A 288,358-nucleotide genomic window follows, 5' to 3' on the forward strand; every position below is an offset into this window, starting at 1 on the left:
CCATGGGAGAGGCATTTTCATTTAACAACATTTTACCATTGATATGTTTTGGTTTTCCAATACCATCCCGGAACCCAGCTGTGGCATCATTCAGTGCCTTTCTTAAGTCACTTTCATTTCACTCTATCGCAGGGGATGTGGCATACAAATGGTGGCTGGATCTGCAATCAGGTTGTGGTTGTCTCAGCCAATCATGTCCCTACAATGCTGGCCCTCCTGCTTTTAATATATATAAGCTCAATGTGGCTTGTTGGTTGTTGTATTTCACTGTTACAGAGGTCATTCCCATAGGAGTTAATTTTTGTCCAGTATAATGTTCTTAGTTCGATATCCGCAGGCTTCAGTTCAGTATCTTTGAAATACCATTTAAACTCATTTTGTGGAATGACTGAAACAGCCAAGCCAGTGTCCAATTCCATTTTAATTAATCTACCGTTTACTTCTGGAATAACCCATATTGCTTGTCTATTGTTAGTTTTCACATTTTAACTCTCAAATCTACTCAGTCTGTGTCACTCTCATCATCATCATCAGATTTTTCATCAACAGCATGCAGATTAGTGTTCTTTTCAAAACTGAAACTTGACTTTTTAGCTTTTTCTCTACTCTATGCAGTCTATTTATTTTTTGTTTTACTGACATGCTTTTTATATGTGTCCTACTTTGTTGCGTTTCCTATAAGTTTCATCTTTAAACCTGCATTAATCTGATGTATGTGAGACCCTGCCACAATAGTAATACAATTTTTTTTAGCCAGGCAGGGTTCTGTTTAAACATTGCAACTCAAGTGTGACTCTGCTTGCTGTTTCCACCGATACAGCGATTTTAACTGCTCTTTTAGATATGAGTTGTGCTTCAGTTAGGGGTCATTTTTAACTGTTTTCTTTTAAGACTCATGGGTTTCAATGATTAAACCCATCATTGAAATGACAATGCTCAGACAATTTCTTCAATTCAACCATGTAAGCTGATACATACTCCCCTTCCTTTTGATTCTGCTTAGGAAACCTAAAACGTTCTGCAATCAACAATGGTTTCAGTTCTAAATGTTCCTGCTATCGCTTTCACAGTATCAGCAAAGCTCACTTTGGCTGGTTAGGTTGGAGAGGTTAAACTTCTAAAACAAACGGTATGCTTTACCCTCTATTGTATTCAGCAACACTAGCATTTGTTTTTCATCAGTTATTTCATTTGCTTCAAAACACTACTCAATTCCTTCAATATACATCATCCAGTTATCTGTTATGCAATTGAACACATCCATCTTTCTGATGTAGGCAGCCATTTCTGCTTTTTTAAAATTTATTATTGTTATCATGCAGTACTCACTTTTTATGAACCTGGGGCCATATTCGTCATTTGTTAACTTCATCCATTTTCTGCCATTTCTTAACTCAAACATCTCTCTTCCCTTCCAAAGAAAAACATGCTGTGTTTTTTAAACTTGAACATTTATCTCTCTCTCCCCATCTGAAGAAGAACATGCTACACCTCAATTTTTCAACTGGTAGGTAGTCATCTCAGGTTCATTTTAAAACTTCCTCATCGCCACTGTGATGTTTTGTATCTCCAGAAACTAATCAAAGAAAAACACAGGAGTCAGGATGAACTTGTCTATTTAGTTTTCCTTTCGGGCCGCGCTCACAAGTGACACAGTAACATAATGACGTATGCCATTCACGTACTTCTTACATATAACCCAAAGTGAATTATGTAAACAAATAAAGGATGCTTAATCAAAGAGAATACTTACAATCTTACTCAAATATTGCTGACATATTAAATACATTATGTAATCATGCTCTTGTTTCTGACAGCATATACCTCCCTCTGCATCAAATCAACTCCATGCATCATATACCACACATGACTGAAATATATCTCATATATCTTCCTGGCCATGTTCCAGCACCCAATGATCCCTGCCATCCCATTTATCTTCCTTATTGCATGCTCTTTCTCCCATCTCTCTTAATTGCACCCTATCTCCTTGTCTATCCCTTATGCTATTGCCTCAGCCACACCCTAGTTCTAACCATATCTCATCTCTATCCCTTATTCCAGTGTTCAAACTGTATCTCCCTCCCATCACTAACCCTACCAAAGGTCACACCTTCCTGGCAAGTGCAGGTCCCCAACCCATATCTTGGGTTGTCTGTCTGGACCATATCTCCACCCACAGTATTGCTCCTCCCCTCAACCAACCATTTACCCAGTGAAAATTACTTCCCCTTTCATACCGCACTGTCCAGTCATAACTCATCTCCCATCCCATATCTCATCTCTGATCTGATCCTGGATGCAAGAGTGAGTGAAGCGCCAAATGCGAACGGACCTCAAAAATTATTTTAAGTTGTTTCTGAGAAGCGTTGATACAGCTGCATGCAGTACACGGTTTATCCCCAATCTGAAGAGTAATAAATACTGTACATATATACTAACTTAGAGCATCTGAGCATATTCTCCAGAGTTTCTCTCTCCTTCCCTCCCCCTCCATGTGTCTCCCTGACATGTGACCTATCACCTGATGAACGATATGACTCAGCCTGCAGCTGCCAGTCCCAAAAATAATGACAAAAACAATTAGCAATCCAAGCAGTAACCTCTTCTTAATTATCTCCTTAGAGTTTAATTAACTAGCTAAATTATCAGCAGTAATGCAGGCATTAATTATGTCAAATTACAGTGTAAAAATCATGAAGTGTGGAAAATGTCAATTCAGCTGTGTTCACCTGCAGCGTGCAGGCGGTGATGTAACAAATAGAAAGGACTGAAACAAAAAGTCCTCCTTCCTCTGTCAGCAAGTAAACAGAATGCGGAGGGGAAAGAAGCAGGCAAGTGAGGAGTGTGGAGAGGAAGGGAAACACTGTCTTACTTCAGCTGCTAAACTGTATTGGGTGAACTTAACAAAGCAAAGAGAAGTTAAAAATAGTGTCACAGCACAAGTCCACCCCAGCCTCTTCTGGGACTGAGGCACAAATGGAAGCTAGTCTGCAATCTGGATCATTGTCTATAAGGAGAGGCGGATTGGGGGTGAGTGGGAGAGAAAGGTAGAACCACTCCCTCAACAGATGGACTCAGATACTGAATTATAAAATTATGAATATTAATACAAATCAGACAACTACGAGGTAATAATTTTGCTGCCCTACAGAAATAATTAGCATAATTTTGATAAATTACATGATGGAGCCTTTCAAAATTGAGGTAGATTTATCTTAATTAATATCTTGGACCTGTTCAAAAGGTAAATTGTTCCACTGGGGCAGACGCTAGCTCTATGTGCTTCTGTTTGAGAACTTCAGACCTTTTTCATGTTTTTGTCAGATAAGAGCACTCTGTGCAAAGAGCAGGAGCTCTCCAGATACACAATTAACTTGCCTGCACACAGGCAACAGCAGCCCACCAGACACTCCTCAACCCCAACAACGGGGGTCCCACCCAGCTTTATGCTAAACCTCTCCAGTCTTACTCAGCCAGCATCCCTCCTTCAAACATCATCTCCTTTCGCAAAATTCATGGGATCCTTCTATGCCTAGATTGAGCCACAACGTGTGTTTAACATTGAGGGCCTGTTGCAAGCGGTGCATGGAACCTGAGGCAGTTGGTGAAGCTGTAGTTTTAACCGGTCTTCTCTCCTCTGACCTGTTCTTAGTGTATGAGCAATGTTTTAACGTCACAATCCATTACAACAGCTAGACACAACAGACTTTGATGTTTCAAAGCACATTTGCTTATTAGTAGGAAAATGAATGCAATGGAAGAAAAAGGACTGCAGTAATTCCGCAGTAAAATTTCCAGCATTTAATCTCGTCCTTCTCTCAATATGACGCTACTTTCAGCACCCTCAGTCAAGCAGTATAGTCCATCGGCCCTAAAGGTGTCATCATCTTCAAAGATTGTGCAGCCTGCAATCATTTCCAAACAAATTTTTAATAAAATTTTGCAGTTTAACATCTACCCAAATCATGTTCATATGCTCCAGTCTTTACTCATTACTGTAAAAAGTTTGAAATGTTAAAAGAATATTGTCAAATGTGCTGCAGATATTCATATTGTAGAGGCAAACAGCACAGATTTAGCCCCTTTGGCTAGCCATGACTATAGCAACCCTCAAGTACCTATACAGACTAAACCCACTCACCAGTACTTGGAAAGTAGCTTACTTTGTTTAGCAGGTCGTGTTTGTTTAGATTGCTGTGAGTCTCCTTCTCCAGCAGTAAGTTCCAGATTCCAACAGCCTCTAAATATTTTAACTGAGGAGAGATGGGATAGGTCGTTCCTTAATATAAAAGCTACTCCATCAGCCTGATGACTTCCACAAAACATTGCTTCCAGGAACCCCCAAGAGTGATAGGAGTTACCACTTTTGAGTTATTTTGAGAGGTGACTGCAGAGATTTGAGCTGTTCTGTTGGCGGCAGGCACAAAACCAGTCTGGCTTATTATGGCTCAGTCAGTCTCTGCTCAAAGTGATGGAAAATGTCGCCAGCGTTGACACTGGTTCAACAACAACTTATGCATCAATGTCCTGCTCACTCGCAGAGCCTTGGTCCAAACATGGGCTGAAGAGAGATGCATTCCAAAGTGAGGTGTGATGACTGGCCTTAACATCGAGGAATCATTTGACCAAATACGGCATCAAGACACCCTGGCAAAACAGAATCTAATCGTCATCAAGGGGAATCCATTCGCTGATTGGAATCCTCCCTCACAAAGAAAGGTGATTATGTTTATTGGAGGTCAACCATAACTGTGCCAGGAGTTTTCTTTTCATTCATTCAATGGATGAGGGCGTTGCAAGCTGAGCCAGCATTTAATTGCCCATTCCTAGTTGCCTCTGAGAAGACAGTGGCGATCTGCCTTTATGGATAGTTGCTGTTCCTGAGATGTGGATATATCTCAAAAAATGCTGTTTTTCAAGTCCAGTGATGGTGAAGGAGCATCGATATATTTCCAAAGCACAAGCACAAGTTCTGCAGATGCTGGGAATCCAGAGCAACATGCACTAAGTGGTGGAGGTCAGGCAGCATCTAAGGAAAGGAATAAACAGTCCACGTTTTGGGCCAAGACCCTTCATCAGGACTGGAAAGATAGGGGGAAGAAGCCAGAATTAGGTGGGGGGAGGGGAAGGAGTACAAGCTGGAAGACGATAGATGAAGCCAGGTGAGTAGGGGGTGGACATTGAGAAGCTGCAAGATGGTAGGTGGGAAAGGTAAAGGGCTAAAGAAGAAGGAATCTTATAGGAGAGGAGAGAGGACCATGGGAGAAAGGGAAGGAGGAGGGTTCCCAGGTGGAGGTAATAGGCAGATGAGAAGAGAAGAGGTAAGAGGGGAGCCAGAGTAAGGAATGGAAGAAGAGGGAAGAGGGAGGGGTAGAAGTTACCAGATGTTCATACCTTCAGGTTAGAGGCTACCTTGATAGATTATGAAGTGTTGTTCTTCCACCCTGAGAATGGAACTTACAGGCAGTGGTGTTCCCCTGATCTTGCTGTCTTTATCCATCTAGCTGGGGGAACTTTAACCATCAAATATTTCCAAATAATTCAGATGATCCCTTATATAAAGTACTTTACAACATGGTTTTATTTAGTTAAGGGCAGCTAAGGGAACAGACTCACTTCACACTGGGAACAGCCAATTGGTCTGATTGAAGCAGGCAGACTTCTTTGTGCTCTGACAAATCAGTGGGTCCCCACTGGCACCCATCCCCATCTATTTCTCCTCCATGACCCTGTCTATCTGAAACCCCCTCCCACTGGCTCTTCTCCTCACCTCCTTCATTTATTCTGTTCTCCACCATTGCTTCCGATCAGTTTCCATCAGCTTTAGTCCTTTGTCACTTCCACCCATCCCTTCCAGCTTCTGGTGTCATTCCTACCATCCCTCAATTATTCTCTTTCCCTTACCTGGATCCATCTATCACACACCAGCCTTGTTCGACTCCTTTTCTCTACATTTTTATACTCACTGTTTCTCTTCATTCTTTCCAGGGTCTTTAGCTGAAACATTGTCCATTTCTCTCCACAGACTCTGTCTTACCCACTGAGTTCCTTCAGAATATTGTGTGGTGCTAGTTATTTCCATTGCTTTCTTTGGTTAATGACAATTGAAGGAAACATTGGAAACAGCCATTTACCATCTACAAAGTTCACAGCAGTCACTCACCAAGTCCACTCTAGTTTCTGAATCCCCAACTTCCCACACCAGGATAACGGCTGGATGAGAACAACCCCTACAGAGTTAGAAATATGAAAATCAAAAAACTGCAGATGTTGGAAATCTGAATTAAAAACAGAAAAGCCTAGGAAATTCTCAGCAGGTCAGGCAGCATCTGTGGGAAGAGGAACACATTTAAAAGGTTTAAGAGTCTTCAACATGAAATGTTATCTTGTTTTCTCCTTCCACAGATCTGGTTGGCATAGTGATCTGGAAAACTATCATTGCTCCTTCAGTATCACTGTCCCTCCTCAGTCTTATCACCATCCTCCCAGACTCAGTTGTGCACTACATTTCCCGAAGATCTGCATTCTGATGTTATTTGTACAGAATAATCCTCATTTTCTCTCCATCTCATCTATCCTCCGTCACCCACCTCTCCCCTCTCTCACCCTTCCTTTCTCTTATCTCCCTTCTCTCTCACTTCTCCAAACTTCTCCCTTCCACTCTTGCCCATCTCTATATCACCCATCCCCTCTATCACTCAAACTTTCTGTCAACCCTCCTCTCTAATTCCTCTTCTCCCATTACTCAACTCACTACCCTACTCTCACCGCTCTCTTCTCTCGTCCTATCTCTCACCTGTACATTCACTACCCTACTGTCACTGCTCTCTTTCCTCACTCTCTCTCACCTCTCCACTCTCACTACCTCTCTCTCACGCTCTCTTCCCTCACTCCCTCTCGCCTCTCCATTTTCACTACCTCACTCTCACTGCTCTCTTCCCTTACGCCCTCGCTCACCTCTCCACTCTCACCCTCCACTTTTACCCCTCCCTGGGCAATCTCCATGTTTCTGTCACACATCTCAGTTGTCTCCTCTCCTCCTTTTACCCCTCTCTGTAAATTCTCTCCTCCCTGGTCTCCTTTCTGTCTCTCCTTCCCTCCCCATTCCCCTCTTCCCACTTTACTCCTCCCCTCTCCACCTCTCCACTCCTCCCTCCACCTTCCCTCCACCTTCCCTCCTCTCTTCTCCTTCCCTTCCCTGATTTAACCCAGCCAAGAGCTGTGCAGCAAAAGGCCATCAGCCCTCGTCCCTCCTCCTCCTCATTCCCCTCCAAGGTGCTTTACTCTCTCATAGAAGTGCCAGATCAAATATTCCTTGCCAATCTCAACCCCCTGCTGCCTGGCCTCTCTCCACAAACTCCCAGAGAGTGCCGACTTTCCAGCCACAAATTCCTTCACACTAACATTCTGGATGAGCTGTGCAAGATCGCTTGGCCAGACCTTTTTAATATGGCTCATCAGAAAAAGATAACCTTCATCTTCTTCCAGCTGATTTTGCTGAAGCCAGCTGCCCGAGCAAGGGGCTGGCTTGGGAAGAGTACAATAGTTTTTTACCTGGTCCAGACCCCTGATCTGTGTTCCTGTCCCTTCCTCATTTGCGCCTATGACAATTTAAGTGTTAATTAAAAATAATTCCTCCCTTATGCAAAGGCAGCAGGACAACAGACAAGTGGGACAATGTTCTAAATTGGTAACATCGATAGAATGTTACAAGTTTCATTGGTACAGCACTCTGGGGAAATATACTTGGCATAGAAGAAAGAAACTGTTCACAGTTCCTTAATACCAGCCATTCAGTCAAGTAGAATTTTTAATAATATTGCAGTTCTGGAGCACCTGGCCCATAAATGACATCTCCCTTTTCAGGCACATGATGATAATGATGGCACAGCTAAGTGGTAAAAATACACTGTTATAATTATTAGCCAATCCCAGGCCAGCTCCCCTCCCCTTCCCGAACCAGCAAGTTGGACTATTACACTGCATTCATCCTTCAAAACTACAGCTGGAACTAAACAAAGGCATAGCAAGTAGATGGAATGCTGAAGCAGGAAAAGGAAACTGCCACATCCGATTCACTGGATTAAAACGTCAAGTCAATTCTTGGCTGTGTGGCGTATGGCCAAGTGGTTAAAGTGTTGGACTAGCGATCTGAAGGTTGTGAGTTCGAGCCCCAGCCGAGACAACGTGTTGTGTCCTCGAGCAAGGCACTTAACCACACATTGCTCCAGTCCACCCAGCTGAAAGTGGGTACCTGCAAATTGCTGGGGTTAACCTCGCGATAGACTGGCGTCCTATCCAGGGGGGGGGAGGGAGTCTCATACTCTCAGTCGCTTCACGCCACGGAAACCGGCATAAGCACTGGCCTGATGAGCCTTTAACTTGGCTATTTATCTGTGCTCAGCCGAATTGATCCTGTTATAGTTACCATTCTGAGCACGCCCGTGAGAAAATGAATCTCTGGGTTGTATATGATGACATATAGGTATTCTGAAAATAGACTTACTTTGAACTTTGAACAGCGGAGGGTGCCAGAGGTGGCGGTGGTGGCAAATGCAACAGAGGCATTTAGAGGCTCTTAAATAGGCACATGAGTGTGCAGAGAATGCAGGAACATGGACATTGTGGAAGCAAGAGGGGAGGGATTAGTTTACTTTGGCATGTAGTTAGTTTGGCACATTTCCGTGTCACGGTGTTCTATGTTCTAGGCTCCCTTCGGCCCATGATGTTTGTACTGGCCGTTACCAATTTAATCTCATCCCATCTGCCTGCACATGGTTTACATCCCTCCATTCCTTGCCTGCCTAAATGCCTCTTAAACAAGGTACAATACGCTTGGTTCAGCTGGTGATCATTTGACACATGCCACTTGCTCATGTGCTGTTGAATTGCCTCTGAAGCATTGTCATCATATCTGATTCTACCTCCTCCCCGGAAGCATGTTCATAACACCTACTACTTTCCTTGTAAAGCTCCTTTAAACTTTCCCCTTTTCACATTAAAGCTATGCCTTTTTCTATTTGACAAACACCTCTCATGGTATTTAAATGGTTATAGTGTAGTCACTACTCCAATAGGAGAAGAGCAGCCAGTTTATAAACACAAGATCTCACAGGTAGCAAACTGATAGTGACCAGATAATCAGATTTCTTAGTTTAAATTTCTGTTGTTGCTGAGCGAGGAAAGTTTTCTGGGACAGAACAGGGAATTCCCTCCTCCTTTGGCAACTCTATTGCTGTTAATTTTATGACTTCTTACAAGAACCTCAGTTTACGGTGTCAACCAATGCTGCATCTCTAACGGTGCAGTGTGCCTTCAGCACTCTTCTCTATATTGCCTTACCTTGCTCCTGGTCCTGATGGTGTCTTCACGTGTTCCACCAAAGCAGTGAAAATGTATTGAGCGTGCTTTCCTCCCTGAAACTAATGTGGACAAATCTACCCCCAACCAGAACATCAACAGTACAAACCAAATCTGTCTTGTTGAGAACGAAGCCTACAGGGGTGTCCAAAAGGACAGCAAAACTATTTGACATATTCTACATGCCTGCTTATTTGGAGATCACTCCTCATCTGGGTCTACCTACCTCATCCTCACCCTTTTGTACTGACTCCCACAATGACCTGTCAGTCCTTGGACACCTCCACTGCCAGCTAAAAGCCAAATGCAACTCTAGGAAAAACTTCATATTCTACCTGGGTAGCATGAACATTGAATTCTCCAGTCTGAGGTAATCTACACCCTCTTTTTCCCTTTCTCTCTCCTCTGATCCACTCAGGTCTTCTCACACTTCCCAATTTATTTCCCCACCACCAACCTCTCACCAGCCCAGATACTTTCTCCTACTCCGCCTGCCTATCACCACACACTCAACTCACTGAGCCCCTTATCTCCTTCCCTCTCCCCATTTCCACCTCATTCTTCCCTTATCCACTTCCTTTCATCACCTGCCTTTCTTATCAAGGGACATAATCTTGCACAAACCATTCGGAGGAACCTCTGGATTTGAAGATCAGCCACCTTTAGTGGCAAAGTATTTAGACAGGAGAGTCATAGATGCTCCTTCGGCCGACGCTATTCCCCTGGAGGTGACTCTGAAACATCACTGCTGTTCATCGAGCATCCCGTTCTTTCTCAGGATTTGATGCTGTGAAGACCCGCCAATTATTGCCCAACTCAAGGCATTATAGAGTAAGCAGTCTGTGTCTTTCCCAGGGTCAAAATGCCTCATTCTAGAGCGCATACATTAAAATGAGAGGGGGAAGGTTTAAAGGAGACTTGCAGGGCATTCTTGTTTTACACAGAATAGTCAGTTCCTGGAATGTGCTGCCAGGAGTGGTAGAGAGAATAGAGGCTGTTCAGAATTGCTACCTGGGGGCATTAATATGCAGGGAATAGATGGACAAGGACCATGTGTGGCCAGGGTCTCTTACTTAGGCACGTGAATGTGCAGAAAATGGACGGATAAGAACCATGTGGGGGTACAGACTCTTAGAAAGACACATGAATTTACAGAGAATGGCCGGATAAGGACCATGTGGGGGTGGAAGGCATTAGATGTCATTAGTTTAATTAGTTTTGCATAGCATTGTGGGCTGAAGGGCCTATTCCTTCTGTACAGGAATAGAAGGTATAACATATTCTATGTTACATATTCTATCCATAATTGTTCTTGACCATGGCTCTTTTGGAGGACAATTGTTTAACCACATTGCTACAGGTTTATGGGCACATGTAGCCACATTAAGGACAGCAGACTTCCCCGCAGGTACTACATGACAACTTATTAGTTTCACAGTCACCATTATCAACTCTAGTTTTGTTCCAAAGTTATCAAATTTAACAAATTTATAAATTCACCAAATTCTGTTGCTGGATTTGAACCAATGCCTCTGGATAACTAACCCAGTAACAACAACCAGTCCCTTAATATCACCAGGCAAAGAATTCAGTCTGTGCTGCAGCTGGGGCTTGATTCCAGGTTATTGTTAAAATCCAGTTGATCAGGGCCTTTTGCAGTCAGAACTTCTGGTGTCGCCCCATTAGACTTCAGTGTCCTGTGGTATTGTGTGGCATCTCTGTTCCATATTTTGTCCCAGTATTAAACACCACACCTAACGTTTGACATACAGGGCCAGAAGCAGCAGGCTGTAGTCCAACATCTCCAATAAAGTTGGACATACCCTTGGAGCCCATATCTGACCATTGCAGTCACATTATCCAATCACTGATCCATCACCTTCCTACAGCCAATGAAAAATAGCACAACCCCTCAATGGATGATTAATTACTGTCATTTAGGCAGCTTATCATGAATAGATTTTATGAGGGAATTAAGAAAGGGATCAAAACATGGAACAAACATCGAACAGCACAGGAACAGGCTCTTTGGCCAACCATGGTGCCAATGTAACTAATCTCATCTGCCTGCACATGGTCTATATTCCTCTATTCCCTGCCTGCTCATATCTCTCTCATACTGACTCTTAAACATAGCCATTATACCAGTTTCTATCACTTCCCTTTATAGCGCATTCCAGTGTCCCAGACACCCAACTCTTGTCACATATATTTTCTTTAAACTTACTCCCTCTCACCTTAAACCAATGGCCTATAGTATTTGATATTTCCACCGTGGGAAGGGACTGACCATTGATGCTACCTAAACCTCCACATGCGAACTAAGTTCGAAGCTCTTCAAGATGTTGCAAGCAATGATGTCTTGGAGATCATTCTGCTATTCGTGAGCAAGAAGCAAGTTAACAGTCCAAAGGGTCTTTCACCTTTCAGTATTGGAGTGCTTGACTATAATTAGAAACCGGATAGACATGGAGCATAGGAGGCTAAGAAGTAACTTCATAAAGGTATCTAAAGCCAAGAGGAGCTTTGAGAAAAGCGGATAATCATGGTCTTTTTCTCAGAGTAGAAGAGTCTAAATCTGGAAGACATAGCTTTAAGGTGAAAGAGCAGCAAGACTTAAAAGATTCCTGATGGAAACCTTTTCACTCACAGGGTGGAGGATATGAGGAAATGGCTCCAAAGGAAGCTGTAGAGGCAGGTACGATTAGGTTTAAAAGATATTTGTACAAGTACATGGATCAAATGTGTTTGGAGTGATATGGGCCACATGCAAGCAAATAGAACGAGCTTGGATAGACATTTTGTTCACCATGGACAAGCTGAGCCAAAGGGCCATACTTTGGGCTCTTACTGTGTAGTCATTCACAAGACTCCTGCTATAATCTTCTTGAGGACACTTTGCTTCCTGCTTCCCCTGAAATGTGACTGTAATGCTTGCCTGGTTTATGCAGTGTGTAAAAGGGATCAACATTATTCCTGTTCTTGGCTCAAGTTTCGCCTGGAACATCTGCTGCCTTTGTTAGTGGTGGCTGAGACAAATTTCAGGCACCCCTGCACTATGCACCACCCTTCATTGTCCTTGCTCTTCTCAGTAGCAAGCCAAGACTCAAAGAACCAATGAATGTGTCTTCTCCCTGATGGTGAAGAGGCCTGAATAGTGAGGACATGGAGAGAATGCTTCCACTCACAGCACAGTCTAGGATCCAAGAGTGCAGTCTCAGAATAAAGCTACGTCCCTTTAGAACTGAGATGATGCATAATTTACTGACTTTGATCTTGCAAAGCAGACATTATTTTCAGTTACAGAATGGAGCATCCATATTTTGGGTGAGGGTGGTACAACATGTGGAGTCATATCTAAATTAGCTAGAGGGTGGTGAATCTGCAGAGATCTTTGTCACAAATAGCTATGGAGGCCAAATTATTGGGTGTACTTAATGCAGAAGTGATGGGTTCTTGATTTCTAAAGGGGTCAAGTGTTATAAACTGTAGGAGAATGGGGTTGAAAAAAAAATCAGCTATGAGCAGACTCAATGGGGTGAATAAGCTAATTCTGCTCCTATATCTTATGATCTTATAATGGTTGAGGATGAAATATTGATCCCCCCCACCTCCACTAACATAAGGTTCACTAGTACTAGCAGAGGTTATCTGGATATGAGAAAAGATAACTCATCAATGTTAACGTAGTAACAAAATGGGAAGTGTCTGTCTGTGCTCACACTACTTGGAAAACCCCTGCCCTGGAATTGGTTTGTGGATTTGAAGCATAAAAGGGAATTTCATCCATTTAATGTCAATCAAAATGAAGCAGGAAGGTCTTTGTGAGACAAAGCATCTTAGTAAATAAGTTTGATCATGTTAACTCTATTACTAATCATTAGAGCATCATCTGCTTCATTTCCCTGAGGTAGTTTATAAAGCTAACAAATTGTTAACGAGATTGACAAATTTTGGCCTAATTACCCGGAACAGTGAAAGCAAACAGACAGATTGAAAACTGTTAAATTATACAGGAGAACATCTCAAAGTTCAGCTCAATAAAGGAACTCAGTCTGCAAAACATCTCCCTCAAAGTGAAATTTAAGCACTAAATAGTCCCATTTTCAAGGAATATAAAGAGCTAATTTCTATAACAATTTACGCACGACTACACACTTTGTACCACCCTCACCCAAAATATTGATGTTCATTCCATAACTGAAAACAAGGTCCGCATTGCAAGATTAAAGTCAGTAAATTATGCCTGAATTATTCATGTGGTGTCTGTCTACATTTAATTGTCTCCATTGACCTCCTTGCAACAATGGGACTGCAGTCCCCAGACTCCCTACGTTCTACATAAATCATCATTCTCCTCATAGTGTGCCAGATCAGGTGGCTTACTGTGACTAAGTAACTCCCACAGGCCTCCTGAGAAGCAGAGGTACCTTATGGTGGAATGAGAAGGGATGGTTGCTCATACAGGCACTATAACCATATCACAGATTCACCGTAATTTACAGCAGGAGAGTGGATCATTCAGCCTATTGCACACACACCAACCTATTGATCCAAATCCCACCAGAGCTCTCAGTCTGTGACCTTCTATCATTTTTTTCATTCATTCATTTAGCCTGGCTCCATTCTGCTGAAACCTCTAGTATCCATAATTCATAAAGGCACACAGATTTGCATCTTTTGAGGACTTGGGTATATTACCCTTGATCCTTTATCCATATCAGCTGGGGCTCCATCACTGCGACATCATACTAGTAACAGCCCACCAACTGTAAAATCTTATGTTTATTCCAACTTTGGTCCAGCAGCATGGAGCCGGTATAATTCTCAATAACACATGCTCAAGTTCTGTTAGATAACTTCTTCCATCTCACATAATCAAGGGCCTCCTGTGCATTCGTGTAGACCGTACATACTGGACAGCCCTTATAAGGAGTCTCTGCACACCTCCAGATTATTTCATCACATTGGGGTGATTTGTTAGCTTGTTATAGATTCAGTCACTGGCTAACCCCTTGAGATGGAGACTGTGAGATCTAGAAAAGGAAGGGGAGAGTCGGAGATGGGGCAGGTGACAGTGAGAGGAGAGTGGTAACTGGCAATGAAATGGAGTTTTTGAGTTCTGAATAAATTCAGGATGTAGCACCATTGAGGAATGAGAAGGTGTAGAGGAAATGGCATTTGAGAAAGGCTAAAATAAAGAATGTCCCACCTGTCCCAGAAACATGTGAGTTCCCACAGCTACACAGCTGATCTGGAGAAAGTGAAAACATTTTGAGGATAGTGAATAGAAGCAGGTGAATGAGCGTGTTGGTGGAATGGAACTGGTTAAGCCTCTGTTCAAGGAAGCAGCAAGGACCCTCAGATCCCCATGGTGCGGGATAGAGGTTTTGAAGATATTATACATCCATGGTAAAAAAAAAGAATTATTTGGGACCAAGAAGTTGTAAACAATCACAGAGGTGAACATAATCAGAAGTATCTATGGGAAGGGACTGAGCCAAGCAAGAAAGAATGGAGTCAGTGTAAAAAGGTCCACAATCAATGGGTCAAGAGAAAGCTGAAACATTTATGGACAGTCCTACATATCGATCTGGGGTAGGAGGTGAAAGTAGAGTGCAGGATGGAGGCTGTGTTGGGAACTCCAATGAAAATAGCTGTTCTGGTGGGGAGGTAGGAGGACCTGTCTGTGAGCTAATGTTCAGCCTCTGTAAGCTTGAGGTCAGTCCACCAAACTAGAACAGCACTACCCAGGTTTCATGATGATGTCAGGATAGGTCCCAAGTGAAGTACAGAAGAGAGTAGCCTAGGGTGAGAAGAGAGAGTGGAAAAATTGAGATGATCAGTGTTGTGTTGGCAGTTTATGATGGATAATGAACACAAGAGACCAGAGGAAGGGTTCCAGGTCATTCCTATTTGAAGACAATGGTAACAATGTGCTCTATCTTCTTCCCATCATTGCTGACTGTGCACTAGAGAGAGGTTGGTCACAAATGAAGCACTGTCCATGTACTCCAAAAGGAACATATTCTTACCTGGAATTAATGTCCAGCTTCACCAAATGGCAGTCAATGTATCTGTCGTATTGTAATTCTCCAGAATGTAAGCACATGAACATGATGTGAACACCATTCACTGCTCTCGAGTTGAGGACAGTGAAGACGTACCCCTGGATTTACCAGAGCTACCAATAAGAGCTAGTGAGCTGGTACCATCATAATCTTCAATCCACAAAGGTTATGTGTGGAGACTCTTTGCTCTGTAGATGACAATTCAAATTTTGTCCAGTTTGGAAATCTTGCTCCAGAAAGACCAGTTGTTTATCCCTATTCTCCCTACAGAGGAATAAAACAACATGATGGCTGGATCATGGTGAACAGTTATTTGAGTTTTCAGGATGAACCATGAAATTTCTTGAAAAAGGACCTAGTGCTTGAGTTTGTCATTGAAACATTGTATAAAGTTGATATTTGTACCCGGCTGGAAGCCCGACATGAGTTTATTTGTCATATACACTAGGAAAGCACTGATCCTTTTTCATGAAATTACTTTTTTTCTGTTCCATTTCCAGGTAAAGAAGTAAATTGCTTTGTCTCATTACAATGATACAGTGAAAATATTTATTTTGTATGCAATCCGTACAGATCATGTCATCTCATCAGTACATCAAGGTAGTAGAAGGAGAAAACAATAACAGAATGCAGAATAAAGTGTGACAGTCACAGGAAAAGTGCAGTGAAGGCAGACAATAAGGTGCAAGGTCATGAGATAGATTGTGAGATCGAGTCCACCTTCATTCAATAGTCTTCTAACGGCAGGATAGAACTGATCTTTGTGCCTGGTAGTATATACTTTCAGGAAATAGGTATCCTCTACCTGATAGCAGAATGGGTAGAGTGTAGAGGAGACAACATAAAGAGTAGGAGGGGTCTTTGATTATGCTGCCTATTTTTTACTGAGGCAATGAGAAGTATAGACAGAGTCCTTGAGGGAAGGCTAGTTTCCATGATATGTTGAGCTGTGCCCACAAATCTGCTGTTCCTTGAAGTTTTTTGCAAACCAGTTGCCATACCAAGCCCAGATGCATCTGGATAGGATGCTTTCTATGAGTGCTTCTATAAAAATCAGTGAGGGTCAACTGGGACATGTTGAACTTCTTTAGCCACCTGAACAGGCACAGGCACTGGTGCACTTTCTTGGTCATGGTATCTGTGTAGTTGGACCAGGACTTGTGATTCAGTGACCATGTAGAGGGTTCTCTAATGCTGATTAAAGATTGCAGAAAAGTTCCATAGTGGACAAAGTGTTCTAAGTTGGCATTTGACATTCTCAAGTTGATCCAATAAGCTACTTCAATTATTCCTTTAACCCTACCCTCAACAGGTGGACATCCTTCAGCTTTTTTTTTGTAATTTATTTTTTATTGAAATTCATCATCAAACAAACATTTCCAAAGGATGTATTTCAGACATTGTACATATATTTCATATAATCATATATGTCACACACCTCCACATAGTATTTATCTGAGGTATACACTTATAGAAAAGAGTGGAAGGAAAAAACAAGCAAAAGGAAAAAACTATGTACAAGTAGGGAGTGATCTTTATTTTACAACACATTCATTGATTAGTGAGAATAAAATCAGGCCTATGAGGCATTATGTAGTTAAACCATTTTTCCCAGTTTGAATCAAATTGTTCTAGCTTATGATTAACAGATGTTGTTATCTTCTCCATTTTGTAAATGTCCATTGTAATTTCCATCCATACATTTAAAGTTGGGCTCTCCTTTGATAACCATTTCCTAGTAAGAGTCTTTTTACCAGCCACCAATAGTATATTCATTAAATGTTTATCTCTTTTCAACCATTATTGAGGTATATATCCAAAATATATGGTCTTACTCTCTAAGGGTATTTCACATTTAAATATGTCTTGTAGGGCACTATGTATCCCCCTCCAATAGTCTTTGATAACAGGGCAGTCCCAAAAAATATGTTAATGATTTGCATTTTGATTTCCACAATTTCACATCCTTCAGCTTCTATGTCATAGCTGACTGATCCTGAGGCAGAAAGGACACCCAACTGTCCCTCAACTTGTTGAATTATATTTTCTGGTCGGCCTCCATTCTCTCAATCAAGTTGGTTCCACCTTCTCCAACAGCACTTACAAACTGTCAGTACAGATATTGGACCCAATGAAGTGCAGCCCTCCTGCCCTGTATTGTTCCTACTTCCTCTAGAACCAGCCCCAGAGACTCAGAAATCTGAATCATTGTCGTGCGGAAGCTGCTGAGAGTTGATGCTATCCCAATGGTTATTTGCTACACTGGAGTGAGTGGCTCTGAATCAGCACTTAGAATCAGAATCAGAATCAAGGCTCTTATCACTGACGTGTGTCATGAAATGTGTTGTTTTGCAGCAGCAGTGCATACTAGATACTACAAGCTGCTGTAGGAATTAATAAAAAATAAACAAATAGGGCAATAAAAAGAGCAAAATAGTAAAGTAGAACATAGAACACAGAAGAATACTGCACAGGAACAGTCCATTCAACTCACAGTGCTGTGCCAAACCAGCTAAAGGGCAATTTAAAAACATCCAGACAGTAATTCCTCCCACCTACACCATGTCCACATCCCTTCATCTTCCTTACATCTATGTGCCTATAAAAACATCTCTTAAAAGCCTCTAATGTACTTACCTCTACCACCATACCAGGCATCCACCACTCTCCACGTAGAAAACTTACTCATTGAACCTACCCCAATCACCTTCAATGCATGCCCTCTGGTATTAGACATTTCAACCCTGGGAAACAGATACTCTATCCATACCTCTCAGGATCTTATAAGCCTTTATCAGATTTCTCCTCAGCTTCCGCCCAAGATTATCCATCCTCTCATGATAGCACCTGCCCACTAACCAGGCAGCATCCTGGTAAACCATTTCTGCACCCTCTCCAAAGCCCCAACATCCTTCCTATAGTGGGCAACCAAAACTGTATGCAATACTCCGGATATGGTCTAACCAGAGTGTTAATAAAATCAAGCATTTCTTAATCCTTCTTAACCACCTTATTGACCGGTGTAGCTGTTTTCAAGAACCTGTGAACTTGGATCATAGACTCATGGGTCATTCAGAAATCTGATGGTGAAGGGGAAGAAAACTGTTCCTAAAATGTTGAGTGTGTGTCTCTGAGCCTCCTCCTTGATGGTAGTAATCAGAAGAGGGCATCTCCTGGAGGGTGTGGTCCTTAATGAAAACGCCCCACCTTTTGAAGATGTCCTCAATAATGGTCCTCGGTGATGGTAATGGCCTATTAGGGTGATGGCCTGTTGCGATGATGTTGTGTCAAACTATTAAAGCTAATGACACCTACAGTATTCCCTTCTGCTGCACATGATTATATCCATTTCCTGCATACCTCTACCATTTCTGCTCCCATCACCACCTCCCTCTCCTCTTCATGTCACTTATTTTATTCATTGAAGGGATGTGAGCTTGAACCATTATTTCATTGCCCATCCCTAGTTGCACTTGAGAAGGTGGTGAGCTGCTTCTTGAACTTCTGCAGTCCCTGAAGCATTGGCGGACTCACAATACAGTTAGTTCAGGAGTTCCAGGATATTGACTCAGCAATGGTAAAGGAATGGCGTTGTACTTCCAAGTCAGGATGATATGTGGCTGCCCTTTTCTTGCAGATACTGTGGAGCTTGTTCCCAACTTGCCACCACTTGGAGCCTTTGCTCATGATGCTGTGCTTGCTTCATCACTGCATCCATTCTTCAGGAAACATTAAATATCTGCTCAAAATTCAATTTTACCTCGTGGTGCAGCCTCCTTTGGGTATGCCCTTTCAAAAACGATGGGAATCTACAATCTCTTCTCCAATCTTGTCCAGCCCCATAGTGTTCAGAAATCCACGTCAAATGCTTGCCATTCCCAAGTCCCCTATCATCAACTTCCTGGGAACACTGATGACCAGAACCTTACCAAGACTAGGCACATAAATACTGTAGCTCTGAGGTCATATCAAAGGATGCTTCTCCTGTAAAAAGTGACTCACCTCCTGACATCCCGAGATCCTTTCTACCATCTATATGTCCATAGCACAATAAGAGTAATCTCTGCTGCTTTTATGAATACACCAACAACAATCCTCAAGAAACTCAAAAGCATCCAGGACAAAGCAGTCTGCTTGATTGACACTCTATCACTGGCACAAAGTAAATGCAGTGTGTACCATCTACATCACTTACTCACCTAGGCTATTCTGAAAGCCCCTCCAAAATCCACAGGCTCTAACACCAAGGGCAAGACAGCTTGGAACTCCCTCTCACTAGATTGGTTCCATTAACCATTCCTGCCATCACATTTTCAATCTCCCCCTCTATCTCACCTGCAAACTTTAGAGAGAAGCTGCCTGTCCTGCCTTTCCTGAATCATCTTGGTAGCTAAAACATCATTTCCTCTCCCTTGTCCACATTCCATGCTGGATTTACACTTGAAACCACAGAAACACTTGTGCTCTCCCTTGACTACTGAATCTCCAACAATAGTTGCTGTCTTTCTCTCATTTCTCCTATACAGCTTAGCTTTGGTCCTGACTTTGTCTTTGACTCATGAGAACACTCCCCAACATCAGTTCAGGACCAATCATTGCAGGGAAACAATGTACCCTCAGGGTTTCCTGAACCACATCCATATTCCTTTCCTCACCTCGAGAAGCCTTCAGTCCCTCCCTGCCTATACTCTCTCTTGCTGTGAAGTGGATGATTATGACATGCACAGTATTCTCAGCTTCACAGATGAACCATAGTGATGTCATCTGCCGATCAAGCTTCAAACTTCCGGTTTCTAGAATGTTTATGAGATTTCAAATAAAGCCCAACTGTAAAAGTGAAGCCGCTAAACTTTCATGTTAAATTCAGTTATTTCAAATAACCAATGTTCCTTGCCTCTGTCGGGAACAGACAACTCTGATGTGAGGTCACCCACATGTAAGGTTAAAACAAATTTTCTCTCTTCACAAGCTCCATCTGGGAAGTCAGAAGAAATCAAAAGTTCTGGAGGCAACTCATGCAAACTCAGATTCAGATCTATTGATCACATGTAGATAGAAAAAAAAATACAGTGAAATGTATCATTTGTGTAAACAACCGTCACACTTAAGGATATGCTGGGGGCAGCCCACAGGTGTCAGACACACATCCCAGCACCAACATCACATTCCCACAATGCTCAGCAGAACAGAGCAAAACAGGACACAACCAGCAAAAGGACAACGACAGCTAAACAAGCCCCTTTCCTCCCAACACTGAACCTATGGACTCCTCTACTCAGGTTCTTGATATTTATTGTTTATTTATTTGTTATGATTTTAATTTTCTTTTTGTATTTGCATAGGTTGCTGTCTTTTGCACATTGGTTACTTTTTCCATCTTTGTTTTGTGTAGTTTTTTATTGATTCTATCGTGTTTTGTTGTAATCAGCGTAAACGCTCACAAGAAAATAAATCTCATTGTACTCCATGGTACCATATATGTACTGTGTAATAAATATAGTTTAAACTTTGAACTTTCAACTTTGAATCTCACCTTATAGCAAACACATTACAACCCAGGCAGCATTCCAGTGAACCTCTGCTGAACCGTCTCATCCATTCTTCCAGAAGCCTCCATTTCCTTGCTATATGGGTGATCAAAACTGCACACTGTACTCCTAGTGCAGCTGAGCCAAAGCTTTATACAACTGTAACACTGCTTCCTCACTCTTAGCATTGAGGCCAAGCATTTCATATGCTTCCTTTACCACCCTACCTACTGAAGGACCATCAATCAGCTCACAGAAGTCTCACTGATACGCAGAGGGTGGAGTATATGGAATGAGATGCCATGAGAAGTGGTTGAGGCAGGCACAATGGTATAACTTAAGAAGCACTTTGATAAGTGCATGGAGAGCAGATACTTAGAGGAGCATGGGCTGAATACAGGGAATTTCAAATGGGTGAGTGGGCACCATAGTCAGTATGGACTTGCTGGGCTGAAGGGCCTGTATCCACACTCTATTGTTCTATAACCATATAACAATCACAGCACGGAAACAGGCCATTCCGGCCCTCCTAGTCCGTGCCGAATAATTCTATGACTCTATCTAGTGCGTCATCAGTCATTTGGATCCATGCATTACCAAAGAAAAGGAAACATTTCAAATTCTAGATAGATATTTTTTTACGGAAGTGGTGATCGATTATTGGGCTCAACTGGCTCCAGCATTAATAGGGTGCTGAGGTTTCAGGAGCCCATTTTGGCGCAAGCACAGTTTAGGCCTGATGTACTCTGGGTTCCTTGGAGCACAGAGAAATTAGTTAGTTGTGCCCTTGTTTTCCCACCTCTAGTAAAAGGAAAAGGAGCAGTTTCCACTTGTTATTAACAGCTAAAGCTAGCAGGTCAGTGTCTCATGCAATCGTTGCTCAACCCTGGCAAGGTTTTGCGTAATTAGTTTTTGGATTAGTTTTGCCTAATCCATAATGAAATATTATTAGCTCAACTCTCATTCAGTGGGAAGAGATCAGCTTCACTCCTCTGATTCCATAAGATTAGCAATGGCTTAGCTGATCAACAGTTACCTTTTACCACATGAGATGCTCACAGCTCAGGAGCCGTGACAGAAGGGGAGCAAGAGCGGGACGGTGGTAAGTAAGAAGGTAGGAGAAAAGGAAGGGAAGGAGAGCAATGAAAGGAAATTGGAAGGAGAGGGCAGAGCAAGAAAAGGAGGAAAGTGAAAGGGGAAGATGAGAGAATCATTGGGTCATAGAGCACTACAGTACAAAAAATAGGCCTTCAGCACATTTAGTCCATGTCAAAGTGTTATTCTCCCTGGACGCTTCAACACACAGACAGACAGACAGACAGACATACTTTATTGATCCCGAGGGAAGTTGGGTTTTGTTACAGTCGCACCAACCAAGAATAGTGTAGAAATATAGCAACATAAAACCATAAATAATTAAATAATAATAAGTAAATTATTCCAAGTGGAAATAAGTCCAGGACCAGCCTATTGGCTCAGGGTGTCTGACACTCCGAGGGAGGAGTTGTAAAGTTTGATGGCCACAGGTAGGAATGACTTCCTATGACACTCAGTGTTGCATCTCGATGGAATGAGTCTCTGGCTGAATGTACTCCTGTGCCTAACCAGTACATTATGGAGTGGATGGGAGACATTGTCCAAGATGGCATGCAACTTGGACAGCATCCTCTTTTCAGACACCACTGTCAGAGAGTCCAGTTCCACCCCCACAACATCACTGGCCTTACGAATGAGTTTGTTGATTCCGTTGGTGTCTGCTACCCTCAGCCTGCTGCCCCAGCACACAACAGCAAACATAATAGCACTGGCCACCACAGACTGGTGGAACATCCTCAACATCGTCCGGCAGATGTTAAAGTACCTCAGTCTCCTCAGGAAGTAGAGACGGCCTGACCCTTCTTGTAGACAGCCTCAGTGTTCTTTGACCAGTTAAGTTTATTGTCAATTCGTATCCCCAGGTATTTGTAATCCTCCACCATGTCTACACTGACCCCTTGGATGGAAACGGGGGTCACCGGTGCCTTAGCCCTCCTCAGGTCCACCACCAGCTCCTTAGTCTTTTTCACATTAAGCTGCAGATGATTCTGCTCACACCATGTGACAAAGTTTCCCACCGTAGCCCTGTACTCTGCCTCATCTCCCTTGCTGATGCATCCAACTATGGCAGAGTCATCAGAAAACTTCTGAAGATGGCAAGACTCTGTGCAGTAGTTGAAGTCCGAGGTGTAGATGGTGAAGAGAAAGGGAGACAGGACAGTCCCCTGTGGAGCCCCAGTGCTGCTGACCACTCTGTCTGACACACAGTGTTGTAAGCACACGTACTGTGGTTTGCCAGTCAGGTAATCAATAATCCATGATACCAGGGAAGAATCCACCTGCATCACTGTCACACCTGGACCATAGCCCTCCATAGCCCTCCCATCCATATACTTATCTAAACTTCTCTTAAATGTTGAAATCAAACCAGGATCCATCACTTCTGGCTCATAACTACACCACCCTCTGAGAGAAGTTCCTCCTCAGGTTCCATTTAAATATTTCACCTTTCACTCTTAACCTATGACCTCTAGCTCTAATCTCACCTCCCTTCAGTGAAAAGAGCCTTCTTACATTTACCCTACCTATACCTCTAATAATTTTGCATACCTCTATCAAATCTACCCTCATTCTCCAGCAAATAAAGACCATAAGACATAGGAGCAGAATTAGGCCATTGATGTCTGCTCTGCCATTTCATCATGGCTGATTTATTATCCCTCTCAACACCATGCTCCTGCCTTCTTCCCATAATCTTTGATGCCCTGACTAACCAAGAACTTACCAACCTCCACTTTAATTTTACCGAAAGATGTGGCCTCCACAGCCCTCTGTGGAAATGAATTCCACAAATTCACCAGCCTCTGGCTAATAAAATTCTTCCTTATCTCTGTTCTAAATGGATGTCCCAATATTCTGAGATGCGCCCTTAGTTCCTAGACTTCCCCACTATAGGAAACAATCTCTTCATATCCACTCTGTTTAGGCCTTTCAATATTCAATAGGCTTCAATGAGACTCCCCCCTTCATTCTTCTAAATTCCACTGGGTACAAGTCAGAGCCATCAAAGTCTCTTCATACATTAACCCTTTAATTCTTATAATCATTCTGGTGAACCTCCTCTGGACTGTCTCTAATGTCAGCACATCTTTTCTTATAAGGAACCCAAAACTACTCACTCCTTGTGTTCTGGCCAATGCCTTATGAAGCCACAATATTACATCCTTTTTTTCATATTCTAGTCCTCTTGAAATGAATGCAAACATTGCATTTGCCTTCCTCACCACTGACTCAACCTGCAATTAAGTTTAAGGGAATCCAGGTCCCATTGCACCTCTGATTTGCAATTTCCCCTATTTAGATAATAGTCTATGCCTTTATTCTGCCACTTCTTTACCTATTGTCCTAATCTGTTTGTCCAAGTCCTTTTGCAGATTCCCTGCTTCCTTAACACTGAATGTCCCTCCTCCTATCTTTGAATCATCTGCAAATTTGGTCACAAAGCCATCAATTCCATCATCCATATCATTGACATATAATGTGAAAAGAATGAGTCCCAACATAGACCTTTGTGGAACACCTCTAGTCACCAGCAGCCAACCAGAAAATGTTCCCTTCATTCCTACTTTTTGCCTTCTGCCAGTCAGGTAATCTGTCCATACCAGTCTCTCCCGTAATACCACAGGTTCCTATCTAGTTAAACAGCGTCATGTGTGATAACTTGTCAAAGGCCTTCTGAAAATCCAAGTAAACAACATCCACTGACTCTCCTTTGTCTATCTTGCCTATTACTTCCTCAAAGAATTCCAACAGCTTTGTCAGGCAAGGTTTTTTCTTAAGGAAACCATGCTGACTTTGGCCTATTTTATCCTGTGCCTCTAAGTACTCCAAAACCTCAACCTTAATAGTGGACTCCAACATCCTCCCAATCACTGAGGTCAGGCTAACTGGCCTATAATTTCCTTTCTTTGCTTCCTCACTTCTTAAAGAGTGGAGTAACATTTGCAATTTTCCAGATCTCTTCAAGTTTTCCCTATAACTCAGGTTCTCAAGTCCCAGCAACATCCTTCTCTGCACTTTTATTGATATCTTTCTTGTAAGTTGGTGCCCAGAACTGTAAACAATACTCCAGATTTGGCCTCAGCCATGTCTTATACAACTCCATCATGACATTCCAACTTCTGTACTGAATGTTCTGATTTATGAAGGCAATGTGCCAAAAGCTCTCTTTACAAATCTTTCTACCTGTGACACAACTTTCAAGAAATTATAGATCTGTATTCACAGTTCCTGTTGAGAAATCTATTAACTTTTAAGCAGCAGTACAACGAAATACATGATAAATAAATGTAGAGAAAAAACTGAATTACAATAAATATATATATATGTCTATTAAATAGTTAAGTTAAAATAAATAGTGCAAATAAAACAGAAATAAAAAATACTAAGGATGTGTTCATGGGTTCAATGTCCATTTAGAAATCAAATGGCAGAGGAGAAGAAGCTGTTCCTGAATCATTGAGTATTGGCCTTCAGGCTTCTGTACCTCCTTTCCAGGAACAGTGTGATGTGGGCTTGTCCTGGGTGGTAGGGTCCTTAATGATGGACACCACCTTCCTAAGACATTGCTCCTTGAAGATGTTCAAATGTTTATAGATCCAAATCTTTTTATATCCTTCCCATGGAATACCTTCCAATAATTTATTCACAACTGACATCAGGCTAACCGGCCTGTAGTTCCTCTGCTTATATTTAGAATTGTTCTTGAATAATGTTCCTCAAGATAGCAAGCACCACTCTTCTGTAATATGATATGGTTCTATAGACTCTGTCTGCCTCCTAAGTAAACACAGATGCAAAGAAAACCATGTAAGATCTCCCACATCTCTTTTGTCCTTTGCTATCCTTTTGCTCTTAATATATCTGTAGAAGCTCTTGTAATTCTCCTGCACCTTGTCTGTTGGAGCAACCTCATGCCTTCTTTTAGCCTTCCTGATTTCCCCCTTAAGTGTTCTCTTCCATTTCTTATGTTCCTCCAGTGTCTCATTTGTTCTTTGCTGTTAACACCTGCCCTACATATTCTTCTTCCTCATCAGGGCCTCAATATTCCCCAAAAACCAAAGTTCCATAAACCTGTTAGTTTTGCCTTTTATTCGAACAGAAACTTACGAACACTTGACTCTCAATATTTTACTTTAGAATGTACCAAGCACACATTTTCCAGGAAACAACCCACCCCAATCCACATGTGACAGATTCTTTCTGATGCCATCAAATGGATTTCTAACTTAGAGCTTCAACCCAGGGCCATTCCTATCCTTCTGCATAATTATCTTGATGGAGTTGTGATCACTAGATGCAAAGTGTTCCTCTACACACTCTTCTATCATCTGTGCTGTCTCATTAAGATCCAGTATCACACACCTTTTCTATTCCTCAGTTCCACCTATACCGTCAGTAGATGAGCCCTCTAATCTGTCCTGTCTGTATACTATCTTGACATTTTCCCTGACAAGCAATGCCATCCCACCCCCTTTAACAATTCCCCTCTGTCCTTCTGTCATGTCTAAGTAATGCCCTGGTTAGGATTTTTACTGCTGTGCTGTAGGTATTTCATTTTAGCAGTTCTGAAAGAGCAGTCTGTTCTGCTTTCAACCTGTTTGGGTTTGAGCTGAGATAAGGGGCTTTATTATTCAGCTTAGGAATGTGGTGTCAGCCAATCATGATGGTGGAATTGGAAGAAGATTCTAGAGAATGCTAGATGGAGAGGTTTTTGGTGACGGACACTAATGTGGGTCGAGGTCTTTTTGGTGGGAGCTGGGAGGGGACAGGAAGGAAGATGGCTGAGGATGGTGTCCCTGTTGCACAAGGTGATGCTTCTTCCTTGAAGCAGATGAACGGCTTCAAGGAGGAAGGACCAGTACTCCCATGGGAGAGCTGGTTGAGATGGATTTTGAGTGATATTTGGAAGGTGGTGTGTGCTTTCACGTAGACCGAGGGTCCAGCATGTGAGTTAAGGACAACTTCAAGGTGAGCTGCAACTTATGTGCAAATTTGACTGTTCACTCATGATTGGCTGTTTAATCATGACAGGAGCTTTTGTTTTTTTTCTTTCTTTAATATCTGTTTGGTTAAGTTAACATTTTTAAATATACTTTCTTCATAATTGAATGTGGTGTTATTTCTTGCTGATGGGCGATTGTATGGAAGCAGTAAGTCACACAGCAGTCACATAAATCGGGTTCGGGTGGGCGAGACATCCCAACCTCACAGGTTTGCAGGACCCAGGTCATATCTACCCTAGACGTATGGAGTCTGAGAATGATGGTTTTTTCACAGCTGAGTCTCGTGGCTGTTAGCAAGGGCCTAGAGAGCCACATCTCTAGAGATGCCCAGTGAAAAGGGGTTTCACCTAAAGCAACAGAACCCCAGAACATGGAAATGCTCGTCCTACCCCGCCTTGCCACCAAGTCTCACTAACGGCTACAATGTTATAATTCCACTTGCTGCTCCATGCTCTAAGCTCATTTACCTTACCTACAAAACTCTTGGCATTGAAGTAGATGCAACTAGACATTAGTCCCACCACACACAACCTTTTGGTTCCTGTCTTTGTATGTAGTTTTAACATTTACTTTCCCCACAACCAGAATACTAGCTGCCCTAGCACTCTTTATTCATTCCCTCGTAACTCAATTTTAAATCACCCAACAAACCTTCTGCAAAGATATTGTTCCCTCTCCAGTTCAGATGTAAACAATCCTATTTCTACAGGCCCAACCTTCCCCGGAAGAGAACCCTGATTCTGGCACCTGGGAGGCAACATACCATCCAGGAAATATGCCCTTGTCCATGGAACCTCCTATCTGATCCCCCAACCAATGAATCCTCCCTCATTACTCTCATTACTGCTCTCCTTTTCTCCCCCATTCCTTTCTGGGTCACAGAACCAGACTCAGCACCAGAGACCTGATCATTGTGGTGTTCTCCAGGTAGATTATTCTCCCAATAGTATCCAAAATGATATACTTATTGAGGGGAACAGTACTATCTGCCTAGGCCCTTTCCCTCTCCTGACATTCCCCAGCTACCTGCCTCCTGCAACTTAGGTGTGATTATCTCCCTGTAGCCCTTATCCATCACCTCCCCTCCTCGTTCTCCCAAATGGGTCTTTCAGTTCCAGCTCCAGGGGCATGAACAGGAGAAAAATGGAGAATATAGGAAACTAAACAGGAAAAGAGGAGGTAGACAGATAAAAGAAAAGTGGAGGTGGAGGAAAAGGGGGAGGTAGGGAAAAGAAGAAGTTGATAAGAAGGGAGAGAGAGGAAAAGGGAGAGGCAATGCCATTGGGTGCAGGAGGTAGAGAAGAGGATAGAAGCAAATGGGAAGGAAAAGGTAAACTGGGAAGGAGAGTGGTTAAAGGAAGGAGAAAGAGGAAGAATGGTGTAGAAAGTAGGGGAAATGGCAAAGGGAGAAGGTAAGGGGTAGAAACAAGGGGAAGACTGAGAGGTGGAGAAAAAGGAAGAGTAAAGGGGAGAAGTAATTAGGAGAAGGAAAGGATTAATGGAAGGAGGATGGGGACTGGGCAAAGTCTGAACAGATGGTCCCACACAGTCACACTGGTGACTGAACTTCACCCTCCACTGGTGAGTTAGAGTGTGCCGTGTATAACACCGCTGGGCAATGAGATCCCCTGCAAAGATTCACAAGGCCATACACTGATCGTGTGCCTGATGAATGCAACACTATAACGAAACCTTGTGTGATTCCCTGCAGGAGGGAGACAAGATGCTCCTAGCCTCCCTGTTCTTAGCCTGGATAAAGGTCGACTGCCAAATCTGCCTCGAACAATGGAGCACAGAGTGAAGACCCACAGCCTGCTTATGACGGCATATTAACTTTAGTTTATTCAGGATTCAGAGGAGGTTAATTATGTCAATATTTATGTGTAAATCAAGATTTTACTGAACTGGAATTAATAGTATAGTTTGGAATAATCAGCACCCTGAGCCATGGGAATAAGGTTAACCCACAAGGATCATTTACAGTTTAGAGTGTTATAGCCCAGAGCGCTGTGTGTTCAATGTGTGTATAATGTGCAGTAGATTAAGTCCTGTGAACTCAGTGCCTGTATACATTGGTATACGTCAAAGACAGGTACCCTGTCTGTATGAATTCATTACTATACTGTAGTTCCAGTGCTGTGTTCTGAACATAGACCATGAGAATTCTAGATTTCAATTTATTTATTTTCAGAGATCTGGCCATTGTTAGCAAGTTCATGATTTATTGCTGATCCCTAACTCCCATTGCGAGGTTTTGGTGAGCTATGTTCTTCAACCATTGCTAAAAGAACTCTCACAGTGCTGTGGGGATGGAGTTCCAGGATTTATTAATGAAGGAGCAGAGATGTATCTCCAAGGCAGGTGGGCGTGCAACTTGTGTGGAAATCTCCAGGTGGTGATCTTCTAATGTACCTTCTTCATTTGTCCTTCTTGGTGATAAATGTTGTGGGTTTGCAAGGTGCTGTCAGAGTAACCTGGGCAAGTAACTGTAGTGTATTGTGTACAGAGATGATACATACTGAAGGTGGTAGTAATGGTGGTGGTGGTTGGCTTCTTTGGAATCAGGTTTCTTAAGAGTTGTTGGCATCCTGGTAAGTGGAGTTTATCTTATTACCTCCTGATATAAAAATCACCACAAGGTTATAAAACCAATAAAAATTTTTGTTGCCTTTGATTTCCAGATAAATTAAAATTATTTCTAAAAAATCAAAATTTACTTCTTGTTCATTTGGAAGGGGATATTTCTGTTACATTGAAGATGACGTGTCGCCCTCTCCCCTCTTGACACACGGACAAATGCAGATGGAAGAACAGGTTTGGGATGTCAGGAGTGAGTCAGTCACCACAGTGCACACAACTTTAGACCTACTACCATCACAGCAGTATCTGTGGGGCTAATGTGGTTGAGTTTCTGGTCAATGATAACTCCCAGAATATTGACAATGGGGGCCTTGATGTTGGTAATGCCACTGAAAGCGATCCTTAAGTGGTTGAGTTCCTCTTCTTATAAAAGATCATTGGTGGGCATTTTTATGTAACAAATAGTTACTTATCACCTATCAGCCCATGTCTAAATGGTCATGACTGGATTCATTTGCCAAGGAGTTGTGAATGGAATTGAATCATCTGTGAACATGCTCACTTCTGAAGTTACAGTCATAGGAAGGGTATTCATGCAGCAGCTGAAGATGTTTATCCCTGAGAAAATCCTGCACTAATGTACAGCAAATGAGATGATTGAGTTCCAACAATGATTACCATTTTCCTTTGTTCAAGCTATGATTCCAACCACTGCGGTGATTTCCCCTTGACGACCGTTAGCTTTAGTTTAACCAGGGCTCTTTGATGCAACACTCATTCAAATGTTGATGTGACATCAAAGATCAGTCACTTTCATTTCACCTCTAAAACTCAGCTCTTTTATTCCAAAATTATACCAAGGCTGTGATGAAGACTAAAGGGATTAGTGATACTGGAGTCCAGAGCAGGCCACAATGTACTAGAGGAGCTTAGCAGGTTAAGCAGCATCTGTGGAGAGAGATGAACCCAAAATATCTACTGTCTATTTCTCTCTGTGGATGCTGCCTGACCTGTTGATTTCCTCCATCATCTTATTCATTGGTGAAGACTGTGATTGAAGGCTTGAGTTCAGAAACGTGAGTGAACTAGGCATCAGCAGGCCCAGTATTGGTAACACTTTCCATTACTCTGCTAATGATTGAGAGCAAATTATTTGATGACAATTGGCCACATTAGATTTGTCTTGCTTTTATTAACAGGACACCCCCAGGCAATTTTTGTCATCATCAGATAGATTCCAGTATGGTAAACGGCTTGGCTAGAATGAATTCTGGAGCACAAGCCCTCAGTACTACATCTAGAATGTTGTCTAGTCTCATAACCTTCACTGTATCCACAGACCTGAGCCACTTACTAATATCACAGAGTGAACGAGATTGGCTGAGACCAAATTCTGTGATGGCGGAGCTCTCGAAGGAGGCCAGAGTTCGCACTTCTGGCTAAACATATAAAAATGTCAGCCGTGTCTTTAACTCTCTCATGCTGTCCAGCACTATCACTGAACAGGGCGTGTTCATGCAGCTTCCCCTCCCCTCAGCTGATGAAACATCCATCAGTAGATGTGGTGGGACTGCAGAGCTTCAGACTGATTTGCTGGTCGTGATTTTGATCAGCTCTGACCACTGTATGCAGTTTTACCTGCTTAGCATGCAGTCAGCATCAGCTTCACTTCAGCTGGCACCTCATCATCTTTAGGTGCACCTGCTACATCTCCAAGAACACCCTCTGGACTAATGACTGAACCAGCGTTGGACCCTTGGTTTGACAATAATAGTTGAGCTGGGGAGTTACAGGTCATGTGGTGGCATATGTGTTCCACAACACCTCATAGATGTCCAGCTTCAACTGCTTGATATGTTCTCAGTCTGGATGGAATTCTTGAATGTGACAAATGCACATCTATACATTTAGAAAGGCAACACTGATGGACTTTTCCAGTGCCCTGTGATGACAGTCGTAAGTCTGTCACAAGCACGCTGGAGTATAGGGATCATGCTACCCTGTAAACGTTCAGATGTGTTCCAGGTGTGTTATCTAGACTATCAAACACCTTTATCCTCGGTCAACCAAAATCCTGCAAATCCACTGTAAGGACAAGCAAGCCAATGTTAGTTTCCTCTTTCGGGCTGATGTCCCCAGCACTGAGGCTGAGGTTACATTTAGCCACACTAGACAGATAGATTACCCATATGCACAATAATTAGCCTCCTGAAACAGGCTGCCTATTTGAAGCTCTGTCCTGGAAAAAGATGACCAGATATATATTGGGATGATATTGAGAACCTTGCCTCCATGAGTTAGGAACAGAGGGGCCTTACATAAGCACCAGAAGGAATAGACCATCTTACAAACTACCCTCCCACCGGCCCCACCTCGGAGTCCAGTGTGGTTTTGTGTTGTTTTATGTAGCATCAGGTCCTGGAGGAACATTGTTTCATTTTTACTGTGTACTGTACCAGCAGTTATGGTTGAAATGACAATAAAAACAACTTGACTTGACTTGTGTGGGACAGTCAGCAACTTCCTTCACTGGCCTCATTAGCCACCCAAGAATCCATAAAATCAGAGCTACCCTTAATCCCAAGGAAGCACCTAGGAATGAAAAAATATGTTCATAATATATAAAACAGTACAACAGAACACAGGAACAAGCTCTTTGGCCAACTATATCTGTGATGAACATGAAGCCAAATTAAATTAATTCCCTTTTGCTTGTACACGATCCATATCTCTCTAGTCCTGCCCATTCATGTGTTTGTCTAACAGCAGCTATTGTATCTGCTTCCTTCATTTCTCTTGGCAGCAAGTTCTGTGAACCTATTACTTTCTGTACAAAAAAATCTAGACCTACACATCTCCTTTAAAATTGCCCCCCTCTCATCTAAATATATACTGCCTACTGCTTGGCATTTTTACCCAGGGAAAAAGATTCTGACTATTTACCGTAACTACGCTTTCATAATTTTATAAACATCCATCACCCTCCAACGCTCCAGAGTTGTCCATCCTCTCCTTACAGCTTACATCCTCGAATGCAGGCAACATCCTGCTAAACCTTTCCAAAGAATCCACTCCCTTGCTCCAATGGGGTTCAAGTATTCAAAGATTCAAAGTACATTTATTATCAAGGTATGTATGTAGTGTAAAACCCTGAGACTCGTCTTCCCCACAGACCGCCACGATACAAAGAAATCCAAGTTCAAAGAAAGACATTAAACCCCACCCCAGGGGCAAAAGATCAAATTGTGTAAACAAGAGAAATGAGTAAAAAATGTGAAATCAAAACCACAAAATAAGAAGAGTCCAGGCATATTCAGTTCAGCTCATTTGCTGTACATTAGTGCAGGATTTTCTTAGCTCAGTGTTCGTTTTCTGCAGCCCGCCCCGATTCAGCATCACCCAAAATAGCAACAAAAAGAGGAGAGATCTGAAGCCAGAAACACATCATAACATTAACTACAGAGTCCAAACCACAAACTTCAGCACCATCCTCCGACAGCATCAAGCCAGCGACAGGCTGGTAAACAGCGCTGAATACCTGCTCACCTTCCACTCACCCCTCGATGATTTCAATCTTCCTCGGCCCTTTGATTGGCGAGATCAACGAGAAATGGAGTCGATCATGAGATCATGTCTCCAGGCTTCCGGGCCTTGAGCCTGCACATTTCGCTCAAAGCCTCATGGAACCATCTTGGAAACAGCAAAGCACCAGATCACTCCATCGGCCCAAGAACACATCACCAAAATGTAGATCACAGGCTCCAACAGTAGCAGAACCACATTTGAAGGAAAAAGAAGACGTAAAAGAAGTAGCTTCATGAACCGCCTGGAGGATGGCGCCCTCGATCAGGTTGTTCACTGGCGCCATCTTCTTAGAGCGACAAAAAGTGCACATAATATGTGTTCAATGTGTGGAGTTAAAGTTCAAAATCATGTATATTTGATGTATGCCATCATTGTTTTAGCTCAATGTCCATATAACCGTGGAATAGTGAATATCTGTGTGTATTTGAGACCCATGCACTGCAAAAGAGCTCAACGCCACATCTGTTCAGTACCTGTCTTCAATGATTTAACTCCAGTTCTTGTTTTACTCTCTGAATACCATGTTACAGCTCACAGCATGGGTGTTTAATGATGTGTGTTCGCAGATGTCGGCATTTAATGGCTGTATATAAAATGCTTTGCCTAGGGCTTTGTATATTCAATGCATCTCACACATTTAAATTCGGATCTACAGTATGTGTGTTTGCTATCTGTATATTGTGTTTTCACATGGCCATGTGTGTAAGGTCTGTGTACATTGTTAGAGAGATGGATATTCAGTTCTTGTGTAAAGAGCAGTAGCCTGGACCTGACGGTGTTCTTTCTCTTGCATGCAACATCACTATTCAGAAACCAATGTTCAGTGCCTATACACAAAGTTATAGGTCAGTGTTGTGTATTTGAGCCTGGAGATAATTATGTTCAATGCCGGGGCAAACTGACATTCCTCATCTATATGACTACTTACAGCACTGAAATTCTGATTCAAGTCCTGTACACTGTACTCAAGCTTTAACACAGAGCCGTAAGTATTCATTCTCTGTCAACAGTGTTATCTCTTAGAAACATGCACATTCGTACAGGGTTGTACATATATACCAACCAGTCTGGATTCAATGCTTAAATTTAATGTACAAAAACGGAACATGCTGGACACAGCTGCTCAGGTAGCCTTTCACAGAGTTGTAGAGAGGTCAGGGTCAGTCTCTGGCATTGTGAGGCAGTTGCTCTGCTAACCACGCCAGTGTACTTCCTCATCTGTGGATGGAGATAAACAGAATTATCTTGTCAAGTCAATGATTTTTCAGAGCAACTGGGAGATCAAAGGTTTGTTTTTATGTATTTTCTCTTGTGCATTCGAGGGTTGATCTTTTGTTTTTATTTTTATTCTTTTTTTCTTTAATTGGGTTCATTTGAGTTTCTTGCTTTGTGGCTACCTGTGAGCACGCAAATCTCAAGGTTGTATAATTTCTATATTCTTTGATAATAAATGAATCTTGAATAAAATCACTTTAAGCTGCAGAGTAAGTGAGAAGCAAAAGGAAGATCTGCGATAGACTGGAGACCAAGAGAGACTACGAAATAACACTAATGTTAGCCATAGGAAGGGAGGGTGAAGCTGTGCTTGGAGGAAGTGCAAACAACAGGATGAGTCACCAAAAGAGGAGACAGAGAGGAAATAGAGGCAGGAAATGTGAGACGTTAGACAGGGGCTATCAGCAATTTGAAGCTGTTGAATTCATTGTTGAGTCTTCAACTTGGCCATTCATAAGATGAAGTGTTGTTCCTCAAATTTATGTTGAAAGCTAAAGGTGGGGATGCTGGACTACACTCAATGTTTGTATAAATATATAATGGAGATGTTTTGCATTCAGTGTCTAAAAGATTTGGTAGTTTCATCTCTGAATTTAGAAAATATTGTTTGAGCTGTGCTTAGCTGCACAGGCTTCAGTGTATACAGATTAGAGCAGTGGGATAAGCAGGGCATTGCAGAGGTGAAGGGTGTTGTTTGTTAGTGAGGAGGAGATGCTATTACTGATCCACACTGACTGTGGTCTCCTGATGAAGAAGTTGAGGATTTAGCTACAGAACGAGGTACAGAAGCCTAGGTTTAAAAGCAGGGTGATTAATACTGAATGGTTTATGGTATTGAATGCTGACCTGTAATCGGTAAACACCAGCCTAACACATGGTTTGCTGTTATCTCCAAAGCAGAGTGGGGAAGCCACTGAGATCATGTACACTATAGACCTGCTGCAGCATTGGCAAATTGTAGTGCATCAGAGGGTGGTAGAATAAGATACAATCACTACTTTTGAGAGGCATCTAGGAAGATACTTAAATAGGCAAAGCATAGGAGTATGTGGACCTAATGTGGGAAAAAGAGATTGATTTAGATGGGTGATGCACCATCGATAACTCTTGGAGATGTGAGGCGAGATATAGGCTTTTATTGGCTGGAAGAAAGAACAAGCAGCAATTGACCACCACACTGCATCCTGGAGACTGAGGCCGGGGCTGTGTCTCCAATCGCCTTTATACCGGGGTCCGTGGGAGGAGCCACAGGAGCAGTCAGCAGGAGGGGCGTGTCCAGACAGGTAAATGTAGTTCACCACATTGGGCAAAAAGATCAGACCATAAGACCATAAGACATAGGAGCAGAATTAGGTCATTCAGCCTATCGCGTCTACTCTGCCATTTCATCATGGTTGATCCCAGATCCCACTCAACCCCACACACCTGCTTTCTCGCCATATCTGTTGATGCCCTGACTGATCAGGAAATGGTCAACTTCCGTCTTAAATAAATGCATGGACTTGGCCTCCACCACAGTCTGTGACAGAGTATTCCACAGTTTAGCTACTCTCTGGCTAAAAAAAATTCCTCCTTACTTCTATTGTAAAAGGTTGCCCTAAGTTTTGAGTCTGTGCCCTCTAGTTCTGGATACCCCCACCATAGGAAACATCCTCTCCATATCCACCCTATCTAGTCCTTTCAACATTCAGTAGGTGTCATAAGTGATGTGAGACTGGACCCAAATGCAGGACACACGCACTGAAGTACTGGGGGCAGGACGGGACAAGCTAAAGGATAGGACAAGGTGTGGAGACCGTGGTGTTCGTGAAGACCGTAGCGTTCGTGGAGACTGTGGCATTCAGAGATGACCTTGGAAACGAGGGGCGGTCGAAGGACCCGGAGTCCAGAGTCTGAGGACCGGATCAAGAACCGGAATGCAGACTTCAGACCCGACCATAACAATAGGTTTTTTTTCAATGAGATCTCACGCATTCTTCTAAATTCCAGTGAGTACAGGCCCAAACCTGCCAAACACTCCTCATAAGTTAACTCCTTCATTCCAGGAATTATCCTCATGACTCTCTCCACTGACAACACATGCTTTCTGAGATATGGGGCCCAAAATTGTTGACAATACTCCAAGTGTGGCCTGGCTAGTGTCTAATAAAGGCTCAGCATTATCTCCTTGCTTTTATATTCTATTCCCCTTGATGTAAGTGCCATATTTGCCTTCTTTATCATAGACTTAACCTGTAAATTAACCTTCTGGGAGTCTTACATGAGGACATGGGCATGTGCATCGAAGGGCAATTTCTGTGTGCATATCTACAACTCTATGTCTCTGTCATTAAATCGCTCATGAAATATTCCCTGTCATAGCTGTACATGTGTATTCAAAGTAAGTTCAGTAGAAACTGCCATAACTCAGATCCATATGCATTCATTACCTTAATGAAACAACACGTCACAGAGCTGAATGTATACAATGCCTATATAAACTGTGTCATAGACTTGTAGATGTTCAATGTCTGTATAAAATCTAACAACTCAAACTCACAGGATGTATGTAACCCTCAGGTTTGGCTGGTGACATTAGTCTGGGGAAGACAGTCTCTGTCTCCGCCAAACGTGTGAAATCTGGGGTGCAAAACCTCTTGTTTGCGTGGATGCTGTGTGACGTGTTACCTTGTACCACAAAATAATAGACAGTACACCATATGCAATTAAACGATTTAGCTTTATAATTCTTAGTTTGACTTGAGGGTTAGTAAAGAAAAACAAATAGGAAAGGACCCATTTAATTGAAATTGAAATTAAAGGACCCATTTTAATGAAACAGTCTAATGCGCATGTTTGAGCTCACAGATTCCCTTCCGGTGGCCCTCCATCGATTGCCCCCGGGTTTCGTCGACTCCCGGCCCCACTCCAAGTCCACTCCTTTTGGGCATCTTCTCTCTTCATCTTCCACCAAACAAAAGCCCTAGAACAACTCGCTCTCAGGCACACAAGAAGAAAAGAATACTCCCTTCATTGGGTGGCACATTCCAAAGCTCCCGTCACCTCTCGTCATAACCCAAGCACTGCCACTACAGAACAAGCATTACACTAGCAGTGAAGCCTTTCCCAGGGTGTCACATGTAGAACAGTGGAACGCAGGAACAGGCCCTTCAGCCTACAATGTTATATTGAACTAATTAAGCTATCTACACCATGTCCATATCCTTTCATTCTCTGTATGTGCATGTGTCTCTTAAGCACCTTTATTTCATCCTCCTCCACTACCTCCTCTGGCAGTGCATTCCTGGCGCTTCCCACTCTCTTTGTGAAAGATAACATCCCCACACATCTCCTTTGTACTTCTCCTCCCTACTGCCCCTCCCCCTCTCAGATTTAATGCATTTTAATCCTGATGAAATATCATGGCTGTCTATCTCTATGCCTCTCATAATTGTCCCCATGCACATTGAATGTCGAAATAAAATGTTATGGCTCAGACCCATGTATTTTCCTTGCAGGTAAAATGTGCCATAACTATATGCAATCAAATCCCATGTAAGATGGTATAACTCACTGCTCTAGGTAATCAATATCAGTATAAAAGAGTGTAACTCAGAACCATGTGCATAAAGTGTTATATACCAGTGACATGCTCAATGCCCACACAGAATGTATTCAATGTTTCTGTACAATTACAGCCAAGGACCATGTGTGCTTTGTGCTTATACACTGTGCTACAGCCCAGATCACTGTGCTTTCAGTCTCTCTGCTAAAACTTCAAGTGTATCAAAGTTCATATACAGTTATAACCCAGAACCTTCTGATTAAATGCCCACATGCCCTTTGTTAGCGCTCAAAGGCAGACATTTGAATGTATAGTATATAGCTACAATGTGTGCTACCGCCAGTTTTATGAATTGAAGAAAAGTTGATGAACAAGACCTCATACCTAGCACAAAACTTCTTGTGGTGCAACAGTGACCCCCTGCTCTCCTGTATGCTTCTGAGACATAGGCTACCTACAACGGCTCCTGAATGACCATGTGAGATACCACCAAAACCTTGCCAACAAAATCCTCCAAATGCACTGAAAGAATAAGAGGACATACATTAGTGTCCTCTCGCAAGCCAATATCTACAGCCTTGAGACTAATCATAATCAGTTCATCCACATACCCAACGTCTGAAGCAAACAGTTCTATTCCAATTCCTGTTAAGGAAGGAGATTACCAGAACTACAGGGAAAACATTCAAAGATGGGCTCAAAAACTTTCTGAAAAGTTACAACATCACCATGAACTCCTTGAAATTCCTGTCCCATGATCAATTAAAGTGGAGAAGACACATTAGGAATGCTATTAGGAATGTCAAGTCCATGGGACAAAAAGTAATAAAAACGATCAAAATAACCCATAAGGCAAAATATAAAAATTGACAATAAGAGCTTTTTAAGTAAATAAAAGAAAGGTCAAAGGTCCTTTAGAGAAAGAGGAAGTAAAAATAGCTGGGGAAAATAAATGGCAGCAGAGATAAATACTTACAGTTTTTACACTAAAATGGTATATTTTACGACACTACAAATATTAGTACCAGAAAATATGGGAAAGGGATTATATATCATCACCATCACTAAAAACATTAACTTGAGGCAAACTAACAGGGCTTAAGATTGATAAGAACACTGCATCTGATGGTTTGCATGCAGAACTCAAAACAAAATGTCTTCAGAGGTGGTGGATGAAGTGGTTGTAATCATCCAAAAATCCATAGATTCTGGATGGAAACCCTTATTAAAAAGCAGCAGAAGTCAACGTCAAACCATTGGCCAGTTAGCCTAATGTCTGTAAAATTTTCTATTGGATAAACAGTTTGGATTAATTATTAAGGAGCTACAGCAGAACATTTGGAAGGTCATAATCTGATTGAGCAGGATTATCACAGCTTTATGAAGGAGAAATTACATTTGTCAAGTTTATTCAAGTTCTTTTAGGAAGTACCAGCAGAGTAGATACTGGGGAACCAGAAGTATAGCATATTTGGGTTTCAAAAGGCATTCATGAAAATTTCAACAGAAGATTACTTTGCAAGAACAGAGTGCATGGTGTTCAGGGTGATATATTGGCATGGATGGGCTAACTACAGGAATCAATCAGAAGGAATAAACAGGAGGCAAATTTAAAAACACAATTCAAGGTGGCAAACTGGTACCAGTGGGGTCCCACAGAAATCAGATGGGCATTTACCGCTGTATACAACATAAATTAATGGTTTAGAGGAAAGAAGAAAATGCACTGAAGCCAGATCTGTGAATGGAAAATGACGTGGTGGCGAGGAAGACCACTCCTCCTTCCAATGACCAGGTGCTATGCCTCACTGTGGCCAATGTGAGGAGAACCCTGTGCAGGGTCAACCCACAGAAGGTTGCTGGACCAGACAATATTCCTGTCAGAGTGCTCAGAGGATGTGCAGACCAGCTAGCAGATGTTCTCACTGACATCTTCAACATCTCCCTGAGCAGTGCCGTTGTTCCAACGTGCTTCAAGGCCGCCACCATCGTCCCCGTGCCGAAGAAGTCTTCAGTGCCCTGCCTCAATGACTACTGACCCATTGCTCTCACATCCATCATCATGAAGTGTTTCGAGAGGCTCGTCATGAGGCACATCAAGACCCTGCTGCCCCCCTCACTGGACCCCCTGCAGTTCACACTTTGTCCCAACCACTCAACAGACGATGCCATCGCCACCACCCTTCACTTGGCCCTCACCCACCTGGACAAAAAAGACACATACGTTTGAATGCTGTTCATAGACTTCAGGTCAGCATTCAACACAATCATCCCTCAGCACCTGATTGGAAAGCTGAAACTGCCGGGCCTGAACACCTCCCTCTGCAACTGGATCCTACACTTCCTGACTGGGAGACCTCAGTCACTTCAGATCGGGAGCAGCATCTCCAACACCATCACACTGAGCATTATTCCCCCCCAGGGCTGTGTGCTCAGTCCACTGCTGTTCACTCTGCTGACCCATGACTGTGCAGCAACGCACAGCTCGAACCACATCATCAAGTTCATAAAGTGCAGCGGCTAACGGACTGGTACAGAGCCAACAACCTGTCTCTGAATGTGAACAAAACCAAAGAGATGGTTGTTGACTTCAGGAAGGCACAGAGCAACCGCTCTCCGCTGAACATTGACGGCTCCTCGGTAGAGATCGTTAAGAGCACCAAATTTCTTGGTGTTCACCTGGCAGAGAATCTCACCTGATCCCTCAACACCAGATCCACAGCCAAGAAAGCCCAGCAGCGTCTTTACTTTCTGCGAAGGCTGAGGGAAGTCCATCTCCCACTCTCCATCCTGACCACATTCTACAGAGGATGTATCGAGAGCATCCTGAGCAATGGATAGTGAGGTCAGCTGAGAAGATCATCGGGGTCTCTCTTCCCGTTATTACAGACATTTACACCACACGCTGCACCCGCAAAGCTAACAGCATTGTGAAGGACCCCACGCACCCCTCACATAAACTCTTCTCCCTCCTGCCATCTGGCAAAAGGTACCGAAGCATTCGGGCTCTCACGACCAGACTGTGCAACAGTTTCATCCTCCAAGCCATCAGACTCCTCAATACCCAGAGTCTAGACTGACATCTACATCATTTATTATTATATTGAAATATGTCCTCTGCTGTGCCTATTGTCTTGTTTATTAATTATTATACTGCCCTGCACTGTTTTGTGCACTTTATGTAGCCCTGTGCAGGTCTGTAGTCTAGTGCGGTTTTTATATTGTTTTACATATTCTAGTGTAGTCTTGTGCTGTCTCACATAGTCTAGTGTAGTTTTGTGTTGTTTCATGTAGCACCAGGGTCCTGGAGAATGTTGTTTCGTTTTTACTGTGTACTGTACCAGCAGTTTATGGTCAAAATATCAATTAGCTTGACTTGACTTGACTTGGTTCAAAAGTGGGTGGGGTAAGCAATCTGCGAAGAGGGTAAACCATTTATAGAGAGATATTGATGGATTGTGTGAGTGGCCAAAAGAGGTGAATGAAACATAATGTGGTGAAGTGGGAACTGTTCTCTTTGGAAGGATGATTTGAATAGAGAAATACATCATTATGTTTGCTGATGACATTACAATGGTTGGCCTCAGCAACACAATGATAAAGCAGCATTCGGATGTCGAGAGTTTGTGAATCAGTGTAATCTCAACAACCTGAGTCTCAAGGTGGAAAAGACTGAAGAGATGATGGTGCAGACTGACCACTCCCTAATGCATATCAACAGCCTGTCCCATGGACAGAGTCAACAGCATCAAGTTTCTTAATGTGCACATTACTGAGAACCTTACCTGGTCCCTCAGCATCACCTCTTACACAAAGTTTTTCAAAAGTGTTACTTCCTCAGAAACTTCATCTGGTTACGATGGACCATTTGAAGCTGAACAAAATATGATTTCAGACTACTTGTATCACGTAGAAATTTGGAGAAACAAGAAATTTTATTGAATATAATGCATTTAATTGCATAACGGTGCTGACACTTCATAATCATTAAACTGAGCTAAAAATTATTTGTTGATAACTTTCATTTGTACTCAGTGTCTGAGGCTTCTCACTTGAGTGTCCAATAATAATCAGCCAGCATTGCTGGATTCCAGTTGCCCTGATACTATTTCTCCATGACCAAGAAGTCCTGGTGAAACCTTTCACCATGCTCGTCACTGAAGGAGCCAAGGTTTGCAGGGAAGAAGTCTAAATGGGAATGCAGAAAATGAATCTTTAGTGACATGTTGCACTTCATGGTTTTGTATGCTTGAAGCAAATTGTCAACCACCTGCATGTAGTTTGGTGCTCTGTAATTGATAAGAAAATTTTCAGCAACATCCTTGTATGCCTTCCACGCAATTTTCTCTGGTCCCACTAGAGGTTCTTCATATTGCCCGTTATTGATGATCTGTTTGATTTGTGGACCAACAATAATGCCTTCCATAATCTTGGCATCAGTTATTCTGACTTAAGTTATGAATTGAAATAACAAATATAGGTTTTTTTTTAATGATAGGGAAATTTCATGGTGATTTTCATGATCAGCAGTGCAAAATCCATAAGATACACACAGAAGTATTCAGGAAGCAAAATCTGTGTGGTCCAGCATTAACCTTCAATTTATCCTACTTTCTACAGATTAAAGGTGTCGTCATGCAAACTCACACAGACCCCCTCTACGCCTGTCTCTTCGCTACTCAGAATAGTCCTTGTTTCAAAATTACTCTGGCACTCCTTCACGAATAGTGAAACAATGTACGTGCATGTCCTGTTGACCATCACCTACCCCACCCATGGAAATATCTGGGTTCCTATGTTGTCCTCATCAGCTACATCCAGATCAGTATGGAATCTCCAATAACGGCACTGGTGCTGCATTTGGTGCTCATCATCATCACAGCTTCCACCCCTCCCTCAAATTCACCTGGACTATTGGCACTTCTCTGTCATATCTGGGTTTCCCCATCTCAGGAGCTAAGTAATCCACCTATATCTAACATAAACCTGCAGACCCCGGAGCTACCTTGACAACACCTTCTCCCACTCAGTCTTCCGTAAGGACGCTGTCCCCCTCTCTCACTTTCTCCATCTCCGCCACATACATTCTCATGCTTGAGCTTTCTAACCAAGGATTTCTGAAATGTACTCGTTCTTCAGGACACAAGACTTTGTTTGTGATGGAGCCCTCACGTGCATTTCCTCCATATTCCACACATCTACTCCTACGCCCCACCCTCCACTTCCCCAGAGAGCAGAAATAGAATTCCTTGGGTCCTCACCTTTCACCCTGCTAACTTCCGTATCCAGTATAGTGTCCTTTGCTACTTCCACCAACTCTAACAGAATCACAGCACTAGTCACGTCTTCCCATCTTATCCCCCTTTCTGCTTTCCACAGGGACCACTCGTTCTACGAATACGTGGTCCGCCCATCCCCATTCTCTGCCACTGTCCATAGGAGGTGTAACGCCTATGACTACATCTCCTCCCTGCCATCATCTAGGAACATAAACAATCCTTCCTGATGAGGCAGAGATTCAAGTACACCTCCTCCAACCTTGCCTGACATATTTAGTGCTAGCAATGTGGCCTTCATTATTAGCGAGGCCAGGTATAAACTGGGTGACCATTTTACAGAGTACACGTGTTCTGTTCAAAGGGGCCATCTTGACCTCCTGGTTACATACCACTTCAGAATCACATTCAGATTTAATATTACTGGCATATGTCATAAAATGTGCTGTTTTATGGCAGCTGTACAGTGCTTAGTAACGAAAAACTGTAAATTACAATAAGAGGTATAATGTATATAAAAATAATTAAATAAGTATTGAAAAAGGAGGAGGAGGAATAGTGAGGGAGTGTTCATTGTCCGTTCAGAAATCTGATGGTGGAGGGGAAGACAATGTTCCTAAACAGCTGAGTGTGTGACTTCATGCTCCAGTACCTTCTCCTTGATGGTAGCCATGAGGAGATGCATGTCCTGGGTGATGGGGGTCCTAACTGATGGATGTCACCTTTTTAAGGCATTGTCTTTTGAAGGCACACTGGATGCTGGGGAGGCTAGTGCCCATGGTGAAGGTGGCCAAGTCTACAACTTTCTGCAGCTTTTTCTGATCCTGGGCAGTGGCCCCTCCATAGCAAACAGTGATGTAATCAGTTAGTACTGCTCTCTATGGTACATCTGTAGAAACTTAAGATTTTCTTTGGTGGCATACCAATTCTCCACAAACTCCTAATGGAATATAGCCATTGTTGTGCATTCTTTGTAACTGCATTGATATGTTGGGCCCAGGATAAACCTTCAGAGATGTTGACACTAAGGAGCTTGAAACCGCTCACTCTTTCCTCTCCTGATCCATTGATGAGGACTGGAGTGTGTTCCCTTGACTTACCCTTTCTGAAGTCCACAATCAATTCCTTGGTCTTACTGACATTGAGGGTTGTTGCTACGACACCCACTGATCCACCTCACTCTTATACACCTCCCCATCACCATCTGAAATTCTACCAATAATGGTCGTGTGATTAGCAAATTTACAGAGGTGTTTGAAGTATGCCTAGCCACACAGTCGTGGGTTTAGAAAGAGTAGAGTAAAATACCTGGGCTTAGCATGCATCCCTAAGGAGCACCAGGAGCAAGGGGAGGAGCATAGGAGTGAGAATGAACTGTTATTCCTGATCCATGCAGACTGTGGCCTCCTAGTGAGGGAGTTAGGAATCCAGTTGCAGAGGGTGGTACAGAGGCCCAGGTATTAGAGCCTTTTGATTAGAACTGAGGATATGATTGTGTTGAATGTAGAAGTATAATCAATAAACAGCAGTATCATTTATCATTAGTATCATTTAGATGATTCAAGGTCAAGTGGAGAGCCAGTGAGATTGCATCCGTTGTAGACTTGCTGTGGTGATAAGTAAATTGCAGTGGGTCCAAGTCCTTGCTTAACCAGGAGCTGATTCTGACCATGACCAACCTCTCAAAGTACTTCATCACAATAGATGTGAGAGCCACTGGGTGACAGTCATTGAGGCAGCTCACCCTGTTCGTCTTGGGCACTGGTATGATTGTTTCCCTTCTGAAGCCGATGGGAACTCTAGCTACAGCAGTGAAGGGTTGAAGATGTTCTTGGAACACTCTCACTAGTTGGTTGGCACAGGTTTTCAAAGACCTACCAGGTACACCATCAGGGCCTGACTCCTTGCAATGGTTCACCCTCTTGAAAGATGTTCTGATGCCAGCTTCCGAGACAGCGATCACAGGGTCACCGGATGCTGCAGGGATTGGCATAGATGCAGTTTAATTCTCCTTTTAAAGCGTAAATAAAAGGTGTTGAACTCTCTTGGGAGTGAAGCATCACAGTCATCCGTGATGTTAGGTTTCACATTTGAACTTCACTCTCTGTTCCCACACCGACCAGTCTGCCTTTGAACTTCTCCACTGCCACACAGAGGTCAAATGCAAACCCGATGAACAACACCTCACATTCTGACCTGGGAAACTTACAACCTGAAGGTGTGAACATTGAATTTTCCCATTTCAAGTAACCACAACTTGTCACCTACCAGCCTCTGTCTCACTCCTTTCTCTCACTTGTAGAAACTGGCTCTCTCATTCCCCTACACCCTCAGTCCTGATGAAGGATTTCGACCTGAAACGTCAATATCCTTTGCATCCACAGATGCTGTTTGACTCACTGAATTGTTCCAGCAGTTTATATTTTGCTACAATGTTGGTCTTCTTGTCTCAGCAAAGATATAATATTGCTGGAGGCTGTTTGGAAAACAAAATCAGTGGGATGATGCTAAATATGGGGAGATTGTCTTATGAAAAGAGGTTGAACAGATTGGTGTATTCATTAAAGTTTAAAACCATGACAGAGAATCTTATAGAAACACAACATTATGGAGTCTAGGTTAGATAAAAGTTGGAGTGTTATGTCTCCTCAAAGGAGAGCCTAAAACCAGAAGGCATTGTCTCAGAATAGGGGGTGTCCATTTTTCACTGTGATCAGAAAGAAGTTCTTCTCTCAAATGGTGTGAGCCTTTAGCATTCCTTACACCAGAAAGCTTTGGAGGACAGATCCCTGAACAGACTCAAATCTGAGATCCATGATTTTTTAATCTGGAAAGGGGCAGGAGAGCAGACAATGAGAGAGAGATCAGCCTTGATTTTAATGACTGGCAAGAGCAGAATCAAAAGGCCAAATGACCTACTCTGGCCCCGATTTCTTCTGATCTTATAAAGCATATAGAACCCAGTGTAGATGGAAGAACCTTGTTAAAGATTAGCATAATTTGACTCCTGTACATCGAAACATTGCAGCGTACAGTGAAATCATTGTTTGCATCATCGACCATCACAGTCCGAGATGTGCTGGGGGCAGCCAGCAAGTCTCGTCCGACTTCCATGCTAACACTCCCTACCCACAGCTTAGTAACCTTAACTCGTACATCTTCGGAGCACCCCGAGGATATCCACGTGGTCACATGGAAAACGTACAAACTCCTTACAGACAGCAGCAGGAATTGAACTCTGGTCTTACAGCTGGCACTGTAAATTGTTATGCCAATGCCTACATTACCATGCCACTCCTCACAAGCAACACATTAGTCTTTTCTGTTGACCACCATCTGCCCCACCTCTGGAAGAGACTAATCCTTATCGTACACCAGTGGAGACAGGTCTCTGTTGTGAAAAACAACCATCCTAACACCAAACGAATTTTGTATCCAATTGATTGGCTCATGTTGGATCCCATATGGTTCATGTGGTCCAAATGTCTTTATCATACAGAACATGCAAAATCCATAAAGGCAAAAAGTACCTCATCAAGCTCCACAAAAAAACTTCATGACTCTTACAGTTATTTTCTCAAAACTTTGGATTTGATCAGAAAGTTCCTCTTTTTTCTTGCTTTTACTCTCAGTATGGGCTGCCCAGTCCCTTTTTTTTTCTCTTTTTTTGTTTAGTGAGTTTTTTTATGTATATAAAAATTATAAGCTTATTCATCTTATTTCTTCTTTTCATGGAATGATAAGAGGAGAATTGATTATCTTATTTTTATTATATACTATTAGATTAATGCTATGCATGATTTTGATCATGTTTATTTTACCTTTTATATGAATTGTTATCGATATAGATATTTGAGATAATTTTCCTCTGTTTATATATAGGTACTTTTTTTAATTAATAAAAAGAGTAATAAAGAAAGAAGAAGAAATTCATGAAACATGGTCTCCCATCAACAAAGTCTATACAAATATACAAAATTATGAGGCGTATAGATCGGGTAAATGCAAGCAGGCTCTTTCCAGTGAGGTTGGGTGTGACTACAACCAGAGGTTATGGGTTAAGGGTGAACGGTCAAAAATTTAAGGGAAACATGAGGGGAAGCTTCTTCACTCAGAGAATTGTGGGGGTATGGAATGAGCTACCAGCACAAGTTGTGCATGTAAGCTCGATTACAATATTCAAGAGAAGTTTGGATAGGTACATGGATGGTAGGGGTGTGGAGGGCTATGGTCCCAGTGCAAGTCAATGGAAGTAGGCAGTTTAAATGGCTTTGGCATGGACTAGATGGGCTGAATGGCCTATGTTTGAGCTGTACTTCTCTATGACTTTATGACTTTAAAGTCATGCTAACTAATTAGTCCTTGCCTTTCTAAATGCAAAGATTCTGCTTTTTAGAATTCCTTCCAGACATTTTCCCACCACTGATGTTAGTCTCCCTGGCATTCCATGGGTTGTCCTTGCTGCTCATCTTTAATAAATGCACGTCTGCCACCTTCCAGTCTTCAGATAGCTCACCTGTGGAAAGCAAAGACACAACAATCTCTTCCAAGGCCTAGGCAATTTCTTTCCTTGCTTCCCACAATATCCTAGCGTATTCCTGGTCAGGCCCTGGAGATGTGGTCAGCTTTCTGACTTTCAATATTGTTAACACTTCTTCCCCACTTATGCAAATCTTACATCAGTCTCAATTTTATTCTCCTGTAGTCCTATCAATTCCGAGCGACAAAGGATAAACTGGTGTTTAGCTCATTCTACCTTGAATTTTACTGGCCTCGGTGCTGAACTGGCTCCATGGCTGTGGCCTGTAGCCATCGGGCTCCTGAACCGGCTGCAGTGCTGAACTGGCTCCTGGACCAGCTTCCATGCTGAACTGGCTCCTGAACCGGCTGTGGCCTGTAGCCATCGGGCTCCTGGACCAGCTTCCATGCTGAACTGGCTCCACGGCTGTGGCCTGTAGCCATCGGGCTCCTGAACCAGCTGCGGTGCTGAACTGGCTCCACGGCTGTGGCCTGTAGCCATCGGGCTCCTGAACCAGCTTCCGTGCTGAACTGGCTCCATGGCTGTGGCCTGTAGCCATCGGGCTCCTGAACCAGCTGCGGTGCTGAACTGGCTCCTGAACCGGCTGCGGTGCTGAACTGGCTCCACGGCTGTGGCCTGTAGCCATCGGGCTCCTGAACCAGCTTCCGTGCTGAACTGGCTCCTGGACCAGCTTCCGTGCTGAACTGGTTCTGTGCTTGTGGACTCACTTTCGGGGACTCTGCAGTTCATGCTCTGTATACTATTTGTTTACCGTTTGTACAATTTGTCCTTTTCGTTTGCACGTTGGATGTTTTGATACCTTTGTGGTGTGGGGTTTATCGTGGATTTTATTGAGTTTCTTTCTTTGTTTTGTGGCTGTCTGCAAGAAGATAAATCTTAAGGTTCTATATGGTATCCACTGATAATGAATGTACTTTGAACTCAGAGATTCTGCCGCTCAACCACGTGCAAAGTGCAATTTGTGGTGGTTAATTGACTTATCAACCTGCACAGTTTCGTGATGTGGGGGAAAACCGAAGCATCGTGGCAGAAATTTTAGATATGTAGCTATGCCTCAATGTGCCAGTGCTTTTAGCTCAGAGACGTACACACAGTGTTTTAATTCAAAGATGCATGTCTATGTTTCATTGTACATATATGTAGTACTATAGCTGGGAGACGCACGGTTAGTGCACATATATATTGTTGTAACTGGGAGATGTGTACTTTGAAGATACAGTGTTAGAGTTGGGAGGTGTGTGTTCAGTATTCTCTGGGTCTCTTCATTCTGCACTTACCCTCAGCAGTATATAACAGATTGCTCAGTGGTGTGTACACCCTAGTGCACCGCATTAAATCCTTAAAGCTCACATCTATTCACTGGAGCTCCAGACTCCCATTTACTGGTCCTTTAATCGGGCATTTGAAAATTGATATATTTAATTTTTGTTATTTATTTTTTTGCCCTTTATTGTTTGCTTTCACTGGCAGACTCCTGTTGACACCAATTTCATTACCGTTCCTGCCACCCCCACCCCCGCTCCCCACTAACCCCTCTTGAACACCAGGAAGCTGTGGATTTGTTTGAGGACTGTCTTATGCCTGGCTAGTCAATAATTAAAAACAGGCAGCTTGTTTACCAGACAGGTGTTAATGAGCATACAGAATTTCTACTGGGATCATAATTACAGTAAGTGACTGTCACAGTTGTTCCACATTCTGACTGCAAACTGAGGTCACTCCTGCTTATTTTAACTCCTCATTTAAATAAAAATAACCATTATGAAAAGCAAAATCAAAAACAGATTTAAAAAAGGCCAGTTATCTTATAGACTTTGTTCCAGCTTTTAATAGCCCTTCATCCTTCTGAAAGAAATACTACCTTGTTATCCTCTGCTCTCAAGTTCTGGATGGGGAACTCCACAGCCCCACTCTCTGCACACTGCCTTTCCTTCAACTTTGATTTAGTGCCTTTCCTTTCAAAAGAGATCATCTATCAGACCATTTTCATCAATCTGCTCAGATTAAAATAAACTCTTGCCAAATTTCTCTCAACTCCTGAACACAGCACTGAAGAGCCCATTTCTCTTGGACCTAATCTACCCTGGAGTTTAAAGACATGGGCTCCCTCTAGTGCCAGTCAATTAATCGTTCAGCTTGAAGGAATTATTCATGCAGAGCCAAGTCTGGGCTGAGTGTCAGAAGCTTTGGAAAACAGAAAGTGCCCGGTAATAAGTAGTTGTAACAGTGATCAGCCCATGCATAGGCTTTGTGTAGAGGAAATTATATAGCGACCGGACCTCGGGCAGCACAGCGGCGAGGGTTTTTCCAGGTGCTTCAGTTTCCTCCCACATTCCACGAGTTAGAGTTAGCAAATTGTGGGAATGCTACATCAGTGCTGGAAGAATGGTAACACCTGCAGGATGCTCCCAACACATCCTCAAACTGCCTCCAGCGTTGACACAAACAACACATTTCACTGTATGATTTGATGTTCTGATGTACTTGTGACAAGCTGATCTTAAAAATAACCTTATTTTACAGCTCTCTGAGATCACTTTGTTCCTCAAGTTCTGGCCTTGTTTCAGCTAACAGTATCAAGAACTCCCCCCTTGAATCTCGTTGCCCCACTCTCCCTTTTTATGCTCCTTGAGCATAAGCTGTAGCATCTGAGTGACTTGGAGTTTATTCTGTGCCCCTGTGAACCTGTTTGAGAATGTTTTGCTGCATTAAGAGCTTTGTATATCCTAGAATGTTTTCTTTCCACTGGCTCCAGGGTTGTCAACTGAAGGACACAGTTTTAAAATAGTGAAATCATCAATAGTGCAAGAACTTATAGAGTGAAAGAGTTATAAAGCATGAAGCAGGTCCTTTGGTCGAATTCATCCATGCTCAGCAAGGTGTCTGTCTAAGCTACCTTTGTCCCAGGTCCTTCTTAAACTCTCCTATCTATGAACTTATCCAAATGTCTTTTAAACATTGTTATTGTATCTGGCTCAACCATTACCTCTGGCAGCTTGATCACATATGCACATCATCCTTTCCGTGAAGGAATTGCCCCTTTCAGATCCTTCCCTTCTCACTTTAAACCTATGCCATCTAGCTTTTGATTTCATACATATCTACAGTATATGCTCGTCCTCCAGTCTCCTATTATCCAAGGAATAAGTTCCTAGCCCGTCTAGTTCCTTCCTGTAACTCGGGTCCTTGAGTCCTGACAGCATTCTCGCAAATCTTCCTGTGCTCTGTTACACACTTCAGAAGGGCAGATTAATGTTTGACACCATACAAAGATGCGGGGCCATAAATGCTGACTGGAAGCAGTGTCTTGGGGGAGATGGGAAAGGGGGTGAACCAAATTTGAGGACTCTTTCAATGAGCTGAATGCTTTTTCTCTCCCTGCCCTGAATCCATCTACATGAAATTTGGCTAGAGCAAAGGAAGTTCATCTCCCTTTGACTGAGCAGGTGAACAGATGTGGCTTTTGAGGTACATTTGATCTTTCCTTAATATCTGAAGACAAATCAAAGCATGATGTTAATCTGTGCCCACAGTTCGCATATCGCTGCATTGTCTCTTTGTTATTAATTTGCACAGAGAGAGACAGGGCTGGGTAATGCTGGCCGGCAGATGGGGGAGGGCAATTAGTGACCACGGGAGGGTTAATGTTGCAAATTTAATTTCAGTGTTAATTAGCTGCCGCAGATAGTTAGCTTAAAGGGACAGGGGGAGTCTGCCTTTGCTGCCTTGGGCTGGATTGGTGCATTCATTCCCATGAGCAGCGCACCACCCCTTTAACTGGATGATTACCTGCCAGAGTTAACCAGTTTGGAGCTCCATCACGAAGGGTAAATGAGAAAGGCAAGGAGGAGAAATAAAGTGAAAGGTAGAAGGGTTTCACACTGATATTCAGTTCGGTTATCTCCTAATGTTTAACAGGAACAATAATGAAAGGTTCCTTCAATGGACTGTGTGTTGTCAGCCCGGATAGATAAGGTGAAAGAAAAGGTTTGTACTGTATTCCTCTAGGTCTTCTTGCTTTCAGGTTGGTCTATGCAGTTTTGTCATGGCTGTAACTCAGGCAGTGCTGCAGCCAGCCACATTTTTATTCAATAATTGAAATAAAAACTAGAGGTGCTTGAAATCTGATGGTGGGTCTTCAACCTAAACCATTAACTGTACCTCATTCCAAAGATGCAGCCTGGCTTGCTGACGGTTTCCATTGTTTTCTGCCTTTTTAAAAAAAAATGCATTCAGTTTTCCGGATCTGACAATAGCAGCATTTCTTGCCCATCACGAACTGTCCTTGAGAAGTGAGCTGTCATTTGAATGACAGTGAAGGTATTCTGCATTGTGAGAGGGTTTAGGCCCAGCAACAATGAAGTATTGGCAATGTGTAGCTCAGCTATTCATTTCCCTCCATAGAGGCTGCCTGATCAGCTGAGTTCCTCCAGCATTTTGTTTGTGCTCCATACTCACAGCATCTGCAGTCCTTCTTGTACTGCAATATATTTCCAAGTCAGTGTAGTGCACAACGCAGATGGCGGAGTTCCAATGCACCCCTGCCTTATCAGACTTGGTGGCAGGTTTCGAAGGTGCTCTGACAGTAACCTGGGCAAGTAACTGGAACAGAGCACTGAGTTTGCACACAAAGGCCAGCAAACATCAATGTCATAACAATCAGATAACTATTTAAATGATATTTTTGTGGGGATATACAGTGAGAGTTCCATGCTTCTAGGGAAAGGAACACGAGATGTCGTTTTACATCAATAACTGAAGTCTTGTCTGGACATTTCATTTCTCTGAAATAATAAACTTAGTCTCACAAAACTTTGGTTCTACACTGTACTTCTTCTTCTCAGCAAAACTGTTCTTTGGGTCTCAGTGCTGGACCTTGCTCTCAATACCCAGACTTTGGCCACTTAGGCCAGATCCTTGTCCTCAGTGACCAGTTCTTAACTCCAGTGATTGGTTCTTACCCCCCCAGTGATTGTTCCTTTCCCTCAGTGATTGGTTCTTAATCCCCAGTGATTGTCCCTTTCTCTCAGTGATTGGTTCGCTCCCACCATGTGACTCCAAGTACTCCAAAACCACATCCTTAACAATCGACTCCAACATCTTCCCAACCCTAACCCGAACCCTGGCCTATAATTTCCTTTCTTCTGCCTCTCTCCCTTCCTGAATAGTGGAGTGACATTTGCAATTTTCCTTTCCTCCAGAACTATGTCAGAATCAAATGACTCTTGAAAGATCATTACTAATGCCTCCACAATCTCTTCAGCCACCTCTTTCAGAACCCTGGGGTGTAGACCATCACGTCCAGGTGACTTACCTTCCTTCAGACCTTTCAGTTTCCCCAAGAGATATCTCCCTAGTAATGGGAACTTCACACGCTTCTGCCACCCAACACACTTGAACTTCCACCATACTTCTAGTGTCTTCCACAGTGAAGACTGATGCAAAATACTTATTCAGTTTGTCTGCCATTTCTCCATTACTACCTCTCCAGCATCATTTTCTAGCAGTCCAATATCCATTCTAGCCCCTCTTTTATGTATCTGAAGAAATTTTTGGTTTCTTCTTTAATAGGCTGGCCTACCTAAATATTCCATCTTTTCCTTCTTTATGTTGTTTTTTTAATTGCCTGCTGTTAGGTTTTAAAAGCTTCCCAATCCTCTAACTTCCCACTAATCTTTGTTCTATTATGTGCCTTCTCATTGTTTTTTCTTCTGGCTTCTCTGCACGGCCCTCAGTATCAGATCACTGGCCAAATGGTCAGGTATTATTCTCACTACCTGTCCTTGGACTGTGGCTAGAGTTGGCTTCAACTCCATGGCATTGGCCTCTAAACCTCGCTATAGGCCTTGGGATGGTGACAGGTTTTAGCCCTCAGTGCTTGTCCTTGGTGGTGCCTAGTTATAGGTCTCAGTGGCTAATCTTTGTCCTCAGTGCCTGATCTTTGATCTCAGTGTCAGTTTTTGACCTCAATGCCTAGTGTTTGTCACAGTGTCAATCTTTGCCCTCTAGGTCTAGTCCCTGGGCTTAGCACTCAGTTATTAGCACCAGATGGGGGTTTTGACATCATTCGTGTCACTGACATAACTTGTGCCTCAATGTCTAACATCTGGGTTTCATGCCTGAACTTTTGCCCAAATGCTGACCTTTAACATCAGTCCCTGAACAACGGCTTTGTGATGAGCCACTGGCTTTAGTGCCAGACCACGGCTCATTGTCATATTATTGGCATCAGGACTGGGACTCTGTGTAAAGACCAGTACATTGAAGTCAGTGTCTATAATTGGTGTCAGTGCTGGTCACTGGCCTCAGCATCTGGGCACTTGTTGAACCTTTACATTTTTCTCAGTGATCATTAGATTCAATATCAAGTCTATTAGCCTCAGTCAACTCTCCTCCGGGCCCTGCTTTTGGCTTCCCCGCCTGGACTCAGTGCCAAATCATTACTCATTGGGTCAGATAGTTACTCTAAGTGCTTGACCTTTGGCATCAGTGCCGGGTTTTTGGTCTTAGTGTCTGATTTTAGTCTCAGCACCAGTTCATTGGCTTCAGTATTTTGCGATCAGCCTCAGTTGTAGGTCTTTAGATTAAGTGCCTGACATTGCCCCACGTGTCTGCCATTTGGCAACGGTCAAGTCCTCAGCATCAGTGTACTGCATGCATGCCTCCGAGTCAGAAGCTTCTGGGGCATATCTTGCTCCCGAAACCTGAGCATCAAAATGTAGGCTGCCTCACTGGGGCAGTGCTGATAGGATACTGAAATTGGACAGGTGAAGGTTCTTGGCCCGGAATATTGACTGCTTATTCCTCTCCATAGATGCTGCCTGACCTGCTGAGTCCCACTAGCAGTTTTTGTGTGTTACTTTGGATTTCCAACCTGCAAAATCTCACGGTTATCAGATTTTCATTGTATCTCAGTACATGTAACAATAATAAACCCATTACCAAACCCTGCATCAGGACTAATAGAAGGTTTCAGTCTGAAATGTCAACAGTTCCTTTCCTTCCATACACACGACTCGATCCACCAAGTTCCTCCACCACGATCCACCTCGTTCAATGCTCCAGATTCCAGCCTGCCATATCTGGTTTCTCCATCACTGAAAACTGATCGCTATCCTGTTGTGACAATGGGAGTTTCCTATGCATTGACTGCAGTGTTACATCATTGTAGCAGTGTCCATCCTCCAGAAATACTTTGTTAGCTTGGAGACCTAAAAGACACCATACGAAGGTACCCTTCTTACTAAACTAGGAGCGGCTTGAAGGTAGGTAGGAACCCACCAAGTTCTTCTGCTTCTTGTGTCCGAAGAGACAGGAGCAGGATTAGCTTGCCAAACCCGCAAGCCTGTTCCACCAATCAGATCACAGCTCAGTCTCTGCCTTGACCTCATCCCTATATTTCTTGGGTATTCAAAGATTCATTGACCTCAATCTTGAATATGCTCAACCATAAGTATCAACAGCCCTTGGAGAAAGCAATTCCAAAGACTCACATCCCCCAGTAACAAGAATTCTCCTCATCCCATCCTAAATGACAGCTCTCTAGTTGAGGTCACCTGATCAAAGAACACAGCCTTCCAGCACCTATCCTGCCACAGAACATAGAGCACAGCACTGTCTCAGGCCCTTCGGCCCGCAATGCTGTGCTGAACTAACTAAACGTAATTAAATACCCAACTAAACTAAAGCCATCTGGCTCCACAGAGTCCACATCCAGAGGAGTGGCTATGAGTTTGCTTCAAGCCAGTCGACTGGACCGCGTTCAAGGACTCATCAAAGGATCTCAATGAAGACACCACAGTTGTCATGGACTTCATAAAAGCAATCATAGACGAGTGTGTCCCCACAAAACCATTCCGAGTCTTCCCCAGCCAGAAACCCTGGATGAACCATGAGATCCACAATCAGCTGAGGGCCAGGTCAGTGGCGTTCAGGTCTGGCGACCAAGTAAGGTAGAAGAGGTCCAGGTATGATCTCCAGAAAGCCATCTCACGTGTGAAGTGGGAATTCTGGACCAAACTTGAATCACTGGAGGATGCTCGAAAGCTTGGCAGGGCTTGAATGCTGTTACCTCTTACAAAATGAAACTAAGTGACATAGTTGGCAACAAGGCTTCGTTTCCAGATAAGCTCAGTGCCTTTTATGCTCACCTTGACCATCAAAAATTAGAGGCATCTTCATGAACTGCCAATGACCTTGTAATGTCAGTCTCTGAGGCCAATGTGAAAGCCTCCTTTAAGGGGATGCACCCACAGAGAGCACCTGGTCCAGATGGGTTACCTGGCTGAGTACTAAAGACCTGGGCTGATCAACCAGCTAGTGTTCACAGATATCTTTGCCCTCTTGCTCAGCAGTCAGAAATTCCCACCTGTTTCAAGCAGGCTTCATTATACTGGTGCCAAAGAAAAACATGGTAACATGCCTCAATGACTATCATCCAGTAGCACTTACATTCATAGTGATGAAGTGTTTTGTGAGATTGGTGATGAAACACATCAACTCTGCTTGAGAAGCAATTTCGATCTGCTCCAAAGTACCCACCATCACAACAGCTCCACAGCAGATGTCATTTCATTAGCTCTTCACTCAACCCTGGAACATCTGGACAGCAAAGATGCATACATCAGGAAGCTCTTTATCAACTACAGCTTGAGGTTCAATGCAATCATCCCCTCAAAACTAATCAATAAACTTCAAGACCTTGGCCTTAATACCTGCTGGTGTAATTGGATCCATGATTTCCTCACCTGCAGACCCCAATCAGTTTGGATTGGCAAAAACATCTCTTCTACAATCACCAGCAGCACAGGAGCACCACAAGGCTGTGTACTTAGCCCTGTGAATTCGCTTTATTTTTATGGCAGTAAGGCTAAGCACAGCTCCAATGCCATATTTAAGTTTGTCGACAACACCACTGCTGTTGGCCGAGTCAAAGGTGATGACAAATCAGACTGAAAATCTGGCCGAGTGGTGACTCTTTCACTCAATCTCACCAAGACCAAGGAGCTGACCAAGTTGACTTCAGGAGGAGGAAATCAGACGTCCATGAGTCAGTCCACATCGGGGGATCAAAGGTGAAGAGGATCATCAATTTTAACTTCCTCAATGTTATAATTTCAGAGGATCTGTCCTGGCCCAGAACATAAGTGCAATTATGAAGAAAGCACAGCACCACCTCTACTTCCTTAGAAGATTGTGAAGATTCAGTATGATATCTAACACTTCGACAAACTTTATAGATATGTGGTGGAGAGTTTACTGACTGGTTGCATCACCTTCTGGTATGGAAACACCAATGGAAATTCCTACAAAACGTAATGGTTATGGTCCAGTGCATCACAGGTAAAATCCTCCCCTCTACTGAGCACATCGACACAGAGCTCTGACACAGGAAAGCAGCATCCATCATCAAAGACTTCCATCACCAAGGCCATTTTCTCTTCTCACTGCTGCCCTCTACAGGAGCTCAGGACCCACACTGCCAGGTTCAGGAACAGTTATTACCCCTCAACTATCAGGCTCTTGAATGAGGGGGGTTAACTTCACTCAATTTCACTTACTCCATCATTGAACTGTTCCGACAACCTATAGGACTCTTCATCTCATGTTATTAATACTTATTATTTATTGTTTTTCTCTTTTGTATTTGCACAGTTTGGTGTCCTTTGCACACTGGTTGTTTGTCCATCCTGTTGGCTGTGGCCTCTCTTTGATTTTATTATGTTTCTTGGATTTACTGTGTATGCCTGCAAGAAAGTGACTCTCAGGGTTGTATATGTACTTTGGTAATAAATCCACTTTGGACTTTGAAATTACACTCATGTGCCTATCTAAGAGTGGCTTGAATGCCTCTGTCCCACTTGTCTTCACCACCCCAGGCAGCGCATTCCAATCACCCACCACTCGCAGATTCAAAATCTTGCCCAATGCACTTAACCCCTCTCACGTTAAACACATGCCCTCTGGTATTGGACATTTCTATCCTGGGAAAAGGATACTCCCGGTCTACTCTATCCATGCCTCTCATAGTCTTACAAACCCCTCAGCCTCCAGACTGCTTTAGGGAAAGCAACTCAGGTTGTCCAAACTTTCCTTTTAACGCATGCCCTCTAATCAAGGCAGCATCCTGGTAAACCTCTTCTGCAAATTCCATGCATCTTAATCTTCTGTATGAGCTTCCTATGAGAGACCTTGTTAAACGCCTTACTAAAATTCATGGAAACAACATCCACAGCTGTCTTCATCAATCACCTCCATCACCTCCTCAACAAATTTAATCAAGTTATTAAGACACGATGTGCCACTCACAAAGCCATGCTGACTGTCATTAATTAGGCAATGCTCATTAATCCCATCCCTAAGAATCCTCTCCAGTAACTTCTGCATGACTGACGTGAGACTTACTGGTCTATAGTTTCCAGGATTACCCTTATTTCCCTTCTTGACTAATGGAATAGCATTAGCACTCACTAGTCCTCCTGAGCCTGTGGCTAGAGAGGACAAGAAGATATTGGTCAAGGCCCCAGCAATCACATTGCTTGCTTCCCTTAATAACCTGGAGTATATTTCATCAAGGCCTGGGAACTTATTCACCTTAATGTCCTTTTAGAGACACACTGCTACCCCCTTCTTTAAACTGAAATGCCCCAGCATATTAGCACACTCCACACTGATCGCCCTATTCCCCACATCCTTCTCCTTGGCAAATATTGATGCAAAGTTCTCATTTAGGACTTCAACCACATCCTCTGCATCCAAGCACACGTTCCCTCATTTATCTTTGAGTGATCCCACCCTTTCCCTCGTTATCCTTTGCTTTTGATGTATATATGGAACTCCTTGGGATTCTCTTCAATCCTACTTGCCAAGGCCTTTTCATGGCCCCTCCTGGCTCTTCCATTTCCTTTCTTCAATTCTTTTCTGGCTTTCCTAAAATACTCACGGGCTCTGACTGATTTTAGCTTCATAAAGACCATAAGGTATAGGAGCAGAATTAGGCCATTTGGCCCATTGAGTCTGTTCTGTACCTTACATACATTTCCTTTTTTTCTTCAGTAAATGGACCACATCTTTTCCCAGGTTCTACTACTACTTTACCATCCATGTCCTTCCTTCTGACTGGAACATTCCTGTCCTGTACTCTGTGCAGTTAATCTTTAAACACCCTCCACAAGTCAGAGGTGGACTTGTTCAAAATCAACTGCTCCCAATTAACTCTCCCTCATTCCTGCCCAATACTCATGTAATTTGCCTTGCTCCAATTTAGTACTCCCCTGAAAGATCTGTATTTGTCCTTATCACAGCTATCTTAAGGAGTTGTCTTCACTGCTCCCTGACTTTTCTCCCACTGACAGACCAGCCATCTATCCAGGTCAACTAGGGCCCCTCTTCTTGCTGAACTATCCACATATTGGTTTAAGAAACCCTCCTGGATGCAGCTAGCAAATTCTTGCACTTACGAAGATCCCAGTCTATATAAGAAACTTGAGTCACCCACAACAACCCTATTGTTTGTACAACTCTCCCCAATCTGCCTGTGTATCTGTTCCTCAATGTGTTAATAACTCCTGGGGAGGGGATGGAGTTGGATTATAGTATAATCAATCAGAGTCATTATACCTTCCTTATATCTGAGTTCTACCCCTATAGACTGTGGATGAGCTGAGCCATCCCCTTTGAGTGCAGCTGTGATATTGTCCACGGTTCTTCCACTCTGCTCACCCTGGTTGGATCATTGCTGTGACTATGCAACCAGCAAGTGATGCGCCCCTCTCCCCTGCTACAATGTCTCAAAGGGTTTCAGCAGCTCTGTCTGGATGCTTTGAGTTTGGCAGACATAGGTCACTGTCTCCATCTGGTGGTGAAACTTGGATTCAGCAGAGTCCAAAACTAGCCAGAAATTGAATCAAATATTATGCCCCCTGGAAGTGTTGTTTTAATTTCCTTCACCACCCCCCCCCCCATTGATCTTCATTGACATCAGTCACTCCCAGCAGCCACGTCCTCTCATTGATAAAGGAACAATTCAGCCCATCGGCCCTCTCATCCCCTTTCAAATTGTACATCCAGCTGTTACTAATATAACAAATTGTTTATGTTAGTTTTCCCCAAAGCAGCACCCTCCTACCTCACACCATTACCAAAATATTCATGTCACATCAACTATCAATGTCATAATCACGTTAAGAGAAAAGTGTACTGTTTTCACCAAAAATATAAGTTCTTTTAGCTTAAAGAGTTCAAGAAGGGAATTCATTGAGTCCTTTGTGTTAAAATCCTGTAGCTGGAAAATCTTTGACCACAACTTGGGTTTACATCACCACAGGAAAGAGACAGAGCAGTGGAAACATCTGCAGGCAAGTAGGACCAATCTATAACCATCAATAAATTCATCATTGATCCAGGAGTCTCCAGGAATTAGGATTAATCCCCTGGAGAATTAAAATAAGTGTGTTTGTCAGTTTCTTTGAACACCTTAATTTATCACTCATAGTGAAAATTGGAATCGTGAGAGGGCATTGAATTAAAACCAGCAGGAATATATCTGAACCAAGCTAGTAACACCAAGCGTCCACTCCCAGACCATGTAGCTACAAGCATTACATAGTGTGGATATTCTCCCTCTATTTCCTAGGCAATAATTTTTTTGCTTACTTCAGGACTTCATTCGGTGGACTCTCCAAATTAAAAACACTCCATTTTGTTTCTTACAAATCTGGTTTAGTTTCCTCCAAGGTAATTCTACATAAGTTTTAACAGTATTTCGCCAATCATACACGACTTTCATGCAAGGGGGTCCTCCGAATTTTGTTTCAATGTAGTAAGACAGAAGACTGATTCATGAAATTCCCATCGTGTTCAGTTTGTTCAGCTCTGAGTCTTGCTAAGAGGAAAGTAAATCAAAGTTCTTGATAGCCTTAGTTCAGCGAAGCCAGGAAGGGAAGGATTACCTTGTGAACATATACCGGGGCTCTTCAGATCCATTGCGTAATTTTAAACTTAAAGGCCCAGCCTAGAATTTAGGTTAGTTCTCAAACTGTAGGCTGGACTTGATTGATACAAATATGAAAAAGATTTACTTCAGAGTAATGTGGGAGCTCCTGCTGATTAGTGGTCACAGAGCAATTCCCTGAGCAGTGCTGGTTACAGTGCCTATAAAAAGTATTCACCCCCTTGGAAGGTTTCATGTTTTGTTGTTTTACAACATTGAATCACAGTAAATTTAATTTGATCTTCTTTGACACTTGTCAATAGAGAAGATTCTTCTGTGTCACAGTGAAAATAAATTTCTACAAATTAGTCTCAATTTATTACAATTATTAAACACAAAATAATTGGTTGATAATTCCTCACCCCCTTCATGTCAGTATTTAGTAGATGCGCCTTTGGCAGCAATTACAGCCAAGTTTGTGTGGATAGGTCTTTATTACCTTTGCACACCTGGATACTATAATTCTCCCCCCATTCTTCTTTACAAAACTGCTCAAACTCTGTCAGATTGCATTGGGATTACGAGTGAACAGCCCTTCTCAAGTCCAGCCATAAATTCTCAATTGGATCAAGGTCTGGACACACTTGGCCACTTCAGGACATTAACTTTTTGTTTTTAAGCCATTGTAGCTTTGTGTAGCTTTGGCTTTATGCTTGGGGTCATTGTCTTCCTGGAGAACAAATCTTCTCCCTAGTCGTAGTTCTCTTGCAGACTGCATCAGGTTTTCCTCCAGGATTTCCCTGTATTTTGCTGCATTCATTTTATCCTCTCCCTTCACAAGCCTTCCAGGGCCTGCTGCAGTGAAGCATCCCAACAGCATGATGCAGCCATCACAATGCTTCATAGTAGGGATGGTATGTTTTTGATTATGTGTCTGATGGGTAAAAAGTTCAATTAAGGTTTCATGAGACCAGAGAACCTTCTTCCGGCTAACTTCAGAGACTCCCACATATCTTCTGGCTGAGATTTCATGAGATTTTTTTCAGCAGTGGCTTTCTCTTTGCCACTCTTCTATAAAGCTGCAGACAGTGAAGCACCCGGGCAACAGCTGTTTGTGCAGTCGCTCCCATCTCAGCCACTGAAGCTGGTAGCTCCTCCAGAGTTGTCATAGGTCTGTTGCTGGCTTCTCTCACATCCCCCTTTTTGGCACAATCACTCAGTTTTTGAGGACAGCCTGCTCTAGGCATATTTACAGCCGTGTCATATTCTTTCCATTTCTTGATGATTGACTTAACTGTACTCCAAGGGATATTCAGTGACTTTAAAAAAATTCTTATATCCATCTCCTGACTTGTTCTTTTCAATAAGCTTTTTGCAAAGTTGCTTGGAGTGTTCTTTTGTTTTCATGGTGTATTTTTTGCCAGAATACTGACTCACCAGCAGTTGGACCTTCTAGATACAGGAGTAATTTTACTACAATCAATTGAAACACATTGACTGTACACTAGTGATCTCTATTTAATTAATTACGTGACTTCTAAAACCAATTGGCTGCACCTGTGATGATTTGGTGTGTCATATTAAAGGGAGGGGTTGAATACTTACCCAATCAATTATTTTGTGTTTTATCATTGTAATTAATTTAGATCACTTTGTAGTTTTGGGTAAACACTTTGTAGTTTCACTTTGACACAAAAAAGTCTTTTTCTGTTGATCACTGTCAAAAAAGCCATATTAAATCCACTGTGATTCAATGTCGTAGAACAATAAAACATGAAAACTTCCAAGGGGGGGTGAATACTTTTTATAGACACTGTATATGTACATTGGATCAACAAGTAAATGTAAGGCACTGCAGTCAATTGTTAAAAGCAAATCATTTAAAAAATGTCAAAAATATTTATTTATCAAAGTACCTTTCCAAAATTTTAAAAAATTATCTCGCATTTTAAAATCAGATTTATCTGCAGTAATGCACATTCATAAAAGAGTATATTTTTCCTCAGTAATTAATCCATTGTATATAGAATAACAATACTGACACCTCCACACTATAACCATATTACTCCCTCAGAGGTGAGAACCAAGTGATCTCGATGACAAACCCCAGCCTCCAAAGGTATTTAATGCCATTAGGCTCTTCTCCTATGCCATGACACTTACACTGTCACACCACTTCCATTGTCACAAATGTCCAAGGAGCTTGCTGCATCCAATTAACATTTGTCTCCAATATCCTGATTTCCTATCAATATGTGCCACTCAGGGCGTCTCAAAAATACAGCATACTTAAATCCCTCGAATGCAAGACTTCTAAAATCTTCTGCACCCTTGCAACTTTCTGTAATATTGCTGATCCTCCCTCAGTCTGTGTGCTCACCCCTTGATTTCCTTCACCCAACCAATAGCAGTTGCGGCTTCAACTATCTGGCCCCAAAACTTTTGGATCACTTCTTGAAACCCTTTCTTCTCTCTCTCTCATCTTTTTTTTCTCCATTCCTGCTGAAAAGTCTCAGCCTGAAATGTCTACTTTATAACATATAACCATTACAGCACGGAAACAGGCCATCTAGGCCCTTCTAGTCCGTGCCGAACGCTTACTCCCACATTGTCCCACCTACCTGCACTCAGCCCATAACCCTCCGTTCCTTTCCTGTCCATATACCTATCCAATTTTTTTCTTAAATGACAAAATCGAACCTGCCTCTACCACTTCTACTGGAAGCTTGTTCCACACAGCTACCACTCTGTGTTGCTTCTCTCTCTTTCTTTAGTTTTCCATCTAAAACCTCTCCCTTTGGTGAAGATGTTGCCGTTTTTATTAATACCGCAAAACACCAGCACAACCACATGGTTTTTGTTGCTATACAGTCTCCTGGAGCCAGTTTCCAACTTGCAGATGAGAAATTGGAACAAAGTTAGTCACATCTGTCCTCTCAGGGTAATATGTAAACTCCCGCAGCAACATCTCAAAGAACAGGACAATTCTCCTTGGTGTCCTGACCAATATTTTCCGTCAACTAGCATCACGAAAAGATCATCTGCTCACTCCTACAAAACATTATGGAATCTTGCTGTGCATGACTTGCTGTTGCACTTCCCAAACTACCACTTTGATTAAACATCAGTAAGTTTCACTAAGTACAACACATTTTAGAATATCTTGGAATCAAGTCTTCCTTAATTATAGCCAACATTGCCAAGTGGTACAATATCAAGAGATACAGGAAATCATACAAGATTCCAAAAACAAAAGAAACTGAAAAGAATCACTAACATTTTTTTATACAAAGCAGCCAATTTACCCAATGACTCATTCCAACCAAATCAACCTCAAATGGATCAAAGGTCCTCTCCTGCTTCCTATATTGGTACCTAGGGATATGATAATCCTCAAAGTAGCTCATAGGAAATCTGGCAAAGCTCAGAATCAAACATCAACACTACTTGTATTAAAGTCTGAAGAGTTGAAGACCGATTATCACAAAGCAACACTTGAGCTTTCACACGCTCTTTGCCTCAACACACAACAGTTCACATAGCCACCAGGTCCTCCTCTTTAATCGAATCAGAATCAAAGGGACTAATCAACATTTGAAAGCAAGACCTACAACCTCAGCACTCCCAAGCCCAGTTCCACGGTGGTGAATGGTTCTTGCAACACTACACTCAATGCCAAGGTCAAGATAAATGCTTTAAATGCCACAATGGTCAATGTTATCTCGGGGAGACCATAAGAGCATTTGGCCCATCAAGTCTGCTCCGCCATTTCATCATGGATGATTTATTATCCCTCTCAACTCCCTGCGGAGCACCACTAGTCAATGGCAGCCAATTAGAGACACAAGTGCTGGCCATATCCTAAGGGTTGGGGAGAAAGATCAACGACACCAGAGTTTCCTTTAGCCAAGCATTCTGATTCTCTGTAGCAGATCTGTTGAGAATACAGCTGAAACACCAGGTAAACAAATGGTAGGAAAATAATGGAAGTACCCTCCAATGATAGAAGGACTATTAACTTCCTGAGCAGCAGAGTTATTCCATTTTACAATCTCAATATCCTTGAGAATCCATAACAGCACATAGGGTCCACATATGTAGCGGTCCAGTTACACCACATTAGCCACTTGTGTGATAAGCTCCTTTGTGATTTCACCCAACAATGTTCCAATGGTTTGGTTTTAATCCTGACTACTGTACTGCCATTGTGGAGTTTGCAAGTTCTCCCTCTGACCACAGGGGTTTCCTCCGGGTTCTCCATTTTCCCTCCACATAGTGTGGATTGGTAGGTTAACTAGCCGTCTGGTGTGTAGGTGAATGGTAGAATCTAAGGTCAAGTTGATGAGAATGTGGGGAGAACAAAATAGGATGTGCAAACTGGTGACTGATGGTTATTAGGTACTTGGTAGGTCAAAGGACCTGTTTCTGTACTGTGTTTGACTCTCAGATTCTGTCAGCAGGAGGTTGGTACTGAGACTGGAACATGAGTACAAAGCAGGTTTCTCAGGATATTGTTCTGGGTCAACACACTACTCCTTCCCCTTTGACTTGCCACCGAATCGCCTCATGAACTTAAAGGGACTGAACTTGTTTTTCTTCTTCGGATCAGGTTCCATGTCCTTGTTGATGTCTGCCAGAGTGAAGGGAAGTGGTAACAGAAGAGAAGTGGAGGGAGGGGGAGGGGCAGAGAGAGGAAATACAGGGGAAGGGGGATGAGAAATGGAGGCAAGAAGGTGGTGAGGTTGGGGAAAAGGAAGGGGACAGAAAAAAGGAGGTGATAAAAGGGGAAGAAGGAGAAAAGTTAAAAAGTGCATGAGGAAGAGAGGGAAAGGAAGAAAATCGAAATGGAAAAATGGGATAGGAAAAAGGAGGGAGGTTAAATAGTGAGGGGAAAGTGGAGAGGAGAGGGAACAGGGAAGGAGCAGGTTAAACAGGAAGAGTGAGAAGTGGAAAGGTGGGAAAGAGAGGAGAAAGGAGGGGCCAATACAGCAGAATGGAACAGAACACAATGTAAAAGGAAAGAGAAAATACAAAGAATAAGAAAGGTTATTTTATATTCAAAAACCAAAAGCTGAATTTGAATGAAATGTTCTGACTCCTCACCAATTTTGTTGATCATAGCTTCCATCATGAGATCCTCTTCCATTTCTCTGCAATAAGAGCAAGTGAAACAGGGTGACTTATTGCTTCCTGATCAGCCAACCCTGCTCAAGCCTTCTGGTACTGCCCCAGGTACCAGCCTTTGGAATCAACAGCAACAATGGCAGTAGATGCTCCCTTGGACAGTCCCACCCAGAAAGAGAATGAACAAGTCTATAAATACCTAGAACTTAAATCATTCATTCACAGTTGTTGACAAGGTCTGACATGCTTAACATCACAAACATTTGCCTCCACTACGTAAGACATAACATTTTGATAAGAGCCATTGAGTACAACATGCAAACAATAATACAACCCAAGATATCCATGCCCATCAAAGCTAGTCCCATTTGCCTGTATTTACCCATATCCCTCTAAAACTTCCCTATCCATGCACCTAGGATTTAGGTTCCTTTAATATCAGAGAATGTATATAGTATATAACCTGAAATTTGCACTCTTCACAGACATCCATAAAACAGGAGAGCAAGTACTGGTGCTTTTAAAGAATATAAAAGTGGATAAGTCTCCAGGTCCTGATAGGATATTCCCTAGGACCTTGACGGAAGTTAGTGTAGAAATAGCAGGGGTTCTGACAGAAATATTTCCAATGTCTGGTCTGGTCACCTCATTATAGGAAGGATGTGGAAGCTATGGAGGGGGTGCAGAGGAGATTTACCAGGATGTTGCCTGGTTTGGAGAACATGTCATATGAAGCAAGGTTAGCAGAGCTGGGACTTTTCTCTTTGGAGCGTAGAAGAATGAGAGGGGACTTCATAGAGGTCTACAAGATTATGAGAGGCATAGATAGGGTGGATAGTCAGTACCTGTTTCCCAGAGCACCAAAAGCTAACACCAGAGGGCTTATGTACAAAATTAAGGTAGGGAAGTTTAGGGGAGACATCAGGAGTAAGTTTTTTACACAAAGGGTTGTGAGTGCCTGGAATGACTTGCTAGGGATGGTGGTGGAGGCTAAAACATTAGGGATATTTAAGAGCCTCTTGGACAGGCACATGGATGAAAGAAAAATGGAGGGTTATGGGGTAGTGTGGGTTTAGTACTTTTTTTTAAAGGACTATATGGGTCGGCACAACATGGAGGGCTGAAGGGCCTGTACTGTGCTGTAGTGTTCTATGGTTCTGTGGTCATTAGAAACGGGGATGGTGCTGGAGGATTGGCGTATTGCTCATGTGGTTCCATTGTTTAAAAAGGGTTCTAAGAGTTAACTTAGCAATTATCGGCCTTGTAAGTTTAATGTCAGTGATGGGTAAATTCATGGGAAGTATTCTTAGAGATGGTATATATAATTATCTGGATAGACAGAGTCTGATTAGGAACAGTCAACATGGATTTGTGCATGGAAGGTCATGTTTGACAAATCTTATTGAATTTTTTGAAGAGGTTACTAGGAAAGTTGACGAGGGTAAAGCAGTGGATGTTGTCTATATGGACTTCAGTAAGGCCTTTGACAAGGTTCCACATGGAAGGTTAGTTAGGAAGGTTCAATTGTTAGGTATTAATATTGAAGTAGTAAAATGGATTCAACAGTGGCTGGATGGGAGATGCCAGAGAGTAGTGGTGGATAACTGTTTGTCAGGTTGGAGGCCAGTGACTAGTGGTGTGCCTCAGGGATCTGTACTGGGTCCAATGTTGTTTGTCATATACATTAATGATCTGGATGATGGGGTGGTAAATTGGATTAGAAACTATGCAGATGATACTAAGATAGTGGATAATGAAGTAGGTTTACAAAGCTTACAGAGTGATTTAGGCCAGTTAAAAGAGTGGGCTAAAAGATGGCAGATGGAGTTTAATGCTGATAAGTGTGAGGTGCTACATTTTGGTAGGAATAATCCAAATAGGACATACATGGTAAATGGTAGGGCATTGAAGAATACAGTAGAACAGAGTGATCTAGGAATAATGGTGCATAGTTCCCTGAAGGTGGAATCTCATGTGGATAGGGTGGTGAAGAAAGCTTTTGGTATGCTGGCCTTTATAAATCAGAGCATTGAGTATAGGAATTGGGATATAATGTTAAAATTGTACAAGGCACTGGTGAGGCCAACTTTGGAGTATTGTGTACAGTTCTGGTCTCCGAATTATAGGAAAGATGTCAACAAAATAGAGAGAGTACAGAGGAGATTTACTAGAATGTTACCTGGGTTTCAGCACCTAAGTTACAGAGAAAGGTTGAACAAGTTAGGTCTTTATTCTTTGGAGTGTAGAAGGTTGAGGGGGGACTTGATAGAGGTATTTAAAATTATGAGGGAGATAGATAGTTGATGTGGACAGGCTTTTTCTATTGAAAGTAGGGGAGATTCAAACAAGAGAACATGAGTTGAGAGTTAGGGGGCAATAGTTTAGGGGTAACACGAGGGGGAACTTCTTTATTCAGAGAGTGGTAGTTGTGTGGAATGAGCTTCCAGTAGAAGTGGTAGAGGCAGGCTCGGTATTGTCATTTTAAAAAAAATTGGATAGGTATATGGACAGGAAAGGAATGGAGGGTTATAGGCTGAGTGCAGGTCAGTGGGACTAGATGAGAGTAAGTGTTCGGCATGGACTAGAAGAGCCAAGATGGCCTGTTTCCTTGCTGTAATTATTATATGGTTATAAAGGAGACGCCATAGAATGAATGATAGCACATATAAATAGATAGATGTAGAGAGATATAGAATGATAGGTAGATACCTGTCCAAACATCCTTTTTTGTTTACCTGACCTATTTCCTTCAAAGGTTCACTGTCTGATAATGTTTCAAAGAATTTTAAACCCCCTAAACAGTGTAACATTGTCTTAAAGACAGCTGTTCAGTAATGCCAATAAAGAACTAGTGAGGAATGAGTGAACCAGAGACCAGGCAAATGGGCAGCGCAACCAATTCAGTGCGGTTACTGCACGGGGTAGACAGGGTACCTGCTGAGAATGTACTTCACAGGACTCTACCTCCCACTTACACACTAAAATAAACTGTGCACTTCCAGGCAACAGTCAGTGTTCGATGCCATGGACAGCTGTCAGCCAATGTGAAAGGCAGACTGGCAGACCGTACATCCTGAGCCTCTCTTCAGCTCTCTGTGATTGGTCAGCAGAGTCAGATGTAAAATACTGTACTTTTAACAGTTTAGTCAACACTACACAGTTCCACCGTCCCTAATATACTGTTAATGCCAGGTGATTCTGTGTGAATTACAATATATCATCCTATCTTCGGCTTAGAGTTGAAAGAAGCAAAGCAACTTTCACACTTTCTCTGAGGATGCCAAATAAGCTGATACAGCATCTTTCCTGGTGCCATTAAGTTCCACAGGGCTTGGGGGTCGGCCCCTAATCCCCGAGTATCATTGCACGGAGACGCAGAGATGGAGAGGGGCTTTCACCCAGTAATGTAGCTCACTCTCATCCTGCTCATGGAGAGATACACATGCAGTCAGAGATCATTGATCCAGGAAGTGCGTGTGCTCCTGGAAGGAGTGGGGTGGGGGTGAAGGTGGGGCCATGGGTGTTGCAGGTGCATTCAATCAGCCCACCATCTTCTTCAGCTGATTATCCTAACCACTTGCTTACCCCATGTCATGACTACTCCATCACTGGTGTCTGTACATTCACTTAGTAAGGCGCTAAACCCTGGAAATCCCTCCCCAAGTCTTCTCCTCCCCCTAATGCTTAGGGATGTGTATTAAAGTACGTCACCACCCCATCTTTGACTGAACTTTTGTGCACCTGCACTGGGAAGTGTTTATAAAGATGGTATTAAGTTTTGTTTGAAAATGCACTCTCAGCTTTGGACGTTTTGCCAAGTTGAAGCTGCAAGTCTTCGACAGTCTCTTTCTTTCCCTCTTTGTGAGGAGCAGTGGGAGGAGAGCTTTGCAGGTGGTAAGCACCAGTCGTGTCGCGTGCAGTAGGTAGGTGCCAACCGAATTGTTGGTGATGTCGTTATAGGAGGCACGCTGAAATAGCTCAGCCAGAGTGGCAGCACAGGTTTCCAGCACCGCAGCCGGGAAGTTCTCTGGGCCCTTTGCTTTTGCTCTATCCATTATCATGATAAGACAGGAAGTGTATTGCACTGGCTAGGGACTGGCTTCTTTGATGCATGGAGCTCAGGAGGAAGCCGGGCAGGATTATCTGCTTGGCTCTCCTGCTGCGGCTGCTTCATCCCAGTCACACGATAAAATCCACAGCTGTCAGAAACAGGAATATCCCCTTTCAGCTATCCGCTGGTTAAACACTTTTTACCAGAATGCCACAGAGTGATGAGAAAAGGTGTATAAATATAATTAAAGAATCACCTGGGTCAGTGGTAGAGGGAGAAGAAAGGGAAGGGAGAGAAGGGGTGTTGTGAGCAAGTGAATTAGTGGAGTTGAGGTCAGTCCATAGAAGCAGGTTCACTGGACCTGATAGTCTTATTTTTGATTCCAAAATTACTCCATTGGCATTCATAAATGGAAAAGTCAGCGATTTCCTTACACGTCTCCCTTAGTAAGTGCCTTGGGCTACCTCTTACCTCACTCGATCCTCATCCAGTCTGTCGATGATGTTGTTCCTGTCCTCCACTGTTTTCACCAGCTCCTCCATCAGCTCCTGTTCACGAGCCCGGTCATGGTCAGTTTTTTGGCCCTCTGCAACAGTTACACATTGGAAATCAGGACGCCTCTAGCCACCTGCACATTATTATAAGCAGTTTAGACAATAGGATGGCTGATCATTGCTTGGTTTTGATTTGCTCCCCACATTTGGTACGATTGTGCATCATCTGCACCGTGACCACTGTTGGAATCAAACAGCCAGCAATATTCCTCCTAGTCTTTGCCTGATATTCCTCAATTCCTTGCATTTTTTTTAGTTCTCTTCAGCTCATGAGAACTGCAGGAATTTAGAAATTGTGAAGGTAATAAGTAAGAAGGCAGGAAAGTAGAACGGGGTCTGGAGAGAAGTGAAGGGTTTGTGGCAAGATGGAGGGCGAGAGTAATTAAAGATGCAAAGGCAGGAGAGGAATAAATAGGACAGAGGACAGGTCAGGAAGAGAAGTGGATATTATCAGCAGAGACATTATTGGAAATAAAAAGCACATTTGTCGTGAGTTTCATTGCAACAATATCAAAGACTAATTCTACAGCGTTCAGAATCTCATGTCCAGTGCTGATTGCTCGTTCCAACTAAGCTTTGGCCACTCACCTGCTTTACTCATTAACGTTCGCAGTTCCTGGTCAATCAGACGCTGGCGATCCTCAAGAATCTGTTGCTTTGATCTGACAACAAAAACAAAGGTGGTGGATTTACTTCATTAAGACTCGGATTCAGGAGTGGGAGCTACATGGAAAGATCAAAGGCTTGAGACATTCTGTTTGGCGATGTGCCTTGGGGAGGAGGAGCAAGGTAAGGAAATTGAAAATGTCTTTGAATGCACCCGCCAGTTGGTTGGCACAGGTACTCCATCAGGGTCTGTCGCCTTGCAAGTGTTTACCCTTTTGAAAGACATTCTGACGTCAGCCTCTGAGACAGATATTACAGGTTCACGGGGTGCTGAAAGGATTCTCATAGCTGTAGATCTATTCGCCCTTTCAAAACGAGCATAAAGGTGTTGAGCTCATCTGGGAGTGAAGCATCACAGCCATCCATGATGCTAGATTTCATTTTGTAGGATGTAATAGCCTGCAAACTCTTCATGAATTCAGAATATATTTCTCAACCAGTCCCTGATTTGTTTAAAGGGTGACAATATACCAAAGCTATTGATGACTTTTTTACTCCCCACATCAGTCTACCTCCTACTTAAGCTGGACTCTGCGGTCCATAGCCTCACAAGCATGAGATCTACGTTCTCTATTCTGAATACAGTGATTTACCTCTCCTTATGTGGCTTTACTCTATGGTCCTCATACACTGCAAGCAGTCTGTAATCCATCCCACTTGCAAGAATCTCAGTCCTGTAATCTTCTAGGTGCCAACAACAGTCTCTGTTTTGCAGCAGTGTGAGGACTGAGTGTGGGAGGACGGAGCAGAGGGTGTAAGTGGTCGGGGAGGAAGGGAGTGATGGATGGCAGAGGCAGGATAGGCTTGGTGTTGGGGAGAGGAGATATTGGAGATAGCAATACCCTCTCTTGCTCCATCCTGCTCAGATTCTACTTACATGTAAACAAGTTCAGACTCCCTTCTCATCAGCAACTGCTTCTCATGGATCAGTTTGAACCACTCCACCATCAGGTCATCTTCTTGGTCATCTGTTTTTTAATGTAAATACAAGAAGTGTTTAGTGCTTCTTTAAGTTGAGGTTGAAAGCCAGATAATGCAAAGGTCCTGCTCCAACACACTGGCATTGGGTCTGAGTCTCCACATTCTATAATGGTCATCTTCTGATAAATCAAACTGAAGGGTAGGAATATCAAGTCTACCCCACAGTCATCAAGCTCCAGCGTGAAATGCAAGGAATCAGTACAGAAAGCCATTCAGACCTTCAACCCTGTTCTACTATTTATAATACTCATAATTTACCTTCTTTTTCCAGCCTCTGTATTATTCATTCCCAATATTTTCACATTCATTCAGTATCCAAATCTTTATCTTCTCCTTTGGTTTATCCACCATTAATTTTGATTATGTGAAGCTCAGATTGTGATGTATTTGTCCCTGGGAATGTGCAAAAGATCTCTGAGAAGGGATGAGGGAGAATCATCTTGGGATCAGGATGATTAATACAGACCATTCCAAGACTGAAGGGAAAATAGTGGTCTAGAAATTCTAAAGTGGTTAGATCAATGCTCTTCCCATTCTCTTCATGGCTCACTTGAACTGCTCATTCTTGCAATCAGGACAACTATCTCAACAAAAGCAAAGAAAGCTGGAAGCAGATCTGAAATCACCATAGATGCCACCTGATCTGGAGTGTTTCCAGCAGTCCCTGATTTTGTTTTGGATTTCTAGTGTCTGCAGGATTTTTTGCAGTTCTGCTGCATCCCTTTATAAACTAGGGAAATAAACACAGTTCAACAGTATCAATGCACTTTAAACCCAAATAAATTAGGTATTGAGAAGCTGACGTGAGCCAAAAGACAGTTTATCAACATTAAATTTAAAAAAACCAAAATTATGAAAAATTGCTTTTCAGGAGTTAGATATAAATCCTCGGTGAAAGAACAATCTGGGCAGGAGGGTGTACATGCTCAGAATAGACAAGGTTCTCTGATTTAGATGATCAGGGTCAATATCTTAGTTCCACCTACCCACCCTGTTTGCCTTCCCAGCAATCATTCAAACCAACACAGATCTCCATTGTCCCAAGACAGTCCCTGCGCTCCAACCCCTTCACTGCCAGGCGCGATGCAACGGGGCTCACTCACCTCCTTCACAGGTCCGGAGCTGAGGCTCTAGCTCCACCCCCTTCTGTTCTAAAGTGTCCAGCTCCTTCTCAATACTTTTCAATTCCCTCTGAATTTCCTGCTCCGACATCCGGCAACTGGATGGAGTCTGGAATGAGAAATGTGGGGTTTAAATAGAACACAAGCAGGTAGGCAGACACATGGAGCTGAGTTTGGATATTCTTGCCCTCTGAAATGAGAAACCTGATGCAGGAGCTGGTGCCCAGCAGTCCGTGAGTCAGGGCCTGTGGGTTCAGCACCTAATTTCCCACTGACTCTTTAAGTGCAGTATTATAAGACCATAGAACCATAAGACATAGGAGCAGAATTAGGCCACTCGGCCCATCGAGTCTGCTCCACCATTCTATCATGGCAGATTTATTATCCCTCTCAACTCCATAACTCCATTTTCATGCCTTCTCCCCAAAACCTTTGACACTCTAACTACCAAGGACCTATAAACCTCTGCTTTAAATGCACTCAGTGACTTGGCCTCCAGAGCTGTCCATGGTAATAAATTCCACAGATTCACCACTCTCTAGCTAAAGAAATTCCTTTTATCTCTGTTCTAAATAGACATCCCTCTATTCTGAGGCTGTGTCCTCTGGCCCTAGACTCACCAACTACAGGAAACACACTCTCCACATCCACTATATGCTTTTCAATATTCAATAAGTTTCAATGAGATCCTCCTTCATTTTTCTAAACTCCAGCTAGTATAGGCCAAGAGCCATTAAACGCTACTCACATGTTAACCCTTTCATTCCCAGAATCATTCTCATGAACCTCTCCCAGATTCTCTCCAATGCCATCACAGCTTTTCTAAAACTGCTCACAATACTCCAAGTGTGGTCTGACCAATGCCTTATAAAACTTCAGCATCACATTCTTGCTCTTATATTCTAGTTCACTCAAAATGAATACTAACATTGCATTTGGCTTCCTTATCACCAACTCAACTTGCAAGTTAACCCTTAAGAAATCCTGCACAATGATTCCAAAGTCCCTTTGTACCTCTATTCTTTGAATTTTTTTCCTTTTTAAAATATAGTCGACATCCTTATTTCTTCAACCAAAGTGCATGGACATACACTTCCCTACACTATATTCCATCTGCCACTTCTTTGCCCATTCCCTCCCCGCAGACTCCCTGCTTCCTCAGTGCTGCCTGGCCTTCCACCCATCTTTGAACCCTCTGCAAAGTTGGCCACAAAACCATCAATTCTGTCATCCAAATTGTTGACATATAAAGTGAAAACAAGCAGTCCCAACACTGACCCCTGCGGAACACCACTAGTCACTGGCAGTTAACCACAGCAGACCACCTACGATACCACCTTTTGCCTCCTGCCAGTCAACCAATCTTCTATCCATGTTAGCATCTTTCCTGTAATACCCCGAGCTCTTATCTTGCTAAGCAGCTTCAAGTGTGGCATTTGAAAATCCAAGTAAACAACTTCCACTGACTCTCCTTTGTCTATCCTGCCTGTTATTTCTTCAAAGAATTTCAAAGGATTCCAGGCTGACTTTTGGACTACTTTATCATTAGTCTCCAAGTACCCAAAACCTCATCCTTAATAATTGACTCCAACATTTTCCCAGCCACTGAAGACCAGTTAACTAGTCTATGATTTCCTTTCCTCTGCCTCCATCCCTTCGTAGAGTAGAGTGTCATTGTGACTTTCCAATCCTCTAGAACCATACAAGAATCTAGTAATTCTTGAAAGGTCATTGCTAATGCCTCCACAATCTTTTCAGCCACCTCCTTTAGTGGTCTGGTCCATGTGACTACCTAATTCAGACCTTTCAGCCTCCCAAGCACCAGGGTAATTTGAAGAACACACACCAGTCCTTATTAAGGTATCAGAAGCGGAAAGAATGAGCAGCTTCAAGTTCCTAGGTGTCAATATCCCTGAGGATCTATCCAAGGCTCAACATACTGATGCAGTGGCTATATCTCACTGGGAGTTTGAGAAGATTTGTTAATGGAGGAGGTACAGGATCCTGAAGGCACACGCACACATTTCAGGAACAGGCTCTTCTCCTCCATCATCAGATTTCTGAATGGCCAAAGAACCCATGATCACTACCTCAGTACACTTATTGTAATTTATGGTTTTTATTACTAAGTATTGTAATGTACTGTTGCTGCAAAACAACAAATTTCACAACATATGCCAGTGATATGAGACCTGATTCTGTTTCTGATACTGATTCAACTTCTCCTTAACAATAGCGAGCACACTCACTTCTGCCCCCGACACTCTCAAACTTCTGGCACACTGCTCGTGTCTTCCACAATGAAGACTGATACAAAAAACTTACTAAGTTCATCCACCATTTCTTTACCCTCTCATTACTACCTCTCCAGTAGTCCAATATCCGCTCTTGCCTCCCTTTTATTCTTTATCTATATATATATATATATATATATATATATATATATATATATATATGTATATGAAAAACTTTTGGTATCCTCTTTGTTATTATTGGGTAGCTTACCTTCATATTTCATCTTTCCCCTCCTTATGGTTTTTTAGTTGTCTTCTGCTGTTTTTTAAAACTTCCCAGTTCTCTAACTTCTCAGTATTTTTTGTTATATTAAATGCTTTTTCTTTGACTTCTTTTTCCAGCTACCGTTGCCCCATCTTCCTTCTGAAAACTTCACCTTTGGGGTGTATCTATCCTGCGCCTTCCAGATTGCCCCCAGGGAATGCAGTATTGTCCGCACTGCTGTGCTTTGAATGGGATGTTAAGCAAAGTCCCTCAAGATTGTGTTGGAGTGTAAGGGTCACTGACAGGGTCAACATTTATGGCCCATTCCCAAATGCCCTTGACTTTCCTTAGTTGCTTCAGAGAGGTCAATCTTATCGATGGATCAGGAGTCACACACAGCCCAGAGAGGGAAGGAAAGGCAGATTTCCCACTTTGAACAGCACAGTAGATTCGTGGTTGGTGTTAATAAGAAATTATTTTCCTAAATTCAAGATTATCAAATGATTTTAAGTTCCAGTAGGATTTGAACTCAGGACTCTAGTTGACAGTCCAGGTCTTGGAATTATCTACCTGGTAATTTAACCACTGCACCACTTCCTCCTAACAAAAAGCCCTATGGTGCTACTTCAAAGAGAAGAGGGGCTTCCTCCAATAGGTGCTTATCCCTCAACCTACTGCTACCTTGGTCACTGCCACTGCTTTGTCACTCTGGTGTGCACCGTACCCGGCAGCAGAGCCTGGCCTGGTTGATGCTCAACACACCTAGGAATACCAAGTCTAGTGGCTCGTTGGCTGGAGGGACTCCACACCAGTATTCAGCTGTACCACTGCCTGGTATGGGAACTGCACCAACCCTGGCTACCAGCACATCTGTGGATGTGAACTTCCCTCCATTGAGGACATTTACAGCAGCAGGTGCAGAAAGAAGGCCTGGAATATCATCATGGACACCAGTCACCCCAAACAAAAACTGTTTCAGCTTGCTTCCGCCTGGCAAATAGTACCACGGCATTATAGCCAAGACCAACAGGCTACGGAACAACTTCTTCCTACAAGCCATTAGACCTATAAATTCACATGTCTATACATTGTGATGGATTCATAATGCAAAGATATTTATTCACTTATGTTGTGGGATGGATGTAAGATTTTAAAAATTCTAAATTCTAGATCTCCATCATGCCACAGTGCAAATGGAGAAACACTGTTATAGAACAACAGCTATAGATGGAGAAGTTTCAATAGTGTCCTCAAACCCACGATATCTAACTCACCCTGAAACTAACCCATACATTGACACATTCTCACAAGCACACAACACATTACCACACACACACAACCCCATACAGACACACATAAAAATGCACATGTACACATGCAAAATTTCACACAAATCCATGCACGGACCTACACAGACACAGAACGACACACAGTCCTGCACATACCTATCCACACACACATCTACTTTCATAGCACACATCCACAGAAAAGTTACACACACACACACACACACACACACACACACACACACACACACACACACACACACACACACACACACACACACACACACACACACACACACACACACACACACACACACACACACACACACACACACACACACACACACACACACACACACACACAACATGCAAACAGCCTGTTCTGTAACAGAACGGAACGTTCAGCACAAATATACACTTGTTTGCTACTTTATTAGGTATACCTGTACACCTGCTTGTTAATACAAATATCTATTTGGCCAATCATGTGGCAGCAGCTCAATGTACAAAAACATGCAGACATGGTCAAGAGGTTTAGCTGTTCAGACCAAACATCAGAATGGGAACGAAATGTGATCTAAGTGACTTTGACTGTGGAAGGATTGTTGGTGCCAGACGAGGTAGTTAGAGTATCTCAGACACTGCTGGTCTCCTGGGATTTTCACACACAACAATCTCTGGTCTACAGAGAACGGTGTGAAAAGCAAATAAAAAAATTCAATAAGCAGCAGTTCTGTGGGTGAAACATCTTGATAATGAGAGAGTCAGAGGAGAATGGCCAGACTGGTTCAAGCTGACAGGAAGGTGACAGTAACTCAGATAACCACGTGTTACAACAGTGGCATGCAGAAGAGCATCTCTGACCGCACAGTGTGTCGATCCTCGAAGGGATAGGAAGGAGACCATGAACATTCACTCAGCGGCCACTTTATCAGTGGATGTGCAGAGGAGATTAATCAAATTCTCTGCTGGCATCACGTGCACCCTCAGTTTACCGTTATTCTCTATATCTTTGTCATTAACATGTAATGGGTTTTCCTTCCTTTTTCTCCAGTGCTCACCTCTTGTGATGATTCAGCAGGTTTTGCCAGATTATTGCTCTCCTTGTCATTGCCACCTATGTAAACATCTTTAAAAAATTCTTCTCTTGCTGTAAAGAAAGGAACATATAGATTACAAAACATACAGAATTCATAGGGGACTTCACAAATGCATGGGGGTTGTTTCCCCTGTCTGGGGTGTCTACAAGCAGGGGTCAGCCTGAAAGTAAGAGTCAGCCATTCAGCACTGACATGAGAAAAGATTTCTTCATGCTGAACATGAAAAGTATTTGTTCATGAAGAACTCAGTCTCCTCTACCCATGAGATTGAATTGCAACAGAGTCTCCTCAGTGCAAGATCAATATATGTCTGGATACTGAAGAACTGAAGGACTATGCAGTTCATGCAGGAAGGTGGCTTGAGATGAATGCTTATTAAATGGTTGAAAAGGCACGGAGGGCCATGAGGACTTCTCCTACTTCCATTTCATAGAATCCGAGACCCCTTATCACACTGAGTTCACACAAACCATCAAGCACCCATTGACAGTAAACTTACAGCCACACCGTTTATTCTCTCCATGGAAATTTACAGTGTCCGGTTAAGCTGCCAAACCAGCATGCGTTTGGGATGTGGGAGGGAACCGGGACACCCGGAGGAAACCCACGCAGTCGCAGGGAGAACATGGAAACGCCACGCAGACTGCACCAAGGTCAAGACTGAGCACAGCTGTCTGACACTGCGAGGCAACGGCTCTACTAACTAACTATTTCTTATGTTCTTATGAATCCAACTATTTCAGGGCAGTTGGTCAACAATACAAGCAAAAAAACTACCTACTTGTTCTCTTAAATGAAGATTCCTAGTTCTAGATTCTCCCACAAGGGTAAACATTATCTCCATGTCCAGCTTGTGAAACCCCTCAGAATTTTATCTTCTATCATTTTATCCTCACTCTTCTCATAATTCCATACAACATATTCAGCCCATTGAGTCAAAGCAACCCCATCTCGCAGCAAACTGCTCAGTCCCATATCCCTACTTACCCCTGACCTCCTCAGTCCCATTTCCCCACTTACTCCTGACCTCCTCAGTCCCATATCCCCACTTACCCCTGACCTCTTTCACCTGTCCAGCGATTCTCCCAATTCTTCCAACAGCAACCTCTGCTACAAGTTATCTAGTGCCTCTATATAACTGTACAACTGGTGTGAGAAGAAACTACAGCACCCCTGAAAGTCCACCCAGTCACAAGGAGAAAGTATAAGCTCCACACAGACAGAACCAAAGGCCAGGATTGAACCAGGGTACTTCCGACTTTGAGATAGCTCCTCTAACCACTAGATAACTGAGCCATCCTGTATCGGGGAAACCAAGCACTGATTGTGTGACTACTTTGTACTTCACTTGTATTCATCCCACAGGAACTACCCCAAGTTTCCTGTACCTGCCCCCTTTAATCTCCTTCCCATTCCCATACTGATCTACCTGCCTGTGGCTTCCAACACTGTTATAATGAGGGCCTGAGGAACAATGCTTGATCTTCATGGCAGCCTTTGATACCCAATATAGAATTCAAAGTCTTCAGGCAGCTCAGTTCCTCTGTATCAGAACTGGCCAATTCTGCTGCAGGTCATCTGAATATAATACTGTATAAACATTCTCACTTCATTGTCACAGTCTAATCTCCTGAACTTTTCCTACAGCTCGGACCCACATTTCACAGCATCAGGGTCAGTCATGATCTCATTGAGTACAGGAACACTGGCAGCACATTACTCTGTGAGCCTTCCCAGTAGCTCAGGGACAAAACTGTGTAGGTCGACAAACACTGATTTCCTTCCCTGAACTGTGGAGTTCTCTAGGTTCTCTCCTTTCCCCCTACAGACTGCAGACATTTGAAGCCCAACCCTGCACCAAACTATTGATGAGAGGGTGATGTTCACCAAAGTTTGAAGGAGGTTAAGGAAAGAGATAAAGTAAATCAAGAACTGCTAACCAGTGATCAACATCACCAGTTACAAGTAATTAATCTCACTGACTACTTCTCTGGGCTTTCACGACACTAAACTGTCCTACAGTATCAGTGCAGTGCACTGGGAGTGCTGCACTGTCAGAGGTGTGATCTTACAAACAGGATGGAAGAATGAGGCCCAGCTGCCCTCTCAGGTGAGTGAAAGGATGATTGCTTTGAAAAGCTGGAGACTCCTCCCTTGTGTTCTTCCCAACATCTATCCCTCACATAAACTGGATTGTGATTCAGTCACTTGGGTGGGTGGGAATTCAGAGTTGATGGTAAGCACCTATGCAAGACCCGTGGAGGTCCAAGTTAACTGCAAGCCAGCTTAGCAGCAGTCTATGTGAAGGACTCCCATTATAAACAGTCTCGTCCAGTGGATAACTGTGCTGCTGCCTCACGTGGCAGAGGTTTGGGTTGGGTGAGCTGTGCTGGTTTAGCCTCTGCCTCCACATTCCTCAATATCTGGCTCATTAGTCAATCATTCACCACAGCACCGTCCAGGGACTGGAGCTGGGAGAAAATGGGGATTCCTGTTACTATAATGAAAGTACGTCATTGGCCGGAGGGGTTTGTGGAATGACTTCTCAATTTTCTCATGTGCCAGGGCTCTTCCTGTATATCGCACATATCAATGAGTTTGATGTGAATGTAGAAGGCATTATTGGTAAGCGTGCATGTGTCGTGAAAAGTGGTGGTGTTGTTGCTGATAGCAAGGAGGCCCCAGAATGATATTGAGCTGGTAAGCTGGTAGATTACATTGTGAATTGTGGGAGGACTAATAAGGGTAGGATCTGTACCGTGAACATATAGCCCAATGGAGTAGCAAGGAAAGTGAGCTAGGTGTATTAGTCTGAGATTCCTGAAGATGGCAGCACAGATAGACAAGGTGGTGACGAAAAGCAAACAGGATGCTTGTCTTCGTTAGATATAATAGAGTATAAGATCAAGGAGGTCTTGATATAAATTTATAATACATTAGTCAGGCTCCAGCTGGAATACTGGCCAGTTCTGGTCATCATATTAAAGGAAGGATGTGATTGGACTGGAGAGAATGCAGAGGGGATTCCCTAGGATGTTGTCTGGAATCGAATACTTCAGTTATGTGGAGAGACTGGATGGACTGGATTTGTTTTCCTTGGGGAAAACAAGGTGTGCAAAAATTACTTGAGGTGTAGATAAATAGAAACTTATTCCCACGGTACAAGTGTCTTAAGACCTGCATGATTTTCCTCCTCTACCACCACTGGCAGTGCATCCCAGACACCCACCACTCTGCAAAAACTTGACTCGCACATATCCTTTCAACTTACACTTTCTCACTTCCAACATTGGTCCTGGTTTTAAAAAAGTTAAGGCTGTGTTGATTTTCAAGATTATCAAAGTCATTTTCAAACTCTTAATTAGTGTTGGTCATTCATATTTCTGTCATCTCCTTCAACCTCCCAACACTTTGAGATCTTCCCCCCACAGCAAACCTCCGGCACTTCTCAGAATTCCCTCACAACAACATGGGGGCTTGATGGTCAGTGGAGCTCTGCATCAATTGGGTTCTGCTTCTAATAAGGTTCTGTCTCCAGCCACCTTAGCCCTAAGCTGTGGGACTCTGTCCTATGCATCTCTGACTCTTTGATAACAACTCTATAGGTCAGTTGTGGAGAGCGCCCTCTTCTTTGTGGTGGCGTGTTGGGCCGCCAGGACTTAAGAACTTTTTAAAAGCTATTATTAATGCTTTTTGAGATAGTGATTTAGATGCATATCATATTTTTTACTGAGTTAAGTATTGTATGTAATTAGTTTTGCTACAACAAGTGTATGGGACATTGGAAAAAAAGTTGAATTTCCCCGTGGGGATGAATAAAGTATCTATCTATCTATCTATCTATCTCTCCTGGTGCGGAAGCTAAGAGTTTGTGCTGTAAGGGAAAGTGTGTCAATATTAATGAAAACTAGCTATTACACAGAAGGTGGGGTGTCAGTGTAAGTGGGTCTATTGCAGACAGGAGGGGTATAACCAGTGGAGTGCACCAAAGATCAGTTCCTAGCCCCAGTTATTTACCAACAATGTTGATGATTTGGAGGAGGGTCAGGATGTAAGGTGTCTAAGTTTGCTGATGACACGAACCTATGAGGGAGAGATTGTTGTGATAACTATATTTGGACTCTGAAGCTGATAGGTTGATTAAGCAGGTGAAAATATTGCAAATGCATTATAATACAGTATGTGAGACCATGCACTTTCTATGTGGAGTAAAAGGCAGATTATGATCTATATGGAGAGTGACTGTAAGTGAGTGAGATTTAGAGGGATATATCAGTTCTCAGATATGTATCACAAGAGGTTGCAGAAATATTAAGAAAGCAGATCCTGCTGAAGGGTCTCGGCTTGAAACGTCAACTGATCACGCTTTTCTACAGATGCTGCCTGGCCTGCTGAGTTCCTGCAGGATTTTGTATGTGTTGTTTGTAGTGTATCAGCCTTTACTGAATGAAGTTCAGACATTGGAAAGTATTGGTACAATTGTACAGGTGAGGTTAGATTTGAATTACTTTTCACAGTTTTGGTTTTGTTATTTAATACATCCCATATTGACATTGAAGGTAGTCAAAAAGGGATTCACTCCCTTTGGCTAATTTCTGGGAAGAGAGGATTGTTTTGTTACTGGTGGCTGAAGTAATTAGATCTATATTCTTTGAAGAATAAGTGGTGAACTTCATGATATATAAAAGATTTTAGAGGGGGCACAACAGAGTTGATATCGAGATGCTTTCACATGTGGGAGTGCCTTGAATAAGGAGATGGTGTCACAAGATAAGGGGCCAGTCATTTAAAGCTGAGGTACATAGGAATCTTTTCACACAGAAGGCGGTAATCCACAGAAATTTGTGACTGGAAGACTGAGGGCATTTAATGTCGACTCTTTATTTCAGGGAAGGGTCAGCTCTGTATTTCTCATGATAGATGCTGTCTGACCTGCTAAGGTCCTCCAGCATCTTGTGTATATTAAAAACACAAAATGCTGGCAGAACTCAGCAGGCCAGACAGCATCTATGGGAGGAGGTAGTGACGACGTTTCAGGTGGAAACCCTTCATCAGGAGTGAAGTAACATGGGATGGTCGAGGGGGGATAAGAAGTGGGGGGTGGGATGAAGTAGACAGCTGGGAAGTGATAGGCTGAAGGGAAATGGGCTAGGGGGAAGGTGGAGAATTATGGGAAATAAAAGAGAAAGAAAGGCAGGGCTGGGGGGAGATTATAGTGAGGGCGGAAAAAGAGAGAGAAAGAGAACCAGATTAAAATTATAGATAGGGATGGGGTAAGGGGGGGGCAGGGGTATCAACAGAGGTCTGTGAGTTGAATGTTCATGCCGGCAGGTAGGAGGCTACCTAGGCAGGAGATAAGGTATTGGGTTTTTTTCTTTTTTCTTACAGACTCTCACAGCTACCTAGACTCTGGATTTCCAGTGTCGGCAGAATCACTTGTGTTTATTTAAAGAGTAAGTAATTATATTTCTGAAAGATCAGAAAATTGAAGGCTATGGAGAACCAGCACGGAAGAGAAGAGGCCTGGGGTAGAACAACCACAATCACGTTGCATAGTGAGGCTGCTCCTAATTTCTTACATTTTTTCTGACTTTATTTAATATTTGCCTGTTCACAGGATATAGACGTATCCAAAAATGCTTGCATTTATTGGTTATCTTTGAGTGGCCTAGATCTCAATAGGCAGTTCGGAGTCAGTATCACTGGCAGGTCTGGAGTCACATTTAGGCCCAGACCAGATGAAGATGGCAGATTTCATTCCTACAATATTAATCAGCTAAATTTTTATACAATAACCCAGGATCTTTGTGATTCAATTTCAGAGTTTGATGTCAATCCAGATTAATTTAATTAATTGAATTTAAATTCTCCAGCTGCCACGATGGAGTTACATTCACATCTGGAGATTGACTCTCAGCTCATCCAATAACTTAAACAATGTACTACCCCCACCTCTTTGACCCGGGCCTTACTCAGCTGTCCTATCAGGCTCTATTGATGGATTATTAGCAAATCCACTTGAGAAAAGCTCCGATCTTGGGAAGCTTCACCATACTGAGGGCATTATATAAATGCATGTTACTGTGACAGCCTACGTATTTTGCTGATGCTGAGGTTTCCTTGGAAACCAAACGTTCAACTTGATTTGCATTTAACAATAGTCATAACACAAAAGCAATCAGGCCCTGCTAATTCTCCTATAATCCAGTAGAAGAACATTGCTTTAAGTTAAATATGTAGCCCAATTATGATCTCTTAATTACAATATAAACACCAGACATCTATGAAATTTGAACTGCATTCACTGAAAGGTTCAATTATGAAAATTAGATTTGTTAATGATTCTCTTACTGAACATCAAATGTATCAAAAATTTAGAAATTTCCAGAAGTATGTAAGTTTTCATGAACATTCTATTTTGTTATCAGACCAAGTTTCTATCATTAGTTATTGCAAAATAGAAGGAGCTTATAACTGGGAGAATGAAGAGGTATGTTATTGGCAGTGGAATGATTTGCAAGGATGTACTGACCTGCAGCCATACTTGATTTGCCTTGCTTGTGTGGAGGTTCCTCTGTTACCTTATCCAAAGGTGGTTGATAGATGATCGCTGGAGTATGAGAGCCACTTCCTTCGTTCTTAGAGGGAGTCACCGTGACGACGTGCTTGTCAGCAGTGGTTGGAGACTGGAAGGCATCCCCGATCCTGGACAATAGCTGTGGGTCTGGTTTGAGTACTTTCTTCTGAGAGGGCACAGTCTCTGGACTTGACTGCTTGTTGGGAGAGGCAGGTGATATGGAATTTGAGACATTACCTGGAACTTGGAGAGAGAAGGTCACCTCTACAGTGTGTCCAGCAGGTGTGCTAGTGTTCCCCCGAGTTGCACTCGCACTTGGTGTTGTTTTCTGTGCGCCGGCAGTGCTCGGTACATTGCCAAATTCTGCTGGCTTCTTTATATTCCGGTCTACAGGTGAACTGTGAATTTGCTTGACATCTGAGGGACTAAAAGCAGAAAACATTCCATTTTCAATCGTGGTTATGTTCATTCCACATCCAGTGCCCTTAGTTACAGGGATTAAAAGAAGGAATTGTGCATGCAGTCCTACACACCTGCTCACTCATTCAATCAAATTACAGCCAATATGGATCTGAACACCCACTTGTGACTCCCCTTCCCCACTTAATCCCCTCATTCCACTGTGGATCGTGTCTGAAAACATGCAATAAATTCCATGGAGTTAGCAAGAGTCCATTTCCAATCCCCATACAGGACTTCTTGGGGACCTGGGAGATAATTCTTTCCAACTGGGAAGTGTGGAAGATTCCTCTCACATTGGATGACATTAGGATCCTCTGGCTGGCATTGCTGACTAAGACAAAGACAGCAGTTAGAAGCACAGAAAGTACACATAGCCCTTGCCTGAAGTCTCTACCTTCTAGGCAAAGTGGTCAGTGTGATATACAGTGGATATTGAAGGAGATATTGGACATTGATCATGAGAAATGTTGCCTCATGTTGCACCTACAGAGAGCCTTGTGATTCACATTAACATTTGAGTTCTCAGGGGCAGGCTATTATTACATTCCCTGAATCTACAGGGAGTCTGTGATCTCTTTTTCTATTTCAGCCGGTGATCTGTGCTAGGGAGGTACCATGCCCTTCTCTTAAGTCAGGAGCCTCAGTCACCTCTTTAACAGTGTATCAGTAGTGGCTGCAAAGTTCTATGTGAACTAAACTACAGGCAGAGCAGCCCAGGTGAAATGTGAGGTTGGGTTGAATTTCCTGATTTGCCCAGAGCAAATATGATATATCTATACAGTATAATGCATTCAAACTTACAGACCAAAGTAATTGACCAAAGTGCAGCTTTGTATGGAAGGTTTTACAGTTTGCAAAGGGAGCGAAGCTTTTCTTTGCAATGGTTTCAGTAGTTAGGATCAATGAGTCAATGCTTGCACATCAGTAAGGCTCTCTCAGGAAATGTTACAACTTGATGGCAGAAGATCAGTTCAAAGTAAAACTCCATTTTAATAGATGCTATTGAATTACCCTTTCAGAATTAGCAATTATTCAGCTGCAGTGATTACCTGGGCCCTGTTGAAATCGTGCTGAGGTTAAACATTAGCCATAACTCATGGGGCAATGCTTACTGGGAGTCAAGAACCCTTTGGACTCCATCTCTCTCTAGGCCTGCACACCCAGCACAGTGCAGAAGCAGTAGAAATTGGACGAGAATTGACTGCTGCTTTTTGTTTGTACGTGGCATTTTGCTCTTGTTCTGTAACTTGCTGGTGATCTCTGAGTTATGCTTGGCCAAGTTGCTCTTCAAGGTCTCAGTTTGAAAGGGAAGAGGTGCTGGGAGGCGAGCATTGATGGAAGCTCACACAGGCTTACTTCAGTACTGTGTGGGGCCTAGGTCCTTACATACTACTGCACACAGTGACGGGCACTTTTCCTGTCTGTTCTCCAGATGGCAGGATGTGACAAGGTACCATAGGGGTGTGGGTGGAGATCAGGGCCAGGGAACTAGCACAGGATCAACTGGAGAGAGCTAGAGATTGTACTTGAGTGGTAGCTGCAGCTTAGCAGGGAAGGTGAGACTAAGGACAACAACAGAGGTCAAAAGGAAGTGAGGGATTGCAGTGAGTGGACAGTGATTCATGCCCAAGGCTGAAGGTTGGTAGTATATTGGTGAGAGTAGATCAATAGTTGGGTGGGGACAATCATGCAGTAGATCCATGATGGTCAGTAGTTCAGTGGTGGGGATGGGGCTCTGACACAATGGGTATGTTTTGTAACTACAAGGGATCTGAATCAGGGTAGATGAGTGGTCACTACCATCCAAGAGCTACAGCTATGTGTCCATAGATGTGGGAATGGTATGCAGGACTGAGGAAGCAACACTAAATATTGCTCCCCACATCCACCTATGGGATATTATCCATCACATCACATTCATCCCTGGGTTAATACATCCGAAAGATGTAGACCAAATGGAAAAGGGTTGTTTATTTAGGAGTCCCTGGTTTTGTGGGACTTCCAGAAGTCCACAATGATAACAGGAGTCCCAAACATCTACGTTTTTCCTTTGCAAATGGTTCCTCAATGGGCAGAATGATAGTGAAGCAGTCAGTATAATGCTTATCGGTGCCAGTGATCACAATCATGATTCAATTCCTGCACTGTCTATGAGCTTGGACATTCTCCCTGTGACCGCGTGGGATTCCTCAGCGTGTTCCGGATTCCTCCCACATCCCAAAGATGTTCAGGTTAGGGTTAGTAAACTGTGGGCTTTCTATGGTGACACATTTGAGCTGTACTCCCCCCACCCCCAGCACATCCTCGGACTGCGTTGGTTGTTGATGCAAATGGCACATTTCACTGTATGTTTTGACATACATCTGACAAATAAAGCTACTCTTTAATTGTTATCTTGTTTATTGACGTCAAATCAGACAGTGTGCAAAGTATGGTGCCAGTTGACCCAGTTACTGTCCAGCACTTCTCTTGTCAGAGGCTGGGCTACTCTTACCCCAGTGCACCGCAGCTGAGAAAGATCAGGTTAATCTTGCTTGATTCTGTGGGTCACATCGGGCTACTGCCCGAGCTGGTGAGTTACAGCAGCAGGGAAATTCCACTGATTAAGTCAGTTATGCCAGTGACATAGGTGAGTGGCCAACTAACCTAATGATCCAGCAGATCATTTCTGGTCCTTATTACCCTACATAAATCAATCATATTTCTAGAGTGAAGTGAGCTGAACTGGGATGCACTGCCTGAAAGTGGATATCAAACTGCAGGAAAGTGATCCATGACACCTAGTAATGAGGGACAAAGAAATGGCAGATGAACTTAATACGTATTTTGTGTCAGTCTTCATTATGGAAGACACCAGCAGTGTGTGCCAAAAATGTGAGAGTGTTAACAGGCATAAGTGACTGCAGTTACTATTGCTAAGTAGAAAGTACCTGGGAAGCTGAAAGGTCTGAAATTAGATAAATCACCTGGACCAGATGGACTACACTCCAGCATTCTGAAAGTGGTAGCTGAGGAGGTTGTGGAGGCATTAGTAGTGATGATGTTTGAGTCCATTACTTAGGATGTGATTTCAGGGTCCTTGGAGGCACATGATAAAATAGGCCAAAGTCAGCATGGTTTCCTCAAGGGGAAATCTTGCCTGACAAATCCGTTGGAATTCTTTGAGGCAGTAACAAACAGAATGGACAAAGGAGAATCAGTGCATATCATTTACTTGGATTCTGACAAGGCCTTTGACAAGGTGCCACAATGAGGCTTCTTAACAAGATAAGAGGTCAAGGTATTACAGAAAAAAATACTAGCATGGATGGAAAATTCACTGAATGGCTGGAGGCAAAGAGTGGGAATAAAGGGAGCCTTTCTAGTTGACTGCCAGAGACTAGTGGTGTTCCATAGGGGCCTGTGTTGGGACAGCTTTTTATGCTATCTGTCAACGATATTAATGACAGAATTGATTACTTTGTGGCCAAGCTGGCGGACAATATGAAGATACTGGAGATACAGGTAGTGTTGAGAAAACAGAGAGGCTGCAGAAGGACTTAGATTAGGAGAGTGGTCAAAGAAGTGGCAAATGGAATACAATGCCAAGAAGTGTATGGTCAACAACACATACAAAATGCTGATGGAACACAGCAGGCCAGGCAGCATCTATAGGGAGAAGCACTGTCGATGTTTCGGGCCGAGACCCTTCGTCAGGATGTATGGTCAGGATGTAAAGTGTATGGTCACACGCTTTAGTAGAAGAAATAAAAGTGTAGTCTATTTTCTGAATGGAGAGAAAATTCAAAAATTTGTGGTGCAAAGGGTCCTCATGCAAGATTCCCTAAAGGTTAATTATCAGGTTGAGTCAGTGGTAAGGAAGGCAAATGCAATGTTAGAATTCATTTTGAGAGGTCTAGAGTATAAAAGCTAGGATGTAATGCTGAAGTTTTATAAGGCATTGATCACAATCTTGAAACTAAGATGGCGGCGTGACGCAGCTTGCAGCGGCCACTCCGGAGCTGATTATCTGTTATTTGTGAAGTGGGGTGCCGTGCACAATCATAATCGGATGAAAAACGGATGTGGGAGCACGGAGGAACATCGGGAAATCTCCAGGAAGACCTTCTTCGTTGCTGCTGCTGCTGTGAGGTCCGGGTCTCTGCTGGGAAGAACAGGCCCCCAGTCCTCGGGGTCGTATTGCCAATGGCCGTTGGCGGGGGTATCTTAATACGCTCGGCAGAGGATGGCGCTCGGAGAAGCTGTGCCGGAGGGGATGGTCGGAGGCTCGGAGGTTCGACGGACTCGGAGTCCGCTGCGGTCAGGTCGCTTTCACTGTGTGCTGCGTCTGCAAGGCTGAGTTGGGCGGCGCCGTGGAAGTCCATAGCGGGGGTATTCCCTTCTGCTGCCGGCGTGGGATGGCGAGTCTATCGGGGACCCTGAGGACTTGTGGAAACTGTGTGGTGGTTTCTTTCGAACTTATAGTCTTTTAACATCTTTGGACTATTTTTACTGTGCCCATGGTCTTTTTTTTTAATCAATTATGCTATTGTTTGCACTGTTGTAACTATATGTTGTAAATATGTGGATTTGTGCAGGTCTTGTAGCTTTAGTTTTTGGTCTTGTTTGTCTGGTGGATTTGGAGCTCCTTTCCGGGGAACGCGCTAAGATGGTAGCGCGATATTAAAACGCAGCAGCCTCTCCAGACTCTGGATTGGGGATTGCCAAACGTTATGTGGATTTTCTGGTGTAGTCCGTTTTGTCATGTGTTTTTGTGATATCATTCTGGAGGAACGTTGTCTCATTTTTTAACTGCATTGCATTTGTGGTTTTTAAATGACAATAAACTGAATCTGAATCTGAAAAGCTGGGATGTAATGCTGAAGTTTTATAAGGCATTGATCACACTGCACTTGGAGTACTGTGAGCAGTTTTGGGCCCCTTGTCTAAGAAAAGATGTGCAGGCATTGGAGAAGGTCCAGAGAAGGATTATGAGAATGATTCTAGGAATGAAAGGGTTAATGTATGAGGAACGTTTGATAACTCTAGGCCTGTATTCACTACAGTTTAGAAGATCTCATTGAAACCTATCAAATATTGAAAGGCCTGGATAGAATGGATGTGGAAAGAATGTTTCCTGTAGTGGGAGAGTCTAAGACCAGAGGACACAACCTTAGAATAGAGGGACATTCATTTAAAACACAGATGAAAAGGAATTTCTTTAGCCAGATGGCAGTGAATCTATGGAATTCATTTTCACAGATGGCTGTGGAAGACAAGTAATTTAAAGTGGAGGTTGATGGGTATTTGATTAGTCAGGTTGTCAAAGATTACAGGGAGAAGGCAGGAGAATGGGGTTGAGAGGGATAATAAGTCAGCCATGATGGAATGGCAGAGCAGACTCGATGGATTGACTGGCCTAACTCTGCTCTTATGTCTTATGGTCTTACGAATGGATGGTAATATCAGATCCAGCAACCTAGATCAGCTGCCAGGGGTATTTGAAGATATTTGTAACTTCTTCCTACATCAACTTGAAGTTCTCACCTTCTTTAAGAAGACCACTATTATTCCAGTATCAAGGCAAAGATCAGGTAACATGCTTTCATGACTGCTGCCAGTGGCTCTGTCATCCACCATTATGTGGTGCTTTGAGAAGCTGGCCATAGCACACCATCTCCAACATCTGAGGAACTTCAGCTCACTGAAGTTTCCAGTTGTCTGGAGAATTCAGTGGACTGTAGACTGAATTTAAAATGCAGCTCAGAATAATATTCTTCATGGAGCTACAGACTTGGCTTGATTGCAAACTGGGAAACATCTCATTTACCTGAGATGTCTGCATATGCATGAATGCAGGTCAGACACAGCGGTGATTAACACTCATTTTGGGTGTGTTGGTATGAAGATCTAGATGTTTGAAAATTATGTGCAACGCAAAGGAAGCATTATGAATGCCTGTAATTATAAAAATTGTCCTGTTGTCATCGTTCTTCTTTAACATATAAAACTGTGATATAATATTGGGTCAGAGAGCCTCTATCCAGACTGACTCTAAAGGCTGTTGGCTTGTTTGTGCCGAATAAAGACTTTTGCACTACCAGTATCGTGTCTCTCTGCTGGCATTCATTGCCAGTCACAACACTGCCAAACAGGTCCACGGCAGGTCCCTGTCCAAAAGTTCATCTCTGGAGCATCTGGATAATAGACCTGGGACTCAACACCTCCTTTTGCAACTGTATCCTTGACTTCCTAACCAACCAATTGCAATAAGTAAGGACAGGCAGCGACATCTCCACGAATTTTTCTCAACACTGGCGCCCTACCAGACTTTGCCCTCATCCCCCAGTTTACTGCCTCTGCTACTCAGAACTGTGTGGCCAGATTCTGTTCTAACTCCATCTACAGGTCTGCAGATGAGGTGGGATTCATCTCAAACAACAATGAGTCAGAGGAGATAAAACCCCAGTGCCATGGTGTCATAGCAACTATCTGCCCCTCAATGTCAGCAAAACAAAAGAACTGGTCACTGGGAGACAGTGCGCACGTTCCTGCTTATGTTAACAATGATCAGATTGAGAAGTTCCTATTCCTATGAGTGAACATTATCAATAGCCTTTACTGGTCAAACCACCTAGACTCAATGGTGAATAAAGTTCACCAGTCCCTCTACTTCCTCAGTGGCTAAAGAAATTTGGTATGTCCCTTTTGACCCTCACCAATTATTACTGATGCACCATACAAAGCATCCTATCTGGGTGCACAACGGCTTGGTATGGTAACTACTCTGCAAGAAACTACAGCGAGTTGTGAACACAGCTCAACACAACAAGAAAACCAATCTTCCCTCCGTGGACTCTATCTACACTTCTCGCTGTTTTGGTAAAACAACCAACATAATCGAAGACCACACTCACCCTGGACATTCTCTCTTCTCCCTCCTCCCATCGGGCAAAAGATACAAAACCAGAATCTCCCATTTTGGATGGTGATGCACCTGCTCACCTCTTTAGCCAAGAAAGCACAACAGCGTCTCCATTTCCTGAGGGGACTGAGGCAAGTGAGGACCTCCCCCCCCCCCCACTCATTCTAACCAATTTTTACAGGAATGACATTGAAAGTGTTCTAACCAGCTGCATCACTGTCTGGTACAAGAATTGCAAGACATCTGACCACAAAACCCCACAAAGGATTCCGAGAACTGCTGAGAGGATCATTGGGGTCTCTCTTCCACCCATCCAAGATATTTGACAGGAGCACTGAGTATACAGAGCCCTTAGCATTGTCAAGGGTAACTCCTATCCACCCTACAATCTCTTTGGCCTCCTATTACCAGGCGATAGATTCCATGGCATTAGGACAAGGACTGCTAGGATGGGAAACAGCTTCTTCCCCCAGGCCAGGAGACTACTGAACTACCTGCCACCACCCAGGTCTCATCACTTATGAAGTGTAATACTGTTTACTTTTTAACTTGTGTCATAAATACACCTTATGCTAAATGTCAGTCTTCTGAAATACAATTTATTATTTGTGGTGATATTACTTTATGTGTTGTGTTTGAGATATATGTACTGGGTTGTGCACCTTGGTCTAGAGGAACTTTGTTTCGTTTGGCTGTACGCTCAGACCCCGCATAACACTACCCCAAGTAGCACTGATTCATTACAAAGCAGTTATTCAGTTCTTCATTGAAATTATTAAAAATGACAAAAATTCATTCTAAGCAACACTTAAAGTTTCTTGAGTGGCCCCTATTACTGTAAGCATTCAATCAGCCAATGAGAGTGCGTTACATATGCTCTGAGTCACTCACAGCCAATCATATGTTAGTTCACACTCTGCCTCCACCACCAATGTAAACATTCTTGGTCCCTCACCAATTTATTCCATTTTTTCACCCATAATGTCTGGAAAATGGCCTGCAACTTCCAGCGAGGGTTGTACATGTAAGATGTCTAGGAAAAACATCGGCATGGATGTTAAACTGCAAGTGATATGCAAAGATGTTCATGGTGGCAATGTTGAAGAGTTACTGCATTCTCATGGTGAGAGCCTTAGCAATGAAGAGCTTCAAAAATTTGCAGAACAACGCATCCTGGGTGAATCTGAGGATACGGCTGGAGAAGAGGAAACACCAGCAAGAAACCTCACCACAAAATTCCTCAGCACGGCATCACCACAATCACACAAATCATGGACCAGTTCATCGATTATGACTCTGAATGGGAGCGAAGCAATAAGGCAAAGAGAGGCGTTCTCGACATGATTTCCTGCCACCGAGAACTGCTTCATGAGGGGAAATTTAAGAAAAGGCAGTCAAATCTCGATGCCTATGTGAAGAAGAGCCCAAAGTTAGAGGAAGACCCACAGGCTGGTCCCTCCCCTAAAGTGTAACCACAGCCCGCTTCCCTCCGCTGCTGCTGCGATGTGTTGCTGCTCTGCTGATGTACAGGTTCGGCCTATTTGTGTGGTTGTTACTCCACAAATTACTGAGGATACATAAAATGATATATATCACAGATTTGATTTTTTAATCAAGAACACATGCCCATTTATGTAGTGCTATATTGCCCCCACAGAGTGCTGATTTACATAGTGCTCCACCTCCGAGGAATACATCCTCAGCGTTAAGCGGGATCTGAGTGTATACATTGTATACAGCTGAATGACAATAAACTTTAACTTGACTTCAACAGAAAGCATGTACCACCAACTCAAGGACAGTCCCACTGTTGTTCGGACTCTTGTGCATTAAGGTCAGCTGTCTTGCCTGTCTGCTTTGTACAGGAACTCTATATTCTCCATTCTGTTATTAGTTTTCCCCTGTGTTACTTCATTGTACTAACTTGATGAAATGATCTATGTAAATGTCTTGCAAAGTTTGTCACTGTACATCGGTAATGGGGCAACGACAAACTTATTTATCAATATTATTTAGGGAAATAAGAAAGTAAGTGATAGACATACAGTAGCTCTAGACCATTCATCCCTTCTGCCCACATTACTATTCAAAGATAGTATGAATGACCTTTCAGCTCAATTCCATAATATTGCACTAACTCCAATTCACTTGGTTCTCTGAATATTCAAAATCAGTCACACTTTCTTAAATATACTAAGTGACTGAGTCTCCAGTGACCTCTTGCACAGAGAATTCCAAAGATTGGCACCTCCATCCTCTCAAACCTCGTCAGGATTTTGTATCTTCCAATCAGATCGCCTAAATTCTTGCCCAATCTGCTTAATCTCTCCTCATTTGCCAAATGCATTGAATAAGCCAACTTGGTGAATTTTCATTGCACTTCCTCTGTCGCAGATCAGGAGTGCGGACCAATATACTGCCTTCCACAGGCAGTCACACCTGGGTCCTGTGTAATGGAGATGCCATCCTTGCCTTTATACTCAAATTCTCTTACAATAAAGACCAACATAACCTTCCTAATTGCTTTCAGTAATTCACTTCCAGTGATTCATGTACAAGAACAGTTAGGTCCCTCTATACATCAACACCAGTCATCTCTCACCATTTAAAAATACTTTGCCCTTTTACTTCTGTACCACTCCCACATTAAATTCTCTCTCCCATTCACTATCTATCTATATTGCCTTAAAGCCTTTGCATCCTTATCTCAAACTACACAGCTGTCCAATTCTGTATCAGCAGCTGACAGCAACCTAGCATTCCCAATGGTCAAATAACCACCAATCACTCCAAAGACAACAACACTGTTATCAGGTCAGTGGGCAGGAAACCCTCATCCCTTCTTTCAATCACTCTGGCTGAAGCTATGCCTGTGTCTGTCCAACTCCAGGTCAGCTGACAGCCACTAAGCATTCTTATTGGTCAAAAAAAAACATCAATCACTCTCAACCTGGAACGTGACTGTTCATTTCCCACCACAGAGGCTGCCTGACCTGCTGTTTCTCCAGCTCCTTTGTGCGCCAGTCACTCTGTCTGTGCCAACACCTATGGCAGCCAATCTTCAAGTCAGCTGACAGCCAACTCTGGCATGGGAAGATCTTAACAGGCAGAGGAAAAGATTCAAGAAGATGCTTGAAACCTCCTTGATAAAATGCAGCCATGCCCACCAATTCCTGGAAATCTCAGACCTATGACTGCTTGAGTGGAGAAGGAGCATTTAGAATAACACCGAGAACCATTTATCAATTAGCCCAATGCAAATGGCAGCAGGAGCATGCAAAGTATCCACATGACCATCCTATCAGCCACCTGCTGCCCAATCTGTGGAAGAGCCTGTAGTTCTGACCATCAAATCATCAGTCACCACATGATCTACACAGCCAGAATGGAGGCAAACTCATGGGAATGCCTAAGATGAATCAGGTGCATGACTCCTTCATTCAAATCACTAATACAGAAAGCATATTGTCCCATTCCCCACGTCAAACCCCTGATCAGAGCCTCTGTTTTCTATCAAATAACTAACACTCCATTCCCACCAAAACCTCTCGTGCTGTCTAATTTTGTTCATGTAGCACCTAATCAAAAATCTCTGAAATCCAAATACATCATATCTACCAGTTCACCCTTATCTTCCCTTCACGTATGGGACTACCTGAGCAGATCTTTTAAAAAGATTCAAATCACTTCCTTCTGTCCTGCACTGTTCTAGGATTCAATCACTTAACACTATACTATGTATCAGTCAAAACCTCCATCCAACAGGTGGCATTATCTTTTTATAAGGATCAGATTCAGTATTCAATAACTGGAAGACAGAAGGGCTGTTTTACAAATCCTTGGGATAAAGACGGGAATCGGTGTACTTTGCTAGTGTTAGAAAAGAAAACAAATCCATCTGCAGATCATTCCCTTAAATCTTGATGGCCATAATCTTTGTGATATACAACAGATAGGTTTCCTGTTGTCCTCACCTACCAAACCCACTAGCCTCCGCTTCCAACACATAATTCTCCATTACTTCCACCATTTCCAACAGGGTTGCACCACCAAGCACATCTTTCCCTTGAACCTCCCTCACTTCCTGCTTTCCGCAGGGAACACTCTCTACATGACTCAAAAATCCCTCCTGACTGATGTCCCACCTGATACTTATCCTTGTATGCGGGACACATGCCATACCTGCCTCTACACCTCCTCCCTTACCTCAGGGCCACAAACAGTCCGTCTAGGAGAGGCGACACTACACTAATGAATCTGTTCGGTTCATCTACTGCATCTGACACTCCCACTGTGGCCTCCTGTAGATCAGTGAGACCCAATATAAATTGGGAGAACATTTTGACAAGCACCTACACTCCGTCCACCACAAAAAGTGGGATTTCCTGGTGGCCATACATTTAATTCTAATTTCCATTCCCATTCCAGCATGTCAGTCCATGGCCTCTTCTATCGCCATGATGAAGCCACACTTAAGCTAGAAGAGCAACACCTCCAACCTAATGGTGTGAACATCAATTTCTCTAACTTCCGGTAAATTTCCCCTCCCCTCCTCCCCTTCACCATTCCTGTTTCCCTCTCTCACCTTATCTCCTAACCTGCCCATCGCCTCCCTCTGGTGCCCCTCACCCTTTCCTTTCTTCCATGGTCTTCAGTCCTCTCCTGTCAGATTCCCCCTTCTCCAGCCCTTTATCTCTTTCACCAACCAACCTCCAGCTCTTTACTTCACCCCTCTCTCAGTCTCACCTGTCACCTCCCACCTGTGCTTCTTCCTTCCTCCCCCACCATCTTCCTCTGACATCTCCCCTTCTTTTCCAGCCCTGCTGAAGGATCTCAGCCTGAAACGTTGACTGTTCACTCTTTTCCATAGATGCTGTCTGGCCTGCTGAGTTCTTCCAGCATTTTGTGTGTGCTGTGATAATGAGTTGTGTTCAGTTTCTCAGGGTACTTGCTGGAAGTCGATGACAGTCGAAGACCACCCACAGGCACATTGTTCAGCACATCCCAATTTCCCTCTTAAAGACGTATCAATGCAGGAAACACGAATGAACTATATGCTACCCTGCCATTATTTTTAAAGACTGAATGTTATTTTGCATTTTGTGGGGTCTACTGTATATTGGGAGAACTTGTGCACACTTGCAGACAGCTCCTGCCCCCTTGCCATGATTTCTCAGCTGCGTACACTGGGGAACCATAATATTTCTTCTGTGGGGAAACCTAGAACTAAGGAGTCATGGTCTAAAAGTAAATGTTGCCATTTCAGTTAGAATGAACTGTTTTTGTTTCTGACGAAGGGTCTCGGCCCGAAACGTCGACAGTGCTTCTCCTTATAGATGCTGCCTGGCCTGCTGTGTTCCACTAGCATTTTGTGTGTGTTGTTTGAATTTCCAGCATCTGCAGATTTCCTCGTGTTCTTGTTTCTGTCAGCTGGCTGTTAGTCCTTAGAATGCTCTTCTTCAAGGGGCAAAGTCTTTCAATATTTTTAAGGCAAAAATAGAGGATTCTAAATATAAAATGGGGTGAAAGGTTACAAGGGGTTGAGTTGCAGATCTGGAAAATTGATATTTTCTTTTATTATTGTCATGTGTGCCAAAGCGCAGTGACAAACCTCTGTACCGCATCCATATCGATAATTTCATCACAACAGTTTGAAGTAGTTCAAGGGAAAACAATAACAGAAAGCAAAATAAAGTGTTACACTTAGAAATACAATTAGATCAGCTGTGATCTAACTTTGAGTCATACTTTTGATGTAGCATCTCCCATCCAAACCTAAAACTGCTTTGTTTCTGAAATCAAGTTAATCGACAAGCATTGATTCAACACAGAACATGTTTACAATCTTGTGATCATTCTTCTGTTCCAAACAAACGCTTCTTTATTAACTTAAACTCATAACAATTAAAGTCACAATTAAAGGCCATAGCAATATCATTATCCTCTTGAGCCATTCCATTATCATTCAATAACTTGAAAAATTAATCTTGGTGCCGTGACTTATTACCCAAGCAAACTTGAAAACCAAGTCTATTTTTTTTCTAATAATGAATTCACAAAGGCTTACTGTGTTCTCAGATCAGTATGGAAATTTTCTCTTGAGTGTTTGACTAAAAAGAATTCCAGCCTTTTGATTCAATAGTGTTCTTTGTTCACTATTCTTTCTTATTGAGTGTCCTTAAAATCGTCAAAGCCACAGGAGGTAGTGGGAATAAGCTCCACAAGACCATACGATATAGGAGAATTTGGCCCATCGACTCTGCTTCACCATTTTAGCATGTCCAATCCATTTCCCTCTCAGCCCCAATCTCCTGCCTCCTCCACATATCCCCTCATGCCCTGACTAATCAAAAATCTATCAATCTCTGCCTTAAATATACCCAAAGACTTGCCTCCACAGCCAACTTCCACAGATTTGCCACTCTGTCTAAATAAATTCCTCCTCTTCTCTGTTCTAGATAGACCTCCCTCTATTCTGAGGCTGTGCTCTTGGGTCCTAGACTCACCCAATAGAGGAAATATCCTCTCCATGTTCACTCTATCTAGGCCTTTCAACATTCAATAAGTTTCAATAAAATCCCCCCACACTTACTTACTGCTCAATTTCAGCAAGTACAGGCCCAGAGCCAACAAAAATCTTAATATGACAAGCTCTTCATTCCCAGAATCATTCTCACTAACTTCCTTTGAACCCTCTCCAATGTCAGCACATAACTTCCTTAGATAAGGGACCCAAAACTGCTCACAACACTCCAAGTGAGGTCTTGCCAGTGTACATTCTTGCTTTTATATTTTAGTTCTCTAGAAATAAAAGTGAACATCGCATTTGCTTCCTCACCACCAACTCAACCTACAAATTGACCTTTGGGGAATCCTGCAGGAGGGCTACCACGTCCCTTTGCACTTCAGATTTTTGAATTTCATCTTCATTTAGAAAATAGTCAACCTTTTTGTTTCTTCTACCCAAGTGCAGAGCCATATACTTCCCAACACTTATTCCATCTGTTTAACCATTCTCTTAATCTGTCTGTCCTTCTGTAGTCTCTCTACTTCCTCAAAACCTCCTGCCCCTCCACCTACCTTGTATCATCAGCAAACTATGAAACAAAACCATCAATCCTGTTATCCAAATCATTGACATATAATGTGAAAAGAATGGGTCCCAACACAGACCCCTGTGGAACACCACTAGTCACCAGCAGCCAGCCAGAAAAGGCTCCCTTTATTCCCACTCTTCGTCTCCTGCTAATCAGCCAATGTTCTATCCACACTAGTATCTCAGAATCAGATTTAATATCACCAACGTATGTAATGAAATTTGTTAACTTTACTGCAGCAGTACAATACAATATATGATAAATACAGAAAAAACTGAATTACAGTAAGTACATATATATATTTGCATTGGGTGTTGTGCAATAATCTGGAGGCGATAAGAGAGCTTTAAGGTTAAGGAACCCTTAGGGAACAGTGATTCCAATATGATTGAGTTTACTTTGAAATTTGAGAAGGAGAAACTAAATTCCAATGTGTCAGTATTTCAGTGGAACAAAGGAAATTACAATGGCATGAGAGGGGAACTGGCCAAGGTTGACTGGAAGGGGACACTAGCAGGAAGGACAGCAGAGTAGCAAAGGCTGGAGTTTCTGCAAAAAATGAGGGAAGTGCAAGACAGATATATTCCAAATAAGAAGAAATTTTCGAATGGAAGAAGGACACTACCATGGCTGACAAGTAAAGTCAGAGCCAAAATAAAAACAAAAGAGAGGGTATACAAGGAATCCAAAGCTAGTGGGAAGATAGAGGATTGGGAAGTTTTTAAAAACTTGCAAAAGGAAACTAAGAAGGTCATTGGGAAAGAAAAGATGAATTATGAGAGGAAGCTAGAGACTAACATCAAAGAAGATACTAAATGCTTTTTTAAGTATATAAAGGGTAAATGACAGTCAATGGAAAATGATGCTGGAGATATTGTAATGAGAGATGCAGAGATGGCAGAGGAACTGAATGCATATTTTGCATCGGTCTTCACAGTGGAAGACATCTTCAGTGTATTCAAGAGTGTCAGGGAAGTGAAGTATGTACAGTGAAAATTATGACTGAGAAGGTGCTCAGGAAGCTTAATGGTGGATAAATTTCCTGGATCTGATGGAATGCACCATTGGGTTCTGAAGGAAGTAACTGGAGAGATTGTGGAGACATTAACAATGATCTTTCAAGAATTGCTAGATTCTGGCATTGTACCGGGTGACTAGAAAATTGCAAATGTAACTCTGCTATTTAAAAACGGTGGCAGGCAGCAGAAAGGAACCTATAGACCTGTTAGCCTGACATCAGTGGTTGGGAAGTTGTTGGAGTCGAGTGTTAGGGATGAGATTATGGAATACCTGAAGGCACATGACAAGATAGGCCAAAGCCAGCATGGCTTCCTGAAAGGAAAATCCTGTCTGACAAACATACTTCAATCCTTTGAGGAAATTACAACCAGGGTAGACAAAGAAGATGCAGTAGATGTGGCATACTTGGATTTTCAGAAGGCCCTTGACAAGATGCTGCACATGAGGCTGCTTAGCAAGATAAGAGCCCATAGAATTACAGGGGAGTTACTAGCAAGGGTGGAGCATTGGCTGGTCAGCAGAAAACAGAGAGGGATCCTATTCTGGCTGGCTGTTGGTTACCAGTGGAGTTCCACAGGAGTCGGTGTTGGGACCACTGCTTTTTATGATGTATGTCAATGAATTATTAGACTATGGGATTAATGGATTTGTGACTAAATTTGCCAATGAATCAAAGATAGGTGGAGGAGCAGGTAGTGTTGAGGAAACAGAGAGCTTGCAGAGATACAAAGGGACTTGGGAATCCTTGTGCAGGATGCCCTAATGGTTAACTTCCAGGTTGAGTCGGTTGTGAAGAAGGTGTATGCAATGTTGGCATTCATTTCTAGAGGTATAGAATATAAGAGAAGGGATGTGATGTTGAGGCTCTATAGGGCACTCATGAGATCACACTTGGAGTACTGCGTGCAGTTTTGGGCTCCTTATTTTAGTAAGGATATACTGGCATTGGAGAGGGTTCAGAGAAGATTCACGAGAATGATTCCTGGAATGAAAGGGTTACCATATGAGGAACGTCTGGCAGCTCTTGGGCTGTATTCCCTGGTGTTCATGAGAATGGGAATCTCATAGAAATGTTCCAAATGTTAAAAGGCCTGGACAGATTATTTATGGCACAGTTATTTCCCATGGTAGGGGGTCTAGAACAAGAGGGCACGACTTCAGGATCGAAGGACATCCAATTAGAACAGAGCTGCTGAGAAATTACTTTAGTCAGGGGGTGGTAAATCTGTGGAATTTGTTGCCTTGGGCGGATGTGGAGGCCAAGTCATTGGGTGCATTTAAGACAAAGACAGATAGGTTCTTGATTAGCCAGAGCATCAAAGGGTATGGGGAGAAAGCAGAGGAGTGGGGATGAATGGAAGAATTGGATCAGCCCATGATTGAATGGTGGAGCAGACTTGATGGGCCAAATGGCCTACTTCTGCTCCTATATCTTATGGTCTTATAGACTTATGCATATTAAATTGTTAAATTAAAATAAGGAGTGCACAAGCAGAAATAAAAAAAGTAATGAGGTGGTACTCATGGGTTCAAAGCCCATTCAGAAATCAAATGGCTGAAGGGAAGAAGCTGTTCCTGAATCACTGAGTGGGTGCCTTCAAGCTACTGTACCTCCTTCCTGATGGTAACAATGAGAAGGTGGTATGTCCTGGGTGGTAGGCATCCATAATGATAGACACCCCACCTTTCAGAGGGACCACTCCTTAAAAATGTCTTGGATACTACAGAGGCAAGTACCTATGATGGAGCTGACTAAGTTTACAACTTTCTGCAGCCTACTTTGATCCTGTGCAGTAGATTCCACCCCCGCCCCCCATACCAGATGGTCAGAATGCTCTCTACAGTACATCTGTAGAAGTTTTCAAGTGTTTTAGGTGATAAATTGAATCTCCATAAACTCCTAATGCAATATACCTGCTGTCTTGCCTTCTTTACAGTTGCATCGATATGTTGGGACCAGGTTAGGTCCTCAGAGTTATTGACACCCAGGAGCTTGAAACTGCTCACTCTCTCCACTTCTGATCTCTCTATGAGGATTGATTCATGTTACCTCAACTTACCCTTCCTGAAGTCCACAGTCAACTCTTCGGTCTTACTGACATTGAGTACAAAGTTGTTGCTGTGACACCACTCAACTAGCAGGTATATCTTGCTCCTGTACACCCTCTCATCACCATCTGAGATTCTACCAACGATCAGCAAATTTATAGATGGCGTTTGAGCTATGCCTAGCCACACAGCCATAGATAAAGAGAGAGTAGAGCAGTGGACTAAGCACACATCCTTGAGGAGCACCAGTGTTGATTGTCAGCAAGGTGGATCCACTTGCAGAGGGAGGTACGGTGGACCAGGTTCTGTAGCTTTTCAATCAGGAGTGTAAGAATGATGGTGTTAAATGCTGAGCTATAGTCAATGTACAGCATCCTGATATAAATATATTATCTTTATTATAGGTACAGTATCTTTACTGTAATGCCATAGGCTCTTAACGTTAAACAGCCTCATGTGTGGCACCTTGTCAAAGGCCTTCTGAAAATCCAAGTACACAACATCCACTGATTCCCCTTTGTCTATCCTCCTTGTTCCAAAAGATTTGTCAGGGAAAATTTTCCCTTAAGGAAACCATTCTGACTTTGGCCTATTTTATCCTGTGCCTCTGAGTACCCTGTAACCATTTAACCAACCACTGAGGTCAGACTAACAGACCTATAATCTCCTGTCTTCTGTCTCTCTCTCTGTTTTTGAAGAGTGGAGTAACATTTGCAATTTTCCATTCCTCCAGAACCATGCCAGAATCAATTGAATTCAGGATCAATGAATTCAATTCAGAATTAAAGGATCAATACTAATGCTTCCATGTTCTCTTCAGTGACCTCTTTCAAAACCCTGGGGTGCACACCATCTGGCCCAGGTGACTTATCTACCTTCAGACCTTTCAGTTTCCCATGAACCTTCTCCCTGGTAATGGAAACATCACACACTTCTAACCCCTGCCACTCTCAAACTTCTGGCCTGCTGCTAGTGTCTTGCACAGTGAAAAATTATACAAAATATTTATTCAGTTCTTCCACAATTTCCTTGTCCCCCATTACTACCTCTCCGGCATCATTTTTCCAGCGGTCCAATATCTACTCTCCCTCTCTTTCACATGCTGTTCATCAAAAGTAACTTTTGGTATCCTCTTTAATATTATTGGCTAGCTTACTTTCATATACGATCTTTTCCTTCTTTATGACTTTTTAGTTGCCTTTTGTTGGTTTTGAAAAGCCTTCCATTCCTCCAACTTCCCACTAATTTTTGCTCTATTATATGCCCCCTCTCTTTGACTATTACATTGGCTTCGACTTCTCTTGTCAGCCACGAAAATGTCATCTTGCATTTGGGATACTTCTTTCCTTTTGGGATGTATATATTTTATTGATCCCAGTAATTCTAGCTATTGCTGTTCTGTTGTCATCCTTGCCAGTGTACTTTTCTGATCAATTTTGGCCAACTTCACTCTCATGTCTCTGTAATTCCACTTATGCCACTGTAATACTGACTTCAGCCTCTCCTCAAATTTCAGGGTGAATATCTTATATTATGGTGACTTGTCCCCAAGGGTTCCTTTGCCTTAAATTCACCAATCAGTTCCGGTTCATTGCACAACACCCAATCCAGAATAGCTGATCCCTTAGTAGGCTCAACCACAAGTTGCTCTAAAAAGCCATCTTGTAGACATTCTACAAATTCCTCCTCTTGCAATCCAGCAGCAACATGATTTTCCCAATCTACCCGCATATTGAAGTCGTAGCATTATCCTTTTGGTATGAATTTTCTACCTCCCATTGTAATTTGTAGATCACATCTCTACCTCTGTTTGGGGGTCTGTACATAATTCCCATCGGGGTCTTTTTACCCTTGTAGTTCCTTAGTTCTACCCACAATGATTCAACACCTTTTGACCCTATGCCACCTTTTTCTAATGACTTGATTTCTTTTTTTAACCAACAGAGTCATGCCACTCGCTCTGTCTACCTTCCTGTCCTTTTGATACAACATACTTTGGACATCAAGCTCCCAGCTATAATCTTCTTTCAGCCACGATTCAGTGATGTCTACAACATCATACATGCCAATCTGTAACTGTGCTACAAGTTCATCCAGCTTATTCAGTGTACTGTGCACATTCAAATATATATAACACCTTCAGTCCTGTGTTCACCCTTTTCAATTTTGTCCACCTTTTACAATGCAGCTCATCCTCTTGACTGCAATTTTGCCCTATCATTAGCCTCTCCTTGCTCGCAGTCTCACTCCATTCTGCCTCTGTTTGTAAACCAGCTACCTCATCCTCAGCTCAATCATTCCAGTTCCCATCCTCCTGCCAGATGAGCTTAAACCCTCACAAACAGCTCCAGCAAACCTGCCCGCAGGGACCCGCTCTGCGAGTACACGGCTCCTCTGTAGAGAAAGTTAAGTGCACCAAGTTCCTGGGAGTTCACGTCATGGATGACTTCATCTTGTCCCTTAATACCACCTTTGTGAACAAGAAGGCATTGCAGTGCCTCTGCTTCTGAAGGAGATTGAGGCAAGTGACCACCCCCCCCCCCCCCCGCCATTTTAACTTAATGTTATTGGAGCATCATTGAAAGCAGTAGAGAATTGGACCGGAATCCCTACAAAGGACTGTGAGAACAGCTGGAGAAACATTGTCTCGTTTCACAGTACACATGTATATAGCTCAATTACAATAAACTGGACTTGAACTGACTTGATATTGGTCCCCCTCAGGTTCAAGTATAACCTGCTCCTTTTGTACAGGCTGTACCTTCCCTAGAAGAGATCCCAATGATCAATAAGTCTGAAACCCTGCCCCGTGTCAGTTCCTCAGCCATACATTCATCTCCCTCTACCTATTAAATGCTCCCAATAGTGTGCATCTCAAATAGCCTCTGACAACCAGTTCAAGCTCTTGGCCTTCATGTGTGGCTTAGCTGCTAAGCCTGGCAGATCCATTTCTACTGACAGGAGAAGGGGCTAAGGTGAGTTACTGGTGCCTTAAAACCAGTTGCTTTGGGCAGATGGGGCTCATCAGCCTTGGTTGGCAGCTCATCTTGGAGAAGGAAAACTGATCTCAAACTTCCACTGCCTTGTGGCTGTACCCACTCATCTGGAAGGCTTCAGGAGCAGACCTCAAGGAAAAACCTGAAGCTGGAATCCCTAAAGGCAGACTTACGTTGAGTTCAATGCTGACTGGCATCTCTGGTGCCAAACTGTACCGATCTCTGCCATTCCTTTGGATTCATCAGCTGCGTGGAGAGAAGGTTTCGAGAGTCAGCGGGAGACGCTCATGGAGTGAGTACTGTTTCAGATCCGCTCCATAATCTTTACTTATTTTAACCTTTGATCACCCTTATTCAACTTATTGTTACCTACACCAAAAGACTTTTGCTACTTTCTCGGGCTTATTGTTAAGATTTTATCGTGAATTTTGGAAGATATGCAAACAGAAATGGCTCTTAGATCCAAAGGACGAGAACCGGGGCAAAACCCGAACGGTAATGGAAAGAAGCCAGCTCAACCTCAACGCACTGAGTTAACTTATGAACTGCTTATGGAGCTTTTGGATAAAAAATTTGAGGAACAACGTCAGGCTTTTCAACGAGACATAAAGGTTTTTCAAGATTATATGGTTAAGACGGATTCAGTAATTAACCAGCAGCAAGCGCTTATCTCATTGCTGCAAGAGGAAGCGCGGAAACGAGATTTGACAATTGAAAAATTGCAACAGGATTTAATTTCGACTATTAAATTGGTGGAGACACTTAAAGCCAAGAGTGTCGATTTGGAGAATCGGTCCAGAAGACAGAACCTACGCATACTTGGTCTCCCAGACGGCATAGAACAAGGCGATCCTTCGAAATACTTTGCTCAATTTCTAAAAGATGCGTTTCCGTCGGTTTTTCCAGTAAACCCTCCGCTACTTGACCGAGCACATAGAATTTGGAGTCGATCACCGACGGTTTCAGATAAGCCCCCGGTGGTAATCGTCCGATTTCATTACGTACACGATAAAGAACAACTCATTCGTGAAGCTCGAAGGGCTGGGATGATTAAATTTCGTGATTATTGTTTTCGTTTGGTCCAGGATTTCAGCCCAGAAGTCATGAGAAAAAGGCTGCTTTTTAAACCTCTGATGTCTGAATGTTATGAGAAAAATCTAAAACCTGCGCTCTTATACCCGGCGAAGCTCAGGATCTCCCCCCCGAATGCTCCGCGCAAAGTATTTTTGTCTACCTTTGAAGCGAAAAAGTATTTGGAAGAGAACTTCCCTACTGATACAGTTACTACTCTCCAGTAAATGAGTGATTCTGATCGTGAAAGATGGTTTTTGATTTTTTAAACCAGGGTTAGTCTCTGGTTATTGGTGTAGGTTTATCCTATACTTCATATTTAAGTTAAAGTGTGTTTTCGTTATATTAATCGCTCTGTCTTATACACTTTAACTACTATACTATATTTTTGTCTATTATTTTTGTTCCCTTGAAGGTATATTTTTAACCTTTCGAAGTGAATTTTTTGTTTAATATCAAGATAATGGTTTTTTGTAAAGTATTGGTTTAGTTTAAGATGGCGTTATTGTTTCTTTTTTCGTCTTCTTCCTATAATGCATCGCTTATCATAGTTTAAATACTTCTTGATTTGTTTGGGTTATAACCCGATTTATAAACTTTTAATGATTTTATTCCCTTTTTCTTTACAACTCAGCATATTAAGAAGCGCAGTTTTTAGTACTGCAATCATAATTCTTAAAGTTCGGGTGGTTTTTTTATATATATCCGTTAAACACGGAGTGGTCTGCCGCTGATATGGGGGTAGAGTTAGTTTCATTTTTTCTTTTTTCTAGCCATATTTTGGCTTTTTTTCTTTTTCATACGGGGGTGGGGGTTGGTCTGTTTTCTTTTTTAATTTTTTTCTTATCAATTTGTTTCAGTTTTTTTACTTGGGCTGTTCATGAACTACAAATATGTCTACGATGACGTCACTTCCGGGTCCGCTCTTTATTTTTGTCCCTCTTCCGGATGCATGAGTTTATAACATGGTTAACCCTTTATATACCAAAGGGATGACTTTAGAAACATGGTTCAAACCATTAACTTTGTGTCTTGGAATACTAATGGATTAAACCATCCGATTAAACGAAAGAAGATTTTCAAAGTATTCCAAAGACTTAATGCTCATATTATTTTTGTACAAGAAACTCATATGAGGAAGGAGGACAAATATCGCTTTTTTAGGTCTTGGCGGGGTCAACAATATCATTCGAATTCGAATGCCAAAGTTAAGGGAGTTTCAATTTTTATTGACTCCTCTATTACATTTGTTCAACACGATATCCTTTCGGATCCGAATGGTAGATTTTTGTTAATTACGGGTTTACTCGGTAATAAAAAGGTTGCTATGGTTAATGTTTATGCCCCGAATGTGGATTGTCCTGACTTTTTTAAGTCCTTATTTACTTCTTTACCTAATTTAAATGAATATAAGTTAATAATGGGTGGTGACTTTAATTGTTGTTTAATTCCTTTGATGGACAAATCTACAACTATTCAGACTCTACCCAATAAGTCGGCCACTTGTATTAACTCCTTTTTGACTGATAATGGAGTTTTTGATATTTGGAGATTTCGTCATCCTAACGACAAAGAGTTTTCTTTTTTCTCACATGTTTATCACTCCTATTCGAGAATTGATTATTTTTTTATTGACTCTTGTTTTATTCCATCGGTAATTGGTTGTAATTATGATATTATAGCTATTTCTGACCATGCTCCATTAAAACTTTCTATTAATTTTACGGATACAGCTTTAAATGCTAGACAATGGCGATTTGACTCTACCTTATTGCAAGAACCGGACTTTATTAAATTTATGAAGGAACAGATTGATTTCTTCTTTTCAACTAATTCCACGGAGGATATCACATGCGGAACACTTTGGGACACTTTAAAAGCGTATATACGTGGACAGATTATCTCGTATTCTGCTGGTCTGAGAAAACGCATTAAGAAGGAAACTTTTTTACTGGTTGATAAAATTAAAGAGATTGACAAGAAATATTCGACTACTCCTAGCATGGAACTTTATAAACAAAGGGTTGAACTTCAAATGGAACATAGTTTATTACTTACATCTCCGATAGAAAATCAATTAATGAAAACCAAATCTGATTTCTATATACATAGTGATAAATCAGGAAAACTGTTAGCTAGTCAGCTGAAGAATGTTTCAGTTAAACGCCAGATTACTAAGGTTCGACAGCAGAATGGGGATTTGACAGTTAACCATGATGACATAAATAAGTCTTTTCAAGACTTTTATACCTCCCTGTATAAATCTGAATTCCCTCAGGATCATAATACCATGTGTGATTTTCTCGGGAAATTGAATTTTCCAAAACTATCATCTGATGATATTTCAGTAATAGATACTCCGTTTACGGATGCGGAAATTAAAGGGGTTATTTCCTCAATGAACTCTGGGAAAGCACCAGGTCCAGATGGGTATACAGTAGAATTTTTTAAATGTTTTTCTGATACTCTATCTCCTTGGCTATGCAAGGTGTTTGAAGAAGCAATTAGATTGGGGAAGTTGCCACAATCTTTTTATAGAGCTTCCATTTCTTTAATACTGAAGAAAGATAAAGACCCTACTGATTGTGCATCCTACAGACCAATATCTTTATTGAATGTGGATTCTAAGATTTTTTCCAAGTTGCTGGCTTCTAGGTTGGAGAAGGTATTACCCCAAATTATTTCGGAAGACCAAACCGGTTTTATTAAAAATCGCTATTCTTTTTTCAATGTTAGGAGATTATTGAATATTGTTTATACTCCTTCACATAATACTTCAGAATGTGTTATATCATTAGATGCGGAAAAAGCATTTGATAGAGTTGAATGGCCCTACTTATTTTATGTGTTGGAGAAGTTTAATTTTAGTCCGACCTTCATTTCTTGGATTAAACTGATATATCAAACTCCAGTAGCCTCGGTGTTTACTAATAATCAAAGATCTCCATTTTTTCGTTTATTTCGGGGCACTAGACAAGGTTGTCCTCTTAGTCCATTACTATTTAACATCGCCTTAGAACCTTTGGCAATTGCCATCAGAGAATCACAGGATATTTTGGGTATTAATCGTGGAACAGATATTCATAAGGTATCTTTATATGCAGACGATTTATTATTATTCATCTCTAATCCTGAGAAATCTATTCCAGCAGTCTTATCATTGTTGGCTCAATTTAGTGAGTTTTCTGGGTATAAGTTAAATCTTAATAAGAGTGAATTGTTTCCTTTGAATAGACAGGTCCCAAATTATGGCATTTTACCTTTTAAATTAGCTAACGATTCTTTTACTTATTTAGGGATTAAAATTACCAAAAACCATAAAGAATTATTTCGGTTTAATTTTTTACCCTTAATTGATCAGATTAAAGGTTTGTTTACTAAGTGGTCACCATTATCTTTATCTCTGATAGGTAGGATTAATGCTATTAAGATGGTTATTTTACCTAAATTTTTATATGTTTTTCAAGCGGTACCAATTTTTATTCCGAAATCTTTTTTTACTAATGTTGATTCAAAAATTTCTTCATATATATGGCAGAATAAAAATCCCAGGTTAGGTAAAATATACTTACAGAAGACAAAGAAGGATGGTGGGTTGGCATTACCCAATTTCAGATTTTATTATTGGGCAGTTAATATTAGATATTTGATATGTTGGTTGAAAGAATGGGATGGTCCTTTTGGCCCTCATTGGGTGAGTTTGGAAACCAAATCGGTTTCTGCTTATGCTCTGGGTTCTATCTTAGGGACATCTCTCCCTTTTGCTCTTTCTAAATTGCCGAAGCGAATTGACAACCCGATAGTTAAATATACCTTACGTATATGGTTTCAATTTCGGAAATTTTTCGGGTTGACTCAATTCATGTTAAATAGTCCTATTGTATCTAATTGTTTTTTCCATCCCTCAATTATAGATCATGCTTTTTTGGCTTGGAAAACTAAGGGATTATTAAGATTTTCCGACTTATTTTTGGACAACTGTTTTATGTCCTTTGAGCAACTAGCTAATAAATATAATTTGCCTAGATCTCATTTTTTTAGATACTTACAGGTTAGGCATTTTTTAAGTATGGTACTTCCTTCGTTCCCAAATTCTCTGTCTTCAGATACTTTGGAAAGTTTGTTTGAATTAAACCCTTTTCAAAAAGGGCTTATATCAAAACTTTATAATATAATTATGAAGATACGTTCAGTGCCCTTTGATAAGACCAAAAATGATTGGGAAAGAGAACTTAATCTTATTATTCCTATTGAGAATTGGGATAGAATTCTTAAATTAGTTAATACATCATCTATATGTGCCAAACATTCATTATTACAATTTAAGGTTGTACATAGGGCCCATATGTCCAAGGATAAATTAGCTCATTTTTATTCTCATATAAACCCTATTTGTGACAGATGTCATTTAGAAATCGCTTCTTTAACTCATATGTTTTGGTCATGTCCACTTTTGAGAAAATATTGGAAAGATATTTTTGATATTATTTCGGCGGTATTGAACATTGATTTACAACCCCATCCTATTACCGCAATTTTTGGTTTACCGATGATGGACTTACTTCACTTATCTCCTTCCGCCTGTCGAATGATTGCTTTTCTCACTTTGATGGCTAGAAGATCTATTTTGTTGAATTGGAAGGAAATTAATCCTCCCACGGTATTTCATTGGCTTTCTCAAACTATGTTATGTCTAAATTTAGAAAAAATTAGAAGTGCTGTATTTGATACTTCTATTAAATTTGAAAAGATATGGAGACCATTTATTCAATATTTTCATATGATGTAATGGCCCTGTGCCGGGCTTATTGGTTTTTTTTTTCAGCTTTAATCGTATGTATGTTGAGAGGATCGGAGTTGATGTCATTGATGTTTATGTATACTCGTGAGATACTATGAACAGCCCTTTTTTTTTCTCTTTTTAAAAGTTTTTTTTTATTTTTTTTTTCTTCTTTGTTTTTTTTTTCTTTTTCTTGATACTAGATTAGTAGATTAGCTAACTTTCTTAGATAGATTTTTTTTTCTCTTTTTTACACTATATATTATGAAATATCTAAACTTACCTTGTTCATATATATACTATATGGTTTATGTTTTGGGAAACTTACTTATGCTCTATTCATTGTTTATGTATTACTTTATGTATAATGGGAGTCTATATATTTGTAATCCCTTACCATTATTTGAATTGTATCTCATTCATAATATTCTAAATATTAATAAAAAGATTGAAAGAGAGAGAAGGTTTCTGCTGCATGGGGCTTGCTCTCCATATCGTACTGTTCTAGCTTGCGTACCATGTAGACTGCTAAGGCGCAACTTCCATGGTCAACAGGCCTCATGCTTCTCATTGAATCCACTTTACATCAAAATAAGTGTAGGAGGGAAAATGCATGCAATCAATGAAACAAATAGCTAGGAGTCCCTGAAAATAACAAGGCTCCTAATAGAACCAACCAAACATCAGCTACTCACGGTGAGCCCTCACATCATTCCCCAGCTGAGCTGACTATAGAAGAACACAAGCCAATTCTTCCCACCTTAGAAAAGATATTCAGCAAGGAGACAAAAGATTTGCATTTACACAGCAGTTTTCACAACTTCTGGACATTACAGTTCATAATGCACTTTCAAAACATGGTCACTTTCACAAAGTGGGAAACAATTTAGCCAATTTGAATTTGACAAGCTCCCACAAACCACCAAATGAAAATGAGCAGAGGAACAATTTTTGCATGAGACTGCTGGAGATCAATGTGACTCTACAGACTGAGCTGATTTAAGGCCGGATAATGGTAGAAGGGGTTGTACTTCTGCAGAGTCATTTGTGATTCTGGACTGCACAAAGTATTTTATAAGTGTATAATACAAGTGACATACACAATTATCCTGTAGTAAACATAATTAAGGTCACATGGGGTGCAGCTTTATAAGGCTTCAAGCTTACATCAAGTTCCCTCAGAATCAGATGAGGAGTAAAGTCCCTAGGTATAAATACCATGATAAATATGTCTGAACCATGAAGCAACAATCAATGTTGATCTTCCATAAGGTTCCTGAACTAACTGATTCCATCAGTCAGAACAGCAGCATAATCAGGCAGAAGATACCAAACTTGAAAACAACATATCAAACTAAAGGACAGCTTCAATCCCACTCTCGAACAGACCGCTTGAGGAGTAAGATGAACTCCTAACCTCACAATCTACCTCATCAAGGCCCATGCATCGTAATGTCCACCTGCACTGTACTTTCTCTATAACTGAAATGGCAGTAGTGTGTTCTACATTCTGGTATTGTTTTTCTTTTGCACTCTCCTGACGAACTTGTATTTCAACATCATCATAATGGATCTTTTTCACATTATGTCAATGTACAAAACAATAATAAACCAATTCCAACGAGTCCTGAGATTGTCTACCACTACTACACTCCTCTTCTTCTGAACCACGGAGGCAGAGGTAGTGCCAGAGACACAGTCGCTGCATCTCTGGTAGGTCGTCCCCACCCCCCCCCCTCACAACAGTATCCAAAGCTGAATACTTATTATTGAGGGGAACAGCCACAGGAGTATTCTGCACTGGCTACCCATTTCCTTTTCCTCTTTTGACAGTCACCAGGTATCTGCCTCCTGAAACTTTGAAATTACTACCTCTCTGTAGTCCCTAAATTTCACCTCCTCATTTTCCCATATAAGCCAAAAGGGTATTGACCTGCAACTCCATTTACTTAATATGGTCCCAAAGGAGCTGCAGCTCGGTGTACTTTATGTAGATGTAGCTATCAGGAAGACTGAAAGGCTCCCAGAGTTCCCACCTCTCACACAAAGAGCACATCACTAACCCTGGACTCATTCTCATGCACTAGCTGCTCACTAATAGACAAAGAAAGAGAGAAAAATAATTATAGAAGCTTACTTAGAACATCTGTCTGTTCTCACAGAAGCCGGTTGAGCCAAAGCCTGACCACTCTAACATTATCCACTCACACAATGACCACTCCTACAATTCCAAACAATGTGTGCAGGCATCCAGACAAACACAATTGTCTGAGAGAGGTAATTAGCAGCCACTGTGTGTCAGCTGATTTTAACAGCTGCAAGATTATCGAGTACAGATGACTGGAGAACAATGGAGTTCAAGCTTGAATCTGTTGCTTCTTACAGCTCTTTAGATCCCAAATGGCTCAGGCCATTGGATCCCAGAATCAGAACAGCACTTACAACAAGTGCCTCTTAGGAGCAAATTTCAAAACCCACTTTAAATGAGTATTTAGAAAATTAGTCCTGTTACTGTTTGAGGCTATGAAGCCGCTTAGCAAAATTGTCAGAAGTATCAGAGTTTTTGCAGGTAATGCTGCCTCTCTCTGCACTGTAGAACAATCATCCTTTCAGCTTGGACGAATGAGGGATGAGCTTGTATTCACAGTTTTCTTAAAGGGCTTGACAGGGATGGTGTTTCCCATGTCCAAAAACAGGGATGACAGTCTCAAAATTAGAGTGCAGGAGGTGATAAATCTTTGTAATTCTCCACCCAGGTGGGCTGCGGAGTTGCTTAGTAATTTCAAGGATAAGATCAATAAATATTTCAGAAGAGCTGAAGAATAGAGGAATAGCACAGGAATCCCTATGTTACAGCAGTTCAAGCAATTGTCCATTACAAAATTGTTTCACAAATCACTACCAAAAAACTTTCAGATACAGAATAAAAACTTGTTCTTATGGAATTTATGATTAAAAAATATCAAAATAAACAGAAAATATGAAAGAAATAACAAATGTTGTCAACTTCTGTCAAGAGTTAGTGTTACAGAAAAGGCAACACGAGGTTTTCTAGGACCACAGTGTGAGGGTGTACTGTAGATAAAGTGGTGAGGCAGATCAGTCAGGACGTTATGAAATGGTAAGGCAGGTACTGGGCCTTGAATTACTTTTTCTATTTCTCCTTCTCATACCTCATGTTCAAAATGAAGCGGTAACAGTAACGATACACAAATGTAACAACTAATGTTAGAGCTTAATACTAATCCCCATTCTTAATTTATGGACAGCTGCTTCTGACAGCTCCCTCTGGACAGCAAGTACCATATTTCAAAATTTTAGATAAAGAAGTCTTTATTGAACAATGAATTATAAATTCTGTATTTGGTGGCCCGAGTTCCACACTCATACCTATCAGGGGGAATATCATTAAAAACTATAGAACACCAAAAGATCTGGATAGAGTGGACATGGAGAGGATGCTCCTATTAGTTAGAGAGTCTAGGATGCAAGGCATAGCCTTAGAATAGAGGGATGTCCCTTTAAAACTGAGATGAGGGGGAATTTCTTCAGCCAGAGGGTGGTGGATCTGTGGAACTTACTTTATCGTAAGTCCAGCAGATTTTCCTCTTGGTTCTAAAATAACACTAAGTTAAGACAAACTTTGTCCAGTACACATTTTACCAGCTGATTAGCTACTGGGCAAATTGACCACTTCCTGAAAAGCCATTGCCAGGACTCAAACAAACAAAGTGCAAACATTCTGGACATCCAGATGGAGCCTTTACCAATTGTATAGACAGTACCTTCAGCCAGCAAGACAAACATGGACGGGCTCTGACCCCAACACCAAGTGTTGAGAAAGTGGACATAGAACTAATCAATTTCTCATCATAAGTCAGTCTTTGGGAGATTTGGTAATATTTTCAAAAAAGTAAACTTTATCTCCACCACTGTTGTTTGAAAGAATTAGCAAACATGCTAAACTAAATCAAGACTACCCTTCTGCTAAGCCTGAAACTTAAGATGCAATGAACACTCACCTGTGCTGCTTCTGGACAGGCTTCAGTTTCAGCCTCCAGTCAGATGGAGATTCCTCATCCTGAGCCCTGGTAATGATCTGTGGACTATAGGAGTAGTTCCCTGCAGGAGAAATGAGAAATAGTGCAACATGAACTAACAGTGCTTGAGGGCGCCGTGTTCTCTGCCCACTGATCCAAGGAGAGTGGCGAAGGGAACATTTCGTCCAGCTGTTTCCATCACTCCTACCATCACAAAATATTTTCCATATCTCTCATCCATTTACTGCACACATTACAAAGGGTTACAACCCTTGACAATACTTGTTGGTTGTTTCACATTTTTCTTTACTTAGTTACATTTGATCTCATAAATATCATAAGAGTACATTTTTATTCAGAATTTACACTGTACTTCCATTCTTAACTTGAATGTGCAGGATGTAAGAGGCCACTGACAGTAGTGCATCATGGGACTATCTCTCCCGACCATCAAAAGAATCTACACAAGGCACTGCCTCAAGGGGACAATATGTATCAACAAAGACTCCACCACCTAGCCTACACATCTTTTGCAGATACAATTGGTCAGGAGGTACAGAAGTCTAAAGACCCACATCACCGCATTTAAGAACAGTAATGCCCCTTCAACCATTCAGTTTCTGAACCAATCTTCACAACCTCAGTAGAGCAACTTTGCACTACAATGGACTTTTTGTCTTAATTTTGTTCTTCCTTGTATAATTTTTGTGCAAATATATTTTCATTGCATCAGTACATACTTACATTCTTGTAAATATGACAATAAACTTGACTTCAATCTTGTCCTTGACTTCAGTTTCCTAGCTCACATTCCACAGCCACCATACTTTCTCTTCACAAATCATGAGTCAATAGCAGTAATTAATATGCTCTTCAGATTGATCACTCTATTAAACCTCCATAAGACGTAGGAGCAGAATTAGTGCATTAAGCCATCAAGTCTGCTCCACCATTCAATCACAACTGATTTATTATCCCTCTTAACCCTTTTCTCCTGCCTCTCCCCATAACATCTGACACCTTACTAATCAAGAACCTATTAACCTCAGCTTTAAGTATACACAATAACTTGCCCTCCAAAGCAGTCTGTGACAATGAATTCTACAGATTCACCACTCTCTACCTAAACAAATTTCTCCTCATCTTTGTTCTAAAGGGATATCCTTCCATTCTGAGGTAATGCCCCCTGATTCTAGACTTCTGCACTGTTGGAAACATCCTCTCCACATCCACATCTGATATTTGCCTACGTTCACTAATCCAAAGACCATTCTCTCTTGATCACAGCCTTTGAAGATTGGCCTTGGAATTACTTTCTGCTACCTGTATCTTTCCTTTTTATTGAGTTCTTGGAATGTGGATATTGCTGCCAAGATTGAAATTTAGTGTCCAATCACATTATAACTCAATTTCAACTCATTACAAAGATTAACACTCAAATATTACCTCTCAACAATAATGATCAGTTGGGCACAGAGAGGATGTATATTTATCTTTATTGGCTCTGTTCTCAAGCACGTGAATTTACACATCTGAATACCCATGTGCACAATCACTGGGTTTCCCTGGCCCTTCATGGACAGTTAAATAAGAGAAGAAGTAATATCCAGGAAAGGGAGCCTACAATGGGCAGGCATTCCTCATGGTCCCTATCTGGTTGCCATGTGCCCAATATGGGGCCATCTTCAATGGTTGGTCTGAAGAGAGTTGTTACTGCTTGTATTCCTGAAATGCTCCATTCAATTCTTTTCCTTATCAATCCATAATGTTTCCATTTTGTTGGCTCGAGGTCACCTGACTGAGTGCATCAATTTCTCATTGGATGTGGCCCAAATGCTACAAGTAGCATTGCTTTATGGCCTTTCCTCTCACCTTGTGCCTTAGGTGATCTCCTTTGCTTTTCTCCAAATCAGACTGGTTCAAACCAGTCCAACCAACTCACCCAAACACTGGGCCTTGCCAACCAGATCACAGGCTTTAAATATACACAAGTATCTGCAAGTCTGCCATTTTACATGACGAACAGCTTCTTATCTGAGAATGGTCTCAGGTTTAGCAGATCATTTACATAAATTCCTTATGTCTTCAGTCAACTGTTCTGATTAAGTTATCCCGAAGCAAAAATCAATTCACCAAACAGTTCACAAAATGGCAGCTGCAAGGATAGTCTCACAAAATGACTGCCTTCATTCCTGCCATCACATGGCAAGAACAAATATGTTTGCTTTGACTATTTCCACCGGCCCGGCCTCATTCCTGTTCACTGATTTGTAGATTGTAGTTCTTTCTGACCAACAAACTGCTGCACTTTAGGGAGAAGACACTCACTGCTCTGGTGTGCGGTTAGTAAAGAATAATCAAGAGATCCAGTGCTGTAACCCAGTGATAATGATGGAATGTCTGATATTTCTGTCAGTGTAGTGTTTCTATGGAGAATATCTCCATATTTCTGCCCACTCAACTTGAAACTGAAACATTACTTCTATTCATTTAAAAATAGTAAATAACTCTCTAAAGTTCTCCATGTTTCCTTTATTTCAATAGACAATAGGTGCAGAAGTAGACCATTCGGCCCTTCGAGCCTGCACCGCCATTCTGAGATCATGGCTGATCATCTACTATCAATACCCGGTTCCTGCCTTGTCCCCATATCCCTTGATTCCCCTATCCATAAGATACCTATCTAGCTTCTTCTTGAAAGCATCCAGAGAATTGGCCTCCACTGCCTACCGAGGCAGTGCATTCCAGACCCCCACAACTCTCTGGGAGAAGAAGTTTTTCCTTAACTCTGTCCTAAATGACCTACCCCTTATTCTCAAACCATGCCCTCTGGTACTGGACTCTCCCAGCATCTGGAACATATTTCCTGCCTCTATCTTGTCCAATCCCTTAATAATCTTATATGTTGCAATCAGATCCCCTCTCAATCTCCTTAATTCCAGCATGTACAAGCCCAGTCTCTCTAACCTCTCTGCGTAAGACAGTCCGGACATCCCAGAGATTAACCTCGTGAATCTACGCTGCACTTCCTCTATAGCCAGGATATCCTTCCTTAACCCTGGAGACCAAAACTGTACACAATACTCCAGGTGTGGTCTCACCAGGGCCCTGTACAAATGCAAAAGGATTTCCTTGCTCTTGTACTCAATTCCCTTTGTAATAAAGGCCAACATTCCATTAGCCTTCTTCACTGCCTGCTGCACTTGCTCATTCACCTTCAGTGACTGATGAACAAGGACTCCTAGATCTCTTTGTATTTCTCCCTTACCTAACTCTACACTGTTCAGATAATAATCTGCCTTCCTGTTCTTACTCCCAAAGTGGATAACCTCACACTTATTCACATTAAACGTCATCTGCCAAGTATCTGCCCACTCACTCAGCCTATCCAAGTCACCCTGAATTCTCCTAACATCCTCATCACATGTCACACTGCCACCCAGCTTAGTATCATCAGCAAACTTGCTGATGTTATTCTCAATGCCTTCATCTAAATCGTTGATGTAAATCGTAAACAGCTGTGGTCCCAATACCGAGCCCTGTGGCACCCCAGTAGTCACCACCTGCCATTCCGAGAAACAACCATTCACCGTTACCCTTTGCTTTCTATCTGCCAACCAGTTTTCTATCCATGTCAATATCTTCCCCCCAATGCCATGAGCTCTGATTTTACCCACCAATCTCCTATGTGGGACCTTATCAAATGCCTTCTGAAAATCGAGGTACACTACATCCACTGGATCTCCCTTGTCTAACTTACTGGTTACATCCTTGAAAAACTCCAATAGATTAGTCAAGCATGATTTGCCCTTGGTAAATCCATGCTGGCTCTGCCCAATCCTATCACTGCTATCCAGATATGCCAATATTTCATCTTTAATAATGGACTCTAGCATCTTCCCCACTACTGATGTTAGGCTGACAGGACGATAGTTCTCTGTTTTCTCCCTCCCTCCTTTCTTAAAAAGTAGGATAACATTAGCCATTCTCCATTTCATTAGAGTTCCTTCCTTCATGTCTCCAGCTTTGTACATACGTTGCTAGGACTGGAGGGCTTAAGTTATGAGGAGAGGCAAGAGAGGTCGGAATTGTTTTCCTCGGAGCAATGGAGGCTGAGGGGTGACCTTATGGAGGTTTATAGAATTATGAGCGGAATCAGTCAGGTAGATGATCACAGTGTTTTTCCCAGTTTAGGGGCATCTAAAGCTGGATGGCAAACAAGAGAAAATCTGCAGAAAATGGAAATCCAAGCAACACGCAAAAAATGCTGGAAGAACTTAGCAGGCCAGGCAATATCTATGGAAAAGAGTACAGTCAACGTTTTGGGCCAGGACCTGAGTACTGCCAAAGGGTCTTGGCCCGAAATGTCGACTGTACTCTTTTCCATAGATGCTACATGCTGGTCTGTCAAGCTCCTCCAGCATTCTGTGTGTGTTGTTAGAACTAGATGGCACTAGTTTAAGGTGAGAGGACAAAAAAATGACTAGGCCCAATATTACTTGGATGCAAAATGGCTTGATGTGGCAACTGCTCTACACATGACCGCATGAAACTGCAAAGCTGTGCACACAGCTCAGCACACCCACAGAATCCAGTCTCTCCTCTATAGGCTATCTATCCTTATAACCATATAACAATTACAGTACAGAAACAGGCCATCTCGGCCCTTCTAGTCCATGTCGAACGCTTACTCTCACCTAGTCCCACTGGCCCGCACTCAGCCCATAACCCTCCATTCCCTTCCTGTCCATATACCTATCCAATTTTACTTTAAATGACAATACCGAACCTGCCTCTACCACTTCTTACAGCCTTAATAAAATAGTCAGCATAATCAAAGACCCCACCCACTCCAGATATACTTTCTTCTCCCATCTGGCAGAACGTACAAAAGCCTGAAGGCTCAAGGACAGCTTCTGCCCTTAGCCAATGCCAACAGGAAACAACCTATCCAGATATGGTTTCCACCATAGGAAACAACCTATCCAGATATGGTTTCCACCACAGGAAACAACCTATCCAGATATGGTTTCCACCACAGGAAACAACCTATCCAGATATGGTTTCCACCACAGGAAACAACCTATCCAGATATGGTTTCCACCACAGGAAACAACCTATCCAGATATGGTTTCCACCATAGGAAACAACCTATCCAGATGCATAAACACAAGAGATGCAAGAAGCCTTGAGCAGCACACACAAAATGCTGGAGGAACTCAGCAAGTAAGGTGGCATCTGCGGAGGGGAGTAAATAGTCATCGATTTGCTGAGACCCTTCATCAGGGCTGGAAAGGAAGGGGAGAAACATCAGAATAACGAAGTGAAGGGGCGGGTAGGAGTACAAGCTGGCAGATGATTGATGAGACCAGGGGAAGACCAGTAGGTGAGGGAGAGGCATGAAGTAAGAAGCTGTGAGGTGATAGGTGGAAGAGGTAAAGAGCTGAAAAAGAAGAATCCTTTAGAAGAAGGCAGTGGACAATCGATGAAAGGAAAGAAGGGCACCAGAAGGATGTAATGGTCAAGTGAGGAGAAGGCAAGGGTGAGAGGGTAACCAGAATGGGAATGGAATGGGATGGGTGGAGGAAATGATTAATTACCAGATGATAAGCTTCAATCAAGTGTCCTCTCATTCGTTTAAACAGACCCAAGCCTGCTCTGATAATCTACTCTCACAAGTCCACCCAACCATTGTTCCAGCAAATCTTCTCTGAGCCGCTTCTAATGCATGAATGTGAATACAAATTGACCAACAAAATATTTAACTGCCTTAGGAATATTGAGAATAGATGTCCAAAATTTGAGATAAGCTTAAATATATCAAAGTAAAAAATTATATGTTTTGTTAAAAAAGTAATATCATTTAATCATGATCGTCAAATTGTTATACAATAAAAAAGGAATTATATTTGTATCCTTGGACCGTATCACTCATGCTACAGGCACTGTAAATACTGTACCACTCATTGTGTACCATACACTAAATCACACTATATCACTCACTTGATCACCAGACACTACATTCTCAATATATCCCTCAGAAAAGGCATTGCTTTAAGTTGAGCATCACTGAACATATATAAATTTTACTTTGACTTTGAAAGATTTAAGATATTACTTAAGGCTGAATATTATAATAAACTGTTCTCTGTCAGGCGTAAAGATAAAACAGGAGTTGTTCCTCTCCTCTTGAACTCAACAACCGTAAGACATAGAAGCAGAATTAGGCCATTCGGCCCATTGAGTGTACTCTACCATTTGATCATGCCTGATTTATTTTCCCTCTCAATCTCATTCTACTGCTTTCTACTTGTAACTTTTAACACCTTTACTAATTAAGACCTATAGAACTCCACTTTAAATCCTTCCAATGACTGGGCCTGCACAGCCATCTGTGGCAATGAATTCCACACAGTTACTACTGTCTGGCTAAAGAAATTCCTCTGTTCTAAAGGGACATCCTTCTATTCTGAGTCTGTGCCCTCGGATCCTAGACTCCCACTATTGGAAAGATCTTTCCCACATCCACTCTGTCCAGGGCTTGCAATATTCAAGATTCAGTGAGTCCCCCCGTCATTCTACTCAACTGCAGCAAGTACAGGCCTACAGCCATCAAACATTCCTGATATTATTAACCCTCTTCTGAACCCTCTCCAATGTCAGCACATCCCTTCTCAGATATGAGACCCAAAACTGCTCACAATACTCCAAATGTGGTCTGACTAGTGTCTTACAAAGCTTCAGCATTACACCCTTGCTTCTATTCTCTAATCCTGTTGAAATGAATGCTAACATTGCATCTGCCTTCCTTACCACCAACCCAACCTGCAAGGTAACCCTAAGTTATCTCCAGCAAGAGAAAATCTGCAGATGCTGGAAATCCGAGCAACACACACAAAATGCTGGAGGAACTCAGCAGGCCAGGCAGCATCTATGGAAAAGAGTACAGTCGACATTTCAGGCTGAGACCCTTCATCAGGACTTGAACGATTCAAAACGGTCTTGGCTCAAAACATCGCCCGTACTTTTATCTATACTCTAGTTTCTCCAACATACTGAGTGAGTTCCTAACTTGTGTCCCAACTCTTCTTGCTCCTCCCATTTCTGTTTAGAAAATTTTCAACGTCTTTGTTCCTTCTACCAAAGTACAGGATCATAAACTTCCTTATACTATATTCCATCTGCCACTTATCTGTGCTTTCTTCTAATCTGTCCAAGTCATTCCGTAGACTCCTGCTTCCTTTTAAACTGTCTCCTAGTAAAGACAATAAAATTCACTACCACTTCCCATGTACCAGGCAACGGTGATCCCTGCCCTCCTATATTCTTCCATGACCTGGACTACATACAGCGGGAAAGGGAAAAATATTGCCAATTCTGTCTCAGTTAAATGCTCCAATTCACTGGAAGTACAAGCAATGCACACCCAGGACAATAACCCCAGTATTCAGGCCCTTCTTAGCATATTGAGCAGGCTACATCACTCCTATCCCCAGCAACAGACTCTGACAACCGACTCTATGTTTCAAGTTCTGCATATGAAGGAATTACCAGGTAGACAGAGGAAAGCATTCAAGGATGCGCTCAAATCCTCTCTGACAAAATTCAACGTGTGCACTGTCTCCTGGGAATCTCTGGGCAATGAGAACATAAGACTGCAGAAGGAACATTCAGGAGGGTATTGAGAACCTTACGTCAGTGTACAAGAAAGGTGGAAAGAATGCATCATTCCCCAAACCACTCACCCATCTATCCGATCAATTCCCACACTTGCCTCATCAGACACCTCAGAACCCACAGATCTGGAACAGAGGAAAGTCACCCCCGACCCTGGGGAACTGCCATAAAGAGTTTTGGGCTATGCTGAAGTAAGGTAAGGTTATTAGAAGTTATGTTGTACTTCTGCCAGTCTGCTATGTTTAGAGCTCAAAGGTGTATGGAGGTCATTTGATGGTCAGCGTCCTATGCACAGGAGGAATTGACTGCACAGTTATACCCAGACAAGCACAGAGCAAACTGTGAAATTAGGATTAGAAAGTGACTGTGTCACAAAGAATTTCTTACTATGTTGAGACAATCACAGAGTCGGTTACAAAGCAGCTGAAATCCATTAAATATGGGATAAATAGGAATTATAAACTAAAACAGGACAGTTCCCAGAATATCTAACACATTCATCTAATAAAATATCCAAACCAGTACTCTACTGTTCCACAGAAAGACCTTGAACTAAAGTCACTGCTATCTCACTGAACGCATAGGAGCCAAACTGCACACAGCAAGATCCCAATTGGGATAAACCTTCACAGTCCCCTGCCCCTAGAACTCTCACATTCAAAATGACTCCGGATAAGTTTAAAAATAAAAATTGTCAAACACATTTAAATTATGCCAATTTTAGTTGAGTTAAGTCATTAACCCTGACCAGAAGACCAAGACGAAGACCTTGCTCTTCTTCACAACAGGGCCATCAGATCTGTTTTATCAGCCGGAGATGGTGAACAACTCCTTTCACTCTTCCACCTCCTTTTACAGTGCAGCACTCCCTCCTAACCAGCCTCCGAAGCTCTTTAGATCACAAAGCGCTAAGACTCAGAAGAGACAATACTGGTCAATATGCTCAAAGTGCTGGAGAGTGTAGAGAGGAGATTCTCCTGGTTGTTGTCTGGGATGGAGCAATTATTGTTGAGGAGACACTGGAAAAGGTAGGTCTGTTTTTCCTTGAGCGGAGGAGGCTAAGAAGGAACATTATTGACGAATATAAAATAACGAGTGCTTCAGAAAGGGGAGACTGTTGGAAATGATTCCCCCATGAGAGATAGGAACATCTCCAGGACAGAAGTTTAAGCAAAGAGTTAAGAAATTTAGAAAGGGAAATGAGGAGTGGTAGCTACCTGAAAAGCACAGTCAGAAGCTGGATTACTGGCAGTTTTACGAAGTATCTAAATGAGGGCTTGAACTGCCTGGAACGTTGGGCTATGAACCAGTTGCTGGGAGATGAGTTTCATGCAGAAGTCAGCATGGTCAAGTTGGGCTGAATGGCATTCTTCCATGCTGCACAATTCTGTGAATCTAGGACTCTGTGAGTACCACACATCCAATGAGCTTAACCTCACAATCCTAAAACAACTTAACAATTGGAAACTTCTCAGAAAATACGAGAACAATTTGTTCAATATAATGTTTGATATGCTTTGCATTTCAGGATCCACGCTGCAAGAGACGAACATTTCAGTCATTGTTTGATACCCAGAGGCAACAAGAGCTTCACTGCATAATCAAGTGGCATTGTTTTTAAAGAAATGTCCAGTGATCAGCTTTCAGGGTAACAGAGTGAGCTGCTAGATGCCAGGCCCATGCTGGCAAGGATCCAGAAAGCAACAGGAAGACCTTTGGTCGAGTTAGGACTGAAGTATGCAAATTAATTAACCAAGGCACTGGTTATCTGCGTGCACTTGACAGACGTATTGCCTGTGTTTGTCTTTGCTGCTGCCTCCAACTAACCTATCTCACATGGTCAGTGATGACGCCACATATTTATCATCACAATATCCCACCTTCCCATGGTAACTGGAAACTGAATAAGCTCCCCAGTCTGCAATTAGTTTACCGTGACTGTTAATCAAAGAATCTTTGTTCCCATTTGAGTGGTTTTACAACCAATAACCCAAGGATCCAAAGATTACCTAAGGAAGCATTTATGCCCCATGATGTTTTTGTGGGTTTTGAGGGAGATTAACTTCCAATTCCTGAGAAAATTGGCAGTTGCAACCTACACACCCTCTCCTTGATTGAAAGTTTGGATTCCCAGTTGTGGGAGATAAAAGAAGAGTGGAGTTTGTTTACTTGGCTTTTTTTGGTTGTGTTAGGCAGCGTCGGGTAGCGTAGTGGTTAGCACAACACCTTACAGTACCACTAACCCAGGTTCAATTCCCATCGTTGCCTGTGAGGAGTTTATACGTTCTCCCCGTGACTGCACGTATTTCCTCGGGGTGTTCCGGTTTCCTCCCACAGTCAGTAGGTCAATTGGTCATTGCAAATTGTCCTGTGATTAAGCTCGGATTAAATAGGGGGAATGCTGGGCAGCACAGCTTGAAGAGCTTGAGAGCGTTGTGTCAATAAATATCATAAGGTGTAGGAGCAGAGTTAGTCCAGTTCATAGAATTAGCTCCACCATTGAATCATGAATGATTTTTCAACACCATTCCCTCCCCTTCTCCCCATAGCCCTTCATTCTCTTCCCAAAGTGAATGATGATTGAAATCGTTAGGACAGCAGTGAATTCAATGTCTGCATTTAATACTTCTATTGATCACCTGACTACCCGGTATGGGATGCAGGGGTGTGGACACACACAAGTGTTAACATGCAGCCAGAGTGTGTTATGAGATCTGAGTCATTCTTTCAGGGAAATTATGGGTTGGGCACAAAGCCAATGGCAGCTGGAAAGAGTCAACTATTTTGCAACCATTCCCACGCAGGACACAACAAGCATGAAGGACGTTTACTCCTTCCACTAAATGCCACACAAGTTCAGCCACTTCACTGTTTGTGGAAGTTATACAAACCTCCTCTCGCTGTTCAGTCAGGCATCACTCATAGACTACCTGCCCAAGCACTTATACAACAAGCTTCTGAGAAGAAGGTAAACATGAAAGAGAGTTAGCTTTCCTTCAGAACTACAAAAGAGAGAATGTGAGTTGGTTTTCAGTTGCAAACAGGGTGGGCAGAGATGGGTACAACAGAGGGAATAGCTGTGACAGGCTGAGACCTGAGCAAGGACCTGGAACATGAACCTAGACCCAATGCAATTTGCCTGCTGCCGCAACAAGTCTACAGTGGAAGCAACTTCACTGGCTCTTCACTCGGCCTTGGCCCACCTGAAAAACAGCAGTACCTCCATCAGGCTGCTGTTTATTGATTACAACTTGGTGTTCAACAGCATCATCCCCTCATTTCGAATGAACAAGATTCAAAATCTGAACCTCTGTACCTCGATCCTTGACTTCCTCACCCAAAGACCATGATTAGTGTGGATGGGTAATAACATCTCGTCCTTGCTGACAATCAACACAGGCTTACCTCAGGGTACTTAACCCACTGTACGACTGTCTCTGTACCCTTACTCATGATTGTGTGGCTAGGCACAGCTCAAACGCCAACTTTAAATGTGCCAACTACACCACTTGTTCACAAATCCTAGATGGTGACAAGGAGGTGTACAGGAGTGAGATCGATCAGCTGGCTGAGCGGTGTCACAATAACAACCGTACACTCAACGGCATCAAGACCAAAGAATTGATTGTGGACTTCAGGAAAGGGAAGTTGGGAGAACACACACCATTCGAGATGGAGGGGTCAGCAGTGGAAAGTGTGAGCAGTTCCAAGCTTCTGGGTGCAAACATCCCAGGAGGTCTATCCAAGGCCCAATGTATTGATGCAACCAGGAAAAAGGCATGCCAGAGCTACACTTCATTGGATGTTTGAGGAGATTATCGGTAGCACGATATCGATACGCAGCAGCCTCTCCGGACTCTGGATTGGGGATTACCAAATGTTATGTGGTTTTTCTTGTGTGGTCTGTTTTGTGCTTTTTCATAATATCATTCCGGAGAACGTTGTCTCATTTTTTAACTGCATTGCATTTGTGGTTTATAAATGACAATAAACTGAATCTGAATCTGAATCTGAGATTTGGTACGTCACCAAAGGCTCTAGGAAATTTCCACAGGCGTACCGTGGAGAGCATTCTAACTGGTTGCATCTGCGGCTGGTACGGAAGCTTCGATGGGCAGATCGTAAAAGAGCTGCAGAGCATCTCAGCTCAGTCAGCTCCATCATGGGCACAAAAAATGTCTCCAAAAGGTGGCATCTATCATTCACCATCCAGGAAATGCCCTATTCTCATTACTACCATCGTGGAGGAGGTACAGAAGCCTGAAAGTCTTAGAAACAGCAGCTTTCCCTCCTCCATCAGATTTCTAAATGGTCAATGAACTCATGAACTCTACCTCATTGTACTATTTAAATCTGCTTCTATCACAACTTATGGAATTGTTTTATCCCTTGCATTCTACTGCTCCCACAAAGACAACAAATTTCACAACATATGTCACTGATAATATAGCTGACTTTGATTCAGACCAAGTAAGTGTGGACAGTAGAATTAGATGGTGCTTCCCTGTCTCTGTTATTTAGGACAAACCCCACAGGCCAGACTGTAGTAACAGAAAACAACAAGCCACATTATGACGGGCAGAACTGGCCAGTTCTGAAACAGAAAGAGAAAGTAAGTTACCTAAATTTGGAGAATTCGACATTGAGCCTTGTGGTTGCTCTGGGCTCAGACAGAAAGAGGTGTTGTCCCTGAAGTTTGCACCGTGCCTTGTAATTACAGTGCAAAAGGCCACATACAGAAAGATCAGAGTGGGAGTAGAATGGTGAATAAAGTGACAGGCAATTGAATGTTCAGGATCATCCGATGGAACTGAACACAGGTGCTCTACAAAGCATTCCACCCAACCTGTGACTGATTTCTCCAATGCAGAGGCCGCCGCATTGTGAACTTTCAGCGCAGTACCTGTGGCTGGAAGAAGTGCTGGCGATAAGTGCCGGTGGAGGACATCTCTGGTTAATACATAATCTGAACATAGAACAGGACCTTTGGCCCATTATATTGTGCTGAACGAATTCAACTGGTAATTGAATGCTTAGATGAATAATTCTCGTTGCCTTTACAATGTACATCTCCCTCCACTCTCTGCAAAGTTATGTGCCTATTTAGGATCCTCTGTTGTATTTGCCTCCACTACCACTGCAGGCAGTGCATTCCGGACGCCCATAACTCTCTGTGTAATAACTTGCCTAGTAAATCTCCTTTAAACTTTGAAAGATGGCACCAGTCCAGAATTCCTTCTGAGCTCCTCCGATCCACCCAGCTAGAAAATGGGATATATCAATCAGTTTTCTTTTTACTATCTCAGTGTAATTATGTGCAGAACAACCTGTGCGGACGGCAGGCAAAAGCTTCTAACAGTACCTTGGTACGAATGACACCAATAAACTTAAACCAGTGCCAGGGATGAGCTCTGCAAATGTCAGACTAGCCCCATGGGGTGAGAGAGAGGTGTTTGAGCTTCAACAGCAAGATGGATCACCAGTTCGGCTAACTGGAGGGACAACTAACCTTTATTGTTTGCCTTCTGGGCTGGGACTGGCGTACGACTGGTTGCTTCATTCACGCTGGAGGCTCTGCTCAATGTAGACCGTGGTGTTTGGTTTGTTGCTGCCGGGTGGACCACCGCAGAACTGGCACTTCCTCTACTGACTGCAGGCTCATAGCTCGAGTTTGGCCTCCATTTGGTGTCCCTGGCCTGCCCACCTCGCCCTGAGTCCTGATCCTTCAGTCGGTCCAAGATCCTGGCTGCTTCCTTGCCACTTTGCGAGCCGCCTGCACTCATCGTTATGGATTTGGTGGTGTGATAGCTGGTGTGCGGCTTGTCTGGAGATCTCTCTGCACTGAACGGTGGGGTCGAGGTGGAGCCTTGACTACAATTGTTGTTTTTGTCGAAAGGCAAAATCCTCTGGAAAACAGCACGGGCTTTCTCCTTGTCTGCCTCAGTGCTTGTTTTGACGGCTGGAGTGGGACTCTTCGCTACTGCACTGGCTTGCTCCTGCTTTGCAGGTGACAACGGTTTCTGGCCCGTGGTTTCTGATGAACCCCGCAACCCCCGTCCAGCGTCCTGAGACTGGTGAGGGCTGACTGTGGTTCCCCTCTCAGGCGTCACCGAGCTCAGGAAGCGCTGCTTTGCAGCTTGGGTCCCTTCTGCCAAACCGCCCCCTGGCCTGAAAGTTGCCGGAGGGTGCTCAGGCTGCTTGCTGTTGGGCGTCACTGCCGCAGATGTGCTCACATGGCTGAACACAGGGCGGTGGACGGCTGGGGCTGGCTCATGGGTTCTGCTGTCCAGCTGCTTAGAGGGGATGGTGTACTGGGGACTGCTCTTCTCACGGTCGTTGGCTGAGTGGGTGATGCAGATGAAAGACCCCGGCGTAGGCCCCGCCTTGTAGGCTCCAGCCATGAGCATGGTGGCACACTGCGTGCATCTGCAGAGGGTGATGGGGTGGAGAGAGAGCGGACACAGTGTAAGTGAGGGAACACAACTTTGGAGCTCGTTTGCAACACACAGGAGGAATAGAATTAGAACTTTATTTCTTAATTCCATCTCACAACTTGAAGGAGTAAAAATCTTCGTGTTGCGTCTCCATGGCTATGTACAAGCAACAAGGCGGGGAAGCATGGGAGGACACTAAGACTGCATACACCATTGTTTAGTACACAATCAGATCAGTGTACAGTCAGATACACAATCAGATCAGTGTGTGTTGATAAATCTGATGGCCTGGTGAAAGAAGCTGTCCCGCAGCCTGTTGGCCCTGGCCTTAATGCTGTGGTACTGTTTGTCAAGTGTAAGCAGCTGAAACAGCTTCAGTGAACTAGGGTCAGGCAGCTTCTATCGAGGTAAATGGCTAGCTGGTGTTGTGAGTTGAGAAGCTTCAAGAAGACACCATCTTTCATCAAAGATCCCCACCATCTAGGCCTTGCTGTCTTCTTGCAGCTGCTATTGGGCAGAAAGTATAGAACCCTGAACTCACACGCCACCTGGTTCAAGAACTCTGACTTTCCTTTAACCATTCAGTTCTTGAACCAACCTACACAACCCTAATCACTGTCCCAGCAGAGAAACACCACAACCACTTCACACAATTTTTTTAATATTCTAATTGTGTTCTTTCTAACATGTACAATTTATGTTTCTTGAGGATGTTGTGCATTTGCTGCTATGTGCCTGTGATGTTGCTGCACTCGTGCATGCAAGCACCTGTGCACATGACAATAACTGCCAACTTTTCCACATAGACTGAAACATACAGGAGAGATAGTCAATATAGAGATGGAGCAAGAGCTGGCAGGTAATAGGTGGATCCAGGTGGCAGGTAGATGGAGGAGGGGTAGGTGGAAATAGCAACAGAATCGGGGAGGTGAAAGGCAGTAATGACAAATGGCTGGGGATGGTGGAATCTGATGGGAGAGGAAGGTGTCACATGGAATAGAGGGAGGATGGTGGGAGGGGAAGATTGAAACAGTAAGGGAGGAGTGTGGGGGAGGGTAGAGTGGGTGGAGGAGGGTAATGAAACAGGGTGTTGTGGTCTGGGGGGTGAATGTAGGAAGAACTGGGTAAATCAGAACAGAAAATTGGAGGAGTTGTGGATGGAGCTGCAGGCTGTCGAAGGTTACAAGAGGATACAGACAGGCTGCAGAGTTGGGCAGAAAAATGGCAGATGGAGTTCAATCCGGACAAGTGTGAGGTGATACATTTTGGAAGGACAAACCAGAAGACTGAGCACAGGATTAATGGTCAGTTACTTAAGAGTGTGGATGAACAAAGGGATCTTGGGGTTCAAATCCTCAAAGTCACTGTGCAGGTTGATAGGGTAGTTAAGAAGGCCTATGGGATGCTAGGCTTCATTAACAGGGGGATTGAGTTCAAGAGTAGAGAGGTCATGTTGCAACTCTACAAATCTCTGGTTAGACCGCACTTACAGTATTGTGTTCAGTTCCGGTCACCTCATTATAGGAAGGATGTGGAAGCTATGGAGAGGGTGCAGAGGAGATTTACCGGGATGTTGCCTGGTTTGGAGAACAAGTCACATGAAGCAAGGTTAGCAGAGCTGGGGCTTTTCTCTTTGGAGCGTAGAAAAATGAGAGGGGACTTGATAGAGGTCTACAACATTATGAGAGGCATAGATAGGGTGGATAGTCAGTACCTGTTTCCCAGGGCACCAATAGCAAACACCAGAGGGCATATGTACAACATTATGGGAAAGAAGTTTAGGGGAGACATCAGGGGTAAGTTTTTTTACACAGAGGGTTGTGAGTGCCTGGAATGACTTGCCAGGGATGGTGGTGGAGGCTAAAACATTAGGGGTATTTAAGAGCCTCTTGGACAGGCACATGGATGAAAGAAAAAGAGGGTTATGGGGTAGTGTGGGTTTAGTACTTTTTTTTAAAGAATTACACAACATGGAGGGCTAAAGGGCCTGTACTGTGCTGTAATGTTCTATGGTCCTATGGTTAAAGGGGGCAGTTTGCTGGAATTTGGATATTTCTGTGTTCATGTTATCAGCCTGTAGACAATTCAGGTGGAATGTGAGGTCCTGCTTCTAATCTTGGATTCTTTGCAAGCTCAACCTCCCTATCAATGGAGTGCCAATGTTCAGGGGTTCACAAAGTAAGGGCCAATGGGCTCTATTTGCCATTTGTCCTTCATTCTCCTCAGTTCACCAATCACCTACAGGCTCCTGCCTCACCATTCCACCCTCCTCTTTATACCAGTCATCTTCCCTCTCAACTCTTAGCCCTGATGCAGGGACTAAGACACAAAATGTCAATAATTCCTTTCCCACATGGAGGCAGCTTGACCCCCCAGTGTTGAAACTGCACCCTGGACCATAGGAGCTCAGATCACTGGGTGCCTGTTACTGTTCAGACGACAGAGCAGATCAGAAGAGGGATGGTCTCTCCGTCACTCCAGTTACAAATTGTATTTATGGACTTCTCTTCCTACTGCTCCAGGAGCCTCTGCCATCCAGCACATAGTTCTTCATAGCTTCCACCATCTTCAACAGGATCCTATCACCAAATACATCTTTGTCTCCCCACCTCTATCCACGTTCCACTCTCTGTGATTCCCTTGTCCATTCCTCCCTCCCACTGACTTCCCTCCTGGGCCATACCCATGCAAGCAGAACATGTGCTACCCCTCCATTCAAGGACCCAAACAGTCCTTCCTGATGAGGCAACACTTCACCTGCAAGTCTGTCGGGGTTATCCAGTATTCCTGCTGCAGCCTCCTCTACATTGGTGAGACCCGACATAGACTGGGGGATCACTTTGTCGAGCACCTTCACTCTGGCCAAAACAGGGAGGATTTCCAGATGACCACCATCTCAATTCCACTCCACATTTCCATTCTGACATGTCAGTCCATGGTCTCCTCTACTGCCACAATGAGGCCCCTCTCAGATTGGAGATCAACACCTCATGTCCCATTTGGATAGCCTCCAACATAATACCATGAAAATCGATTTCTCCAACTTCTGATTATTTCTTCCCCTCCCCCTTCTCTTCGTTTCCATTCTCCATTATGGCTCCCATCTTCTCCTCATCTGTCTATCACTCCATCTCTGGTGCCCACCTTCCCTTTCTCCCATGGTCCACTCTCCTCTCCTGTCAGATTGCTTCGTCTTCAGCCCCTTCACCTTTTCCACCTATCACTTCCATGCTGCTCACTTCATCCCCTCCCCCACCCTCCAGCCTTGCCCCTCACTGGCTTCACCAATCACCTGCCAGCTTGTACACCTCCCCTTACCCCACCTTCTTATTCAGATTCCTTACTTTCCAGTCCTGATGAAGGGTCTCAGCCTGAAACATTGACCTTTCATTTGCCACCATAGATGCTGCCTGGCCCGTTGAATCCCTTCAGCATTTTGTGCACGTTACTCTGGACTTCAAGCACCTGCAGAGCCTCTTGAGTCTATGCTTCTCCTCTTCTTTCCTAGGCCTGGAGTACTGATGTTGAGGGTTGTTTTACATAAGGGGTTTAAGATGAGTGAAATGGTGGGGAGGGAGTAACTGCTCCTTCATGTTGGTGGTGGAAATGTATAAAGTAATTATCCATTCACCTTATGATCAGGGCTGTGCCATTTAAAGGCACTCCACAAGAAGGAATGCCCTTACCTGTTGTGCCAGGAAACACAATTGAAAATTTTAAACGTTGTAATTTTTTATTGCGAGGCAAGGGCATTAGGAACTGAGAAACAGGAACAGCGAGAAAACCCCCAGCCTGCCCTACTATTCAATAGGGTCAGTGCAGCTTTTACCAAATTTCTTTCATCAATGATGTGTTCAACTTGAAATTAACATCTGACACCGTATTGATTCCTGTTTGCAGGCCGACTCCAAATTTCCACTAACCTCTCTGTGAAAATGTTTCTCAATTTTTTGTCTGCACATGTCTTCATTCACCCATCAGTTCCTCTTAATGTCTTGAAGGCATTGATCAAATCACCCTTTAACCTTCTACATCTCAGGGGTACAACCCTGATTAATGCAGTTTCTCTTTGAAGTTTAACCCTTGGACCAGGTATCAATCTAGTAATCAATGCACATTGCACGCTTCATTGCTTTTCAAATCTCCACACTGCACATTATAGCAGAGAAATACTCTCTACATCTACAACTACTCACATTATCCATATAGGGCAGGGGTTCCCAACCCAGGGTCCACAGACCCTTTGCTTAATGGTATTGGTCCATGGCATAAAAAAGGGAGGGAACTCCAGTATAGGGCTTTGTATAGCTGCAACATAACTTCTTGCCTCTTGTATTGAAGATCTAAGGACCAATATTCCACTAAGCTTTGCAATTAGTTGAATTGGGCTTTAATGGCTGGAGGGCAGTTCTGCAATGCATGCAACAGCATTCAAGACTTCCCACGGCAGGATGCTGCAGTGTGGCAGTACAGAAAATACTGGAGATCAGATGCAGGCCACCTAAACACATACTCTGTACCTGAGCCCATCATTGAATCTAGAGGCAGTTCACACATGGATGGGACAAAAAAGGTAAATGAAGTCATGTGATTCACTTCTATTAAACTCTATCTTAATTAATATAAATTATTTTAATCAATACAACCAATTTACATCAGTGAATTGTAAGTGATGTTTTTATATACATTTGTAATTTTTATTTTTATGAACTTTTTTGCCCATATTTGAAACTTCGTGGAGTCATTGTTGATTACATCCCATTCACCTGCACACCACTGCGTCACCACATCGAATAAATCCTGGTATTGGGGAAGGTCACATCCAGAGAGTGTTAAATGTGGACTCAGTGGATACTGGAACAAGGCAAGTAGATGGATTTATGGCACACATCAACCAGAATCTAAGACAGCAAGGGCTAGATTCAGTAGAGATCAAGGTGTTATTAAAGTGTTTAACAGCATGGGTACAGGGGGTGGAGATGCATCTCTACCAAAGGAGGTATAAGGCACTCCTTCCCTCCGCTAGCCTGCAGGTCACCCTTGGGCAAAGTGTAGAACCTGCTTATCCCCCCCGCCCCCACACACTGATCAGGGTCATGTGAAGCCATGGGAGCAGGTGGTGGATGGTCCTATGAGCAGCTGTTGCATATCACACCCAGGTCATGCAACCACTGAACGCCAGGCAGACAATCTCTGAAGAGTATTGATAATGGCTGCAGTCACCATCTTGTAAAGACGCTGCCCAGAAGAAGGCAATGGCAAACCACTTCTGTAGAAAAATTTGCCAAGTGCAGTCATGGTCATGAGACCATGATCACCTTCTTAAAACAGCATGGCACATTATGATGCTGATGGTGTTTAACAACATGCTGAGCTCTACTGAAGCTGTTACAAGATGTCCCACTCAGTCTGAAATGCAGCAGAGGATTGCAGATACTGGAAACCCAGACAAAAACACAGAGAATACAAGCATCATTGGAGAGAGAAACTGAGTCAATGTTTTAGGTGAAGAGCCAGCTGGTGGTGCAGTGGTATACACACCGGACTTCCAAGCGATTGGCTCTGTGTTCAAATCCGGCCAGCTCCTTGCAACTAGGCTAGCAACTCGGCCTCATAAAAACAGGCAAATGCTGAAGAAACAGCAAGGTTGCCTGCGCCTGATGCGTCACAAGGCGCGTAGAGGAACAACCACAAGAAAAGTGAAGAACAAGTGTGTTTTATGTCGCAAGGTGGGAAAGGGTGAGAGGAGAAGAGGGAGATTCTGTGATAGGGTGGAGACCAAAAGTAACAATTATTTTAAAAGCCAAAAGTTAGAGACAGAGAGAGGAAGCAGAAAAATTAAGTGGAACTGAAATATCTCACAAAAACAAAATGTAGTAGTGGCTTGCAACACAGAGAGTTTGCAATGTGTCTAGATGGAAGGTGGATCTGTTCCTTGGACTTACATTGGTCAATATCAGAACAACATAGGAGTTTGAAGGTAGAAGTCGGGAAGGGAATGGGAGAGAATTCATGTTCCAAGCAACTGGAAGCGCAGAGCTGGGAGCCTATTCAGTTAATGAGACAAACAACAGATCTGGGCCCACTTCTTACCTGAAGCAGTTTCTGTGATAAAGTTTTCCATCGACCAAGTACCGTTGAACCAAGAGAACATTTTTTTTGCAGATGCCACAGCTACTGGTTAGGGTCCCTGACTTGCTTGATCTGTCTCCTGCATCACGAGCTGGAACCTTGTTCTAAAGAGAGGGGAAATGTCCACATTGCACATTAATTTCTCCAAGTGTCAGTCACAAGACCCTCCACAGTTTTCCCACAATTTGACTGCTTTGAGGATGAGAGATAGTTGACCTGAAACGGTGCTGCTCAGTGCACGGTTTACGTTGCTCACAGAAGCACAGCCAAACAACCAACAACTCAGAGGCAGCTCACACTGCCAATAGAGGCTATAGGAAGTTCATGCAGAGGGATGGAATTGAAACAGAAAGTGACTATGAAACCCTCAGCCGATCTGGGAGAAATTTACCTCTCAGCAGGTCTTGTGGCATAACAGAACTATGCATTGTGGTAATTGTGGGAGAGAAGTAAAACTGAAATCCACAGAATAATTTAAGAAAAATTTGATAGCAACAGACTGATAAAATGGAACTTCTTCAACTCCATTTAGCTTGTAACATCACAAAGGCAAAGTTTTTTGTCTCTGACCCTCTTCACCAACTACAGGCAGCCTCTCCCACCGAGACACCCAGACCAGCGATAAACGATAAACGGGTAGCTGAGAGTTAGTTGCTAATTAGTTTGTTAATGTCACGTACTCTGAGATATAATTAAAAGCATCTGCAAGTCAATATCTGGCTCTACTTATTATCCATACATGAGCACAGTGAGGTAGTAGAAGAGAAAACAGAATGCAGAATATAATGTTAGATTTACGGAGGAAGTGCAGCGCAGGTCAACAATAAAAGGTAGATTAAGACATGAAAAGTTCAGCTTTATCATATAAAAGGACTGCTCAGGAGGATAGTAGTCGCCCTTGAGCCAGGTGGCACATGTTCACAAGTTTTAGTATCTTCGGCTTGATGGGAGGGGGAGAAGGGACAACGACTGGGGTGGGAGGCATCCCTCATTATGTTATGAAAAGCGTCCTGTCCAGCTTGGTGTGGCAACTGCTCTGCTGCAGACATCAAGAAATTGCAGAGCGTTGTGAACACAGCCCAGTCAACCAAGAAAACCACCCTCCTTTCCTTTCATTCCGTCTACACTTTCCACTGCCTCAGGAAAGCACCCAACATAATGAAAGACCCCTTCCACCCCGCTCATTTTCTCTTTACTCTCCTCCCATCAGGAGGAAGGTAGAAAAGCTTGAGTGTGTGTACCACTAGGCTCAAGGACAGCTTCGACCCTACTGTTATCAGAGATTTGAATGGGCCTCTTATGAACTCCCCATCACCCAGGACATGACCTCTTCTCATTGTTACCATCAGGAAGGAAGTACAGGAGCCTGAAGACACACTCAGTGACTCAGGTACAGCTTCTTCTCCTCTGCCATCAGAATTCTGAGTGGATATTGAACCCATGAACGTTACCTTCCACAAGCTTCTAATTTGTGGGCAGAACTGAAAAAGCGTGTGCGAGCAAGGAGGCCTACAAACCTGACTCAGTTACACCAGTTCTGTCTGAAGGAATGGAACAAAATTCCAGCAACTTACTGTGAGAAGCTTGTGGAAGGCTACCCAAAACGTTTGACCCAAGTTAAACAATTTAAAGGCAATGCTACCAAATACTAACAAAGTGTCTGTAAACTTCTGACCCACTGGGAAAGTGATGAAAGAAATAAAAGCTGAAATAAATCATTCTCTCTACTATTATTCTGACATTTCACATTCTTAAAATAAAATAGTGATCCTAACTGACCTAAGACAGGGAATGTTTTCTAGGATTAAGTGTCAGGAATTGTGAAAAACTGAGTTTAAATGTATTTGGCTAAGGTGTATATAAACTTCTGACTTCAACTGTATAGTTAAATTAAATATATATACTTACAGTAATTCACAGATTTTATTATGTATTGCTACGTACTGCTGCAGCATAATAACAAATTTCTGCCGGTAATGTTAAACGTGATTCAAGTTGTGAGTGTGACTCTGAACTACTGATCTCTCTATCTACTTCACCATGGCCCTTGCACTATCCTCTCCCTGTAACTGTAACACTATATTCTGCAGTGTTTTCCCCCTCTTTACTACCTTGATATACTTATGTATCAAATTAACTGTCTGGATGTCACGTACACAAAAGTTTTTCCACTGTATCTCGATGCATGTGACATTAATAGAGAATATAAGAAATAGGAGCAGGAGTCGGCCATCTGGCCCATCAAGGCTGCTCCACCATTCAATAGGATCGTGGCTGATCTGGCCATGGACTCATCTCTACTTCCCTGCCTTTTCCCCTTAACACGTAATTCTCCTACTATGCAAAAATCTATCCAACCCTGTCTTAAATATATTTACTGAGGTGGCCTCCACTGCTTCATTGGGCAAAGAATTCCACAGATTCACCACTCTCCGGGAAAAGCAGTTCCTTCTCATTTCCATCCCGAATTTACACCCCCGCATATATGTTCCCTAGTTCTAATCTCACCTATCAGTGGACACAACTTTCCTGCCTCTATCGAATGTACCCCTTTCACAATTTTATATGTTTCTATAAGATCACCTCTCATTCCTCTGAATTCCAACGAGTACAGTCCCAGGTGACTCAATGTCTTCTCATAGTCTAACTCCCTCATCTCAACTTCACCTTCACCTTGATAAACAAACTCCGGTTCTCTCACAACAGACACTGGCCAACTTGGATGCCACAGTTTCTGATCTTATATCAGATTTGCAGCAACCATCATTGTTTTCATAAACCAATTCAAGATCCCCATTAACTCTCCCCCAAGACTTCTCCAAGAACAATCCCAACATCTACTCATGAAGCTCTCTTCCCTAGTCTTCCAGTCAGTGGATCCTGCGTGCACAATGCGCAGATACGTTTCAAGTGCCTGGCCTCCAAAGCAATGCACCCTGATCTGGCAAGTTAGTGAAGCTCCCAGATTAACTGTAACAGCGCTCACCGGCGTGGCGACCCGGCACGTTGCCGCAGCATGAGGCACTGGCTCATGGTTGTCAGTCCGTGTATTCTTAGGGTGTTTTGGCTTACTCTCAGGAGTCAGCCTCTTCTGCGCTGGCTCCTCACTCGAGTCAGTTGCAGGTCTTTTAATGTGAGCCATACCACCAACTGCAAGAGAGAAGAGCAACGTTAAAGGCAGAAAGTAAAATAAAAACTTATATAGTTTGGGCTTCAGTTTCGTGTGCTATCCAGGTGTAGACAGTAGCATAGCAGCTAGTCCAACTCTCTACAGTGCCAACAATCACCAGTCGGGGTTCAATTCCCACCACCATCTGTACGTTCTCCCCATTATGGTCTGGCTTTCCATTTACACCCACTTTCCAAAGATGTACAGGCTAGGGTCAGGGTTAGTAAGTTGTGGACATGCTATGTTGATCCTGAAGCATGGCAATACTTGAAGGCTGTCCCTGACACAGTTGCACTGTGTTGGTCATTGGCACAAACAACTCATTCACTGTGTGTTTCAATATACGTGTGACAAATAAAACTAATATAACATGAGAGAAGATAAGATAAAGGAGCAGAATTAGGCCATTTGGCCATCGATCTGCTCTAGCATTCAATTATGGCTGATTTTTTAACCCCATTTTCCTGCCTTCTCCCCATATCCATTCGGCCCCCTGCCAATCAATCGACCCCAGAGATACAGAAAGAGATCCCGAGGAAACAGATGTTAAATTATATGTGGAAATGAATTTCCAGTTAGGTCACTGATGAGCTACAGAATTGGAAACGGATTATCTTTTATCTCTGGAATGTGGGTGTGGCTGGGAAAGACAGCATTTATTGCCCATCCCTAAATGTCCTGGAGAAGGTGGTGGTGAGTTGCCTGCTTGAATCACAGAAGTCCTTCTGCGAAGGTGCTCCAGTAGTGCTGTTGGGGAAAGGAGTTCCAGAATTTATCCAGTGACACTGAAGAACAAATGATGTACTTCCAAATCTGGATGACGTGCGACTTGGAGGGGAACCTGCTGCTCTGCTGACCTTCTTGCCGGGAGAGGTCGCATGTTGGGGGTGTGCTGTCAGCAGAACCTGGGCCAATTACTGCAATGCATTTTGTAAATGGTTCACACTGAAGCCTGGCCTACAATATCGCTTAAGCTTTGAAATACCCCTGCAAGTCAGTCATTACACAGGTAAATAAATGCCAGCCTTCTTGCTGATTAAATAAAAGATTAAATAAATAGGTGCAAGATTAAATAAAACAGCATAACAATCTAGTTGGATCATACGACAAATGCATGCTCAAACATGACCAGCTTGAATGTTGAGAACTGGAAAGAAACTGCAAGTAACATGCAGAAGAGTCTCGTTCAACCAAGTAGCTATTCTTTCTGCTGTTCTCTCGACATCGACAGATGTTCTCTCGCAGAGACTGTGCCCCAGAAGGAGCTGTAACAAAAAGTCAGTGGCTTCAACCTGACTGGGGCCGATTCTCAGTGCTCATTGCCCATTCTTACTCTCAGTAATCCAGAGGAAATCATGTTAACTGGTGCCTGTATCCTTGCAACTCACCATAAGGGCTGTGGCCACATCCAGGCATGGACATTATCTGATGCTTTGCTGTAATGTTGACTTCAAAACATCAGGGGATGGCACAAGGATGTTCAAATCCTCGAATGATCAGTGTTCAGTAAAATTGTGGCTACTCTGATCCTGACTTCAGCTTCATGTTCCTGTATGATCCCCAAAGCCTGCAGTCCCCAAACAGATCAAAGATCGGCACGTTTTAGCCCTGAATATACTCAGTAATTCAGTCTCCACTGGGGTACAGAATTCCAAAGACACTGACACAGAAATCATTTCTATTTCAAATGGCAGTTCCTTATTCTAAAGCCATATCCACAACTTTCAATCCCCCTATCAGAAGGGTTTCCTTGCTTTGTGGCTGCGTCACTGTCTGGTATGGGCGGAGGCTACTGCACAGGACTGTAAAAAGCTGCAGAGGGTTATAAATTTAGTCTGCTCCATCTTGAATACTAGCTTACAAAGTACCCAGGACATCTTCAAGGAGCAGTGTCTCAGAAAGGCAGCGTCCAATATGCCCTTTTCTCACTGTTACCATCAGGTAGGAGGTACAGGAGCCTGAAGGCACACACTCAACAATTCAGGAACAGCTTCTTCCCCTCTGCCATCCGATTTATAAGTGGATACTGAACCCATGAACACTACCTCACTTTTTAATTGTATACATTGTTTTTTGCACAATTTTCATCTATTCAATATTCATATACTGTAATTGATTGACATATTTATTATTATTATTTTTCTTCTTCTATATTATGTATTGCATTGAACTGCTGCTGCTAAATTAACAAATTTCACGATAGTAAACCTGATTTTGATTCTGACTCTGTAAGGAGACAATTCTCAAGGTTGAATATTGTATTGGTACTTTGATAATAGATGCATTGTGAACTTTGAATCCTTGACCTCCTGACCAATGGGACACAATCAGTAAGGATAAATGCAACACCTCCAGCACTGATGTCTTCACAAGCCTCAACCCCTACTCGACCCTGTACCAGATTCTACCCTAACCCCATCCCCAGAGTTCGCAGTTGATAGTACCATAGCAGGCTCCACCTCAAAACATGGTAAGTCTGAGTACAGGAAGGAGATGCAGAGCTGGTGACATCTTGCCCAGACACCAGCCTTTCCCTCAATACCTGCAAAACAATGAAGCTGGTCATTGACTTCATGAAGTGGGCACATGCTTCTCTTTACACCAATGATGCTGAGTTCAATGGGTGGACAGTACCAACAACCTACGCTGGTCCAACTATATTGATGACATGGCTAAAGAAGAAGGCTAAAAAGATTTAGCATGTCCCCTTTCACCCTCACCAATTTTTACTGATGCAACATAGAAAGCATCCTATTTGGATGCATCACAACTTGGTATGGCTACCGTTCTGCCCGTGACCACAGAGAGTTGTGGACACAACTCAGCACCACAGAAACCAATCTCCACCTACGTGGATTCTTTCTACATTTCCTGCTGCCTTGGTAAAGCAGCCAGCATAATCAAAGACCCCACCCACCACATTCACTCTTCCCCCATCTCCCATCAGGCACCTAACACCAGGCTATTCTAAAACCATTCAACGCTTCCCTAGTACGATAAGATGGACTCTTGACCTCACAATCTATCTCGCTATGACCTTGCACCTTATTGTCTATCTGCACTGCATTTTATTTCACAATGTTTTACTGTTCTCCCTCTTACTACCTCAATGAGATGTTGTAATGAACTGATCTGTACGAGTTCTATGCGAGACAAGTTTTTGCTGTACCTCAATAAATGTGACAATGACAAACCAATCTCATGGATCAACCTGATGAACCTCTCTGAACTGCTGTCATTACAAGTATGACCCTCCTTTAACCAAGCTCCACAGTTCAAAATATAAACAAGAGAAAATTTTGCAGATGCTGGAAATCCAAGCCACACACACAAAATGCTGGAGGAACTCAGCAGGCCAGGCAGCATCCATGGCTCCAGAGAAAGATATTCAAATTTCAAAAGCAGAAGACTGTTGGGAGGGATTTGAGGGATAATGGAGCAAAGATAAGATGTATCAACCAGGTTCAAATTAAACAGCAGAATTGACACAGTGGGAGGACAGATATGTGGAGCAAGATTGCCGCCTCCTCACCACCCTGTAAGTGCAACCAATGTCACATCCAAGTCATATCATCCAGATTTGGAAACATATCATTGCTCCTTCGCTGTTGCTGGTTCTAAATCCAGCCCCTCCCTTCCTCATATAGCTGCAGAAGCACCATGGGCTGTGGACCCACTCACCCCAGGTGCGGTGAGCAGCACCGCTGTTGTCACAGGGGGCGGATACTCACTGGGTGACCGGCCTGTGAAGAAATTATAGTACTGCGAGACGTAGGTCAGGATGCTCAGCCTGTCGGGGACTCTCAGCGCCACCATATCTTCTGCATCCAACAGTGCCGGGATGCCCAGCTCCTCCTCCGCCACGCGGAAAGCCTGGAAAAGCGAGCAAGACTTTAGCAAGCACCTTTGTAGGGTAATTGGTTTATTATTGTCCAGTGAGAAGCTCTTGTTTTTGTGTCAGCCAAACAGATTGTTCCAGTTGCTCATCTGTGTGTGATCAAAGCCACACTAACTGGGCACTCTCCCTGTTAGCATGGCTAGAAATGTTAAATCTGAACTGTCCAGAACATTAGGCAAATCACATACATGGTTTACCCACCTGTAAGTGCACAGTCCATGATTGTAAAACAAGCTACATTAGCTTTTAAAATCAGGTTTGATTGCTTTAAGAGGGAATAACTGGATTTCTACACACCATCACAGGCACAGTCTTGTATTTCTGCAGAGCTTCACAAGTATCAAGCACTAGTCACTGTGTATCATCAACTATCCGCATCTTGAGGAACTCTGTGGCTCAGAAGGGAAAGGGGAAGATGGGAAGTGGTGGTGATAGGGGATTCAATAGTTCGGGGAGCAGACAGGCAATTATGCTGACATGAAAAAGACTCTCGGATGGTTTGTTGCCTGCCTGGGGCCAGGGTCAGGGATGTCTCATATCAGATCCACAGCATTATAAAGGGTGAGGGTAAGTAGCCAGAAGTCATGGCACATATTGATACCAATAACGTAGGTAGGAAAAGGAGAGAGTTCCTGAAGAGTGAGTATTGGGAGCTTGATAGGAAACTGAAAAGCAGGACTTCAAAGGTATTCATCTCCGAATCATGAACCATACACCAGTGATTCATTTTGGAAGGACAATTAAAGGGTCAATTACAGGTTTCTTAGCAGTGTGGAGGAACAGGGGTTTTTGGGGCCCATGTCCATAGACCCCTCAAAGTTACCTCAAGGTTGATAGGGTTGTTATGAAAGTGTATGATGTCTTGGCCTTCACTAGTCAGGGAATGGGTTCAAGAATTTGAGCTAACTTTGCAGCTCTGTAAACCCTGGTTAGACCACATTTGGAATATTGTGTTCTGTTCTGGTCACCTCACTATAGGAAGGATGTAGAAGCTTTAGAGAGAGTGGAGAGGAGATGTAGCAGGATGCTGACGAAGGGCTTTGGCCCTTTATTCCTATCCATAGATTCTGCCATTTTATGTGGGTTCACCAGGATGCTGCCAAGATCAGAGAGTACATCTAATGAGGATAGGTTGTGTGAGCTAAGCATTTCTCTTAGGAGTGGAGGAGGAGATGATAAACAGGTGCAAGATGATAAGAGGCATAGGTCAAGTGAACAGCCAGAGACTTTTCCCTGGGTGGAAATGGCTAATGCAAGGAGGAATAGTTTTACGATGATTGTAGGAAAGTATTTGGGGATGTCAAAAGTAAGTTTTTTTTTGTTTTGTTTTTATAAACACAGAGAGCTGTGGGTGCATGGAACATTCTGCCAGAGGCGGTAGTAAAGGCAGATATGTTGAGGATGTTTAAGAAACTTTTAGACAGGCAAATGGATGATAAAAACTGATTGGCTATGTAGGTGGGAAGGGTACATTGATCTTAGAGTCGGTCAAAGGCTCAGCACAACACCATGGGCCGAAGTGTCTGCACTGTGCTGCATTGTTCCATGTTCTACTGTAGGTTAAAAGCAGACTCCCCACACATGACGACCAGCTCATTATTTAAGCCGAGGCTGAGCCTTGCTCCTCGGTTCGTATTACCCCAGCACGTTCACCAGCTGAGACATTGAAGCACTATTCCCAAAGATTTATTGCTCAAAATAATTGATATTTACATAGACCAATTCGCATGTCCTGTTATATTTTAACTAATGACTCCAGGGCAAAGAAGCCACTAACAATTACAGTTTGGCAATTTCATTCCAAAATTGGTGCATTATTTAAAAACGGAGAGAAAAAGAACACAGTTAATTGATTTATGAAGCCCGTTGGAAAACGCTGCCAGATGTAGGGGTGTTCCTTCCCTGTCGAATATCGAACATCCTTAGACTGGGTACTGATGAAATCATAGTAACTGTGGCCACTTGTCCGATATAAAATTAATAACAAAACTATCTGCTTTAATGCAGAATTGAATTAATATTAGAACGAACCAATATTATTAATATCGGGATTATCCAAAGCACATTTATAATGATGTCAGAATTCATCATTTGACAATCATTCACTTTCTGCTTATGAAAAATAATTATGAAAGGAGAATTCTATATGATTTGCTGATCAAATTTAATTCTTCCCTAGTGTGTGCTCCAACTTAACATATAACACTATCTTTTATTATTTTTCCCAAAACTTAATCTGAAAATTCTGTAATATTAAAAAGTAAACATTACAATGTATCAATGACCTGCTTTCTGTTTAGTAAGGTATGGAAGTGCAAGGGTACAATTTCTGGCACAGCATCTTAAAGTATAGCAGTTGGAAAAGCGTTGGACCCAGCCAAACCCATCGTCCATCGGTGATCTCTCACTGCCCTCTGGAAAGTTACAGGGAAATGTGGATGGAATGTTTCACTTGGTGTGGTCAAGGATGTTCCCACATCACCTAAAGATTTTCATACAGTCCAGTGGTTCTCTGGGCTGCTTCTTGATGTCCTTCTTTGAAAATCATCTGACACACACAAAATGCTGAAGGAACTCAGCAGACCAAACAGCATCTATGGAAAAGAGTGAAGAGTCGACATTTCAGGCCAAGACCCTTTTCAGGACTGGAAAGGGAGAAGTCAGAGTAAGAAGGTGGGGGGGAAGGGAGGAAGAAGTACAAGATGCCAGGTGATAGGTGAGATTGGGAGGGGGGGTTTGAAGTAAAGAGCTGGGAAGTCGATAGGTGAAACAGATAAAGGGCTGGAGGAGGGGGAATCTGATAAGAGAGAGTAGAAGGCCATGGAAGAAAGGGAAGGGGAAGGAGCACAAGAGGGAGCTGATGGGTAGGTAAGGAGAGGGAAGCAAGAATGAGGAATGGTGAAGGAGAAGAGGCAGTTACTGGAAATTCGAGTAATCGATGTTCATGCAATCAGGTTAGAGGCTACCCAGACAAAATACGAAGTGTTGCTTCATTGCAGCAGTAGAGGAGTAGACTGACATATCGGAATGGGAATGGGAAGTGGAATTGAAATGGGTGGCTACAGCGAGATTCCGCTTTTCTGGCAGACAGAGTGTAGGTGCTCGGCAATGCAGGCTCCCAATCTACATCGGAGTTTGTCCGATATACAGGAGGCCACACCAGGAGCACTGGATACAATAGGTGACCAAGCAGACTTACAGGTGACGTGTCGCCTTAAAACAACACTTGAAAAATCACATGTTGTTTTAAAGAAAAATAATAGTTTCATGGACACAATTGCCAATGCAAACAGTTTAATTCAGTATTTTATCAACTGAATTATCCATTTTAATGAGTTGAATTTTGACCCATTGGCAGTGGTGGAATCTGAATTGTCTGTGGATTATTTCTAAATAATACAACCCTGCCCATCTGCGGAGAGCAGAGACAAACAGATAAAGCTCAGTCAGAAAGTGAATTTGCCATGTGCTTATGATGCCCACGTTCCTCCACAAAGTTGAGGATGGGAAAAGGAGCAGGATGTGAACTTGAACCCTGGGGAATTGGTCTCTGTGTGGGTGTTTCAGTGATTGGAGTACATTGCATCCAGTGGGAGTTCACGGGATTCAGAAGCAGACCCCTCCATTTGGACTAGAGAACTGACCTGGTGATTATGGAGGGACTGTGATTAAGAAGTGTTCCAGTGTTGGCAATGTGGTTGACAGGGAGGAATGAACTTTCCAATTGAGGGAGATATCAGAATGTTGAGCACCTTCACTCTGTCCTCTGCAGAATGCAGGATCTTCCGATGGTTACCCATTTCAGTCTGACTTCCCCTTCCCATTCTGACATATCTGTCCATGCTTCCGCTACTGCCACGATGAGGCCAAACTCAGGTTGGAGGAACATGTCATATTCCAACCTGATGACATGAATATCAATTTCTCTAACTGCTGTTAATTTCTTCCACCAACCCTAATTCTCAAGCTTTTTTTTCCATTCCCCATTCTGGTTACCCTCTCAGCCCTCCTCTTCTCCTCACCCGCCCTCTTTTCCCCTCCTCCTTCCCTTTCATCCATGGTCCACTGCCCTCTCCTATCAGATTCTCCCTTCTTCAGCCCTTTACCTCTTTCACTTATCCCCTCCCAGCTTCTTATTTCAATCCCTCCCTCCCCCAACCACCTCACTTCCTCGTCACCTGGATTTACCTATCAACTGCCAGTTTGTACTCCTTCCCCTCCCTGCAACTTCCTATTATGGCCTCTGCCCCCTTCCTTTCCAGTCCTGATGAATGGTCTTGGTCCCAAGTAGATGTTGCCTGACTTACCGAGTTGCTCCTGCATTTTATGTGTGTAGATATTAGTGGATTTCTTTAGTAGACATAAAAATGGGACTCAAATGGGAGAAGAATGAGAGGGGAGCACATTGAGGGAGGGAAAACAAGGAGCGAGAATACAGGAGAATATGTAAGGGAACCAAGGGATTCCATGTCGACAACCTCTGACAGAAAAGAAAAGGTAAAGAGACTGGTTAAACACACTATAAGCCTACCTTTTATTGGCCCAGATATGCTATGGCAAATCCAGAATGCAGAAAATGTCACAGATAGTATTTTCAGTAAGTCAGTCACACTACAGGTTCAAAAAGGAAGGGCAGGCAGATAGCCCAAGAGTCCCCTGTGGTTTTGTCCCACTTAATCAGTTATATAGTTTTCAATACCATTAGGAAATTGAGCTCAGATGAAAGTAGCAGCCAAGTTTGTAGCCCCACTGTTGGTTCTAATGCACAGCAGCCAATCCAAGCAGTAGAGCTAGGGGATGCATTAATGGAGGAACAGATAGGCAACTCTGTGGATGAAAGCAAGTCAAGAATGATCTGTTGCCTCCTCAGTGCCGGGATCAAATACATCTCCGATCAGGTACAGAAAGTCTGATTGGGGAGGAAGAACAGCTAGAGAGCATGTGACCAACAACTGAAGTGGAAAGAGGAATGAGGTCCTGCAAAATGAATTTAGGGAGTTAGGCAGAAACTTAAGCAAGAACTCTCAGGTCACCATACAAAGATTATTCCTTGTACAATAGGAGAATAGGACAGATATTTGCTTGTCTATTGAGCTGGTGCAGGATGGAGGACTTCGAGGATTTGGATCACTGGCGTTACTTCTGTCATGAGGGGCCTGTACAAAGAGTTCCAGTTGTCTATAAACTTGAGGGGACCAATATCCTTGCAGGGCTGTTTGCTCACAGGAATTAACTTAATTTATCAGGGAAGGGTGTAAAGCACAGCATCAATCCAGCAGGTGGGAAGAAAACGTGGAGATTAAATCAAGCAAGTCCAGTGGGCAAAACAGACAGAGGCATGGGACAACTGGCAGGCTTAGCTGCAGTTTAATAGAGGGAACCTCACAGATAAGTCCAATAACCTGAGAACATGGATCAGTACTTGGAATGATGATGTCATAGAAATGTGATTGAGAGAAGGGCAGGAATGACATCTTAGTGTTCTAGGGCATAGAAGTTACAGAAGTGATTTGGGGGAGGGGGGTGGTGGTGTATTACTTAGAGAGGATGTCCTGAAGTTATTTGCCCATTAAACCATGTGATTAGAACTCAGGAATAAGAGAGGGCAATCACTTTGCTGGGGTTCTGCTGTTAGCCTCCCAATAGTTTGCAGGAATTATTGGACTAAATATGTAAGCAAATTGTAGAAAGAAGTTAAAGCAATAGGATTACAGTAATGGGGAATTTTAACTTTCTCATTACTGAGATTCCTTAATGCAAAGGGCTCAGATAGACGGACATGAGGTATACTAAATTATGAGAGGTACAGGTGGGTAGGTATTTAGTACGGGGATCAAAAACAAGAATGTGAGAGTTTATATCTGCAACTTACTACCAGAGAAGGGGATGAAATCAAATGCAATCACTATGTTTTAAAATCATTTAGATTGGCAATTAAATAGGCAAAGGAAGGAAAGATACAAACCTTTTGCAGCACATCAGCTGAGTGTGGATGGGCAAAAAGACATGGATGGTGTGGACAAAAGAGCTGCCTTCTGGGTTGAGTAACGCTATGACACAGAATGCAAGAGTAGGGTGGTCATATGGATGTGGATATGAAGCACTGATTAGGCCACCGCTGATGCACCACACGAAAGGTGTGACAGCCCCAGAGAGGCTGAGGAGGAGATGTGCAATGTGCTGCCAGGACTGGAGATTATTAAGGGGCTGGCCAGGCTGAGGTTGATTATTCAGAAGAAAGGAGATTGTGGAAAGATTTAACCAAGCTATATAAGATTGGGACTTGACCTCGAGGACTTACTTTCCTCAGCAGTAATGCTGATGATGCGGGGTGAAGGATTAATGCTGTGGTAAAAAGTATTAGAGAGGAGTTGAGGAAACGTTTACATTCCACCAGAAGATTATCAGTGTATGGTAGCCATTGCGTGATTGAGTGGCAGAGGCAGGACCCATATTTAAAATGTATGTTGGTGAACATCTAAAAACCCATGACCTACAAGGCCACAGGCTGAGAGCAGGCAAGCGAGATTATCCCAAGTTGTTGCTTTTTGGACTGTATGTATGAGATGGATCCTGTGGTGGGAGAGTCTAAGACCAATGGAGATAGCTCAGAACAGAGGGCCATCCTTTTAGAACAGAGATGAGGAGGAATTTCTTTAGCCAGAGAGTGGTGAATCTGTGGAATTCATTGCCACAGGCAGCTGTGGAGGCCAAGCCTTTATGTGTATTTAAGACAAAGATTGATAGGTACTTGATTGGTCAGGGCATGAAGGGATACGGGGAGAAGGCAGGAGATTGGAACTGAGAGGAAAATTGGATGAGCCATGATGAAATGGCGGAGCAGACTCGATGGGCCAAATGGCCTAATTCTGCTCCTGTACGTTACAGTCTTATGGATCAATGGCATACTCTCTGTGGCATGAATTTTTGGTGATTCTGAGGATATAGCAATCTGAGGACAAAGCACAATCCACCTTGTCATGACCCTTGTACCTCAGTACATTGCACTGTGCTGACACAATACTCTTATTCTGTTGTTGCCTTACCCTTTGTTCCACCTCAATTATCTTATTTTTTAAATATCTGTATGGGTGGTTTGAAAAACAAAGTTTTTCCACAGTATCACAACATAACAAATCAACTGCAAACATTAGATAGTATTGGATCAAAATAAATATCTTAGATTGTAGGCAAGCTGGAGGATCAACCACAGCTCTGAATTCGGCAAAAAAGCAAGAAGCCATTGCAAAGGAAGGTGATAGCACAAAACAGTTATCAAGTGAGATGTATAAACACGGACTGTAAAAGCTCACCTAATATGCATAGGGAAAAGATTAGATAAAGGTGAAAGCTAGGTGAATGAGTAAGTCCACGGTAGATGAAAGATAAAGTGGAAAAAGCGAGGTCATCCACATGGTAAAGTACTATAGGATATTTTTATAAAATTAAAAAGAGCTGGTTTTGACAAATCTGTGTGCCTTTGTACACAAATCAATAAAAACATGCAGCAAGTAAATATTTGCCTTTACTGCAGACGGTTTGTGTACAACAGCAGAGATGGGTTGTTTCAATTGTATAGGACCCTGGTAAGACCACATTATAAGATCATACGACAATAAGATATAGGAGCAGAGTTAGGCCATTTGGCCCATTGAGTCTGCTCCACCATTCAATCATGACTCATCTTTTCTCCCCTCCTCAGCCCCACTCCCCAGCCTTCTCCCCATAACCTTTGATGCCATGTCCAATCAGGAACCTACCAAGCTCTGCCTTAAATACCTGACCTCCACAGCTGCCCATGGTAACAAATTCCACAACTTCACCACCATCTGGCTAAAGTAATTCCCCTGCATCTCTGTTTTAAATAGATGCCCCTCTATCCTGAGGCTTGTCCTAGACTTCCATAAAATGGGAAACTGATTCCTAGGATGGATGGATAAAGCAGTCTGAGCAGTCTTTGTTTGAGTTTAGAAGGACTTAATCTCTTATTGATAGGTACAAAGTTCATAGCTGGGAGTTGACTATTGCCGTGGCTGGAGTGCCTGGATCCAAGAGTTCACAGCCTCCAAATACAGAGCCAGCTTTCCCAGACAATTATCTTCAGACAGAGGGAGCAAATCTTTGGAATTCTCTATTCAAAAGGGATGTGGAGGCTTTGTTATTGAATATCATGACGGGTCAGGTATGGAGTGATAAGGGATTCATGTACGAAGGTGGCACTAAGGTAAAAGATCTTCTATACTGTTATTGAGAGACAGAGTGGCAATGCCTATTCCTTATTTCCATTCCTTACTCCTTCTGTGCTGACTGGAGCAGAGAGAAGAGTCAGGAATTGCTGTCTGCAAGTAAGCCAGTGCAAGAGGCACTTCTAGCATGAAAAGGATCATCTTTTTCTCAGCTTTTATCTTGCAGTATTATACCACAGACTAGTCCATGCCAATCATACAACAAAGCCTCCTGATTTACACATCAGGATTTTAAAGACAGCTTGGCCCTTCATCCACCCACACATCCAGATGCTTGACTTGAACAACATGTGTCTTTTGGACTAATCGGCACTTAATGTAAGCAATCACTTATTCATGATCCCCTGAGGACTTAATGCAATGTTGAAAAGTTGGAACAGTTTGTAAGTCCAGACCTACAAAAACACAATTTTGCAAGTTAAAAGCAAAGAAACTCTAGGACAGATGACCAGAAGATTGGGCAAAGAGGTACATTTTAAGAAGAACTTTAAAAGAGAAGAGGTGAGAAGGTGAAGGGAGAGTTTAAGATTTGGACAGCCAAAAGAACAGCTACCAATGATAAGGCAGAGATGGTCAACACCACGACCTCAGAGGATGACTCTCCCTGCAAGCCACGGCTCATCTACCACAAGTACCCCAAAGACGTAGACTCCCACAATGTATTATGTTCCAGACCATTTGCAACTGAACTCATCCACATGACAAACATCAAGCCTCCCCCATTGAACCCAAAACCTTTCTCTCTCCATCGACGCTACCTGACCAACTGTGTATCCCCAACATTTTCTCTGTTTACCTCAGATTTTCAGCATCTACAAGTTTTATTTGGCTTTTTACTTAACCCTGTACTTCCCTAACCATGTAAATACATGGAAAGCTGGGTGAGTACATGAGGGAGAAAGCAGTGAAAGGGTATTCTGACAGAGTAGGAGAGGGCTTCTTTTAACCTGGGCAAATGCCAGTAGTCTGAAAGGTTTAATATAAGGCAAGACACAAATAGCATTTACTGTTATTCTAAAAATGGTTGTTATTGTTCCTGGCCCTTGCTGAACTCATAGCAAAGGTCATCCAGCTTCACCTTGGCCCCTTTGCTCTTTTGGGCTTGGATGGAATTGGAAAAGAATAAAGTCAGATTTATCCTCGAGATCTGAATATTGTGTGGACTGAATAGAAGGTTATTTCCTTATTCTCTTAAGAAGGCATTATTTGCACGCTGATCAGAGTTTAATATCTTAACTTTCAGTTCCAAGAATTTAGACTTTGATCTTTTTCAGAAATATATAAAGTTGATTAAGTCAAATTTACATCACATGTTGCAGAAATTTGAGGCATTTGGAGTTATTGCTTTGATTATCGCGAATAACCGTCAGCTTTGGAAACTCCCTGCTCATTTGCACAAAATATATTTCTGCTGAATGCCAAATACATTTTACTTTGGGCTTTCAGTCACAAGACACTCCCAACTCAGCACAGGTTAGGAGGAGTCGTGTGTGAAGAAGTGGATTAATGTGACTAGGCGCAGTATTATGAAAGATCTGCTCAAATCAACTCCTTTGGGATTCATTGTTGTCATTGGAGAGGGTCCAGAGCAGGTTTACGATAATCATCCCAGGAATGAAAAGGTTAACGTATTGGAAGTGTTTGATGGCCCTGGAGTTCAGAAGAATGAGGGGGAATCTTATTGAAGCCTACCAAATATTGAAAGACCTAGATAAGGGTGTTTCCAATAATGGGAGAGCCTTGGATGAGAGGGCAGAGCCTCAAAAAATTAGGACATATCATTGTAATAGAGATCAGGAGGAATTTCTTTTGCCAAAGGGTGGTGAATCTGTGCAATTCACTGCCACCTGTGTTTGCGGAGGCCACGCCATTAGGTATATTTAAAGCGTAAGTTGATAACTACGTAATTAGTTGAGAGAATCACAGGTTATGGGGAGAAGGCAGGAGAATGGTGTTGAGAAGGAAAATAAACTGGCCATGATCAAATGGAGGAAAAAGCTCAATGGGCCAAATGGCCTAAATTGGCTGCTATGATCAGAAGAATGCCTGTCTACAGGCCTGTCCAGTACTTTATTCTCCACAGGATTCACGCTTTCAGTCACTGGTTCTTCAACTTTTTCACGTTCCCTAAGGATCAGAAGATCACCCATCTACAGACTACAGAACCCGCCATCTCCAGCAGGTATGGACATCTCCAGACCCCAACCCCAGCTGCCGACCTCAACGGTTCTAACGACCCCGAGCAGATTCAGAACCCGGACTTCACCGCCATCAATGAGGGTTCCAACGACCTCGGACACCTTCAGACTGCCGACTGAGCAACCTCCAACTCCGACTCTGACTCCAGCTTTGACCTCCAGGCCGGGTTTTTACGTGGTGCCGCTGGAACCCCCGAAACCCCTACCCCCACCACCACTTTGCAATCCCATGTCTCTCAGGTCCCACCGCCAGCTAATGGGTCGTCGGAGATTCCATCTTCCTTTCACCCCACCTTCCCTGAACATTGCAACCCTCTCCTTTCCTCTCCTCTGACACTACCAACCATATTCCCCCCTCCAATCCCAGCTCTCATCTGCGCTGACCTTCCCCTCTCTGAGGAAAAATGTTCTGTCCTCAGTAAAGGCTTCACCTTTGTCCTCTTGCGTCCACACCTCAGTGAGTTCTGCGCCCGCCATGACGCTGAGCTTTTCTTCCTCCGCCTCCATCTCAGAGCCTACTTCTTTGGCATTGACAGTCCACCCTGCATAATGACTTCTTCTCCCATCTTCAACCCTCCTCCTCTTCCTGGACACTCTGCTCTGGTCTTCTGCCTGCTCTGGATCTTTCCAGGGAGTTCAAAAGCCTAATGGCTTGAGGGAAGAAGCTGTTTCCCATCCTGACTGTTCTTGTCTTTATGCATCGGAGTCTCCTGCCTGACAGTAGAAAGTCAGAGGATGCTGGATGGACGGGTGGGATCCTTAATAACACTAAGGGCCATTCGTATGCAGTGCTCCTGATAAATGTTCCCCATGGATGGTAGGGAGTCTCCTATGATCCTCTTGGCCATTCTCACAGCCCTTTGTAAGGACTTCCAATCCTGTGCTGGGCTGCTCCCGTACCAGATGGAGATACAGCTTGTCAGGACACTCCCAATGGTACTCCTGGAAGATTCAGTTAAGGTAGGGAGGAGAGAAGCCTCACATGCCTCAATCTCCTCAGGAAGTCGAGGTACTGCTATGCCTTCTTATTCAGGGAGGTTATATTAAGGGACCAGATGAGGTCATCTTTGATATGAACTCCCAGGAACTTGGTGCACTTGACTCTCCCTATGGAGGAGCCATGTATGTGCAGATAGACTATGACCAGGATCCCATCACAGACAGAGGCATTGACACCCAGTGACCACAGTTTCCAGCGTAAAATGGTGTTAAAAGCTGAAGTGAAGTCTATAAACAATAGCCTGGCATAGGAGACCCCATTTTCCAGGTGTGACAGCACACAGTGGCACCACTCAAATGGATGACCCATTTTCGCCATCCGTGATTTGTCCAACAAAAGTAAAGTCGTAGTTGAATTTGAAGATGGCATTGGAGCTGTGCTTAACCACACAGTCATGAGTGCATAGAGAATAGAGCAGGGGGCTAAACACACAGCCTTGAGGTGCACATCAAACATCTAGTTGTGGAGTGAGGTACAGAGGCCCAGGTCTTGGGATCTTGTGGAAAGCCCAACTAAAGGTCATGTAGACTACATCAAATGCATAACTGCCTGTTATCATCCTGCTAGCAAGACTCTCCATGTTAACTTTTCAAAAGTTGGTCAGATAGTGGCTCAGCCCTGATTGTGGTGTTGATTGGTGTTAACTGATTAGTTACACATTCCTTTGTTTCTTTTGTGATTATTTTCCCTCCACTGACCTCCTCCATAATGACTTGGTCTATTCATTTTCCCCCTTTTGGCCGACAGAGTCACTTGCCCTTTGGCCCATCCTGTCCATGCAGAAACATTTAAACTGCTTTGTCCCATCAACCTGTACCCAGACCATAGCCGTCCATCTCTCCCATCCATGTACCAATCGAACTTCTCTTAAACGTTGAAATTAAAATGGCATCACCACTTGCTCAGGCAGCTCGTTCCACACTGTAGTTTCCAGGATTGTTCCTGTCTTCCTCTCCCTCACACCTCCATGAGTGTTGAAAGCTGCTCTTCAAACAAAGGTTCCCGTCATCAGTGTAGCTGTACAGTATTTGTGGAGAATTTATCTCTTGCATGAAAAGGCTGCTTCCTAGTCCCTGCACTTTTTGCATGATCCTATACATCATCATTACACAAAAGGACATTTGGCCCATTATAGAGACACAGATTCAGAGGTATACAGATGAAAACAAACCCTTTGGTCTAATTTGCCCATTCCAATTGTGTTGCCCACTGAGCTATTTTCATCTGCCTGTGTTTGGCCCACAGCCTCTGAGCCTCTCCTATCCATGTACGTATCTAGATTACTTTTATATGGTGTTAACACACCTGTCTCAACTACAGTTTTTAGCAGTTCGTTCCATATATCCTTTGAGTGCAGAAGCAGCCCCTTATGTCCCTTTTAAATGCCTCATCTCCAATCTTAAACCTATGTCATTTCATTTTTAGCAACCCTTCCCTGGGAAAAAGATTGTGCTTCACCCTGTGCATCATGATCTTATATACTTCTGTCAGGTCACATCAATTTGCCCTTCACTTTCCTTGGTCACACCTCTTCCCATATGCCCATAACAGCCCTGGATTCTACCACTCAAACACATTTGGGGCAATTTCATCATCATCATCACCATTATGTGCTGTGGAGTAATTTACAGTGGCTAATTGACTCAGGAACCTCGGGAAGTTGGAGGAAACTGGATTGACTGGGGAAAAGCTAGATGTGTAAACTCCTTGCAGAGAGGAACTGAGGTCACAACCAAACTTGAGTCACTCAGGCTATGTACACTCATTTTCCAACAAGTCAGATTCTTGGGCCCAGAATCTGTAGCTGTACAGGAGTTGAAATGACTTCCTGCCATTATGGACTGGAAGAGTGCACAGTAACGAACAGACTGCGGTTATTTATTTGCTCAGCAACACGCAATAAGATCAAAGCGGATCAGAGGCAAAGTTCAACCAGAATTGGCAGAGCTGTGTGATGGAGTAAGTCGTGCTGCCTTAATACTGTGAATGTAGGGATCTGCATTCCATCACCCCTCTACTAGAATGTTGCATCTCACCCTTCCCCAACCCCACTAATTTAAATGCAAGACAGAACATTAATCAAAGATGCACAGATAATTTTGAAACTGGGTTTTACAGTCACAATGTAGAATTAATTGCTGGAGTTGAGTAAAGACATAGGAGACAAGCAACACACAAGATGCTGGAGGAACTCAGCAGGCCAGGCAGCATCTGTGGAAAAGAGGAAACGGCCAAAGTTTCAGCTGAGACCCTTCAACAGGACAGGAGAAAATATCAGAAGTTAGATTAAGAAGTTAAGGGAGGGGAGATAAAAATACCATATGGGGACAGAAGGCCATAGAAGAAAGGGAAGGGGAGGGAGCACCAGAGGAAGGTGATGGACAGGTAAGGAGATAAGGTGAGAGAAAGAGATGGGAATGGCAATGGGGAATGGTGAAGGAGAGGAGGAGCCATTACCAAAAGTTTGAGAAATGGATGTTCATGCCATCAGGCTGGAGGCTACCTAGACAGAACATTAGGTGTTGCTCTATCACGACAGTAGAGGAGACTATGGACTGACATGTCAGAATGAAATGGGAAGTGGAATTAAAATGGCTGGCCACTGGGACATCCTGCTTTGTCTGGCAGACAGAGCGTAGGTGCCCGGAAAAGCAGTCTCCCAACTTACGTTGAGCCCCACCGATATACAGGAAGCCACACAGGGAACATCCGATACAGTAGGTGACCCCAACAGACTCACAGATGAAGTGTCAACTCACCTAGAAGGAATATTTGATGCCCTGAGAGAAGTGGTGTAGGGGCAGGTGCAGCACCTACTCCGATCGCAAGGATAAGTGCCAGGAGGGAGATCAGTGGGGAGGAATGAAGGATAAAGGAGTCGCATAGGGAGCAATCCCAGTGGAAAGGGGGGGGGGGAATGGAAGATGTGCTTGGTGGTGGGATCCCATTGGAGATGGTGGGTCATGTAGTATTATGTGCTGAACGTGGAGGCTGGTGAGGTGGTAGGTGAAGACAAGAGGAAACCTACCCCCAGTGGGGTAGCAGGAGGATGGGGTGAGGGTGGACATGCACAAAATGGAAGAGGTGCAATTAAGAGCAGTATTGATGATAGAAGAAGGGAAACCCCTTACTTTGAAGGAGGACATCTCCTTCGTTCTGGAATGTAAAGCTTCATCCTGACAGCAGAGACGGAGGAATTGAGAGAAGAGGATGGCATATTTACAAGTAACAGGGTGGGAAGGGGTATAATTCAGGCAGCTGTGAGAGGCCGTGGGTTTACAATAGACATCAGTAGATAAGCTGTCTCCTGAGATAAAGATAGAGAGATCGAGAAGGGGGAGAGGGGTATCAGAAATGGACCAGATAAATTGGAAGGCAGGGTGGAAGATGGAGGTAGAGCTGATGAAGTTGATGAGCTCTGCATGGGTGCAGGAAGCAGCACCAATGCACCCGTCGATGTAACGTGGGAAAAGATGGGGGGGTGATCCAAGTGTAGGCTTGGAACATAAGACTTGTGCATAACATCAATCTTCTATTTTTTCCCTTCCGTTTTCTGAATTTTAAATTTTTTTCATCCAGAATGATTCTAATTCTGATGAAGAATGATGGAGTAGAATCTCATCTCTCTCTCCCTTGTTGACTCCTGGATATTTCCTATTTCACCTTGCCTTATTTCAGAGATAGTTTTGCTTTCAAACTGAAGAAATTTAACAAGAAAATCTCAGTCTTTCAGACAGCATGTGCTACTTACCAAGTTATTGTTTTCATAAACATTTCCTTTCTTAAGCGAATCAAAATTTCTGCAATTGAAAGAGAATAGGATTCAATATCACTGCCACACCTTAAACTGAATGTGCCTTTATACAAGATATTAACAATGCTTAGAAATTGCTTCAGGACATTTTACAGGGCTCACATTTGCACAGTCAAGAAAATGGCCTCTCCTGAGCATCTTTAAGAACAGGCAAGTGTAGTTCAGGCCTTGGTTGGTTGTAAGGACAGCCACCAGTGATGAAGCTGTGAGAATTACTAGTGACCACAGGCTTGGAATGGGAGATCTAGGAACATGGGGCAGATTACATGACCATGGAGGATCAGAGTTTGAAATTGAGATGGTACTAAGTCTGTCTAGGTTAACAAACACAAGTTTGATTGGGAAACAGGACAGGAACAATTCACAACAGAATTAACTGAATCTTGAGAACAGTGGTTAATACCCAGATTGATCAAGCAATACACTCAATTCTTTATACAGTACAGGTGGAAGACTGCAATTGCCCCCAAGCGAACCACAGTTAAGCAACGGTCTTCAGATGTCATTCCACTTCACACCCCCCACTTGCCTATCATCCTTTTCACATGGATCCCTCCACCTATCATCTGCCTGGTCTTGCTTCACCCTTTCCTCCCATCTTTTTATATTGACCTTCTCCATTCTATATTTGACCAGATGCAGGTTCTCAACTATGTATTTCCTTCCTGCTGCTGCCTCAATTTCTCCAGCTTTTGGTATTGCTCCAGATCCCAGCATCTACATTCTGAACCCAATTGCCAATCATTGAGTAGCTCCTTATTCCTACACCAATACCATCCCAACCAGTCATGACCTATGGGCATCCTGTCAACTGACTCCAGTATCTGAAGACACTGGCCCATCATGAACTGTTCAACACAAACTCCAGCATCACTCTGCAGGGGAAAGAGGCAGACACCAAGATGGAAGTCACTTTCTCACAAACCAATAGAAAATCCAAGTGGGATATTGGTATCACTGGTGAATTAAAGCATCTGAGCCTCAGTCTGGAGGTCTAGGCAATGAATTGACTTCTGGTCAAAAGTTCAATTGACTCTGATGACCTTTTCAAAATGCGGCTAAAGTCACATCTGTCAAAGAAGCAGGTGTGGAACATTCCAGAGCATTATCAATGAGAGAGGAGAGCCATGTTCCCAGGTCCCTGGGCAAGATTTCTCTCTTAATCAGGTCTTTCTGAGCTCACTGCTATGCACAACTGAGCTGGCATGTTCCTATTCCTAGAACAGCGATGTCCTAGGAACTCCAAAGGTAAAACTTAAATGTAAATTCTTTGTCTTGGAGTAAACCCACCACAACCAATAAACAGCATTGCAAGACCCTTAATTCATCACCCAAATATACCAGCACAATTGCACTGCGGTTACTGGCACTGTACCCAGTCTACCTCCATCCCAGAATCATGGATCTAAATGACCTTCACACAGGAATGGGACCTTTCACACATCTACACTGGACTTCAGTTAAAACATTGAGCTGACCAGAGCCAGGGGCACAATTGAGAGCCTGTATAGCCATTCACACTAGTCTTGTGTATCTTACAGAAGCAAAATTACCCTGGTTAGCATTTGTCCTCCTTCCTTAAGATGCAAATTAAATCGGGGATCAGAGGTACATCAGACAATCTGCTAACTACAGCGAGTTTAACTTAATGGAGAGTCAGAGAACCACTAACCAGCGATCGAAAAAAAATCACATTGTAGACTATGTCAAGATGCAGGAATTGTACAATTGACATGATTCAATAGCAGGAAATGTCACCCAAATCATGATGCGCTGCAGGTAGCCATTTATAGCAAATTCATTGTTTTAAGCTGTAAGCCACTGCACATTGACAACTCCAGATGTACATACCACTATTTCTCCTGGGAGAAATACGATAAGCTGTTCACAGGAGCCCTGCCTTAGAGGTGATAATTAAGGAAAATTCATCATTATCTCCCAGCACAATTGCACTGTGGTTACTGCCACTCTGCCCCGTCTACCTGCATCCCAGAACTGTGGATCTAAATGATCTTTACACAGGAGTGGGTCCTTTCACACAACTTCACTGGTATAAGTGAGTTAGATTTAATTTACCAACTGGCCCTCTGAAACAAAGCAGGGCCTTGGATACGAGATTACCTCAGCTGATACTCCAAATTCATGGAAAAAATTGAACAGTCAATGTTTAAGGTCAATTTCCTTCCTCTGAACTGAAAGTTCAGTCAGGTAGCCAGTAACAAAGGCTGGACAAGAGCTGCAAGGTGATAGGTGGGTCCAGGTGAGGAAGGGTGATAGGCGGTTGGGGAGGTGAAAGTTTGTGAACGGTATCACAGGTGGGAGGCGATAGGTAGAAGCGCCGAAGAGCTTAAGATGATGAAATCTGATGCAAGAGCAAGGCAAAGCAGGGAATAAGAGAAGGGAAGTAGGGAGGAGAGAAGATGAAGGGTCTTGACCTGAAATATCGACTGTCCATTTCGCTCCATAGATGCTGCATGACCCATTGAATTCTTCCAGCGTTTTGTTTGTTGCTCCAGATTCCAGTATCTGCAGTCTCTTGTGCTCCATGATACTCTAAATCTACCCCCCACCCCACTTCTGATTAGTGGTCACTGAGTCAGAGTTTGGACCAGGAGGACCCTGGTTGGTTTGCCTTCACACTGCCTGGGTTAATAGTCTCAGTCAGTGCCTAGTGAGGAGCAACATACAGGCTGTTAGCTAAAGTGGCTTCCTCACAGCATCTTGAGCGAGGAAGTTGTTCATTTCAGGCCTCACTCCAACAACTGAGGGCAGACCTACACTGGATGCTTAAACCAGGAGTGAGTCACAGCTCCAGTGGAAAAAAACATTAGGTCACCAGTCTTCCACGAACACCCCAGCTTTTCCAGGAAGTACAAACTAATCTCCCATACTAAAGGTAACAAACTGCTCCTATTTGGTTGAAACAATCGTAGCTGCAATTACAAGACAAAATTCCCTATAACCTCCCCACCCCCCCACAACCCACCAAGCCTCCTCCCACTGCTGCCCCAGGCTACTCTGTATCCAATCAGCCCAAACTCCAGTCACCAAGACATATGATGCACCTCCTGGACTGTCATCTCCACCAGCAGCAGATGTTCTCCCACCATTCCATATCAGACGCACTGCTGCCCAGTGAGGCTCGCAGTGTGGGAACTGTTAGCTACAACAATGGAACACCGGTAAGCCTCCATTTTACCAGGGCAGTGGCAGCAAGGAGAAAGGCAGCCTGGAGGGTGCATGGCTCCACTTGGCAAGCTCAGAACTGGGTTGGTGAGGGTCAGGCTGGGCACCACAGTGGGGAGTGCAGGTCTTTGAGACGTGCAAAGAAACCAGAGCAGGCCAGGGCCGCCCATGCAGACATAGGGAAATCATACAAACTCCATGCAGATTGGACTTGGATCACCAGATCTGTGAGGCAAAAGCTCTACCTGCTGAGTCATCATAAACACACCTCACCATACGTCTCCTCTCAGATTGCATTCATCGTCAGTTCGCACATGGAGAAACAGGAATCTGCAGGCACCTGAACCTGGAGTTACAATTAAATGCTAGAAAAAGTCGGCAGGTCAGGCAGCGTCTCAGGAGGGAAATGGATAGTTGACATTTCAGGTCTTGGTTATGGGTCTCAACCTGCTCTATTGACTGACTATTTCCCATCACAGTTCTGCCGGACTTGCTGCGTTTCTCCAGCATTTAGTGTGTTGCAACATTTCACACATTTTGAGCTAAAGATAACGTTTTCCAATCCTGTAGGAGTTCTGGTCCATGGGATAGTTGGGACAAGCCTGGGTTTGGTTGAACTGAACTGGGAGAGGAGATGGAAGAAAGACACCGAAATGAAGCAAACATCACAACACACTCCATACAGGAAAAGGTTCGGGTTATGTTGTCTGGTTTGTCTGAGACGAGTAAGTGGGATGATAGAAATACGTTAGAAAATAAGGTTCCGAGAATTATTGTATTGAGGAAAAGTGGGAGTTTGAATGGTCTCTAGAAGCTGAAGAAGGGGAAATAAAGAAGAATGCTAAACAGAATCAAGAGGAGACAGAAATAACTGCAGATTCTGGAATCTGCATCAACAATCTGCTGGAAGCACTCAGTGGGTTGAGCAATATCTGTGGGAGGAAAAGAATTATTGACATTTTGGATTGAAAGCCTACATCAGGACTGAGAGAAGGCCAGGGTATAGAGAAGCTGGGAAATGAGGCCGGTGAAGGAGGACAGGCAGATCAAACCAGAGAGGGGAGGGGAGGGGAGGAAGTGGAAGGCAGGATGATAGAAGGCAACAGACAAAGAAATAAGGAGTCAGGTTGGGGTGGAGGGTAAAGGTGGAGACCTGGGAAGGTGATTAGCATGAACACAAAGGCTGGAATCTGATAGTTAAATAAGGTAACAGTGGGAACCTTTAGGGGAGAGGTGAAGGACAAATAGAACTAGATAGAGGAGGGACTGAGAACTGTACATGAAACAGGGGGGGCAAGGGGGTGAATCTGGTGAGGGATGGTGGCTGAAGAGAATCAAGTAGTGACTCCTCTGGGGAGTCCACAGTTGGATGCCACATCAGCATCATGTGCTGACTGTCCAAGATTGACACAGGCTCTACTTAGCAAGTTATGAAGGGCGGAAGGAATTCAAAATCCAGTTAATTGGTTAGAAACTTAGTTAAATTGTTTCACTCTTCCTCTTACTTGGAAAAGAGCAAGTAACATAGTCTATATCCTTGAGTACACATGTGGAACATTAACTATGGAATAACTGCAGACCTTTAGAGCTCTCTGTGCTCCTTATACCTTTAACTGCACATAGGGTTCAGACCACACAGTTCCTACCCAACTGATGATTAAATCACAATTGTGTTTATGCCTCTGCACCCTGCCACCACTGACGTTGAAGACATCAATCGTAGGAAAACAATTTTCAAGAAAAGTTCTAAGCACCTTTTGAGAGTTTAATGTGAGAGAGAGTTGCCCACGTTGCAAACAGTGACCAGGCTGGGAGCAGGACATACAGGTCACGGTGTACGTAAATTTTGAAAGAGGAACATCACAGCACTTCAGTACTGAGGTGGTGGGACAGGAGAGGTCAGGAGGACAGTGGGAGAAGGGGAGTGGAAGGGCCATTCTGAGATATGGGCACAGGAGGAGGTGGCAGATGGGGGGGGGGGTAGAGGGAATGGTAGGAAACAGTGAGAGAGGGTCAGGTGGGACTCAGAGGGGGGGCAGGGGAGATAGGAGATGGAAGTCAAGTAGGACGTGTGAGATGAAGGAGAGGGGAAGGGGGCGGGGCCAGGAGGGAAGATGGTGGGCGGGATCGGGAGGGAAGATAGGATAGTCTAAAATAAACAGGAGAAATTTTCCAGACATTCCTACCTCCCCACTAATCTCCCTCCTGGCACTTATCCCTGCAAGTGGCCTAAGTGCTAAACTTGCCCATTCACCTCCTCGCTCACCTCCATTCAGGGCCCCAAACAGTCTTTCAGTGTGAGACCACACTTAACCTGCAAATCTACTGGGGACAGCTGGTGCTCCCAATGCAGACTCCTCTAAATTGGTGAGATCCGTCACAAATTGGGGGACCGCTTCATCGAAAACCTCCACTCCATCCGCTACAAGCAAAACTTCCCGGTGGCCAAATATTTTAATTTTGATTCCCATTCCCATTCCAATGTGTGCCAAGATGAGGCCACCCTCAGGGTGCAGGAGCAACACTTTATACTCCATCTGGGTAGCCTCCAACCTGATGGCAGGGATACAGAGTTGTCCTTCCACTAAATAAAACTCTTCACTCCCCCCCTTCTATTCCCCACTCTTCCCTCTTCTCACCTGCCTACCACCTCCCTCTGGGTCCCCACTTCCATCTCTTTCTCCTATGGTCGACTCTCCTCTCCTATCAGATTCCTTCTTCTCCAGCCCTTTCCCTCCTACCTGGCTTCACCTATTACCTTCTAGCTACCCTTCTACCCCTCCCCCTTCCTTTCCAGTCCTGAAGAAGGGTCTCAGCCCAAAACTTCGACTGTTTATTCTTTTCCATGGATGCTGCCTGACCTGCTGAGTTCCTCCAGCATTGTGTGGGATGATCTAACATCACATGGCAGATGAGCTCATTGTTGTCGTCACCTTTAGCTCCATAAAATGTGCAATGATTCACTGATGTACATCTGGAGAAAATCATCTTATACATGAGATTTTACGGTGCTCAGTATAAACTCATGCTGTGGTAGATTCCCCAGCTGCCCACGTAAAACACTGCTTGAAACAAAGAACACTAAACATTGAATGTACTGAAGGCTGGACAGAACTTCTCCATGACTAACGCTGCTCTTCAGTGGCTCAGTGGGGGTGGCAGCAGGCATGGGAATCAGGAGCTAGGGTCACATCACACCCCCGAGCTGCTGAAGGAGCAGGTCAAGTGTGGCAGCATTGGGAGTGAGGCCCAGAGCTGGAGCAACAGGCACAGGGGTAATAGAGTCAATGGGATCCAGCACACACCCTACAGAGATTCCAGTGCCATGTCTGTGTCCCCTACAGGTCACCATGCCAAGCGGGCTTCCTGGCCATTTATTATTCATCTCAACTTTATTCTCCCTGTAACATTTGATGCCTTACTAATCAATAACTTATCAACCTCCATTTTAAATAAACACAGTGTTTTTGCCTCCACAGCTGTCTCTGACAATGAATCCAAAAACCTTTACTACCTCTGGCTAAAGCAGTTCACCCAAGGGACGTCCTTCTATTCTGAAGCTTTGCCCTCTGATCCTAGACTTTGCTACTATAAGAAGCATCCTCTCCATATCCACTCTATCTCGACCTTTCAATATTCAATAGGTTTCAATGAAATCTTCTCCCCCTCATTATTCTAAACTCCAGTGAGTACTGGTCCAGGACCATCAAATGCTCCTCACATGTTAATCCTTTCACACCTGGGATCATTCTCGTGACCTCCACTGGACCCTCTCCTATGCAAACACATCCTTTCTTAGTCCATATCTGCTCACAATACTTCAATATGGTCTGACCAACACCTTATAAAGCTTCAGTATTATATCCTTGCTTGTATATTCTAGGCCTCTCAAAATGAAAGCTAACATTGCAATTACCTTCCTCGCCACTGACTCAACCTGGAAGTAAACCTTTGGGAAATCTTGCAGGAGGACTCACAAGTCCCTTTTGCAGCTCTAATTTCTGAATTTTCTATCCATTTAGCCTATGTCTTTATTCCTACTACCAAAGTGCATGACTATATATTTCCCTACACTATACTATGTTCCATCTGCCACTCTTTGCCCATTTTCCTGATCTAAGTCCTTCTGCAGCCTCCCAACTTCAGCAGTACTGGCTGTTCCACCAACTTTGTATTGTCTGTAAACTTGGCCACAAAGCCATCAATTCTGTCATCCAAATAATTGATATATAATGTGAAAAGAAGCATTCCATTTCCAGTCCCTGCACAACACCACTGGCAGCCAACCAGAAAAAAATCCTTCATTCCCATTCTTTGCCTTCTGCCAGTCAGTCAGTCTTCTATCTATGCTGACATATTTCCTGTAATACCACAGGCTCTTATGTTGCTTACCAGCCTCGTGTGTGGCACTTTGTCAAAGGCCTTCTGAAAGGTCAAGTAAACAACATCCACAGACTCTCCTTTGTCTATCCTGCCTGTTATTTCCTCAAAGAATTCCAACAGATTTGTCAGGCAAGATTTTCCTTTAAAGAAACCATGCTGACTTCAACCCATTTTGTCATGTGCCTCTAAGAACTCTGAAACCTCATCCTTAATTTGTCTGAAGGTTCCTCAACACTGAGTTTGACTTGCTTCACATTCCTGGTAGACTAATGGAGATATTCTTCCCCTGATTTTCTGTGTGATCGATGGGGCCAAAGTGGGAACGGCAGACTCCACCATAGGTTTGGCAGAGGCTCGCTGACAGGGAACCGGCTTCATGGGTTAGAGTGCTCCGTCTGCCTCTTAAGCCTGTCCTGTGTACAGCCTCTCCTGTCGCACGATTCTTCATACCTCTGACATGTCCCTTCTCCACAGAGTGGTTGTGGCCCACGGATTCTCAGGACTCAATAAGGGTGTTATATTTCTTCAAGAAAACTTGAAACGTACTTAGAGCCCCAAAACTGGCAACACTGACCAGGAGAGAAAGCTGACATGAGCTTATCTATTCTGCCCAAGATTTGAAAGATTTTGTGAATGAAGAGTTGAGGTTTCTCTCCAGTGCTTTGACAAGCCTACTATAGGTACTCTTGGTTACAAAAAGACAGAAAATGGGTTTGACTTCTTGATCTCCAAAATCCCCACTTATTTGAATGTAGTGGTAATTTTTGTTATGGATTTCCACATGACCGAGGGAAAGCTGCCAAGTTGTGGGACATGGTCCGCATTTTCAAGGATCCCATTGTGAACCTTTATTGTTGAACTGTGGGGAGAAATTGGTATTGAATCTGTTTTGGGAATGCTTTATGCATCCTCTCATCTGAATTAACAAATAGCTGGAATTTAGCATCCAATTGTGCAAAAGTCCCCAGGGGCCTGACGGAATATTCCCCAGGCTGCTCCACGAGGCAAGGGAAGAGATTGCTGAGCCTCTGGCTAGGATCTTTATGTCCTCATTGTCCACAGGAATGGTACTGGAGGATTGGAGGAAGGCGAATGTTGTCCCCTTGTTCAAAAAGAGGTAGTAGGGATAGTCTGTGTAATTACAGACCAGTGAGCCTTACGTCTGTGGTGGGAAAGCTGTTGGAAAAGATTCTTAGAGATAGAATCTATGGGCATTTAGAGAATCATGGTCTGATCAGGGACAGTCAGCATGGCTTTGTGAAGGGCAGATCATGTCTAACAAGCCTGATAAAGTTCTTTGAGAAGGTGACCAGGCACATAGACAAGGGTAGTGCAGTGGATGTGATCTACATGGATTTTAGTAAGGCATTTGACAGTGTTCCACACGGTAGGCTTATTCAGAAAGTCAGAAGGCATGGGATCCAGGGAAGTTTGGCCAGGTGGATTCAGAATTGGCTTGCCTGCAGAAAACAGAGGGTTATGGTGGAGGGAGTACATTCAGAGTGAAGGGTTGTGACTAGTGGTGTCCCACAAGGATCGGTTCTAGGACCTCTACTTTTCGTGATTTTTATTAACGACCTGGATGTGGGGGTAGAAGGGTGGGTTGGCAAATTTGCAGACGACACAAAAGTTGGTGGTGTTGTGGATAGTCAAAGATTGCAGAGAGACATTGATAGGATGCAGAAGTGGGCTGAGAAGTGGCAGATGGGGTTCAACCCGGAGAAGTGTGAGGTGGTACACCTTGGAAGGACAAACTCCAAGGCAGAGTACAAAGTAAATGGCAGGATACTTGGTAGTGTGGAGGAGCAGAGGGATCTGGAGATACATGTCCACAGATCCCTGAAAGTTGCCTCACAGGTAGATAGGGTAGTTAAGAAAGCTTATGGAGTGTTAGCTTTCATAAGTTGAGGGATAGAGTTTAAGAGTCGCGGGGTAATGATGCAGCTCTATAAAACTCTGGTTAGGCCACACTTGGATCATTGTGTCCAGTTCTGGTCACCTCAGTATAGGAAGGATGTGGAAGCATTGGAAAGGTTACAGAGGAGATTTACCAGGATGCTGCCAGATTTAGAGAGTATGCATTATGATCAGAGATTAAGGGAGCTAGGGATTTACTCTTTGGAGAAGAGGAGGATGAGAGAAGACATGATAGAGGTATACAAGATATTAAGAGGAATAGATAGAGTGGACAGCCAGCGTCTCTTCCCCAGGGCACCACTGCTCAATACAAGAGGACATGGCTTTAAGATAAGGGGTGGGAAGTTCAAGGGGGATATTAGAGGAAGTTTTTTTTACTTGGAGTGGTTGGTGCGTGGAATGCACTGCCTGAGTCTGTGAAGGAGGCAGATACACTAGTGAAATTTAAGAGACTACTAGACAGATATATGGAAGAATTTAAGGTGGAGGGTTATATGGGAGGCAGGGTTTAAGAGTCAGCACAACATTGTGGGCCGAAGGGCCTGTACTGTGCTGCATTGCTCTATGTTCTATTAAAAGGGCAAGCATCACCTATGTAGTGCAGCTTGATGGTTGATGTTAGGATGGCCTTAGTTCCAGAGCAGAGGCAATCCAGGGTGAATCTTTTGCCCATTTGTCCTGTAGATTAACCCTACTGCAGGGTGAAGTTAGTTGGAAGCGTGCAGCAAGAGAGCTTGGAGTAATAGCATAAAGTTGTTTGGCCCCTGTTTGCACAAAGATACCCATTCCCACCCTGCCAGTTTTAGAACGTGCTTCCAAGATGGACCTCTTTCCTCAATTTGCAGAAATATATGTACAAGCTGGCCTGATCCCTCTGGACAAGGCTCTGGCTGTAGACAGGTCCATCATTACATGGGTGGGGCTGAAATTGTTTCATTTGACTGGACTAAAATACCATGCCCTATACTTCACCACTTTGTAACTGAACATGGGCACTAGCATGAACATTTAATGTTTATTTTCATTTTGTATTCATTCTCCTTAATCCTCTCGACTGAAGATACATCAGTACAGTGTAGGAACAGGCCCTTCACCCACAATGGCTGTGCCAGCCACGATGCCAAATTAAACTAAAACCTGCCTGCCTGCACCAGGTCCATATTTCTCAATTCCCTTCCTGATTACTTTCATGTCTAAATGCTTCTTAAACTCAATTACTACTGCTCAACCACTACTACTCTTGGCAGTGTGTTCCAGGCATATACACTCTGTTTAAAAACTTTGTCCTGCATATCCCTTCAGACATTGCCACTTAAACCATGAACCTATGCCATCTAGTATTTGGCATTTCCACCCTCTGGAAAAAAACTTTGACTATTTACCCTATCTATACTTTTCATAATATTATAAACCTCTATCAGGTCTCCTCTCAGCCTCCAACCCTTTAGAGAAAACTACACAAATTATGCTAGTATTTCTTTATAGCTAACTCTCTTCTGAACCCTCTTTAGAACTTCCACTTCCTTCCTGAAATGAGGCAACCTGAACTGTACACAATACTCCAGATGCAGACTAACCAAAGTATTGTGCTGTTGCAACTTGACTAGATAATATAAAAGTGTTCCTCAATGGTCCAAGCAGATAATAAAGAGACTATTCACTTCCCTGTATGGGGTGGGTGGGGGGCAGGGGGGAGGAGTGTAGTGACAAGAACATCATGTGACCAATAGACACTGTGCAGAGCTAATGGCCGTGGGGTGTTGGGTATGACCAGAAGGATAAGGGGAATTGGAAATTAAGTTTCCAGTGATAGATATGATGGGTCAAAAGGCTTGATTCCGTGCTGCACTCCAGAGTTAATCATTCTTGTCACCTTTCAGATGGAAATTATGGTTCCTCTGCCTCAATGAGCTGACACCTCCATAAACCGCTCCTGCCATCATGTGACCAACTACAAATAGACCTCGGTGTCATTTTCAGAGTGAGATCGTGCTGTGCACAGCAGTTAAGCTTATCTAAAAGAATTGCAGCAAATGAATTTCCACATGTCAGAGATGTTTATCTCTATGTTCCAAACACTTTAGTATGCTTTCTGTATACTTAATGCTTAACATTAAATGTATTTACACAACTGGGAATAAGTGCAAAACAATGAAAAACAAAGGCTTATCAAACTTCATATTGTTACGCTCAGTTACAGAGCTACAATCAGAAAACCCTGACACGGTAGATTATGTAACCATGGCAACTCAAGACTGAAATAAACAATACAAAGAGTGGTCTTGTATTCTTCAGCATCACCCTCCAAAGAAGAGCAATGGAGGTCTTTAACCAGAACTATCAACTGTTTCTCTCACTCTCTCTGTCCACAGATGCTACCTGACCTCCTGAGTATTTCCAGCATTCGTTGCTTTTATTTCTGATATCTAACCTCTGCTGGAGTTCTCCTGCAGCCTATGTTGATACTTAGCCCACAGTGTATAATGTCTATATACTTTGATAATAAATGCAATTTTTGAACTTTGAGAAACGGAGAGGACTTACGGAACACATTGCAATTTCTGGGAGCTTGCTCTGCACAGATTAGCTGCTGTGCTCCCTGCAGTAATGGCAACACTTCAGAGAAGTGGCTTGTTGATTACAAAGTGTTTTGCTTAAACTGGAGTTCCACAAGGTATTGAAGAACCCATTCTTTTTAAGTCATAGCATGGAAGAGATGGGCCAAATGGCCTTCTTCCCTCTCATAAATGTCCTGTGATTTTGTGATTACCCATTTTTACAGCAGACCTTTCATGCAACAATTCCAAAAATGCAATCAAGTAAACAGTCTCGGGAAGTTTCTCAACTTGCCCACAGGAAGAGCCATGCAAATTCAGGGAATGCGGAGAATGATGAACTTTAATTGCAAACCACAGATTGCACATCGGATGAAAGCTGGCTCAGAGCAACCCGTCGCCATCTGGGAGTTTAAAAACTGGATAAGAAGAATTAAATGGATGCAGCAATGCTTCTGCTGCCTTGAGAGCTTCCTACTTCTCACTTTCAGGAAATGACTTTCCACGGTAACACCAGTCAATGTGGAGCAAGACTTTCCTACAGCAGGCCATTCACTCTTCAGTACTGTCATGCCTAACAGTGCTGAGGCTCCATTTCTCCTCTCCTTTATGTACCTAGATTTTAGTCCTGACAGTTTGATCACAGCATAGAACAGCAAAGATAGAACATAGAACGCAACACAGGAACAAACCCTTCGTCCCAAACTAATGAATATAGCAATTAAACCCTTCTGCTGCACAAGTAAATATCCCAAGATTGCCTGCTCATTTGTGTGCCCATCGAAGGGCATCATTCAAGATGTATTCAAACATCTCTCACATTTGCCTCCACTGCCACACCTGGATGTGCATCTTAGGTCTCTACCACCCTTTATGTGAAAATATGCCCCACAAATTCGCTCCCTCCCACTTTAAATGCATGCCCTACAGTGTTAGACATTGCAATCATGGGAAAGGGATACGAAATGTCTACTCCATCTACGACTGTCATAATCTTATTAACTTCTGACAGGTCTCCACCTCAACCTTCACAGGTCCAGCAAAAACAACCCAAGTTTTTTCCCAAATGCTCCTTGGAGCACCTGCCCTCAATCCAGGCAGCATCCTAGTTAACCTCTTCTGCACCCTCATTACAGCTTCCACATCCTTCCTGTAAGAGAGGACCAGAACTGAATGTAGTACTCCATATGTAGCCAAGTCAGCAAGATAATTTTCCAACCCTTAAACTCAATGCCTCGACCAATAAAAGGTAAGCATGCCGTATCTATTCTTTACAAACTCTATCAAACTGTGCAGCCACTTTCAGGAAGCTAAGGACAGATTCCAAAACCTCTCTGTATACTAATGCTGTTAAGGGTCCTTCCATTAACAGTGGTCTGTCCTTTTACATTTGATCTCCGAAATTGCAATACTTCAAATTTGGCTGGGTTAATTTCCATCTGCTGTTTCTCTGCCCATATGTGCAATTGATCTACATGCCACACTATCCCTTAGCAGTCTTCTAAACTATCCACTTCAAAGTTATTAACACATCCTCCTACGTTTTTATCCAGATCATTTATATATATCACCAACGGCAGAGGTCCCTGCAGAACACCACTAGTAATGTGTACCTCGTCAGAATAAGTCCCACTGACCACTGGCCTCTGTCTTCTAAGGGCATGCCAAATTCTTAATCAACATGGTTAAGTCACCGTAGACTCCATGTACCTTCATCTTCTGGGTAAGCCTCCCAGGATGGACCTTGTCAAATGGCATACTAAAATCCATGTACACAACATCCACAATTCTACCTTTGTCAATCACTTTTGTTACTCAATCAAGTTAGGCAAACATAACCTGCCCCACTTTCTGCAGACCTTTCCATTCCTGAGCACCAAGCTGTGATACAACCAGTTAGGATCCAAAGAGACAACATTTTCCACATTAATGTAATCATTGCCTAGGAGGAGAAAGGGGAGCAGTGAGGTGGCATGATAGCACAAGTTAGTTTAACAGCACTAACGACCTGTGTTCAGTTCCACCACTAAAACATCCTGAAAAATGTCTACCTGTATAGGCAGCATAGAAATAGGCCCTTCAGCCCACTGAGTCCATTCCAACCATCAACTATACACTAATCCTATTATTCCTCCAACGTTCCTGCACCCACAAGATTCTCGCACTTACCTACACACCAGGGACAACTCACAGTGGTCACTTAACCGTTCAACACGTCTTTGGGATGTGGGGGAAAAAAACACAGCATCTGAAGGAAACCCAACATGGTCACAATGAGAATGTGCGAACTCCGCACAGACAGCAGATGAGGTCAGGATTTAATCCAGATTGCTGGAGCAGTAAGCAGCAGCTCCACTACTGTGCTGCCCTTCTTCCCACAAATAAACCTGCTGCCTCATAGTGCCAGCGATCCAGCTTCAATCCTGAGCTTGGGTGGTACCTCTGTGGAGTTTGTATGTTCTCCCGTGACTGAGAGTTTCCTCCAGGTGCTCTGCTATCCTCATGCATCACAAAGGTGTGTGTGTTGGTAGGTTAGATGGCCACTGTATATTTCCACTAATGTGTAGGTAAGTGGTAGAATCTGGGGAGAGTTGATGGGAATTTAGGGAGACTAAATTATTGGGATTAGTGTAAATCAGGAGTTCCCAAACTTGTATTGTGCCATGGAACTTTACCATTAACCTCTGGATCTCAGGTTGGGAACCCCTGATGTAGATGGGGTGCAGATTCAGTGTAGATGGGGTGCAGATTCAGTGTAGATGGGGTGCAGATTCAGTGTAGATGGGGTGCAGATTCAGTGTAGATGGGGTGCAGATTCAGTGTAGATGGGGTGTAGATTCAGTGTAGATGGGGTGTAGATTCAGTGTAGATGGGGTGCAGATTCAGTGTAGATGGGGTGTAGATTCAGTGTAGATGGGGTGTAGATTCAGTGTAGATGGGGTGTAGATTCAGTGCAGATTCTGGGTAAAAGGGCCCGTTTCTTTGCTGCACTTTTCAATAGCTCTGCGAAAAGTGACTTCTGATTTAACTTTAGGTCACTTGCGTTGAGGGGTGCTGTAGGCTTAAGGGTTAGCGGTAAAGAGGCCAGCCACACTGACCAGGCTGCCCCAGATGCCCAAACAAGCAAACCGTGCAAACTTCACTGCTAGTGCTCAGGGGGGTGGGGGGGTGGAGAATCAAGATTGGTTCCTCCAGCAGATACTTTTAGTGGGTCAAATGATCAAGAAACAATGTTAGTCTGTAAGGACAGGGAGTAATGGTGAATGTCTTTGGATACAGGCAGCAAAGCAGTGGATGAAAGCTGAAACATGGCATACAGCCCTCCTGTACCACAGCATAAATATGCTTAGAGCGTGGAATCCTGTCAGAGCACAAAGATATCAATGTATCTTTGACACTGTCTTCTGTGCTATCTGTAATAACTGACTGTTGTAATCTACTTATTTTTCCCTCCAGTGGATTGTACATGTTTGTTCCCCCCCCCCCCCCCCAGGCTTCCATTCATATCTCAATCACATGATCCAATAGGGCAGGACGGAATAAACTCAGTTCAACTCAATTTCCCTCGAGGACTGGCTGAGGTCTGGAACTGACGTAACTTCAGTTTCTGTCAGATACTGTACAGCAGCCTTAATCTGATTGGATGTCCTGCTCTTCTTATGGTCTTTATCCTTGCTCAACATCTTAAATAAACCACAGTTAATGGAGGATGGATGTTTGAGAGGACAGTCTCACCAGCTCCTGTTCCTTTGCTGTGCTGACAGTTACAGCCTGAGAGGAAGGAGGCTTGGATTCCATCCCATTCCAGGTACCCAGCATGGTGTTCCAGCCCAGCACCGACAGAGTGCTTCATTCTCAGAGAAGTCAGATGTCGAGAGTTCCATTCTCAGGTTGCACAGTAGCACAACGCTTTACAGTACCAGCAACCTGGGTTCAATTGCCACCTCTTTCAGTAAGGAGTTTGTACTTTCTCCTTGAGGCCACGTGGGCTTCATCTGGATGCTTTTGATTCCTCCAAAGGAGACCATGGAAGGTTTTTCCAGGGCGCAGGCCTGGGCAGGGTTGCACGGGACTGGCAGTTGCCCAAGCTGCAAGCCTTCCCCTCTCCACGCCACCGATGTTGTCCAAGGGAAGGACACTAGGACCCAAGCAGCTTGGCTGCCGGTGTCGTCACAGAGCAATGTGTTGTTAAGTGCCTTGCTCAAGGACACAAACACGCTGCCTCAGCTGAGGCTCGAACCAGTGACCTTCAGGTTACTAGTCCCATGCCTTGTCCACTAGGCCACGCGCCAACACAGTAGGTTAATTGGTCATTATAAATTGTCCCATGATTAGGCTAGGGTTAAATCGGGGGTTCTGGGCAACACAGCTCAAAGGGCCAGAAGGGGCTATTCCATTTTGCATCTCACTAAATAAATAAGATGTCATAATTCGGATAAGGCATTGAACTGAAGGATAATAAGATTACTCTTGGTGTCCTGGTGAACATTTATCCTGAAACAAAGTATTTGAACAAATGTCTTTTACACAGGAGTTTGAAAAAAGACCAACTGCTAGAGAACCTCAGTGGGTCAGGTGACATCTGTCGCGAGAAGTGGACAGTCAATGTTTCAGATTGAGTTGCTTCATCTGGAATCAAGTGCAGATGAAGGGTCTCAATGCAAAAACTGCAAATGTCCATTTCTCTCCACAGATGCTGCCTGACCCTGAGTTCCTCCAGCCTTTTTTTGTATCAGATTCCAGCAGTGTCTCCTGGGTTGAGGAGAACAAGCCAGGGTTTGAACTCCTTCTGAACTCTGCTAAATCAACATCAATAAATCAGATGATAATAACTTCACTACTTTTGCCTTTTGTAAATTGAGTGCAGCACTTCCTACACTAGAACAGGGGTCACCAAACTTTTTTGCATCACGGACCGGTTTAATATTGACAATATTCTTGCGGACCGGCCGACCCGGAGTGGGGTGGGGGGGGTGTGGATATAGGTGATAAGTCAACTATAAATGGCTAATACACTCAATTTTGTTTCTAAAAGGGTTTATCTAATGAATTTAATATTAAACACACAGCGCATATTTTCCTCATATGGACACATAAAATCATTGCAACACACCAATACTGTATCGCTGAATCAGTGAGAGCCCTGGGCTTGTTTCCCTGCAACAAGATGGTCCCATCGAGGGGTGATGGGAGACAACGATGTCCAGTCTGTTCCACAATTTAGTTTTCGTTGCTCTCAGCACTTGCTTCTGCCCTGCTTGCTCACGTTTTTTCCGCTCAAAAAACTCAACAGTTTTGTCTTTAAGTGCAGGGTGCTTGGACTCCAGGTGCTGAAGCAGTTTTGAGGGCCTCATTAGACAGCCTCTAGACCTGAATTCCAGCCTCCCGCCTGCCCGCAGCAAGACGCCTTGGTCAAGTGCAGCTGGTCGTGGGTGGGGTGAGAGGACAAAGTAATATTGCCGGGGCTGCGGCGGTCGCAGTCGAGAGAGAGAGAGCGACCGACCGACCAAGGAGTGCGACAGGGTGTGTGCCTGCCCTCCTTGTAGGTAGGTAGAATCTATCGGCCGACAAAAGTCTGGACCGAGGGATGACTTTCAGTAGATCACAGCGAGGTAGCTGCTCTGCTACTTACGAAACCCTGAGCCCGAATTAGGTCGTCTGCAAATATTTTAGCAGAGTTCCCCATGAACATTTGGTGTGCTAAACAGGTTTAGAGGCGCCGCCCATCTGTCTGTGCTCCAGGCCAGTAGCAACAGCACTTCTCACCTGTCGCACGAGGCGGCTGGTTACCTGAGGCCAACCAGTGATCCCTGGCGCGAGGGTATCAATGCGTTTAGGTGACTGATGACCTAGCGTGGGTAATGACCTCGCGTGCGTTCAAGTTCAACAGTGGGTGTGACAGGGAATGAGGAAAGATGCAGCTGACTCATATGGTTTCATATCACCAAATCATATCGTTTCCTCGCAGCCCAGTAGCACATGCTTTGTGGCCCGGTACCGGTCCATCGCCCGGTGATTGGGGACCACTGCACTAGAACACTGAGGACACTTCAAGAACTTAAAAACTGTTTCTCTCATCACAGATGCTGCCTGACCTGCTGAGTATTCCCAGCATTCTGTTTTTAAGTTTTAAAAGTAAAGGCTGAGGCAAGCAGAACAAAAATACAATACTTTCCTTCTTCTTCTTTTGAATCCAAGCAGCTACAAAGTTCAGCAGGAAATCAAACTCTGGCCAGCTTTCCTCAAATCAATATAGCCTAGTTTTATAAAGTATATCTTTTAAAATCCCTTCTCCACTTTAGCAAAACGACAAACATGTGGTCATAAACCCAAGACTGATACAACAGGTCTCTCCCTCTGCAGCACACACAAAATGTTGGAGGAGACAGCAACGATGGAAATGAACAGACAGTCGTTGTTTCAGGCCGAGACCCTTCTTCATGACTCCGCTACTTTACCTGTGACCCTGTAACACATTCTCCCTCAAAGCATTTTTGTAATGACTACTTCAAGGAGAAAAAGCTAACCATATTTTTTTTTTTAAAAAAAGCAACTTGTAAAGACATGACACCCCTGTTGTCCTTTTCAAGGACATCCCATGTTAGTTGAGTCAATTGGTACTTCCCAACTGTAAAGAATGAGTCGATCCCTCCTCACCTGCATCCATCCATCACCTGCCTGTTTTCATCCCCCCGCTACTCACTTTAGACTGGTTATTTCCCCTGTTTTTACATCCCAGGTAAAAGGACTGGATCGGAAACATTGACTGTTCATTTCCCTCCATAGATGCTGCCTGACCTGCTGAGTTCCAACAGAGGCTTTTTTGTTAGAAACATAGAAACCCTACAGCACAATACAGGCCCTTCAGCCCATAAAGTTGTGCCGAACATGTCCCTACCCTAGAAATTACCAGACTTCCCCATAGCCTTCTATTTTCCTAAGTTCCATGTACCTATCTAAAAAGTCTCTTAAAAGACCCCATCATATCCACCACCATCGCCGGCAGCCCATTCCATGCACTCTCCACTGTCTGACTAAAAAAACTTACCCCTGACATTTCCTCTGTACCTACTCCCCTGCACCTTAAACCTGTGTCCTCTTGTGGCAACCATTTCAGCTCTGGGAAAAAGCCTCTGACTATCCACACGATCAATGCCTCTCATCATCTTATACACCTCTATCAGGTCACCTCTCATCCTCTGTCCCTCCAAGGAGAAAAGGCCGAGTTCACTCAACCTCTTTTCATAAGGCACGCTCCCCAATCCAGACAACATCCTTGTAAATCTTCTCTGCACCCTTTCTATGGTTTCCACATCCTTCCTATAGTGAGGTGACCAGAATTGAGCACAGTACTCCGTGGGGTCTGACCAGGGTCCTATATACCTGCAACATTACCTCTTGGCTCCTGAATTCAATTCCACGATTAATGGCCAATACACTGTATGCCTTCTTAACCGCAGAGTCAACCTGTGCAGCTGCTTTGAGTGTCCTATGGACTTGGACCCCAAGGTCCCTCTGATCTTCCACACTGCCAAGAGTCTTACCATTAATACTATATTCTGCCATCATAGTTGACCCACCAAAATGTATCACCTCACACTTATCTGGGTTGAACTCCATCTGCCACTTCTCAGCCCAGTTTTGCATCCTATCAATGTCCCACTGTAACTACTGACAGTCCTCCACACTATCCACAACACCTCCAACCTTTGTGTCATCAGCAAACTTACTAACCCATCCTTTCACTTCCTCATTCAGGTTATTTATAAAGATCACGAAGAGTAAGGGTCCCAGAACAGATCCCTGAGGAACACCAATGGTCACCAACCTCCATACAGAATATGACCCGTCTGCAACCACTCTTTGCCTTCTGTGGGCAAGCCAGTTCTGGATCCACAAAGTAATGTCCCCTTGGATCCCATACGTCCTTACTTTCTCAATAAGGCTTGCATGGGGTACCTTATCAAATGCCTTGCTGAAATCCATATACACTGCATCTACTGCTCTTCCTTCATCAATGTGTTTAGTTACATCCTCAAAAAATTCAATCAGGCTCGTAAGGCACAATCTGCCCTTGACAAAGCCATGCTGGCTATTCCTAATCATATTATACCTCTCCAAATGTTTATAAATCCTGCCTCTCAGGATCTTCTCCATCAACTTACCAACCACGGAGGTAAGACTCACTGGTCTATAATTTCCTGGGCTATCTCTGCTCACATTCTTGAATAAAGGAACCACATCCGCAACCCTCCAATCCTCCGGAAACTCTTCCATCCCCATTGATGATTCAAAGATCATCGCCAGAGGCTCAGCAATCTCCTCCCTCACCTCCCACAGTAGCCTGGGGTACATCTCATCCAGTCCTGGTGACTTGTCCAACTTGATGCTTTCCAAAAGCTCCAGCACATCCTCTTTCTTAATATCTATATGCTCAAGCTTTTCAGTCTGCTGCAAGTCATCACAATCACCAAGATCCTTTTCCATAGTAAATACTGAAGTATTCATTAAGTACCCTTGCTATTTCCTCGTGTTCCATACACACTTTCCCACTATCACACTTGATAGGTCCTATTCTTTCACATCTTATCCTCTTGCTCTTCACATACTTGTAGAATGCCTTGGGGTTTTCCTTAATCCTGCCAACCAAGGCCTTCTCATGGCCCCTTCTGGCTCTCCTAATTTCCTTCTTAAGCTCCTTCCTAGTCACCTTATAATCTTCTAGATCCCTAACATTACCTAACTCTTTGAACCTTTTGTAAGCTTTTCTTTTCTTCTTGACTAGATTTTTTACAGCCTTTGTACACCACGGTTCCTGTACCCTACCATAGCTTCCCTGTCTCATTGGAACATACCTATGCAGAACCCTACACAAATATCCCCTGAACATTTTCCACACTTCTTCCATTATGTTTCCCTGAGAACATCTGTTCTCAATTTAAGCTTCCAATTTCCTGCCTGATAGCCTCATAATTCCCCTTACTCCAATTAAACGCTTTTCTAATTTGTCTGTTCCTATCTCTCTCCAATGCTATTGTAAAGGAGATAGAATTATGATCACCATCTCCAAAATGCTCTCCCACTGAGAGATCTGACACCAGGTTCATTTCCCAATACCAAATCAAGTACAGTCTTTCCTCTTGTAGGCTTATCTACATATTGTGTCAAGAAACCTTCCTGAATACACCTAACAAACTCCATCCCATCTAAACCCCTTGCTTTAAGGAGATGCCAATTGATATTTGGGAAAATCTCCCATCGAGACAACTGTTATTATTACACCTTTCCAGGATCTGTTTCCCTATCTGCTCCTCGATATCCCTGTTACTATTGGGCGGACTATAAAAATCACCCAGTAGTTATTGATCCCTTCCTTTTCCTAACCTCCACCCACAGAGAATCTGTATACAATCCCTCCATGGCGTCCACCTTTTCTGCAACCATGACACTATCTCTGATCAACAGTGTCACGCCCCCACCTCTTTTGCCTCCCTCCCTGTCCTTTCATAAACATCTAAAACTGTCACTTGAAGTAACCAATCCTGTCCCTGAGCCATCCAAGTCTCTGTAATGGCCACCACATCATATCACCAAGTACTAATCCACGCTCTAAGCTCATGCGCTTTCTTGCTCCAGATTCCAGCATCTGAGGTTCCTTCTATCTCTTTTTAAGACTATGATAGCTAATTTATGCCAAGTGAGTTCCATGGAAAACCAGGCTGATAACAACCAGATGTCCGTTGTAATAACACTGGGCAAGAAATAACATTGGCTTGGACATCAGAAATAACTCATTATTCTACTTTTCAATAGTAGCGCTCACACACATGCTTCATCTGAAAGAGGGCACTTCCAACAGTGCAACACCCCCTCTGCAGGCCAGTGGAGCGAGACTCGAAATTCTGGTTTTCAACTCTGTACGAAGCTGGGAATATTCCTCCCTTCCAGTGACCAATCCCAAGCGCCATTGCCCCCCGATTTCAGCCTTAGATAGTTTCAACAGTGGGACAAAGCGTAAGCCCCTTTCCAAACAACCCAAATCTTAACCCCAGACTCCATCACAGATGCCAGGACCCCAGCTATGGGCACATACTTTGTGCACATATCCCGACCTTGACCCCCACAGCGTTTCCATGACTGGGTGTGAGATCCGACACTTTCCAGAACTGTCCGGGGAACGCTCACTCCACCTGGCTACTGATCTCACGGGGTGAAACTTCACATTTGGGAGGTGTTGTGGGGGTGGGCCGATTGGATTAATTCAGACGACGGAATGTAGCCTTTTTAAATGCTGATTTACAGCCATTAGGCAATTTCGGAAACTTCGGCAGCCGAACCTCGCGGGAAAATCTGTGCAGCTGTTCGTCATTAGCCACACAACTGGCGCTAAATATAATCCTTTAAAACAAAAATATATCAGAAACATCTGTGGACCGGGCAGCGCCAGTCACAAATCAAACTCGATTACAGTAGCCAACACGCACACTTCTCTTCACTTGTAGAGAATTGCCGTTCCGACTTGATCCCATTACCTACAAGTTGCGGCGTTGAGCAAGAAAACGCCGGTCTCTCTCTCTCTCTCTCTCACGCACACACACAGAACTGACACACAAACCGGGAACTGACTCGGTCTACAATCAGCCCGGCCCCGGATTCACTGCCGAACAAGCCGCGACTCGCTCTCTCATCCGTCCAACACAGAAACACATTCTTAGTTTTTTCTCTCCAGATCCGGGATAAAGACCGGTGTTTGTGACTGACTCACATGAGCTCGGGTCTGAAGTGGTGTAGGATGGCACAAAAAGCCAGCCCATCCCGCCAAGAGGTCGTCATGTTAGTGATCTCCACATCGCGATATCCCTCGCACTGTTTCTTACACCACTGCTGCAAGGCTTTAATCGCAGCCATGTGGAAACGAGCGAGCACCGAGATCCGGGAGCTGCCGGAGTGAGAGGGAACGCGAGTGAGTAAGAGAAAGTGGGAGGAGACAGGCGAGAAGGAGGGAGGCACGGAAGAACTTGGAGACTGCGACTGGCAGGGAAAAGACAACGCCGAGCCGGCTGTACCGGAACAAACGCTCGGAGAAGGTGTCAGCGGCAGACAGCAGGGTACAACCGTGGAGAGGGGGTGAAAGGGACAGAGCGGGTCTGGCCACATCCCCACAGGCTGCCTGATACACAGGACCACACACAGCAACTCCGCTCAGACCCAAAACACACACACCAGGAATTCCCCACATTCGGGATAAGATCAACACTGCCGCCCATAAAAATTAGCCCAAGTCACCCTGATATAACGACAGCCCCTCCCACTCTGGCTGATAGTCTCTCCCACGCTATTTGACTCCGCCTATCCCGGGATAGGTCCTCCTACTCCAAGGAAATGGACACTCTCGCAATTAAATAATCTTAGCCCTCCCATGCTGAGGGAAGATCTGCCCCTTCACTGTTATAACTAAAGCCCTTCCTACATTTGATCATAAAGTAACACAGCAAGGAAACGGGCCATTCGGCCCATTGCGCCCATGTTGCAAAGCACCTTTTACACTTCCATCATCATGTTAGTCCTTCCCATGTTTGAGATGGACAGCTAGTGATGGCAACCAGTTATCAATCCTTCCTCTCCCTACCAACCTGTATCTCCACTCCCCTTCTCTCCCATCTCCCTCTGCACCTACACTTTCCACTATCCTCTCATACCAACCCTCCCCCCATTTCCCTTCCTGACTCTCTATACACTATTCTGTTTATCTCCCACTACTAGTCTCACTTACCATAACATCCTTCCTCCTTGCCCTTCACACTCGCCACCCACCTATCACTGCCTCCTCCTGCACTCTTCTCTCCAACCTCAATCGTGCCTCATCAACCCCTCAGCACCTTCAGATTCAAGAAGTGGGAGAAGGGATCAGCTTGTGGTTGAGGTATATGTGTCGGCCATTTTGTTGGACTGGGTCATTAGCTTGCTGCGTAATGCTGAACCGACCGTACTTCCCTGCCCTTGGACAGTGAAAGACTTGTATCTTTCTTTTCCATTAATGGTTTCCACCTCAAATGAGTATTTTCCATTTTGAGAATTTTGCAGCTTAGTTGTTCTGTCAGTGGAAGTTATTAAATAAGGACTTGCACATATCACACCTTTCATGGTCTCAGGATGTTGCAAAGTGTCTTTCAGCCAGTGAAGTCCTTTTGAAACATAGTCACTTTTATAACAGAGGAACTGCAAGTCTCAATTACACAGAGGGAGGTCCAGTGAGATGATGAACTGCTAATTTCCTTCTCAAGAGTGCCCAGAGATTGCTTAAAGAACTCCCTGATGAATATAGGTTTACACACAAATTGAAGGATGGCACCTGATGGTGTAGCACTCTCTCAGCACCTTATTGAAGGACCTTGTGCACAAATATGTGCTCTAGGACTACTCACCCTGATAGCATTTACCATGGTATTGTACACTGTGGTCCAGTTTTACATAATTAAGAAGAGAAATTACTTCCAGATGTTTCAATATTGATTTGTTTCACTTTGTAGAATCAATAGTGTCAAGCAACCTGAGCTGAATTATGCAACTTTCTGTTCCAAACTTGTGGTAATATCACCAATTAAAGATTGGATTACAATCTAATTAATTACAAGAATAGCTTGCAAGTTTAAAGTAAACTGGTCACAATGTTTAACTTGTCACTGAGAAAACTGGAAGTATGAAAATTCAAAGTAGGGAACAGCGAGAAGAGCAGTTCATATTAACAACCCTTTCATCGGATGAACTCTCATCACAGATGTAAGGTTATTGAATGGAGCATTAAGTGATTTTCTTTTAAACTGTAAATGCCATGAAATTAAAACAAAAAACAGAGAATTTTGGAGGAAAAAACTCAGTAAGTCAGGCAACAATTGTGAAAGAGAAACAGTCAACATTATGTGTTTGTGACCTTTAATTCTGTTCTGTCTCCTCAGATGCATCCTGATTTGTAGAGTGTTTCAGAACACTAGATCGCTATTGTTAGGTTAAATATCAGTTTGGGGAGGAATACCAAAGATACCACAACTATTAAAATTAAACCTACACCCTTCAAGAGCAAACTGCAAACATACTTTGTAATACAAGAAACCACCAACTCTGTGCTTCAAAAGTCTTTGGATTCCAGTGTAGGTCCTTTGGGAACTTCAAAACCAAGGTTAACAAAGTTGTAAGTGACATTAAGGCAAGGAAACGGATGAGTCATGGAGTTAGAACAGCCCTGTGGTGCCGAATGGCCACATTCTGTTTCTTGGCAATTGAAGGTATTTTAAAATTATTAAAGGAATTGTTAACCAGGTGACCCTGGAGCCAGTGCATGGGATCCATTAGATGGTGCTGTTCCCTCAGAATGAATTAATCTACTGCGAGTTTGAGATTGACTGGCGCATGCATTAAATGGGCTCCTCTATTTAGTACATCACCACAGTCTCTTTTAGTCTAATGCCACACAGTTCTACGTTTATGTATAACATGTTGGATACCCTCCACACAATTAGTATTTGTCATAACACATGCACAGTTCTGTATCCGACGCATAGAGTCACTTCTCGAAGAGCGTATCTGCTAAAGCCACTTCTGCTATCCGCAGGAGTTGTTGTGACGTTGTTCAATTAAACCTCAAGCAATGTCCTGGCAAAGAATTAAACATGTCATCCTCTCTCAGCCCTGGTGAAATCCAGACCCTCATCTACGTTGTGTAGGTGTGGCTTACCATTGCTCATGCTCTCCCTAGTTTTCTGCAATCTCCTAGTGAGCTAATATTTGGTCTGGATGTTACACAATCCCTTTCTATAATATAGTCTCTTTGTGTTACAGGGCCTCCATGCACATTCTCTGGTTGTGTTGGACATTTTGTGCAGTCTCTCTCTCTGTGTACTCAACACTGTATGTCCATCCATTGCACAGTCTCTGTTGCAAGACCCTCTGAGAATGGTGCACGGTGCGACCAGTCTCTGACACCAGAGCTGGATGTCTTGCGGTCTGGCGACTCAGTTACAAATCACTATTGTTGACCTCATCAATTGTCTCTTGAGTCCCCGCAGAGACAGGAAGCAGTTGGGCGGCCCCACTGTGTATCTCGGCCTCATGTTTCCTCGCCTTTGCTCGGAGTGTGGAAATGCTGCAGCTGCGAATCTCCTTTGGATTGGAGCTTGGCCTGGAACGGTCTCTGATGCCCTGGACCGCTGTCTGGAACGGGGGTGCAATTAGGTGTTCTCTTCGGTGTACCTGGGATTCAGGCCAGGGGGGAGTGGCTTTCTCCATCTTGTCAGTGACCACATCGATATTCAGACGGCGGCATTTCTCCTCCTCCGCACTGTTGCTTGCCTCTTGGGCTCTGCTCTTCTCCGAGGATCTGCCCTGCAGCTTTAACTGCCTCCTCATCTTAGCCCTGCGGTTCTGGAACCAAACCTGCAGAATAAATCCCTCAGTTAATTGTGGAATAATCTCATTACATTGTACTTAACTGCCCTAAGTTTCCCATAGAATACTGCGCTGTCAGAGGCAATGAGCTGCAAGAGGGGGTGTTAAACTAAGTCTAACTGCCTGGTCAAGTGGACATAAAATAGCAACTCTCTACTTTAAAGAGGAACAGGGGAGTTCTCTGCTGTGTCCAGCCCAGTATTTATTCCTGAACCAACATTATTAAAATAAGAATCATCACCACCCTTTCTCCCTCTCTCCACAGATATGACTTTTTCTTCCTCTTTCTCTGCTGTTACAAGAGTTCTGATTTTTTTTAGTTCTTCCTGAGAAGGCAGAGGCTATTTGTCCCATTGAGTTATTTCAGCTCTCACAACAATCCTGGCCATCACTATCTTCTTCTAATTTATTTTCTCCCCATAGTCCCATCAATTCCCCACATTCAAACACCCACCTACACATTAGGGCAACTTACAGTGGTCAACTAGTGAATTAGCCTTATGATATGGTGTAGAGTCAGTAAAGGACCACTGGTCTATTTAGATCACCTTCTGCTTTCCATATGGTTGCTGTGTTGTGTTGCCCCTATCAGAGAAAGGAGCGAAGTCGGGATGATGAATGAAATCAATTGCCACCTAGAAAGAAGGATTGATCTGGAACCATTACTGAAGCATTATTTCTAGTCTGATCAAATGTTCCAAACACTTGACTTTTAATCAGTCACATTCCCCTCTAGTCCAGCAAATTACTTCTGCTGAAGTGTCTATCTAATTCTCCTCTCAAGGCCTGAATGGCTTATTACCCACCTCTGCCCCTCTCAGCAGCTAAGTAGTTCCAGATGCTTGCTACTTTCTACAGTCATTTATCCTTATTGCCTAACCCACCCTGTAACTTCAACCCATTACTTTGAGTTTGCACCTCCAGTCCTTGAACCGTTCACTAATGGGATTAGCCCTACAATTTTTATCTTGTCTAAATCACTCACATCTTGTCCACATCTCTCCACAGACTTCTTTGCTCCAAGAATAACCTCAGCATCTCATCTAACCATCCAGCTGAAATCCCTCATCCCCTGAAACCATCCTCATAGATCCGTTCTGTTCCTTCTCCAGGTCTTTCACATCCTTTCTGAAGTGTGGTGACCAGAAATGTTGTGACCCAGGAAGTGCTTTATAAACAATGTGATAAAGCAGCAAGGAGAAAGGATCTTTTCTTGGAATTAGGGCTCAAATCAAAGTGATTAAAGTCAAAGATGAGTTTTTGTACAAGTACACAGGTACAGTGAGAAATTAGTAGGAGCAGCAAGTCTACAAATTATAACCATATAACAATTACTGCACGGAGACAGGCCATCTCAGCCCTTCTAGTCCGTGCCGACGCTAACACTCACCTAGTCCCACTGACCCACACTCAGCCCATAACCCTCCATTCCTTTCCTGTCTATATACCTATCCAATTTTACTTTAAATGCCAATAACAAACCTGCCTCTAACACTTCTACTGGAAGCTCGTTCCACACAGAATACAAAAAATTACTCAAATACGAGGAAATCTGCAGATGTTGGAAATTCAAGCAACACACACAAAATGCTGGTGTAACACAGCAGGCCAGGCAGCATCTATAGGGAGAAGCACTGTTGATGTTTCGGGCTGAGAGCCTTCATCAGGACTAACTGAAAGGAAAGATAGTAAGAGATTTGGAAGTAGGAGGGGGAGGGGAAAATGCGAAATGATAGGAGAAGACCAGAGGGGGTGGGATGAAGCTAAGAGCTGGAAAGGTGATTGGCAAAAGGGATACAGAGCTGGAGAAGGGAAAGGATCATGGGATGGGAGGCCTAGGAAGAAAGAAAGGGGGAGGGGAGCACCAGAGGGAGATGGAGAACAGGCAGATTGATGGGCAAAGAGAGAGAGAGAAAAAAAGGAGTGGGGGGAAATAAATAAATCAGGGATGGGGTAAGAAGGGGAGGAGGGGCATTAACGGAAGTTAGGGAGATCAATGTTCATGCCATCAGGTTGGAGGCTACCCAGCCGGAATATCAGGTGTTGTTCCTCCAACCTGAGGGTGGCTTCATCTTGACAGTAGAGGAGGCCATGGATAGACATATCAGAATGGGAATGGGACGTGGAATTAAAATGTGTGGCCACTGGGAGATCCTGCTTTTTCTGGCGGACCGAGCGTAGGTGTTCAGCGAAACGGTCTCCCAGTCTGCGTCGGGTCTCACCAATATATAAAAGGCCACACCGGGAGCACCGGACGCAGTATACCACACCAGCCAACTCACAGGTGAAGTGTCGCCTCACCTGGAAGGACTGTCTGGGGCCCTGAATGGTGGTGAGGGAGGATGTGTAAGGGCAGGTGTAGCACTTGTTCCATTTACAAGCATAAGTGCCAGGAGGGAGATGGGTGGGAAGGGATGAGGGGGATGAATAGACAAGGAAGTCACATAGGGAGCGATCTCTGCGGAAAGCAGAAAGAGGGGGGGAGGGAAAGATGTGCTTGGTAGTGGGATCCCGTTGGAGGTGGCGGAAGTTACGGAGAATTATATGTTGGACCCGGAGGCTGGTGGGGTGGTAGGTGAGGACAAGGGGAACCCTATCCTGAGTTGGGTGGCGGGAGGATGGGGTGAGAGCAGATGTGCGGGAAATGGGAGAGATGCGTTTGAGAGTAGAGTTGATGGTGGAAGAAGGGAAGCCCCTTTGTTTAAAAAAGGAAGACATCTCCTTTGTCCTGGAATGAAAAGCCTCACCCTGAGAGCAGATGCGGTGGAGACGGAGGAATTGTGAGAAGGGGATAGCATTTTTGTAAGAGACAGGGTGGGAAGAGGAATAGTCCAGGTAGCTGTGAGAGTCTGTAGGCTTATAGTAGATATCAGTAGATAAGTCATCTCCAGAGATGGAGACAGAAAGATCAAGAAAGGGGAGGGAGGTATCGGAAATGGACTAGGTAAATTTGAGGGCAGGGTGAAAGTTGGAGGCAAAGTTAATCAAGTCGACGAGCTCAGCATGCGTGCAGGAGGCAGCGCCAATGCAGTCGTCGATGTAGCGAAGGAAAAGTGGGGGATGGATACCCATATAGGCTTGGAACATGGACTGTTCCACAAAGCCAACAAAAAGGCAGGCATAACTGGGACCCATACGGGTACCCATGGCTACACCCTTGGTTTGGAGGAAGTGGGAGGAGTCAAAGGAGAAATTATTGAGAATAAGAACTAATTCTGCTAGATGGAGGAGAGTGGTGGTAGAGGGGAATTGGTTAGGTCTGGAATCCAAAAAGAAGTGGAGAGCTTTGAGACCTTCCTGGTGGGGGATGGAGGTATATAAGGACTGGACGTCCATAGTGAAAATAAGGTGGTGGGGGCCAGGGAACCTAAAGTCATTGAAAAAATTCAAAGCATGAGAAGTATCATGAACATAGATGGGAAGGGATTGATCAAGGGGGGATAAGACAGTGTCAAGGTATGCAGAAATTAGTTTGGTGAGGCAGGAGCAAGCTGAGACAATGGGTCTGCCTGGACAGGCAGGTTTGTGGATCTTGGGTAGGAGGTAGAAACGGGAAGTGCGGGTTGTGGAAACTATGAGGTTGGTGGCAGTGGATGGGAGATCCCCAGAGCTGATAAGGTTGATGATGGTGTGGGAGATGATGGCCTGGTGCTCCTTAGTGGGGTCATGATCAAGGGGTAAATAAGAGAAGGTATCAGTGAGTTGTCACTGTGCCTCGGCCAGGTATAGGTCAGTACGCCAGACTACAACAGCTCCGCCCTTATCAGCGGGTTTTATAGTGAGGTTGGGATTGGTGCAGAGGGAGCGGAGAGCAGAGCATTCAGAAGGAGTTAGATTGGAATTGGAACAAGGTGTGCTGAAGTTGAGACGGTTGATGTCCCTTTGGCAGTTAGCAATAAAGAGATCCAGAGCAGGCAGAAGACCAGAGTGGGGTGTCCATGAAGAGGAGGAGGGTTGAAGATGGGAGAAGAGGTCATCGGTGGGGGTAGGAGAGTCCTTGCCAAAGAAGTAAGCTCGGAGACGGAGCCGGCGGAAGAAGAGTTCAGCGTCATGGCGTACGCAGAACTCACTGAGGTGTGGGCGAAGGGGGACAAAGGTGAGGCCCTTACTGAGGACAGAGTGCTCTGCCTCAGAGAGTTGAAGGTCGGAGGGAATGGTAAAGACCCGGCACGGATGAGAGATGGGATGGGGGGGGGGGGGGGGGGGTAATCAAAAAAATTACTACTGGGTGTGGCTTACGGCCACTATAATAGTGAAGGAGTATTGGGCACAAAATAAATCAATAAATTGGACAATATTTAATGTGTATTGTGTAATAATCATGAGGAACTCCAATTTAGAACAATTTGCTGAGGAACAAAATTGGACAAGAAGTTTTGTGTAACAATGAAAGGTGAATTAGGAATGTTGTAGCAAAGGATAATTTGCAGAAAACTCATTACTAAATGGGAACATTTCACATTTGCAAATTTGGAAGCGATGTGGCAAACTTTGAAGCTGGATTCAAATTGAAACTTTCAATTCTGAGGAAATTAATAGGTTAACTGAAAGAAATGATTCATTATTCTCAACATTCCCTTGAGAGATAACGATTTCACAGAGGAGATGTTACATCCATACTTAATTAGAAGTATTTAATACTAGATTCAAAGAGCCAATGTTTCTAAAACCAGGACATTGGGAGGGTTTTTAAATTTGCAAAGGATAACAAATAAATTGTGAACAGGAGAGAAAGAGAATATGAGGAATGAAATATGAAGTTAAACTGCAGGATCCACTGCAATTAGAAAAAGGAGAGACGGGCAAGAAAAAATTGAGAACTTGGGAAGTACTTAGCAGGTCAGGCATCATCCATGGAGAGTTATTTAGAATCAGGCTCAAAAGAAATTAAAGCAGGAAACGTAGCCAGGAACAGGAAATCTTAGTGAATATTCAATCATAAACAAGAGAAGGTATGCAGATGCTGGAAATCCAAGCAACACACACATTTTGGCCCGAAACATTGACTGTACTCTTTACGTAGATGCTGCCTGGCCTGCTGAGTTCCACCAGCATTTTGTGTGTGTTACATGGTGAATATTGTTGGAATCTCAGACCAAGTATCTAGAGATCACTGTCTGTTGCCTGGATATTATACACAAGAGACAATCACAGTATAGGCAGATACCACCTGAGGTTACATCATTGCCCCAATGTTTATCTCAATTTTTCTTACTGCAGTGCTACACCTCATCTCCAACAAACCTCCACAGGACAGTGGGAATCAGTTCAACAGCTACTGCCTTCACTACAGGGCCAAAATCAGCCTCTCAACAGTCCAGCTGCAGTACACAGGTGACATTTATGACCACACACTGATTCCAAGTTCCTTCGGACACATTTGTTGAAGATTACAAGAGAGTACTCAATTTCTAAAATGCAAGTGTTGTCTACCTGTGGTGGTAGTTAATAGTGTTATTCCTGTGCCACTCAGTTAGCCACTCCCATATGGGAGGAGTTCACATACTGTGCAAGCAAAGATATCAATGAAGTTCAGTCGAGTATCCTGCATGCTGCTGTCCTGGTGTGGTCTGCATCATCCTTCAGTAACAAACACAACATGGTGTCGGAAGTGGTTGATCATCAATGAATTGATGCTACAAACCAAGTGGGATCCCCAACAAGACAATTTTCAGTAAGAATGTCCTTGTTGGCATATATCTATGACAAATATCCAAAGACTTCAACCTAAACTGTCTACGCCAGTTTGCTAACCTTGAGACATGAGCTGGGAAAGGCCAGGATAACTAGGCAACACCTTCAAGCTACAGCCAAAAGTGGATGTACTGTAATAATCTGTGGGCCACTATCCTGGGGAAGTGCACCGAGACACAGAGAAGTCAGTCAAACTCTCAGGGAGAGAAAAGAAGACTTTTGTAGTCTAAATAAATAAAACAATAAATAAACAAACAGGAAAATGGAGCAAATACCTGCAGAACCTACATCTACTTATCTAATAATGCCCCCCAAGACATTTGACTTCTCTAAACCAGGGTACTTTAGAGATGGCTCAGACACTTTGAGAGATTTAAGCTATCTCACTCAGCTTCAGAGGAGCATCAAGTAAGCACACTGATATATTGCATGGGTGACAAAGCAAATGACATCATGGGTGGATTAGGACTGACAGATGCTCAGGAAAAGGAATACTAAACACTGTGGACAAAGTCAAAGAATATTTCAAAGGAAAGCGAAAGTCAGACTACTGTGCATATGGAAATCTGAGCAATGAGCTCATTAGAAACTGGATTGTGGCCAGGCTACTAGACACCAAATTGTCAGCAAAACTTCAAGTGTAGGTAAATCTCACACTAGAAGAAGCCATTACTATGGTCAGGCAGAGTGAGAATGTTCATCAGCAACAGGCAGAACTCACGCATGAACCGACGCTGACGTAAAGCTAGAAACTGTACAAAAAGAAGTGTACAAACGAGGTGCAGTCAGAAAGACTACAGAAAGAGGTGACAGCTAGAGCTGAGCTCAAACAAAACAGATAAGCAAAACTAAGAGTGGGTAAAATGGCCAACTTCAGGAGAGGCAGCAAGTCTCAATTCCATATCAAAGAGCTCTGACCAGCAAAAGAAGTGAAATGCCACCCTGGAATAGAGTTGGCCATTATAAAAGCCAGTGTCGCTCAAAAGCAAAGAGGTGGAGCGGAGTAATGATGGCGATAAACGGTGATTGCTTCTTCAGAAACCCGCTCTCGGGGTTTCATAACCGACCGTTGTTGTTCAGCACGCCCAACGGCTCAGCCTAAGAGTCCATCTCAGATTCGGAAGCCTAGGATCTCAGGGCTGAGGAGATGGGCGGATCGAGGGTCGGTGTCACGGCAGAAGACCCGTGTGTCGTCAGGGGAGTTGGGATATCTGCTGTGGACTCGGAGACCCAAGATCTTTGAGATCTTCTGGCACAGAGCTCGAAAAGTGATGTAATGGACTTTTAACATCGTAAACCAGTGAGTTGTTTGTTATGTCTCCCTGTTCACTGGGAAAACGGAGACACCTCTTTCTTGCTTATTAGGGAGAGAGAGAATCTGTGATATTTCATAAACCGGATGAAACAAGAAGTCTTTGGAGTAAATGCAAGTCTGTGTCTTTGCTGTTGCTTTGCTCATGCCTGAGTGTTCAGTGATGGGTACCGATGCTTTTTTTTGCTGGTGGGGGGATTGTTGCTTGCTGCCACTTATGCACGGGAGAGAGGGGAGCTGAGGGGGGAATTTGGGGTTCTAACATTTAACTGTCATTCATTCTTTGGGGCACTCCTCTGTTTTCGTGGATGGTTGCAAAGATAAAGCATTTCAGGATGTATATTGTATAAATTTCTCTGACATTAAATTGGACCTTTGAACCTTTGAAAACAGTTCTTCAGGAGGTCAAAGAAGACCATGATTCAAAGAGAGAGTTTCCTTGGGGCTCTAGTTGCAAATAGACAAGACTGGAGCACTACAGTTCAGTTGCAAAATGAGGCAGTGACATTCAAGATGGACACTGGGGCAGATGTCACAGCCATCCATGAATGTCTGTTACAAAACTGGCAAAGGAATCAGGCGTTACGCTAAATCCAACAAAGAGAATGCTCACGGGGCCAGTGAAACACAAGCCCAGTATGAAAGGAATGTTTACTAATTCCATCTGTAAAAATAAGAAACAGTTAAAAGAGGAACTCTATGTTATTCAGAATCTCTTCTCGTCACTACTGGGACGGCAGACCATTGCGAAACTGAACCTCATCGCAAGGTTGGATTCACTAAACAATGTTCAGTGGCAGGAGAAGTACCCGGAGTTGTTCACAGGCCTGGGGATACTGAAAGCAGAGTACCTTATTCAACTGAGGCCAGGAGTGATGCCCTACTCTCTGCCCACAGTGAGATGTATACCAGTCCCATTGATGAACAAAGGGGTCAAAGGTGAACTTGAGACAACAGAGGCACTTGACCTCATAACTCGAGTGAATGGACCTACTGACTAGTGTGCTGTCATTATTCCTGTTCCCGAGCCAGATGGTACGGTGAGGATCTGTGTTGATCAAACAAAATTGAATAATGCACTGGGTGCGATAAGTTTATTCTGCCGTCTGTTGATCACACACTTAGTATGCTGGGTGGAGCAAAGTCCTTCACCAAAATAGATGCAAACTCAAGGTTCCAGCAGATCTGTTTAGCTCCTGAGTCACAGAAGCTCACAATCTTTATCACACCATATCAACGCTATGCCTTCAATTACTCCCTTTTGGTATCTCTGAATTGTTTCAGAAGACGATGAACCAAATTTTAGAGGGACTGGAAGGAGTAGACTGAACAATATATTCATCTCTGGAGGTTCAAGTGAGGAACACGTCAAAGAGGGAAGGTGCCTTGGAGAAACTGAAACAGGAAGGAATCACCCTGAACCTGGAGTTGGAGGCAGAGTTAAGATGGCACTAAACGGCAACTCCTTTGCTTGCATCTTCGGAAACAGCTCTATTTCCATCTTTAATATCTTTATTTTTCCTTTCCAAGGTTCTTTTGAAGACCCTGACCTGGAGTTACACACTGACTTCGGTTCTTTGTAGAAATGGGACCGGATCCCGGGGTTTTAGGACAGGCTGTTGTTCGGCATACCTGAAAGTCTGGCTCGTATTTGGAAGCCTAAGATCTCGGAGCTCTGGAAATGAGCGGATCGAGGGTTGGTGTTATGGCCAGAGACCTGTGTGTCATAGGGGGGAGTCGGGATATCTGCTGTGGGCCCAAAGACCTGGGATCTTTGCAATCTTCAGGCACAGAGCTCGAAAAATTCAATGTAACGGACTTTTAACATCATAAGCCAGTGAGTTGTTTGTTATGTCTCCCCACTCGCTGGGAAAATGGAAACACCTTTTTCGTTTATTAGGGAGAGAGAGAATCTGTGGTATGTCGAATGCTGGTGTGAAACGCCAAGTCTTTGGGGTAACTGCAAGTCTGTGTCTTTGCTGTCACTTTGCTGATGTTGGAGTGTGATGCTTGCTTTTTTTTGCTGGCGGGGGAAAGGGGGTCGTTGCTCGCTGCCGCTTACGCGCGGGAGGGAAAGCTGTGGGAGACTTTGGTTCTCAAGTTTAACTGTTGTTCAGTCTTTGGGGTTCAAACCTCCTCTCTATTTTTGTGGATGTTTGCGAAAGCATTTCAGAATGTACATTGCATACATTTCTCTGACATTAAATTGGACCTTTGAACAAAAAGAAATGCAGATCTGCAAATTTGGAGGGATGCAACCAGATTCAGACAAACCGGCAGGAGTTCAGAACATGGAAGAAGCCATGAATATATCAGAGATCCACAGTTTCCTTGGCATAGTAAGCCAGCTGGGAAAGTGCATTCCAGATTTGACAGAGAAATCAAAACCACCTAGAGACCTCCTCTCTGAGAGAAATGTCTGGCACACACCACAGGAGAAGTCATTGTCATCACTTAAAGCACAGCTTATCTGTCCACCAATATTGGCATTCTTTGATCGGAACAAAGCAACCAAGGTCTCAGCAGACACCTCTTCCTTTGGCCTGGGGGGGGGGGGGTGCTCATGCGACACTGTAGTGGGGTATGGAAACCGGTGGCATATGTATCAAGAGCACTGACTCCCACTGAACAGCATCACGCCCAAATCGAAAAGGAGATGGTGGCTGTCGTGTGGCTTCATGGTTCTTCAGATTCTACTTGATAGACACCAAATTCCTACTTGAAACAGACCAGAAGCCACTTGTCAGCCTCCTCAGCTCAAAACACTTGGATGACTTACCTCTGCGTCTGCAAAGATTCAGAATGAGGTTTGTGTGATACTGTTATGACACCGGCAAATCTTTCACAACACCAGACACTCTGTCAAGGATGCCACACAAATGTGAGTGGACGGAAGCTGACTCCACCTCATGGAAGACACCAACATCTTCTTAGCTCAGGAACAGTATCTGAAAGCTTTCCTGCTTCACAGAGTAAATTCACACTGAATTGAAAAGGGACCAAATCTGCAGCAAGGTATTGCAATACTGTGAGCTTGGATGGACAGCTGTTCCAAAGGAGCTCATGAACTCAGACCTTACTGGCTTGAAAGAGACACACTCACCATTCTTCATCATTTGCTGCTAAACGGCGACAGACTCATCATTTCTGCTTCTATGCTCACCAAATCCACCAGGAAATCAAAGCATTGAAAAATGTGGCCTAAGAGCAAGGCCATCCTTGTGGTGGCCTGGTCTGAGCACACAGCTCAGAGATGATGTAAATCAATCCAGGAAACTGCACAAAATCACGCTGAGTCTCTCTGTCCCACAGAGCTGCCATACTTCCCATGGCAAATTGCAAGCTCAGGCATTATTGAGCTGAAAAGAGACAAATATCTTCCCACTGTGAATTACTACTCACGGGATGTTGAGGTGTCCGAGCCGTCATCTACAAACTCAGCAGCAGTTACACGGCACCTGAAAGTTGTATTCACTCACCATGGAATACCAGAGACACTTGTGACTGACAATAGTCCACAATTCAGCAACTCAGAGTTGAAAGCCTTTGATTGGAACCATGAGTTCAAACAGCAGACAGGCAGCCCACCTTACCTACAGGCAAACGGGGAAGTGGAAAGAGCTGTGCAAACTGTTAAAGGTCGCCTACTGAAGGCAAAAGACCCCTACAAAACACTGCTAGCTATCGCTCTTCACCTCTTACGATGGCTACAGTCCATCAGAGCTGTCAATGGGCCAGAGACTGAGAACAAGCCTGTCTGTTCCTCCTTCCCTTCTCCACCTCACTTACCAGACTTAGACAAAGTGAGGAATTTTGAGACAACAGTGTGAGAAAATGAAGAGCATGCATGATCTCAGACACAGAGCAAAAACTTCGTTGTCACCCAGGAATGGTGAAGCTGTTTGGGTTTCAGACCCATTCACCGAAGGAACAGCAGTCCGTCAGCATGCACCACGATCGTTTCTGATCAGCACATCACCAGGTGAAATCTGGCAGCATGGGTGTGTGTTCATGTGCCTTCGAAATACATGAAAGGTAGAGAAAGAAATAGAGTGGCCTAAGCCTTATAACGAGGATCACTTACCGGAAGTGGATGCACCTGTCCAAGAATCTCTAATCACTCCAACACATCCAGGAACCTATACTAGATCGGTCGTTTATCTGTCACACCACCGAGATATACTCCATAGCCTAATACCTTTGGGCAAGTGACTAAAGGGTCAGAGTAATCCTTTCATTTTGCTGGAGTGTTCAGGTATCTTCCCTGATGTGCATTAGAATTAGTGTTTCTTAAAAAGAGTTCTAATGTTGAAACCATTTCACAAAATGAGAGCTGTTCTTAAAAAAGTTAATTGTGGAGAAAAGAGGAGGGAAGCAAAAAGAGAAAAGGACAGTTATGGTGTTGGCAATTCTTTTTTATACAAAGAAAGAGAAAGACAGTCATAAAGTTGACAATTATTTATATGTTTATATAAGGAGCATGAGTTACATGTTATGGGTAAAGTGAACTGAATCGCTCAATTTCAGTTACGATAATTTCAATGGAGTTCTCTAAACAAGAGGTGCTTACCTAGTTTTTCCTTTTTTATCAAGAAGGGGAGATGTAGTGCTAGTTAATGGTGTTATTCGTGTGTCACTCAGTCAGCCACTCCCACCAGGGAGGAGTTCACATACTGTACAAACGATAAAGCTCAGTCGAGTATCCTGCACACTGGCATCCTGGTGCGCTCTGCAATATCCCTCAATAACAAACACAACACTACCAGCCTGCCTGGACTGTATAACACTGGCTTCTAACAAGAAAGGTTCTTGCAGACTACTTCCAAACTCTCAGGAGATAATCTCAAGGAAAGTTGACATTAACAATGGTTTGATATTCATAATCATCTTTGATATGCCAGCACCGCTTTTGTTGGATTGAGGATCAAGATGTTGAAGATCAAGACTTTAAACCTAGCACAAACCCGTGGTCTGCAGGACAGCAGTTCCTCAAACTTTATTGTGCACAAGGAGAACAGCGTGGTACCCAACACCAAACAGTTCCGAAGTTTGAACAAAGAAATGCCATTTTTATACTGACATTGACCAGCAAATACAGATATTGAACAATTGGTTACCTTGTGCGTGTTCAAATTCCTTAATTGCATAATCAATCACTAATCACCACCGTGGCAAATCGGGTATTAATGACTAATAGAATCTATGCATTAAAGGCTAATAATATTTCAGATTTAATAAAATAACTAAGCAATATTAAGTGTTATCCTACAATCCTATGTTTGCATCTTTATCTTGTCTCGGTATGCCCAATTGGATCTGGTCCCCTCCTGTGCAGAGTGAAACTATGCTCTGCAAAGACCTTTCCTGCCTGGGCTGACTACACACTAGCAGTAAACTACCCTTGCCTGTATAGTACCTGAACCCTTTGTCTTGCTGCAGCTAGCACAACACACACACACACACACACACACACACACTCACACACTCACACACACACACACACACACACACACACACACACACACACACACACACACACACACACACACACACACACACATACACACACACACACACACACACACACACACACACATACACACACACACACACACACACACATACACACACACACACACACACACACACACACACACACACACACACACACATACACACACACACACACACACACACACACACACACACACACACACACATACACACACATACACACACACACACACACACACACACACACATACACACACACACACACACATACACACACACATACACACACATACACACACACACACACACACACACACACACACACACACACACACACTCACACACACACACACTCACACACACACTCACACTCTCACACACACACACACACACACACACACACACACACACACACACACACACACTCACACTCTCACACACACACACACACACACACACACACACACACACACACACACACACACACACACACACACACACACACTTTCTCTGCAATGATTCCAAAGGAAGTATATTCTGTCTTAAATACGGAGACCAAAGCTATACACAGAACTCCAGCTGTGACCTCATAAGCTCACTGTAAGTGTTAGTCAAAACTTTCCTGCTGTACAGGAGGCCCCATATCTCCGTCTTAATTAATTGCTGTACCTCATACAGACTTTTTGAGCAGAACCCTTTGCACCACAACATTGTGCAGTCTCAACCCATTTAGAAATTTTCCATTTCATTTTTCCTTGCAAAATGGATATCAATCTCACATTCTATATTATATACTATTCTGCCAATTTCTTTATCACTCACTGAACCTATTCATATCCCTCAGCTGGCTCTATGTGCCTTCCTCACAACTTGCTAACCTACTTATCTTTGTAAAAACAGCAACTATTGCCCCAGTACACACAATCCCTTCATCCAAATCATCAGTGTATGTTGTAAACAATCAAACCCTGTGGCACCCCTGTACTTATTGAATGTCAATCTAAAAATGATCCATTTATCCCAAACTCTTTATTAATCAGTCTCATATCATGCTCCCTAATTTATAGATCTCACAAATGGAAATCTGACTTCATGCAAATTCTCCCATAAATTTTAAAGCATTTTTCAAGACAGGAAAGTTAGTTAAAGAAATGCAAGCATCTTTAGGAGTTCTAGAATAGGGATGACGGCTTCTTATTTCAAAAGACAATCAATCTTCAATAAAAAGGTCTTTATATGTAATCTCATATGCTAATCTTACAGATACAGGACTTCAAGTGTTCATGTTAATTTACCCTTATTGAAATTGTTCATTTCTAACTTTCATATTGAAAAAAGTATTGGTTTATAGTCAGATCTTGGGAATGGAATTCTCACCTGCCTATTTATTTATCCCTAACCTCATCTTGTGCAGTAACCTTACTTCTACCACCTTACTTCAGGCTCCTGGGTGTCAGGATCTCTGAGGATCTAACCTGGTCCCAACACACTGATGCAGCTATGAAGAAGGCAAGACAGTGGCTATATTTCATTAGGAGTTTGAAGAGGTTTGGTTTGTCACCTAAAACACTTGAAAACTTCTATAGATGTACCATGGGGAGCATTCTGACAGACTACATCACTGACTGGTATGGGGAGGGGGTGCAGAGGTTGCTAATGCACAGGACCAAAAGTAGCTATGGGAAGTTGTAAAATAAGTCAGCTCCGTCTTGGGTACTAGCCTCTGTGGTCTCGAAGACATCTTCAAGGAGCATTGCCTCACAAAGGTGATGTCCATTATTAAGGACCCCCATCACCCAGCACAAGCCCTCTTTTCATTATTACCATCAGGTAGGAGGTACAGAAGGCTGAAGGCACACACTCAGCGATTCAGGATCAGCTTCTTCCCCTCTGCCATCCGATTCCTAAATGGACTTTGAACCCATGAACACTACTTCACTTTTTCTATATATTATTTCAGTTTTGCACTATTTTTAATTTAAATATACATATATACATATTTACTTTATTGAATTACTTTATTATCTTTCCCTTCTACATTACCATGTATTACATTGAAATGTTGCTACTGAGTTAGCAAGTTTCACATCACATGCCAGTGGTAATATACCTGATTCTGATTCTGATTCTGAATGGTTTCTGGAACCAGTTATATAAAACTACAAGACATAGGAGTTTAATTTGTCCATTTGGCCTATCGAGTCTGCTCCACCATTTCATCATGGCTGATCCAGTTTTCCTCTCAACCCCTTTATCCAGCCTTTTATGCCCTGACTAATCAAGAAGCTATCATCTTTTGCCTTAAATATACCCAATGACCTGCGGCAAAGAATTCCACAGATTCACCACTCTCTAGCTGAAGATATTCCTCTCATCTCTGTTCTAAATGGATGTCCCTCTATTCTGAGGCTGTGCCCTCTAATCTCCCCCATGAAAGGAAATATCCTCACCACATCCTCTCTATCTAGGCCTTTCACCATTCAATAAGTTCCAGTGGGATCCTCCCATCCTCATTCTTCTAATTTCCAACAGGTACAGGCCCAGAGCCAACAAACACTCCTCATATGATCACCCTCTCATTCCCGGAATCATTCTCACGAGCCTCCTCTGAACCCTCTCCAATGTCAGCACATCCCTTCTAAGATAAAGAGCCCAAATCTGTTCACAATAGTCCAAGTGAAGCCTCAGCAGTACCTTATAAAGCCTCATCATTACATCCCTGATTTTATATTATAATCCTCTCAAAATGAATGTTAATTTTGCATTTGTCCTCCTCACCAATGACTCAGCTTGCAAGTTAACCTTTAGAGAATCCTGCACAAGGACTCCCAATTTCCTTTCCACCTTAGATCTTTGAATTTTCTGCCATTTAGTAGATACACTTCCTGACACTATATTCCATCTGCTACCTCTTTGCCCATTCTCTTAATCTGTCTCAGTCCTTCTGCAGCACTTCTGCTTCCTCGCCGCTGTCTTAACAATCAACTCCAACATCTTCCCAACCACTGACATCAGGCCAACTGGCCTATAATTTCTTTTCTTCTGCCTCTCTCCCTTCTAGAAGATTTTTGCAATTTTCCATTTCTCCAGAACAATGCCAGAATCTAGTGATTCTTGAAAGATCATTACTCTTGTCTCCTCAATTGCTTCAGCCATATCTTTTAGAACCATGGGGTGCTGTTCATCAAGGTGCAGGTGACCTATCTACATTCAGACCTTTCAGTTTCCCAAGTACTTCCTCCCAAGTACTAAGAACTTCACTCACTTCTGCCCCCTGACACTCTCAAACTTCCAGCACACTGCTAGTGTCTTCCACTGTGAGGCTGATACACATGTACTTACTCAGTTCGTCCCCCGTTACGACCTCTCCTGCAAAATTTTCCAGTGGTTGCATATCTCCTCTCGCCTCCTTATATATCTGACAAAGCTTTTAGTATCCTTGTTTATATTATTAGCTAGTTTACCTTCATATTTCATTTTTTCCCTCTCTATGCAATTTTTAGTTGCCTTCTGTTTGTTTTTAAAAGTTTCCAACTCTCTAACATCCTATTAATTTTTGATCTATTATATGCCCTCTCCTTTGCTTTTATGTTGGCTTTGACTTGACTTGTCAGCCACAGTTGCCTCATTCTCCCTTTAGAATACGTCATCTTTGGGGTGTATCTATCCTGGGCCTTCTGAATTCCTCCCAGAAACTCCAGCCATTGCTGCTCTGCCATCATCCCTGTTAGTGACCCCTTCCAATCAACTTTGGCCAGCTCCTTTCTCATGCCTCTGTAATTTCCTTTACTTCACTGTAATTATGATATATTTGACTTTAGCATCTCCCTCGAAGCACTGCCTCCTAAGTGTTCCTTTATCTTTAGCTCCCTAATCAAACCTGGTTCATTATACACCCAGTGCAGATTAGCCTTTTCCCTAATAGGTTCAATCGCAAGCTGCTCTAAAAAGCTATGGAGTTTATAGGCATTCTACAGATTCTATCTCTAGGGATCCTGCACCAACCTGATTTTCCCAATCTACCAGCATATTGAAATACCACATGTCTATCATAACATTGTCCTTTTGACATGCTTTTTCTATCTCCCATTGTAATTTGTAGTCCACATCCTGGCTACTGTTCGGAGGCCTGGATATAACTCCCATCAAGGTCATTTTTACCATTGCAGTTTCTTAACTCTACCCATGTGGATTCTACATCTTCTGATCCTATGGCACCTCTTTCTAAGGATTTGATTTCATTTTTTCCAACAGAGCCACACTACCCCCTCTGTCTACCTGCCTGTATTTTCAATACACAGTGTATCGTTGGATACATCACATCTACTTGTTACCCTTTAGCCACTCTGTTTGATACATTTCTAGAGAACGCTAACAAATTGGTCAAACACAATTTTCTTTCCATCAAACCATTTGCTTAAAAGTGCTATTTTTTAATGCCCTGCTGTTGCTTCCTAAGTATTCAATTCTAGCATTTCCCCAATGACAGAGGTTGGGCTAATTGGCCTAATTAATACTAACACTCATTCAAGCACACATACATACACACACAGCACACACAAAGAAAACACTATATACATAATCCAGTATACAAAATGAAGTAGACATAGCACAGATAAGACACAGATGAACAGCACATACACAACATGTATATACAGAAACCCCACCTGCGTATGTACAGTAAACAAGCAATTCTCATAGTTGCATATCCTCAGTTCATACAGAAACACACACACATACACCTCAACATTCATCATTCAAGCCTACATACACGGAGTTTGTACAGAAAACAAACGGAGACACACAAGCACGTACAGTGCCTCGGAACTCCCGCAGTAACCGTACCTGTACCCTGGCCTCGATCAGGTCCAATCTGAGCGCCAGGGCCTCTCTCATGAAGATGTCTGGGTACTGTGTAGCCTTGAACGCTTTCTCCAGCTCTTCCAGCTGCCAGCTGCTGTAGTTAGCCCGTGCTCGCCTCTGCTTCACCGGCTTTGACTCATCTGCACAGGGAGAGCAACAAGAGGCTTCTGTCCACACACTCAGGTTATAAAGATGCACCTTTGTAACTCCCTGCAGAGCATACTCAATCTGACAAGTCTTCAATGCAGAGGAATTGTAAAGATCCAAGTGCTGCTGTTAACACCGTGCACACAGGAACAAGGCCAGTGCTATCAGGGGAATGTTTTAGACATGGAGATGGTTTAACGACAAGGGTAGCTTCTCTGCTAATCACAGCTACTTCACTGAAGTGTCAACTATATTTGACATAAATACACCCCTAACTGGGAAAAGAATTAGACCTTGGCTAGGAGAGAGTTTGGCTACAAGCACTATGCACACAATGGCACCCCCTCACTGCACCTCCTTACCCCAAACCGCCTACACTAAAGCCCACGGGATTGAGTGCCAGTAGGGGAGCTGCAGCAACAAGTGTGTTGAGACCCTGTGCCCAAGGATGAAACTGTTTCCCCAGAACACGTGCAGAGGGATGACGGACTAGTCAGGGCATGAAAACACATAAACCTGCCTTTAGAGACGAGCAAAAAGTAAAACAGAAAACAATCAAAACCTGCTATGGGAATTCAGGGACTTTTATACATTCAGAGTGAAGGAGGAGACTATTCGGCCCATGTCTCAATTCCAGCCAAAAACAATGGCTAATCCCACTTCCCTACTACACTACTGCTGGTCGTGAAGGTTTGGCTCCTCTGATGCTCACCCTCTGGTCCTTCCACCACCACCACTTTGGGCAAAGAGTTCCAGAATACCAGCATCCTCAGAGGAAATGATACTCAGAACTCCCTCCAGTCCTACAACTAACTGGCGTCCCTCAGTCACAGACCTCCCTGCTGAGGGAAATGTATCCTGTCTAGTTATCTAAACCTTAAGTAATTGTATACATCCTGATTAAATCACACTTGACGGGGCCTTGCATTTTCCAGAGAAAATAATCCCAGACTAGAACTCTCTTCATCAGTAAAATTTTCCAACATTGCCATCATCTCCATAAATCAGAGAGGAACAGTGCCTCAGACTCCGCCTGGGTGGCCTACAACTGGACAGCATAAACACTGAATTCCCCAACTTCCAGCAAGTGCTCCCTCCTCTCCCTCCCTTTTCTCTCTGCTCCTGATCCCTATCCCGATCCGTTCCATCTGCCCATCACCCACATACTCCTCCCACAGGATTCCATCCATGCTCACCTTCCTCTCCTATCAGATTTCGTCATCTTCAGCCCTCCGTCTCTTCCATCGATCACCTGCTGGCTCTTGCTCCTTTCCTCCCTTATCATACCACCTATCTCCCCTCTCATTTCAGTCCAGATGAAAGGTCTCGACTCAAAAGGGTGACTGCCCAATTCTCTCTACAGATGCTGCCTGACTTGTTGAGTTCCTCCAGTAATTTGTGTTGCTCCATATTCCAGAATTGGGAGACTCTTGCATCTTCGTACATGTCCTCATCTCCACCCAGGGATCTGTCATGTAGTTCATGTGGAGTTGTGGCCAGTAGCCCGGCAACAGTGCCAGGCTAATGTTTTATAGAGTTATCGAACATGCAGCTCAGAAACAGGCCTTTCAGACCATCAACCACCCACTTACTTCATCCCGTTATAATATGGTCTTCTGCTGCACTTCGTGGGTCATCGGGCTGTGCATTCAGAGATGCTCTTCTGCACACCTCTGTTGTAACGTGTGGTTATTTGTATTACTGTCACCTTCCTGTCAGCTTGAACCAGTCCAGCCATTTTACTCTGATTACTCTCATTAACAAGGACTCTCCACCTACAGAACTGCCACTCACTGGATGTTTTTTCTGTTTTTTGCACCATTCTCTGTAAACGCTAGAGACTGTTGTGTGTGAAAATTAACCACCCCATCTGGTATCAACAATTATTCCACACTTCGGTCGCATTTCTTCCCCATTCTGATGTTTAGTCTGAACAATAACCGGACCTCTTGGCCATGTCTGCATGCTTTTATGTATTGAATTGGTGCTACATGATTGACTGAGTAGATATTTGCATTAAAGAGCAGGTGTACCTAATACAGTGGGCACTGAGTGTAGATCTATCCCATGTTAAGCAATGGACTTAGCACTGAATCCAACTGCTCACTTCCATGTTCCAAGTCACTAATTCATCCATCATTTGGAATTGTGCTTTCTGCTACAAGTTACAAATTTTGGATCCAATTTATCATTTTTTTCTTGAATCATATTTTTTTATCATCTGTTGGTTGGGACTTTGTCCAGAACCTTCCCAAAGTAAATACAGAAGAGACCAAGTGAGGGTGCGGTACTGAACTCTGGAGCTTGCATGCTCTCCCCTGGCTGCTCGGGGCTTGCTTCTACATTCCAAAAACATGCTGTCTGAAAGATTCAATTACTCTCAGTGTAGGTGAGTGTCAGGAGAATTAGGATAGAATATGGGATATGAGAGAGAATGTGTTACAGGGATATGAGGAAAAGAGAGGGAATAAAGAGCTAATGGGATTGTTCTTTGAGGGCTGGCAAGTATCCGATGGCCAGATCAGCCTCTGCCATTATTGTTGTAAGATATAGAGAAGATAAATCTGCTGGCCTCAACAACTCTGCTTATTACATTGTTAAAGAGAAACCCTGCTAGAATTAAATAGGTTTAAAGAGCATAGATAACAATTAATATAATAAACCCATGAAAGATCCAGTGAAAGTGAAGAATAAGTACCCTAAAAATAAATTAATTATGAACCACATAAAACAAACCATATTAGATGTAAAAAAATTTTAACTCTCCAACAAGTTAAAAGCTAACCCAACATGACCAAAACTAAATTGCAAAACAAAGAATAAATACAGAGAGAGAAATATAAGTAAAATTTAGACACATTGAAGAAAGTGATCAGGAAACAAAAATAATGTGGAAATATTGAAGAAGCGAAATATTAATTGCATAAAAGAATAACATTAAAAATATAAAACAGTTAAAACACAGACATCAATAAAGTATAAAACTAATCCAACAGTTAGACAAGGAAATTAAATATGAAACAGGCATAATCATGAAGTATTAAGTTGATAATGCACATGGGAAAATACATTTTATACATAGAACAATAAATTAAGCATGAATTTTAAAATATCCTCAAACAGATAAAACATAAAATAAATTAATGGAAAAATTAAACTAAAATAGTCTGACAAATTGCAGAGTATGCAGAACAAGCAACCAATATAAACAGGGAAGGGAAAACTAAATTAAAATATAAAGCATACCGCCATGTAACCATATAAACAGAAAATAATTAACAGGTAAAGTGCAGTAATAGTACAGAGTGAATGTATGAAAGTTCAAAAGACAATGAGTAGGGTTTCCTTCACAAGTTCCACCGGCTTAAAGATTTCATTACCAGACAGATATTTCACTCCCATCACCTTCACCATTTCAAAGGGAGCGTTCCCTTTATGAGTCCTTGGTCCACAATTCAGTCCCTATCTAACACTCCCAGTCTTATGGGCCCTTCACATGCTTTAGATGATCTGAGCAATGGGAACAACATGCATGAAACAGCACATCCTAACACCTTCACCATTGTTTAGGGAGATTTTAACCAGGCCAGTCTGAAAAAATCACTTGTGATTTCTGTGATCTCTGTCTCAGAGGCATCGGCTCTGTTAGGCTGTTTTTAAAGAGAGTGAACTCTTGCAAGGCAGAAGGTCCCAATGGAGTACCTGGTAAGGCTCTGAAACCCTGTGCCAACTACCTAGCAGGAGTATTCAATGACATTTTCAACCTCTCACTACTATGGGCAGAAGTTCCCACTTGCTTCAAAAAGGCAACAATTATACCAATGCCTAAGAAGAATAATGTGGGCTGCCTTAATGACTATCGCCCGGTAGCACTCACACCTACAGTGATGAAATGCTTTGAGAGGTTGGTTATAACTAAACTGAACTCCTGTCACAACAGGTCAATGACCTACACAGTCTCAGTGGCTCTCCACACAGTTTTAGACCACCTGGACAACACAAGCACCTATGTCAGGATGCTGTTCATCAACTGTAGCTCTGCATTTAATACCATCATTCCCACAATCCTGATTGAGAAGTTGCAGAACCTGGGCCTCTGTACCTCCCTCTGCAATTGGATCCTCAACTTCTTAACCGGAAGACCACAATCTGTGCGGATCGGTGATAACATATCCTCTTCGCTGACAATCAACACTGGCACACCTCAAGGGTGTGTGCTTAGCCCACTGTTCTGCTCTCTATATACACATGACTGAGTGGCTAGGTATAGCTCAAATACCATCTATAAATTTGCTAACGATACAACCATTGTTGGTAGAATCTCAGCTGGTGACGAGAGGGCATACAGGAGTGAGATACGCCAACTAGTGGAGTGGTGGTGCAGCAGCAACCTGGCACTCAATGTCAGTAAGACGGAAGAGCTGATTGTGGACTTCAGGAAGGGTAAAATGAAGGAACACATACCAATCCTTATGGAGGGATCAGAAGTGGAGAGAGTGAGCAGTTTCAAGTTCCTTGATGTCAAGATCTCTAAGGATCTAACCTGGTCCCAGCATATTGATGTAGTTATGAAGAAGGCAAGACAGTGGCTATACTTCATTAAGAGTTTGAAGAGATTTGGTACGTCAACAAATACACTCAAAAACTTCGATAGATGTACCGTGGAGAGCATTCTGACAGGCTGCATTGCTGTCTGATATGGGGAGGGGCTACTGCATAGGACTGAAAGAAGTTACAGAGGGTTATAAATTTAGTCAACTCCATCTTGGTTACTAGCTTACAAAGTATCTTCAAGTAGCAGGGTCTTAGAAAGGCAGCATCCATTATTAAGGTCCTCCAGCACCCAGGGCATGCTCTTTTCTCTCTGATCCATCAGGTAGTAGGTACAGAAGCCTGAAGGCACACACTCAGTGATTCAGGAACAGCTTCTTCCCCTCTGCCATCCGATTCCTAAATGGACATTGAACCCATGAACACTACCTCACTTTTTTTAAAATACAGTATGTCACAACCACAGATTCGGTAGCTCAGTAGATACGGAAATCGTGCTCATGAATATACATGTGCCAGCTAATTATTATTTCATTGTGATAATATTTAACTCCATTCATTCCATCATAGTGTTTGTCGAGACTTGGACACGGACACAGCAACGCTTCGCTGCCTGCTTGCATTCTGCCTTGCCTGAGAAATTGGACTGTCAAGTCAACTGACTCTGAAGACGAGCGGTATTTGTTCTATTCTTAGTTGTTCTCTTCTCAGCAGTGTCGGCTTCGTTTTCCATTTGAGAGTTTTAGTTAATGGCCCTTGGTTTAGCGTTTATTGTTTTATTTTCCCTCTAACAGGGATCGCATTAAAGTGTGTGAACTATGGACCCGCTTCAATTTCTCTCGCTCCGCACTTGGGCCATATCCGAACCTGGTGACACAATATTTCTGTTTTTGAATGTTTTTTAATTTATTCAATATATGCATACTGTAATGGATTTACTTTTTTAATATTTTTTCTCTATTATGTATTTCAAGGAACTGCTGCTGCTAAGTTAACAAATTTCACGTCACATGCCAGTGATAATAAACCTGATTCTGATTCTGATTCTGCGTAAAAGGAGTGGCAACACCAGATCTTTCAGCTCTTCCCTTCCCACTATTCAGAGACACAGCAGTCATTCCGGGTGAATCATGATTGGGCTGTACTTCTTCCAATCAGGTGTACTAAATTCAGCATTAGCTCCTCTGCACTGGAGAAATCAAAGGTAGATTGCATCATTGCTCTGCTTTCACAAGGGTGACAATGAGACTATTTCATGTCACTTTAATTCTCCATCCAACTCCCACTCTGACCTAGCTGTCTATTGCAATCTGCAGAGGCACAGCTAGACCTAGCCCAAATTTGTGGAACATTACCACTTTTTGTATCTGGGCATTTCACTGCCTTTCAGGCTCAATATCAAATTCTCAAACTTTGCTCTTTCTTTATTTCCATATGTCTATCAATTCCACCCGACATCCATCTGTGATCTTGGATCCATTTTCTCTATCAATGAGTACAGCCTGACTTGCTTGGTATGTCCCACGTGCTTGCTAAATTCGACAGGTAATGCTGACAAAGAAGTATAATCTGCCTCAATCTGCCACACTAACCCATTTAGTCCCATTTTATCACGGATATGGAGTGCATGGGGTGCATGGGAGGGGTAGCACCTCTAGGTGGGGCTTTTCCACTTTAATATCTTTCACACACTGGTTACATTGTGCAAAGAGGTCGGCTGGTGGCACAGTGAGATCAGCGCCAGGCTCAAGAACAGAGGTTCCCGAGTTTGATCCAGTGACAGGCCGCCTCCGAGTGAACTCTCCATCCGTGCCAGGTTGATGTCAAGCTCGCAACTCAGCCTCGTAAAAAACACTGCCACCCTGCACAATGTAGTCTTCCTCGGACCCCGAGAGACAACCATTACTATCACAGATATTCCCTTTGTCCTATCCATCCCTCATCATCTGCTCTGCAAAGAAAAATTAACTACTTTCTTTCCTACTTCAGACAAAGGATCTTAGACCTGAAATGTTAACCATTCATTTTCCACCAGTGCTACTTGAGTTGTTGAGTGTTTCCAGCACTTTCTGATTTTTACCTCAAAGTTTTCAGCATCTGCAGCATTCTGATTTTTCACCGTTAAGTAGCTTCAGCATAAGAAATAAATGTTGAAACAGCAAACACATGGAATGTCAACATATCAAATATATGTTGTACCAAAAATATAAAGCAACAAAAACAGAGTAAATAAATACAGAGAAAATAAAGTATAAAACACAGATTTTAAGTTGCATTCTCTCAGGTCCCAGGGTCAGCGACGTTTCAGATCAGGTGCAAAGCATTCCAAAGGGGGAGGATGAGCAACTGGAAGCCATGGTACATGTTGATACCAACAACATAGATCGGAAAAGGGAAGAGTTCCTTCGGAGATAATATGGAGAGTGAGGTAGGACGCAGAAAAGCAGGACCTCAAGGATGGTAATCTCCAGATTACTTCCTGTGCCATGAGCCAGTGAGGGCAGGAATAATACGATATGTGTGGCTGAAGAATTGGTGCATGGAGCAGGGTTTCAAATTTGTGGATCACTGGGATCTCTGCTGGGGAAGGTGTGATCTGTACAAAAGGGGCAGGTTACACCTGAACTTGAAGGAGCTCAATATCGTTGTGGTCTGGTTTGATAGAGCTTTTAGGGAGGGTTTATTTGATAGGGGGATGGGAATCTGAGTGATGGTTACAGAACGGAGCAGTTGGTGTAAAGGTAGTTGCAGCGTGTAGAGTGACTGTGAGGGAGGGTGGACAGTGGATTGGACTTCCTTACAGTCAGTTGGATGGGTTGCAACCTGTCCATTTTAATGTGACGAGTATCAGGAACAAGGGTGATAAACTTAGAGCATGGATCAGTGCATAGAACTATGATGTTGTGGCCTTTACAAAGACTTGGCTGTCAGAAGGGCAGGAATAGTTGCTAGATGTTCCAAATTTAAGGTGTTTCTAAAGGGACAGAGTAGGAGGAAAACAAGATGAGGAGTGGCATTGCTAATCAGAGATAGGATCACAGCTACAGCAAGTAGTGAAGGGATTGACTACTGAGTCAGTATGGATGGAAGTCAGGAACAGGAAGGGAGTAATCACACTATTGGGGGTGTTCTATAGACACCTCCAATAGCAACTGACACTCGGGAGCAGATCAGGAGGCAGATTGTGGAAAGGTACAAAAATAACAGGGTTGTTGTCATGGGTGACTTCAATTTTCCAGATATTGATTGATACCTCCTTAGAGTGAGGACAGAATTTGTTAGGTGTGTCCAGAAAGGATTCCTGACATGACCTTTCTGACAGGCTGACTAGAGGAGAAGCCATACTAGATCAGGTATGGGGCAATGAACCTGGTCAGATGACAGATCTCCTAGTGAGAGAGCATTTCAGAGACAGCAACCACAGCACCTTTACTATAGCCTCGGACAGGGGTAGAAACAGACAGTATGTGAAAGTATTTAACTGGGGGAGGATGAATGATGCAGGAATGAGGCAGGAATTTGGGAGTATAAATTGGGAACAAATTTACTCAGGGAAATGCAAAACAGAAATGTGGAGATTGTTTAAGGAGTGTGGCGGGCTGAATAGGTTTGTCCCATTGAGACGGGGAAGGATGAAAACCATAGTTGAGAAGAGATGTAGAACAACTATCTAGAGGAAGATAGCAAGGCTCTAGGGAGTTACAAGGTAGTCATGAAGGAGCTTAAGAATGGGCTTAGGAAAGCTAGGAGAGGACATGAGAAGTCTTTGGTGAGCAGGATTAACGAAAACTCCAAGGTGTCCTATATGAATGTGAAGAACAGGATGCTTACTAGAGTGAGGGTGAAATACGAATACCAAGGATCCACTGGGAAAGTTTTACAATATCATCAGCCCTCTACAAATCAAACATCCGGATGGTCTGTTCAGAATTGCAGGAGACTTCGATCATGTTAACCTGCAAGATATTTTATCCGAATTCCACCAGCATGTCGCCATGGTTACTGGGGAACAAACAAACTGTACCATGTTTATACAAACAGACATGATACTTACAAAGCCATCCCATGTCCTTACCTTGGCCTCTCTGACCACATCTCCATAATGTTAATCCCAGCATACCGACATGCTGAAAATGGAGAAGCCAGTCAAGAGGGCCATCGCTTATGGCCTAATGAGGCCACGTCTGTGTTTCTGGACTGTTTGAATGGACTAACCGGTAGATGTACAAGGAGGCCGCCACAAATGGAAAAGACATAGACCTTGAGGAATACGCCCTATCTGTCATCAGCTACACTGGTAAGAGTGTGGACTATGTCAATACCTCAAGAACAGCCCAACTGAAGCCCTGGCTGCACACAGAGGTGTGCTCCTTACTAAAAGCCTGGGACACTGCCTTCAAGTTTGGAGACAGAACAGCTCTCAGAGCACCCAGTCAAAGCCTCATCTTAGGCCTTTCGAGGGCAAAGATTCCCTATGCACAAAAAGTTCAGGAACACTTGACCCCAGGCGTATGTGGCTGGGGATCAAGGGCACGACTGACTATGCAAGGAGAAACAGTGTTAACTGCATCAGCGACGCCTCCCTCCCTGACACTCCAAACATCCTTTACGCACACTTTGAGGCATGCAACACAACGCTGGCCATGAAAGCTGCCCCCTCTGTAGAATGACTCTGCAGAGATTGAACCCCAGTAAGGCTGCCAGGCCAGACAACTTCCCAGGCCGAGCATTCACTGAGAGTGCAAACCAGCTCACTGACATCTTCAACACTTCACTCATCCAGACTGCTGTCCCCACCTGTTTTAAATCAGCCACCACCATTCCTGTACCAAGGAACCCGACACCTTCAGAACCTGCCGACTGCTGCCCAGTGGCACTGATGCCAATCATCAGGAAGTGCTTTCAGCAGCTGGTAATGACACACATCAAAAACTCCTTTCCTGCAGCAATGGACGCTCATCAACTTGCTTACCAACAGAACCACTCTACAAGAGATGCTATAGTATTTATCATACACCTGGATCTGACACACCGAGAAAACAAGCACTCTTCGGTCGGAATGCTGATTCTGGATTTCAGTTCAGCATTCAACACTATTGGACAAACAAAGCTTGGTGAACAAACTCCTCTCCACTGCACAGCTGGGTGTTGGACTTCCTAGCAACAGCTCCTCCCTCCCCATGATCCTCAGCATGGCTGCCTGCCCCCCCTCCCCCCGGGCTGTTTGCTGAGCCCATTGCTGCACACCCTGCTCACACATGACTCACGCACGGCCAAACAGCCAAGAGGCTGTGTAATCGTATTGCCGAGTTTGCTGATGACACGACAGTGGTGGGGTCATCACCAACAATGATGAGAAGGCCAAAGGAGGTGAGATGGAAGATTTCGAGGCCTGGCGCCAGGCTGATCAGCTCTTCCTCAAAGTCAACAAGACAAAGGAGATGGATATCAAATTCAGGAGAACCCGCTCCACTCCCACCCCTCTTTACATCAGCGGCACAGCAGTGGAAACTGTGAACAGTTTCAAACTCCTGGGAGTGCACATCGCGCACAACCTCTCGTGGTCCCAGAAGATGGAAAATTCTAGGCAGCTTTGTGAGTAGGTTACATGGCTGGCACACCATTATGGGCCGAAGGGCCTGTATTTGCTGTAAATTTCCATGTTTTATGTTCTATGTTCTATATCCTACACAATCAAAAAATGTCACAAATGCCTCTACTTTCTGAGGAAGCAGAAGAGAGCTGGACTATGCAAAGCAATACTTATATCTTTCTACATATACACAGAGCATCTAAACATCCTGCATCGCTGTGTAGAACCATAACCACATGCAGCAGATAGGAAGGCTCCACAACAGGCTGCCAGAACTGCCCGGCACATCACCAATACCAATCTAGGCACCACCAAGGGCATAGGTACAGAAAAAAGCTAGGATTATCATGAAAGATCCCACCCACCCTGCTCATGGACTGTTTGTCCCAGTCCCACCAGAAAGGAGGATGTGCTCGAGAAGCATTAGGATAGCCCTGGGGCCGAATGGCATGTACTCCAGGTTGCTATGTGAGATTGCTGCACCTTTGGTATTAATCTTCGCGTCCTCACTGGCCACAGGAGTAATTCCAAATATTATTCCTTTGTTCAGGAAGGTAATACTGATAACCTTGGGAATTATAGACAGTGAGTCTTACTTCATTGGTGGGAAAGCTATTGGAAAGAATTTACAAGCATTTAGAGAAGCATAGTGTGATGAGGGTTAGCCAGCATGGCTTTGTGAGAAGCAGGTCTTGCCTCGGGAGCCTGATTGAATACTTTGAAGAAGCAACAAAACAAATTGATGAAGCTAGAGCAGTGGATGTGGTGTGTATGGACTTTGGTAAGGCTTTTGATAAGGTTCGCCATGAGAACTCATAAGAAAATCAAGAGAATGTCATACAGGGAAACTTAACTATATGGATTCGGCATTGGCTTGCCCATATAAGGCAGAATGTGTAGTAGATGGAGATTATTCTGCCTGGAGATCAGTGACCACGGGAACCTCTGGTTGGCGTAGGATACAACGGAACATTGATAGGATGCAGAACTGGGTTGAAAATTTACAGATGGAGTTCACGCTGGAGACGTGTGATGTGGCATATTTTAAAAGGTTAATGATAGGGTTCTAACAGTATGGAGGAACAGATAGATCTTGGGATCCATGTCCATAGATTCCTCAAGGTTGTCCCACAAAGGTGAGAGGGTGCTTAAGAAGGCATATAGTGTGTTGGCCTTCATTAGTTGGGGGGATTGAGTTCAAGAGCCAGGAAGTAAAGTTGCAGATCTATCAAACTGTGGTTCATTTCTGGTTGCCTCATTATAGTAGGATGTAGATGCAGAGGAGATTTACCAGGAGGCTGCCTGGATTAAAGAGCATGTCTTGTGAGTGTAGGTTGAATGACCTAGGGCTTTTCCCCTTGGAGAAAAGTTGAATGAAAGATGCCTTGATGGAGGCAAAGGTAAAGTGGGCATCCAGAGATGTTTTCCCAGGAGTAGAAATGGCTAATACAAGGGGGTTAAGGTGTTTCAAGGTGATTGGAAGGAAGTCAGGGGTAGAGTTTTTACATAGAGAGTGGTGGGTGCAAAGAACACACTGTTGGGCATGGTGGTAGAGGCAGATAGATTAGGGACTTCAAGATATTCTTAGACTGGCACTTAGATGAAAGAAAGGTTAGATTAATCTTAGAATAGGTTAAAAGTTTGGTACAACATCATGGGCTGAAGGGACTGTGTTGTAATGTTCTATATTCTATATTCTTTAATACAAAAGATAAAACATTCAAACACAATGATCAAAATGCAAAATATAATTCATATAACAGTCATCAAGCCATATATTTTAAGACTAAAGTGTTAAAAAAAGGAAATATAAACTGTGATAAAATATCAGATTCAGGTATTGTATGAATTAGTTACAATATAGTGATCAAAATAATATGGAGCTGATGAAGTGGAGAAATGAGTGAATAAAAAAGGAAGTAAAATATAGTCAATCGGCTGCAAGAAATAAACAGAGAGAACGGTAAATAAGATTAAAGTGAAAAGATAGAAGAGATATATACTGAAAGAAATATATTACAGGTTTGTGAAGAATGAAACATCCAATAAAATGCATTAGACCAAATGGACCAAGAGATGTAAACATGAGGCAGGCAACGCATGAAACTTCAAACTGATATGAACTCACTTTCAGAAATAAATCTAAAGTAAAAATATGCGTATAACAGAAATCTAACAAAAAAAGCAGAAAATGCTTGAAACACTCAGCAGGTCAGGTAGCATCTGTAGAGAAAGAAAGAGTTAACGTTTTGGGTCAGATCCTAATGTTAATTCTGCCTCTCTCTCCACAGATGCTGCTTAACATACTGAACTGAAACTTGCAGAAAATTCTGACTTTATCACAACAAATAAAAACATTTACACTCTCCAGCAGAAATTAAACTGATCGAAGGTGAAAAGCACTGGAAACAAAATATAAACCATACTTAAAAGAAAACTATTATTAAAGTGTAAAGTACAGAGATAGGATACATAACAGATAAGGTGCAAAAAATGAAAAATGAGCATAAAAGAAAATAAAACAGACGGAGAAGAGTCTACACTGCTTAAACCAGACACTGTAAGTTTTTCTTTGTCTGGTAATGCACAACACACAACAGCAAATGGAAAGCCCATTTATTACTGGCCCAATTTTATTTTCCATTGAAGCCAAAGGAAAAGAAAACATCAGGCAGGGGTATAAAGTTCTAATAAAATGCTGTTGACCTGAAACATTATGGAAATTGATTTGAAATGGTACAAAACGATATCAGTAGTCATTAAGGGAAAGAGCTCACAGTAAATGATTCGCCGTTTTTCATTCGCACACCTATCATAATCCTGGATAACAGAAGTCCTTAAAGGTCTAGGACAGGAGTCCACAGACTCCTCGGATAATGGTGAGGGTTCACGGCACAAAAAGGGTTGGGAACCCCTGCTCGAGAAGAACTGGTGTCTGCAGACAATAAACTAATTTCTCCATTCTCCACTCTTTTCCCTCTCACTCCATTCACTGTTTATTGCCCTCGGTATTCACACATAGCTTCATTCGCATACTTTGGGTTCACTCCGTTCTCCGTTCAATCCACAATCTGTATCCTCTTTCTGCCCAGTCCCCTCTCAGCTCACACCCTGTTCTGCCCACTCCTGGTTTTGCTCATTCTAAAATCCCAACCACTCACTCCACTCACTCCATTTCCACGCCCTCTCCGTTCACCCCCTTCATCGTTCAGTACCCTCTTTCTTTGTTCTTCTCTCTGTTTACCCATGTCTGTTCACCGAGCTCTCTCCTAATGGCCGCATCCTTACTTTCTGTCCTTTCAACTCTATCTTCACGTAATTTTGCGTTCACCTGACTCCTACCACTCCACCCTCCATCAATTTCACCCCACCTATTGACTCTCTTTCTCCGCACTGTATTCTCTGTTGTCTCACTCCATTCCCTTTCTGCTATTTGTTCACTTGGTTCACCCGCTTCCTGTTCCCTCTTTCCTGTCCCCTGCTGTTCTCTACACTGGTAGAATGTAGAACCGTACGACCCTTCAGCTCACAATGTCTGTACCAAATTCAGCTAAGTCTCTTCTGCCGATACATGATCCCTATACTGTACCTCCATTCCCTCGTTCTACACTGAACATAGAACAGAGCAGCTCTGAACAGACCTTTCAGCCCACGATATTGTGCCTACCTTGATGACAATTTATACTAAATATTCTCCACCCGTGTATCATCCATATCCCTCCAATCCCTTCATCTTCATGTGTCCTTCTCAAAGCCTCTTAAACTCCACCTAAAATGCCTTCTTCCACTACTACCCCTGGAAACACATTTCAGACACCCACCCATCTTTGCAAAAAAAAAGCTTGCCCTACCCATTATAAGCCCATAAGGCACAGAGGCAGAATGAGGCCATTCAGCCCATCGAGTCTGCAATGCCATTCCATCATGGCTGATCCCGGATCCCACTCAACCCCATGCACCTGTTTCTTGTCATATCTTTTGATGCCCCAACCGATCAGGAAGCGATCAACTTCTGCCTTAAATATGCACACAGACTTGGCCTCCACCACAGTCTGTGCCATAGCATTCCACACATTTACTACCCTCTGGCTAAAAAAATTCCTCCTTACCTCTGATCAAGAGGGTCACCCCTCAATTTTGAGGCTGTGCCCTCTTGTTCTGGATACCCCCATCATAGGAAACATCTTCTCCACAGCCACGCAAAGCTACCAAACACTCCTCATTGTTAACCCCTTCATTCTTGCAATCATCCTCGTGAGGCTCCTCTGGACTCTCTCCAATGACAACACGTCCTGAGATATGAGGCCCAAAACTGCTGACACCTTTTTGCCCATTCTTCCAATTTGTCTAAGTCCTGCTGCAATCGCATTGCTTCCTCAGCACTACCTACCCCTCCACCTGTCTTCATATCATAGGCAAACTTTGCCACAAAGTCATCAATTCCATTATCTGAATCATTGACAAACAATGTGAAAAGCTAACCCCCGATGAACACCACTAGTCACCGGCAGCCAACCAGAAAAGGTCCCCTTTATTCCCACTTGCTGCCTCCTGCTCGTCAGCCAGTCTGCTATCCATGCCGGCATCTTTCCTGTGTCGCCATAGGATTTTATCTTGTTAAGCAGCCTCGTGTGGCACCTTATCAAATGCCTTCTGAAAATCCAAGTAAATGACATCCACTACCTCTCCTTTGTCCATCCTGTTTATTACGTCCTCAAAGAACTCCAACAGATTTGTCAGGCAAGATTTCCCTTCACAGAAACCATGCTGACTTTGACTTATTTTATCATTAGTCTCCAAGTACCTCAAAACCTCATCCTTAATAATAGACCAACACTTTCCCAACCTCTGTGGTTAGGCTAATTAGCCTATAATTTCCTTTCTTTTGCCTTCTTAAAGAGTGGAGTGATATTTGTAATCTTCCAGTCTTCCAGGACCATGCCAGAATCAAGCGATTCTTGAAATATCATGACCAATGCATCTGTTATCTCTTCAGCAACCTCTCTCAGGACTCCGGGATGTAGTCCATCTGGTCCAGATGACTTATCCACCTTAAGACCTTAGAATTTGCCTAGCACATTTTCCTTTGTAATAGCAATGGCACTCACTCCTGCTCCCCGACAATCATGGACCTCGGGCACACTGCTAGTGTCTTCCACAGTGAAGACAGATCTAAAGTACCCATTAAGTTCATCTGCCATGTCTTCATCTGCCATTACTACCTCACCAGCATCATTTTCCAGTGGTCCAATATCAACTCTCACCTCCCTTTTACTTTATATATAACTGAAAAAAAACTTTTGGTATCCTGCTTTATATTATTGGCTAGTCAGCTTCTAGTCAGAATGAATACACCGCAGTTGTCACTGACTTCACCAATATCAAGACCTGTGTAGATGAATCCATGCCTTCAAGAACATACTGGACATACCCAAACCAAAAGCCATGGATGAGTGAGGAGATTTGCAGCCTGCTGAGGGCTTGATCTGTGGCATTCGAGACTGGTGATCCGGAACGATACAAGAAGTCCAGATAGGACCTAAGGAAGTCTATTTTAAGGGCGAGAAAACTGTTCCAATTGAGGTTAGAGACAAAGTCGATGTATGTCAGTTCTGGTAGGATTTGCAGGCCATTACTTCCTACAAAGCAAAACCAAACATTGTGAATGGCTATGATGCTTCACTCCCCAATGAGCTCAAAGCCTTTTATTTACGCTTTGAAAGGGAAAATAAAACTACAGCTATGAGGATCCCTGCAGCATTTGGTGACCTGTGACCTCTGTCATGGAGGTCGACGTCAGAACATCTTTCAAGAAGGTGAAGCCTCACAAGGCATCAGGCCCCAATGATGTATGTACCTGTTAGGGCACTGAAAAGATGTGCCAACCAACCGGCAGGAGTGTTCAAGGACATCTTCAGTTTCTCACTACTGCAGTTGGAAGTTCCCACCCGCTTTAAAAGACTGACAATCATACCAGTGCCCAAGAAGAGCAGGGTGAGCTGCCTCAATGACTATCACCCAGTGGCTCTCACATCCTCTGTTTTGAAGTGCTTGGAGAGCTTGGTCATGGATAGAAACAACTCCTGCCTAAGTAAGGACGTGGATCAGCTACAATTTACCTATCACCACAGTAGGTCCAAACCAGATGCAATCTCACTGGCTCTCCACTCAGCTTTGGATCACCTGGACAATAGTAATTCTTGCATCAGGCTGCTCTTTATTGATTACAGCTCAGTGTTCAACACAATCATACCCTCAGTTCTAACCAACAAGTTCCAAAACCTGGGCATCTGTACCTCCCTCTGCAAACAGTTCCTTGACTTCCTCACTGGGAGAACACAGTCAGTGCAGATCAGAAACAACATCTCCTCGTCAATGACAATCAACACTGGCCCACCTCGTGATTGTGTGGCTGGGCACAGCTCAAATGCCATCTATAAATATGCCAATGACACAGCTATTGTTGGCAGAATTTTTGATGGTGATGAGAAGGTGTACAGGAGTGGGATAGATCACAGAAACAACCTTGCAGTCAATGTCAGTAAGACCAAGGAATTGATAGTGGACTCCAGGAAGGAGAAATCAAGGGAATAGACACCAGTTCTCATTGATGAATCAGAAGAGGAAAGGATCAGTAGTTTCAAGTTCTTGTGTGTCAACATTTCTGAGGGTCTATCCTGGGCCCAACATATCAATGCAATTACAAAGAAGGTGTGACAGCGGCTATATTTCATTGGGAGCTTGTGGAGAACTGGTTTATCACCAAAGACACTTGCAAATTTCGACAGGTGTACTGTGGAGGGTTATTCTAACAGGCCGTATCACCCTCTGGTAAGGAAGGCCCACTACATAGGATCAGAAAAGGCTACAGAAAGTTGTAAACTCTGCCAGCTCTATCATGGGCACTAGCCTCCACAGCATCGAGGACATCTTCAAAAGGTGATGCCTCAAAAAGGTGGCATTGATCATTAAGGACATCCATCAATCGGGACATGTCCTCGTCTCATTGATACCATCAAGGAGAAGGAACAGAGGCCTAAAGACACACACTCAGTGGTTCAGGAATAGGTTCTTTCCTGCTGCCATCAGATATCTGAATACCTCAGTATTTTGCAATCTCTTTTTGCAATATGTATTTAATTGGATTTTTTATGAATACATATTGTAATTTTACAGTTTTTATTCTGTACTGCAATGTACTTCTGCCACAAAACAACAAATTTTATGACATATGCCAGTAATATGAAACCTGATTCTGATCTTTAACCTTCCACCTCCCCTCAACCAAGAAATATTTCCGGCCTGCAGAAAAGATTCTGATTCTCTATCCTGTCACAGCTTTTCATGGATCTCTATCAGGTCTGCCCTCAGACTCCAATGGTCTAGGGAGAACAACTCAAGTTTGTCCAATGTTTCCTCAGATCACATACCCACTAAACCCAGCAGCATCTAGTGGCCTCTTAAAAGCCACTAATCAATCTGCATCCACCTCAACCATTGGCAGCCAGGTCCTGGCAACTACCACCCTCTGGGTAAAGACATGTCTGTTTATCTGCAGTACGTTCACCCCACTCTCTGCTCAGTTCACTCACTCGGAACTCACACGGAACTCACTCCACTCTCTGCTCAGTTCACTCACTCAAAACTCACTCCACTCTCTGCTCAGTTCAATCACTCAAAGCTCACTCAAAACTCACTCCACTCTCTGCTCAGTTCACTCACTCAAAACTCACTCCACACTCTGCTCAGTTCACTCACTCAAAACTCACTCCACACTCTGCACAGTTCACTCACTCGGAACTCACACGGAACTCACTCCACACTCTGCTCAGTTCACTCACTCAAAGCTCACTCAAAACTCACTCAGCTCTCAGCTCAGTTCACTCACTCAGAACTAACTCCACTCTCTGCTCAGTTCACTCACTCAAAACTCACTCAGAACTCACTCCACTATCTGCACAGTTCACTCACTCGGAACTCACACGGAACTCACTCCACACTCTGCTCAGTTCACTCACTCAAAGCTCACTCAGAACTCACTGCGCTCTCCGCTCAGTTCACTCACTCAGAACTCACTCCGCTCTCTGCTCAGTTCACTCACTCAGAACTCACTCCAAACTCACTCCGCTCTCTGCTCAGTTCACTCACTCAGAACTCACTCAAAACACACTCCGCTCTCTGCTCAGTTCATTCCCTCAGAACTCACTCCGCTCTCTGCTCAGTTCACTCACTCAGAACTCAATCGAAACTCACTCGGCTCTCTGCTCAGTTCACTCAATCGGAACTCACATGGAACTCACTCCACTCTCTGCTCAGTTCACTCACTCAGAACTCACTCAAAACTCACTCTGCTCTCTGCTCAGTTCACTCACTCAGAACACACTACACTCTCTGCTCAGTTCACTCACTCAGAACTCACTCAAAACTCACTCGGCTCTCTGCTCAATTCACTCACTCAGAACACACTCAAAACTCACTCTGCTCTCTGCTCAGTTCACACACTCAGAACTCACTCCACTCTCTGCTCAGTTCACTCACTCAGAACTCACTCAAAACTCACTCCACTCCCTGCTCAGTTCACTCACTCGGAACTCACACGGAACTCACTCCACTCTCTGCTCAGTTCACTCACTCAAAACTCACTCCACTCTCTGCTCAGTTCAATCACTCAAAGCTCACTCAAAACTCACTCCACTCTCTGCTCAGTTCAATCACTCAAAGCTCACTCAAAACTCACTCCACTCTCTGCTCAGTTCACTCACTCAAAACTCACTCCACTCTCTGCACAGTTCACTCACTCGGAACTCACACGGAACTCACTCCACACTCTGCTCAGTTCACTCACTCAAAGCTCACTCAAAACTCACTCAGATCTCAGCTCAGTTCACTCACTCAGAACTAACTCCACTCTCTGCTCAGTTCACTCACTCAAAACTCACTCAGAACTCACTCCACTATCTGCACAGTTCACTCACTCGGAACTCACACGGAACTCACTCCACACTCTGCTCAGTTCACTCACTCAAAGCTCACTCAGAACTCACTGCGCTCTCCGCTCAGTTCACTCACTCAGAACTCACTCCGCTCTCTGCTCAGTTCACTCACTCAGAACTCACTCAAAAACTCACTCCGCTCTCTGCTCAGTTCACTCACTCAGAACTCACTCAAAACACACTCCGCTCTCTGCTCAGTTCATTCCCTCAGAACTCACTCCGCTCTCTGCTCAGTTCACTCACTCAGAACTCAATCGAAACTCACTCGGCTCTCTGCTCAGTTCACTCAATCGGAACTCACATGGAACTCACTCCACTCTCTGCTCAGTTCACTCACTCAGAACTCACTCAAAACTCACTCTGCTCTCTGCTCAGTTCACTCACTCAGAACACACTACACTCTCTGCTCAGTTCACTCACTCAGAACTCACTCAAAACTCACTCGGCTCTCTGCTCAATTCACTCACTCAGAACTCACTCAAAACTCACTCGGCTCTCTGCTCAGTTCACTCACTCAGAACACACTCAAAACTCACTCTGCTCTCTGCTCAGTTCACACACTCAGAACTCACTCCACTCTCTGCTCAGTTCACTCACTCAGAACTCACTCAAAACTCACTCCACTCCCTGCTCAGTTCACTCACTCGGAACTCACACGGAACTCACTCCACTCTCTGCTCAGTTCACTCACTCAAAACTCACTCCACTCTCTGCTCAGTTCAATCACTCAAAGCTCACTCAAAACTCACTCCACTCTCTGCTCAGTTCACTCACTCAAAACTCACTCCACACTCTGCTCAGTTCACTCACTCAAAACTCACTCCACACTCTGCACAGTTCACTCACTCGGAACTCACACGGAACTCACTCCACACTCTGCTCAGTTCACTCACTCAAAGCTCACTCAAAACTCACTCAGCTCTCAGCTCAGTTCACTCACTCAGAACTAACTCCACTCTCTGCTCAGTTCACTCACTCAAAACTCACTCAGAACTCACTCCACTCTCTGCACAGTTCACTCACTCGGAACTCACACGGAACTCACTCCACACTCTGCTCAGTTCACTCACTCAAAGCTCACTCAGAACTCACTGCGCTCTCCGCTCAGTTCACTCACTCAGAACTCACTCCGCTCTCTGCTCAGTTCACTCACTCAGAACTCACTCCAAACTCACTCCGCTCTCTGCTCAGTTCACTCACTCAGAACTCACTCAAAACACACTCCGCTCTCTGCTCAGTTCATTCCCTCAGAACTCACTCCGCTCTCTGCTCAGTTCACTCACTCAGAACTCAAACGAAACTCACTCGGCTCTCTGCTCAGTTCACTCAATCGGAACTCACATGGAACTCACTCCACTCTCTGCTCAGTTCACTCACTCAGAACTCACTCAAAACTCACTCTGCTCTCTGCTCAGTTCACTCACTCAGAACACACTACACTCTCTGCTCAGTTCACTCACTCAGAACTCACTCAAAACTCACTCGGCTCTCTGCTCAATTCACTCACTCAGAACTCACTCAAAACTCACTCGGCTCTCTGCTCAGTTCACTCACTCAGAACACACTCAAAACTCACTCTGCTCTCTGCTCAGTTCACACACTCAGAACTCACTCCACTCTCTGCTCAGTTCACTCACTCAGAACTCACTCAAAACTCACTCCACTCCCTGCTCAGTTCACTCACTCGGAACTCACACGGAACTCACTCCACTCTCTGCTCAGTTCACTCACTCAAAACTCACTCCACTCTCTGCTCAGTTCAATCACTCAAAGCTCACTCAAAACTCACTCCACTCTCTGCTCAGTTCACTCACTCAAAACTCACTCCACACTCTGCTCAGTTCACTCACTCAAAACTCACTCCACTCTCTGCTCAGTTCAATCACTCAAAGCTCACTCAAAACTCACTCGACTCTCTGCTCAGTTCACTCAATCGGAACTCACATGGAACTCACTCCACTCTCTGCTCAGTTCACTCACTCAGAACTCATTCAAAACTCACTCTGCTCTCTGCTCAGTTCACTCACTCAGAACACACTACACTCTCTGCTCAGTTCACTCACTCAGAACTCACTCAAAACTCACTCGGCTCTCTGCTCAGTTCACTCACTCAGAACACACTCAAAACTCACTCTGCTCTCTGCTCAGTTCACACACTCAGAACTCACTCCACTCTCTGCTCAGTTCACTCACTCAGAACTCTCTCAAAACTCACTCGGCTCTCTGCTCAGTTCACTCAATCGGAACTCACATGGAACTCACTCAACTCTCTGCTCAGTTCACTCACTCAGAACTCACTCAAAACTCACTCCGCTCTCTGCTCAGTTCACTCACTCAGAACTCACTCAAAACTCACTCTGCTCTCTGCTCAGTTCACTCACTCAGAACACACTACACTCTCTGCTCAGTTCACTCACTCACAACGCACTCAAAACTCACTCGGCTCTCTGCTCAGTTCACTCACTCAGAAATCACTCAAAATTCACTCTGCTCTCTGCTCAGTTCACTCACTCAGAACACACTACACTCTCTGCTCAGTTCACTCACTCAGAACTCACTCAAAACTCACTCGGCTCTCTGCTCAGTTCACTCAATCGGAACTCACATGGAACTCACTCCACTCTCTGCTCAGTTCACTCACTCAGAACTCACTCAAAACTCACTCCGCTCTCTGCTCAGTTCACTCACTCAGAACTCACTCAAAACTCACTCTGCTCTCTGCTCAGTTCACTCACTCAGAACACACTACACTCTCTGCTCAGTTCACTCACTCAGAACTCACTCAGAACTCACTCGGCTCTCTGCTCAGTTCACTCACTCAGAAATCACTCAAAACTCACTCTGCTCTCTGCTCAGTTCACTCACTCAGAACTCACTCCACTCTCTGCTCAGTTCACTCACTCAGAACTCACTCCGCTCTCTGCTCAGTTCACTCACTCGGAACTCACTCAGAACTCACTCCACTCTCTGCGCAGTTCACTCACTCAGAACTCACTCCACTCTCTGCTCAGTTCACTCACTCAGAACTCACTCCACTCTCTGCTCAGTTCACTCACTCAGAACTCACTCCACTCTCTGCTCAGTTCACTCACTCAGAACTCACTCCACTCTCTGCTCAGTTCACTCACTCGGAACTCACTCCACTCTCTGCTCAGTTCACTCACTCGGAACTCACTCCACTCTCATCTCAGTTCACTCACTCAGAACTCACTCCACTCTCTGCCCAGTTCACTCACTCAGAACTCACTCAAAAGTCACTCCACTCCCTGCTCAGTTCACTCACTCGGAACTCACTCAAGACTCACTGCGCTCTCTGCTCAGTTCAATCACTCAGAACTCACTCCACTCTCTGCTCAGTTCACTCACACGAAACTCACTCCGCTCTCTGCTCAGTTCACTCATTCGGAACTCACTCAGAACTCACTCAAAACACACTCCGCTCTCTGCTCAGTTCATTCCCTCAGAACTCACTCCGCTCTCTGCTCAGTTCACTCACTCAGAACTCAATCGAAACTCACTCGGCTCTCTGCTCAGTTCACTCAATCGGAACTCACATGGAACTCACTCCACTCTCTGCTCAGTTCACTCACTCAGAACTCACTCAAAACTCACTCTGCTCTCTGCTCAGTTCACTCACTCAGAACACACTACACTCTATGCTCAGTTCACTCACTCAGAACTCACTCAAAACTCACTCGGCTCTCTGCTCAATTCACTCACTCAGAACACACTCAAAACTCACTCTGCTCTCTGCTCAGTTCACACACTCAGAACTCACTCCACTCTCTGCTCAGTTCACTCACTCAGAACTCACTCAAAACTCACTCCACTCCCTGCTCAGTTCACTCACTCGGAACTCACACGGAACTCACTCCACTCTCTGCTCAGTTCACTCACTCAAAACTCACTCCACTCTCTGCTCAGTTCAATCACTCAAAGCTCACTCAAAACTCACTCCACTCTCTGCTCAGTTCAATCACTCAAAGCTCACTCAAAACTCACTCCACTCTCTGCTCAGTTCACTCACTCAAAACTCACTCCACACTCTGCTCAGTTCACTCACTCAAAACTCACTCCACACTCTGCACAGTTCACTCACTCAAAGCTCACTCAAAACTCACTCAGATCTCAGCTCAGTTCACTCACTCAGAACTAACTCCACTCTCTGCTCAGTTCACTCACTCAAAACTCACTCAAAACTCACTCAGATCTCAGCTCAGTTCACTCACTCAGAACTAACTCCACTCTCTGCTCAGTTCACTCACTCAAAACTCACTCAGAACTCACTCCACTATCTGCACAGTTCACTCACTCGGAACTCACACGGAACTCACTCCACACTCTGCTCAGTTCACTCACTCAAAGCTCACTCAGAACTCACTGCGCTCTCCGCTCAGTTCACTCACTCAGAACTCACTCCGCTCTCTGCTCAGTTCACTCACTCAGAACTCACTCAAAAACTCACTCCGCTCTCTGCTCAGTTCACTCACTCAGAACTCACTCAAAACACACTCCGCTCTCTGCTCAGTTCATTCCCTCAGAACTCACTCCGCTCTCTGCTCAGTTCACTCACTCAGAACTCAATCGAAACTCACTCGGCTCTCTGCTCAGTTCACTCAATCGGAACTCACATGGAACTCACTCCACTCTCTGCTCAGTTCACTCACTCAGAACTCACTCAAAACTCACTCTGCTCTCTGCTCAGTTCACTCACTCAGAACACACTACACTCTCTGCTCAGTTCACTCACTCAGAACTCACTCAAAACTCACTCGGCTCTCTGCTCAATTCACTCACTCAGAACTCACTCAAAACTCACTCGGCTCTCTGCTCAGTTCACTCACTCAGAACACACTCAAAACTCACTCTGCTCTCTGCTCAGTTCACACACTCAGAACTCACTCCACTCTCTGCTCAGTTCACTCACTCAGAACTCACTCAAAACTCACTCCACTCCCTGCTCAGTTCACTCACTCGGAACTCACACGGAACTCACTCCACTCTCTGCTCAGTTCACTCACTCAAAACTCACTCCACTCTCTGCTCAGTTCAATCACTCAAAGCTCACTCAAAACTCACTCCACTCTCTGCTCAGTTCACTCACTCAAAACTCACTCCACACTCTGCTCAGTTCACTCACTCAAAACTCACTCCACACTCTGCACAGTTCACTCACTCGGAACTCACACGGAACTCACTCCACACTCTGCTCAGTTCACTCACTCAAAGCTCACTCAAAACTCACTCAGCTCTCAGCTCAGTTCACTCACTCAGAACTAACTCCACTCTCTGCTCAGTTCACTCACTCAAAACTCACTCAGAACTCACTCCACTCTCTGCACAGTTCACTCACTCGGAACTCACACGGAACTCACTCCACACTCTGCTCAGTTCACTCACTCAAAGCTCACTCAGAACTCACTGCGCTCTCCGCTCAGTTCACTCACTCAGAACTCACTCCGCTCTCTGCTCAGTTCACTCACTCAGAACTCACTCCAAACTCACTCCGCTCTCTGCTCAGTTCACTCACTCAGAACTCACTCAAAACACACTCCGCTCTCTGCTCAGTTCATTCCCTCAGAACTCACTCCGCTCTCTGCTCAGTTCACTCACTCAGAACTCAATCGAAACTCACTCGGCTCTCTGCTCAGTTCACTCAATCGGAACTCACATGGAACTCACTCCACTCTCTGCTCAGTTCACTCACTCAGAACTCACTCAAAACTCACTCTGCTCTCTGCTCAGTTCACTCACTCAGAACACACTACACTCTCTGCTCAGTTCACTCACTCAGAACTCACTCAAAACTCACTCGGCTCTCTGCTCAATTCACTCACTCAGAACTCACTCAAAACTCACTCGGCTCTCTGCTCAGTTCACTCACTCAGAACACACTCAAAACTCACTCTGCTCTCTGCTCAGTTCACACACTCAGAACTCACTCCACTCTCTGCTCAGTTCACTCACTCAGAACTCACTCAAAACTCACTCCACTCCCTGCTCAGTTCACTCACTCGGAACTCACACGGAACTCACTCCACTCTCTGCTCAGTTCACTCACTCAAAACTCACTCCACTCTCTGCTCAGTTCAATCACTCAAAGCTCACTCAAAACTCACTCCACTCTCTGCTCAGTTCACTCACTCAAAACTCACTCCACACTCTGCTCAGTTCACTCACTCAAAACTCACTCCACACTCTGCACAGTTCACTCACTCGGATCTCACACGGAGCTCACTCCACACTCTGCTCAGTTCACTCACTCAAAGCTCACTCAAAACTCACTCAGCTCTCAGCTCAGTTCACTCACTCAGAACTAACTCCACTCTCTGCTCAGTTCACTCACTCAAAACTCACTCAGAACTCACTCCACTCTCTGCACAGTTCACTCACTCGGAACTCACACGGAACTCACTCCACACTCTGCTCAGTTCACTCACTCAAAGCTCACTCAGAACTCACTGCGCTCTCCGCTCAGTTCACTCACTCAGAACTCACTCCGCTCTCTGCTCAGTTCACTCACTCAGAACTCACTCCAAACTCACTCCGCTCTCTGCTCAGTTCACTCACTCAGAACTCACTCAAAACACACTCCGCTCTCTGCTCAGTTCATTCCCTCAGAACTCACTCCGCTCTCTGCTCAGTTCACTCAATCAGAACTCACTCGGAACTCACTCGACTCTCTGCTCAGTTCACTCAATCGGAACTCACATGGAACTCACTCCACTCTCTGCTCAGTTCACTCACTCAGAACTCATTCAAAACTCACTCTGCTCTCTGCTCAGTTCACTCACTCAGAACACACTACACTCTCTGCTCAGTTCACTCACTCAGAACTCACTCAAAACTCACTCGGCTCTCTGCTCAGTTCACTCACTCAGAACACACTCAAAACTCACTCTGCTCTCTGCTCAGTTCACACACTCAGAACTCACTCCACTCTCTGCTCAGTTCACTCACTCAGAACTCTCTCAAAACTCACTCGGCTCTCTGCTCAGTTCACTCAATCGGAACTCACATGGAACTCACTCAACTCTCTGCTCAGTTCACTCACTCAGAACTCACTCAAAACTCACTCCGCTCTCTGCTCAGTTCACTCACTCAGAACTCACTCAAAACTCACTCTGCTCTCTGCTCAGTTCACTCACTCAGAACACACTACACTCTCTGCTCAGTTCACTCACTCACAACGCACTCAAAACTCACTCGGCTCTCTGCTCAGTTCACTCACTCAGAAATCACTCAAAACTCACTCTGCTCTCTGCTCAGTTCACTCACTCAGAACACACTACACTCTCTGCTCAGTTCACTCACTCAGAACTCACTCAAAACTCACTCGGCTCTCTGCTCAGTTCACTCAATCGGAACTCACATGGAACTCACTCCACTCTCTGCTCAGTTCACTCACTCAGAACTCACTCAAAACTCACTCCGCTCTCTGCTCAGTTCACTCACTCAGAACTCACTCAAAACTCACTCTGCTCTCTGCTCAGTTCACTCACTCAGAACACACTACACTCTCTGCTCAGTTCACTCACTCAGAACTCACTCAGAACTCACTCGGCTCTCTGCTCAGTTCACTCACTCAGAAATCACTCAAAACTCACTCTGCTCTCTGCTCAGTTCACTCACTCAGAACTCACTCCACTCTCTGCTCAGTTCACTCACTCAGACCTCACTCCGCTCTCTGCTCAGTTCACTCACTCGGAACTCACTCAGAACTCACTCCACTCTCTGCGCAGTTCACTCACTCAGAACTCACTCCACTCTCTGCTCAGTTCACTCACTCAGAACTCACTCCACTCTCTGCTCAGTTCACTCACTCAGAACTCACTCCACTCTCTGCTCAGTTCACTCACTCAGAACTCACTCCACTCTCTGCTCAGTTCACTCACTCGGAACTCACTCCACTCTCTGCTCAGTTCACTCACTCGGAACTCACTCCACTCTCATCTCAGTTCACTCACTCAGAACTCACTCCACTCTCTGCCCAGTTCACTCACTCAGAACTCACTCAAAAGTCACTCCACTCCCTGCTCAGTTCACTCACTCGGAACTCACTCAAAACTCACTGCGCTCTCTGCTCAGTTCAATCACTCAGAACTCACTCCACTCTCTGCTCAGTTCACTCACACGAAACTCACTCCGCTCTCTGCTCAGTTCACTCATTCGGAACTCACTCAGAACTCACTCTGCAATCTGCGCAGTTCACTCACTCAGAACACACTCCACTCTCAGCTCAGTTCACTCACTCCACTCTCTGCTTAGTTCACTCACTCAGAACTCACTCCACTCTCTGCTCAGTTCACTCACTCAGAACTCACTCCACTCTCTGCTCAGTTCACTCACTCAGAACTCACTCCACTCTCTTCTCAGTTCACTCACTCGAAACTCACTCCACTCTGCCCAGTTCACTCACTGAGAACTCACTCCACTCTCTGCTCAGTTCACTCACTCAGAACTCACTCTGCTCTCTGCGCGGTGCACTCACTCAGAACTCACTCCACTCTCTGCTCAGTTCACTCACTCGGAACTCACTCGGAAATCACTCCGATCTCTGCTCAGTTCACTCACTCAGAACTCACTCCACTCTCTGCTCAGTTCACTCACACGGAAATCACTCCACTCTCTGCTCAGTTCACTCACTCGGAACTCACTCCGCTCTCTGCTCAGTTCACTCACTCAAAACTCACTCCACTCTCTGCTCAGTTCAATCACTCAAAGCTCACTCAAAACTCACTCCACTCTCTGCTCAGTTCAATCACTCAAAGCTCACTCAAAACTCACTCCACTCTCTGCTCAGTTCACTCACTCAAAACTCACTCCACACTCTGCTCAGTTCACTCACTCAAAACTCACTCCACACTCTGCACAGTTCACTCACTCAAAGCTCACTCAAAACTCACTCAGATCTCAGCTCAGTTCACTCACTCAGAACTAACTCCACTCTCTGCTCAGTTCACTCACTCAAAACTCACTCAAAACTCACTCAGATCTCAGCTCAGTTCACTCACTCAGAACTAACTCCACTCTCTGCTCAGTTCACTCACTCAAAACTCACTCAGAACTCACTCCACTATCTGCACAGTTCACTCACTCGGAACTCACACGGAACTCACTCCACACTCTGCTCAGTTCACTCACTCAAAGCTCACTCAGAACTCACTGCGCTCTCCGCTCAGTTCACTCACTCAGAACTCACTCCGCTCTCTGCTCAGTTCACTCACTCAGAACTCACTCAAAAACTCACTCCGCTCTCTGCTCAGTTCACTCACTCAGAACTCACTCAAAACACACTCCGCTCTCTGCTCAGTTCATTCCCTCAGAACTCACTCCGCTCTCTGCTCAGTTCACTCACTCAGAACTCAATCGAAACTCACTCGGCTCTCTGCTCAGTTCACTCAATCGGAACTCACATGGAACTCACTCCACTCTCTGCTCAGTTCACTCACTCAGAACTCACTCAAAACTCACTCTGCTCTCTGCTCAGTTCACTCACTCAGAACACACTACACTCTCTGCTCAGTTCACTCACTCAGAACTCACTCAAAACTCACTCGGCTCTCTGCTCAATTCACTCACTCAGAACTCACTCAAAACTCACTCGGCTCTCTGCTCAGTTCACTCACTCAGAACACACTCAAAACTCACTCTGCTCTCTGCTCAGTTCACACACTCAGAACTCACTCCACTCTCTGCTCAGTTCACTCACTCAGAACTCACTCAAAACTCACTCCACTCCCTGCTCAGTTCACTCACTCGGAACTCACACGGAACTCACTCCACTCTCTGCTCAGTTCACTCACTCAAAACTCACTCCACTCTCTGCTCAGTTCAATCACTCAAAGCTCACTCAAAACTCACTCCACTCTCTGCTCAGTTCACTCACTCAAAACTCACTCCACACTCTGCTCAGTTCACTCACTCAAAACTCACTCCACACTCTGCACAGTTCACTCACTCGGAACTCACACGGAACTCACTCCACACTCTGCTCAGTTCACTCACTCAAAGCTCACTCAAAACTCACTCAGCTCTCAGCTCAGTTCACTCACTCAGAACTAACTCCACTCTCTGCTCAGTTCACTCACTCAAAACTCACTCAGAACTCACTCCACTCTCTGCACAGTTCACTCACTCGGAACTCACACGGAACTCACTCCACACTCTGCTCAGTTCACTCACTCAAAGCTCACTCAGAACTCACTGCGCTCTCCGCTCAGTTCACTCACTCAGAACTCACTCCGCTCTCTGCTCAGTTCACTCACTCAGAACTCACTCCAAACTCACTCCGCTCTCTGCTCAGTTCACTCACTCAGAACTCACTCAAAACACACTCCGCTCTCTGCTCAGTTCATTCCCTCAGAACTCACTCCGCTCTCTGCTCAGTTCACTCACTCAGAACTCAATCGAAACTCACTCGGCTCTCTGCTCAGTTCACTCAATCGGAACTCACATGGAACTCACTCCACTCTCTGCTCAGTTCACTCACTCAGAACTCACTCAAAACTCACTCTGCTCTCTGCTCAGTTCACTCACTCAGAACACACTACACTCTCTGCTCAGTTCACTCACTCAGAACTCACTCAAAACTCACTCGGCTCTCTGCTCAATTCACTCACTCAGAACTCACTCAAAACTCACTCGGCTCTCTGCTCAGTTCACTCACTCAGAACACACTCAAAACTCACTCTGCTCTCTGCTCAGTTCACACACTCAGAACTCACTCCACTCTCTGCTCAGTTCACTCACTCAGAACTCACTCAAAACTCACTCCACTCCCTGCTCAGTTCACTCACTCGGAACTCACACGGAACTCACTCCACTCTCTGCTCAGTTCACTCACTCAAAACTCACTCCACTCTCTGCTCAGTTCAATCACTCAAAGCTCACTCAAAACTCACTCCACTCTCTGCTCAGTTCACTCACTCAAAACTCACTCCACACTCTGCTCAGTTCACTCACTCAAAACTCACTCCACACTCTGCACAGTTCACTCACTCGGATCTCACACGGAGCTCACTCCACACTCTGCTCAGTTCACTCACTCAAAGCTCACTCAAAACTCACTCAGCTCTCAGCTCAGTTCACTCACTCAGAACTAACTCCACTCTCTGCTCAGTTCACTCACTCAAAACTCACTCAGAACTCACTCCACTCTCTGCACAGTTCACTCACTCGGAACTCACACGGAACTCACTCCACACTCTGCTCAGTTCACTCACTCAAAGCTCACTCAGAACTCACTGCGCTCTCCGCTCAGTTCACTCACTCAGAACTCACTCCGCTCTCTGCTCAGTTCACTCACTCAGAACTCACTCCAAACTCACTCCGCTCTCTGCTCAGTTCACTCACTCAGAACTCACTCAAAACACACTCCGCTCTCTGCTCAGTTCATTCCCTCAGAACTCACTCCGCTCTCTGCTCAGTTCACTCAATCAGAACTCACTCGGAACTCACTCGACTCTCTGCTCAGTTCACTCAATCGGAACTCACATGGAACTCACTCCACTCTCTGCTCAGTTCACTCACTCAGAACTCATTCAAAACTCACTCTGCTCTCTGCTCAGTTCACTCACTCAGAACACACTACACTCTCTGCTCAGTTCACTCACTCAGAACTCACTCAAAACTCACTCGGCTCTCTGCTCAGTTCACTCACTCAGAACACACTCAAAACTCACTCTGCTCTCTGCTCAGTTCACACACTCAGAACTCACTCCACTCTCTGCTCAGTTCACTCACTCAGAACTCTCTCAAAACTCACTCGGCTCTCTGCTCAGTTCACTCAATCGGAACTCACATGGAACTCACTCAACTCTCTGCTCAGTTCACTCACTCAGAACTCACTCAAAACTCACTCCGCTCTCTGCTCAGTTCACTCACTCAGAACTCACTCAAAACTCACTCTGCTCTCTGCTCAGTTCACTCACTCAGAACACACTACACTCTCTGCTCAGTTCACTCACTCACAACGCACTCAAAACTCACTCGGCTCTCTGCTCAGTTCACTCACTCAGAAATCACTCAAAACTCACTCTGCTCTCTGCTCAGTTCACTCACTCAGAACACACTACACTCTCTGCTCAGTTCACTCACTCAGAACTCACTCAAAACTCACTCGGCTCTCTGCTCAGTTCACTCAATCGGAACTCACATGGAACTCACTCCACTCTCTGCTCAGTTCACTCACTCAGAACTCACTCAAAACTCACTCCGCTCTCTGCTCAGTTCACTCACTCAGAACTCACTCAAAACTCACTCTGCTCTCTGCTCAGTTCACTCACTCAGAACACACTACACTCTCTGCTCAGTTCACTCACTCAGAACTCACTCAGAACTCACTCGGCTCTCTGCTCAGTTCACTCACTCAGAAATCACTCAAAACTCACTCTGCTCTCTGCTCAGTTCACTCACTCAGAACTCACTCCACTCTCTGCTCAGTTCACTCACTCAGACCTCACTCCGCTCTCTGCTCAGTTCACTCACTCGGAACTCACTCAGAACTCACTCCACTCTCTGCGCAGTTCACTCACTCAGAACTCACTCCACTCTCTGCTCAGTTCACTCACTCAGAACTCACTCCACTCTCTGCTCAGTTCACTCACTCAGAACTCACTCCACTCTCTGCTCAGTTCACTCACTCAGAACTCACTCCACTCTCTGCTCAGTTCACTCACTCGGAACTCACTCCACTCTCTGCTCAGTTCACTCACTCGGAACTCACTCCACTCTCATCTCAGTTCACTCACTCAGAACTCACTCCACTCTCTGCCCAGTTCACTCACTCAGAACTCACTCAAAAGTCACTCCACTCCCTGCTCAGTTCACTCACTCGGAACTCACTCAAAACTCACTGCGCTCTCTGCTCAGTTCAATCACTCAGAACTCACTCCACTCTCTGCTCAGTTCACTCACACGAAACTCACTCCGCTCTCTGCTCAGTTCACTCATTCGGAACTCACTCAGAACTCACTCTGCAATCTGCGCAGTTCACTCACTCAGAACACACTCCACTCTCAGCTCAGTTCACTCACTCCACTCTCTGCTTAGTTCACTCACTCAGAACTCACTCCACTCTCTGCTCAGTTCACTCACTCAGAACTCACTCCACTCTCTGCTCAGTTCACTCACTCAGAACTCACTCCACTCTCTTCTCAGTTCACTCACTCGAAACTCACTCCACTCTGCCCAGTTCACTCACTGAGAACTCACTCCACTCTCTGCTCAGTTCACTCACTCAGAACTCACTCTGCTCTCTGCGCGGTACACTCACTCAGAACTCACTCCACTCTCTGCTCAGTTCACTCACTCGGAACTCACTCGGAAATCACTCCGATCTCTGCTCAGTTCACTCACTCAGAACTCACTCCACTCTCTGCTCAGTTCACTCACACGGAAATCACTCCACTCTCTGCTCAGTTCACTCACTCGGAACTCACTCCGCTCTCTGCTCAGTTCACTCACTCAAAACTCACTCCACTCTCTGCTCAGTACACTCACTCGGAACTCACTCCGCTCTCTGCTCAGTTCACTCATTCGGAACTCACTCAGAACTCACTCAGCTCGCTGCGCAGTTCACTCACAACTCACACCACTCTCTGCTCAGTTCACTCACTCAGAACTCACTCCACTCTCTGCTCAGTTCACTCATTCAGAACTCACTCCACTCTCTGCTCAGTTCACTTACTCAAAACTCACTCCACTCTCTGCTCAGTTCACTCACTCAGAACTCACTCCACTCTCTGCTCAGTTCACTCACACAGAACTCAATCCACTCTCTGCTCAGTTCACTCACTCAGAACTCACTCCATTCTCCGCTCAGTTCACTCACTCAGAACTCACTCCACTCTCTGCTCAGTTCATTCCCTCAGAACTCACTCCGCTCTCTGCTCAGTTCACTCACTCAGAACTCAATCGAAACTCACTCGGCTCTCTGCACAGTTCACTCAATCGGAACTCACATGGAACTCACTCCACTCTCTGCTCAGTTCACTCACTCAGAACTCACTCAAAACTCACTCTGCTCTCTGCTCAGTTCACTCACTCAGAACACACTACACTCTCTGCTCAGTTCACTCACTCAGAACTCACTACACTCTGCTCAGTTCACTCACTCAGAACTCACTCAAAACTCACTCGGCTCTCTGCTCAATTCACTCACTCAGAACTCACTCAAAACTCACTCGGCTCTCTGCTCAGTTCACTCACTCAGAACACACTCAAAACTCACTCTGCTCTCTGCTCAGTTCACACACTCAGAACTCACTCCACTCTCTGCTCAGTTCACTCACTCAGAACTCACTCAAAACTCACTCCACTCCCTGCTCAGTTCACTCACTCGGAACTCACACGGAACTCACTCCACTCTCTGCTCAGTTCACTCACTCAAAACTCACTCCACTCTCTGCTCAGTTCAATCACTCAAAGCTCACTCAAAACTCACTCCACTCTCTGCTCAGTTCACTCACTCAGAACTCACTCCACTCTCTGCTCAGTTCACTCACTCAGAACTCACTCCACTCTCTGCTCAGTTCACTCACTCAGAACTCACTCCACTCTCTGCTCAGTTCACTCACTCAGAACTCACTCCACTCTCTGCTCAGTTCACTCACTCGGAACTCACTCCACTCTCTGCTCAGTTCACTCACTCGGAACTCACTCCACTCTCATCTCAGTTCACTCACTCAGAACTCACTCCACTCTCTGCCCAGTTCACTCACTCAGAACTCACTCAAAAGTCACTCCACTCCCTGCTCAGTTCACTCACTCGGAACTCACTCAAAACTCACTGCGCTCTCTGCTCAGTTCAATCACTCAGAACTCACTCCACTCTCTGCTCAGTTCACTCACACGAAACTCACTCCGCTCTCTGCTCAGTTCACTCATTCGGAACTCACTCAGAACTCACTCTGCAATCTGCGCAGTTCACTCACTCAGAACACACTCCACTCTCAGCTCAGTTCACTCACTCCACTCTCTGCTTAGTTCACTCACTCAGAACTCACTCCACTCTCTGCTCAGTTCACTCACTCAGAACTCACTCCACTCTCTGCTCAGTTCACTCACTCAGAACTCACTCCACTCTCTTCTCAGTTCACTCACTCGAAACTCACTCCACTCTGCCCAGTTCACTCACTGAGAACTCACTCCACTCTCTGCTCAGTTCACTCACTCAGAACTCACTCTGCTCTCTGCGCGGTACACTCACTCAGAACTCACTCCACTCTCTGCTCAGTTCACTCACTCGGAACTCACTCGGAAATCACTCCGATCTCTGCTCAGTTCACTCACTCAGAACTCACTCCACTCTCTGCTCAGTTCACTCACACGGAAATCACTCCACTCTCTGCTCAGTTCACTCACTCGGAACTCACTCCGCTCTCTGCTCAGTTCACTCACTCAAAACTCACTCCACTCTCTGCTCAGTACACTCACTCGGAACTCACTCCGCTCTCTGCTCAGTTCACTCATTCGGAACTCACTCAGAACTCACTCAGCTCGCTGCGCAGTTCACTCACAACTCACACCACTCTCTGCTCAGTTCACTCACTCAGAACTCACTCCACTCTCTGCTCAGTTCACTCATTCAGAACTCACTCCACTCTCTGCTCAGTTCACTTACTCAAAACTCACTCCACTCTCTGCTCAGTTCACTCACTCAGAACTCACTCCACTCTCTGCTCAGTTCACTCACTCAGAACACACTACACTCTCTGCTCAGTTCACTCACTCAGAACTCACTCCATTCTCCGCTCAGTTCACTCACTCAGAACTCACTCCACTCTCTGCTCAGTTCATTCCCTCAGAACTCACTCCGCTCTCTGCTCAGTTCACTAACTCAGAACTCACTCAAAACTCACTCTGCTCTCTGCTCAGTTCACTCACTCAGAACACACTACACTCTCTGCTCAGTTCACTCACTCAGAACTCACTACACTCTGCTCAGTTCACTCACTCAGAACTCACTCAAAACTCACTCGGCTCTCTGCTCAATTCACTCACTCAGAACTCACTCAAAACTCACTCGGCTCTCTGCTCAGTTCACTCACTCAGAACACACTCAAAACTCACTCTGCTCTCTGCTCAGTTCACACACTCAGAACTCACTCCACTCTCTGCTCAGTTCACTCACTCAGAACTCACTCAAAACTCACTCCACTCCCTGCTCAGTTCACTCACTCGGAACTCACACGGAACTCACTCCACTCTCTGCTCAGTTCACTCACTCAAAACTCACTCCACTCTCTGCTCAGTTCAATCACTCAAAGCTCACTCAAAACTCACTCCACTCTCTGCTCAGTTCACTCACTCAAAACTCACTCCACACTCTGCTCAGTTCACTCACTCAAAACTCACTCCACACTCTGCACAGTTCACTCACTCGGAACTCACATGGAACTCACTCCACACTCTGCTCAGTTCACTCACTCAAAGCTCACTCAAAACTCACTCAGCTCTCAGCTCAGTTCACTCACTCAGAACTAACTCCACTCTCTGCTCAGTTCACTCACTCAAAACTCACTCAGAACTCACTCCACTCTCTGCACAGTTCACTCACTCGGAACTCACACGGAACTCACTCCACACTCTGCTCAGTTCACTCACTCAAAGCTCACTCAGAACTCACTGCGCTCTCCGCTCAGTTCACTCACTCAGAACTCACTCCGCTCTCTGCTCAGTTCACTCACTCAGAACTCACTCCAAACTCACTCCGCTCTCTGCTCAGTTCACTCACTCAGAACTCACTCAAAACACACTCCGCTCTCTGCTCAGTTCATTCCCTCAGAACTCACTCCGCTCTCTGCTCAGTTCACTCAATCAGAACTCACTCGGAACTCACTCGGCTCTCTGCTCAGTTCACTCAATCGGAACTCACATGGAACTCACTCCACTCTCTGCTCAGTTCACTCACTCAGAACTCATTCAAAACTCACTCTGCTCTCTGCTCAGTTCACTCACTCAGAACACACTACACTCTCTGCTCAGTTCACTCACTCAGAACTCACTCAAAACTCACTCGGCTCTCTGCTCAGTTCACTCACTCAGAACACACTCAAAACTCACTCTGCTCTCTGCTCAGTTCACACACTCAGAACTCACTCCACTCTCTGCTCAGTTCACTCACTCAGAACTCACTCAAAACTCACTCGGCTCTCTGCTCAGTTCACTCAATCGGAACTCACATGGAACTCACTCAACTCTCTGCTCAGTTCACTCACTCAGAACTCACTCAAAACTCACTCCGCTCTCTGCTCAGTTCACTCACTCAGAACTCACTCAAAACTCACTCTGCTCTCTGCTCAGTTCACTCACTCAGAACACACTACACTCTCTGCTCAGCTCACTCACTCAGAACTCACTCAAAACTCACTCGGCTCTCTGCTCAGTTCACTCACTCAGAAATCACTCAAAACTCACTCTGCTCTCTGCTCAGTTCACTCACTCAGAACACACTACACTCTCTGCTCAGTTCACTCACTCAGAACTCACTCAAAACTCACTCGGCTCTCTGCTCAGTTCACTCACTCAGAACACACTCAAAACTCACTCTGCTCTCTGCTCAGTTCACACACTCAGAACTCAATCCACTCTCTGCTCAGTTCACTCACTCAGAACTCACTCAAAACTCACTCGGCTCTCTGCTCAGTTCACTCAATCGGAACTCACATGGAACTCACTCCACTCTCTGCTCAGTTCACTCACTCAGAACTCACTCAAAACTCACTCCGCTCTCTGCTCAGTTCACTCACTCAGAACTCACTCAAAACTCACTCTGCTCTCTGCTCAGTTCACTCACTCAGAACACACTACACTCTCTGCTCAGTTCACTCACTCAGAACTCACTCAGAACTCACTCGGCTCTCTGCTCAGTTCACTCACTCAGAACTCACTCCACTCTCTGCTCAGTTCACTCACTCAGAACTCACTCCGCTCTCTGCTCAGTTCACTCACTCGGAACTCACTCAGAACTCACTCCACTCTCTGCGCAGTTCACTCACTCAGAACTCACTCCACTCTCTGCTCAGTTCACTCACTCAGAACTCACTCCACTCTCTGCTCAGTTCACTCACTCAGAACTCACTCCACTCTCTGCTCAGTTCACTCACTCAGAACTCACTCCACTCTCTGCTCAGTTCACTCACTCGGAACTCACTCCACTCTCTGCTCAGTTCACTCACTCGGAACTCACTCCACTCTCATCTCAGTTCACTCACTCAGAACTCACTCCACTCTCTGCCCAGTTCACTCACTCAGAACTCACTCAAAAGTCACTCCACTCCCTGCTCAGTTCACTCACTCGGAACTCACTCAAATCTCACTGCGCTCTCTGCTCAGTTCAATCACTCAGAACTCACTCCACTCTCTGCTCAGTTCACTCACACGAAACTCACTCCGCTCTCTGCTCAGTTCACTCATTCGGAACTCACTCAGAACTCACTCTGCAATCTGCGCAGTTCACTCACTCAGAACACACTCCACTCTCAGCTCAGTTCACTCACTCCACTCTCTGCTTAGTTCACTCACTCAGAACTCACTCCACTCTCTGCTCAGTTCACTCACTCAGAACTCACTCCACTCTCTGCTCAGTTCACTCACTCAGAACTCACTCCACTCTCTTCTCAGTTCACTCACTCGAAACTCACTCCACTCTGCCCAGTTCACTCACTGAGAACTCACTCCACTCTCTGCTCAGTTCACTCACTCAGAACTCACTCTGCTCTCTGCGCGGTACACTCACTCAGAACTCACTCCACTCTCTGCTCAGTTCACTCACTCGGAAATCACTCGGAAATCACTCCGATCTCTGCTCAGTTCACTCACTCAGAACTCACTCCACTCTCTGCTCAGTTCACTCACACGGAAATCACTCCAATCTCTGCTCAGTTCATTCACTCGGAACTCACTCCGCTCTCTGCTCAGTTCACTCACTCAAAACTCACTCCACTCTCTGCTCAGTACACTCACTCGGAACTCACTCCGCTCTCTGCTCAGTTCACTCACTCAAAACTCACTCCACTCTCTGCTCAGTACACTCACTCGGAAATCACTCCACTCTCTGCTCAGTTCACTCACTCGGAACTCACACCGCTCTCTGCTCAGTTCACTCACTCAAAACTCACTCCACTCTCTGCTCAGTACACTCACTCGGAACTCACTCCGCTCTCTGCTCAGTTCACTCATTCGGAACTCACTCCGCTCTCTGCTCAGTTCACTCACTCAAAACTCACTCCACTCTCTGCTCAGTACACTCACTCGGAACTCACTCCGCTCTCTGCTCAGTTCACTCATTCGGAACTCACTCCGCTCTCTGCTCAGTTCACTCATTCGGAACTCACTCAGAACTCACTCAGCTCGCTGCGCAGTTCACTCACAACTCACACCACTCTCTGCTCAGTTCACTCACTCAGAACTCACTCCACTCTCTGCTCAGTTCACTCATTCAGAACTCACTCCACTCTCTGCTCAGTTCACTTACTCAAAACTCACTCCACTCTCTGCTCAGTTCACTCACTCAGAACTCACTCCACTCTCTGCTCAGTTCACTCACACAGAACTCAATCCACTCTCTGCTCAGTTCACTCACTCAGAACTCACTCCATTCTCCGCTCAGTTCACTCACTCAGAACTCACTCCACTCTCTGCTCAGTTAACTCACTCGGAACACACTCCACTCTCTGCTCAGTTCACTCACAGAACTCACTCCACTCTCTGCTCAGTTCACTCACTCAGAACTCACTCCACTCTCTGCTCAGTTCACACACTCAGAACTCACTCCACTCTCTTCTCAGTTCACTCACTCTAAACTCACTCCACTCTGCCCAGTTCACTCACTGAGAACTCACTCCACTCTCTGCTCAGTTCACTCACTCAGAACACACTCCACTCTCTGCTCAGTTCACTCACACAGAAGTCACTCCACTCTCTTCTCAGTTCACTCACTCGAAACTCACTCGGAATTCACTCAGAACTCACTCCACTCTCTGCTCAGTTCACTCACTCAGAACTCACTCTGCTCTCTGCGCCGTTCACTCACTCAGAGCTCACTCCACTCTCTGCTCAGTTCACTCACTCGGAACTCACTCGGAAATCACTCCGATCTCTGCTCAGTTCACTCACTCAGAACTCACTCCACACTCTGCTCAGTTCACTCACTCGGAAATCACTCCACTCTCTGCTCAGTTCACTCACTCGGAACTCACTCCGCTCTCTGCTCAGTTCACTCACTCAAAACTCACTCCAATCTCTGCTCAGAACACTCACTCGGAACACACTCCGCTCTCTGCTCAGTTCACTCATTCGGAACTCACTCAGAACTCACTCAGCTCGCTGCGCTGTTCACTCACAACTCACACCACTCTCTGCTCAGTTCACTCACTCAGAACTCACTCCACTCTCTGCTCAGTTCACTCATTCAGAACTCACTCCACTCTCTGCTCAGTTCACTTACTCAAAACTCACTCCACTCTCTGCTCAGTTCACTCACTCAGAACTCACTCCACTCTCTGCTCAGTTCACTCACACAGAACTCAATCCACTCTCTGCTCAGTTCACTCACTCAGAACTCACTCCATTCTCCACTCAGTTCACTCACTCAGAACTCACTCCACTCTCTGCTCAGTTCACTCACTCGGAACACACTACACTCTCTGCTCAGTTCACTCACACAGAACTCACTCCACTCTCTTCTCAGTTCACTCACTCGAAACTCACTCCACTCTCTGCTCAGTTCACTCACACAGAAGTCACTCCACTCTCTTCTCAGTTCACTCACTCGAAACTCACTCGGAATTCACTCAGAACTCACTCCGCTCTCTGCTCAGTTCACTCACTCAGAACTCATTCCACTCTCTGTTCAGTACACTCACTCGGAACTCACTCCACTCTCTGCTCAGTTCACTCACTCGGAACTCACTCAGAACTCACTCTACTCTCTGCTCAGTTCACTCACTCAGAACTCACTCCACTCTCTGCTCAGTTCACTCACTCTGAACTCACTCCACTCTCTGCTCAGTTCACTCACTCGGAACTCACTAACAACTCACTCTGCTCTCTGCGCAGTTCACTCACTCGGAACTCACTCCACTCTCTGTTCAGTTAACTCACTCGGAACTCACTACACTCTCTGTTCAGTTCACTCACTCAGAAATCACTCGGAACTTACTCAGAACTCACTCTGCTCTCTGCGCCGTTCACTCACTCAGAACTCACTCAGAACGCACTCCACTCTCTGCTCAGTTCACTCACTCAGAACTCACTCCACTCTCTGCTCAGTTCACTCACTCGGAACACACTCCGCTCTCTGCTGAGTTCACTCACTCAAAACTCACTCCACTCTCTGCTCAGTACACTCACTCGGAACTCATTCCGCTCTCTGCTCAGTTCACTCACTCAGAACTCACTCAGCTCTCTGCTCAGTTCACTCACTCAGAACTCACTCGGAACACACTTCCCTCTCTGCTGAGTTCACTCACTCAGGACTCACACAAAACTCACTCGGAACTCACTCCACTCTCTGCTCAGTTCACTCACTCAAAACACACACAGAACTCACTCAGCGCTCAGCTCAGTTCACTCACTCAGAACTCACTCCGTTCTCTGCTCAGTTCACTCACTTGGAACACACTTCCCTCTCTGCTGGGTTCACGCACTCGGAATTCACTCCACTCTATGCTCAGTTCACTCACTGAGAACTCACTCCACTCTCTGCTCAGTTCACTCACTTGGAACTCACTCCACTCTCTGCTCAGTTCACTCACTCAGAACTCACTCCACTCTCTGCTCAGTTCACTCACTCGGAACTCACTCCGCTCTCTGCTCAGTTCACTCACTCAAAACTCACTCCACTCTCTGCTCAGTACACTCACTCGGAACTCACTCCGCTCTCTGCTCAGTTCACTCACTCAAAACTCACTCCACTCTCTGCTCAGTACACTCACTCAGAACACACTACACTCTCTGCTCAGTTCACTCACTCAGAACTCACTCAGAACTCACTCGGCTCTCTGCTCAGTTCACTCACTCAGAACTCACTCCACTCTCTGCTCAGTTCACTCACTCAGAACTCACTCAAAACTCACTCGGCTCTCTGCTCAGTTCACTCACTCAGAACACACTCAAAACTCACTCTGCTCTCTGCTCAGTTCACACACTCAGAACTCAATCCACTCTCTGCTCAGTTCACTCACTCAGAACTCACTCAAAACTCACTCGGCTCTCTGCTCAGTTCACTCAATCGGAACTCACATGGAACTCACTCCACTCTCTGCTCAGTTCACTCACTCAGAACTCACTCAAAACTCACTCCGCTCTCTGCTCAGTTCACTCACTCAGAACTCACTCAAAACTCACTCTGCTCTCTGCTCAGTTCACTCACTCAGAACACACTACACTCTCTGCTCAGTTCACTCACTCAGAACTCACTCAGAACTCACTCGGCTCTCTGCTCAGTTCACTCACTCAGAACTCACTCCACTCTCTGCTCAGTTCACTCACTCAGAACTCACTCCGCTCTCTGCTCAGTTCACTCACTCGGAACTCACTCAGAACTCACTCCACTCTCTGCGCAGTTCACTCACTCAGAACTCACTCCACTCTCTGCTCAGTTCACTCACTCAGAACTCACTCCACTCTCTGCTCAGTTCACTCACTCAGAACTCACTCCACTCTCTGCTCAGTTCACTCACTCAGAACTCACTCCACTCTCTGCTCAGTTCACTCACTCGGAACTCACTCCACTCTCTGCTCAGTTCACTCACTCGGAACTCACTCCACTCTCATCTCAGTTCACTCACTCAGAACTCACTCCACTCTCTGCCCAGTTCACTCACTCAGAACTCACTCAAAAGTCACTCCACTCCCTGCTCAGTTCACTCACTCGGAACTCACTCAAATCTCACTGCGCTCTCTGCTCAGTTCAATCACTCAGAACTCACTCCACTCTCTGCTCAGTTCACTCACACGAAACTCACTCCGCTCTCTGCTCAGTTCACTCATTCGGAACTCACTCAGAACTCACTCTGCAATCTGCGCAGTTCACTCACTCAGAACACACTCCACTCTCAGCTCAGTTCACTCACTCCACTCTCTGCTTAGTTCACTCACTCAGAACTCACTCCACTCTCTGCTCAGTTCACTCACTCAGAACTCACTCCACTCTCTGCTCAGTTCACTCACTCAGAACTCACTCCACTCTCTTCTCAGTTCACTCACTCGAAACTCACTCCACTCTGCCCAGTTCACTCACTGAGAACTCACTCCACTCTCTGCTCAGTTCACTCACTCAGAACTCAGTCTGCTCTCTGCGCGGTACACTCACTCAGAACTCACTCCACTCTCTGCTCAGTTCACTCACTCGGAACTCACTCGGAAATCACTCCGATCTCTGCTCAGTTCACTCACTCAGAACTCACTCCACTCTCTGCTCAGTTCACTCACACGGAAATCACTCCAATCTCTGCTCAGTTCACTCACTCGGAACTCACTCCGCTCTCTGCTCAGTTCACTCACTCAAAACTCACTCCACTCTCTGCTCAGTACACTCACTCGGAACTCACTCCGCTCTCTGCTCAGTTCACTCACTCAAAACTCACTCCACTCTCTGCTCAGTACACTCACTCGGAAATCACTCCACTCTCTGCTCAGTTCACTCACTCGGAACTCACACCACTCTCTGCTCAGTTCACTCACTCAAAACTCACTCCACTCTCTGCTCAGTACACTCACTCGGAACTCACTCCGCTCTCTGCTCAGTTCACTCATTCGGAACTCACTCCGCTCTCTGCTCAGTTCACTCACTCAAAACTCACTCCACTCTCTGCTCAGTACACTCACTCGGAACTCACTCCGCTCTCTGCTCAGTTCACTCATTCGGAACTCACTCCGCTCTCTGCTCAGTTCACTCATTCGGAACTCACTCAGAACTCACTCAGCTCGCTGCGCAGTTCACTCACAACTCACACCACTCTCTGCTCAGTTCACTCACTCAGAACTCACTCCACTCTCTGCTCAGTTCACTTACTCAAAACTCACTCCACTCTCTGCTCAGTTCACTCACTCAGAACTCACTCCACTCTCTGCTCAGTTCACTCACACAGAACTCAATCCACTCTCTGCTCAGTTCACTCACTCAGAACTCACTCCATTCTCCGCTCAGTTCACTCACTCAGAACTCACTCCACTCTCTGCTCAGTTAACTCACTCGGAACACACTCCACTCTCTGCTCAGTTCACTCACAGAACTCACTCCACTCTCTGCTCAGTTCACTCACTCAGAACTCACTCCACTCTCTGCTCAGTTCACACACTCAGAACTCACTCCACTCTCTTCTCAGTTCACTCACTCGAAACTCACTCCACTCTGCCCAGTTCACTCACTGACAACTCACTCCACTCTCTGCTCAGTTCACTCACTCAGAACACACTCCACTCTCTGCTCAGTTCACTCACACAGAAGTCACTCCACTCTCTTCTCAGTTCACTCACTCGAAACTCACTCGGAATTCACTCAGAACTCACTCCACTCTCTGCTCAGTTCACTCACTCAGAACTCACTCTGCTCTCTGCGCCGTTCACTCACTCAGAACTCACTCCACTCTCTGCTCAGTTCACTCACTCGGAACTCACTCGGAAATCACTCCGATCTCTGCTCAGTTCACTCACTCAGAACTCACTCCACACTCTGCTCAGTTCACTCACTCGGAAATCACTCCACTCTCTGCTCAGTTCACTCACTCGGAACTCACTCCGCTCTCTGCTCAGTTCACTCACTCAAAACTCACTCCAATCTCTGCTCAGTACACTCACTCGGAACTCACTCCGCTCTCTGCTCAGTTCACTCATTCGGAACTCACTCAGAACTCACTCAGCTCGCTGCTCAGTTCACTCACTCAGAACTCACTCCACTCTCTGCTCAGTTCACTCATTCAGAACTCACTCCACTCTCTGCTCAGTTCACTTACTCAAAACTCACTCCACTCTCTGCTCAGTTCACTTACTCAAAACTCACTCCACTCTCTGCTCAGTTCACTCACTCAGAACTCACTCCACTCTCTGCTCAGTTCACTCACACAGAACTCAATCCACTCTCTGCTCAGTTCACTCACTCAGAACTCACTCCATTCTCCACTCAGTTCACTCACTCGGAACTCACTCCGCTCTCTGCTCAGTTCACTCATTCGGAACTCACTCCGCTCTCTGCTCAGTTCACTCATTCGGAACTCACTCAGAACTCACTCAGCTCGCTGCGCAGTTCACTCACAACTCACACCACTCTCTGCTCAGTTCACTCACTCAGAACTCACTCCACTCTCTGCTCAGTTCACTCATTCAGAACTCACTCCACTCTCTGCTCAGTTCACTTACTCAAAACTCACTCCACTCTCTGCTCAGTTCACTCACTCAGAACTCACTCCACTCTCTGCTCAGTTCACTCACACAGAACTCAATCCACTCTCTGCTCAGTTCACTCACTCAGAACTCACTCCATTCTCCGCTCAGTTCACTCACTCAGAACTCACTCCACTCTCTGCTCAGTTAACTCACTCGGAACACACTCCACTCTCTGCTCAGTTCACTCACAGAACTCACTCCACTCTCTGCTCAGTTCACTCACTCAGAACTCACTCCACTCTCTGCTCAGTTCACACACTCAGAACTCACTCCACTCTCTTCTCAGTTCACTCACTCTAAACTCACTCCACTCTGCCCAGTTCACTCACTGAGAACTCACTCCACTCTCTGCTCAGTTCACTCACTCAGAACACACTCCACTCTCTGCTCAGTTCACTCACACAGAAGTCACTCCACTCTCTTCTCAGTTCACTCACTCGAAACTCACTCGGAATTCACTCAGAACTCACTCCACTCTCTGCTCAGTTCACTCACTCAGAACTCACTCTGCTCTCTGCGCCGTTCACTCACTCAGAGCTCACTCCACTCTCTGCTCAGTTCACTCACTCGGAACTCACTCGGAAATCACTCCGATCTCTGCTCAGTTCACTCACTCAGAACTCACTCCACACTCTGCTCAGTTCACTCACTCGGAAATCACTCCACTCTCTGCTCAGTTCACTCACTCGGAACTCACTCCGCTCTCTGCTCAGTTCACTCACTCAAAACTCACTCCAATCTCTGCTCAGAACACTCACTCGGAACACACTCCGCTCTCTGCTCAGTTCACTCATTCGGAACTCACTCAGAACTCACTCAGCTCGCTGCGCTGTTCACTCACAACTCACACCACTCTCTGCTCAGTTCACTCACTCAGAACTCACTCCACTCTCTGCTCAGTTCACTCATTCAGAACTCACTCCACTCTCTGCTCAGTTCACTTACTCAAAACTCACTCCACTCTCTGCTCAGTTCACTCACTCAGAACTCACTCCACTCTCTGCTCAGTTCACTCACACAGAACTCAATCCACTCTCTGCTCAGTTCACTCACTCAGAACTCACTCCATTCTCCACTCAGTTCACTCACTCAGAACTCACTCCACTCTCTGCTCAGTTCACTCACTCGGAACACACTACACTCTCTGCTCAGTTCACTCACACAGAACTCACTCCACTCTCTTCTCAGTTCACTCACTCGAAACTCACTCCACTCTCTGCTCAGTTCACTCACACAGAAGTCACTCCACTCTCTTCTCAGTTCACTCACTCGAAACTCACTCGGAATTCACTCAGAACTCACTCCGCTCTCTGCTCAGTTCACTCACTCAGAACTCATTCCACTCTCTGTTCAGTACACTCACTCGGAACTCACTCCACTCTCTGCTCAGTTCACTCACTCGGAACTCACTCAGAACTCACTCTACTCTCTGCTCAGTTCACTCACTCAGAACTCACTCCACTCTCTGCTCAGTTCACTCACTCTGAACTCACTCCACTCTCTGCTCAGTTCACTCACTCGGAACTCACTAACAACTCACTCTGCTCTCTGCGCAGTTCACTCACTCGGAACTCACTCCACTCTCTGTTCAGTTAACTCACTCGGAACTCACTACACTCTCTGTTCAGTTCACTCACTCAGAAATCACTCGGAACTTACTCAGAACTCACTCTGCTCTCTGCGCCGTTCACTCACTCAGAACTCACTCAGAACGCACTCCACTCTCTGCTCAGTTCACTCACTCAGAACTCACTCCACTCTCTGCTCAGTTCACTCACTCGGAACACACTCCGCTCTCTGCTGAGTTCACTCACTCAAAACTCACTCCACTCTCTGCTCAGTACACTCACTCGGAACTCATTCCGCTCTCTGCTCAGTTCACTCACTCAGAACTCACTCAGCTCTCTGCTCAGTTCACTCACTCAGAACTCACTCGGAACACACTTCCCTCTCTGCTGAGTTCACTCACTCAGGACTCACACAAAACTCACTCGGAACTCACTCCACTCTCTGCTCAGTTCACTCACTCAAAACACACACAGAACTCACTCAGCGCTCAGCTCAGTTCACTCACTCAGAACTCACTCCGTTCTCTGCTCAGTTCACTCACTTGGAACACACTTCCCTCTCTGCTGGGTTCACGCACTCGGAATTCACTCCACTCTATGCTCAGTTCACTCACTGAGAACTCACTCCACTCTCTGCTCAGTTCACTCACTTGGAACTCACTCCACTCTCTGCTCAGTTCACTCACTCAGAACTCACTCCACTCTCTGCTCAGTTCACTCACTCGGAACTCACTCCGCTCTCTGCTCAGTTCACTCACTCAAAACTCACTCCACTCTCTGCTCAGTACACTCACTCGGAACTCACTCCGCTCTCTGCTCAGTTCACTCACTCAAAACTCACTCCACTCTCTGCTCAGTACACTCACTCAGAACACACTACACTCTCTGCTCAGTTCACTCACTCAGAACTCACTCAGAACTCACTCGGCTCTCTGCTCAGTTCACTCACTCAGAACTCACTCCACTCTCTGCTCAGTTCACTCACTCAGAACTCACTCAAAACTCACTCGGCTCTCTGCTCAGTTCACTCACTCAGAACACACTCAAAACTCACTCTGCTCTCTGCTCAGTTCACACACTCAGAACTCAATCCACTCTCTGCTCAGTTCACTCACTCAGAACTCACTCAAAACTCACTCGGCTCTCTGCTCAGTTCACTCAATCGGAACTCACATGGAACTCACTCCACTCTCTGCTCAGTTCACTCACTCAGAACTCACTCAAAACTCACTCCGCTCTCTGCTCAGTTCACTCACTCAGAACTCACTCAAAACTCACTCTGCTCTCTGCTCAGTTCACTCACTCAGAACACACTACACTCTCTGCTCAGTTCACTCACTCAGAACTCACTCAGAACTCACTCGGCTCTCTGCTCAGTTCACTCACTCAGAACTCACTCCACTCTCTGCTCAGTTCACTCACTCAGAACTCACTCCGCTCTCTGCTCAGTTCACTCACTCGGAACTCACTCAGAACTCACTCCACTCTCTGCGCAGTTCACTCACTCAGAACTCACTCCACTCTCTGCTCAGTTCACTCACTCAGAACTCACTCCACTCTCTGCTCAGTTCACTCACTCAGAACTCACTCCACTCTCTGCTCAGTTCACTCACTCAGAACTCACTCCACTCTCTGCTCAGTTCACTCACTCGGAACTCACTCCACTCTCTGCTCAGTTCACTCACTCGGAACTCACTCCACTCTCATCTCAGTTCACTCACTCAGAACTCACTCCACTCTCTGCCCAGTTCACTCACTCAGAACTCACTCAAAAGTCACTCCACTCCCTGCTCAGTTCACTCACTCGGAACTCACTCAAATCTCACTGCGCTCTCTGCTCAGTTCAATCACTCAGAACTCACTCCACTCTCTGCTCAGTTCACTCACACGAAACTCACTCCGCTCTCTGCTCAGTTCACTCATTCGGAACTCACTCAGAACTCACTCTGCAATCTGCGCAGTTCACTCACTCAGAACACACTCCACTCTCAGCTCAGTTCACTCACTCCACTCTCTGCTTAGTTCACTCACTCAGAACTCACTCCACTCTCTGCTCAGTTCACTCACTCAGAACTCACTCCACTCTCTGCTCAGTTCACTCACTCAGAACTCACTCCACTCTCTTCTCAGTTCACTCACTCGAAACTCACTCCACTCTGCCCAGTTCACTCACTGAGAACTCACTCCACTCTCTGCTCAGTTCACTCACTCAGAACTCAGTCTGCTCTCTGCGCGGTACACTCACTCAGAACTCACTCCACTCTCTGCTCAGTTCACTCACTCGGAACTCACTCGGAAATCACTCCGATCTCTGCTCAGTTCACTCACTCAGAACTCACTCCACTCTCTGCTCAGTTCACTCACACGGAAATCACTCCAATCTCTGCTCAGTTCACTCACTCGGAACTCACTCCGCTCTCTGCTCAGTTCACTCACTCAAAACTCACTCCACTCTCTGCTCAGTACACTCACTCGGAACTCACTCCGCTCTCTGCTCAGTTCACTCACTCAAAACTCACTCCACTCTCTGCTCAGTACACTCACTCGGAAATCACTCCACTCTCTGCTCAGTTCACTCACTCGGAACTCACACCACTCTCTGCTCAGTTCACTCACTCAAAACTCACTCCACTCTCTGCTCAGTACACTCACTCGGAACTCACTCCGCTCTCTGCTCAGTTCACTCATTCGGAACTCACTCCGCTCTCTGCTCAGTTCACTCACTCAAAACTCACTCCACTCTCTGCTCAGTACACTCACTCGGAACTCACTCCGCTCTCTGCTCAGTTCACTCATTCGGAACTCACTCCGCTCTCTGCTCAGTTCACTCATTCGGAACTCACTCAGAACTCACTCAGCTCGCTGCGCAGTTCACTCACAACTCACACCACTCTCTGCTCAGTTCACTCACTCAGAACTCACTCCACTCTCTGCTCAGTTCACTTACTCAAAACTCACTCCACTCTCTGCTCAGTTCACTCACTCAGAACTCACTCCACTCTCTGCTCAGTTCACTCACACAGAACTCAATCCACTCTCTGCTCAGTTCACTCACTCAGAACTCACTCCATTCTCCGCTCAGTTCACTCACTCAGAACTCACTCCACTCTCTGCTCAGTTAACTCACTCGGAACACACTCCACTCTCTGCTCAGTTCACTCACAGAACTCACTCCACTCTCTGCTCAGTTCACTCACTCAGAACTCACTCCACTCTCTGCTCAGTTCACACACTCAGAACTCACTCCACTCTCTTCTCAGTTCACTCACTCGAAACTCACTCCACTCTGCCCAGTTCACTCACTGACAACTCACTCCACTCTCTGCTCAGTTCACTCACTCAGAACACACTCCACTCTCTGCTCAGTTCACTCACACAGAAGTCACTCCACTCTCTTCTCAGTTCACTCACTCGAAACTCACTCGGAATTCACTCAGAACTCACTCCACTCTCTGCTCAGTTCACTCACTCAGAACTCACTCTGCTCTCTGCGCCGTTCACTCACTCAGAACTCACTCCACTCTCTGCTCAGTTCACTCACTCGGAACTCACTCGGAAATCACTCCGATCTCTGCTCAGTTCACTCACTCAGAACTCACTCCACACTCTGCTCAGTTCACTCACTCGGAAATCACTCCACTCTCTGCTCAGTTCACTCACTCGGAACTCACTCCGCTCTCTGCTCAGTTCACTCACTCAAAACTCACTCCAATCTCTGCTCAGTACACTCACTCGGAACTCACTCCGCTCTCTGCTCAGTTCACTCATTCGGAACTCACTCAGAACTCACTCAGCTCGCTGCTCAGTTCACTCACTCAGAACTCACTCCACTCTCTGCTCAGTTCACTCATTCAGAACTCACTCCACTCTCTGCTCAGTTCACTTACTCAAAACTCACTCCACTCTCTGCTCAGTTCACTTACTCAAAACTCACTCCACTCTCTGCTCAGTTCACTCACTCAGAACTCACTCCACTCTCTGCTCAGTTCACTCACACAGAACTCAATCCACTCTCTGCTCAGTTCACTCACTCAGAACTCACTCCATTCTCCACTCAGTTCACTCACTCAGAACTCACTCCACTCTCTGCTCAGTTCACTCACTCGGAACACACTACACTCTCTGCTCAGTTCACTCACTTAGAACTCACTCCACTCTCTTCTCAGTTCACTCACTCGAAACTCACTCCACTCTCTGCTCAGTTCACTCACACAGAAGTCACTCCACTCTCTTCTCAGTTCACTCACTCGAAACTCACTCGGAATTCACTCAGAACTCACTCCGCTCTCTGCTCAGTTCACTCACTCAGAACTCATTCCACTCTCTGTTCAGTACACTCACTCGGAACTCACTCCACTCTCTGCTCAGTTCACTCACTCGGAACTCACTCAGAACTCACTCTACTCTCTGCTCAGTTCACTCACTCAGAACTCACTCCACTCTCTGCTCAGTTCACTCACTCTGAACTCACTCCACTCTCTGCTCAGTTCACTCACTCGGAACTCACTAACAACTCACTCTGCTCTCTGCGCAGTTCACTCACTCGGAACTCACTCCACTCTCTGTTCAGTTAACTCACTCGGAACTCACTACACTCTCTGTTCAGTTCACTCACTCAGAAATCACTCGGAACTTACTCAGAACTCACTCTGCTCTCTGCGCCGTTCACTCACTCAGAACTCACTCAGAACGCACTCCACTCTCTGCTCAGTTCACTCACTCAGAACTCACTCCACTCTCTGCTCAGTTCACTCACTCGGAACACACTTCGCTCTCTGCTGAGTTCACTCACTCAAAACTCACTCCACTCTCTGCTCAGTACACTCACTCGGAACTCATTCCGCTCTCTGCTCAGTTCACTCACTCAGAACTCACTCAGCTCTCTGCTCAGTTCACTCACTCAGAACTCACTCGGAACACACTTCCCTCTCTGCTGAGTTCACTCACTCAGGACTCACACAAAACTCACTCGGAACTCACTCCACTCTCTGCTCAGTTCACTCACTCAAAACACACACAGAACTCACTCAGCGCTCAGCTCAGTTCACTCACTCAGAACTCACTCCGTTCTCTGCTCAGTTCACTCACTTGGAACACACTTCCCTCTCTGCTGAGTTCACGCACTCGGAATTCACTCCACTCTATGCTCAGTTCACTCACCGAGAACTCACTCCACTCTCTGCTCAGTTCACTCACTTGGAACTCACTCCACTCTCTGCTCAGTTCACTCACTCAGAACTCACTCCACTCTCTGCTCAGTTCACTCACTCGGAACTCACTCCGCTCTCTGCTCAGTTCACTCACTCAAAACTCACTCCACTCTCTGCTCAGTACACTCACTCGGAACTCACTCCGCTCTCTGCTCAGTTCACTCACTCAAAACTCACTCCACTCTCTGCTCAGTACACTCACTCAGAACACACTACACTCTCTGCTCAGTTCACTCACTCAGAACTCACTCAGAACTCACTCGGCTCTCTGCTCAGTTCACTCACTCAGAACTCACTCCACTCTCTGCTCAGTTCACTCACTCAGAACTCACTCAAAACTCACTCGGCTCTCTGCTCAGTTCACTCACTCAGAACACACTCAAAACTCACTCTGCTCTCTGCTCAGTTCACACACTCAGAACTCAATCCACTCTCTGCTCAGTTCACTCACTCAGAACTCACTCAAAACTCACTCGGCTCTCTGCTCAGTTCACTCAATCGGAACTCACATGGAACTCACTCCACTCTCTGCTCAGTTCACTCACTCAGAACTCACTCAAAACTCACTCCGCTCTCTGCTCAGTTCACTCACTCAGAACTCACTCAAAACTCACTCTGCTCTCTGCTCAGTTCACTCACTCAGAACACACTACACTCTCTGCTCAGTTCACTCACTCAGAACTCACTCAGAACTCACTCGGCTCTCTGCTCAGTTCACTCACTCGGAACTCACTCCACTCTCTGCTCAGTTCACTCACTCGGAACTCACTCCACTCTCATCTCAGTTCACTCACTCAGAACTCACTCCACTCTCTGCCCAGTTCACTCACTCAGAACTCACTCAAAAGTCACTCCACTCCCTGCTCAGTTCACTCACTCGGAACTCACTCAAATCTCACTGCGCTCTCTGCTCAGTTCAATCACTCAGAACTCACTCCACTCTCTGCTCAGTTCACTCACACGAAACTCACTCCGCTCTCTGCTCAGTTCACTCATTCGGAACTCACTCAGAACTCACTCTGCAATCTGCGCAGTTCACTCACTCAGAACACACTCCACTCTCAGCTCAGTTCACTCACTCCACTCTCTGCTTAGTTCACTCACTCAGAACTCACTCCACTCTCTGCTCAGTTCACTCACTCAGAACTCACTCCACTCTCTGCTCAGTTCACTCACTCAGAACTCACTCCACTCTCTTCTCAGTTCACTCACTCGAAACTCACTCCACTCTGCCCAGTTCACTCACTGAGAACTCACTCCACTCTCTGCTCAGTTCACTCACTCAGAACTCACTCTGCTCTCTGCGCGGTACACTCACTCAGAACTCACTCCACTCTCTGCTCAGTTCACTCACTCGGAACTCACTCGGAAATCACTCCGATCTCTGCTCAGTTCACTCACTCAGAACTCACTCCACTCTCTGCTCAGTTCACTCACACGGAAATCACTCCAATCTCTGCTCAGTTCACTCACTCGGAACTCACTCCGCTCTCTGCTCAGTACACTCACTCAGAACACACTACACTCTCTGCTCAGTTCACTCACTCAGAACTCACTCAGAACTCACTCGGCTCTCTGCTCAGTTCACTCACTCAGAACTCACTCCACTCTCTGCTCAGTTCACTCACTCAGAACTCACTCAAAACTCACTCGGCTCTCTGCTCAGTTCACTCACTCAGAACACACTCAAAACTCACTCTGCTCTCTGCTCAGTTCACACACTCAGAACTCAATCCACTCTCTGCTCAGTTCACTCACTCAGAACTCACTCAAAACTCACTCGGCTCTCTGCTCAGTTCACTCAATCGGAACTCACATGGAACTCACTCCACTCTCTGCTCAGTTCACTCACTCAGAACTCACTCAAAACTCACTCCGCTCTCTGCTCAGTTCACTCACTCAGAACTCACTCAAAACTCACTCTGCTCTCTGCTCAGTTCACTCACTCAGAACACACTACACTCTCTGCTCAGTTCACTCACTCAGAACTCACTCAGAACTCACTCGGCTCTCTGCTCAGTTCACTCACTCAGAACTCACTCCACTCTCTGCTCAGTTCACTCACTCAGAACTCACTCCGCTCTCTGCTCAGTTCACTCACTCGGAACTCACTCAGAACTCACTCCACTCTCTGCGCAGTTCACTCACTCAGAACTCACTCCACTCTCTGCTCAGTTCACTCACTCAGAACTCACTCCACTCTCTGCTCAGTTCACTCACTCAGAACTCACTCCACTCTCTGCTCAGTTCACTCACTCAGAACTCACTCCACTCTCTGCTCAGTTCACTCACTCGGAACTCACTCCACTCTCTGCTCAGTTCACTCACTCGGAACTCACTCCACTCTCATCTCAGTTCACTCACTCAGAACTCACTCCACTCTCTGCCCAGTTCACTCACTCAGAACTCACTCAAAAGTCACTCCACTCCCTGCTCAGTTCACTCACTCGGAACTCACTCCACTCTCATCTCAGTTCACTCACTCAGAACTCACTCCACTCTCTGCCCAGTTCACTCACTCGGAACTCACTCCACTCTCATCTCAGTTCACTCACTCAGAACTCACTCCACTCTCTGCTCAGTTCACTCACTCGGAACTCACTCCACTCTCATCTCAGTTCACTCACTCAGAACTCACTCCACTCTCTGCCCAGTTCACTCACTCAGAACTCACTCAAAAGTCACTCCACTCCCTGCTCAGTTCACTCATTCGGAACTCACTCAGAACTCACTCTGCAATCTGCGCAGTTCACTCACTCAGAACACACTCCACTCTCAGCTCAGTTCACTCACTCCACTCTCTGCTTAGTTCACTCACTCAGAACTCACTCCACTCTCATCTCAGTTCACTCACTCAGAACTCACTCCACTCTCTGCCCAGTTCACTCACTCAGAACTCACTCAAAAGTCACTCCACTCCCTGCTCAGTTCACTCACTCGGAACTCACTCAAATCTCACTGCGCTCTCTGCTCAGTTCAATCACTCAGAACTCACTCCACTCTCTGCTCAGTTCACTCACACGAAACTCACTCCGCTCTCTGCTCAGTTCACTCATTCGGAACTCACTCAGAACTCACTCTGCAATCTGCGCAGTTCACTCACTCAGAACACACTCCACTCTCAGCTCAGTTCACTCACTCCACTCTCTGCTTAGTTCACTCACTCAGAACTCACTCCACTCTCTGCTCAGTTCACTCACTCAGAACTCACTCCACTCTCTGCTCAGTTCACTCACTCAGAACTCACTCCACTCTCTTCTCAGTTCACTCACTCGAAACTCACTCCACTCTGCCCAGTTCACTCACTGAGAACTCACTCCACTCTCTGCTCAGTTCACTCACTCAGAACTCAGTCTGCTCTCTGCGCGGTACACTCACTCAGAACTCACTCCACTCTCTGCTCAGTTCACTCACTCGGAACTCACTCGGAAATCACTCCGATCTCTGCTCAGTTCACTCACTCAGAACTCACTCCACTCTCTGCTCAGTTCACTCACACGGAAATCACTCCAATCTCTGCTCAGTTCACTCACTCGGAACTCACTCCGCTCTCTGCTCAGTTCACTCACTCAAAACTCACTCCACTCTCTGCTCAGTTCACTCACTCAGAACTCACTCAGAACTCACTCGGCTCTCTGCTCAGTTCACTCACTCAGAACTCACTCCACTCTCTGCTCAGTTCACTCACTCAGAACTCACTCCGCTCTCTGCTCAGTTCACTCACTCGGAACTCACTCAGAACTCACTCCACTCTCTGCGCAGTTCACTCACTCAGAACTCACTCCACTCTCTGCTCAGTTCACTCACTCAGAACTCATTCCACTCTCTGCTCAGTTCACTCACTCAGAACTCACTCCACTCTCTGCTCAGTTCACTCACTCAGAACTCACTCCACTCTCTGCTCAGTTCACTCACTCGGAACTCACTCCACTCTCTGCTCAGTTCACTCACTCGGAACTCACTCCACTCTCATCTCAGTTCACTCACTCAGAACTCACTCCACTCTCTGCCCAGTTCACTCACTCAGAACTCACTCAAAAGTCACTCCACTCCCTGCTCAGTTCACTCACTCGGAACTCACTCAAATCTCACTGCGCTCTCTGCTCAGTTCAATCACTCAGAACTCACTCCACTCTCTGCTCAGTTCACTCACACGAAACTCACTCCGCTCTCTGCTCAGTTCACTCATTCGGAACTCACTCAGAACTCACTCTGCAATCTGCGCAGTTCACTCACTCAGAACACACTCCACTCTCAGCTCAGTTCACTCACTCCACTCTCTGCTTAGTTCACTCACTCAGAACTCACTCCACTCTCTGCTCAGTTCACTCACTCAGAACTCACTCCACTCTCTGCTCAGTTCACTCACTCAGAACTCACTCCACTCTCTTCTCAGTTCACTCACTCGAAACTCACTCCACTCTGCCCAGTTCACTCACTGAGAACTCACTCCACTCTCTGCTCAGTTCACTCACTCAGAACTCAGTCTGCTCTCTGCGCGGTACACTCACTCAGAACTCACTCCACTCTCTGCTCAGTTCACTCACTCGGAACTCACTCGGAAATCACTCCGATCTCTGCTCAGTTCACTCACTCAGAACTCACTCCACTCTCTGCTCAGTTCACTCACACGGAAATCACTCCAATCTCTGCTCAGTTCACTCACTCGGAACTCACTCCGCTCTCTGCTCAGTTCACTCACTCAAAACTCACTCCACTCTCTGCTCAGTACACTCACTCGGAACTCACTCCGCTCTCTGCTCAGTTCACTCACTCAAAACTCACTCCACTCTCTGCTCAGTACACTCACTCGGAAATCACTCCACTCTCTGCTCAGTTCACTCACTCGGAACTCACACCACTCTCTGCTCAGTTCACTCACTCAAAACTCACTCCACTCTCTGCTCAGTACACTCACTCGGAACTCACTCCGCTCTCTGCTCAGTTCACTCATTCGGAACTCACTCCGCTCTCTGCTCAGTTCACTCACTCAAAACTCACTCCACTCTCTGCTCAGTACACTCACTCGGAACTCACTCCGCTCTCTGCTCAGTTCACTCATTCGGAACTCACTCCGCTCTCTGCTCAGTTCACTCATTCGGAACTCACTCAGAACTCACTCAGCTCGCTGCGCAGTTCACTCACAACTCACACCACTCTCTGCTCAGTTCACTCACTCAGAACTCACTCCACTCTCTGCTCAGTTCACTTACTCAAAACTCACTCCACTCTCTGCTCAGTTCACTCACTCAGAACTCACTCCACTCTCTGCTCAGTTCACTCACACAGAACTCAATCCACTCTCTGCTCAGTTCACTCACTCAGAACTCACTCCATTCTCCGCTCAGTTCACTCACTCAGAACTCACTCCACTCTCTGCTCAGTTAACTCACTCGGAACACACTCCACTCTCTGCTCAGTTCACTCACAGAACTCACTCCACTCTCTGCTCAGTTCACTCACTCAGAACTCACTCCACTCTCTGCTCAGTTCACACACTCAGAACTCACTCCACTCTCTTCTCAGTTCACTCACTCGAAACTCACTCCACTCTGCCCAGTTCACTCACTGACAACTCACTCCACTCTCTGCTCAGTTCACTCACTCAGAACACACTCCACTCTCTGCTCAGTTCACTCACACAGAAGTCACTCCACTCTCTTCTCAGTTCACTCACTCGAAACTCACTCGGAATTCACTCAGAACTCACTCCACTCTCTGCTCAGTTCACTCACTCAGAACTCACTCTGCTCTCTGCGCCGTTCACTCACTCAGAACTCACTCCACTCTCTGCTCAGTTCACTCACTCGGAACTCACTCGGAAATCACTCCGATCTCTGCTCAGTTCACTCACTCAGAACTCACTCCACACTCTGCTCAGTTCACTCACTCGGAAATCACTCCACTCTCTGCTCAGTTCACTCACTCGGAACTCACTCCGCTCTCTGCTCAGTTCACTCACTCAAAACTCACTCCAATCTCTGCTCAGTACACTCACTCGGAACTCACTCCGCTCTCTGCTCAGTTCACTCATTCGGAACTCACTCAGAACTCACTCAGCTCGCTGCTCAGTTCACTCACTCAGAACTCACTCCACTCTCTGCTCAGTTCACTCATTCAGAACTCACTCCACTCTCTGCTCAGTTCACTTACTCAAAACTCACTCCACTCTCTGCTCAGTTCACTTACTCAAAACTCACTCCACTCTCTGCTCAGTTCACTCACTCAGAACTCACTCCACTCTCTGCTCAGTTCACTCACACAGAACTCAATCCACTCTCTGCTCAGTTCACTCACTCAGAACTCACTCCATTCTCCACTCAGTTCAGTCACTCAGAACTCACTCCACTCTCTGCTCAGTTCACTCACTCGGAACACACTACACTCTCTGCTCAGTTCACTCACTTAGAACTCACTCCACTCTCTTCTCAGTTCACTCACTCGAAACTCACTCCACTCTCTGCTCAGTTCACTCACACAGAAGTCACTCCACTCTCTTCTCAGTTCACTCACTCGAAACTCACTCGGAATTCACTCAGAACTCACTCCGCTCTCTGCTCAGTTCACTCACTCAGAACTCATTCCACTCTCTGTTCAGTACACTCACTCGGAACTCACTCCACTCTCTGCTCAGTTCACTCACTCGGAACTCACTCAGAACTCACTCTACTCTCTGCTCAGTTCACTCACTCAGAACTCACTCCACTCTCTGCTCAGTTCACTCACTCTGAACTCACTCCACTCTCTGCTCAGTTCACTCACTCGGAACTCACTAACAACTCACTCTGCTCTCTGCGCAGTTCACTCACTCGGAACTCACTCCACTCTCTGTTCAGTTAACTCACTCGGAACTCACTACACTCTCTGTTCAGTTCACTCACTCAGAAATCACTCGGAACTTACTCAGAACTCACTCTGCTCTCTGCGCCGTTCACTCACTCAGAACTCACTCAGAACGCACTCCACTCTCTGCTCAGTTCACTCACTCAGAACTCACTCCACTCTCTGCTCAGTTCACTCACTCGGAACACACTTCGCTCTCTGCTGAGTTCACTCACTCAAAACTCACTCCACTCTCTGCTCAGTACACTCACTCGGAACTCATTCCGCTCTCTGCTCAGTTCACTCACTCAGAACTCACTCAGCTCTCTGCTCAGTTCACTCACTCAGAACTCACTCGGAACACACTTCCCTCTCTGCTGAGTTCACTCACTCAGGACTCACACAAAACTCACTCGGAACTCACTCCACTCTCTGCTCAGTTCACTCACTCAAAACACACACAGAACTCACTCAGCGCTCAGCTCAGTTCACTCACTCAGAACTCACTCCGTTCTCTGCTCAGTTCACTCACTTGGAACACACTTCCCTCTCTGCTGAGTTCACGCACTCGGAATTCACTCCACTCTATGCTCAGTTCACTCACCGAGAACTCACTCCACTCTCTGCTCAGTTCACTCACTTGGAACTCACTCCACTCTCTGCTCAGTTCACTCACTCAGAACTCACTCCACTCTCTGCTCAGTTCACTCACTCGGAACTCACTCCGCTCTCTGCTCAGTTCACTCACTCAAAACTCACTCCACTCTCTGCTCAGTACACTCACTCGGAACTCACTCCGCTCTCTGCTCAGTTCACTCACTCAAAACTCACTCCACTCTCTGCTCAGTACACTCACTCAGAACACACTACACTCTCTGCTCAGTTCACTCACTCAGAACTCACTCAGAACTCACTCGGCTCTCTGCTCAGTTCACTCACTCAGAACTCACTCCACTCTCTGCTCAGTTCACTCACTCAGAACTCACTCAAAACTCACTCGGCTCTCTGCTCAGTTCACTCACTCAGAACACACTCAAAACTCACTCTGCTCTCTGCTCAGTTCACACACTCAGAACTCAATCCACTCTCTGCTCAGTTCACTCACTCAGAACTCACTCAAAACTCACTCGGCTCTCTGCTCAGTTCACTCAATCGGAACTCACATGGAACTCACTCCACTCTCTGCTCAGTTCACTCACTCAGAACTCACTCAAAACTCACTCCGCTCTCTGCTCAGTTCACTCACTCAGAACTCACTCAAAACTCACTCTGCTCTCTGCTCAGTTCACTCACTCAGAACACACTACACTCTCTGCTCAGTTCACTCACTCAGAACTCACTCAGAACTCACTCGGCTCTCTGCTCAGTTCACTCACTCGGAACTCACTCCACTCTCTGCTCAGTTCACTCACTCGGAACTCACTCCACTCTCATCTCAGTTCACTCACTCAGAACTCACTCCACTCTCTGCCCAGTTCACTCACTCAGAACTCACTCAAAAGTCACTCCACTCCCTGCTCAGTTCACTCACTCGGAACTCACTCAAATCTCACTGCGCTCTCTGCTCAGTTCAATCACTCAGAACTCACTCCACTCTCTGCTCAGTTCACTCACACGAAACTCACTCCGCTCTCTGCTCAGTTCACTCATTCGGAACTCACTCAGAACTCACTCTGCAATCTGCGCAGTTCACTCACTCAGAACACACTCCACTCTCAGCTCAGTTCACTCACTCCACTCTCTGCTTAGTTCACTCACTCAGAACTCACTCCACTCTCTGCTCAGTTCACTCACTCAGAACTCACTCCACTCTCTGCTCAGTTCACTCACTCAGAACTCACTCCACTCTCTTCTCAGTTCACTCACTCGAAACTCACTCCACTCTGCCCAGTTCACTCACTGAGAACTCACTCCACTCTCTGCTCAGTTCACTCACTCAGAACTCACTCTGCTCTCTGCGCGGTACACTCACTCAGAACTCACTCCACTCTCTGCTCAGTTCACTCACTCGGAACTCACTCGGAAATCACTCCGATCTCTGCTCAGTTCACTCACTCAGAACTCACTCCACTCTCTGCTCAGTTCACTCACACGGAAATCACTCCAATCTCTGCTCAGTTCACTCACTCGGAACTCACTCCGCTCTCTGCTCAGTTCACTCACTCAAAACTCACTCCACTCTCTGCTCAGTACACTCACTCGGAACTCACTCCGCTCTCTGCTCAGTTCACTCACTCAAAACTCACTCCAATCTCTGCTCAGTACACTCACTCGGAAATCACTCCACTCTCTGCTCAGTTCACTCACTCGGAACTCACACCGCTCTCTGCTCAGTTCACTCACTCAAAACTCACTCCACTCTCTGCTCAGTACACTCACTCGGAACTCACTCCGCTCTCTGCTCAGTTCACTCATTCGGAACTCACTCCGCTCTCTGCTCAGTTCACTCATTCGGAACTCACTCAGAACTCACTCAGCTCGCTGCGCAGTTCACTCACAACTCACACCACTCTCTGCTCAGTTCACTCACTCAGAACTCACTCCACTCTCTGCTCAGTTCACTCATTCAGAACTCACTCCACTCTCTGCTCAGTTCACTTACTCAAAACTCACTCCACTCTCTGCTCAGTTCACTCACTCAGAACTCACTCCACTCTCTGCTCAGTTCACTCACACAGAACTCAATCCACTCTCTGCTCAGTTCACTCACTCAGAACTCACTCCATTCTCCGCTCAGTTCACTCACTCAGAACTCACTCCACTCTCTGCTCAGTTAACTCACTCGGAACACACTCCACTCTCTGCTCAGTTCACTCACAGAACTCACTCCACTCTCTGCTCAGTTCACTCACTCAGAACTCACTCCACTCTCTGCTCAGTTCACACACTCAGAACTCACTCCACTCTCTTCTCAGTTCACTCACTCGAAACTCACTCCACTCTGCCCAGTTCACTCACTGAGAACTCACTCCACTCTCTGCTCAGTTCACTCACTCAGAACACACTCCACTCTCTGCTCAGTTCACTCACACAGAAGTCACTCCACTCTCTTCTCAGTTCACTCACTCGAAACTCACTCGGAATTCACTCAGAACTCACTCCACTCTCTGCTCAGTTCACTCACTCAGAACTCACTCTGCTCTCTGCGCCGTTCACTCACTCAGAACTCACTCCACTCTCTGCTCAGTTCACTCACTCGGAACTCACTCGGAAATCACTCCGATCTCTGCTCAGTTCACTCACTCAGAACTCACTCCACACTCTGCTCAGTTCACTCACTCGGAAATCACTCCACTCTCTGCTCAGTTCACTCACTCGGAACTCACTCCGCTCTCTGCTCAGTTCACTCACTCAAAACTCACTCCAATCTCTGCTCAGTACACTCACTCGGAACTCACTCCGCTCTCTGCTCAGTTCACTCATTCGGAACTCACTCAGAACTCACTCAGCTCGCTGCGCAGTTCACTCACAACTCACACCACTCTCTGCTCAGTTCACTCACTCAGAACTCACTCCACTCTCTGCTCAGTTCACTCATTCAGAACTCACTCCACTCTCTGCTCAGTTCACTTACTCAAAACTCACTCCACTCTCTGCTCAGTTCACTCACTCAGAACTCACTCCACTCTCTGCTCAGTTCACTCACACAGAACTCAATCCACTCTCTGCTCAGTTCACTCACTCAGAACTCACTCCATTCTCCACTCAGTTCACTCACTCAGAACTCACTCCACTCTCTGCTCAGTTCACTCACTCGGAACACACTACACTCTCTGCTCAGTTCACTCACTTAGAACTCACTCCACTCTCTTCTCAGTTCACTCACTCGAAACTCACTCCACTCTCTGCTCAGTTCACTCACACAGAAGTCACTCCACTCTCTTCTCAGTTCACTCACTCGAAACTCACTCGGAATTCACTCAGAACTCACTCCGCTCTCTGCTCAGTTCACTCACTCAGAACTCATTCCACTCTCTGTTCAGTACACTCACTCGGAACTCACTCCACTCTCTGCTCAGTTCACTCACTCGGAACTCACTCAGAACTCACTCTACTCTCTGCTCAGTTCACTCACTCAGAACTCACTCCACTCTCTGCTCAGTTCACTCACTCTGAACTCACTCCACTCTCTGCTCAGTTCACTCACTCGGAACTCACTAACAACTCACTCTGCTCTCTGCGCAGTTCACTCACTCGGAACTCACTCCACTCTCTGTTCAGTTAACTCACTCGGAACTCACTACACTCTCTGTTCAGTTCACTCACTCAGAAATCACTCGGAACTTACTCAGAACTCACTCTGCTCTCTGCGCCGTTCACTCACTCAGAACTCACTCAGAACGCACTCCACTCTCTGCTCAGTTCACTCACTCAGAACTCACTCCACTCTCTGCTCAGTTCACTCACTCGGAACACACTCCGCTCTCTGCTGAGTTCACTCACTCAAAACTCACTCCACTCTCTGCTCAGTACACTCACTCGGAACTCATTCCGCTCTCTGCTCAGTTCACTCACTCAGAACTCACTCAGCTCTCTGCTCAGTTCACTCACTCAGAACTCACTCGGAACACACTTCCCTCTCTGCTGAGTTCACTCACTCAGGACTCACACAAAACTCACTCGGAACTCACTCCACTCTCTGCTCAGTTCACTCACTCAAAACACACACAGAACTCACTCAGCGCTCAGCTCAGTTCACTCACTCAGAACTCACTCCGTTCTCTGCTCAGTTCACTCACTTGGAACACACTTCCCTCTCTGCTGAGTTCACGCACTCGGAATTCACTCCACTCTATGCTCAGTTCACTCACTGAGAACTCACTCCACTCTCTGCTCAGTTCACTCACTTGGAACTCACTCCACTCTCTGCTCAGTTCACTCACTCAGAACTCACTCCACTCTCTGCTCAGTTCACTCACTCAGAACTCACTCTGCTCTCTGTGCAGTTCACTCACTCTGAACTCACTCAGAACTCACTCCACTCTCTGCTCAGTTCACTCACTCGGAACTCACTCCACTCTCTGCTCAGTTCACTCACTCGGAACTCACTCCGCTCTCTGCTCAGTTCACTCACTCAAAACTCACTCCGCTCTCTGCTCAGTTCACTCATTCGGAACTCACTCAGAACACACTCTGCTCGCTGCGCAGTTCACTCACTCAGAACTCACTCCACTCTCTGCTCAGTTCACTCACTCAGAAATCACTCCACTGTCTACTCAGTTCACTCACTCAGAACTCACTCCACTCTCTGCTCAGTTCACTCACTCAGAACTCACTCCACTCTCTGCTCAGTTCACTCACTCGGAACTCACTCGGAAATCACTCCGATCTCTGCTCAGTTCACTCACTCAGAACTCACTCCACTCTCTGCTCAGTTCACTCACACGGAAATCACTCCAATCTCTGCTCAGTTCACTCACTCGGAACTCACTCCGCTCTCTGCTCAGTTCACTCACTCAAAACTCACTCCACTCTCTGCTCAGTACACTCACTCGGAACTCACTCCGCTCTCTGCTCAGTTCACTCACTCAAAACTCACTCCAATCTCTGCTCAGTACACTCACTCGGAAATCACTCCACTCTCTGCTCAGTTCACTCACTCGGAACTCACACCGCTCTCTGCTCAGTTCACTCACTCAAAACTCACTCCACTCTCTGCTCAGTACACTCACTCGGAACTCACTCCGCTCTCTGCTCAGTTCACTCATTCGGAACTCACTCCGCTCTCTGCTCAGTTCACTCATTCGGAACTCACTCAGAACTCACTCAGCTCGCTGCGCAGTTCACTCACAACTCACACCACTCTCTGCTCAGTTCACTCACTCAGAACTCACTCCACTCTCTGCTCAGTTCACTCATTCAGAACTCACTCCACTCTCTGCTCAGTTCACTTACTCAAAACTCACTCCACTCTCTGCTCAGTTCACTCACTCAGAACTCACTCCACTCTCTGCTCAGTTCACTCACACAGAACTCAATCCACTCTCTGCTCAGTTCACTCACTCAGAACTCACTCCATTCTCCGCTCAGTTCACTCACTCAGAACTCACTCCACTCTCTGCTCAGTTAACTCACTCGGAACACACTCCACTCTCTGCTCAGTTCACTCACAGAACTCACTCCACTCTCTGCTCAGTTCACTCACTCAGAACTCACTCCACTCTCTGCTCAGTTCACACACTCAGAACTCACTCCACTCTCTTCTCAGTTCACTCACTCGAAACTCACTCCACTCTGCCCAGTTCACTCACTGAGAACTCACTCCACTCTCTGCTCAGTTCACTCACTCAGAACACACTCCACTCTCTGCTCAGTTCACTCACACAGAAGTCACTCCACTCTCTTCTCAGTTCACTCACTCGAAACTCACTCGGAATTCACTCAGAACTCACTCCACTCTCTGCTCAGTTCACTCACTCAGAACTCACTCTGCTCTCTGCGCCGTTCACTCACTCAGAACTCACTCCACTCTCTGCTCAGTTCACTCACTCGGAACTCACTCGGAAATCACTCCGATCTCTGCTCAGTTCACTCACTCAGAACTCACTCCACACTCTGCTCAGTTCACTCACTCGGAAATCACTCCACTCTCTGCTCAGTTCACTCACTCGGAACTCACTCCGCTCTCTGCTCAGTTCACTCACTCAAAACTCACTCCAATCTCTGCTCAGTACACTCACTCGGAACTCACTCCGCTCTCTGCTCAGTTCACTCATTCGGAACTCACTCAGAACTCACTCAGCTCGCTGCGCAGTTCACTCACAACTCACACCACTCTCTGCTCAGTTCACTCACTCAGAACTCACTCCACTCTCTGCTCAGTTCACTCATTCAGAACTCACTCCACTCTCTGCTCAGTTCACTTACTCAAAACTCACTCCACTCTCTGCTCAGTTCACTCACTCAGAACTCACTCCACTCTCTGCTCAGTTCACTCACACAGAACTCAATCCACTCTCTGCTCAGTTCACTCACTCAGAACTCACTCCATTCTCCACTCAGTTCACTCACTCAGAACTCACTCCACTCTCTGCTCAGTTCACTCACTCGGAACACACTACACTCTCTGCTCAGTTCACTCACTTAGAACTCACTCCACTCTCTTCTCAGTTCACTCACTCGAAACTCACTCCACTCTCTGCTCAGTTCACTCACACAGAAGTCACTCCACTCTCTTCTCAGTTCACTCACTCGAAACTCACTCGGAATTCACTCAGAACTCACTCCGCTCTCTGCTCAGTTCACTCACTCAGAACTCATTCCACTCTCTGTTCAGTACACTCACTCGGAACTCACTCCACTCTCTGCTCAGTTCACTCACTCGGAACTCACTCAGAACTCACTCTACTCTCTGCTCAGTTCACTCACTCAGAACTCACTCCACTCTCTGCTCAGTTCACTCACTCTGAACTCACTCCACTCTCTGCTCAGTTCACTCACTCGGAACTCACTAACAACTCACTCTGCTCTCTGCGCAGTTCACTCACTCGGAACTCACTCCACTCTCTGTTCAGTTAACTCACTCGGAACTCACTACACTCTCTGTTCAGTTCACTCACTCAGAAATCACTCGGAACTTACTCAGAACTCACTCTGCTCTCTGCGCCGTTCACTCACTCAGAACTCACTCAGAACGCACTCCACTCTCTGCTCAGTTCACTCACTCAGAACTCACTCCACTCTCTGCTCAGTTCACTCACTCGGAACACACTCCGCTCTCTGCTGAGTTCACTCACTCAAAACTCACTCCACTCTCTGCTCAGTACACTCACTCGGAACTCATTCCGCTCTCTGCTCAGTTCACTCACTCAGAACTCACTCAGCTCTCTGCTCAGTTCACTCACTCAGAACTCACTCGGAACACACTTCCCTCTCTGCTGAGTTCACTCACTCAGGACTCACACAAAACTCACTCGGAACTCACTCCACTCTCTGCTCAGTTCACTCACTCAAAACACACACAGAACTCACTCAGCGCTCAGCTCAGTTCACTCACTCAGAACTCACTCCGTTCTCTGCTCAGTTCACTCACTTGGAACACACTTCCCTCTCTGCTGAGTTCACGCACTCGGAATTCACTCCACTCTATGCTCAGTTCACTCACTGAGAACTCACTCCACTCTCTGCTCAGTTCACTCACTTGGAACTCACTCCACTCTCTGCTCAGTTCACTCACTCAGAACTCACTCCACTCTCTGCTCAGTTCACTCACTCAGAACTCACTCTGCTCTCTGTGCAGTTCACTCACTCTGAACTCACTCAGAACTCACTCCACTCTCTGCTCAGTTCACTCACTCGGAACTCACTCCACTCTCTGCTCAGTTCACTCACTCGGAACTCACTCCGCTCTCTGCTCAGTTCACTCACTCAAAACTCACTCCGCTCTCTGCTCAGTTCACTCATTCGGAACTCACTCAGAACACACTCCACTCTCTGCTCAGTTCACTCACTCGGAACTCACTCAGCGCTCAGCTCAGTTCACTCACTCAGAACTCACTCCGTTCTCTGCTCAGTTCACTCACTTGGAACACACTTCCCTCTCTGCTGAGTTCACGCACTCGGAATTCACTCCACTCTATGCTCAGTTCACTCACTGAGAACTCACTCCACTCTCTGCTCAGTTCACTCACTTGGAACTCACTCCACTCTCTGCTCAGTTCACTCACTCAGAACTCACTCCACTCTCTGCTCAGTTCACTCACTCAGAACTCACTCTGCTCTCTGTGCAGTTCACTCACTCTGAACTCACTCAGAACTCACTCCACTCTCTGCTCAGTTCACTCACTCGGAACTCACTCCACTCTCTGCTCAGTTCACTCACTCGGAACTCACTCCGCTCTCTGCTCAGTTCACTCACTCAAAACTCACTCCACTCTCTGCTCAGTACACTCACTCGGAACTCACTCCGCTCTCTGCTCAGTTCACTCATTCGGAACTCACTCAGAACACACTCTGCTCGCTGCACAGTTCACTCACTCAGAACTCACTCCACTCTCTGCTCAGTTCACTCACTCAGAAATCACTCCACTGTCTACTCAGTTCACTCACTCAGAACTCACTCCACTCTCTGCTCAGTTCACTCACTCAGAACTCACTCCACTCTCTGATCAGTTCACTCACTCAAAACTCACTCCACTCTCTGCTCAGTTCACTCACTCGGAACTCACTCCACTCTCTGCTCAGTTCACTCACTCGGAACACACTCCGCTCTCTGCTGTGTTCACTCACTCAAAACTCACTCCACTCTCTGCTCAGTACACTCACTCGGAACTCACTCCACTCTCTGCTCAGTTCACTCACTCGGAAGTGACACTGAACTCACTCAGAACTCACTCTGCTCTCTGCGCTGTTCACTCAATCAGAACTCACTCAGAACTCACTCCACTCTCTGCTCAGTTCACTCACTCGGAACTCACTCCACTCTCTGCTCAGTTCACTCACTCGGAACTCACTCCGCTCTCTGCTCAGTTCACTCACTCAAAACTCACTCCACTCTCTGCTCAGTACACTCACTCGGAAATCACACCACTCTCTGCTCAGTTCACTCACTCGGAACTCACTCCGCTCTCTGCTCAGTTCACTCACTCAAAACTCACTCCACTCTCTGCTCAGTACACTCACTCGGAACTCACTCCGCTCTCTGCTCAGTTCACTCATTCGGAACTCACTCCGCTCTCTGCTCAGTTCACTCACTCAAAACTCACTCCACTCTCTGCTCAGTACACTCACTCGGAACTCACACCGCTCTCTGCTCAGTTCACTCATTCGGAACTCACTCCGCTCTCTGCTCAGTTCACTCATTCGGAACTCACTCAGAACTCACTCAGCTCGCTGCGCAGTTCACTCACAACTCACACCACTCTCTGCTCAGTTCACTCATTCAGAACTCACTCCACTCTCTGCTCAGTTCACTTACTCAAAACTCACTCCACTCTCTGCTCAGTTCACTCACTCAGAACTCACTCCACTCTCTGCTCAGTTCACTCACACGAAACTCACTCCGCTCTCTGCTCAGTTCACTCATTCGGAACTCACTCAGAACTCACTCTGCACTCTGCGCAGTTCACTCACTCAGAACACACTCCACTCTCAGCTCAGTTCACTCACTCCACTCTCTGCTTAGTTCACTCACTCAGAACTCACTCCACTCTCTGCTCAGTTCACTCACTCAGAACTCACTCCACTCTCTGCTCAGTTCACTCACTCAGAACTCACTCCACTCTCTTCTCAGTTCACTCACTCGAAACTCACTCCACTCTGCCCAGTTCACTCACTGAGAACTCACTCCACTCTCTGCTCAGTTCACTCACTCAGAACTCACTCTGCGCTCTGCGCGGTACACTCACTCAGAACTCACTCCACTCTCTGCTCAGTTCACTCACTCGGAACTCACTCGGAAATCACTCCGATCTCTGCTCAGTTCACTCACTCAGAACTCACTCCACTCTCTGCTCAGTTCACTCACACGGAAATCACTCCACTCTCTGCTCAGTTCACTCACTCGGAACTCACTCCGCTCTCTGCTCAGTTCACTCACTCAAAACTCACTCCACTCTCTGCTCAGTACACTCACTCGGAACTCACTCCGCTCTCTGCTCAGTTCACTCACTCAAAACTCACTCCACTCTCTGCTCAGTACACTCACTCGGAACTCACTCCGCTCTCTGCTCAGTTCACTCATTCGGAACTCACTCCGCTCTCTGCTCAGTTCACTCACTCAAAACTCACTCCACTCTCAGCTCAGTACACTCACTCGGAACTCACTCCGCTCTCTGCTCAGTTCACTCATTCGGAACTCACTCCGCTCTCTGCTCAGTTCACTCATTCGGAACTCACTCAGAACTCACTCAGCTCGCTGCGCAGTTCACTCACAACTCACACCACTCTCTGCTCAGTTCACTCACTCAGAACTCACTCCACTCTCTGCTCAGTTCACTCATTCAGAACTCACTCCACTCTCTGCTCAGTTCACTTACTCAAAACTCACTCCACTCTCTGCTCAGTTCACTCACTCAGAACTCACTCCACTCTCTGCTCAGTTCACTCACACAGAACTCAATCCACTCTCTGCTCAGTTCACTCACTCAGAACTCACTCCATTCTCCGCTCAGTTCACTCACTCAGAACTCACTCCACTCTCTGCTCAGTTAACTCACTCGGAACACACTCCACTCTCTGCTCAGTTCACTCACAGAACTCACTCCACTCTCTGCTCAGTTCACTCACTCAGAACTCACTCCACTCTCTGCTCAGTTCACACACTCAGAACTCACTCCACTCTCTTCTCAGTTCACTCACTCGAAACTCACTCCACTCTGCCCAGTTCACTCACTGAGAACTCACTCCACTCTCTGCGCAGTTCACTCACTCAGAACACACTCCACTCTCAGCTCAGTTCACTCACTCCACTCTCTGCTTAGTTCACTCACTCAGAACTCACTCCACTCTCTGCTCAGTTCACTCACTCAGAACTCACTCCACTCTCTGCTCAGTTCACTCACTCAGAACTCACTCCACTCTCTTCTCAGTTCACTCACTCGAAACTCACTCCACTCTGCCCAGTTCACTCACTGAGAACTCACTCCACTCTCTGCTCAGTTCACTCACTCAGAACTCACTCTGCTCTCTGCGCGGTACACTTACTCAGAACTCACTCCACTCTCTGCTCAGTTCACTCACTCGGAACTCACTCGGAAATCACTCCGATCTCTGCTCAGTTCACTCACTCAGAACTCACTCCACTCTCTGCTCAGTTCACTCACACGGAAATCACTCCAATCTCTGCTCAGTTCACTCACTCGGAACTCACTCCGCTCTCTGCTCAGTTCACTCACTCAAAACTCACTCCCCTCTCTGCTCAGTACACTCACTCGGAACTCACTCCGCTCTCTGCTCAGTTCACTCACTCAAAACTCACTCCACTCTCTGCTCAGTACACTCACTCGGAAATCACTCCACTCTCTGCTCAGTTCACTCACTCGGAACTCACACCGCTCTCTGCTCAGTTCACTCACTCAAAACTCACTCCACTCTCTGCTCAGTACACTCACTCGGAACTCACTCCGCTCTCTGCTCAGTTCACTCATTCGGAACTCACTCCGCTCTCTGCTCAGTTCACTCATTCGGAACTCACTCAGAACTCACTCAGCTCGCTGCGCAGTTCACTCACAACTCACACCACTCTCTGCTCAGTTCACTCACTCAGAACTCACTCCACTCTCTGCTCAGTTCACTCATTCAGAACTCACTCCACTCTCTGCTCAGTTCACTTACTCAAAACTCACTCCACTCTCTGCTCAGTTCACTCACTCAGAACTCACTCCACTCTCTGCTCAGTTCACTCACACAGAACTCAATCCACTCTCTGCTCAGTTCACTCACTCAGAACTCACTCCATTCTCCGCTCAGTTCACTCACTCAGAACTCACTCCACTCTCTGCTCAGTTAACTCACTCGGAACACACTCCACTCTCTGCTCAGTTCACTCACAGAACTCACTCCACTCTCTGCTCAGTTCACTCACTCAGAACTCACTCCACTCTCTGCTCAGTTCACACACTCAGAACTCACTCCACTCTCTTCTCAGTTCACTCACTCGAAACTCACTCCACTCTGCCCAGTTCACTCACTGAGAACTCACTCCACTCTCTGCTCAGTTCACTCACTCAGAACACACTCCACTCTCTGCTCAGTTCACTCACACAGAAGTCACTCCACTCTCTTCTCAGTTCACTCACTCGAAACTCACTCGGAATTCACTCAGAACTCACTCCACTCTCTGCTCAGTTCACTCACTCAGAACTCACTCTGCTCTCTGCGCCGTTCACTCACTCAGAACTCACTCCACTCTCTGCTCAGTTCACTCACTCGGAACTCACTCGGAAATCACTCCGATCTCTGCTCAGTTCACTCACTCAGAACTCACTCCACACTCTGCTCAGTTCACTCACTCGGAAATCACTCCACTCTCTGCTCAGTTCACTCACTCGGAACTCACTCCGCTCTCTGCTCAGTTCACTCACTCAAAACTCACTCCAATCTCTGCTCAGTACACTCACTCGGAACTCACTCCGCTCTCTGCTCAGTTCACTCATTCGGAACTCACTCAGAACTCACTCCACTCTCTGCTCAGTTCACTCACTCAGAACTCACTCCACTCTCTGCTCAGTTCACTCATTCAGAACTCACTCCACTCTCTGCTCAGTTCACTTACTCAAAACTCACTCCACTCTCTGCTCAGTTCACTCACTCAGAACTCACTCCACTCTCTGCTCAGTTCACTCACACAGAACTCAATCCACTCTCTGCTCAGTTCACTCACTCAGAACTCACTCCATTCTCCACTCAGTTCACTCACTCAGAACTCACTCCACTCTCTGCTCAGTTCACTCACTCGGAACACACTACACTCTCTGCTCAGTTCACTCACTTAGAACTCACTCCACTCTCTTCTCAGTTCACTCACTCGAAACTCACTCCACTCTCTGCTCAGTTCACTCACACAGAAGTCACTCCACTCTCTTCTCAGTTCACTCACTCGAAACTCACTCGGAATTCACTCAGAACTCACTCCGCTCTCTGCTCAGTTCACTCACTCAGAACTCATTCCACTCTCTGTTCAGTACACTCACTCGGAACTCACTCCACTCTCTGCTCAGTTCACTCACTCGGAACTCACTCAGAACTCACTCTACTCTCTGCTCAGTTCACTCACTCAGAACTCACTCCACTCTCTGCTCAGTTCACTCACTCTGAACTCACTCCACTCTCTGCTCAGTTCACTCACTCGGAACTCACTAACAACTCACTCTGCTCTCTGCGCAGTTCACTCACTCGGAACTCACTCCACTCTCTGTTCAGTTAACTCACTCGGAACTCACTACACTCTCTGTTCAGTTCACTCACTCAGAAATCACTCGGAACTTACTCAGAACTCACTCTGCTCTCTGCGCCGTTCACTCACTCAGAACTCACTCAGAACGCACTCCACTCTCTGCTCAGTTCACTCACTCAGAACTCACTCCACTCTCTGCTCAGTTCACTCACTCGGAACACACTCCGCTCTCTGCTGAGTTCACTCACTCAAAACTCACTCCACTCTCTGCTCAGTACACTCACTCGGAACTCATTCCGCTCTCTGCTCAGTTCACTCACTCAGAACTCACTCAGCTCTCTGCTCAGTTCACTCACTCAGAACTCACTCGGAACACACTTCCCTCTCTGCTGAGTTCACTCACTCAGGACTCACACAAAACTCACTCGGAACTCACTCCACTCTCTGCTCAGTTCACTCACTCAAAACACACACAGAACTCACTCAGCGCTCAGCTCAGTTCACTCACTCAGAACTCACTCCGTTCTCTGCTCAGTTCACTCACTTGGAACACACTTCCCTCTCTGCTGAGTTCACGCACTCGGAATTCACTCCACTCTATGCTCAGTTCACTCACTGAGAACTCACTCCACTCTCTGCTCAGTTCACTCACTTGGAACTCACTCCACTCTCTGCTCAGTTCACTCACTCAGAACTCACTCCACTCTCTGCTCAGTTCACTCACTCAGAACTCACTCTGCTCTCTGTGCAGTTCACTCACTCTGAACTCACTCAGAACTCACTCCACTCTCTGCTCAGTTCACTCACTCGGAACTCACTCCACTCTCTGCTCAGTTCACTCACTCGGAACTCACTCCGCTCTCTGCTCAGTTCACTCACTCAAAACTCACTCCACTCTCTGCTCAGTACACTCACTCGGAACTCACTCCGCTCTCTGCTCAGTTCACTCATTCGGAACTCACTCAGAACACACTCTGCTCGCTGCGCAGTTCACTCACTCAGAACTCACTCCACTCTCTGCTCAGTTCACTCACTCAGAAATCACTCCACTGTCTACTCAGTTCACTCACTCAGAACTCACTCCACTCTCTGCTCAGTTCACTCACTCAGAACTCACTCCACTCTCTGATCAGTTCACTCACTCAAAACTCACTCCACTCTCTGCTCAGTTCACTCACTCGGAACTCACTCCACTCTCTGCTCAGTTCACTCACTCGGAACACACTCCGCTCTCTGCTGTGTTCACTCACTCAAAACTCACTCCACTCTCTGCTCAGTACACTCACTCGGAACTCACTCCACTCTCTGCTCAGTTCACTCACTCAGAAATGACACTGAACTCACTCAGAACTCACTCTGCTCTCTGCGCTGTTCACTCAATCAGAACTCACTCAGAACTCACTCCACTCTCTGCTCAGTTCACTCAATCGGAACTCACTCCACTCTCTGCTCAGTTCACTCACTCGGAACTCACTCCGCTCTCTGCTCAGTTCACTCACTCAAAACTCACTCCACTCTCTGCTCAGTACACTCACTCGGAAATCACTCCACTCTCTGCTCAGTTCACTCACTCGGAACTCACTCCGCTCTCTGCTCAGTTCACTCACTCAAAACTCACTACACTCTCTGTTCAGTTCACTCACTCAGAAATCACTCGGAACTTACTCAGAACTCACTCTGCTCTCTGCGCCGTTCACTCACTCAGAACTCACTCAGAACGCACTCCACTCTCTGCTCAGTTCACTCACTCAGAACTCACTCCACTCTCTGCTCAGTTCACTCACTCGGAACACACTCCGCTCTCTGCTGAGTTCACTCACTCAAAACTCACTCCACTCTCTGCTCAGTACACTCACTCGGAACTCATTCCGCTCTCTGCTCAGTTCACTCACTCAGAACTCACTCAGCTCTCTGCTCAGTTCACTCACTCAGAACTCACTCGGAACACACTTCCCTCTCTGCTGAGTTCACTCACTCAGGACTCACACAAAACTCACTCGGAACTCACTCCACTCTCTGCTCAGTTCACTCACTCAAAACACACACAGAACTCACTCAGCGCTCAGCTCAGTTCACTCACTCAGAACTCACTCCGTTCTCTGCTCAGTTCACTCACTTGGAACACACTTCCCTCTCTGCTGAGTTCACGCACTCGGAATTCACTCCACTCTATGCTCAGTTCACTCACTGAGAACTCACTCCACTCTCTGCTCAGTTCACTCACTTGGAACTCACTCCACTCTCTGCTCAGTTCACTCACTCAGAACTCACTCCACTCTCTGCTCAGTTCACTCACTCAGAACTCACTCTGCTCTCTGTGCAGTTCACTCACTCTGAACTCACTCAGAACTCACTCCACTCTCTGCTCAGTTCACTCACTCGGAACTCACTCCACTCTCTGCTCAGTTCACTCACTCGGAACTCACTCCGCTCTCTGCTCAGTTCACTCACTCAAAACTCACTCCACTCTCTGCTCAGTACACTCACTCGGAACTCACTCCGCTCTCTGCTCAGTTCACTCATTCGGAACTCACTCAGAACACACTCTGCTCGCTGCGCAGTTCACTCACTCAGAACTCACTCCACTCTCTGCTCAGTTCACTCACTCAGAAATCACTCCACTGTCTACTCAGTTCACTCACTCAGAACTCACTCCACTCTCTGCTCAGTTCACTCACTCAGAACTCACTCCACTCTCTGATCAGTTCACTCACTCAAAACTCACTCCACTCTCTGCTCAGTTCACTCACTCGGAACTCACTCCACTCTCTGCTCAGTTCACTCACTCGGAACACACTCCGCTCTCTGCTGTGTTCACTCACTCAAAACTCACTCCACTCTCTGCTCAGTACACTCACTCGGAACTCACTCCACTCTCTGCTCAGTTCACTCACTCGGAAGTGACACTGAACTCACTCAGAACTCACTCTGCTCTCTGCGCTGTTCACTCAATCAGAACTCACTCAGAACTCACTCCACTCTCTGCTCAGTTCACTCACTCGGAACTCACTCCGCTCTGTGCTCAGTTCACTCACTCAAAACTCACTCCACTCTCTGCTCAGTACACTCACTCGGAAATCACACCACTCTCTGCTCAGTTCACTCACTCGGAACTCACTCCGCTCTCTGCTCAGTTCACTCACTCAAAACTCACTCCACTCTCTGCTCAGTACACTCACTCGGAACTCACTCCGCTCTCTGCTCAGTTTACTCATTCGGAACTCACTCCGCTCTCTGCTCAGTTCACTCACTCAAAACTCACTCCACTCTCTGCTCAGTACACTCACTCGGAACTCACTCCGCTCTCTGCTCAGTTCACTCATTCGGAACTCACTCCGCTCTCTGCTCAGTTCACTCATTCGGAACTCACTCAGAACTCACTCAGCTCGCTGCGCAGTTCACTCACAACTCACACCACTCTCTGCTCAGTTCACTCATTCAGAACTCACTCCACTCTCTGCTCAGTTCACTTACTCAAAACTCACTCCACTCTCTGCTCAGTTCACTCACTCAGAACTCACTCCACTCTCTGCTCAGTTCACTCACACGAAACTCACTCCGCTCTCTGCTCAGTTCACTCATTCGGAACTCACTCAGAACTCACTCTGCACTCTGCGCAGTTCACTCACTCAGAACACACTCCACTCTCAGCTCAGTTCACTCACTCCACTCTCTGCTTAGTTCACTCACTCAGAACTCACTCCACTCTCTGCTCAGTTCACTCACTCAGAACTCACTCCACTCTCTGCTCAGTTCACTCACTCAGAACTCACTCCACTCTCTTCTCAGTTCACTCACTCGAAACTCACTCCACTCTGCCCAGTTCACTCACTGAGAACTCACTCCACTCTCTGCTCAGTTCACTCACTCAGAACTCACTCTGCGCTCTGCGCGGTACACTCACTCAGAACTCACTCCACTCTCTGCTCAGTTCACTCACTCGGAACTCACTCGGAAATCACTCCGATCTCTGCTCAGTTCACTCACTCAGAACTCACTCCACTCTCTGCTCAGTTCACTCACACGGAAATCACTCCACTCTCTGCTCAGTTCACTCAATCGGAACTCACTCCGCTCTCTGCTCAGTTCACTCACTCAAAACTCACTCCACTCTCTGCTCAGTACACTCACTCGGAACTCACTCCGCTCTCTGCTCAGTTCACTCACTCAAAACTCACTCCACTCTCTGCTCAGTACACTCACTCGGAACTCACTCCGCTCTCTGCTCAGTTCACTCATTCGGAACTCACTCCGCTCTCTGCTCAGTTCACTCACTCAAAACTCACTCCACTCTCTGCTCAGTACACTCACTCGGAACTCACTCCGCTCTCTGCTCAGTTCACTCATTCGGAACTCACTCCGCTCTCTGCTCAGTTCACTCATTCGGAACTCACTCAGAACTCACTCAGCTCGCTGCGCAGTTCACTCACAACTCACACCACTCTCTGCTCAGTTCACTCACTCAGAACTCACTCCACTCTCTGCTCAGTTCACTCATTCAGAACTCACTCCACTCTCTGCTCAGTTCACTTACTCAAAACTCACTCCACTCTCTGCTCAGTTCACTCACTCAGAACTCACTCCACTCTCTGCTCAGTTCACTCACACAGAACTCAATCCACTCTCTGCTCAGTTCACTCACTCAGAACTCACTCCATTCTCCGCTCAGTTCACTCACTCAGAACTCACTCCACTCTCTGCTCAGTTAACTCACTCGGAACACACTCCACTCTCTGCTCAGTTCACTCACAGAACTCACTCCACTCTCTGCTCAGTTCACTCACTCAGAACTCACTCCACTCTCTGCTCAGTTCACACACTCAGAACTCACTCCACTCTCTTCTCAGTTCACTCACTCGAAACTCACTCCACTCTGCCCAGTTCACTCACTGAGAACTCACTCCACTCTCTGCTCAGTTCACTCACTCAGAACACACTCCACTCTCTGCTCAGTTCACTCACACAGAAGTCACTCCACTCTCTTCTCAGTTCACTCACTCGAAACTCACTCGGAATTCACTCAGAACTCACTCCACTCTCTGCTCAGTTCACTCACTCAGAACTCACTCTGCTCTCTGCGCCGTTCACTCACTCAGAACTCACTCCACTCTCTGCTCAGTTCACTCACTCGGAACTCACTCGGAAATCACTCCGATCTCTGCTCAGTTCACTCACTCGGAAATCACTCCACTCTCTGCTCAGTTCACTCACTCGGAACTCACTCCGCTCTCTGCTCAGTTCACTCACTCAAAACTCACTCCAATCTCTGCTCAGTACACTCACTCGGAACTCACTCCGCTCTCTGCTCAGTTCACTCATTCGGAACTCACTCAGAACTCACTCAGCTCGCTGCGCAGTTCACTCACAACTCACACCACTCTCTGCTCAGTTCACTCACTCAGAACTCACTCCACTCTCTGCTCAGTTCACTCATTCAGAACTCACTCCACTCTCTGCTCAGTTCACTTACTCAAAACTCACTCCACTCTCTGCTCAGTTCACTCACTCAGAACTCACTCCACTCTCTGCTCAGTTCACTCACACAGAACTCAATCCACTCTCTGCTCAGTTCACTCACTCAGAACTCACTCCATTCTTCACTCAGTTCACTCACTCAGAACTCACTCCACTCTCTGCTCAGTTCACTCACTCGGAACACACTACACTCTCTGCTCAGTTCACTCACTTAGAACTCACTCCACTCTCTTCTCAGTTCACTCACTCGAAACTCACTCCACTCTCTGCTCAGTTCACTCACACAGAAGTCACTCCACTCTCTTCTCAGTTCACTCACTCGAAACTCACTCGGAATTCACTCAGAACTCACTCCGCTCTCTGCTCAGTTCACTCACTCAGAACTCATTCCACTCTCTGTTCAGTACACTCACTCGGAACTCACTCCACTCTCTGCTCAGTTCACTCACTCGGAACTCACTCAGAACTCACTCTACTCTCTGCTCAGTTCACTCACTCAGAACTCACTCCACTCTCTGCTCAGTTCACTCACTCTGAACTCACTCCACTCTCTGCTCAGTTCACTCACTCGGAACTCACTAACAACTCACTCTGCTCTCTGCGCAGTTCACTCACTCGGACCTCACTCCACTCTCTGTTCAGTTAACTCACTCGGAACTCACTACACTCTCTGTTCAGTTCACTCACTCAGAAATCACTCGGAACTTACTCAGAACTCACTCTGCTCTCTGCGCCGTTCACTCACTCAGAACTCACTCAGAACGCACTCCACTCTCTGCTCAGTTCACTCACTCAGAACTCACTCCACTCTCTGCTCAGTTCACTCACTCGGAACACACTCCGCTCTCTGCTGTGTTCACTCACTCAAAACTCACTCCACTCTCTGCTCAGTACACTCACTCGGAACTCATTCCGCTCTCTGCTCAGTTCACTCACTCAGAACTCACTCAGCTCTCTGCTCAGTTCACTCACTCAGAACTCACTCGGAACACACTTCCCTCTCTGCTGAGTTCACTCACTCAGGACTCACACAAAACTCACTCGGAACTCACTCCACTCTCTGCTCAGTTCACTCACTCAAAACACACACAGAACTCACTCAGCGCTCAGCTCAGTTCACTCACTCAGAACTCACTCCGTTCTCTGCTCAGTTCACTCACTTGGAACACACTTCCCTCTCTGCTGAGTTCACGCACTCGGAATTCACTCCACTCTATGCTCAGTTCACTCACTGAGAACTCACTCCACTCTCTGCTCAGTTCACTCACTTGGAACTCACTCCACTCTCTGCTCAGTTCACTCACTCAGAACTCACTCTGCTCTCTGTGCAGTTCACTCACTCTGAACTCACTCCACTCTCTGTTCAGTTCACTCACTCGGAACTCACTCCTCTCTCTGCTCAGTTCACTCACTCGGAAATGACACGGAACTCACTCACAACTCACTCTGCTCTCTGCGCTGTTCACTCAATCAGAACTCACTCAGAACTCACTCCACTCTCTGCTCAGTTCACTCACTCGGAACTCACTCCACTCTCTGCTCAGTTCACTCACTCGGAACTCACTCCGCTCTCTGCTCAGTTCACTCACTCAAAACTCACTCCACTCTCTGCTCAGTACACTCACTCGGAACTCACTCCGCTCTCTGCTCAGTTCACTCATTCGGAACTCACTCAGAACACACTCTGCTCGCTGCGCAGTTCACTCACTCAGAACTCACTCCACTCTCTGCTCAGTTCACTCACTCAGAAATCACTCCACTGTCTACTCAGTTCACTCACTCAGAACTCACTCCACTCTCTGCTCAGTTCACTCACTCAGAACTCACTCCACTCTCTGATCAGTTCACTCACTCAAAACTCACTCCACTCTCTGCTCAGTTCACTCACTCGGAACTCACTCCACTCTCTGCTCAGTTCACTCACTCGGAACACACTCCGCTCTCTGCTGTGTTCACTCACTCAAAACCCACTCCACTCTCTGCTCAGTACACTCACTCGGAACTCACTCCACTCTCTGCTCAGTTCACTCACTCGGAAATGACACTGAACTCACTCAGAACTCACTCTGCTCTCTGCGCTGTTCACTCAATCAGAACTCACTCAGAACTCACTCCACTCTCTGCTCAGTTCACTCACTCGGAACTCACTCCACTCTCTGCTCAGTTCACTCACTCGGAACTCACTCCGCTCTCTGCTCAGTTCACTCACTCAAAACTCACTCCACTCTCTGCTCAGTACACTCACTCGGAAATCACTCCACTCTCTGCTCAGTTCACTCACTCGGAACTCACTCCGCTCTCTGCTCAGTTCACTCACTCAAAACTCACTCCACTCTCTGCTCAGTACACTCACTCGGAACTCACTCCGCTCTCTGCTCAGTTCACTCATTCGGAACTCACTCCGCTCTCTGCTCAGTTCACTCACTCAAAACTCACTCCACTCTCTGCTCAGTACACTCACTCGGAACTCACTCCGCTCTCTGCTCAGTTCACTCATACGGAACTCACTCCGCTCTCTGCTCAGTTCACTCATTCGGAACTCACTCAGAACTCACTCAGCTCGCTGCGCAGTTCACTCACAACTCACACCACTCTCTGCTCAGTTCACTCATTCAGAACTCACTCCACTCTCTGCTCAGTTCACTTACTCAAAACTCACTCCACTCTCTGCTCAGTTCACTCACTCAGAACTCACTCCACTCTCTGCTCAGTTCACTCACACAGAACTCAATCCACTCTCTGCTCAGTTCACTCACTCAGAACTCACTCCATTCTCCGCTCAGTTCACTCACTCAGATCTCACTCCACTCTCTGCTCAGTTAACTCACTCGGAACACACTCCACTCTCTGCTCAGTTCACTCACTCAGAACTCACTCCACTCTCTGCTCAGTTCACTCACTCAGAACTCACTCCACTCTCTGCTCAGTTCACACACTCAGAACTCACTCCACTCTCTTCTCAGTTCACTCACTCGAAACTCACTCCACTCTGCCCAGTTCACTCACTGAGAACTCACTCCACTCTCTGCTCAGTTCACTCACTCAGAACACACTCCACTCTCTGCTCAGTTCACTCACACAGAAGTCACTCCACTCTCTTCTCAGTTCACTCACTCGAAACTCACTCGGAATTCACTCAGAACTCACTCCACTCTCTGCTCAGTTCACTCACTCAGAACTCACTCTGCTCTCTGCGCCGTTCACTCACTCAGACCTCACTCCACTCTCTGCTCAGTTCACTCACTCGGAACTCACTCGGAAATCACTCCGATCTCTGCTCAGTTCACTCACTCAGAACTCACTCCACTCTCTGCTCAGTTCACTCACTCGGAAATCACTCCACTCTCTGCTCAGTTCACTCACTCGGAACTCACTCCGCTCTCTGCTCAGTTCACTCACTCAAAACTCACTCCAATCTCTGCTCAGTACACTCACTCGGAACTCACTCCGCTCTCTGCTCAGTTCACTCATTCGGAACTCACTCAGAACTCACTCAGCTCGCTGCGCAGTTCACTCACAACTCACACCACTCTCTGCTCAGTTCACTCACTCAGAACTCACTCCACTCTCTGCTCAGTTCACTCATTCAGAACACACTCCACTCTCTGCTCAGTTCACTTACTCAAAACTCACTCCACTCTCTACTCAGTTCACTCACTCAGAACTCACTCCACTCTCTGCTCAGTTCACTCACACAGAACTCAATCCACTCTCTGCTCAGTTCACTCACTCAGAACTCACTCCATTCTCCGCTCAGTTCACTCACTCAGAACTCACTCCACTCTCTGCTCAGTTCACTCACTCGGAACACACTACACTCTCTGCTCAGTTCACTCACTTAGAACTCACTCCACTCTCTTCTCAGTTCACTCACTCGAAACTCACTCCACTCTCTGCTCAGTTCACTCACACAGAAGTCACTCCACTCTCTTCTCAGTTCACTCACTCGAAACTCACTCGGAATTCACTCAGAACTCACTCCGCTCTCTGCTCAGTTCACTCACTCAGAACTCATTCCACTCTCTGTTCAGTACACTCACTCGGAACTCACTCCACTCTCTGCTCAGTTCACTCACTCGGAACTCACTCAGAACTCACTCTACTCTCTGCTCAGTTCACTCACTCAGAACTCACTCCACTCTCTGCTCAGTTCACTCACTCTGAACTCACTCCACTCTCTGCTCAGTTCACTCACTCGGAACTCACTAACAACTCACTCTGCTCTCTGCGCAGTTCACTCACTCGGAACTCACTCCACTCTCTGTTCAGTTAACTCACTCGGAACTCACTACACTCTCTGTTCAGTTCACTCACTCAGAAATCACTCGGAACTTACTCAGAACTCACTCTGCTCTCTGCGCCGTTCACTCACTCAGAACTCACTCAGAACGCACTCCACTCTCTGCTCAGTTCACTCACTCAGAACTCACTCCACTCTCTGCTCAGTTCACTCACTCGGAACACACTCCGCTCTCTGCTGAGTTCACTCACTCAAAACTCACTCCACTCTCTGCTCAGTACACTCACTCGGAACTCATTCCGCTCTCTGCTCAGTTCACTCACTCAGAACTCACTCGGAGCACACTTCCCTCTCTGCTGAGTTCACTCACTCAGGACTCACACAAAACTCACTCGGAACTCACTCCACTCTCTGCTCAGTTCACTCACTCAAAACACACACAGAACTCACTCAGCGCTCAGCTCAGTTCACTCACTCAGAACTCACTCCGTTCTCTGCTCAGTTCACTCACTTGGAACACACTTCCCTCTCTGCTGAGTTCACGCACTCGGAATTCACTCCACACTATGCTCAGTTCACTCACTGAGAACTCACTCCACTCTCTGCTCAGTTCACTCACTTGGAACTCACTCCACTCTCTGCTCAGTTCACTCACTCAGAACTCACTCCACTCTCTGCTCAGTTCACTCACTCAGAACTCACTCTGCTCTCTGTGCAGTTCACTCACTCTGAACTCACTCCACTCTCTTTTCAGTTCACTCACTCGGAACTCACTCCTCTCTCTGCTCAGTTCACTCACTCGGAAATGACACGGAACTCACTCACAACTCACTCTGCTCTCTGCGCTGTTCACTCAATCAGAACTCACTCAGAACTCACTCCACTCTCTGCTCAGTTCACTCACTCGGAACTCACTCCACTCTCTGCTCAGTTCACTCACTCGGAACTCACTCCGCTCTCTGCTCAGTTCACTCACTCAAAACTCACTCCACTCTCTGCTCAGTACACTCACTCGGAACTCACTCCGCTCTCTGCTCAGTTCACTCATTCGGAACTCACTCAGAACACACTCTGCTCGCTGCGCAGTTCACTCACTCAGAAATCACTCCACTGTCTACTCAGTTCACTCACTCAGAACTCACTCCACTCTCTGCTCAGTTCACTCACTCAGAACTCACTCCACTCTCTGATCAGTTCACTCACTCAAAACTCACTCCACTCTCTGCTCAGTTCACTCACTCGGAACTCACTCCACTCTCTGCTCAGTTCACTCACTCGGAACACACTCCGCTCTCTGCTGTGTTCACTCACTCAAAACTCACTCCACTCTCTGCTCAGTACACTCACTCGGAACTCACTCCACTCTCTGCTCAGTTCACTCACTCGGAAATGAAACTGAACTCACTCAGAACTCACTCTGCTCTCTGCGCTGTTCACTCAATCAGAACTCACTCAGAACTCACTCCACTCTCTGCTCAGTTCACTCACTCGGAACTCACTCCACTCTCTGCTCAGTTCACTCACTCGGAACTCACTCCGCTCTCTGCTCAGTTCACTCACTCAAAACTCAATCCACTCTCTGCTCAGTACACTCACTCGGAACTCACTCCGCTCTCTGCTCATTTCACTCATTCGGAACTCACTCAGAACACACTCTGCTCGCTGCGCAGTTCACTCACTCAGAACTCACTCCACTCTCTGCTCAGTTCACTCACTCAGAAATCACTCCACTGTCTGCTCAGTTCACTCACTCAGAACTCACTCCACTCTCTGCTCAGTTCACTCACTCAGAACTCACTCCACTCTCTGATCAGTTCACTCACTCAAAACTCACTCCACTCTCTGCTCAGTTCATTCACTCAGAACTCACTCCACTCTCTGTTCAGTTAACTCACTCGGAACTCACTACACTCTCTGTTCAGTTCACTCACTTGGAAATCACTCGGAACTTACTCAGAACTCACTCTGCTCTCTGCGCCGTTCACTAACTCAGAACTCACTCAGAACACACTCCACTCTCTGCTCAGTTCACTCACTAGGAACTCACTCCACTCTCTGCTCAGTTCACTCACTCTGAACACACTCCGCTCTCTGCTGTGTTCACTCACTAAAAACTCACTCCACTCTCTGCTCAGTACACTCACTCGGAACTCACTCCGCTCTCTGCTCAGTTCACTCACTCAGAACTCACTCCACTCTCCGCTCAGTTCACTCACTCAGAACTCACTCCACTCTCTGCTCAGTTCACTCACTCGGAACTCACTCAGAACTCACTCTGCTCGCTGCGCTGTTCACTGACTTGGAACTCACTCCACTCTCTGCTCAGTTCATTCACTCAGAACTCACTCCACTCTCTGCTCAGTTCACTCACTCGGAACTCACTCCGCTCTCTGCTCAGTTCACTCACTCAGAACTCACTCCACTCTCTGTTCAGTGCACTCACTCGGAACTCACTCCACTCTCTGCTCAGTTCACTCACTCGGAACTCACTCAGAACTCACTCTAATCTCTGCTCAGTTCACTCACTCAGAACTCACTCCACTCTCTGCTCAGTTCACTCACTCTGAACTCACTCCACTCTCTGCTCAGTTCACTCACCCGGAACTCACTCACAACTCACTCTGCTCTCTGCGCAGTTCACTCACTCGGAACTCACTCCACTCTCTGTTCAGTTAACTCACTCGGAACTCACTACACTCTCTGTTCAGTTCACTCACTCAGAAATCACTCGGAACTTACTCAGAACTCACTCTGCTCTCTGCGCCGTTCACTCACTCAGAACTCACTCAGAACGCACTCCACTCACTGCTCAATTCACTCACTCGGGAACTCACTCCACTCTCTGCTCAGTTCACTCACTCGGAACTCACTCGGAAATCACTCCGCTCTCTGCTCAGTTCACTCACTCAGAACTCACTCCACTCTCTGCTCAGTTCACTCACTCAGAACTCACTCCACTCTCTGCTCAGTTCACTCACTCGGATTACACTCCGCTCTCTGCTGAGTTCACTCACTCAAAACTCACTCCACTCTCTGCTCAGTACACTCACTCGGAACTCACTCCGCTCTCTGCTCAGTTCACTCACTCAGAACTCACTCAGCTCTCTGCTCAGTTCTCTCACTCAGAACTCACTCGGAACACACTTCCCTCTCTGCTGAGTTCACTCACTCAGGACTCACACAAAACTCACTCGGAACTCACTCCACTCTCTGCTCAGTTCACTCACTCAAAACACACACAGAACTCACTCAGCGCTCAGCTCAGTTCACTCACTCAGAACTCACTCCGTTCTCTGCTCAGTTCACTCACTTTGAACACACTTCCCTCTCTGCTGAGTTCACGCACTCGGAATTCACTCCACTCTCTGCTCAGTTCACTCACTGAGAACTCACTCCACTCTCTGCTCAGTTCACTCACTTGGAACTCACTCCACTCTCTGCTCAGTTCACTCACTCAGAACTCACTCCACTCTCTGCTCAGTTCACTCACTCAGAACTCACTCTGCTCTCTGTGCAGTTCACTCACTCTGAACTCACTCCACTCTCTGTTCAGTTCACTCACTCGGAACTCACTCCACTCTCTGCTCAGTTCACTCACTCGGAAATGACACGGAACTCACTCAGAACTCACTCTGCTCTCTGCGCTGTTCACTCAATCAGAACTCACTCAGAACTCACTCCACTCTCTGCTCAGTTCACTCACTCGGAACTCACTCCACTCTCTGCTCAGTTCACTCACTGGGAACTCACTCCACTCTCTGCTCAGTACACTCACTCGGAACTCACTCCGCTCTCTGCTCAGTTCACTCATTCGGAACTCACTCAGAACACACTCTGCTCGCTGCGCAGTTCACTCACTCAGAACTCACTCCACTCTCTGCTCAGTTCACTCACTCAGAAATCACTCCACTGTCTACTCAGTTCACTCACTCAGAACTCACTCCACTCTCTGCTCAGTTCACTCACTCAGAACTCACTCCACTCTCTGATCAGTTCACTCACTCAAAACTCACTCCACTCTCTGCTCAGTTCACTCACTCAGAACTCACTCCACTCTCTGTTCAGTTAACTCACTCGGAACTCACTACACTCTCTGTTCAGTTCACTCACTCGGAAATCACTCGGAACTTACTCAGAACTCACTCTGCTCTCTGCGCCGTTCACTAACTCAGAACTCAGTCAGAACACACTCCACTCTCTGCTCAATTAACTCACTCGGAACTCACTCCACTCTCTGCTCAGTTCACTCACTCGGAACTCACTCCACTCTCTGCTCAGTTCACTCACTCAGAACACACTCCGCTCTCTGCTGTGTTCACTCACTCAAAACTCACTCCACTCTCTGCTCAGTACACTCACTCGGAACTCACTCCACTCTCTGCTCAGTTCACTCACTCGGAAATGACACGGAACTCACTCAGAACTCACTCTGCTCTCTGCGCTGTTCACTCAATCAGAACTCACTCAGAACTCACTCCACTCTCTGCTCAGTTCACTCACTCGGAACTCACTCCGCTCTCTGCTCAGTTCACTCACTCAGAACTCACTCCACTCTCTGTTCAGTACACTCACTCGGAACTCCACTCTCTGCTCAGTTCACTCACTCAGAACTCACTCAGAACTCACTCTACTCTCTGCTCAGTTCACTCACTCAGAACTCACTCCACTCTCTGCTCAGTTCACTCACTCTGAACTCACTCCACTCTCTGCTCAGTTCACTCACTCGGAACTCACTAACAACTCACTCTGCTCTCTGCGCAGTTCACTCACTCGGAACTCACTCCACTCTCTGTTCAGTTAACTCACTCGGAACTCACTACACTCTCTGTTCAGTTCACTCACTCAGAAATCACTCGGAACTTACTCAGAACTCACTCTGCTCTCTGCGCCGTTCACTCACTCAGAACTCACTCAGAACGCACTCCAC

General features: G+C 44.8%; 2 protein-coding genes across 3 annotated transcripts; both read right to left on the reverse strand.

The window, feature by feature from the left end:
* Positions 1–62,673: 62,673 nt before the first annotated feature.
* On the reverse strand, positions 62,674–180,850 carry LOC140735658 (MICAL-like protein 2). 2 transcript variants are annotated; one of them, XM_073060969.1, is made up of 15 exons: positions 180,547–180,850; positions 157,678–157,726; positions 142,316–142,457; positions 138,402–138,565; positions 135,377–135,519; positions 128,359–129,275; positions 115,155–115,254; positions 84,709–85,178; positions 78,138–78,226; positions 73,274–73,400; positions 72,067–72,157; positions 71,112–71,185; positions 70,441–70,555; positions 65,898–65,944; positions 62,674–65,424 (listed from the first exon to the last, which is right to left on the reverse strand). In XM_073060969.1, exons 1-15 carry the CDS (start codon positions 180,687–180,689, stop codon positions 65,324–65,326), a joined length of 2,772 nt encoding a protein of 923 aa, XP_072917070.1. In that variant the 5' UTR covers positions 180,690–180,850; the 3' UTR covers positions 62,674–65,323. The 2 variants fall into 2 exon arrangements, with proteins under 2 accessions (XP_072917070.1, XP_072917071.1); XM_073060970.1 differs by lacking the exon at positions 157,678–157,726 and having other exon boundaries at positions 180,547–180,658.
* Positions 180,851–183,794: 2,944 nt separating this feature from the next.
* Positions 183,795–216,475, reverse strand: LOC140736342 (uncharacterized). Its single transcript, XM_073062337.1, has 3 exons — positions 216,439–216,475; positions 201,589–201,746; positions 183,795–184,211 (listed from the first exon to the last, which is right to left on the reverse strand). The coding sequence occupies exons 1-3, from the start codon at positions 216,473–216,475 to the stop codon at positions 183,795–183,797; spliced, it is 612 nt and encodes a 203-aa protein (XP_072918438.1).
* Between the last annotated feature and the right edge of the window lie 71,883 nt (positions 216,476–288,358).

Source organism: Hemitrygon akajei, chromosome 11 (genome assembly GCF_048418815.1).
Source record: "Hemitrygon akajei chromosome 11, sHemAka1.3, whole genome shotgun sequence".
Lineage (NCBI taxonomy): Eukaryota > Metazoa > Chordata > Chondrichthyes > Myliobatiformes > Dasyatidae > Hemitrygon > Hemitrygon akajei.

Excerpts from the sequence above, each read along its gene's own strand:
- LOC140735658 (XM_073060969.1), bottom strand. The coding sequence starts at position 180,689 with ATGGCTGCGATTAAAGCCTTGCAGCAGTGGTGTAAGAAACAGTGCGAG. Across the intron at positions 138,566-142,315 it reads CTTCACAGGCCGGTCACCCA|TTGGTGGTATGGCTCACATT; the intron begins GTGAGTATCCGC and ends TCTCTCTTGCAG. Across the intron at positions 135,520-138,401 it reads CGTGCCGGGTCGCCACGCCG|AACAAGGTTCCAGCTCGTGA; the intron begins GTGAGCGCTGTT and ends CCCTCTCTTTAG.
- LOC140736342 (XM_073062337.1), bottom strand. The coding sequence starts at position 216,475 with ATGGATAGCAGACTGGCTGACGAGCAGGAGGCAGCAA. Across the intron at positions 201,747-216,438 it reads TGACGAGCAGGAGGCAGCAA|ATGAGTCAAAGCCGGTGAAG; the intron begins GTGGGAATAAAG and ends CTCCCTGTGCAG. Across the intron at positions 184,212-201,588 it reads TGATCGAGGCCAGGGTACAG|GTTTGGTTCCAGAACCGCAG; the intron begins GTACGGTTACTG and ends TTTATTCTGCAG.